At 31.3% G+C, this 288358-nt stretch overlaps 14 protein-coding genes across 66 annotated transcripts in view; 7 read left to right on the top strand and 7 right to left on the bottom strand.

The window, feature by feature from the left end:
- Positions 1-4359: 4359 nt before the first annotated feature.
- On the top strand, positions 4360-95568 carry LOC131842098 (uncharacterized). The gene is made up of 8 exons (XM_059190601.1): positions 4360-4426; positions 16351-16649; positions 75923-76131; positions 80076-80211; positions 91660-91793; positions 92133-92318; positions 92720-92936; positions 95202-95568. Exons 2-8 carry the CDS (start codon positions 16577-16579, stop codon positions 95345-95347), a joined length of 1101 nt encoding a protein of 366 aa, XP_059046584.1. The 5' UTR covers positions 4360-4426; positions 16351-16576; the 3' UTR covers positions 95348-95568.
- Positions 88658-89512, top strand: LOC131842099 (brachyurin-like). The gene has a single exon (XM_059190602.1). The coding sequence runs from the start codon at positions 88658-88660 to the stop codon at positions 89510-89512; it is 855 nt and encodes a 284-aa protein (XP_059046585.1).
- Positions 95569-106684: 11116 nt separating the features above from the next.
- LOC131841985 (TBC1 domain family member 23) lies at positions 106685-110338 on the bottom strand. The gene is made up of 2 exons (XM_059190413.1): positions 110096-110338; positions 106685-109933 (listed from the first exon to the last, which is right to left on the bottom strand). The coding sequence occupies exons 1-2, from the start codon at positions 110122-110124 to the stop codon at positions 107923-107925; spliced, it is 2040 nt and encodes a 679-aa protein (XP_059046396.1). The 5' UTR covers positions 110125-110338; the 3' UTR covers positions 106685-107922.
- A 318-nt stretch (positions 110339-110656) lies between these two features.
- Positions 110657-115229, top strand: LOC131841978 (UDP-galactose transporter senju). The gene is made up of 4 exons (XM_059190403.1): positions 110657-110976; positions 111906-112029; positions 112672-112855; positions 113226-115229. Exons 1-4 carry the CDS (start codon positions 110895-110897, stop codon positions 113868-113870), a joined length of 1035 nt encoding a protein of 344 aa, XP_059046386.1. The 5' UTR covers positions 110657-110894; the 3' UTR covers positions 113871-115229.
- A 2220-nt stretch (positions 115230-117449) lies between these two features.
- Positions 117450-120248, bottom strand: LOC131841910 (5'-AMP-activated protein kinase subunit beta-1). The gene is made up of 5 exons (XM_059190283.1): positions 119755-120248; positions 119260-119406; positions 119050-119181; positions 118647-118745; positions 117450-117819 (listed from the first exon to the last, which is right to left on the bottom strand). Exons 1-5 carry the CDS (start codon positions 120073-120075, stop codon positions 117673-117675), a joined length of 846 nt encoding a protein of 281 aa, XP_059046266.1. The 5' UTR covers positions 120076-120248; the 3' UTR covers positions 117450-117672.
- A 350-nt stretch (positions 120249-120598) lies between these two features.
- LOC131841962 (proton-coupled amino acid transporter-like protein pathetic) lies at positions 120599-131467 on the top strand. Of its 2 annotated transcripts, none has more exons than XM_059190377.1 (6): positions 120599-121169; positions 121520-121697; positions 127028-127385; positions 128174-128349; positions 130326-130498; positions 131184-131467. In XM_059190377.1, exons 1-6 carry the CDS (start codon positions 120911-120913, stop codon positions 131420-131422), a joined length of 1383 nt encoding a protein of 460 aa, XP_059046360.1. In that variant the 5' UTR covers positions 120599-120910; the 3' UTR covers positions 131423-131467. The 2 variants fall into 2 exon arrangements, with proteins under 2 accessions (XP_059046360.1, XP_059046361.1); XM_059190378.1 differs by having other exon boundaries at positions 121577-121697.
- A 6875-nt stretch (positions 131468-138342) lies between these two features.
- On the top strand, positions 138343-140326 carry LOC131841903 (ELAV-like protein 2). The gene has a single exon (XM_059190275.1). The coding sequence runs from the start codon at positions 138364-138366 to the stop codon at positions 139270-139272; it is 909 nt and encodes a 302-aa protein (XP_059046258.1). The 5' UTR covers positions 138343-138363; the 3' UTR covers positions 139273-140326.
- Positions 140327-142563: 2237 nt separating this feature from the next.
- Positions 142564-150091, top strand: LOC131841902 (uncharacterized). Its single transcript, XM_059190274.1, has 9 exons — positions 142564-142736; positions 144067-144263; positions 145389-145563; positions 145728-145827; positions 146199-146464; positions 146764-147006; positions 147531-147766; positions 148920-149175; positions 149760-150091. The coding sequence occupies exons 2-9, from the start codon at positions 144130-144132 to the stop codon at positions 149949-149951; spliced, it is 1602 nt and encodes a 533-aa protein (XP_059046257.1). The 5' UTR covers positions 142564-142736; positions 144067-144129; the 3' UTR covers positions 149952-150091.
- A 4391-nt stretch (positions 150092-154482) lies between these two features.
- On the bottom strand, positions 154483-156695 carry LOC131842059 (acyl-CoA Delta-9 desaturase-like). Its single transcript, XM_059190494.1, has 4 exons — positions 156479-156695; positions 156188-156318; positions 155312-155517; positions 154483-154987 (listed from the first exon to the last, which is right to left on the bottom strand). The coding sequence occupies exons 1-4, from the start codon at positions 156693-156695 to the stop codon at positions 154483-154485; spliced, it is 1059 nt and encodes a 352-aa protein (XP_059046477.1).
- Positions 156696-166853: 10158 nt separating this feature from the next.
- Positions 166854-173314, bottom strand: LOC131842052 (acyl-CoA Delta-9 desaturase-like). Of its 2 annotated transcripts, none has more exons than XM_059190486.1 (5): positions 172666-173314; positions 171330-171564; positions 170443-170573; positions 167569-167774; positions 166854-167458 (listed from the first exon to the last, which is right to left on the bottom strand). In XM_059190486.1, exons 2-5 carry the CDS (start codon positions 171544-171546, stop codon positions 166954-166956), a joined length of 1059 nt encoding a protein of 352 aa, XP_059046469.1. In that variant the 5' UTR covers positions 171547-171564; positions 172666-173314; the 3' UTR covers positions 166854-166953. The 2 variants fall into 2 exon arrangements, with proteins under 2 accessions (XP_059046469.1, XP_059046468.1); XM_059190485.1 differs by lacking the exon at positions 172666-173314 and adding an exon at positions 172188-172268.
- Positions 173315-176901: 3587 nt separating this feature from the next.
- On the bottom strand, positions 176902-181719 carry LOC131842058 (acyl-CoA Delta-9 desaturase-like). 2 transcript variants are annotated; one of them, XM_059190492.1, is made up of 5 exons: positions 181650-181719; positions 180880-181114; positions 179827-179957; positions 177682-177887; positions 176902-177432 (listed from the first exon to the last, which is right to left on the bottom strand). In XM_059190492.1, the coding sequence occupies exons 2-5, from the start codon at positions 181094-181096 to the stop codon at positions 176928-176930; spliced, it is 1059 nt and encodes a 352-aa protein (XP_059046475.1). In that variant the 5' UTR covers positions 181097-181114; positions 181650-181719; the 3' UTR covers positions 176902-176927. The 2 variants fall into 2 exon arrangements, with proteins under 2 accessions (XP_059046475.1, XP_059046476.1); XM_059190493.1 differs by having other exon boundaries at positions 181654-181705.
- Positions 181720-199549: 17830 nt separating this feature from the next.
- Positions 199550-214175, bottom strand: LOC131842011 (breast cancer type 1 susceptibility protein homolog). The gene is made up of 9 exons (XM_059190443.1): positions 213807-214175; positions 212881-213080; positions 210798-212776; positions 210119-210288; positions 208925-209530; positions 208242-208338; positions 201776-201910; positions 200333-200453; positions 199550-199730 (listed from the first exon to the last, which is right to left on the bottom strand). The coding sequence occupies exons 1-9, from the start codon at positions 213884-213886 to the stop codon at positions 199561-199563; spliced, it is 3558 nt and encodes a 1185-aa protein (XP_059046426.1). The 5' UTR covers positions 213887-214175; the 3' UTR covers positions 199550-199560.
- A 276-nt stretch (positions 214176-214451) lies between these two features.
- Positions 214452-218640, top strand: LOC131842070 (ATP synthase subunit delta, mitochondrial). Its single transcript, XM_059190553.1, has 6 exons — positions 214452-214601; positions 215165-215282; positions 216155-216245; positions 216701-216807; positions 217735-217839; positions 218475-218640. The coding sequence occupies exons 2-6, from the start codon at positions 215166-215168 to the stop codon at positions 218541-218543; spliced, it is 489 nt and encodes a 162-aa protein (XP_059046536.1). The 5' UTR covers positions 214452-214601; position 215165; the 3' UTR covers positions 218544-218640.
- A 555-nt stretch (positions 218641-219195) lies between these two features.
- Positions 219196-288358, bottom strand: part of LOC131842064 (cell adhesion molecule Dscam2) — a 71060-nt gene continuing 1897 nt past the window's right edge. Inside the window, exons 2-45 of one of the 50 annotated variants that reach the window (XM_059190500.1) lie at positions 285501-285654; positions 267523-267707; positions 265909-266047; positions 260221-260397; positions 259884-260063; positions 259441-259590; positions 252883-253015; positions 251893-252041; positions 251525-251708; positions 251163-251266; positions 250366-250622; positions 249574-249731; positions 249066-249220; positions 241799-242089; positions 241028-241312; positions 240288-240575; positions 239547-239840; positions 237755-237874; positions 237477-237650; positions 237314-237402; positions 236998-237205; positions 236757-236913; positions 236430-236681; positions 236220-236330; positions 235873-236114; positions 235637-235792; positions 235139-235287; positions 234749-234881; positions 234548-234657; positions 234195-234354; positions 233640-233791; positions 232568-232650; positions 231490-231666; positions 231321-231385; positions 230784-230885; positions 230201-230380; positions 229347-229523; positions 228196-228294; positions 227270-227442; positions 226455-226568; positions 225928-226066; positions 225413-225562; positions 224170-224230; positions 219196-220607 (exon numbers count right to left, since the gene is read on the bottom strand). In XM_059190500.1, the coding sequence (XP_059046483.1) occupies positions 220526-220607; positions 224170-224230; positions 225413-225562; positions 225928-226066; positions 226455-226568; positions 227270-227442; positions 228196-228294; positions 229347-229523; positions 230201-230380; positions 230784-230885; positions 231321-231385; positions 231490-231666; positions 232568-232650; positions 233640-233791; positions 234195-234354; positions 234548-234657; positions 234749-234881; positions 235139-235287; positions 235637-235792; positions 235873-236114; positions 236220-236330; positions 236430-236681; positions 236757-236913; positions 236998-237205; positions 237314-237402; positions 237477-237650; positions 237755-237874; positions 239547-239840; positions 240288-240575; positions 241028-241312; positions 241799-242089; positions 249066-249220; positions 249574-249731; positions 250366-250622; positions 251163-251266; positions 251525-251708; positions 251893-252041; positions 252883-253015; positions 259441-259590; positions 259884-260063; positions 260221-260397; positions 265909-266047; positions 267523-267707; positions 285501-285549 (6993 nt within the window). In that variant the 5' untranslated portion in view covers positions 285550-285654 and the 3' untranslated portion in view covers positions 219196-220525. Of the gene's footprint in view, positions 220608-224169; positions 224231-225412; positions 225563-225927; positions 226067-226454; positions 226569-227269; positions 227443-228195; positions 228295-229346; positions 229524-230182; positions 230381-230405; positions 230577-230783; positions 230886-231320; positions 231386-231489; positions 231667-232567; positions 232651-233639; positions 233792-234194; positions 234355-234547; positions 234658-234748; positions 234882-235138; positions 235288-235636; positions 235793-235872; positions 236115-236219; positions 236331-236429; positions 236682-236756; positions 236914-236997; positions 237206-237313; positions 237403-237476; positions 237651-237754; positions 237875-239546; positions 239841-239937; positions 240226-240287; positions 240576-240695; positions 240984-241027; positions 241313-241385; positions 241671-241798; positions 242090-243001; positions 243287-244295; positions 244584-244997; positions 245292-245912; positions 246207-247001; positions 247296-247569; positions 247864-249065; positions 249221-249573; positions 249732-250365; positions 250623-251162; positions 251267-251524; positions 251709-251892; positions 252042-252882; positions 253016-253184; positions 253318-254370; positions 254495-254862; positions 254987-255336; positions 255461-255494; positions 255619-256222; positions 256347-256413; positions 256535-256613; positions 256738-256781; positions 256906-257087; positions 257212-257534; positions 257659-257977; positions 258102-259440; positions 259591-259883; positions 260064-260220; positions 260398-261518; positions 261699-261789; positions 261952-262067; positions 262245-262861; positions 263033-263148; positions 263311-263434; positions 263597-263692; positions 263864-263988; positions 264151-265908; positions 266048-267522; positions 267708-285500; positions 285655-288358 lie in introns of all 50 variants that reach the window. The other 49 variants (XM_059190499.1, XM_059190501.1, XM_059190504.1 and 46 more) reach the window with 49 other exon arrangements.

Raw genomic sequence — 288358 nt, forward strand, 5'->3', positions numbered from 1 at the left:
ATTTATTTTTTTTTACAATTTATAAATGTATATATACATATAAGCAAACATAATAGTTTGTTGTATGAAAAATTTGAGAACGATATATGGTAAACGGTTGTGAAGGTATTGAATAAAAAAAGAGGTGTTCCAGTTATTGATTTTTTTAAATAATGAACAAATACTGTTCTTTACAACTATAATACGTCCAAGTGTAATAATAATAAAATTTTAAGTTATCGAGTTGAGGGATTTAAAAATTGTATTAGTCAGACATTTAATATTTCTTTACAAGTCGCTTGCTTGGATATCTCAAAACTTACACACTACCAAAATTACACTACTGAAAATTAATATTTTGCTCATTGACTAATTTATACACTGAGTAGATTAACTCTTTCATATTCAAATAAATAAATAAAAAGTGTTTAAATGCTATTTAGATACATTCTCTACAAACATAAATTATATAAATTTTGGAAAAGTATATCATTGGCTTTAAAGCAAAAAGCTAAAGCAGTTAAACAAGATCAATAGATATAGTTAACAAATGTCAGTTATTTCCTAACATTACTCGATTTTTATTACGGTGAGTCACAAGCTGCATCACGATCTCATGAGAATTTGTCTCAGGTCAATCCTCTAAAGTCAGTATGTAGATTTAGAATTGCAACGTCTGATATACTAAAATATAGTGGCTCGCCGTGGCGATATGTACGGAGAGTTTATTGTGCAAAAGAATTAATCGGACAACTTGTTTTCTAGTTAAACGATTCGGCTAGACCTTTCCAAATTATCAAAGTAACTCAGAATGGTTGCTCTTGGTGATAACCTACTAGTACCTAATAGTTCATTGACTCAGACAACCAACATTCAGCCCTAAAAGATTACAAAAAATAGAGCATTGGCGACGGCACAAATACCGGCAGTACTAGAGCCTAGTGGCATTGTCCGCGAAGACGGGAAACGGCCTGACGGTATGACCCTGGTCCCGTGGAAACTCGGAAAATGTTTAGTATGGGATGCCACGTGTGTGGATACATTGGCACCAAGTCATGTGTCTGGATCGTCCTCTCGTCCTGGCACGGCAGCAACAAAGGCGGCAATTTTAAAAAGACGAAAATTAAGGAATCTGGAGGGTTCGTATTGGTTTTTACCATTTGCCGTGGAGACGTTGGGCCCATGGAGCCCGGAAGCCAAATTGTTTTTAACATATATTTCAGCGCGGCTCATTGAGGTTACTTGTGACCCGAGAGCTGGTAGCTATTTTGCCCAAAGGCTAAGTATGGCCATTCAAAGAGGCAACGCTGCCAGTGTCTTGGGTACGCTGCCTCGATGTGCCGCGTTGGATTACAATGATTGTTTTTTGTAATTGTTTATATAGAAAATTGATATTGCGGTGTTTGATAATTTAGAATGTTAGCATATATGTTTTATTACAAAAAATTAACACTACTATGTTATATTTTTCTATGTCTAATTTAAGTTAGGTCGGTACAATTTTTCTTTAATTGTAGTACAATTTCACATTATACAATTTCAAGTATTATAAACGTAAATATTGATCTTGTGTGAAACAAGAGGATGAATCTTTGTGCAGACGAAATCTCAAATAATCACTAGTTATATTATAAACCTTTTTACCTCTAAACGGCTGAACAGATATTAATGAAATTTGACGTGAAAATACATTTATCACGAGTACGGCCGTAAATTAAACTTTTATTTTTTAAAAGTAGATAACCTCGTATTTGTTTTTTTTATAAATTATTTGAGCTTTTCATTAATTCTTTATATATTTCTTTCGAATTATTAAACTGTATCCATTCTATAATCTGTAGGTTTAATGTCCATTTAGATATTGTCTGACTGAACATATAAATACCTTCATAATAAATAAATAGCCACGTTTTATTACCTACTGCTATTTGCATTACGGGGAAAAAGGCTGTATATTAAACTCACCGCAAGCAGCGCACATATTTTTAAATTTAATTCAGACATTAGTTAGCCAACAGCGGACAAGGTAACATCTAAGCACTTTATTGTACAAAAGCACGGAATGATACGAAGATTATATTTGTAAGCAAATATGTATAACGCAGACAAATTTTAAATATTAAATAACAGGATAAAAATTCAGTGGTTAGTCAGAAAGTTGATACAGCAAAATCTAGTTCTAAACCTTTACAAGTGTAAGATCTCGTTCATCCAGGAAGCCAACAATATCAAAATTCAATGTGCTTTCAAAATGAAACAAATATTTTTTTTAAATTAGCTTGTCTATCTATTCATTACAATATGATTAAATAATCGTATTTCAATATTTTTTATCTATACCTTTGTTAATAATGTAAAAAGAGTGAGTGCTTTAGTTACAAAGAAAGTAAACTTCGGAACTATTGTATTGATTTGAGAAATTCTATGTTAATTGTCGTAACAAAGTAGGTCCGAGGTGGTCCGAGTAAGTAGTTTATTAAATAATTATGTTTGATTGATGAAGTAAATAGTAAATTAATCTTACGTTGAGTAAATTACCGTTATGGTAATGAAGTTCAAAACACTGATTGTTAAATTGTCTGTTTGCATATGATTTTATGTACACTAATCTCAAAATAGCTTTACTGGTTTGGGTGCGATTTCAAGTAATGTATTTTGTAAGATTAACTTAAAACTTATATTTTGTTTTATTTGAAACAACTTACAAACAAATACTTGTAGGTACTTATTTTATTGAACTTCAACAATTCATTCATATCTAAATAAAAGACGAGAAATAAATACATAGCAGGTAAAATGTTTAAAGAGATTGGTTTATTAAATTTATACATCGTAAAAATTTATATTGCGGATTGAGATTGCACTTCCGGGCTTAGATATTTTTGTAGGAAACATTCTATGAAATTTTCAAAGTTACGATTGGTTACAATTGTAAACGCGGTATCTTACTGTAAGGCAGGCACTACGTAAAGAACATGAAAGCACGCCCACACGGCCTTTGATATATAACTACGAGTTTGCGAAAATATATCAAAGTACGTTATCATTAAAAGTTTGAGTTTAACCCACTCATTAAGTAGATACTCATTTAGTATAAACGTATCTGATTTTACTTAATATTATTTTGGAAAGATTGTATATAAATATACTATTTTCGCTTAGTCTCTAACTTTTACTGTGCTTATTCAATAAAATAGGCACTTATTCAAGTATTAAAATTTATTATCTTAAATTTATATCTAAAATAAACTTAGACTGATTATTTGCTTGTATTTTTTCTTAAATTAGGTGTACCTCTTTTACTATATATCACTTTTAACAATCTTGCAAGCATTTTAGTGAAATATTTACTCAAATGATTCCTATTTATTTTTAATGTTTTTACATTGTTTTTACTAGTAACATTATATTATCCATTATCTTTGATAAATAAAAGATGATAATTTTATTATTAGTTTCTTCACAAATATGTCAATTTTAAATTACTATTAGGTTATTATTATATTTTATGAAAACTAAAAATATGCCTATGTTCCAAACATGTTTGATGAAATAAAGGAGAGCCCCTGCTCACATATGTTTATACAAAGAATAAATTACTACCACCTTGAATAAATGTATTCAAGGTGGTAGTAATTAATACCTTTTATTGCTATATATTTTCAAAAGACCGATATAAAAAATAACAACTCTTATGCATAAACTAACAGTTTATGCATAAGAGTTGTTATTTTTGTTACTATACAATTTATTTATTATGATAGTGAGGGCATAATTTTATATATAAGTCAGAATTCATAATTATATAAGAAAAATATTATGTTCTTCAACTTAATTTAATAATTAGTAAGCGATTACTTCTCAAATACAAGTTACTTCTGTATTAGGAGACTAAGTAGTAATTTTTGGACGGTTGCTTATAACAGGTACTACATGAATTTTCGATGTATACACCGTCTATAGTTTTAAATATGAGTAGTGAGTAATAATCACTTAGTTCATAAGCAGTTACAATATCACTTAAATCATTACATTGTCTTTTGACGTCTATAGATATGCAGGTGATATAAAGTTTTATGCATTATTATTAATATGTAATTGGTTGCTTTATATTATTGTGAACAAACTATAAAACAAATTGATATAAAACTTACTCAAAGATAAAACAAAACATTAAATTGACTAATTTTGTATCTTAAATGTACTGCACATTAAGATCCACAGTTTAACTTTCTCATATCGAAATAACAAAGTGAAAAATTGGGTCGAGTTTATATCGAGAGTCCAATAGTAATTTCGCCCAGTTCAATGAATGGGCGGGAAGCGCAGTCGCCCACGCTCCGTCGAGCGCGCGAACGTTCGAAGCAAATATCAGTAGCGCACCCCTCAACAAGTGGGCTAGCAAATATTCTCTATAAGTTCGGCGGCGTAATAAAAATAATAAAAAGTACAAATATTTATCATTTAATAATTGAGGTAATTTTTGTGAAGTTTTTTTTTAAAGTGAAAGTAACTTTTTTTTGTGAGAAGTGAAATACCACGGTGATTTTATGGAAAGCACGCGTAAGGTGAAATTTTTGACGCAGAACAAAATTAGGCGGCGGTTGCATAAATTATTCATTCATAATCCTTTGGCTTAATAAGATTTTATCAGTTATACAAACAACAAAGATGCGTCTTAAAAGGTTATAGGTAACAACCACGAACGTTTTAAATCCTTTGTTAGCAGATAACACGTTTGGTATTAAACTAGTTCGTAAAAAAATTATAAAAAGTTGCGTTAGTTAGCTATATTACACGGAAATATTATACTTTTATTTGTATAATTCGATTTGTAGTTGAATTACATTTCATATGCAAAGAACACAAGTAGCCTTGCAGATTTTTGCAAATAATATAAAACTTAGTTATTTCTTTCGGAGTTACTCAGTGAATTCGAGTAAATAGTATAATGTGTGTTAGTATAAGATGTTATCAGTATACCATGTTTTATGAGTTAGAATAGAGTCCCAATTCGTATTTAAACATGAAATACCAAATATTTGTTACTTAGTCATGTTTAACCAACCTTATTTTTTCACATTAACAATATTATCTCAAGAGTAGTACTATAAAAAGGTGCAACTCTTTTGAAATCAATATTAAATATTAAAAAAATATTTTTGTATAGGTAAGGATAAGTAGATTTTAGTTAATTTTTAAGGGCTCCAAAACTAAAATATTTTATGTATATTCTGTCTGTTAGACAGATCAACTCTTAATCTTCATCTGAACGAAGTCAGGTCCTGACTACCATTATAAGTAATAAGTCCTTATTGTACTAGCACTATGCTACTATTACTTTATAATTTCATAGCTACGATTTATGGTGTGTATATACAATGTAAAATATAACAATAAACTAAATACATTTATATAGCATAGACAACATAATATTACATGTCCATACATATTTCTTAGTACCGCATACATTCTCTATATACATGTTATGTATAGTAGATAAATCTAATACTAGCATCCAAATTTCTTATAATATGTTTGTAATAGATAATTTGATTTACTTATAGTATCTAAAGAGGAGAATGAAAATTTAATACTAATACAATTTCGTAGTCTTACGTGAAAACTATTGCAATAAAATCTTCTTTTATTGTATAAAAATGTATATGCAAATAACAGGAGAATATACTTTTTTAATCAATAAACCTATCCATCGCAATGGGTAAAAATACAAATCTAAAACTCTAGATAACTAAAGCTAAAATTTTCCAGTTCAGCTGAAAATGTTTCTACATTTTTAGCAGATCTAGTAGTGATCGAAATTTAATTTCTAACAAGCACTACAAAATAACAAAGTGAAAAAATATTTTTAACATCGGAACGAAATGCGAATTGCGAAAGATGCATGCAAAATTCTCTTGGAAAAGAAATATAAGAGAAACAGTAGCGTGCAAATGAAGCGATACTTTTATATTGAATTTAAACTTCAACTGCAGAAATCAGAACCAATCATTTGAAGATGCCAAGTTATACCAAAAGATGTTTTTAATTAATTAAATACGTTTCAAAGAATATATTACAATGTGCAATTTAGTATTAAACAATTAATATACATAATTAAAACTATATATATACTGTCGCATAGCATAATTATGAGTATATTCGAAAAAGATGAGAAAAGCAAGATAAATAAAATGCTTACAAAGTCAGTTTGCAAAGGAGTACATAAAAAGTCTAAATTACGCATGGTATTTAAAAAATAGTTATTGTTATCTCAATATTACTATACAAATACATATACACATAATTTAAATTAAAAAACTTCATTAGACTCAATATTGATCTAATTAACAAATAGTTAAGAGCTTGTAAGTATAAATTTATATATTATATATAGTATTATATAGATAAGTATTTAATTAATTTACTGGCTTTTGTCAACAATTATAATTATTATTGTTTACAAAAGGTAATTGAACATCTATGGTACATATCCATATGTTATCATGAATTATTTATGTATGTACTTAGGTGAGTGACATGGGTACGTCAAGCTTACTAATTGACTTTACCTGATGGTGGTATCGCTTTAGCATAATTTAGTTTCAATCTAAGTGTAAGGCTAAGCTATACCACAGATAACCTAATATTACATAGATGTACCTACCTATAGTGGAAAAATACATAAATAGTGAAAAGAAATACTTACATGTAAAGATTGGTGTAGATAATTCTATGTATGTCATAAAGCTAACTACATACCATTAACTTTATTCGTATATACAATAGATATACAAAGTTTTACTTGTTAAGTTTTTTTTAGAGTACTAGCCTGTATTTTGTTACTGAGTAAAGTGGATTATGGTTTGAAATTGATTACAAATGACAATGCCAATCCAAAATCATCATAAAATGTGTCGTAGGTGATATAAAATTCTCCGTGACCGTATTTGCATAATAATTATATTACAAATAATACACAGCACGATTTTATTTGACTTAAATTACATACAGCAATGATAGGCCTCTGTATTAATACTATAGCTAAACAAAGCGAAGCTCATCCATAAGAAATTTATTAAGAAAGGTTCCGAATAGGCCTTCGGAAAGTAATGGCTACCGGAACCGAGAATGGGAGGAACAAAAGATACGCGGCCAACCGCACTTTACCAACGTTCGTTAACGAACTGGCTGGCCCTTAGTGAAACAAAAAAATATTTGAATACCTATAGTAATTACTTTCTTGGCGATAATTTAAAAACCCTCTTCGTTGGATATAACTGTAATTTATTTAAGATCCCCATTTTGCTCACCTTTTCCATTCTTTATTTAATGTATCGTACCCAAAATTTTAAAATGTATCATCTCATGATCAAATCATGTCTGAAACAAACGTACATTTTAAAAGAATATAATTCAAGTAAATTATTAATGGGAAAGAAATTATTATTAAGTGCCATTTATTAGTTTTCTAAATACGTTGAAGCGTTTACAGTAGAGTTCTTCAGGGGTTACGGTATGTTTTTAGGCGCTACCTAAGGGCAAATATTTCCTTTCATAAAATCGAAGGAGGCCATACTAAAAATCTCGAAGGAAATCCTCAATTCTAATGGCTACAGTTTGTAACATAATTATGAAACAGTTTGTTGTTACGCTTTAGAATATTAGATGCGCTCTATACAATTCTGTTTCAGTTATATCAAATGTTTTCAATTTACGAAAAACAAGTCGTGGAATGTTCTTACGTAGTTATTTTAAGTTTCAAACTGAATCTTACCAATATACACCCGATAGTCTAGTTGTCAAATCCAATAAAAAGTCAAGAATAAAATAACCATTGATACTATTCTTTACATATAAATATAAAGTGTACTTTATAAAATAAAAGTTATATTGTTATAAAGCATTTATAATAGAAAATAATAAGTTTAATTTATTCAAACAATTTAAAATTAAAATATTAAACATTTTTAGTGTGTAAATAACAATGAATTTTAAACCTTCAAATTTACTATTATTTATCATTAAGTGATGGAATACAAAAATTCGTTGTAATTATTCACATAACGGTAAATAATAACAAAACTAATATTTTTTTAAACTAAATACTAAATTATATTTATCCCTAAGAAACAGTCATGAGGTTATCAAATAATTTATACTAAACTTTATCATACACTAGGTCCACAGATATTCCCAACGGAAATTATATTAAAAGACTTAGGACTTAAAATTGTTTATTAAAGTTAAATATAAAACCAGTTTTATAATTTAAAATATACCAGAACGAGGTGTTTGCCTCGTTCTGGTATATAAAACACATATCACGCATCTACACAAATAGTGTCACTAAATATTTTTTTTTCTTTTAAAGGTAATGCGTAACCTTACAAAACTGAAATGTCTAGAAGCATCTCCTCGCTACTTACACTTTTGTACGTAGTAGTTTTTCTATTTAACTTGTTAGGTTTATATCTAGTATTGGGTGTACCTGTCAAGGTCCAACTGGTATCGTACGTGAAGCCATTACCACGTAGAACGTGAAATACGACATAAACGTACGAGTTACGGCTCTGGTCGTTTCTATAGCCCATATAATGCGCCCTAGCTACGATAAATTGAAATTGGTACATTTATCATCGTGCCGTTTGATTGTGTTTTTTATTGCATCGAGATGGCCAATGCAATCTCTGATACAAGAGGCCTGATATATTAATCTCTACCGAGGCAGACTTTGTACGACGCAGAGTTGACAGATCTATTGAAAACTACCGTAAAAGGAGCAGGCGCAAGGGAAGTAAGATTTCTTAATATATTAATATTATATTTGTCTTAGCTCATACACGCTTTTAGCGTTAACATATTCTCTTTTACTACGTGTACTGTGCATTCCGCGATATGAGATGCTGAAAATGCATCGTATGTATATTTAAGTCTTTACCAAGGTGGATTATATCTCAGATTTTAAGTCGTTTAGTAAGACAAGATAATACCAACCCACACTCATACTTTGTTTTTGTCATACCAAACATCGGACATTATGCTAAAATATCGAACAGTTCAAATTGGGCTTTACGAGTAGGTATGTGTCTCAATACTCAGGAAATATACAACATAACAGTGTAATGTGTTGTTTATGCATATAGACGACGGTTGCCACTTACCATCAGGTGGGCTGCAAAGCATTATTTTTTTCATTTAACTGAACAAGCAAACGCCAGTAATTTGCCTTTCCAATTCCATATGAAAAAAAATATGTGCTAGATTAATATCGCTGATTAATATATTGATAATGACTTAGGTACTGATTGTAAAACATTTATATAGCCGAATTTTTTAAAGTGAACTGGACTTTATTCCCTGTTATAAAAATATTTTTTATTTACTGAAAACTATGTAGTTTTTTCTGCAACATATTGACCATACATGTCATGATACGAAGGTATTTCAATTAGATAATTTCATGAACATGTTTGTCTTGATATGTCATTTTATGGTAAGTATTAAGTGGCACGTAACTATGTAGATATTGTAGTTTAATATATAAAAATATATGCTGTAATATACCTAAATAATACTATTGTATACCATAGTATAGTATAACACATAATTTCTGCCAAGTATCAAATAGTTGTATAACTTATTTAAGGCTATGTTGAAAGTTTACGAGATGTTATGGCGTTTGATACCAAAATTTGTATTAAGGAAGAATGTTTCTGATACGAGTGTTTTGAGAATGCATTTCTCAGGCTTTCCAATATTTTAATAACGGTAACCCCAAAATATCGCAAGCAGATTTTGTCATACAAGGTCGACTGCCTGAATAGTCTTATCTATAGGTTCATTCTTTAAATATGGAGCATCCTCGAATGGCATATTAAAGTAATGCTTATATTCATATTACAAGAGCGAGGTAAAATGCTTTATGCGCTACTTGTTTTATCGTCAAGAAAGGCGTATATTATACTTATATTATAAAAAAGAAGACACGGGATTACAACAATGACTTCCAGGACTCAATAGTGAAACCGTTATACAGAAAACATTTAAACAAATGTACATATTTATAATAAACAATTTACAGTTAACAATTCGGGACAAATTTAAATCTAAAATATCAAATTATATAGTGAAATTCTATTTGTTATGCAGAATTTGGTGGCGCGATGGCAAAGTTTTATTAGCTTTCAGTAACTGGGACGGACTAAACTCGTAGTAGTTACCTTACGGTGTAGCGACGTGTTTCTCAGTTATGTTTTGTTCACAATAGTTTTGGAATACGATACGACCCATTTTACTATATATTATGAAGCTCTTGCGGAACTATCGTACTCGTTCGACACTGAAGTATTGTATTCAGATCTGTCTTTAGTCATTTTAAGAAAACAGATATCTTTGACGTTATCATATTTTACATGAAATAGTGTTACCACATTTATACAATCTAAAATGTAATTCACAGTTATAAAACATATAAGTAGATCTGATCTCATCTGAGATCGGGGGAAAATCTACAAATTATAAATACTGAAGATAATAAATTAATTGGGACCGAATATTTTCATATTTTTAAGAATAATAGACTTGGGCATTTTTATAATTCCGAAACGTCAGAATTAAATGATAATACTTACAATAGCTTAAAAATATACTAATATATTAAATAAAATATAATATATAATACTTTTATTACGTATACCAGAATCTGAGTGATTTAATATATTGATTTCAACAATTAATTTGTATACGACGGGACGCAAAGGCCGATTTATTAAAATACTAACAAAATTCGTGTCCGTTTTAAAAATATTATCGTTTTTATAAACAATATGAAGTACTAATCAAAAAGCCTCCACCCCAACACTCCAAAGTATAAATCTTATATATAATTCGTAAATTAATTTCTTGTGTATAATTAGGTGTTGTGTTTTATTGTTAATCAAGCCATTCATTAGACCGCTGTTGGACAAAGGCCTTTTATAGTGTGAATTTGGACCCCTATTCCATCACGAAGGTGAGTTTTGTTTCACAAGTCACCCTCTATTGTTCATTACTTTGTAGAAGATCCCTCTATATACTTATATTTATCTCCCTTCGCCCAATAAATATAAGTTTCAGATTTCCTCCTTTACTATTATGAGTTTGTATTGCATAAATAAAAATGTAGTAAAAATATAATTTTTTAAGCTGTTTCCAAACCTTGTACATATATAGTGTTGCTTTTATATATTATTATTAGTTTATATACTCTGGATAAGTTAGGGTAGGCTAATAATACTAGATATGATAACACATGACAAACTGCAACAATAAGTACAGGTATGAAGTCTTTGCACAAAGTCTACCCGTGGTATTCTATAATTGCACCTATATAAGCTACCAAACAACTTACTCTGTAAGATGTGTTTCGGTTTAAAGGTGAAATATGATAGTGAAATAACAGGGTACGAAGTCTTGGCGCCTTAGTCTTCCAGAATGGCAACGCTTGATGGATACAGTAAGGTCTCGGAACGATTTGATTTGCGTGATGCTATGCTTGTGTTATTGTGTCTAAAAAAAGTATTTGAAGTTTTTATTTAATTTTATATAGATAATTATTTTTATTTGGTGTATATAGATATCTAATACTTGAACTGCTGTTCTTACTATTTCATAAGTAATAAAAAAATAAACAATTTATAAATTCAGTATAGACTGTAGATTCTCAATGTAGCAAACTTATAAAACTCAATTTATAGAACTACAATCCAATGCGGCAAAGGCGAGCCGGGCCAATTAAAAAGTAGAATATTATTTATTAAATTAGTTTAGTAATGACATAACTTTGAAACTGTATGAAACTATTACAGCTAAATATATAATGGGTAGTAATTGTCCTTGCCAACTTTATAGTATGGTATTATTTATTTACTCCTGTGTTTGAAACAATGATGATTAATCAATTAATTTTTTTTTTACAATTACAAATTTTTAAATTGAGTATTGTGACTTAATAATCAATGAACGATGTAGGTGTACTTTTGTATACGAGTACAAAATCTCAATCAATAAATAAGTATAAATCTGTATACATACAATAACATTTTCTTGTTCATTAACGCTGGTTTTCCCTAATAAACCCTAACGAACCGAGCTAAGTCCCCATAGACTCTCATGTAGAAAAAACATATGTTAACGCGATTCCTCGTACTTCGTGTGTATATTTAGGTAGTTGTGGCCTTTTATGAAGCTTCTAACTAAGATGCGTTGAAAGGAACATTCAAGTCAATAGGGTGTTACCATTACCTAGTTGTATGCGTGTGTGTCGCTGCGTCACACATTTTGGCGACGCCTTGTTGCTTAGTCACGCGAGGTTTTTGTTCAATTTTATAAACGACCACCCTACCCTTGCTACTGTACAATAATAATACATGTACGATACTATATAAGAGTTGCAATTTTGTACTGAACCGTTGGTGGTAGTTTTCATAAGTACATCAATTTATTATTCTTTCGCCCGGTACATTTTTAAATCGTAATTTATGAACGACTTCCGTGCAGACGACTCCGACTTTTGGTTTTCAGATCAGGTTAGGCAAATTTATGAAGGTGTCTATTGGGTTTGCAAGGATTCACATCGTTTCATAATATTATTTTATTTATACAAAAAAATATGTATTCAAATAGCCTGATTAAGTATAAAACTACTTTTATCACAATAATTTTAGACCTGAGTATGTATATCAATTAGGGAATTGTATACTGATATTATGAAGAACGGATCTGCGTTTATTAAATTAACTAGAAACTAGCTTTGTAAAAGAAGGATCCTTATAAAATATTATTTTATACTATATTCAATACACAGTAGTAAGTAATGTTATTATGTACATCAAGAATTTAGTAATACACTAATTTTTATCACATGTACGGAAACTGTGCTACTACCATGCTCTTTTTTAACATGAATAACATAAATATACGATAGAAAGTTGACCTACATACAGATTGCAAGCTTCACTCAGTATGCAATATGAAAAATGGTAGGTAATAGTCACCTAAGAACAAGTACCATACAAATTGCATAAAGAATCTGTCTTTCGATGTTAAAATTAAGATTATCAATTGTACTAAAAAAATAAGTATTCAACAAAGCAATACTCACGCGGCAATTAGTTTCGCATGGAAAATAAACATAAATTTTAACAAGGGTTATTTGAGACTAACCTGACAGTAAATAAAACAATACGCTTACACAAGATATAAAATATCATCATCAGCCCACTACAGTCCACAGCTGTACATAGGCCTCTTCCAAGGCACGCCAGTGGGCACGATCTTCAGTTTTCCTTCTCATCCAGTTACTACCCGCAACCCTACGTATGTGGTCGCTCCACCTAGCTGCGGCGCGTCCTACACTACGTTAGCCAAATCGCGGTCTCCACTCCTATTTATCGTTATGACTTATGATGCCGAATATAAAATATCAAACTGACATTATTCACATTCTTGAAGATCGTTCAAAATTTCTACAAATATACGTATATGTCTAGTGATTGTGACATAATGATTAATCTATCCTTGCTTGTTCTAAACAAATATCCACCGTATCTATACACCCAATAAAAATGAAACTGATCGTTATCTGTTACCGTTTGTACATGAAATACATATATATGAGACATATTAAGTCTTTTTCAACGTAATGAAACCTAAATCAATTATTATTAGAATTTTTCTGATAATAATTCTAATTCTATAAATCTGTGCGTTTGTGCGCGTGTAACCACACACAGCTTAACCGAATTGGATGCGGTTTTCGCTAATATACATCAGCATAAACTTCAGCACTTAAATCGGTTATTGGTGGCATACCACCAATAACCGATTTGAGTATAAAATTAACAGCATAGCAAAACAAGCATAAGATTGTATGTGAAGCTTACTTCACATGCAATTTTATGCTTGTTTTATTCCAATACGGTCAATAAAGACAAAACTGTTATATGGGTATGAAGTCGTGGACTCAGCTAATCATATATAGAACTCTTCAATACTTACTGTATTGTATAAGTACTTACTCTTGGGATTATAATATTCTGTCATAGTTTATAACAAAGAAAATATTTTCTTTACCTTTCTAATGGGCAGAGTATCGATATTGTGTGGGAGTCGCATTCATATTGTCTTATATACTAAATTGTTTCTATAATCCCTCTAGGGAGTAAAACGATACAATAATACAAATCTATTTACGTATTATTTGTATTCTAAAAGTAACCTTTGTCTACAGAAAGGTAACATGAGTGTGCGAATGTGAGCTTTTTATATATTATATACTTTCGTACTTACGACTTTACCACATATAAATAAAATATAAATAAATGTTTTACATAATTGCCGAAGACACTAAATTATTCTAGTTGTTTCTTATATAAAATTCAGTTTATTTTAAGTTTCTTTTTCTAATTAATTGAATGACATTATTTACCACGGATACACAACAAAATATGTTGTACCACTCATACATAGCCATTTTTAAATATTAAGGCATCCTACGTACTCTATAAATAATTATAATTATATATCTCATTCCTTTTAGATACTAAAAATATTGGTCGTATGCCACTATTTCTGTCGCATTATAGTTTTTCTATAACGACAATGAACTACCACATAATCCTATGTAATGTCGTACACATAAATGAGGTTTGTTTGTTTTCTTTTAAGCCTTTGTCTCGACCGACTTAACCAGTCATAAAGAAATGTAGCGTATGGGTACATAGCATTTGGAACGAAGAAGGGTTTATAAGAAAGTTTTCTATATTTTCTTGATTATTTATAATATCGCAGAAGAAATCGTGGATTAATTTTATGTTATAATAATTTACAACCAAACCAATATTCAAAACAGAACTTCTCAAGGTTACCACTATCATTAGTGTTGTGACGTAGCCCAGTAAGTGGACCCAGCTGTATTTACGACCACATTTTACACCCCTAAGTCCAAAAATAAATAATTTCGACGTTTGTTTCACAATACCCGAAAAACTTTTACGTATATATTGAAGCACCCTCATTTGGAAACCTCCTGTCCGAAGTTTACGACACAAACAAGTTTTTTACTGTTCTCAAAAGAACAACGTGGCAATTCTGTGAATGCAATTAACCCACAACAGAAACAAACTTTTGTTGTGTTCCAGCCCTTTCAACCACAATTTATTTAGTTATAATACCCACTCATAATGTTTGAAGTCGTTTTCATTTATATTAGTATTTTCCAAAATGTTAGACTTCAGTCATGAAATTTTGTAACATTTTTACTGAAAATTTTTAACTTGGTTCGCTGAATGATGCACAACTGAGTAGAAATCTTTTATTCAAAAAACGTTATAGTTTCAGTAAATTTTAAATATGAATCATAGTATATTAGTTACATTATACAAAATAATACCATGAAACAACACTTTAATGTTATGTAGTATGTCAGTGAAAATTAGACATTAAAAAAATAGTTTTTAAAGTTACACCACTATTTTCGCATTTTTTCGCCCTTTACGTACACTTTAACAAAATTATTACTAGCAGTATAATATGTAACTATGTTTTAATAGAATTAATTCTAAGGGAACAACAACTTGCGTCCTTTCACGGCTCGTTCCACGCCTCGGAGGACCAATCATCGTTCATTTAGTGATAATTTACACCGAAATAACCAGCTGTTTATTAAATATATCCCACGTTTATTCCCTAGAGATTCGGGGGTATATATTTTAACATGTTAGGACGTTAGTATATAAATACGTATAAATTACTTTATACTTCTATAATATATGTATATATAGTTTATGGAGTCTGTTTTTTGAAATTATATCGTTTATCGTTAGACATATTAGCGTAAAATAAGTACTTAACTTAAGTAACAATGTGAAGTTTAGTAGACAGGATATAGAAGTAATAAAGACTATAGAATTTTTTTTTTATATCAGGTGTGAGGTTTCGTTATATTAAATACTTTCTTAAGATTTATAGAACAATCTTATATATAAAATTCTAGTGTCACAATGTTAGTTACCATACGTCTTGACCGAATTTTATAGCGATATTAGTACTTTAATTCATAGGGCAAAACAACGTCTGCTGGGTTAGCTATAGTAAGGAGTTTTAGTCTGAACTACGTATATTTATTTATATAGACATATCTCACAATCTTGAATACGCCAAAAATTATAGGTCAAAGTAATAATCTAATTCATTTATCCCATTTAATTCATTCTTATGTGTAACTGATAAAATCTTACGTATACTTATCCGTGTTAGATACTTCAGTAGTAGGTTTCATTTAATTGTGCTACCGCTGTATAAAATCACATTATACATTTTTTTTCCAAGGTTCAAATGTACAACATACATATGTTCATCAATATGTCTTAACGAATTATTTTTAATGTGAGAAGGACATGTTTTAGTCATGTTAATGCATAAACATGATCAAATATAAAATTACTAAACAGTGTAAAGAGTCAAACATGTGCATTTGAGAATAGACAAGTGAGTGGCTAGTATGTTTCCTGATAGAAGTTGATATCGAGCATCGAGATACAGCATCCACAGCAAGATGGTGGCGAGAGGAACGAGTCGGGTGCTGTCCATATTGTTCAGTACACTGCTACTGGGCAGAGCTATAGCAGGTAACCTTTTCTATAAAATTATTATATTTTAGTAATAGTTATCGTTACATATATTAATTTTCTGCAAGCACATTAAATTCTGATTCTATATGAAGTATATTAATTTTACTCATATACTTAATATATAATACATATAATATCCTTATCATTACAATCCACACAGCGTCATCTAGATCCAAGTTAAGCAGAGCTTGTGTTATGGGTACTAGACAATACTATACTGATAGATATACTTAGATTTTTTAAAATACATACATAATATACATAGAATACACCCAGACAAATACAAACAACTCATGAATACAAATGTTTCTACCGTGCGAGAAATCATACCCGCGACCGTCAGAAATGTGCTAAACAGGTTATCAAAATACACAAAGCATAAAACCTTACCTACTATCAGTACTTATACAAACCTAATACATATCTAGAAATCTAAAAATTAAGTGGTAGGTTTATTTTATAACGCATCTCTATTAGACTAGTGTATAGGACATAGTGAATTCAATTGGTTTAAAAGTTTAATCCAATCAAGTAACAAGTTTAGTAAATTATTAATCCGTAACTAATTAATAAATTAATCCAAAAAATTAATATAAATAACATAATTTTCATAAAACAGTTTCCTCGAGAGACCTATAGAAAAGTGATTCATTGCACGTAGCTTGGCCAAGGCTGAATGGCGCGATGAACTTAATGGCGTTATAATAATTTCTAAGTCAATTTATTTACATTAATGTCTTGGCTTTATAAACATAAAAAGTTTACAGTTGAATTAGAAATTTATTTTTATACTTTATACGTACAAGTTATTGCTTAGTTACACTGTGTTTATACATTAAAAGTAGGAAAGTAAGCTCTCATAACCTTAATTTTAGTTTGGGTGTTTGTTATGTAGATTAATTATGTATTTACAATAAATATTAGTATTTTTATCAGTTGTAAAGCATAAATCAAGCTTTGTCCTTTTTTTGCAACTACAAGGCGCTGTATATTTTCCTCGGTTATTATTATTAAAACCTTTAACCTTACTTTATTCTTGGTGAATTTGCCACAATGAGCTATCATTCTTCACTGGTGCACCGCTGCACCGCCAGCAAAGACATTAGTGCAAACAGGTGCAATCTTCTATTAAATATTACCGTAATTCATACATCTATAAATTTTTAAAGATTAAAAATCTGGATTTTTATATATCTATAATTAAGTAGAACGCCTAAACTGCGACCTCGATTAGTTCACGAGCCCTCATCAGTTATAAACTGCAAATCTGGATTGTGTATTATTTATATTTATTAACTAACCCAAAGAAATGTCAAATGCCACTTGTGAAAAAATCTATTCAGTCATTGGTGACTTTAACTTTAACTAATGCACCCTGCTCAAACTGTTGCACTTAAAAAAATTAATAGTGTCAATAAAATAAAAAATATATAAAACTATATAAACTTATTAAAAAATCAGAACAGTGATTTCATTCTTTATTATATCAGATACATAGCTTTTAATTTTATTTTTCCTTCAAGAGATAAGTAATTTACTATTAAATTAGTATATATCAGATGTCATATTACTTTTTTCTATAGCAAACTATATAGTTAGCTATAGAAAAAAGTAATATGAAAATCTATTCAAAAATATTTAGGAGTATATTTTTGTATAGATTTTATAGAACGAACACGAGACTTCAACCTACAGTATCTTCTTTTCTACCAAATTTTTTCTCGAAGCAGTTTTTGCGTTTGCCCGTGGGAATGAGTTTTTCCGCAATAAAATGTATTTACCTCATAATTTGGTGACCCGGTAGACTGCTATACAATATAGTTTAGTAGTTTTTGCCCGATATATATTTTATTTCGGAATATTTTCGTAGTGACACGTACCTTACAAAACAATATAAAGTTATTAGATGTAGTTGTAACGTGAGTAATTTTTCCTTTATGATCACTTAGTACAACAGTGGTAACTGTCGGAGCTTGCCAAATACTATAGCTTATATCACTATGAACATAAATTTCTTTAAATATATATGTGGTCAATTTTGTTTTCTTTCTTCATAGTTTCATTTTTTCAGGATTTTATTATCAAGTTTTATAATCTGAACATACGTTACAATTTTTATCTTCTGTAAATTATTAGTTATGGTTTAATGATTCATATTAAATATATTAATAAGTATATCTAGTTCACAATAAAAAAAAATGAAATGACACATTGCAAACTGTATGAAATTATTTCAATCAGTCGTCAACCTTTTGGTCTGGTTAGTGGAGCTAAATAAAGAACTTTTTTTTAACAAGGTAATCAATGAACTTGAATGGGTCCAAGTTTAGCAAGTGAGCCACAAAGGCTATGCCTATATAAATTCTGGGTAATTGAAATGAAACACGATATGTTTATTTTCGTTTGTATACCTGTGCACGTGGATTCAGAATGAGTAACAGCACAAACTGCGTATATAGCATCTGAATTTGTTTTAGCTAATTATAGGGTTACGTTAGACTAGGTAATTACATATGTGAAATTAAAGGAAAATGCCATAAAAGTTACATTTATTTTAACCTTTATCAGGCTGTCTGTGATCTGTCTGATTGTATGTAAGGATAAATTATATCATATTTATTAATTCGGATGTGTAAAACAATATTCATTTTTCTTCAGACACATTCTATATAAGTATTTTTACAAACTTTTTCATTTATGTTGCAGCTATATTAATATGTAAATTAACAGGTTATAAAAAATGCGTACGTACGGTTTTAAATAATCCGTAGGTACCTAACTGTTGGTGTACCTAATATAAATAAATCATAATTTCCATACCTTTATCCCATTATTTGAGGTCAGCGCAGTTTATTTTTCTCTACCAGAGATACTACTAGGTGAATTATGGTATAAATAATATTGTGACAAAAGTTTAATTTTTCTAGTTATATTTTCTTCAATTAGAATATATAATTAGAAGACTTAAACGTATTATACGTACTGCAATCATACATACGTAAATTTACAAAGCCAATTTTATTGTAATATATTATAGTTTTCAATCGAAATAAGACTCCCACTCAGGTATAGAGAAACCTTATATCAGTTCAACCTCATATCTGGCTCTTCCATTTCCATTAGCATATATGCTATTTAAAATAACAAAATATACATTAATTATCCAAAGAGTACTTACAAACAAAATAAGGGTTTAGTTCCAAATAAAAGTAAATTAAGATTTAAATTTTGCTATATCCCACACAGGCATTGCTATGCCTAGTAAATTATCCCAACATTCAATTGTAATAATGAAATGTATTTTACAAAATGTATGTAACGACCATTAGTAATGGAATGTCCACTATGTATCTTAAAAATATTTAGATTATAATTCACATGTAACTACCTACTTTTCGACGTTGTTTCTCTAAATTTATGTAGAAATACTCTCCAAGAAAGTTTGAGTTAGCAAACAACAAACAAAAACTTTATGCTAAGTAGGTGCCTGCTTTAAAGATATTACAAACTGTAACGATAATTTTATTCTGGTTACTATCCTTTATCCGCCAACTTCATCCATACAGTCGAACCATTTACAATATAGACACACTCAATCCCTAGTAATCTTAGTGTAACATAATAGTATATCTAAACTATTTTCATATAAGTACAACATATATAATCTGTATTATATGTAGTATTTTCATGTTGTGTCTTTATCTATTTATTAAATATGATGACTGGAATAACAACATATTTGTTGTTTATTCATCAATAATAAAAAAAAATAAGAAAAAATAATACAATACGTAACTCATACAATATGTAATCGGTTTATTCGTTTCGAAGTTACTATGCCATGATGATAGAATGACACATAGGCACACAGATTTCACAGACACGTTAAACTTATAACATCTCTCTTGTATCAGGGGTAAAAAATTGACTAGAGTGAAAGCAGAAAATTAAATAAAATTAAGGTTCATTTCTATGCCTAATAATTCAGAACTTCTCTTGCAGTGACTGATAAGAATTTTAATTTTACTTATCTTATATTTGGTTAGCTGGTTTCGATTATCGATGGAGTAGGAAGTAATTAAAATACTATTCCTCCGACACACGGTACCTAAGTTTCTAAAATATTCCTCAGCATACGTCAATTGTGTAAAAAATGTCCCAAATGATAATCTAGTATACCAAACTATTTTAAAAATTCTGGTAAAAATACCACTTTTAATATTATTTCAATACTATAATTTGTATCACTTTGTTTATTTTAATAATGTGAATATAACTCTACGATGTCATCTGTCTCTATGATGTCGTACCGTTGCCTTTAGTCGATATTAAAAAAGCGAAATAACTTTGATGCCTAAATACTGACATAACATGACTAAATATAAAAAAGTAATAAAATTGTTGAAGAGAACTTAAGAGCAAATATGCATTGTTATATTTATTAGTTAAATATATTATAATATTGAATTGCATATAATTGTTGGAATCACGGTTTTAAAGATTATGTATCTTTATAAAGACATTGTATTTTTATAGTGATTATACATTTCATTGTTTCAAATGAAGACACCATTTTAAACACATCCTTTTCTCTCAGACTCACACGCATTTATAGTATTAGTAGGATTTAAGTGATAAATGTATTCATGTAAACAAAACTCAAAAGCTGCGCCCGAACATTATTCGTACTTGTGTACTCGTATAATGAACGGCTATGAAGATTACAAACATAAATCACACAGCAACACAGCCTTTTCAATTACTTAGCTTAATTAACTGAAAGAAGGACATTCGCTTCGAGTTTGTTCCACACTATAATTTATTCAAAGTAATGTACTGCTTTTATGTCCATAGGCAATTATTTAGGCATTGTAATATGATAGATGTATGTATGTATGGTAATTAAGGATTGTACGTAAGGGGCTGAAATGATGATGATAAATTAAATAGTAATCATTGTAAATGCTTAATAGCCATTGAACTAATTAAACTAAAATCTACCAGCAATACACATATCTTTATCTTTGGCTAGTCATGACGTCATGGAAGGAATATTGTTTGTAAGGATTTTTTGTTCCTTAAATATTATATAATTTAGGCGGAAGTAGTCGTGACATTAGGTATAGGAGTAATATATTAATAACATCAACATTTTGGTTACATTCACAAAATTTTGCGTAATAAATAGCCAAACGAACTGATTTACTAATTGATTAATCCGTCACAATTTTTCAGTTAGTACCAAGAATTATTTAGGAGTTTATGGCTAACGTTTGAAAACGTGACTACCAAGACACTTCTTCTAAACTTAGGTAATTATAAGTACGCCTATATCACATTGTAATCATCTGAAATAACAATGCACGAGTCACATGAACGCGTGATATCCATGGTGCTTCGAGAATAGGGTATGTTGCATCAGGTGGGTCGTAAGATTTCCTTTCTAGTAACATAAAAAAGATAGAAAACGCTGAATAATTATTTTAAGGGTTTGAATCCAGCCGAATGTTAAATTGAATTGTATATTAATGAAATTAACACGTAGTTTCCAAATTGATTAGTTATTTGAAGTAAGTGAAAATCCTTAATAATGAGGTGTTGTGTATTATGTTTATTTTAGTGAATAGGTAAACAGCAATTTTGAACTAAATGCGTGAATTGGGATTAATTCTGAGAGTGGGTACGTAATGTATAAGTTCTGTTTATCAAAAGCCATTCTATTCGAGTATGTTGAAATGAACACAAGTAAATAGCAGAGATCAAGTGTATATGTGAACATGTAGTCACAAAGCTAGCCACCCACAAAACTCACAAAGCGCTTCTAACTGTCTTACACATCAAGAACCCTGTTTGCTTACTAAGTATTTAATTAATGTTCAGAAAACTTTTTAATTAAACCTCTGAAAAACTTAAGTTGGATTGTGACATTTGTACAGAGTTCAGGGAATGGATAATTTAATCAGCAGTGTCGCAAAATTTTTAAGAATGAAAAATAAAGAACACGATTCTTTTCATTTAATCATGCTTATAAAGTACTGGCTCTGGCACTGGCGGTAAAAAAACAGTATACAAAAAAAAAGCAATATAACACTTAATAAGAATTGTATAATACATTCACATAAGTTACATATATGTATTATAATAGTATAGTATATTATAGGTTTTATACTATGTAATAATTTATTATAGTTTATGCAATTTTATTGAATCCTAATTGAAGTGGAGGTATCTGATGTACCTGATGAATGTGAGGTATCGAGGTTTTCTGAGGAAAATACAGAGGTGATTAAAATGGAACTAGCATGAGAGTGACAGATTGTTACATAAAAGAAAAATAAAAAAAATATTACAAAATTTAATAATAACATAAATTCCATCAAGAAAATATTAAATTTTACTCACGTACACTATATTACAGGTGAATGCAAAGGCAATTTTACGTAAAGAAATCTCGAGTTGTCGATTTTATGATACTTTAGAATTAACATTGAGATTGTATAATAATTAATTAAAATGCACAGAGAAATAGTTATTGATAAACTTATATTATGATCAAAGAAGTTTCAATGGAAAAACCAGCATATTTTTGACATCAAAAACGGTAAAGTACTCACTCATTTCTGTAATCCGATGATATTTTCTTTTCTTTTATAATATAATAATAAATATTATAAAACAAAATCGATATTGTAGTCTGTCTCTGCACTTAGGTATTACTTAATTTCGCAACGGAATTTGATGAAAATCTTTAACATTAAGAGCTTTTTTATTGTATTTATTATAGCATTTATTCATTTTGCCTTTGAGGCGGATGGGATATTTCCTGCAATTTCGGCTTTGTAATCAGAATAAAGAAATGATTAATAATATTATGTCGATCTTAATTTATTACAAGTTAACTTGTGCAGTCTCTATAGTCTAGATAGCTTAAATGGATTTAAATTTTGAACGCTATCACCATAAATATTTTTCCTGCAGCACCAATGTACCACCTAGTGACTATTAGGAATGAGTTTAATAAAATAAATTTAAAAAGGAAAATGCGAACAGTGTACACTGCTCAGTCAGCAATACGAGAAAACACAACTAACGGCGGTGATGACTTACAAGAAATAGGCGGGAACGGCTACGATTGGCCAGGATTAACTGCAAACATGGTAACTTTATCTCGTGAATCAATCGTTGAGATATATCCTAGACGATCGCTAACTTTAAAAAGATAATGATCAACTATGACTATACACCTTTTTATAAATGTTCTCATATGCCGGATACTCTTGTCTACCAGGCTCGGTACTACATTTTAAAATGAAATGTCTTTTTTGTGTATATGTTTGTACGAAACTAATATAAACTTTTTACTTTTACTTTATAGAAAATAAATATTCAAACAAATAAATATAAATTAAATAAATACATATAAAAACAATAAATATACTCGTATATTATCCGCAAAACCATTATTACCACTTCTAATAAAATTTATACCTATGGATTTCATAGCATAAATGTATTATCAACAATAACCGTTATAAGCCATTTGCTAGGCAAATAGATAACGTAAATTTATCTTAGAAAAATGGATAAGAATTTGTTAGACAGTCGGTTGAAAAAATATATTTCAATCAAAATCTCAGAATGCGCTTATGAGAAAATTGCTATTTTTCAAAACAAAGATCACTTTTTCTTTATAACCCTCAGCGAAATGGAAAATGATACACATTTATATATATGTAGGTGTGTATAATTTTGCGAGCAAACAAATATACAATTTAACTCTTAAACAGTTTTAATTTTTATCTATAGTTTGAAGTAGTTAAATGAAAATAAAATATATATTTATATAAATGAAACATTACCTTATATCTTTCATGTTTCAATACAAAGGTAAATCGTAAAAGAAAATTAAGTACCTATTACTATTCATGGGAAATGGTCTTTAGATCATAATCGTGTGATCAAAATTTTATAAGTACCTAAAACATATATACACATATAATAGTACATACATAACATTACATAATTGCAAAATTATTATTTGAAAATGTAAACGGAAAAAAGTTAAGGTATATACTATATAGTAGCAAAGTCTGTTCGTGTTTAAGATTCAAATTGCGGCGTCGTTCACTTTGTTTTACTATCTTCATGAGCAAACAACGTAAAGGGGGATAAAGGCGATTATGATATCATGCCCTGTAGGTCTACAACGCGAAATGCATTCAAATTACTACAAACAAGAGGAAAATGAATGCAAAACTGGTGTAAGCCTGGAAGGAAACATTAACTGTTTCTGTTTACATTTTATTTAATTAATTTTTCTACGTTTCAGTACAATTTGAAAGGAGTTGGCAATTTTCTTCGTTTAAATTAAACGAAGAAAATCATATTTAAAATATAAGGGTTGCTTTTCAAATATGTAAACATATAACTATAACTATAGATACCCCTACAACATTACACAAACAAAACTATTAAAATAAAGAAAACTTATCTGCTTTCAGAATCATCCAGAGACCAGAACATCCGCACACAATGACCGTTTATTTTTTAAAAATCAAATATTTTTCTAAAATAAAAAATAGCATAAGTTACTCCTTATTACATTAGCTACCGCCAAAAAAGTCCCGTCAAAATTGGTCCAGCCATTCTAGAGATTAGCCGGAACAAACAGACCGACAGACAGACGGACAAAAATTGTAAAAAATGTTATTTTGATGTATGTACCGTATTTATATTCATATGCATGTAGTAAAAAACTGTTATTTCAATATTACAAACAGACACTCCAATTTTATTTATATGTATGTATAGATGTGCTTGTTCTTCTTGTGATGAGAAAGCATTCCGAATGAGCGGTAGATTAAAAAAAAAATGTTATGACTATTCAAAAGTGCTTCAATGTAAGTTTATTTGAATAAATGATTTTCTATTTCTATGTATAGATAATTAGTATTTTTTATAATTTAATTGTATAGTAAACCGTAATTGCAATACTGTGATTAGTTAAGAAAGGGTTCTTGAGTATCTATTGCAAACAGTGTAATAGCGTTATGATTCTTAAATTAGTGCAGAAATAATATATGTTTTGGAATTGTCTTGTATGATACATAGTGTTATTATATATGCAGTATAGTATAATAAGAAAATAAGCTGATTTAAACACCAGTTTAGAATAAGGTGAAAATAAATTAATAATATATAAGAGTAGTACGAACAAAGAAAACAGTATTCGTAGTGGGTACTAAATTCGTAGACGTACATACATAACGTGTTTACTATATTATATTGCTGAGCTATTATCAATTTCCTTCATACGTCTTATTTCATTGAAATTAGAGAAATTATATGCATATAAATACGAACTACGTTAATTCTATATTTATAATATTCTAAAGTAGGTAAAACTTACTGGCTCACATCACATAGTTACTTACCTACATAGTTAAATAGAGAAGGCATAATAAAATATTTAAGAGCGAAATATTATGCTCTTTGATACATAGCAGGATCTTATAAGATCATCAACCTAGTATTATCTCACAAGCCTACCTTTTTAAATATACATGCATTAAGTATCTATACATAGATATGTATATTTAATATATGTATATTTACCGTAAATGAATATTTTATCAAAGAAGGTACAAATTAACTTGTATCCAGTAGCGCATTACGGTCACTTGGTACACGACTTACTAAACCTGCTATAATAAATCTCAGACATCATAGTATGAATCCAGATTATATAACCAACCTAATAATATGAAACTATAATAAAATAGCCTTAGACATATTTTTATTACTTTTATTAAAAATAACACTTAGAAAATTTCTGTAAAGTAATTTGATATACAACATTTTATGAATTTGCTTTCTTCATGTAGCATTTTCTTATCCATACATTTATTTTGAATTAGGAATGCGCTACGCATTCATTTGTTTTAAGAATAGAGAGAAATTTATTAATTTCTGATAATACCATCAATGTGTGTTTATCTCCACAAATAAAATTATGTTTTATACAGTATTTATGTTGGAGACAAACATATATTACTCTATTTGTGTGCTTATATCTCTGCAATTTCATGTTTCATTTTTAATAGTTTTGTTACACCCATAACACGAATTACTATGCTCCTTATTTTAGTGCAAAATTTCAACTGTTAGATACTGAACAATAGACAGGCCTTTGAAAGTGAATTGAATAGCGTGTAGGTGCGAGACTGAAAGAAGTACATAAAAGGCATTGTTCTACAAAAAGGAACAACCGTCCTTGCCATTTTTCTTGATCACATTCTCTTTTAAAAAAAGATAATTTATATTTTATAAATAAATGTATAAGTCATCTTAAACTATGGTAACTATGTTATAAGACCATACAATATTCTAACTTTACTGTATTTCTTGTAATAACAATGTATAATTTATTTATTATTATTTGAAAATAATATAGAGTTATTATTTCATTAGCAAGTTAGCGATCGATCTAACCAACAAACACTTAGTCGAATAAATTGCTTAACTCCCAAATTTTTTAGTATTACATTCTTTTTAATAATCTAAGTGATGCCTTTCATTTCTAATTTTTAAGTATCTATGTCCCCCTGAAGTTTTAAAAATTATGCTGAACCACACAAATAATTATGTTATCTGTGCTATAAGTAAAAAGATTATTGTATTTCCACGACGAGTATCTTACGTATTATAGTGTAGTGGGCGTAGTATAACAGAAAATTTCAAAATAATATATTTTTTGTAATTCCTAATCTTGGGATGGTATCCAATATTATTATTATTATTAGTGCCTACCTACGTGAAATTCGACACCCACTACACATTCCATTAATTTGTGCCACGCACGTAGGTAGGTACTAATTGGCGCTGAATGTAAGTGAGGGAATGGAATATAAAATAAATACTGTTCTCACGTATTCATTATTTTATATAAATACCATTATTCCTTTCTTCTGTATCACATATTACTTATATTATAAATAAATTACATTAGGAAAATTCACGCATTTGATTTGTAAAAAAGATATTTTAATTCATCTGTGGCGTTATCCCCTTATATGTAAATAAAATGCACTCCTTTTTCATACAGTAGTATTATTATTTAAGAGAAATGTGGAGCGTTGCATTGACCATAATATTTACAGTTGTCAATGCTTCTGATCACCTCATTTTGGATAACGGGTGTAGCGGTATGTTTATGTTTGTACAAACAAGATTTACAGTAATAAAATAATCAGTTTACCCGTGATCATGGCGGTTGAAACACTAATGGCGCCGCAATATAGGGAACTCAATAAATATTAAACATGGTAAAATCTCGTGATTTTTGTTATAATTATATGTGTCGTGCTAATTATATGTGTAAATAATGACTGCGTCAAATTTAAAACAGTATATAAAATAATTAAATTTGAGAACACTCCTCGTACAACACAACCCTAAAAATATATCCATATCTAAGACAATGTTGTTATTAAAACAGGATTGCAAAATTAATCCCAAATTTATTGTACAACAGTGCAAGCCAGTTTACCAGAATAGATTCAGGGGTAGCGAACTCTACAACAGCCCTGAACCGCTCTCGGGGACACTTCTGTTTCAATTTCTTGGATATAGCGTGCTAAAATTGTATTAGGTAATACTGGAAACTGTTTCATTGTAAATGAAGATACTACCTACCTACATTATTAATCATAAAATGGTTTACCGAGCCAAGAAACAGTAATACTAATAATGAAACTATTGTGCAATTGTTCTGTTTCCCAAAAATACAAATAATAAAATATATTTTATAACCCGCACAAAAGACTACAAGATCACAATGTGAATCTATATACTTATATACCATACCGTAACTGATTACATTTAACTTTATTTTAAATCTTTCAGATACTATACAACCCTTTAATTAACATATCTAAGAGCAAATATCATTATTCTTTTTTCTTTGCATTATTAGGAAAATTATTTAGTATCTATTAGTATATATTATATTTTATGAAAACTCGCTTTTGGCTTCATATTGCCTTTCAAGATTGACCTCATATAATTAACCAGGAAAATGTAACTCAGTCTTTTCTAAAAATACTCAGCGCAATAGCTATTCGGAAATCAAGGCAGAATAGTATCTAACTAAATTATGCAGTGGTAGATACTGTGAAATGTAAATTCAAGATTCTCTCTCGCTGTTGGAAAACTGAAGAAAGTATGTTTAGATATTGTAAAACGAAGTTGCTAGTAACAAGTGAATCTCGCATTTCAGTCCGAAGTGAAAACCAATTTGTGGTTTGGACAATTTCAATTTTAGATTTAATTCCACAAATGCAAATTGTTACTATGTTGAATTATAAATATTTTCGTGGCATCAGTCATTAAATTTGATGCCATTCACTCTGTAATCGGGAGCAATTAACAAATACGAAACATTTAATTTTGCTCGTGATTATCAATTTCAATTCGCGATATAAATTTAATTGAGCATGTAGTTTCTCATTCCATTATTTTCTTTTATATAATACTAGCTACTCGTCCCGGCTTTGCACGAGTGTACATGTATTATACAAATAAACCTTCCTGTTGAATCACTCTATCCATTAAAAAAAACAGCTTCAAAATCGGTTGCGTTTCTTCAAAGATTTAAGCATACATAGGGACGGACAGACAGCGACAGCCACTTTGCTTTATACTATGTAATGATATGTAAATTTAATTTAATTTGTACATATATATAATTGTTTTAAGTATAGACAGCAACCGTATTTCCTTTGCGGTCTGATCATAGCTAAGAATAGTGGGTACGTAAACTGATATGCGGTTAAAGGGGATAAAGCCAAATGTAAAATACAAATAGGCTAGGTATAACTATACAATTGTCAACCATACATGAAGTTTTAACTAATTTTAACCAACCAAACTTTAGGCATCCAACTATTTATATCTAGTACTCGTAATTTTTAATGAGTAATAATGGAATGGTGACGGATGGTTGACGTTAACATTTTACTTATCAAAAGACTACGAGCGTTAAAGAAATTTGAAGACAGAGTTATATTAGAATAAAGGAATATGAAAAGATTATCATGTTTATAACGTTCACATTTCGTGTATTCTAGGTTTGATCAAGTTTATTTTCATATAGCACCTATTCATCGAACAACTCACAAATAATAAACGGAATCAATGTTTTCTTATTTTGTATGCGGACTGCGTACGGTCGAGGAGTGCCATCCTGGAATGGAATTGATTACATCGTAGAATAAAAGTCACGTTAGCTTCCCATTACGTTATTAGACCTAGAAGTATAATTAGCTTGACCGTGTGTGTGTCGACGTGAAACTTTCCAATTAAATGAAATAAAAAAGAAATCATTTTCATCGAATGAACTAATTACTATAGTCATTGCATGCTTCGCCAGAAACCTTAACTCGGCTAAAGGCTGTTTATTCAAGATAAACTGATAAAAATAATTTATAGTCTTCTTTCCAGTGTTTTCTGTCTATTTTACCATCTACCATTAAAAAAGTAGTCTTCAGTCCAATTATATTTTATATTTTATGTGTATCAGTTTATTTGTCAGAGACATGTACAATAATATTTGTTTGTGTATTCTTATCGACAAAACAAATAGGAGAGTACATTTAATACAAAGTCTTAAATAAAATCTATAAAACAGCATGATTTCTGTACCCTTCCAGAGTGCCCAGCATAGAAAAGAACCCCGAAGAAGAAAGAAAATGTATTTTATGCATTGGCTGACGAAACACCAGAAAAGAACGAAAGGATGAGATCAATAAATAATAAACTTTATCCCTAAGCCCGTAATACCGAATTAACTAAGAATCAACAACGATAGTTCACACTTGAGTCCACTGCATATATATGTAGATATGAAATATGAATATCAAATGCTTAGTACACTTAGTACACTCTGCTTACTTTGGCTCAGTGTGACATGATCTTATTTATTACTTGAATCTCCTGGTATGCTTAAATATTTGACTGTGCCTAGTAGTACTTATACTTATATATTAGATAGTAAACGAGGCTTTGTATTTACCGAAACAAAGCTTGAATGCAAAGAGCACGAAACCTGTTTTTCTCCCTTCCCATGGGAATTTCCCAGACCCCTACAAATATCCATAGTACATAGGAATTTCTGTGTAAATTTTCAAGTTTGTATACTTTATGGTACAAATTCCAATGCCTTAGTTGTAATTAAGTACACGTCCTTATTATATGGGTATAGTTTCACAAATGAATGTTTTTTCTTTCATGAAGCATAGTCAAACTTCTTAATAATTGTATTATAATAAATATATTATGAGACTATTGTTTGTTACCTTTTGACGTAATGAAAGGCATATAGCGATGTTGATTGTAATTCAAATTCAAAAATCATGTAGGTATTTTAGCCGCTTATGAACCTCAAGTTTTTACATTAAATTTTTTTTCCCTACCCTCCAGTTCGGTATATAGATCCTATTGAGAAGAACTGGCAAGAAACTCAATTGAATTACTTTTTTTTAAAAGCCAATTTATTTACAATGCATAGGTATTTATATAAGTGTCTATGTCTAACATTAAATGAAATTCCTGAACATGAAAACTATTGCCTAATATATGTATTATTGAGTAATAGGCCTTGCTCAGTAAATATGATTTAACAGATGTTTTGAATTTATTTAAGGGTAATTCCAATATATCCTTTGGTATCTTATTGTAAATTTTTATACCTATTGACTTTTTCTAAACGATACTTGGGGACAGCAAGTTTGTCTTTAAATCTAGTATTAATATTACGAATATTGATGTTTTTTGGAAATAAGTCAAGATTTTTATGAACATATAGGATATTTGAATATATAAATTGAGAAGCAACGGTGAGAATTTCTCTCTTAATGAGTCACGACTCTTCATACAGTAGATCGCTCGAATGGCACGTTTTTGTAATATGAATATATTTTTAATATCTGCCGCTTTTCCCGATAACAATATTCCATAAGAGAGTAAACTATGAAAATAACTAAAATAGAATAATCTAGCAGTATCAGTATCAGTGTACTGTCTAACCTTATGCACGGCAAAAGCTGCTGAACTCAGTTTCGCTGCAAGACTTTGAATTTGTGCACCCCATTGTGTTTTATTATCTAATGTGATTCCTAGAAAGACAGTAGATTCTATAAATTCGAGAGATTCGTCATTTAATTTTATGTTGCAATTAGTATTAAAACTTTTAGACAGAGAAAAATTAACATATTTTGTTTTTTTAGCGTTTAACATAAGATTCTTAGTTGTAAACCAGTGCAAGAGACGCCGCAAAGCACTATTTACATCGTCATAATTATTAGTCATTCTATTAACTTTAAAAATCAATGAAGTATCATCTGCAAATACATAACACTATCCCGCATCTATCCTGCATGGCATATGGGAGATCATTTATGTATACTAAGAATAAAAATGGACCGAGAATAGATCCTTGAGGTACACCGATTTGCACAAGTGACCCCTCAGACGTAGCACTGCTAATCTTTACTTTCTGTATTCTATCAGATAAATAAAATTTTATTAAATTTAAAGCGTTGTCTTTGACGTCATAAAAAGCAAGTTTTTTCAATAATGTATTATGATCAACGCAATCAAAAGCCTTAGAAAGGTCACAAAAAACACCTATCGCTTCCATTTTATTTTCCCATGCAGCAAATACGTGTCTGAGCAACTCTGCACCTGCGTCTGTAGTTGACCTGCGACCTTTGGAAAAACCGAATTGACTATTGTGAATTAAATAATTTAAATTGAAATAACTGACAAGTTGCAAAACCATTATTTTTTTAATGATATTCCTAAGTTACTTTAATCAATATTTAACGATACATGCGAATACAATAGTTTTTATCGTGCGGGTTATCGTAACCGCGACCATCGGAAGTAAGGCGATGTGTTAAACGGCTAGGCTACCGAAGCCGTTATTGCATTGATTATTTCAACCGCGAAACAACTTTCTTTTGTAATATGTTTCGATTGATGAGTAGGGAAATTGCAGGATAAGAGTCATAACATCTTAATCCTCAGCAACACATCTCCAAAGTCTATGTATAGAGCGACGGTTACCTCTTACAGTCAAGTGACCCGTTAGCTTGTATGTCATGTAATGACTGACAATAACTGACGCAGTTGTTTCAAATAGTTACTGAAGTAGCATAAAATTTATTATTAACATGTTATATAAGAATAGGATATGATATATCCGAAGTTCAAATAGTAGCAAACAAAATTACAAGGGCATGAAAGAAGACGAACCAATATAGTCAGTGGTATCACGCGAAGTTCTAAAAATATTCTTGGTAATGCTATTTCCTTTATTTCTTTTTCCCTAAATATATGTACACAATACGCAGTTTAATATCTTTACACTCTAAATTGTTGCGGCGACAGTCGCGATATATTACTAGTATGTACACCAGAGTGATGTTACATTTGCGTGGTTAGATTATTTATACTGTGAAAATAGTAGCCACTGAATAATCTTGAAGTTGTTACAATATGGCACAAGGATAAAAACTGATGATAATTCAAGGTTATTTTTCTATGCCATTCGTTTGAAATAATTTGACAATATTTTTCATCGGAGAACCGCGCGGCGGGGCCTTTTGGTTATTGTCTCATTACGCCGAAAGATAGATAGTATGTTCAAATCTAGCTGATACTAAAAACTTTGTTAGTCTATTTATATTACTCTCCGGTGACAGAATCATTGATAAGAAAGCTAAATAATGCGAGACACAGTGGTAGGCTCACCCAGTTGTATTCAGATATACTGTAGGTAAGTGTGGTATTCACCGTTACATTCATCTGGGATTACGGACGTGAAGTATATATATTATAAATATTATTATTATTAGTTTTTATATTGTAATTTATAAAAGTTACAATATCTATACATATCAATAAAATTGGAGTGACTGTTTGTAATATTGAAATAACCGTTTTTAATACATTTATATGAATATAAATACGGTACATACTCCAAAATTACACTTTTTACCATATATAATAGTAATATAAACCCTAGAATGCTATAATGCATTATTTCTTTTATAACTATATTTTTATTAGATACTAGCTGACCCGGCGAGCTTCGTAACGGCTAACAATCGATTCTTTAATTTTTAGTTCTTACTTATTACTTTTTTCTTTTGTCTCGCTAGCTGACCAGACGTCCCAAATAGCAGATTTAGTATTAAAACAATTAAAGAATCAATTAATAGATATTATTATATACGAGTACATAAACAGCGCGTTATCATGTGACGCCCTTGATAGCACTCATGCGTTGTCACTCCGGAGAACTAAGATGTTAACAAGGGTCACCAAGAGGCACTTGACACCCTTGTTGTTAAAGATGTCCATAGCCTACGGTAAACGTTTACTATCCAATGAGCCGCTTTGTCACTGCCTTATCATTCTTTAGTTGAAATACATCTTACAATGCAGGCTGTTTTCGTAAATGAAATAGGTGAGACTGGCCTCAGTCTGTGGATACCTACCTAAGCAGATGGCTTTAACATAATGTACCTCGGTTTATATATATATACCGACAGCCTCGGTGGTCTAGTGATTTAACACACCGCTTTACTATCCTGATAGTCGTTGTTCGATTCCTCGCAAGGTACAAATATTTGTATTCATGGGTATGATTGTTTGGTCTGGGTGTTTTATATGTATAATATGTATTTATTTACAAAAAAAAATATTCATGTATTTATATCAGTTGTCTAGTACCCATAACACAAGCTCTGCTTAGCTTGGGACTAGATAGCGCTGTGTGAATTGTCCTGAGATATTATTATTATTATATATATATATTATAAAGTAAGAAATATTTGTTCGAATTTGCAATCAATTTACTCTATAAGGCTAAAATTCCTTACTCGTCACAATCAGCCATTTTTGCAGGTGACATCCATCAAATTGACAATATAATTGATTGCGTGGGTGATAGGGTTCCCTTGTACTTGATACAAGAACACGGCAGGTGTTGCGTGACCGGCTGTCGATCGGAAAAGATTATCAGAGAACGGAACCCCACCTCGTCGATGTAAGGTGGATAAGTTGTTTACAACACGTAAACGTCGTGTTTACAGCTTAGTCTGAGAAACGTCTTTATAACGGTTAGGTATGTGTCATATCGCTAACACGATCTAAGCTACTAAAAAACGACCATTCAATGTTGATGTATCCACATACTCTTATATTTACTAACTCGTTGTGTGTGTTCACAGTGGTATTTATTGCCAGCGCAACCCACATTTTTTTATACAGAATAATTCGTAGTTTTATTTTCAACTATTCATAATTATATACGTTCGCGGACACTGACGATACGACTGGTCCACGAACTCAAACTCGCTCAACGAGCTATGGAAAAAGCTATGCTTAGAGTTTCTCTAAGGGATCAAATAGGAGAGAATAGTTCTAAGTTAGAAAGTAATAATTCTACAAATATTCAAGTTGCAGTGGGCTGGTCTTACCTATATCAGAACTGATGGTCGCTGCAGTAGACGTGTTCTAGAGTGAAGACTGTGAATTAGCAAACGTATTGTAGGACGCCCCACAGCTAGGTGCAGTGACGACATACGTAGTGTTGCGGGTAAATTGGACAAAAAGATGATCGTGCCTAGAGGCGGGCCTGGGGGAAGCCTATGTCCAGAAATGTACTGCAGTAGGTTGATGATAATGATACATATACATAGATTGTTTCTTCAATTACTGTGACTTATTTCAAATGCATATAATGTAGATGTACTACATGCAAATGAAACCATCACCAAGTATATTCACTTCGAAATTTCGTATAGAAAATATCTAATATCATTAAGCCAGGATTATTGTTATTATAGAGTCGAGACATTTTGTAGTATCATGCTTCAACAAATATTTAAATATCTTACTAATATAATAAACGCCAAAGTTTGTGATTATGAATGGATGTTTGTTACTCTTTCACGCAAAAACTATTGAACGCATTTTTGTTAAATTTTACAGCAATATAGCTTATACATCAGAATAACACATAGGCTATAATTTTGTAAGATATTATGTAAATTCGGCGAAATATAATGATAAATGTCAAGTAAGTGTGATGCAGACGAAGTTGCGAGAGTCAGCTAGTATAACATAAGAATATGACTTCTCAAACTTTAATATTTCACACCTATTAATAAACTTCATTAACACACTAACTGTATTATGCATATTTTAACTTAGACTTGAAATTTAAAGTCGAATTTCAAAATTATGTTTTCAGGTAGGTAATGAAATTTATAACTAAAAGAAAACTAAAACTGAGGGTTTGAAAAGATGACAAACCAAAACTTACATGCCAAATTGATTTACTTATATTTATTTTTAGAATATTTTCAATCTTTACATACATCTATAAAACAAGATTAAAGATCAGCATTGAAAATTTTAGCTTAGGTATTCTTAATACCTACGATTGAAAGTTTGCTAATGTACACTAAAAGCTTTTGAAAGCATTAGTAAGTTACTACTGAAGTAGGTAGAATAGGTATAAAACAATTGACTGTTTGTAAAATTTGAATTTCGAATTATATAAAAAGATCAATAATAACCATTGCTATTTAAAAGTACATGTGTTAAAATTTGTAACAAACTAATATTATAAATAAAACTGTCTGTCTGGTTCACGCCAAAACTACTGAACCGATTTAAAGAAATTTGTACAATACCGAGGAAGGAAAACTTTTTAATGCGAAAAAAGGGTTGTAAGGGGTTGAAAATGAAAATACAAGGTTATCTTTAAATTAGTATAATACTTTAACTAAAAAATTATTTTGGAAAGTCTACTTTATAACTGTGGTATTAAGTCTAACTTTAAAAATTTTTAATTTCTGAATTACACCAATATCTAGATATATAAATAAACAAGATTAAAGATTATCAATCCGTTGTCTCCTTATGAATTTAAATGTATAATAGTTTGCTCTGCAATATTATTTTATAAATACATAAATATTACGGGCTATAACTGCTCTTGGACAAGATCGTAATCACGATTAAAACAATATATAATATTGAAAGTCTATACATATGAACTACATCTACCGTTGTACTGGGTCGGAATACTCAAAAGCAAGTAGAGGGATGTTTGAATTTAGAATATCACATCTATTATTTTGATTTAACAAATTTTTATTATGTTATTGGCCAACTGGACTACCAATTTACAAAAGAAGTTAAAGAAATTTTAGACTATACATTAAATATAAATAAATATGACATTTAAATTTGTAAAAAGTCACCATTAGTAAAGTAAAATAGCAGATAATAGTTTTTATGGAAATTCGTCATATTTATATGAAATAAGTTTCAGACTAATATTTAGTAAACTCTGTCTGTCTGTCTCACTTAAATGCCAAAATTCTGTACTGATTTATATAAAATCTAGATCAATAATACTTTTTAATCCATTCGTCATTTTTTAAAAGCTTGAACTTATTTTTTGTATTGATTAAATATAATTAACGAAAATTTGTAAGGGTCAATAGTATATATAGGTGAAACATATATTGACCTACCTTCACAGGACTGCCATATTTTCATTTTTGGAGCTAGAACGATGAAACTTTTTTATTGGGTTAGATTATTAATACATATATTTTATTATTTGGTTAAGGTCACTATTTTACGCGGACGAATATAGTAGTATATATAGGTACATATATTGAAATTCTGCATATTCATCAATAATACCATATACATATATATCAGAGTATATAGTTATGAGTAGTTATGTGCAACTTCATATGAAAGACAAGCCTACAAATATAACTTAAGAACTAAAGCTTCCTTTAGAATAGAATTGAATAACATTTATTACATTATAAATTATTATATGAAATAAAGGTAAACAAAAACAGTGTATTAAATTAGAAATGAAATCATTACAAAAAATATTAGTGATTGTTTCATTCATTAAGTTTTTGCCAAAACGCCACTTCCCATATAACTTGATGGATTATAACTACTACTGCCATCACGCCGCGGTCGGGGTATCATGCCTCCGTTCCTTCGACCGGTAATATAACAAAACTTTTAAGCACTATTCCCACAATTCCGAGCCGTAGGCTCAGCAGTTATAGAGTATTATCTATAATTCTTAGTTCCGGGTCGTCCTTTTAATTGATATCCATAATTTATTATTATTTTTATTGTCGTCCATAAAGCAATTGTGGACTGGGATATCAGCATCGCGTTGTTATTGTATAAAATTAATTATTTAATGGTAATTAACAAACGTATATAACGTACCTGTTATTATTTTCAACAAAGTCGTAGATAGTTTACCTAGAAACTATTAGAATTATAACTCTAGTGGCATGTGAAAATAAAGTGCCTACATACGAGTCAATTATACTTAAATTTTTAAAACTTAATGTCACAGTTTGTCGTGTTTTATGTGTATAAATATATACTTACGATATATAGTATGCACAGCCACGTCTAAACTAAACCCTACGATTGTGCGTCGCGTCGCTGATAACCATTTAAACATCAACGACTGACATAAATTCCAAAGTTATTCCATTTATCATAATATACGTATGTCAAGGTTTAAAAGCAATTTCTATTCTTCTGCATGCCACAAAGTTAGACAGCAAAAACATACCAGAATTCGACTCAATAAAGTCGAAGGTGCGGTTCCAAGTTAATATTAATGTTCTTTTCAAACGAACACCATGGAATTGCATTTCAGCATTTCGGTTACAGCAATTCAGTATTGAAAGTTGCTCAAATTATTTAATTAGATATAGCTAGATTGCTAGCTTAAACCGCATACTTCCATAACTACTATGTTTCTAAGCCAATTGGAATAAAATAAATATAAAATATGTAATATCTGAGATTTGCTAAAAATTCTAAAAATCATTATTTCTATCAGATTAACTAAGTCCTCCTATAATATATATGGAAGATATAGCCTTCAATTATATTTTTATTATATTATGACTTTTATGTACCACAGAAGTTTCTTTTATGAGATGTAACGCAGTTTCAATTGTCTACTTTACTTTAATTTAACTAACAATAATGATGCTAATGACAGACTTTTCTTATGTAAGCAACTTAATATATTTTTAATTATTGTTTTTGTTTTTTTAAACTAATAAGTATTGCATATATCTTAAAGAACTGTAAGTCAGTTTATTAGTTTAACCATTTTTCTCCGCCGCTCTGCATAATTAACAAAGAGTATTTACAAAATATTTTCTACACTTAATGTGCAAGTAATCATAATAGACTGTAACCCTTTGATAGAATGAAATTTCCATATTCCCCTAAGTATGAACAATAAAACGTGATATTCGTACGCTCAGAAAGTTATGGTCTCCCATGAGAAATGGCAGAATGGGCAAAATCTACAAATCTTCGTCGGCTCTACTCGTCACACCTCCATTTTCTCGTACATTGTTACACCACGTTTTCACCAATCTAAACTACATACATCTGTCTACATAAATCAAACATACAGTTACATCAGATTATACACGTAGCCAAGCTTACCTACTATTCATCGTATTTAAATTAGGCCGTAGCCATATACTAATAACAATTATATATTGTCTATATATTTTATTATAGACATATTGCTAGATATACTTTGAATAAGATGGTTTTATTTTTAATGAAGCTTTGTAAAAATTGTAAAAACTCAACCACACTCGGTCGAACCATTTAAGAGGAGTAATTTAAACACTTTTTGTATAAAATAGTCTTCAGTGCGTATTTGTCACGTATGTACTTAACATTTGTATCTACTTAATACAAGCAAGTAAAAGTAGTATTTAGTATAAAGATACATATAGTATATACTATATCTAAATAATAAATTGAAACAGGGACTACATTCATATATGAATATTCGCGTTTTAGACAAATGGAATTGATCGAAAACTTATTTATCATTGTCAAAAATTCTAAAACAAATTTTCGTTGTATGATTAATGGGACCTATTCAGGTCATTTTCAATCGGTATAGATATGAAATGAAGGCACCGTATCTAAAATAATCACTCGGTAATAATGCCTTTGTACAATCTCGCTAATAGCACTAAGAGTATCAAAAGGGATTATGGCTTATCTCTTTAACTGATAGAGATGTTCAGTGGATTGAATACAAAGAAACATAATTTATTTTTGAATAGTTCAATGTGATGTGATTCAGATAGATCAATCACATATCTACATATTATATAATTCCTTCTGTCGTATCGTTGCTAAGAAAAAGAACTAATTTTAATTATAAAAACGTGATTGACTTTACTTTTTATTTTCACCCAATGCCTAATATTAACATTTTAATAAATAATATCATCATGAGACAATCAACAAGCTCTACAACATAGCTTCACTTTATATATGTATTTTTGGAATGCAATACAATAGTGTTACGATATAAAATAAGATTATAAGGAGTAGAAATTGGAACTATCGATATCTTGAAATATCGTAGAAGTACCTATGTCAATAGCAAGAGTTAACTTTGTACAAAAATGTTTTCATAGATACTCCTTCTGAACATACATTGTAGGCTGTGTTTTATTTGAACGGTGAAATATATAACAGAAATTACATCGTAGAGCTATGGCTCTACGATGTAATTTCTGCGCATGCAGATATCACGGGACATGGCAACGTGATATCCATATGCTGTTCAAATGTATAGGCGACGGTTGGCACTTACTGTGAAGTAAACCAGATTGTTTTAGTAACTTATATAAAAAAAATGTGGTTCGACTGATTTAACCACGGAACTTACAAAATATACTTAAGTAATAATTTTTGATTCAAAAGGCTTAAAAGTTACATTCCATTGTATAATCCGTGCTTTCATTCTACAAGTCCGGGATCGTTAACTGGTTAGTTTATAGAGGATAATAACTCGACTTGGGTAGAGAGCTCCTAAGGAGCTAGCTATACTTCATACAGGTGACCTACATAACGGTAATGTTCGCTCGAACCGCTCGCAAATTACTCAAGTTTAAACGTATTAACCCGCGCCGCGATTTAGTGAATATCGTACAGATGCAAATCCTAGTCTCTTGAGGTAAGTCCAAGAGTTATTACGTCGTTCGTCGTTATTTGACGTTAATGTTTGCTCTTGACACAAACTAAGTTAATACGCTGCGCAAATTAAGGAATGTTGACAGTGCTCGATACGATTTTCAATAAATGCTACGTATCTTCTTCTTTGAACTTAATTTAGATGCAAATTATGAAAATGTAAATGGTTCTCAAGAATGATGGAAGATACGTAGTCTCTAAAAGCGAATTTAAAAAACAGATATATGATTAACGGCAATAACTTTGAAATATGTGTTTACTATTAGTATACATTATTTACTCACGCTACGAAATATATAATAGACTATAAAGAATATACATTCTATGTATATTCTTTATGAAATACCGTTGTTATCGCCTAAGTATCATCAAATTATTCACAATTATGTAAACAATCCCACTTATCACCATTATTATCCACAAAAAAATGCTGATATTACCTTTTTATTAAAATGTAACAACTGATGTCAACAGCCCCAAATTATTAAATAAAACAGCAATCAATATTCATATAAAGTCAATATAATACATTTATTATCCCTCCTGACTGCATTTGCCACGTTAGCCTTAATTAACTTAACTTAATGCTCATCCTATCATCCTGGTAATACTGGTTTAGCATATACCGTTATCCCAGGCCGGTGCAATATTTCAACTTTGTCCATATGAAGAAAAAAAACTGCTTAGAAAAAACAAACACGGTTTAAACATCTTAAACCCAGAACGCGTATAGTTAGAATCCCTAATTAAATAACTGAGTAATAATGATTAACAGCCGACATCTATATATTTTATTATTAGGTACTGTCAGTATCATTAGAACTGTTATTTTTGTTTTGTTCTTTACTTTAAATAATAGCAAATGTAAGTTATACTTTTAGGAATATAACGCGGTCAGTTCACTACTGTGAATGTATTTATGTCGTTTTTTTATATATTTATTTGAAAGAATTATACAATTCATAAAAATGTACTGGTGACCCCAATTAAGTATTCTTATATCCCTCGAGTTACATATTTCCCTCAAAGTAAGTAAGGGGAGGTGCTAATAAATTGGATGTGTCCAAACAAAATAATTTATTCCTTCAGTGCTTACGAAATAAAATAAGTAAATTGTAAGTATAACTGTTTAACGTGACTTGCTCCACGTGAATACATTATCGCAGTGGTTGTCAATAAATGTTTTTCTTTCTTTCTTTCTAGTAAGTAAAGAAATAACTGCATGTACAATGTGACAATAAGATAGCTTATATATTTTTGATTTTTTTTATTATCATTGTTGAATTTTCAGATGTTAACACCAATGATACTATCATGTAGTCGTACTTGTTAAAAAAACTGTATAAAGTAATACATCTAATAGTACAGAATGCCATTTCCTTATTAATGAAAATACAAGGAGAAGAAAATATCTTATAATCTTTCATTGAAGTAATGTCATCTAAAAATTTGACTTCCCCGAGGGATGTGGCACTCTTGTGAATATTATGTAGTTTGACCCACTTTTACAATATCTTCTAAGTTAAACCTAAACCAAAACTTTAAAAATTTTGTATTTATTAACACTTATATATTATTTATTTAAAAAACAATAGACCAACAACGGGGATCACTTATCAATTCTACAATGTCACGTGAAGTAATGTAACAATACATATCTTAGAATGGTATTACATACCAGGACGTACTAGATACGTAGATGAGAAAAATCTCCAAGCGTCTTAACTTACTGTGTAATACTTAAATAGCCTCGTGTTATGGAGACAAACCCATGCCTTGTAATATTACGGTTTAATCAATTGAAACTTGTCTGCAAATTTTGTCTAATTTTATTGTAGCCCTAGACGTACTTTTTTAAAATAAATGTCAAAGGTTCTTAGTTGAAATAATATATTAAAATATATCAGTATAAACTTTATTACCTGGTCCAAATTTAAAATAATAATAACTAAGCCTGGACAATTAACACACCGGCATCTAGTCCCACGGTAAGCAGAGTTAGTTATGAGTACTATCCAATCGATATATACTTTGTAATATACATAAAAAACATTTTTATTATGATTGTTTGTATTATTCTGGGAATAATACAAACAATCATAATCATGAATACAAATGTTTGTACCGTGCGAGGAATCGAACGTGCAACCATCAGAAGAAAAGCTGTGTCCTATACCACTAGACCACCGAGATCGTCAAGTTTTTAATAAAAATATGTATGTACTTTATTTTCATGATATGTATAAACCTGCTGATACAACAAGCAAATGTCAAAGAAAATAAAATTTCAGTGATATTAAACTAATAAAGCAGTTTAACTGCTGCGCACTCCCGTTTACACCTCGCCTGACCTACTTACCTGACATTTATCAACCAAGTGACGACATTTTACACTGCACCATTAAAAAAATTCAATTCATATATTTTTACTAAATTTTTAAAATATGAAAGCTACTTAGAAAACATTGTCAACATTTTCTTCAGAACTATTAGATGTCTTTGACTTTTCTAAAGATCTATTCAATACATTTATTTTAGAAGTTAACTGTTTAGAAGTAAATTAATTTGAAACCGAGTTAGATTGTGAAAAAGTCGTATGCATGGGTATCTCGGTCTCATCTATTTCAGTCTCCAAGTAGCTGGCTTTGTAAGCTGTTTTGGTTGAAGGGCAGGAAAAGAGGTATAACATCTTAAAGTATAAAATAATATCTATACTGTTGTTCATGTCTATAGGCTACGGTCACCACTTATCACCATCAGGTGAGGCTTTAGCTTGTTTGCAATTTTGATTACATAAAATAAGTACTATAAAGTTAGTTGAATAAATAATATTTACAAAAAAAACTATAGCATTTAATATATCTCTTTCTTGGATTAAGATAGTAAATTAAGCGTTCAATCTTATTTTAAAAGAACACGCCGTTACGTATTTCTACTCTCCTAAATAAAATCAAGTGAGCAACAATTCAAATGAAAGGATCGACGAAGGTGATACGCACAATGTGACAAGGAAATCTGTAACGCGGATAACTGGCAAGATGTCGGATAATCGACCTCATAAGCCGACCCTCGAATTTCCTGACAATGAACCGTCACAGCTCCGGAACATGCGTATCTGCGAAACGATTTTTACACATACAATTTTAAGTAGGTATCTAATTCTCTTTGCAGGTAAAGTCTACTAATTATCTAATATTAATAAGATAATAAATATACGCTATTTTCATCATATTCATAAAAATTAAAAATTTCTAATAACATGTCGTTACTATTACAGTTTTTAAACGGTTTTATTTCCCACCAGTCAACCATAGGTGGTGCAGAATATAATTGTTCTACATTATCAACATTTTTCGTTACAGAGAATGTGACAAAACATTCTAATAGTTCAAATTGTAAAATATTTGTGAATGTTTCTTTTTTCTTAATATTACGATATATATTTTAAAGAAGTTAGTAAAATGAGTAAGAAAAGAGTAACGTGATACTAATAATTTATTCTTATGATATTGCGACGATAATAAATAATAAATACAACTTAGAAAAGAGAGAAAAGGCAATTTGGTGAACATGATTGTCTTCACTAATAAAGAAAATACAATACAACAGGTGCTTCCACTAAGACATTTTATTATTTTATTATATGCTTGTAATTATATATTACTGAATCAAACCGTATGTAATATACCTACCTAACATTATTGTATTCGTCCAACTGCGAATAAGACTAGACTTCACACAGTTTTCAATATCAATACAAGTTTGTGCATTCTCGTATATATTAATATAGAATGTAATGTTATCTGTGATATAGATAAGTGTATAACAGTCTGAAAGAGGGTACAAAATACAAAAGAAAATATGAAACAAAAAAAATTGCGAGGATCACCTGATTTTTGCGACCGACATGTTGAGTTAACCATTATGTAAATATTTGCTCTTACATCCGAGCCAGCCTGCAGAGTTACAGAGTACCTACATACCTACAACTCACAAACGCGAAGCGCGAACCCACCTAAAATTCATAATGCAGTGATACCGTACCTACCTTATCTGATACACTCGTGAACAAAATTATTCAGTTGTTCCGCAGAAGTCATTGTAAGAGATAAACGTTCTTTGTCTCCAATTATACTATCTTTTATACGATCTTCGTGCTTAGAAATCTGTGAATCTTAAGCTGCGAAGTTTGTATAATAACATAGGTATACCTAAGTTGAATTGTATAAGTGTGTGAGTGAAAAGCGGAAATGTGAGACAACTGACTTAGCTACTTTGGATTTTTTATATGGATAAGTGTATGAACGATGCGTAATCCTATATTATTTACTCACCCATAGTGCCCATAGCATCTGTGCTTATGATGACAATTACATTTCGTTGCAATGATATCTAAGGATCTAATACAAGTCTTATCCCATTTCATAAGACATAATTAAACAAAAAATATGACATAAGACATAATTAGACAAAATAATACTTGTAATTAAATATGTAGGTACCTTATCAACTTGAATAAAGGAATTTCTGAATTTTATTACTGGTTGTTGTGGATATTGCTCTTTTGACTCAATTAATTACTTTCTTTTTTTAAATATAATCAGTACCTGTGGAATACAAAATTAAAGGTTAAATTCTGCGTGCATAAAATATTAGCCACAGAGATGGAAATTTTCAATTTTCATTATGGCAAATTTTTATTTTATGTTGCTTAGATTAATTAAAGTAGTAATATACAACAGCACCCTATATGTACTCTGTGTACAATATTATGTATCGTATAACGATACGATACATAATATTGTACACAGAGTACATTACCCGATACATAATATTGTACACAGAGTACATATAGGGTGCGGTGCATATTATATTTCGTATTTCAATAATGTATATACATTCTCATACAAAAAATTATTTAGCAAATTTTCATGTTTTTACGTAGTTCATATTTAAATAATAGTAATAGGTAGGTACCTCTATAGTGTTATGTTGCATAAATATCTACATCTAGGACATAAATCCGAACAGTCTTGTGGTTAGCGATTAATCAGATAATCTGCACAATTCCGTCTAGTATATTCGAACCGTATTTTGTAGCAGAGTTGAAGCTATCGGTATCCTTAGAGCTTCTATTAATTTACTTGTATAAATTATTGATTACGTTTGTTATATATAGCCTCTCTTCTGTATGGAATGACCTTTAAATGAAATATTAATGACCTATTATTCTCAATGAATCAAATATACGAGTAAATTCAATCGTTCGATTTTTACTGTTCATTCTCCATTTCTCTTTGACCCTTCTTTTATATGAAAAATAATACATAGACAATTTTTGCGCAATATTTTACTTGCGTGCACAGTTCCCAACAACCAAACCAACATTTGGTTACATTCTTGAGTGGCTTTACATACCGCTGTAAGTATTTTCCTTTTCCGGTCGACATACATATTACAGTTAAGGCCAAGACGCACATTGTATGTGGAAGATAAAACTCCCAAGGGTCTGGGCGTATACCTTTACTGCACACCTTTATTTAACATATAGGCACATGCTTATTAGCATGTATTTTAATATTATTTGCACTGTTTTTAGCAAGAAAATTGATAGATAACATATATAAGTTTTTAAGATTCGTGTATACAGGCGTATACGTGGCCTGTATACACGAATCTTACGTTAACATAAAATGCCCATGATACCACTCACCAATGACTTTAGAGTCTAAAAATAAATAGGTATCTGCATGTAAGATACTTGTTACACTATTTGGCGGCCATTGACATACAGTAATTGGTCTGTACCAGCATCACTGGTCCCAGGTCTATAATGAATATAACGTAACGCAAGAAACTGTACTGACACATCGATAATTTGATTTAATTTTACAAAAATTGCACTTACACATATCTATTTTTTCAATTAATAAAAGGATCACAAAAACTGTTATCAATCTTTGTCAAGACTCACATTGCGTCTTATGTGAAATCTTCTCTTCAAGTGAGAAAATAAGTAATATATAAACAATTAATGGCAATATATATAATATAAATCATGCTATCATTATAACTGTTGACGGAGACTCTAATTTCTGCGTTCACGTTCTCGCCACTTGGGATTTTGCTAGTCATCATTGTCACGTCGTGACTACTGAAAATGCTATTAAATTAGAAACCGAATTAATAGCTAATGCAATAACGGCTATATGATATTAATTGTACCCACTTTAATAGTCTAAAGTGAGTATTATTCACACTGTTTAATTATTTCTAAATTTAAATATTGGTACTATGCAGTTGATATAGATTAGACCCCGCACTAGACAAACCTATGTTTTGTACTATTATAACAATATAATAAAGTAAATAAGTTAAATATTTAAATTTCTATTTTAACAATAAATAAGGTATTTAATATATTATAACAAAAACAATAAACATGATACATATGCTTATTGTTTTGTTACACGGTTAGATCATATATAATATAGGTATATGAGATCTACTTTCTCGAATATTGGACGTAAAATAGTTCGCTATTGTTTGCCACAAATCAATGACTTGGTCTGCTTTATTCCAACGCCGATGTAGATCCGACCGAATACAAACAGCGCAAACTTAAATTTTGATCGCAATCCCAGAAGAGCCGTTTATTTTCCAGACACAAAAACTTGTTATCCTTGCGGTTCTTCGCTTAGGTTTGATTTATTTTATCGGCATTTAAAAACATAAAAATCAGTAGGTATATTTCTCTTTTTAAATCTCATACCTAAGATATACGCATATATATACCCAAAATATTTTATATTTGAATATTTAAGATAGTCTGATAAAAAAATAAAACCACGCGGAGAACTTTATCTATTGCGGTCGGTTTAAAAATTCGACATAATACTGTTTCAGTTACTTAAAATAATTAACCAATTAGTCACAATGAATTACCTCTTAAATTATTTGCTCCAAAACATGGAGAGTGTTAATAAATTAGGCGTGACACCAGAATTTGACCCTCATCGGATGTCAGAGGGATTGAAAGAGTGACGGGTAAATCTGACCTTGTATTCCCAGTTAAATTTTGCATTTGAGTACCTACACTATATCAGAAACATGATTCACTTAATTAACATAATTAAATAAACGCACACTTTTAATGTCTTACAACTATATCTTATATGTAGATATATTTAATACGAAACAATTTCCAATTTTAAACTAACTATTCCACTACTTCGCATGGGTACTGCTATACAATTAATAATACTCATTGACAAAGTATCTTTCTAGAAGTAAGTATTTGTAAAAGCGATTAATTATTTTTGAGTTCCACCAACCTAATCTAAACATCAAATATTACTTATTTATAATATTAGTTAAGATTTATTGTTAATATCAGTTGTCCATCATATTATCGGCGGTCTTTTTAGTTTAATTATTACTCATCACCACTCGCACCACTTAGCCTCAGGTCGTCGCCCAGTATGTTAGTTGATCAACGATCTTCAATTTGTATGCATATTTACTTCAATGGGTATCGATTCTACAACAATTATGACCAGCCTACGACTTAAGCTCGTAAATTTGTTTAGCTATGTCGGTGACTTTTGCTCTCTTGCGAATTGCTTCGTTACAAATTCGATCCCTTAGAGAAATTTCAAGTATAGCTCTTTCCGTAGCTCTGAGCGAATTTGAGTTAGTACAGTAGTCGCTTCTCAAGTGCCTACATTTCAACACCGGAGGTACATAAGAATTTTGTTCTCAGGGCATTATAGGAGAGGTAACGAGAAGTCTTGATGCATTTTCATAAAGGCTACCCAAAGAAATTGTCTTCATACCTACCTTTCGGGCAAGCATGTTTTAAAACAAGACTTTATTGCATATTGGGGAATGCATTTGTCGCATTTGTCGCAAGGAAGTCTATCAAATATACTAAAGGATTTCTTGGGTGTCAATGGGGTAATTAATAGGGTTTATCAAAAGTTAAGGGGCAGTAAAACGGGTTTCGTATTATAGTTATAAAGTTGTATTATTAAAAAATAAGAATACTTATAATATTAAAAAATATATAATATATCAATTGTTGCGTTCATTTTCGACAGTTGATAAAACCTCCGACTTACTTTAAGTAAGTAATAAGAAATATACAATTTTTATTATTACTATAGTAACTAGTTACAATGTGTTATTAATTATTATCACTTAAAACTAAGAAAAACACAATATTATTTTATAAAAATTATCTTGAATGACAACGGAGATGTGAGTGACATGTTTTCGTGGCATACCGCGCTGTCGACCAGTCGAATGCTGCCATAACGTCATTTATGAAAACCAATTTCTGATGAGTAATCATTTATCGCTGTATATTGCAATCTAGTATTTTGCATTGTGCTATTTCGACTATCTGTAGTCCCTGCTAAAATAAATTTATTTATTTCTTATTTACAACGTAAAATTAAGCGTACCCACTGAACAAATAAAACTACGTTGTATCTAATTATGAGTAGGTAAAAATATTTTAGTAAAAGACCGACCCCAAACCCTACCAATACGAAATATATATTGCTAAATAAATAAATATAAATATCCGCATAACTGTCGACTTTGTTGTAAATGCGACATTTGATATGCGTACTTTTTCTCTGAAAATTATTTAATTCAATACGGCACAAACCTACCACCGGATCACGGTTTAATTTGATTTGTTATTGAGAAGAGTTGTCTACTCAGAAATTCAGCATACACTTTTTGAATAAATCAAGAATGTAATTGTATCATATATTCATTCAAATGTTTAATTTACAGTGTTTCCAAAAAAACAATACTTATAGATATTAGATAGCAGAGTAAAGAGTGCAAAGTTGTTTCATTGAATATTCCCTTGTTACCCACTTGCTAAAAGGAGAGATACACAAGTTTGATATATTCTACTGTAACTATGAAGGCTATGGGATAACCCTGTATTAGTCCTAAACAAAGAGGTCAGAGTAAACTGATCTAAATAGATACCTACCTACTAGGTATTAATATCTTGCCCACCAAAAGGGATCCAATGTTAAGCATTGTATGTAAATGGAATACAGGAATTTGTTATGTACACTCACTAATTTGGAATGATTATTTTATTCATTAGATAAACACTGTAATTACAATATTATTTGTTTTAACTTACACTCATTGGAAATAAAATTCTCTATTAATTATACAAATATTTCCATTGCATATTTTGAATCTAAAATGTTTCCGTATTCACTTTCATTGAGACATCCATTCCTAAAGTGGGGCGAGCGTGCGCTGCCATAAATAAGGAATGTCCTATATGAGAAGACGAGTTTTCGCATGGAATTTTCTACTTTGCGTATTTGCGTCAAGTAAACTTGGTGAGTAAGGACACATAATATAGTAATAATGTATTTATTATCAGGCTTACTTGCCCACTTTGTTAGTATTACAGATTTCTTATAATTAATGTTAGTACGTACAACTACAGACACAAAATACACACACAAAAATAATAATAATACAAATAATATCAAAAATTAATATTAAATTAAGTTAAAATATAAATTAAAATACATTCACATATAAATCAGTGACTGTACCATTCCATTAGAAATAGTACAGCAGTGATTAACATATGCACAGTCCAGCCTCCCCGCAATCATTCAGGATGCTGTTGGTACTGGCACGTACCCTCCGCACCAGGGATGCGCATTATTTTTCCGCATTGTAGCATAAAAACAATCCACACGGTACTCCGCGAACATCCCTGATGCACTGCAGCATCGCGACAGCCCCATCAACACCCTGAATGCGTTGTTATACTGAACGCGAAGCCCGCTGTAGGACTTTCGGGTGTATGCAGCCCACAGATTGCAAGTGTAAAAGGATGTACAAAATGATCTAAACAGAGTGATCTTGACATCCCTAGAGCACCGCGCAAATCTGTGCGCTATCATATTCGCCCTCACCGCCAGCGCTCTCCTTTCTCGTTCAATATCATCGTCATCTCTAAGGTCAGAGTTCAACAGATGTCCCAAGTATTTAAATTTATACACCCTTTCCAGCGCTATGCCATTGAGTTTGACTTCGGGAAAAACATCTGTATTATTGCCTCTGGCCTCGAAGACCACGACTTTACTTTTTATTGCATTATAAACCAGACCGTGCCGACGCGCATATGACTCACAGATAGCCATGAGTCTTCTAAGTCCACATACTGACGCACTCAGAAGCACCATGTCGTCCGCATAACTTATATTATTTACATTTACACCGTCTATATGACAGCCGACATGAGTGCTACCCAATGCAACTATCAGTTCATTAATATACAGATTGAAAAGTATCGGCGACAACCCCCTTGCCTCACGCCACACTCCAATCTGTATGATACATAATACCCGCCCATCGGACGCTGTTGGCCTGATTTAGTATTTGTGGATATTTATGAGATCTGGTGGCAAATTAATTTCCTCAAGCTTTTTCCACAAAATATCATAAGAAACCAGATCAAATTGACAGGTCTAGAAAGCATGGATGGACTGGCGTTTTCCGATTAGTATAATATTGGACGGCATGCTTCACACACAACACTGCATTTTCAGTTGACAATCCTTTGAAGGCCAAATTGATTGTCATGTATTTTTATATGTTGAGTCAACCTAGAGTTAAGCATGCCGTCAAATACCTTCGAGATAACTGTGGCTAGAGAGATGGGTCTGTAGTTGTTTTTATTTGATACATCACCAGATTTATTCTTAATTATAGGTATCAACTGTTTTCATCATCTCTTCTGGCATATATGGTATAATGTAGTGTGTATAATGCTATTATTTAAATATAAATTACAATATATACATATATAGTGACACAGCTGTCATTCCAGATGGGGTAGTTATTTTTCTTTTGTCAGTTACAACTGTGTACCTGAGAAATTAGAACTAAAATTATACCGCGAATGATATATAACACATATAGCACATACAGTTAATATATAATATTTTTTTAATGGTTTAATGATTCACTTTACATAATTACTAGATGGAATTAGATGAAACAAAAATGTAGAATGTTAAAAATAGCAATTAAAGTACACACAAATTAAAATTTCAGTTCAAACAATTTTAAGTTGTCCAGCACATGGAATCATGTGAAGGTATAGTAAATTTAAGTGTAAAGCTAGATATGCTTTAATAAGGCGAAGTGATACAATGAGTGTCTTACGACTTGACTATCAAGTGCTTTTCAGTAGTAGTGGTGACGATGTGCGCAGTATATACTAAAAATACGGATAGACAGATTTGTCTGCCTACAATAAAGAATAGAATAGAATAATAAGAAGCTACATAAGTCTATTTCACAGGTATTTTAATTTTATAGTTACTGCATTGCTTAACTCTTTCCTTAATGATACCTTAATTTAAAAATTTGTATACGTTTTTATTGGCGTGTAGATTTAATCAGATATGTTAAATAAGGCATATTACATTAAAGTGTTGTTAACTGTCAACGCACTGTATTTCAGTTTAATTGGATGTAATATTTTGAATATAAAATATACAACCTGAAAATGGAAACCGTGCACAAACTTTAATTAAATATACGACGCACACGTGTAGTTGTGTTGAAATTTCCATTACTGCCTGACAAAATGTTTTGGTGGGATTTTGCGGTCAAGGAGAAAAATCTAAGAATGCACAAATCAGTATTAAAAGTGCCACTACAGTTGTAATCATCAATACTTCACTGATACTCTTTTACGGCTCAGATGGGAAAATAATTCTTTTTTAAAACCAGTCAGTGTTACTGCCGATATTTAGGTATACGGCTCAGTAGTGATAGAGATATAAGTAAACCGTTACACCTTACTTCCGGTGGTCGCGGGTTCGTTTCCTCGCAATTCTCGGACGGCACAAACATTTGTATTCATGAGTATGATAGTTTGTGTCGGCCTATGTGTTTTTATATGTACGCTATGTATGTTTTTACAAAATAAAATTGTATCTCTATCAGTTATTTACTACTCATAGTACGAGCTCTGCGGCAAGCTAGACTAGATGGCGCTGTGTTAATTGTCCTGAAATAACATTATTATTATTAAGTGGTATACAATTCTTTTAACCTTCCTTACTTTAGAATCTCAACAAATATCATGATATCATATGATATCATAGTATATATATGAGCAACTCTTTATTATTCAGTTATTTAGCTCAGATTTTCTGTCATAACAAGAGAAGATTGTGATACATTCTAAAGATATTAACATGCTGACTGAGTGGCATAATAGAGGGTTTTATTACCATATCGTTTATCATCTCTATATTCAACAGATTTCGAACAGACAAACGTTTTCATTCGCCGGCATAAGAACCTGAGAAATATAAGTTAGGGTGTTGATACACTTTAATATCTTGCTTTCCCAATCTATAAAATATATATAATCACGTTACATATCATATACTCGTATGTACCGGAAAGGTAATCTCACTAAATAACTTTCAGAAAAATAAAAATGTTATCATTTCGATAATTCACTAGTTCTGTAGTTTCTAAGTAAGAGCTTAGATATCATAGGTACTAAATATGTAGGTTATTATTACCTCGATTAAAATTAGTATTCTGTACAGATTTTCAAGTGTTTTATTCTGCAAAATGGTATAAATTAGCAACTGCTGAATTCAGTGACTATAGTGTAATTCAAGAATTTTGTCCCAAAATAAAAAAGGATTAGCTTATTTTAACATAATTACAACAATCAGTCCCCAAGATATGCTATAAAAACTTATTACTATAATAGTTATATATTGTTATACAATCAACCTACTATAATTTATATTCTAGAGTTGGCCCACGTAATTTATTCTGCCGCAATAAGTTACCTACATATGTTTAAAAAGATTTAACTCACACGCACATCCAGAAATAACTACTCTGTTCCATTTTGTTATTATCGGTAATATTTTTAAATAATCTAGTCACCTACCTATTATATATTACTAAATACCTACGTTTTATCATAGTAGTATTTTTCATTATTTAATTTGTTTGGTATATTTAGTATCCACAGCACAAGATCGGTTTATACAGTAAGTAGCCTTATGTGAAATGTCCAAAATAGTTTTACTCTTTACAATAAAACATATGCTGTCTTTTTGTTTATATATATATATATATATATATATATATATATATATATATAGTATTAAGTAAGAATAATCTACTTTTATTCATCCTTATAGTGATTACAAACTAATAGCCATTTCCGCTGCTTTTTTAGCATGGTGTTATTTATTTAGTGGTAGTTTGTCAGATATTATATTTCCCTGTTTTCGTATGTCATAAAACTAATTCTTGTGAAAAATAGGTACCCAGTATTTGTATATTGATCCAGAGGTTATGCATTGATGAATCGCTCAATTTCCTTATGCAATTAACAAAGACTGCTCTATATTCTGCGAACTTTACAATAGCTGCTTCATTCAAACCATCAAAATTTCAGAATTCAGTCGATCGATAGTGATAAAACATTCCTACACTAGTTATAAAATTGAGTTAACACACATAACATGTCTTAATTTGTCACATAGCATTTGTTTAATACATAGATTTCAAGGAAATTACAAAGTTTCGACCAAATCAACTTCTTTTTTAATGGCGTAACAAGCAAAGGCACAATTCTACTAATTAGCTTACCTAATTTTATAAAAAAAATCCTAATTTGAAAAATGTACTGTTCAAACATTCGACTCTTATAGTTTTTTACAGTAGCATTAATACTTACATTATTAATTACCGTGGTAGATATACAGGTGTAGTAAAAAGGTTAGTGTTTCAAACCACGATGATAATGTTGGTATTTATACACCTGAAGAATTTTCCTAAAAAAATTGGAACCTTAAACTCTTAACCAATTAAAGTTTAAAATGTTGTAATATTTTCTTATTTCGACCCATTTCTCTTGATTCGTTCGATAATATTTTCATGCAAATTAGTTTGAATATAACTAGAAACAAGATGGTTTTTCATAAATATCGTATTTCTAGTTACATTCAAACTAATTTGTATGAAAATATTATCGAACGAATAATAATTATTTCTCGTTACAATTTGTGGATGTGTAGTATAGATAATATTTACATGCATTACAAATTAGCTTGATTTTTTAATTATTACTACCTACTGACGTACTATTCGTATTGGTCTACATTGTCATAATAGATGAAATAATATAAATAGCTTGACATGAAGTATTTTTATCAGTTTTCCTGCAGTACTTTCGTCTAGCATTATGTGCTGTCCTCCTAGGCAACAAAGACGACAACGACGGCAACTAATTCCACGCTACGAATATTTTATTCTAGAAAAAACATCCAACTCTAATTTGAAGAACATTGCTAGACCGAAAGTAGTAGGTGACTAAATATGCAAGTAAACTTTATTAATAGCTACAAGAATTGTTTACCTCGTTGAAGAATTAGCATTTAATACAGTTCACACAAAATACAGTCTAAACGTCCTCCTTTTTAGAGTTGGTTTTACAAATACCATATACTAACATTTTAGATGTTATCTAAAATATATGTGAAGTATGTAGGTAAATATACAGAAGCGTAACAATGTTTGTGGCACAAAATGAAATCTTACCTTACCCCTTGTCTCACGTGATTAACAGCATGAACTTTATCCTACAGGTACCTATAGCTTGAAGTAAATATATGGTGTACTACTGATTACAATGAAGTAATATATAAAAATGAAAAAACTAGAAAAGAAATTATAAATAAGTACATAGATCTTAAAATACTCATAGGTAATATAAATATACATGTACATTAATAATTTTGGGTTATATGTATTTTTGACATAGTGTCGTGTCATTTAATTTAAAAAATTAAACATACTGTCACTACTAATTAGATTAATTAACCTCAATGTAGTAGTGAGAAGCATTATCAACTGTCGATGTTGTGGTGAATGCTACACGTGTCATCTCTACATTTAAATCCAACTTTGACAGGAAGCAAACCTGCGCGCCGTAATTCGGATAATTTTTTGGTTTGGTGTTTGTTTCACCGGTATCAGTCAGAAATAAAAATTTACACACATATTTTATTGCCGCCCAAATTTGTACTTACGACTTCTTGTGTGTAAGCAATGTCGTAATTACATGTCTCTCATGGTGCTCTCATTTAAATTAAAATAATAATACAATTTATACAGATCATATTTACAAAATATTTAGATACAGTTAGGTATAGTGTCATTCCAAATTATTCTACTATAGCAACATATATAATTGATATTTAGATGACATTTATAAACCATTATGGGGTACATATTTATACTCATATATATGCATAAACAGCATTTGCAAACGGAAACGAAGTTTCAAAAAGAAATCACTAGCAATGTACAATTCATACTACATATACTGTGAATTGGATTTTGAAAAGGATAGTAGTCATCATTGATCCTTGGATTTATCAACCGTAAAGTTACCTTTACGGTCGGTGGGTTTAGTCGAAATGTCCGACATGAACTTCCGACCGAACTGTATGAATAGCCAGTCAATCCCCATAAATTTTGATTGATGTCTACCTTTATAATTACCAAGGAAGTCCCATTATTTTCTAACATTCATTAAATAATTGAAAAGTTGTAATTTCCTTCTGCATTTATATTTCCGTAAATTTAACCCCAATAATGCATTATATACCACAAATAATAAATTTGTAATTAATAGAGAGCGGGACTTCTAAATACATTATACTGTATATTATCGCTCAGTTTTTTCCGCACTGCATAACAGTTTAACACGTAGTGATTTACTAACTCACTATAGAGCAAGTAATCACTACGTTTTTACAATTACCATAATAACAAGATACATAAAATATAATTTCTACATAATAGTAGTTAGACCTTTTTCTACAAAAATGAAATTCGCATTACTCATAACAATATAAATATGAGTAGATATCTACGTATATTTACGCCATCATAATACAGTCTTGAACGCAACATTTTAAACATAAATTTAAGGTAAATTAGCACGCAACCACAGCCAATGCAACTGGGCTCGACTGTAACTAAAATAAATAACAAAAGTTTTTAATGTTCAATTAAAATTTTGTTCAAACAATGTGCCATTAAACCTTAGAATTTACGTGACTTTATTTGAATGAAAAAGTATAATCCATCACATTTAAAATTATTGTTGCTAAGTAACAGGTTTGTAAGTAACTTTGCAACTGGAATCGGAACGAAATAAATTATATTTACTACTATATATGTCTACTCAATATCTCTTCATATATCTACTAAAGTGAATATAAGATGAATTTGAATTTGTGGTGAAAACAAATCAAAACTGAAAATGGCAGATGAGATACGTCGAGTCATGGAATGTACAATTATCATGAAACTCAAGGGTGCTTCGGACTTTCCCAACTGGAAATTTCAAGTACGTAATTTCTTGAAAGTAAGGACTGGAAGATAATAGAGAACACGTGTGTAATTTGACGACCGTAAACCATTTACGATTTGCCATTTTACCCCCTCATAACTCAAAAATGTATATAACAAACCTGTAGAAATTTGGTTCATATATTGAGGATAAAGGTTGAAGAGATAAATATGTGTTCAAAATTTAAGTATATATCGCAAATAATCTCAAACGGTTATTTGATATTAATGTCCAAAAATCGTCATTTTTATCACTGATCAACTATAGATCAAAATATAACCCACTCCATAATGAGCTGTGGATAAGTGGCAAAACAAACTCTTGAGCAAATGCAGAAACCAAATTAGGTGAATATAAAGTCGGAAAAAATCTGAAACTGGTAAATTGTTATCATTTTAAATAATTTTTCACGAAAATTGATTCTATTTCAACTTATACTGCACGATGACTAAAATTCAAGTGAAAACGACGATAGCCATCAGAATGCAAGAGCAAAAATATATAATCTTGTTCTGGACGGAAAGTAATATTGTAGAAAAACGTCGATCATGTACCAATTTACGTTGACCCCTTCACATCAGTGTCGATAAAATAAGATACTTACAAAATTCAAAAAATTGAGCTTAAAACTGAAAGTAGCTATAATTCAGAATTCTGTCTAAAATATACTGTCGAACTATATACAAATGGAACATATAGTTGAATTTAGAAGATGTTTTACGTTCCCGATTTGTCCATTAACTTACCTTGGTCTCATAAAAAATAATTTTTCAATATTTAAACCAAGAACTTGCGATTACTCAAAAATAAAATTAAAAGTTGTCAAGAAAATATATGAAATAAAAGAAAAAATGGTCAATTGACATTGTCAAATAAATTACAAAAATACACATAAACGTTTATCAAAAAAAAATTGTACAAATTGAATGGATTAGTAACTGGTATAATTTATGGACAAAAAGTGAACCATGTATCCTTGTATTAAAAAGTCATGCAAAATTTGAAAAAATCAAGTACGAAGTTTAATATTTGATATATGCACAGTGATCCTTGGCTACAGTATATTATCTAAGTTATAAGACATGATATTATTATATTGTTAGAAATTTTTCAAGACAGACACATTGTATATTTTTTGAGAAATAAAAATCAAACATTTGCTAAATTTGTACAAGGCAGAAGTAGAGAAACAATCAAACATATATCATTAAATATTAAACTCGGTTCTATCATTTCACATTTTTGTTTTTGATGGTATACATGATTATCAGACCACCGTAGGTTACATGAACAAAATGGTGTCCTGAAGGCAAACAATCCATCAATAAAAATATAAATAAATAAAATAAATATAATAGCTAGTAAATGAACAGGTAAATATAATAATAAAGCTAGGATATAATAATATTCAAGTTATTCTACAAATAAAGATGGAAGTCATTAGAAAAGTACAGAAACTCCGACTTATGCTGAAACAAACAAAAGAGACAAAAATTTGATACAAAGACGGAAGCTTTGATCTTTGTTGAATTCCACAACAACAAAAGGATACCGACTAATCGATCCAAAGACGGGCAATGTAAAAATTGCGAGAGACGTCAAATTTATAGAAAATATTTTTCCTGGCGATAACTATATCTGATGAAATGAAAAGCACAGTGGTTCCTATAAATTTGGAGGATGTTCAAAAAGAACTGTGACAAGAACATGCCCTGAACGGCATGAATCATGACATTAACTCTTTAGGCTGATTCAAGTAATAATGAACCTGTCAATATATATATATATATATATACTGAAATCGAAGCTTCTATGGAACCCGAGAGGAGACAACTCTTCGAGAACGTAACCTGTAAATTATTACCATTGTAATGCTATTGCAGAAATTGATGGCGATCCATTAACAATATAGCAAAAAGTGAGATGATCGTGATTATATAGAAAGCAATTGATGATAAGGATCACTAGAACAAAATCTTTATGGAATGTAGACCACCTGATAAGAAGGCTATTCATTGCAAATGGGTATTCAAAATCAAGAGAGATAGTGATGGTAAAATAAGTAATATAGGGCTAGATTAGTTGTCAAGGGCTACACACAGGTACGTGGCCAGATTATAATGAAACCTATTCACCAGTAGTAAGAAGTTCAACTTTAGGTTACTATTCTCATTAGCTGCTGAATACGATTGGTTTATTGATCAATGGGACGTTATATGCATTTCTATATGGGAAATTTAAAGAAAATATTTACATGCATGTATGAAAAGATTGTTAAATGTCAAGAATCAAAAATGTAATGCAAAGATAATTATGGTGAAACAAGCTTATGGTTTAATGAGTTAGATAGAAATATTGAATTTTTTCACAATAAAATATAGCCATGTTTATATCAAAAACTGTTAGATGGTGATAAAAAGTTAATTGTTGTAATTTATGTACGATATTTTTGTTATTATTGTGAAAACGAAAAACAGAAATGAAAGAGGGGCTACTGTATAAATTTAAAAAAAGATTTAGGTCCTGCAGGCATATTTTAGGTATGCGGCTGAGGAGAGAAAATGGTGTCTTATATCTCGATCAAGAACAATATATAACAAATGTCTTGAACGACTTCGGGATGACTGACTGTACCAGAAACCAATAAGCTAGGTCTTAAATTAGAAAAAGCATCAAATTCGGAATGCGACTTGCCATATCAAAATTTAATAGGATGTCTTAATTATTTAGCTGTAAATACTAGACCAGACATAACATGTTTTTTATTATCTCAATTTAATTCCTGTTATAATGAATTACATTTCAATTGTGCTAAACGTGTTTTACGCTATTTAAAGGGGACATTGAGTCATTGATTTCTTTTAGAAAATCGAAAGATGTTAATTTTTTTATGCAGATGCGGATTGGGGTGGATCTTATGACACAAAATCTTTTACAGGTTTTATTTTCAAATTAGGCACACATATTATATCGTGGGAAAACGAAAATAATTTGTATACTCTCCTCAACCGAAGCAGAATACTAGCTCTGTGTCAAGCCTCAAAGGAGGCTGTATATTTAAATAATATACTTAACAGTTTATTTAAGAGAAGTAGTAAGCCAGTTTTGATTTATAATGATAATCAATCTGCGCATAAAATAGCTGCAAATAAAATGAATCACAATAGGACTAAACACATAGATATAAAATATCATTTCGTTAGAGAGGCAGTGGCTAATAATAGCATTATAATTAAATACTTCGACCGAAAAAATGATAGCAGATATCTTGACAAAATGTGTATCAGGTCCGAAGTTAAAGGTTTATGACTCAAATATTACAAAATTATTCTGTTAAGGGGATCTATATAGGTCCAACAGTAATTATTAGTATTTTAACAGATTTAATTTTGAAAATGTTTTTTGCTTCTGTATATTGTTTTATATTATGTATGTTATTTAAATGTAGAGATGTAGAATGTCTTAAATGTAATGGATTAAGGGACCGTATTAGGCACATTGATTTAAGCAGAAAAAGTATAATCCATCACATTTAAAATAAGTATTGTTGCTAAGTAACAGGTTTGTAAGTAACGTGCAACTGCAATCGGAACGAAATAAATTATATTTACTACTATATATGTAATCCACTCAATATCTCTATCAAGAATTTACGTGACTTTATTTGAATGGTTCTGTCATTACATTATTTTAGAAACTAAAACTTTGTGGAAAACGAAAGATATGTTTAACACTCCTATTGTCTACTAATTACTTTCATATATCTATAACAATAATATAAAGATGAAGAGTTTGATTTGTTGGTTGAATGCGCTGACTAACAACTCAAGTAGTATTGGTTTGAATTGAACAATTATTTTAGTGCTAAATACATGATTATCGAAATAGGTTATAAGTTGGTGGTCCATAGGAGCGAAACATCAATAAAAATATAAATAAATAAAATAAATATAATAGCTAGTAAATAAGCAGGTAATATAATAATAATAGCTAGGATATAATAATATTCAAGTTATTCTACAAATAAAGATGGAAGAATAGAAAAGTACAGAAACTCCGACTTATGCTGAAACATTTTTAGTATTTAAATTGGAAATACCTAAAGAGTTTATGTTGTTGAAATGGAAAACGAGCCGATGGCCCACCTGATGGTAAGTAGTAATTGTCGCCTATATACATGAATAGTAGGTATACTATATCCTAAGATAGCTACCAGGATTGCTTTGCCATTCCGGATGACTACGTCATTATGCTTCTTATCCTGTAGCTACCAAATCAAGCTACTTGGCGGTTGAAATAGAGATATCCTCTCATATATATACACAGACGACTTTCTACAAAGACAACCTCGGTGAAATTCATAATAATAACGTATCTAATTATTACAAAATATTTAGTATCTATTCATTCGTCATAGAAAAGAGATAGACGTTATATATCGGATATGATAAGGTACAGTAATCTTTATATGTACGAACTACTTAGAACCCTGTGCACATATAGCCCAATTCAGCGGCGGCTACTGTATTTGACTTTGCGAGTACGTTGTTTACACAGTCCAGTTCGTGCAATCAGCTTCCAGCGTATACCCTCGTATTCTCCGAGTCTCGTTTATACTGTCGCGTAGCGAGAGAACCGGCTACTATTCTAGCCTTCATAATATAGAAATTATACGTATATGTATCTTCTTTATCTTTAGCTTTACATATGTATGAAAAAGTGGTAAAAATGTCACGAGTCGAAAACTATCCGATAATTTGTGAAACAACTTATGAAATTAAGACAAATTTTCACAATATATATTGTTAAATATGATACAACATATAGGCGAGAAATCATAGAAAAATAGCACTAAAGCTGTATATTAGTATTACTTATTATTAGACAAAGTCGCGAGTAAATATACCGTCATTACTGTAATTCGAAAAACTTTTTAGGCCAATATAAAGTTAAAAATTTAAATTTAACTTTAGGAATTCTCCTACAACAATTAAGTACACCCGTACGAAACCATAACTTTTGTTTGGTTTATACTATTAAGCATATAGGTTCTTGTACTTCATTTAAAAAAAATTAACGAGTTTTTACACCGAATTTAATATTCATTCTGTCATTATGCTCGTAAACGAGTACTGCTTGTACTCCTCTAATAACTATGACTGATAAATTTTGTTACTCAAGTAACTTTTTTCACTTTGTTTTCACACAAAATTCTTAAAAAAGTAATTCTTATCAACGTAGACAGAAGACGATAATAATTTTGTATATTTTGCTACACGACTACCTTTTTATGTATCGACAGTTTTTTCTTACGTGTTATAAACAAGTACAAATTGGTCATGGTTTTTAATGATATTTTTAGAAACCAATCATAATTTATCATGGTTTTGCTATATAAATAATAACCCCCATTATAAGCAGCTACTTACTAATATATCAATGTCATCGCCAATTCGTACAAATCTGAGCAAAAAGCCAGACGGCCCTTTTTATTACAACTACAGACACAATCTATTATTAAGATCTATATAAATTCTAAACCTCTTGATTCGAATTTCAAATACATAATAGTTCACCAATATGTTTTACGACATGACTTCTTTTTAATAATAAAAATAGAAGTTAAAATTATAAGTTAGCCTGTATCAAAATAAGCTAAGAACTTCTTTTCAAACAAAAAATCACATCAGAATTGGTCCTTTCGTTTACATTGGGTTTCGTTTTCTACAAACAGAAATCTAGACACGTCAATTTTATAACGACCCTTTTTGTGTTGGAGGTTAATAAAAACCGTCATATCTGAAATGGGTATCAAAACAAAAGTTTTGTTTCCGGTCAACATTTCTAATGCAAAGTTGATGTGTGTAAATAAAACGAATAATATTGTTTTATTCGTAAGCATCATTTTATTTCATCTGTACTCGTATATTTCTATAACTTTGTGCATACCAATATTTCTGTTATACCAAATATTTAATAAATTGAATTCTCATATTGATTATACTGAAAACGTTACCTAGTTTCAATTGATATGAATAACTTTAAATAAGATTTAAAAGTGAACTTCAATACAAGTAAACAATTAACCCCAATATTAATATTCGTTTACTGATACGATACAAATATAATATAATATACCCTTCAAAATTTTACTTCATTTCAGTCGACTTCGAAAATAGGAGGAGGTGGGAACCTCAAATTCATCTATTTTCTTATGACTGTTGCTTCATAAGTTTATTCTATGAGAACTTATTTAGAAAATTATTTTTTACTGGTGCTTATTGTGTATTCACTCTTAAAATTAAACAAGATCTGACAAGTAGTTGCTTAGTTATCCCTAAAAGTGGCTTATTATTTGATATATATATATATATATATATATATATATATATATATATATTGTGGGCGATAAAGGAAACCAGGGAATTGTAGGATAAATATATATATTGTATATATTAATATTATAAAGAAACATACTAACTAGTGGCCAGGAATATATAGGAACAATAATAGCAGTGACAATTTAAAAAATTTTGGTATTCAATTTTAAATAAACCATATAAAATAGTTATAGACAAATAAGTGGCCTGTATTCCACATATTGCCCACCCCGTTAGGCTTGATACTAACAATAAATCATGGAACACAGGCATATATAAAAAAAGGGTAGCAAAAATATTTACACACTTAGTTTAATAAGTTTGCGTACAGGACGCCTAAGCATCCCCCCAGCTGTTGCTACGTCCGCTACGCGAACTATTTCATCCCGTCCTGGATATATGGCGACTACACAGCCTTTGGGCCACACACCACGAGCCATGTTTCCAGCAATAGCATGATCAGCAATCAGCACAATGTCACCAACAGCTAAATTTGTATATCGCTGCTGAGAGTTCTAGTTTTGGTACATACTCTTTCAGCCATCTTGACCAAAAATGGTCAGCTAGTCGTACAGTTTTACGCCAGTGCGATCTGCTAAGTAACACTCCGTTATCTAATGTGGTGCGGCCGGGAAGACCAGATGAGTGTCCAAGGAGGAAGTGATCCGGATATGATAGGATATATATATTGTATATATTAATATTATAAAGAAACACTACTAACTAGGGCCAGAAAGGGAAACCGAAAAGGAACAATAGATAGCAGTGACAATTTAGAATAGAATTTTGGTATTCGAAATATAAAGCATATAAAATAGTTATAGACAAATAAGTGGCCTGTATTCCACATATATATTTATATTTTTTAATCAAGCTATTAGTACGACAAATGCTTTTAAATGTATTTTATTATATCCAATCAAATTAAACAAACAAACAATGAAAATTAATTGAAACCTGATTGCTGCGACAGCATATTAAATATTGACGTAGGTCAAAAGCGAATGGAGCGTATATTGCTGTATTTGTAGATACATATAGATAACAGTTCCAAGTCCCAAGGGAAAGAGGATAAAAAACATTTCAGTCTTTGTGCTCGTTTTATTTTTGATTGATTGCGTCATAATGTCGGATTAGTAAGAACCCCGGTCCTTCTTGACATTTTCGCAAAACTCTAAAAAATACTCAAGAAAATAACGAAACAACAGCACTATATAGAAATATTAGGTTATTCTACAATAAATAAAAGCAAATATATCCTCAAGGTAATGTGTGGTAGAAAGTACTATTTTAAAGTAAACTTAAAATTATACTTTCTTTTTTTATTTTTCACACGAATTTCATACAATAAAAAATAGTACATAAAGCCACAAAACTGTTAGGCATTTTGTCTGAACCGAACATCTATAGATATGTATACACTCGTATATCTCTGGGGTATTTATATGTAAATAAATCTTTATATTACTCCGGTGTGACTTTTGACTTGAGCAACACGTAAAACGCCAAGAAATCGATATGGGTGATACATTAAAAGTACATTTTGTTGCCCAACCGTAATAAATCGGCTACGAAATATACATTTGGTGGAAGTAAGCCCATCGTTACTCTGTATTATACATTGTATAAACTGAACTAACAAAGGAAACAGAGGTACTGGGACATGACGCAAATATCAACCCACGCTGCCCTCGTAAATTACACATCAAGTTGCATGTCATTTCCTCACCTGACAGTATATTAGCCATATCCATGTATACCTGCTCGTAACGCTGACTGACACCTCACCTCTTTTCATAAAGGTTCATTTAACAACGTGAGTTATGGTGCCTCTGAAACGGGGAATAAGTGTAAAGTATTTTTCTTTTAACACATTAACTGTTTGAAGCTTAAAATATTCATAAAGTTATATGGCATGTAAGACAATTACTGTACGACCCGCGTTGTGAGTAGCTGCCGTCTCATAAAGATCAAAAATTTCTGTGATAAATAGGTACAATCAGCTATCGTTTTACTAACTTGTTATGTTTATTACCTTTTACGACATGTTTGTGAGTGCGGATATACCTACTAATACTATTAATGTAAAAATGTATCTGTCACAGATATTAATAAAATTTAACCTGAAGATAAACTATATCACGAGGATGAACATAGACAATTTTTTTTCTTTATATAAAAAGATAAATCGGTATCATACATCAATTGGTAACATAGGTCAAGTCACAGAACACTGTTCTGTGGATCGAGTCTCCTCCCAACTGTTAGGGTTCACATCGACATTGGAGAAAAATCCGATAATTTAAAAATATTAAAAGAAGGTGGTTTCATTATTACTTGGTATCGTTGAAGTAGTTGCGTATAACCCCCACTCATATTTACTCTGTATAAAAGAAGGTATAAAAGGAGGAGGTTTTTGTAAGCCACGGCATTCGGTCTTTGAGCACAGGATGTTTTGGTTGTATTTTAAATGCTAAAGTGAATTGTGTTAGAGACATAGTTATAATAATGCTATATAGTTGTTATTTTATTATAATACATTATTTTACTAGTACATAGAGTTGGTATTTCTTATACGACTGATAAATTAATCCAATACTTGTTTTTCGTTTACGATTAAGATTGTTTTATATCAATCTGAACACGAATACTCACTAAACTAAAGAATTAATAAAGTTATCCGTGTACCTGAATCTCACTCATTTATTTTTACCGACATACTCGTAAGGGACGTGCTTCCAAGCTGAGTTCCGGTTTAATAGAAACATCTGACAATAAATTTAATAGGTCAACAGCCACGGTCATGGCAAATAATTTACTGATATTGCATGGTATAAGTATTCTTTAGTCATTAATAACGGAAGTCGAGGAGTATACTTCTAGTATTCGTATTATAGCTGTCACATTGAACCTATTCTATGATTGTTAGGGCCGTGATGATCCTACTTATATTCAGGCCGAATGTAGTTTACAATTTCAGTCGAATCACATAAAATAACAAAAAATCATTAGTCTTCGGCATTATAATTACATCCAGTAGATAATTTAGATACACGCAATACAAACCGAGTTATTAATCAACATCCTGTCAACCCACGATAATTCCACTAGGAATATTTAACCGTTAATTCACAATACTGCAAACTAAACCATAATTCTGACCGCACGTGTGACAGTAAGCACTCGCGGTTGATTTAAAAAAATCGTAATGTTTAATAGAGTATTTTATTATATAACACTGAATTAGGCAAGAGCATCATTTTTGTTATTTTACTGGTTATTTTCTTTCTAAACACTGTTATTCTGAGAGCCTAGACTAAACGAAACGGGTATGCGCCATATGGAAATATAATTTGAAGTTATTTCCAAAAATTACAAATATAATTTTGTTCTATAGGTAATTTGCAAAAGTATCTAGTTATTCTATAATTTTAATTGAAACGTAATTCACTATAAAACGTTTTATAATATTATACAAAACCAAAATATTTATTTTTAACCGAGTCTTATATGGTTGAAATAAGACATTCGTTTAAAATTTCTATTCACTTTAAGAATTACAAAAATCTATCTTTGCCATAAAGGTAGACATAAGCATATACTTCTTAAAAAAATATAAAACTTAACTGATTTAAAGTTAATGAAAAATTTTGTATGCACACCTTAGTATGAATATTTCAGAAACAATGCCCACTTGTAAGTCGACCACGTAGAATCTTATACCATGAAAGTGATAGATACTGAAAACAGGCAAATAAGACATCGAAGAATCGACGTAACCAATGTAATGGTAAGTCATTACTCTACTGAAAGTGGCTACCAAAACATATAAAAGCGGTATAAAACACAATATTACTACACCCACGCTGAGATTTTCCTTTACTTTATCAGAAGGCAGGCAATTCAAAATTCAGCGGTAGGTTTTTTGTACGCACTATTCTCCAAAACATAACGCATTTCGATAATTCTTCACAAAAGGTTCATTCTACTCTTTTATCAGTTTTGGATGTTAGAAGCAACATGTATGTCTATTGCTTACTTATTGTGTTATTTAGTAGTCGAAAATAAAGGACTGGTAAAATAATTTAGCCATACTTTCTTATGAGGCAGAGTGTGTGTAACGTAATTACTTAAATAAATCTTCTTGCTCAGTAGAATATCAAATATGGACACAGGCATCGTTATAAAGATAAACGAGATAAATAAATAAACTGAAGACTGTAATTTCACAAAATAATATGTATCAAGTGAAACGAATTGTCTTGTGTGAAAGGGATTTGTATGATTTCAGATACACTGAGAACAATTTAGCATATTAATATTTATCTGACGGCCCCGGACGGAAGCACACTACTACTACTACTTCCGGTGGTCACGGGTTAAATTCCTCGCACGGTGCAGATATTATAAAACATATATTCATAAGTATGATTTTGTTGTTTGTCTCTGGATATTTTCTATATAATGAATGTATTGTTATTAGTTCCTCAGTACCCAAAACACAAATGCGGAGACGAATTTAAAGCAAACGGCCTGGGGTGGATATCTCACCCACAGGACAGATCTAATTACAACAGTCATTAGTTCCAGCATCGGTCGGTGTTTCCCTACTGTCGTTGACAGTATAAAAATGCATAAAAAAAACAATGTAACGCACGGGTTTCAATAACGAACACGAAACCATTTTCTTAATCACAAACGCTTCGAAAAGTGGTAAAGAACTTAAGAAGATTAATATTTAAGTCATAGTACTTTGCCATCGATTTTGTTCAGGAATAAACTACTAGAAATAATGTTTTCGTTATTTTATTTTTGTAATTATATAAACTTTGCTACTCTTCAATAGCTTATAATTATAAGGCTAAAGAAGTCAACCATATAATTTACACATACATAATTTTCCCAAATGATACATTAGGTAATTACAGTAATCAGAAGTAATAGGAACTGTGTTTTAGTAATTTCATGAGAACACAGAAAATAAAAGAAACAAATGTTCATCTTTTGTACGCAAAAACATCTTGTGACATGTTAAAAATTATAATAGCGTCAGTCGTCACGCAAAAAAACACGAAAGTGAGGCCAATGGATGCAACTGTATAACAGTGGGTAGATTTTATTCCTAGAAAACCGGAACGAATGTTCGTAGCCTGTCACGACCCTCAACAATGGACGACCAAAGGAGACGAGAATAATTTATAGAAGCGTTGGCTATAAAATATAAACTACACAAAGGGTTTTCAGTACAGAAATTATAACCACCTATGTAAGTTTTCCACACAACACCGAATATATTTATAATGTCGAATAGTAATAATTAGTCTATATAATTAACTAAATATTTCATTTGTATATGTATAGTTACATTAATTAAAATACATTGTCCTACTCCTATTACAAGAATGGTGGTAAGTCACGAAACGGTATATAAGTAAAAATATAATTTGTATCTACTCAACTGGGTATTGGGACATGTCGGTAATGAAAACAATACTCCAATTATAAAATAAAACTAGTATATATTCCATTATCATTAAAAAATATGTTGTACATATTTTGTATTCTGCGAAAATTCACTTCCAGTCTTGAAAGACCTACAAATATTAATAAAGTACTAGTATATTTCATAGTGTATCCATATGACGCGATGGGCATTTTAACTTAATTGTGTTTAATACTTAAATATTTTTATCCAGAAGAATTATAGAGACTGTATTTGTTTATTATTCATTTTAACACAAAACGTGGTAAATATACCTACTACGATCAGAGATCGTAAAGAAGTAATAGACATTTATGAGCTCAATTTTATACTCGCTGTTTTTATTAGGCATTAATTAATATTTCATATTAAATTCTTCTATTCTACCAACGATAAATATAATTGAGAAATTTCAAATAGGAAATAACTTACTAGTAGTTTCCTATATAGGTTTAATATTTTTTGGCAGTGTACATTTGGACTTGTAAACACGAAAGAGAAAGCCAGTATTATATCTCTCCTCTAACCACCTTAACGACAAAAATTCTGCAGCAGATAATGGATAAAGTATATGTAAACAAAACAAAAAAAAATATATACTGCAAGAAATTACCAAAAATATCAAGGATCAATAGTAGGTACCTATACGTTGCAAATTTGTACCATACGTACAATTGGCTGTCATTTGCGCGCGGAAACCATCGATTTCTATGAAATATTTAAAATTCTTTGTTAGTGGATCTTTATAATAGAGAGATATACAAAAAGATGAGTGAAAGCAATTGCATTTAGGTATTTTCTGGCATGTTAGGAGTTTACACACCAGATATTTGCATCAGAAACAGATACAATCCGTGTGAAGAGCGTACCGCGATGTAGGTTAAGTGTACCCCGCAGGGCATCTGATGGAGATGTTTGTAAAAATAGAACTGAGTACTCAAAATAAATTATGTATGATGTATTAGTGATATAAAATAAATAAATTTCAACTTCACTTCATTTCAAATTAAAATATTCGTTATCGGATTATTATTCCAAAAAGGACGCTTTATATAAATATGGTATGTCTTTTTCCGTATTTTATAAGGAATTTATTTTATATACATGAACTATACATGATATATTATATGGTTCATGTCATAGACGTTAGTTACCGCTATTGATCACGTAGGCGTATTTTTTCCATTGCCTGCTTACCATTCAGGATCAAGGATCAGTCGAGAAAGAATTCGGTAAAAGAACGTAAAAAATACTATGGCCCCCTTGCCCTAAAGTGGTTTTGGTTCCAAAAGTTGTGAGCTTGAATCTTATATTTATTATATACAGATTAAACAATAATTAAATGGTCAGTCAATATATAATTCACTAAAATTAAATAACTTTCAACAATTTAAAAAACTAAAACTTGAACCTAGGGGTGCCCTCAAATGTATGTATGTTATTTAGAATAATAATAAATAATAATAATATTTTGCACCCAATATTTACAATTTAAATTGTTCCCTGGTACCTAAACTAAGTAGAAACTTGTATTTTAGGTACCAGTTCCCTCCTCTTACAATTCACAATGTTTGGAATTACAATTTATAAAAAGACAATTAAATAAGGTAATAACACAAGAATATATTAAAACAATGCTTACAGATTTTAAATAAACGTTTTCCAATTCCAAATACTAAGGTAAAAAGTCGAATCCTTTCATACATACTGTAAATTCGCTGTTTTATAAAGCAGCTTGCTAAAGGAGCAAGATTTTGTCGACTATTTACGGACCAGGAGTAAGCTGACATTAGGAGTGTCACATGAAATAGGTACCGCGATATTTTACATAAGTTGTGCTGTTCACGTATATAGGTGACGGTTAGCAATTACTATTAGGTGGAACGTCAGCTTCTTTGGTATTCCAGTAACATAAAAAAATCTGTCTGGACCGCTACTTGGGTACAGCGGCCTTTCCTTTTTTCCACTGGGAATTAAAAAAATACATCAGATAACGTAGTTACACGTATGTGGATACTTATAAAGTCTTCACTGTACGATATCTACCAGGAAAAGGTTTACCCGGTGTAAGGGACATACCCTTACGACCCTCATGGGCATCGTCTGAGATGTGTAGCCACCTGTTTTTTTTTATTTCGCATTTGTTTTTATTGTCATTGCTTCAGAAGGTATTTGGGTTTTTATCAAGGAATATTTGCATGTTTTCTTGATCATAGAAGAGTACAAAGTGAGTCGTACAAATTTAACTTCAAAGAGGTATTTTAATTCAAGTATATAAATAAATAATACTATGTTAATATTTATGTATCATCAATGTATTTGAAAACGAATCTATTTCGAACATACTTTCGATGTATCAATAAAAGTAAAAATACGCAATAATTTATATATACTAAATAAAAAAACTTTCTGCTTAAACAAGTGCTCAATTGAAAAGAAATATTAGCTAAAAAAATTTACTACTAAAAAGGTCTTAAAGCTTCAATTAACTAGAAATAAAATGTACAAAAAATACTCGTGAGTAAACAATATTATATACATTATATTACAACTTTAAGCAAATAAATAGCACATACCGTAGAATCCATATCAATGAAAATTATATAAGAATTTATTCTATATACCTTCTAATTTTTTATTTGAAATTAAAATAAAAAGATATGAATTGGAGATATTCAAGCTATAGATAGTAACGATAAACTAACGGCAGAAAGTAATTACACGATCAAACTTGATGGGTCCTCGTTGAAATGTAACGTTATCTGGGTGCCTTGCCATAAATCGTAGATACTTCAGTTTGCAAAGAGCGTCTCTGAATATTATTGAAGTCAATTAAACAAAGCTCTATAGGGTTCATCCAACGCTACATCACGTCTCATAAAATAATGTAGATAATACGATGCTGTACGAAAATACAAGCGCAATGAGAAATTCATTAGTCTGAGTCGTATCTAGAGAGACATAAAATGTACAATTGTTTACTCGTTATATCTACATAAATATTCCTATATATTTATTTTCTGTATACTTATATAATTTTTCGAACGTAATCCTTACAGTATACCTAAAAAAACATAAAAACGAAACAATAAATAAAGTAGTAACAGCAATAAATATTTTAATAAAATTTAATAGAAGGAGTAGTGGTATTCGATAATATTAAATAGGTTGAATAGTTTTCTGTTAAGCGTATAGTATCTACACGGGTACATAACAAAGTAGTATTATACAAGAAAATAATAACATCACACAGAAATGTCGCCGACCCAGAGAAATATCTAAAATAACAACAACCTTTATCGTGCACAATTTTCGCACGTATGGAACATTCCGTCAGAACGGGCGCCACATACCTACAATCTATAAGTAAGTATAACAATTGTGAGTGTAATATTATCACACATTGTCTCTAAATGTACGTCGCACCAAAGACACGAGGTGTAGACCGTTTCACATATGGAGTGAGTTCAGTGTACTTATAGTGCCACTTGCGACCTTACTGACTCCACGATCGTATTTACAATGTTTTGCCAAAGAAAAATTGGGCTCTCATTTATAGTTACAGTGGCCATTACAGAGCAGACGTTTATGAAAAGTTATTATAATTATCGTCGCATTCGTAAAGCTTATGATATTTATTACATGTGAACGTTGTCAACGAAAACTAAGAAGGATGGCAGTAATTAATCAAACTTTATGAAAATTGTCTCCTTATTGTATGTACTAAATAAAGACTTTAAAACTATCGCGTTTAGATACATAAGTAAATTTAATAAGTCATCTGACATTCGTGTTAATATGTACTAGACTTGGTCACAAACATACAATGATGGCTTAGTTATTGGCGTGGTGACCATAAATATACATATCTTAGTATTTGTTAATAATAAAACTTAAAAGGATGGCTATCGTTAATTTGAAATATCAACACATAACACTACACTTTTCGATTTTTTATAGCATACAAACTACAATATGATTTAAACTTCTATACTTTCTACCTGTTGATACAAAACGAAATCAATTACTTCTCATAGCTCGAATGTAAACACAATAGCTCACTATTTTATTTCTAAAATACACAAAATTAAATATTATTATAAACACTATTTAAATGTATACAATAATTAAAATAATATATAAATAAATATAATTTTAAAATTAGATGTTTAAAATTTAAAATCATTCATACTTCAATTTTTTTAATGTTACTAATATATTTTATAATTTATAGTTATAATATTGTATACACAATAATGGGTATATTTCCTCTCTCATTTAGAACTAAGATCGGTATCGGTAAGATAAAAGTTGTTAGAGAAACAATAAATAGCATCTCAAAAAACGAATTCTAAAAACTGTATTAGTCGTCGCTTTACGTAAAATAGGCTTCGTCATTAGTACCCCGACCAGATACCTACCTACATCCAGTGCGGGATCAAATCTAGCAACATACAAAAAAATAAGAATTAATTTTTGACTGTGTCTCCGGCCAAAAAAACATTGCCTGTTCTACATTAATATAAAGTTTTAACTGTTCACAATCTTTGTTTTAAAGTGAATCAATAAAAAGTTACATAAAATATGCGACTATTATCCAATTAAAATCATAATTCCTACTATTGATAGTTATTGTTGTACCGCGACGTACCAAGTGAAAAGTTGCATTGTAGCAATCAAACCCGTAAAACGTGCAAACCATAAAGCAGACGGGAATGGTTTATGGCACGCAAGAAGGATACCAGCCTTTTCACGAAGCGCCGCCATTACACTTGATTGCACATTATATTTCATCGTCGTTTCAGTTCCCACGTTCAGATTACGAAAATTGTCGAATAATATTGATACGAATATATAAGTATATAGTTTACACTCGCAGTTAGCTATGGTGTACCTGTAAAATGCCTAATTATCATTTGTATTCTCAAATAAGAAATATTCAACCTCTACATGTAAACTTATTACCTTTATTCGTATTTTTTGTTACAATTCTAATGAATTAATTAGTTTTTAAATTTCTAAAATCTTTATAGAGTTTTAGAATAGATCGTGACTGCATTTTAAATTCTATCAAATAATAATTATAATAAAGCCTATTTTGTGTTTGGCTTAGATATATTTTATCATAAAATCGTGTAATCAAACTTTCTGGTAAAACGGTAAACATGAGGTATAAAAAAAAATTAAACTCGTTCATGTTTAAAAGTAAAAAGCAAATTTTGTATTTATAAAATAATTTTGATATTACATTACTTATTTTATATCTGTAATATATGTATTTTATAATATATGTGTATGTTTTGTTTTTTTATATTTTATTTATATTAATATATTTGACACATAATATTACTATTTAGGTACGTCTAATATGGTTATAATATTTTCTTTTATTCCTTTCATGTTAAGCAACAAGACCATATTCATTATATTTCATTTTATGAAATCTTTATGAAGAGTAATACATTTTTTAATCAATAAATGATACAAATCTGACTAATGGTTAATGAAACAAAAGCATGCACATAATGAAATGTATCTTACAAGAAGGTGAATTAGAACACCAAGCTCCGCTTAACCAAGAAATCCCTGAATTATATCGTCACGCCTATAATCAAATGTAATAAGGATTATTTATTACAAACAGTAAAATTTTATACAAGTAAAAACAACAAGTAGGAATGTAAAACGTGCTTCCATGAAACTTGAATTTACCGAAGCGTACTAGAATGATACCTATACCAAAACAAACTCATGTTGTTGAGCAACTAAATAAACAATAGCGTTGTATCACTTAGTGGAGAGAGTTGAAAGTCAAATGAAGGTGTACATTGTGTGCGGTAAAACGACACGTGTTTTCTTTGATAGCGAGAACAGACGCGGGCCGAGGCAATTTCTGCAAAACGTGACAAAGCTCATAAAAAAAGGACAACATTTTGTCTCATGACAAGAAGCGTGTAATCCACAGGACTAAAATAGTGCGCACCCACAGATGACAATTCTATATTTAACTTTTTTGGTTTTAAAATATACCTATTATTTATAGGAAGATTCCGTTTATTTTATCTTTATATACGGTACGAACAAATCCTATAATAAAATAAGTAATGATAAACAAATTCTTTATTTTTCACTATACTTTAGACATTAGGCAAATTTTGGTATATAGGTGCTTTATTTATTTTTATAAAATCATTTTGTTTATATAATAAAACTACTGTCCCGGTAAACGTTGTTTTGCCAAATATATTAATAACACGGTAAAAAAATAGGGGTTGATGATAGAAGGGTGAAAATTTAGGCTTTTATGTATCTTTTAATGACACATAATTAAAAAATATAAGTAAAAATTTTGCCCAACAAATGAAAAAGTAATGTTAGGGTTGGACAACCCTTATCACTTAGGGGTATGAAAAATAGATTCTCAGACCTACTGAAAATGCATATAAAATTTCATAAAAATCGGTCAAGCCGTTTCAGAGGAGTATGGTAACTAACATTGTGACTCGAGAATTTTATATATAAGAAGATATAATAAATATATCAATAGGTAATATATACTAAATATTAAAATGCAGTTTCAGCCTGGTATTTAATATGAGTACCTAATTAAATTCGATCCAGTTCTGTTCTTATATAACGTATCTCAAACAACTATAGGTAGTCGTCCTCAAAATCTATATTATAGCACACAAGTATTAATAGTGTAAGTTGCTTATTTATATCATGTGTGTCAGATCCTTCGAAACTTAACAGAAACTTATAATTTTGTTCACAGTTCGTGGTCACACAGAGGTGCGAGTGGAACTCCAGATGGAGCGATGGGCAGCTCGCGGTGGCTCCGTGCGGCTCCGCTGTGTCCACGACGTACCGCCGCATCTACTCGACAAAGTGGTTTTCCTCCGCCACGGCACCAAGATCTTCCAATACATTAGAGACAGAAAGCCGCCTTATAGAAATTTCACGACACCAGGAGCTGTACTCAATGTGAGTTCAATAAAGATTTTACCATTTTTAATTCAAATATATCATCTCATTGTATCTATAAAGATATAATACTTTTCTACAATTAGAAATGTAATGGTCAATGTAAATATTTGCTCAGAATACACAAGAAATGTAATTTTTTTCAAATTTTGTATTTAATTGTACTTTAACCCAAATAATGGAAATTGCCCATCTGTTTATCAAGCAAGCTTGCAATTACAAGATTGAGATATAGCAATGCAAATACAAGTATCCCTAGTAACTTAGTTGTCGAGAATAAATTTTGATGATGAATAGGTACAACGAAGTCACTATGAAGTTATATTGATAGCTCTTTCAGACTTTTATAATACGGATCTAAGTTGCAACTTTAAAGCGTTCAGAAACTGCGTGGAAATTATTTTTAATGTAGTTGACATAACATGATAATAAATTCGTTTTACACCTAATAAGAATCTGGTGATTACGTATATGCCTGCGAGATAGGCTCAACATTAAGTATCAAAATAGTAATAATAAATTTAAAAAAAAAATTCTCTGGTCTGAAAGGAATATCTATGGTACCGATACAACTCCCTATTAGGTTGGCCGTTAGCTTCATTTCTATTCCAGTTACATAAATATAAAAAGTAAAATATATTTTTACGAATCTAAGATAAAAACAGAATGTATTAACGTCCCATCCTGAATAAGCCGTCGACTAGTTTTATTCATCCTCTAAATGCGTTAGAATGTATGTACATAGCCTTAAAAGCTAAACTTGGATGCCGGGCAGGTAATCGTCCGGGTGGAGTTAATTTTCCGGGTCAGCGTTATGTATAGGGTTACCACACAATTCAAGTTCAGTTAACTGGGATTTGGTTCACTCGTATTTCTAATACCAATTGTTCTAACCACTAACTTTTGTTTGATCACTTTTATAACAACAAACTTTGTGCATTTACTACCCTTGTAACCCTTGTACAGATAATATTTGTATAATGTTTAAGTAAAACCGTGTATGTACATGAATTTCAAAAGCATTTATATAATTAATATACGTTGTTGTATACGGCATTGTGTGAAGTTAAGATATTAAGTTAGGTTATGTAATAATGAACTTACAATTATTTTATCGTAGTTATGACTATAGAAAATTACATTATGACCGATATTCTTGCTAAATACGTGTAGACACGCACGTACTATCTACTTATTATTTTACGTAACAAAACTGGGCAACTTTTCCGTTTATAAATACATTCCCTTCCCTTCATGAAATATTTTATACTACCCCTAGTTTTTTTATCTAAGACTTCTTCGTGGCTGGTTTATGTTCATTGATTCGATATTGTATAGTACATGTAGCATATCCTTCCTCAATTCCTTCCTGTTGGCTGTATTTCAATAACTTAGAAAAATGTTATATTGATATAAATGTAAATTCTTTATAATAGATATGTAAATAATGCTAATAAAAAAGTCGGAACATAAAACATAAATATTATATAAAAATCATTAAATTATAAGTCAGTTATTAAATAAGTCAATACAAATTATACATTACTTGAAGACGTGCCTTTTTAATAATAAATTTCGTAATTCATAGCCCTTGTCAAAATTTTAACCCGCTATGGCATTTCTGCAAGGTACATAAGTTTTCTGTTGAAGGAAAATATGTTAATATTTTCAAACTTAATAAAAACTGATAAAATGGTACGTAACCAGTGAAATAGAAAATCCGTGGAAAGTTATGGAGCAAACGCCAATATTACAAATAACATGTGCCTCTAATACACTTAGGGATTTTCATATGAATAGGTACGTCATATTTGATGTAAGAAGAAGTTGTTGGTGTAAGACTATTTAAAATTTTGTCGACATGCGTTTTTGCGTAGACCTTGGTGATCAATCAAAGCATAATTGTTATCAACATATAATAGCTATCAAGATCAATCGATTTAAGTAAAATGTTACTAAAGTCAGTATTTAAAAACTAGCCCATTTTAATTGATCATTAAAATAAGTATATATAAACTATCGGCCCGACTTCGCACGTTAAAAATGAAATGACGGCTAAGTACCAACCTATAGGAATAAACCTGTTACTCCATTATTATTTAATTAATTCGTTTTAAAACTTCACTTTATATGAATCATAATATCATATTCTTAAGCTATAAACTCGCCGAATTTGATTCACATAGCACATTTTTATTGCTAGTCTCTTAATTAGTCACAATGCCATAATAATTCATATACAGTTCATTTATAAGTCTATCACCTGATTTATAGATATCAATAGCAGTATAGAAACTATGTACTAGACATTGTTAATGCGCTGTAGTGTGACATCCATCCCCGATATACAGATATCAAAGCGACATAATAATCATGATATATGAGTATTTAGTAACTGGTTTGTTCTCTATTGCCAGAGCACTATTAAACTCCGTGTAATACAGTACGTAGTACGAAGTACAAATCGATCTAGTAAAAGAAAAATTTAAGCTTGGTGTCTAAGAGACATGTGTTAATCAACTATTGTCATATAATCACACAGGATAATATAGGTTTTTGAACCATGATTCACAAATGTGTATTAAATATGTCTAATATTTAGGCATAACAACTACTAAAATAGAATATCTTTCACACAGAGAACAAACCAAAAAATTGTTATGTTAATAATAATAAAAAAAAAATTACAAGTTACCTATCTATGAAGTCGTATAATCTACATAAATCCCTATAGGTCTACGGTTCGAACCTTTACTATTATATACTATTATATAGTCTGTTTTAGAATGCACTGTCTCTCAAAATGTATGGCCAATACTAATTGTAAATACCATTTTACCTCGGGGAAATTAGGATAAAAAATATTCGTTGGCTAGAAGCTTTCGAATTTACAAATTAAGTAGTATAGTTTATGGATTGGTAGCCACGCCAAATTCTTATTTTAAATGCTTTTGGAGTGGCAGGCATGCAATGCAAGTGCATCTATAACTGAAAGTGGTAGGTAATGCAAAAGCGCACTACACTTAAATTAATTCGGCATGCCTACAATCCGTTGCATGCACATAGCTCGTTTACCCGATGAAGGGCGTAACAGGTCAACCTCAGTTCCAGGTCAATCTGATGAATAACTAGTAACTGATGAAAGTGTAGGCGCGAGCTTAACTACCTCGTAAAACAAATTGTTAGTGAGGGTGACGTAATAATACAAATAATTTTATTTTGATGGATTCGTATCTTCATGTCAGTCTAATTCTATAAGATTTGCATATTGTAATTACTGTCAGAATAAACTTATCGTTGTGAGTTTCCACTTAAAAAAATAATTGAGTTGTAGTTAAATTTTGGTTTTTGCAGTAAAGTGGACAAAACTATGGCTAACATATTAATAATTAAGGTATTTTCTTTTTTAAGTGATTATAATAAGGTTTTGCTATACAGAAACTTCTTAAAATCCTGTATTATCCAAATGTAACTGTATTGTCTAAAATGTGTTGGTATTTAAAAATAATTAAAATTAAAATTCAGTTACGTCAATAAACAACCTTTAATTTATGATTACCTTAACTAATCATAGACATTTTCATCCAAGTCATACTTTTTTTCAATACCTTTTATCTACTGCAGAAACATGAATATGCAAACATTAATAAAAAGTATTCGATATTTAAGATAATTATAGTTTTATCTCATTTCTTCAAGTTTTATTTAGTGTAAATGTAATTCTTAGAAATAAATTTAAAATATAAATCTATAAATATTTTTTGTTCAGTTAAACAACGTGAAAAGTCTCTACTCTCTCCATGTATTATAGTAATCTGTTAAACTATACTGCCCAGGCTAGTCCTATGTCGTAAGTCCGGCACTGCATTTAGATTTTTCTAATTGCTTAAGTTTAACCAATTTTAACTAATAAGACATTAACATTGAAACGTATTTCTTTTCAGATAGCGTTAGCAACTGAAAACTCAATAATCTTACAAAATTTGGACTTTGCGGCGAGCGGAAGCTACTCATGTGAAGTATCTCTGGACACACCAATTTACACCAAGGCTTCGACCGAGAAGCAGCTCACTGTATTTCGTAAGTTATTTAAAAGTTGTTTATTGATTCTATATCCATACTACAGGCATCGTAAATTGTACGGAATAACTTTAACCGACGCAATACACCAGGGATCAGTAGGAACATGTACGTAAAACAACTTGAATTATATCATACGTTACCAAGTCTGAAATGAAACTTGATACTAACTACGCAGATAAAAAATATCTGTAAATGGTATAACTAATAATTATACATATTACAACAGCTTTTGTTATTGAAATTTGTATCAAGTAAGGAAATTAATACCGATCTTGACGTAAAGCTATTATTATTACAAATAGGTATATATTATAATTACTGTACTTCAATTAAAATAGACAGTGACATTTGACATTCTACAAATATAGAATACAAAAAATGTACAGTAAAAGAAAAAAAATCGTGTTACATGACTTTAGGTATGTTTTTTATACATTATTATTTGCAGGTAATTTATATATATATATATAAAATTTTGCAAGTATTTATGTACTTATGTAAAGGGCAACAATAACAAAACTACCTAATATGTTCTACCAATAAAATAATAGAATGATATCGCATGCATTTTCTGTAATTATGCAAGTTTTATATCAAAATAAGTTTGTGCTACATATGCCGCTAATTATACCTTCCCATGTAATATCAACATTAACTCAAAATTTACTTTGTCCTGACTAAAGCCCTTGGAATATAAGTTATGCTAGTAGTCGTAATCGCGAATACATTAATTTCCTAAAGGTACAAGGATAACAGTGGTAGATTAAAATAGTCCTCCGCGAGAGTACCTCAGCCTTTCCTAATTTTAGCCGCCAAGCAGCTTACTTTGTCACATGTGTTTCTATTGTAGAGTGTATATGAGGCAGTACAATTATAAGAGGCATGACTTCTTAGTGCTCTGAAATGGCAACACCTGTGTGATATCGCGGGTGTTAAATGATAACGTGATGTCCGTAGTCTAGTTTTTTAGTAGATACCTTTTACCATTAGATGCGCCTTCAGCTTGTTTGCCATTCTAATTACATAAAAAAACAGTAGGGGTTGGATCTTAAAAAAAACTAGCTGTTATCTTTGAATTCATCTGATTTTTACGTTAAAAGACAGGTGCTCTAAATTTCAAGAAGATTCTATTAGTGGTCCAATCGTGAAAAGTAACAAACATAAGCGATGGCAATTTAATTGTGTCTAAATACTTTATTTGTCTTCAAACGACAGACTGTAACCTATATGCGCTTTATGTTCCTAACTTACTGCAAATCCTAATAGATACAACAGATGCCACTTGTTATGCCAATTGCTATCTGTAAATTCTTTAAACCTCATTCCTTTGCTTTAAAATAAACTTCGAAACAGAATGTAAAAGTGGACAGTTTTCCTGCAGCAAAGCTTACGGTAAATGCATTCTTATGTTAAGCAGATAGAATTTCATTTAGCGACTTGCACTAGTATTTTGTATTGCAAGACAGTGTGTATCGTAAGCTAGACTGGTTCAGGGCATCAGAAATTTAAAGTTGCGAATCGTTGTGTAATAAAAATGCTGAAACCTAAAGTACAATAATAAAATACTGTTATATCAGAAATACACTGTTTCCACTAGATTCCTTTAGCTTATTTTTTATTCTATCATATTTACAATAGATATCATTATCACTTACTTTTATTTGGTACAAACAGAAAAATACGAATAATGTCTGTATTCATTTATTTACTCGTATTTATATGTGTAGGTACTGAGTATTTTTTTAAGTTAAATTATTTGAAGGTAGAAATAGCCTAATATATGTTCATTTTATTCGCCCATCTATTTGACTAACTAAATATAACAGATTAACATATCAAAGCCACAGTAGATATGCCAACTTGATGGACAGCTCATACTACTGGAATTGTAAAGTTTTGTCTAAAGGTTCAATAAGTTAAGCAGGCATCAGACATGTGAATAACAATATTGGATATTTAAAGTCAGAAGTCTCGAGAGAAATGGCATAAGGAAGCTACCTTATGTACACATACATATAAATATGTGAAATTTCTAAATAAAAATTAGAAAGCTTTATTATTTTTTATGAGTTGAATAATAACGTAAAAAATATACAAATGTTTCTACCTTATGTCTTACTTACCTTATTTGCTATTATTTTAAAGTATGTACCTAAGTAAAGTAATGATACGTTCATAAGAAAATGTTACATAACTGGGATAGGTACATCCGATCCGATACGCATCCTGGATTTATGTGCGGACCCAATACGTTTTCTATTATTGGATTTTCGACCGTCACAATAAATAACAATTTATATTATTGTCGGATTTGCTCATGTTTCTTCCCCTTTTAATATGTCACATATAGAAATTCTTTCGGGCCAATTTAACACAACTTTCAAAAGCAATATATATAAGTGCATAATGTACAATTGTACGCGTAAATAGAAAAAAGATTAAATATTCTGTGTATATCATATTTAAAAAATATATTTTCGTATACACATAACTACAAGTGTCGTTCAAAATAGCGTCATTAACTATCTATTTAATGCGCGATGAAGAAAAGCCGTGACACGCATTGCAAATAAGCAGCAGCCTCCATTAGTATCGACCGCACAGTAACATCGCAAAATCCAACTCTATGTTCTCTGAGATAAGACATTTAAGTATGTTCCACAAACGTTCACGAAATCATTTCTGAAAGATACGAATGGTTGAATGGAATAAAGCTATTTCAAATCAGTAATGGCACCTCCATTATTAGGTTTTGAACGTTTTCGTTGAATAGTGCAAATTTAGCTAGCTCTGACTTGAATAAATAGCCAATGTGGGTGTAGAGCCAAAACTACTGGGTGAAGGTAGAATTCTAAAACATCTAACTACACACTGTCAACCAGTTTACAATACGGTGTGGGCATAGGTACTTAGATACAAAAAGAAACCTACGAGTCAGAAGCGGATCCTTTTATGAGATTTAAATCTAACAAACCTAAGATATAGATATCCTTCCACATACCCGTGACCCTCTGAATAACTGCTACATCATTTGATATCATCAATCGAGAAATTCGAGTTCGTTATGGGTATATGCAATCAAAATACTATTTTATATAGATATCTAAATTGCATGTACAAGCAAAAATAATGAAGTACATAGCCAAATCTTCTAAAATAGAATATTTCCTAAACAATAGTCGTGTAAAATGGTTCTCTTTTACGTAAGTAATGTTGGGAGGTTTATTTCTACTCTCGGATCATTTATCAAGCCGCCGGTCGTGCAACAAATATTGTGGTCCCGTTTTTATTGAGAAGTATTCGTTCTCACTGTGAATTTTATACGAACCACAAACACAACGACTTTGCTGCTCAAAGATAATTCTATCAATGCAAATAGGTAGATGTGTGTACTACTACTAAACTTACTTCATATTTATTTCTGTTCATTCATTGCCCTCTTGACACATGTGTTATTTCAGTACCCAATCAATAACTGACTAATTATGTCTATTCTTCAAATTTGATAGGCATTTGTTATGTTAACCTTAGTGAACCAACCGCTATTTCAATTAGAGTTTCCAACTTTTATTGCTAAGAGATATCTTTTACAAAATTATTTGTATTTCGATTCTACCGTATAAAATTTCTTTGATCACAAACATGTAATCTATTGGAAATAAGTCAATTCTGGTAATTAACTTATTTCTAATAATAAAGTATCAAGAAAATTTTGTAATATTATCCATCACAAAATTAATAACAATTGAATATCAGAATAGGACAACTTAAAATGTACTTTCTATGAGTTATTTTCTTCTACATTGGATCTTTTAAATTCGGGTTTCGGAAAACAAATACTCGAGATAGTTCTGATTATAGGAACAAACAAAATATACTTGCATGTTCGCTAGACACATTTACACGCTGATGGTAATATTTTCCTTTTCTTCTTTAGGAAAAAACGTTGGCTACTTTAAATTAATGTAATAAATAGTAGAAACAATCATATATTCCTCCATGGTGGGTAAATTAACACTCAAATGGAATTCAGCATAAATCAAACTAAATCATATACACACTGCGTACTAAAAACTGTAGTCACGCAATTACCTATTTATATAAAGACTAGTTATTTACCGCTAGTTTATCTTTGTGTAATTTAAATATCCAATATTTAACACATATCTTGAGCATACGACTGCTATAATTATTAGGTTTCTGAACAAAAAAAATAGCAAGTCTACGATACTATTTTCATAATATCTATCAAGACACTAAATTTCTTCCACTACTATTTCTGTTCAAATATCAGCATTTGTCAGTATAATTTTATAAGTACAAAATAAATTGTATCAAAATGTACAGTAACATATATGTACTTTAAATTTAATTTAAAGACATTAACGGACATTATTATAAAATTTGAAATTTTTCATATTTATTTAGCTGCTTGTTTATTGAAACTGTGACCTCTACGTCGCCAGTAAAATGATAAATCACTCACTATGACATCTCTGGTGATGTGGCAACAACGGGCGGGCGGCGTTGGTTTAAAAATAAAACACCTTAGAAAATAATGCGGTGAATTATCAGCCATTTCAGATAAGGTTGAGTAAACAAAATAATCATAGTCTGCAATTTGTGAATTAAATTTATATATAATAATATTATAAATAAGGGTGTGTTTCTTTTCAGGAATAAACTGCCAAACGTATTTTAATGAAATTTGGTGTGATTTGTTGAGATTGATAATACATTATCAGTATCATTTAACACAAAGTCACGGAAATATAGACGAACTCGGCGATTGCCTTTGTATTAATACGTAATACGTATACAGAATATGATTTCAATAAAAAATAAATGGTAAATAATAATAATAAAAAAAAACTATTTGATTATGTAAAAAGTAAATCAATTAATGTTATATAGGTACCTACATAGCCTTAGTTATAACAAATAGACAGGCCTTCAAATATTATATATACATATATGAGATAATATGCGAACGGCATGTAATTTTATCGCTCCTTATCTTCGCTTCCTACTTTAAAATTTTAGACAATATTAACCTTCACACCTCTACAGTTTTGTACAGCCGCCTAAAATTTCCTTAAGAAATATTGACACAACTCATTATACAAAACGCTCCCCTTAATCTTGTATTTCATAATTTTTATGGACATTAAATAAAGTCTATTTATTATGAATAATATTTAAGCACTCGCGCCATAATTTAAAGTATCTTTAATCTTACAAAGCTTATTCATTAATTTGAAACTACCTCTTCTCGCTCATCTTCAGCTGTTTTATATTTATTATTACGAACACACATATTACAATATATCTACGCGTCAAATTTCGTCAGTATCCGTTCTGTAGTTCAGTTAGCTGTGAACAGATAAAAATAGTCAGACACACATACTTTTATATTTATAATATTACGTGGTATGCAAAATATGAAGTATTTTGCTGTTTTATATACACAATAACTCCCAATTATGACAGAATGAAAATATAGGTACAACTTAATCTGAAAACACCTTTTCATCCCCAAAATATTAACTTGTAATAGCCTACTAAGGGAATAAAGCACACCACTCTTATATGTATCTATCAGTATGGAACGGTGCACCGTGCACCCGACTGTGTTAACAGTGTTCGCTGATGGGGCACCATTCGAGAATTATAAGATGTACATGAGGTCAGAGCAATTAGCCCCATGACAAATCACATATAGACCTAGACGGTTTCCAGGGGGACCACCTGTCATAGTAAATTGCTAGCAATGGTATCACTTGTCGCCATTACTAACAATCCCAATCCCCAACAGAGTAATAGTACTATTATTCTTACTATCAATTCTCCATTGGAACATATATACTAAACTTGCGATTTTCTAATTGATGCGTTTCAACGAGAAATAATCTTTATTAAAAAAACTCAATGCAAGCACTTTTTAATAATGATATTTTTTTATTCTACCACTCATTTGCAGACTTATCACTAGAAGAATGAACAAGAAACTTGTGTGTTGCTCTTTTGAAATTTTAACTGTGTCAAATTCTAACTATAAGTAACAGCCTGTCCCTATGCCGTACAATGGAACGCGAATGGGTTAGTAAATATTGGACATACAAATCGTGTTATTACAGATCCGAAAATATTATTACACAATATAAAATAAAATCGCTCTCGCTGTCTGCCCCTATGTATGCTTCAATCTTTAAAACTACGCAACGGATTTTGAAGCGGTTTTATTTTAATAGATAGAGTGATTCAAGAGGAAGGTTTATATATATAATACAAGTACATTCGTGCGAAGCCGGGCCGAGTAGCCAGTTTCAATTATAAAAGCTATAAATATTCAATGACTAAAAATTAAAAAAGATATTAAAAAGACTGTACTGTAGCCACTTTAATTATGCTTCACTCAATGTTTAGTTCCGAGCAAACATATCTATTTTAGACATTCAATACGATTCTGATTGTCAGATCGCATAAATCAGCTATCAAAATCGGGGGAAGCACTTTTCGATTTGATTTACTAGATGTAGGTATAGCTATTGTAGGAATAATTCTAATCATTACGATACCTATAGTGAAATTATACGTATTAAATATGATAAACCAAACCTAATATTATATTTAATTATTATTATATATTATTAATTACCTATATAGATGGTAATTTTGGATAGCAATTTACAATCCAGAATCAGATTACAAATCCAGCATATTAGTTCTAATACCTAGGATTATTTCGATGGTTTTAAATTAATGCTTACATATTTATTTATGACAAGACAAAGGAATAATTTTATTCAAAAATATAAATAATATTTTTGGAATAAATGTAGCCGCAAAATCTATTTAAAAAGTTATACTAATAAAAGAATCAGAATTACATACTAATAAACAACATTTCATTGCAAGATATCACAGATTCGTCATGTGCAACCTAAATTTATCAGTGAAGAATAGTAATTGTAGGTAATTTGTCCAACATAATTAATAATACGGTTGACACAACAGAAGTCGAGTTACAACGAGAGTTTCAAGGGTCCCCACCAACATTAACAACACTACTGGCCGATGTGGGTGGTATATTGGCACCCCCGCGGTAAATTGCCATTGTCAGTGCGGTGATCACGGAGACAATTTATATTTTATTTGTATTTCATATGTATGTTAATGAATTCTATATAGGTATTTATAATATGAGCAATGTAGCCTGAATTAAATAAATAAATAATAATGTCTCATCATGTAAGTGCTTGCATCATACCATAGCTATATTGTTTATATACAAATAATGTATTTTCCAATAGTAAATCATACCATACGTTGTTTATGTGACTTTCAGTATAGGATTTTCCAATAGTAAATTTTTTTAAATCCCCATTACAGAAATATTATCGTCTTTAAACGATAAGTAGATAAATAGTAAAACCCAGCAGCCGAAAGATAACTACGAAACAATGATCAATACAAGGATATTGGTAATCGGTACAAACTTAATTTATTAATCTGTATGATTAAGCGCCTATTACAAACTGTTAATCACACACAGATCATAAATTTTATAATTAATATAGCGATAAGTAGTCTATGTTTATGTAGCGTTTATTAATAGATTTTTATCAAAACAGTTTTTTCTTCATAATAACATTTTCAATTCTCTATTTGCTCAAAAAAGGTTATAGAATAAATTTCTATAAGTAGTATTTCTAGTAAAATATATATCTGTTCATAAGTGTATGACATAAATTAAGTACCTAAGCTAATTGTTATACTCCTAGCATATTAAAGGTCAGTACAGAAATAAGATAACAGAAAATAAAGTATTCAAACATTTAAGGCTACATTGAATTATGAATAGAATAGAAGTAGAATAAATAGAAACAGAATAATATGATTTAAAAGTATGGGCCATTAAATAGAAATGTTCTTAATTAATTACCTAATAAACATGTTAAAATAACAATGCTGTCAGTTAGTTCACATGTGAATGGAACTTAAAGGACCAGTTATTACAGAATAATTGCGTTCACTACATATTCTATATATCGTTAAGATGCGATATTCCTTTACATTATTGGATAGAATCACGAAATGTATATATAGATAAGGAGTTCTTTTTATTATTTGCCAATAGAACCCTAATAAATTAATATTTACATTTCTTATTATTAAGCTTCGATAGCGGCCTCCATCAGTATTCATATTTTTAACCCTAAATTTATTAATAGCCTATATTACTAATAGTTCTTTTTGATATCGTTATATCAAAAATAGGTATTAATGTCTAATTCGACTTTGTATCCACGGTGATTTTCCTGGGTAATAAAAATTGTATCGGCTTACTTGCAAAACGGCTTCGTCGTGTTTGGTCAAAAGATAAGATTCAACAATCCTTTATAAACAACAGAGGCTCTGACCTCTTTACAGTTAAAGTAAAATGCGCGCGTTTGTTGTATTGTTTCTCTTTTGTGCCAGCCTCGCGTGGGCTTACATTGATCCCAGTGAGGACTTCATCGGATGGCATGAGAAGGTGGGAGTTAAGAATGCCCAACAAATTAGGAAACGCGAAGATCGAATCGTCGGCGGTAACATAGCCCCCGTAAACAGCCATCCTTATCTGGCCGGCCTGCTGATAGACATTATTGGCTTTACGCAACCTTCGGCGTGTGGAGGATCTCTCGTATCGTCTACCAGAGTTCTAACAGCTGCGCACTGCTGGTCCGATGGAAGATTCCAGGCACACAGAATTACAGTAGTCCTGGGTACACCTTATCTGTTCCATGGTGGAGTCAGAGTTCTTCCACATGCGATAGCAATACACGCACACTATGACCCTAGAACCTTTGCTAATGACATTGCTATGCTGTATTTACCAAATCCAGTAGAATTAAATCATGCTATCCGACCGATATCTTTACCATATGGTCCATTGCTATCTATGGACTACACTGGAGTGTGGGCAAGAGCTGCTGGCTATGGAAGATATTCAGATGTGACCACACCAGCGAATACAGTTGCAAGAAACGTGTTTCTTCAAGTAATATCAGTGCAACAGTGTCGAAATGCATTCGGTGATTTTGCTAGGGCATCTAATGTTTGCACAAATGGGTATGGCGGTGTCGGTATATGTCAAGGAGACTCTGGTGGGCCTTTAACAGTGACTACTACAGCTGGAGAAGATATTTTAATAGGCGTCAGTTCATTCGTAGCCAGCTACGGGTGTCAACTAGGACATCCTTCTGCTTTTGCTAGAGTCACGTCCTTTATAAACTGGATACATGCACATATGTAATAGATTATAACAAATAATTGGATATGGTAAACACAATTACAGTGCAATATATTTTTATATTTAGGAATTACTATGCCTGCAAGTTGTTTCGTGACAATAAACACATAGTTGCGAATCTCAAAACAAGTTTTTTTTTTCTTACCGTACTCATACCTTATAGTGTGTTATACTTTAAACCTAATTATATTTTAAACGTAGGTAATTCCCATGTAGTTACATACTAATAATTTATTATACAAATATTTTGAGTCTGCAATTGTTACAATCAGTAAGTAATTTAAATTAATTTAATAGTTTTATTTAAATAGTGACAATTATTTTTATTTAATACTTAATGTTTTTTGATATATTTTTGTTTATTTGCTATTTATACACATACACGTAATTTATGAAATTATATAATCAAATTTTAATTAACCAAGTACCTGTACAAAACAGGCCCATGCAAGTGAATTAATTCATTTGCATCAATTTAGTTTACGTATAGTTAGACGATATACTATTAAAGTATACTTGGTACAAACTTACAAAGGATACCAAAATGATAATTGTAATATGTAGTTGCAGAATAAGAACTAAAAGTTACAGTGTGTGTGCCTAACACATTGTAACTTTTAGTTCTTATTCTTTCTGACCCAAAAGAAGAACATGAAAGAAAAAGTACTTTTCATGGCCATTTGTTAGCAAAGAAAAGCTAATCCCATATATAAAATTAGGTATAAATATATATAAACGTCGCCACTAATGACTGATTCCATATTCAAATTATATACCTACTTAGATATTAATATGTAGTTCAGGTGAAGTAAAAAATATGAAAAAGTCTAAATCTAAGTACAGAAACGAAGTCGTCAATACAAAGCGAACTGTTTTTATTATATACGATAAATAAGCCAAATGCCAAACACCCTGATTGTCCAAGGTCTCTCTCTTATAAACTCACTATCTTATAAAACGTGATGAATATAAAATCGACGTGTAAATTTTTCAGAACAGGAATTTATGTAATTATATATAGATCAGAAATCATAAGAAACAACATTAGCCGAGCGCTGCTAACAATAACACCAATCTCAAACATAGCTTAGAACTTTTGCAAGAAAGATAAATTGCTAGGCATGGGGCAACGTATAAATTTCAGCTTTTTTTCGATTACTGCTACAATGGATTTTATATAGGTACTCATTAATATGTGTAATTAATATAAATACAATAAACGAAAAAACTATTTCTTTACAATTGTTTAAGATTTTGTAGTTACGTAATACTAAAATAAATACTGTAAAATACAAATTTTTGAAGCTAGACTTGACCTAGATAATATTAAAACTTTATTTTTAAGTTATTGTATTATTTTATTAAGGGTGCGCAATATGTTCAATAGTATTCTATATATAATAACTAGCTACTCGCCCCGACTTCGCCCGGGTGTACATGTATTATACATATAAATCTTCCTCTTGAATCACTCTATCTATTAAAACCGCTTCAAAATCTGTTGCGTACTTGTAAAGATTTAAGGATATATAGGGACAGACAACGACAGCGATTTTGTTTAGTGTATCATATAGTACTATGTAATGATAATGATATTTATATAAGTCATATAATTATAATTTGATACATTCATATAGAAACAATTATTTACTTTTAAGCCATTAATTTTGTTCTGAAACTGCCAAATTCAATAATTAGGTAAAGCAAATATTCTATCGTAAAGCCACAATATTTCAGCCATAATTTGAGCAATCGGGGACAGGAAGTCTTGAAAATGGAAACGAAGGGAGATTGTTTCAGGAAACACGTTAATGGATGACAAAGAACTTATAAATTATTTATAGGCATTAGAAAATCCCTAGTGGTTATTAGTACTTTACAGGTAGAGTTAATAAGAGCATAAACAAGTAATATACTATTTTATTTATAATAATAAAAAATGAATAATTACTAAGTCTATATTATTCATTCTACAATAGCAAAATAAATATAGTTCATAATCTTTATTCGGTAATCGAAATATCGAGGATTGTTGCGATTCTCTGGGAACCAAAAAGAATCAAAATGTATTACTGCAATAATAGTTTCCTTGTAGTCTCTCTTAGCCTTTATCTATTATGTAACTCATCTTATCCTGTTGATTATTTCAGATCCCCAAAAACATCACCCACGAATTGACTTCCCTACTCACTACCTGAGTTTCGGCGAGACATTAAGAGCTAACTGCACCACCGCGCCTGCGCTCCCTGCTCCACACATCACATGGTTTATTAATGGCAAAAAGGTGAGTATTCAAAAATTATCTAATTAATGCTTTTACACTATACATTTAGGATATAGCTATGCACACGACTTCGTGCGCCACGTATTCGGAATAAATATATGCTTTGTTTGTGAAATGACTGCAATTTAATCATTAAATGTTACGGTTATTAAATAAGTCAATCTCAGACTAGCCTACATAAATGTTCTGTTTTAATATAATTCTAAAACCGATTTAAAACAATCGGTTTTATAGGAAAAACGAGTACACATTTTCTGGAAAAAAAAATTATGTACAGACATAACTCATTTACAATTGTGTTATACTTATAAACTCTAAACACTTGAGTATAATTTTCAGATGGATGAACTTATTACGCATTCCCACAAATTCCGCATACCCATGAGTGAAAGAAGCGGAAGGCGAGGTTTGCAAAGGCCTTTCGAACATGAAACAGTATTAAGTAGTCCACCATCGTTGCTTACTCTAACTCATGCTTCTCATGTGGCAACTAAACCCCCGGGTTGTAACCTTAAGGAACATCAGGTAAAACATTTTCATTCAATTATTTTTGTATGCAACAATTAATAATTTAAATAAAAATATGACTATGTGCCTACCTAAAAATAACCTTAACATTTTGATAAAGCAAATATAATAATAATAATAAACAACCATAAACAATCAACACAGCGCCATCTAATCCCACGGTAAAGAGAGCTTGTGTTAAGGGTACTAAACAACTGATATAAATAATTAGATATTTTTTTGTACATACATACATAATATAAATAGAAACACCCAGACCGATACAAAGAAATATACTAATGAATACAAATGTTTGCACCGTGCGAAGAATCGAACCTACGACTAACGGAAGTAAAGGTTTATAACCGCTAGAAAACCGAGAGCGATAATATATATATTCGAATATCCACACTTTCCAGATTGCCGAATTAAAAGGCCATGATGGTCTCCACATCATACATTCCACAAGCCGGCACCGAAGCCGTAGACCCAGTAGGGGTCGAGATTTGTATGTCACCGTATCTGAGCTTCATGTCATCGCCACTGGCAGACTGGAGATCACATGCGTCAGCACTATACCAGAATTCAGGAGTATAGAGGATAAGTTCGCTGATCACAGAAATGATACTGTTATTGGTAAGAGAATAATTATGCAATGGCTCTAATTATCCCACTAGAGTAGCATTATAGGTATATTTAATAGTAGTAGGTATATTTACTCATTTTCCCGAACATTTTTTACTAGTTATTATAGTAGTTCATACTATATATGCACAAGGAACAAAAAAATATATATTTTTTATGCTTATGTCAGATGGGGTAGTCAGCGCATTGTCTTGTAAGTCGCAGTACTTGAATCCAATGTGGTAGGATGGGTAGACTTGGACAATTTTTTCAGAGTCAGTCAAAAATGTAAATTAACACAAAATTGTTTTTACTGGTGTTGGCCAATTTGAACGCACAACCTCTTGGCTGTGATTCAGGAAATTTACCCACTAGACCAAGATGCTGTCTAAAAAGTAAACAGTTAATGAATATAATTTAATAGAAGTTACTTACTAGTCCAAATGCAATCAATCTTCTAGTTTATTTCTAACTACCGTCTTACATTGTGTACCTTGGTGCGCCATTTAAAAGTATTTTGAATAACTTTAATAGTGTGGTGCCTAACCTACATTAGGTGCCAGCTATATATTTCAAGAGTGCCACAAAATTGTGTCCCATTTCCATTGGTGCGTTAACGGAAAATAATGGGTAGCCAATGCCATTAAATTCTAATTTAGAACTAACTCCATCAATACTTACGCGTACGTTGACTTACTGACATGAACGTTCCTTTTTATCAGCATCTAAAGAGACGTATGAAAGCATGTAGGTATTGCGCACTTTTATAAATTGGAAAGTATTTTAAGATATTGCCTTAAACGTTTATTCAACCATACACAAATATACAGCATGACTTTATCCTGGAAAAACTTTAAAAATGTTTCCATACATTGGCCACCACCATAGGTATTTATAACGCCCATAATATCGAACAAAATCGTGTCATTTGAACGAAAATTTTAATTGCGAGGGTCTATTATATGGAATTATTTCATATTCCATTTATTGCTGTAGTTCTTTGAATATGCTTATATTAGTTAAAAATCTTAACAGCTTACAAAAATTTTGTTTAATAAAGAAAGAAACAAATTAGTCTTTGTATAAACTGTGCTATGTTACATATTATATATGGTTGTATATATATCTAATACTAATGACAAATTGTATAGGCTGTACCGAGCTAACGATAGCATTAACACAAACAATAATTCTAAACTAGGCAAATTACCTGAAAAGGTAGAAACATATATTCAGATTTCGAATATATCTCGATTTGTTTTTTAGTAAAAGTGGTTGAGTTTCATTATATACTCTACGTGATTTTTTGCTTGCTATAAGCTTTACAACTAACCCTGTGTAAATGAACGCGTTTTATATCTAAAGGGTGCGAGAGTGAGTAAAGTTTGAAAATAATGTGACACTATCTGCTCAAAGTCGTGGAACTCGCGGCTGGCGCAGACCGTGATATAACGGATAAAACCCTCTTCCAATAACCGAGATGCGAGTATTACCGGCGCTCGAATTTATGTATTTTATGGCATTTAACTCGCAGGAGATAAATTTATCTATACTTCTGATACTCAAATACTATTACAGTATACAAATTGCAAAATGTTATAAAAGATTTTGGATAAAATATTATAAATCTTTAGTGAGAAAGAAATCCAAATTAGTATACATATATATATATATATTTCAATCGAAAAGATAAACTTCAAGTACGGTTTGGACGTGCACTTTACATTAATATGACAGCTTAGTCGTATGTTTACTTAAGTAGATGCGAGTCAAGTTAACTTAATAGGATAGTTTAAATCTCAGATTTTTCTTTTATCTCATATTTTCTTTAAAAATCATAGGTTCATTGTTTGGCAGTAAGTGAAAATATACACGTTAAATAAGGCGTGTATAGAAATAGAAGTAACCACTTTATAGGTCTTAGGTAATGAAAATAATCTAAGAACTCTTGACACGAGTGAGTGCTATACCTATTCACATAGGAGTGAGCGTTGTCCGCACATGAAGTTATTACTTCTATACTGTTCAAAGATTAGTCTCATTAACTAAACCAGTTTTTTTTTCTAACTGTGGCCTATGAGGGACGTGGTCTTAAAACGGCTGACGTAAATCGTAATTAAATTCCAGGGCAATACTTGCTAGCATAAACTTTTCAAATGACGAGTCGCCAATTTAAAATGATTGAAAAACCATTAAATAAACTCTATATTCAATAGAATTTAATTTTCATATTTCGACTGTTTACTCTACGATTATTATATTGTTTTTACGTTTCAGTGGACGTCATCAGGCCATCAACGTATTCTCAACCATCGGCCAATCTCACAGAATCAGAATCTAGCGCTTCTAATTGTAATAAGTTGTTAATTCCAAACATATCATTATTATTAATTAATATTTTTAGTATAGTAAATATTGCTTGATATAATGTTAATATAGTAGTAATTTTTGGGCTGTGATAATAATATACGTTCACACTATGTTCGTATTTTAATATACGCTTTCAAACAGTAACAGAATTTATGGGTTCCTATTATATTTGGAATCGATTAACAGTTGTAATCATGACCATCAACGGCTCTACTACATTAGAGACTATACCGAATGACCTATTTTACTGTGCAGAAAAATATAGCATTTTGTGTTTCTTCATTTCGACGGCTATATTTAAATTGTTATTCTTTAATACCTACTATAAATAGAAATAGATATAATTTGTATTCAATTAAACTTAATGTACGAATTTTGGAATATAAATATTGTTTTTTATTATGAACGCAGACTCAATGAAGAATGAACTAGTAAACTTGCATGTGTAAATACCGTATATTTCCCAACTTTCTGCATACGGCAAAAAAGGTCATTTGGTATATTTGTATTAAAATTTAATATTTTTGCATATGTGTTTTATCAAACTGTATTTCCAAACAAAAAAGAAAATTCTCAATTATATTTGTATCGAATAGAATAGCTACATCTATAAAAACGTAACTGTTATATTCATAAATATATAAGCGAGTAGCCCTTCTTATTAAATATGATTTTTTGTTTAATTGTGTAGTACCTACCTATCTATCCATAGTACAAACTACTTGTAGGAGTACTTTGGAAGTAAAGCTGGCTGTGTGATATTGCTGAGGTCATACTATTATTTATTTACTTTTTAAATGATCTGATTATAAGTAGTCCATACATAAATTTACACCAAAATGCTTACGATTGTTTTGTAACAAGATTTTTGGTAATTATGTACCTATAACTTACTTTCATTAGGGTGACGGCACCAATTATGGACATTTTAAGCAGACGATTTCTTGTTTCTTTGAATAACATCAGATTTTTTGAGTGAACATGGATGACAGTTAGTAGGCAAATATATTAATAAACAAAGAATACAGTAAACTTACTACTGTTTACTACAAACCGATACATTTTGCAAAAAAAATAGAAAAAATAGGAGATCGCTAAACCCCAGTGATATACATCTGAAATCTAGTAATGGACACCCAATTATGGACTATCCCTGAACTATGTATCCCCAATTAAGAACATCCATTTATGGACACAGAATATGTATTATCAATAGTATTGACAGGAAATTAAATAAAAGTTTGTTAAAAGGAAGATGGATTAAATAAAAACATTGTTACTTTCAGTCTTTAATCATTCGACTTTTCAAAGTAGGCTTTTCAGTCTTTAGCAACTTACCCATAAAATATTACGTACTCTTCATACTAATAAACATAAACAATTTAATATAAAACAATTCCACTTCAAGTTTAACTTTCATTTATAAGATATCTTAACTCTTTGCTCTTAAAACTAATAAACAATTTAATATAAAACAATTCCACTTCAAGTTTAACTTTCATTTATAAGATATCTTAACTCTTTGCTCTTAAAACTAATAAACAATTTAATATAAAACAATTCCACTTCAAGTTTAACTTTCATTTATAAGATATCTTAACTCTTTGCTCTCAAAACTAATAAACAATTTAATATGAAACAATTCCACTTCAAGTTTAACTTTCATTTATAACTCTTTGCTCTTAAAACTAATAAACAATTTAATATAAAACAATTCCACTTCAAATTTAACTTTCATTTATAAGATATCTTAACTCTTTGCTCTTAAAACTAATAAACAATTTAATATAAAACAATTCCACTTCAAGTTTAACTTTCATTTATAAGATATCTTAACTCTTTGCTCTTAAAACTAATAAACAATTTAATATAAAACAATTCCACTTCAAGTTTAACTTTCATTTATAAGATATCTTAACTCTTTGCTCTTAAAACTAATAAACAATTTAATTTAAAGCAATTCTACATCAAGTTTAACTTTATAAGAGATCTTTCTTTAACTTTCATTTATAAAATTCTATAAGAGATCATTAATCTTAAGACTAATAAACAATTTAATCTAAAACAATAAAATTTAACTTTGTTTATATGAGATCCTATTATTTGAAAATTGGCTTAGTTACTATGTAAGGAACTTAATTTTGAGATCTTCTGCGAGTCTTAATCCAAGGTCTAAATATTATAGATACAAATCGGGTAAATATTTCCCCATTTCCTTAATTTTGAAAAATCCTCTCTTATTTAAAGGCAAAGGGTCACTAATAGATTCCACAATAGAAGTCATATTGTACCATATTTTATCCGGTTTATCCGGCCACCGAAAAGAATTTCCCATTGACAATATCATGGTGCTAATTTCATATTGATTTGCATCAATAGCTTCTATTTTACCAGGGAAGTATTCTTCTTCGTATTTTACTATAACGAACTGTCCAGTTTTAAAGACAGGCTTAGATGATACTTTTAGGTGACTAATAGGTTTATTGTCGGATTCTGTATCACTTTCAATAGAACTCGGCATGGAACCTATACGGATTTCTTTTGTTATTCTTCCTCTTTGTGTCGATCTACAGCTTTTGCGTCGTCTAAACTGGTTAAGTATAGCTCTTTCTTCATTTTCTTCTGCACTATCATTATCTTGTAGTTCATTGTAACTATTGTCACTTTCAGCATAGGGTATTTCTAAATCTGTATCATCTGAAGTAACATCTTCTACCTTATGTTTTTTCTTATTGTTTACGTTACTTTTTTCTTTTAACATTTTTTCCTTCAAAATCTTCTTTGCTTGCCTTTCCTTAGCTCTTTTTTCTTTTTCTTCTGATTGTTTCTGTTTTTCTGCACTTTTTTCTAAGTGATAAGCTTGCCAAGCATTGCTTGTCACAGCATAAGGCACCTTCTCTCTTTTTCGTTTTTTCTTTTCCTTTAAGTCTTCTTCAGGCCAAAAAAGATTATTTTTAAATGGTGATGGAATAATTACACCTAATTCAGTCTCTAACGGGTGCTTTTGTGGCGTTGATGTTATACGGTCTTCAGTGGTATTTTCATTTATGGAACTAGGGGCTATAAAATTTCCAGTGCCTGATGTCGAAGGCTGCACTTCATTGGAAGCTACAGCAACATCTGTCTGAGATGTCGGCGTCACTTGGATTACGCTCTGACTATATGGCATAATTTTGTCTAATACAGATTCCAAAGGTTGCTCTTGTGGCATTGAACGGTTGTTAGTGGACTTTTCATTTAAGTGGCTAGAAGCTATAACATTGTCAGTACCCGATGTCGAAGGCTGCATTTTATTTGAAGCTACAGCTAAATCTGTCTGAGATGTCGGATCTAGTTGGATAACGCTCTGGCTCAAATGTTTATTTTTGGCCCAAATCACGTACAATGACTCATCTTCTGGGTGTAAAAACTCTTGTAAAGTGTCTCTATCCTTGTAATACATTTTATTGAAAAGTTCTAACTTTTGGGGTGAAAAAAGCTGAATTATTTCTTTATCTAAATATTTCATAAACTCACTTTGTTTTGGGTCATGCTCTTTTTGAGTTAAATTTTTGTTTTTTATTTTGCTCATATCAATATAATCCGGTCCAAATGGGTACAAACCTCCAGCTCTGAACCCGCTTTGGATACAGTCTTTTGAAATTGTAGCTAATGAATTTCGTAATACTTGGGCGAAATTTTCCTTTTTTAATATTTGTCCAAGGTGATCTAGCTGCCATCTTGAAACTTCTTTTCGCCAAGCTACCTTTAAGGGACGAAACACTGCCAAGTCCATAGGTTGCAGAATGTGCGTCGAATTCGGGTATAATGCTATTATCTCTATGCCATGTTCTGAACAATAATTTGACAAATGCAACGTTAGGTGTGATTTATGTCCATCTAAGAAAAATAGAACAGGCTTTTTTATGTTTTCCTGTTGTAGCCAAGGATCGAAAATATTTGTGATAAATTCATAAAAGGTGCTTCCGCACATCCACCCCGATTCTGATTTTCCTATTCCCCAATCACCGGGAACGCTCGCTGATATGTGCGCCGGTACTCTTTCATATTTGAAAACAATCATAGGGGGAGCAAGTTGTCCTGCAGCATTAGCTGTTACAAGAACAGTAAGGTTCTCTTTTTCGTCTCCACTAAAGTTATAAAGGTGTTTTTCACCCCGTTTGCAAAGCACTCGGCCTGCTTTTGGTGACAAAAAGAAAGCACTTTCATCAGTATTAAAAACTCGGCTTGGATCTTTCAAAATGTTTTTGAGGCCTCTTTGTTCTAAATATGAGTCGATTTCAGAAAACCATTTTCGCAAAGCTTCTTCACACACATCGTCTCTCGATTTGGAAAGATTTTGCGCGGTTTTCTCGACGACATCTGGGTGCCTCTTTAAAAAAGATTGAAACCATTATTTCCCTGGCTTATTATTAGTAAAAGGACTAGGTCTCCCTTGCTCGACAATTATTTTTTGTACGCTTTCCATTAATAATTCACGATTTACTGGAAAATGTTTTTCGCTCATTGTTACTAACCATTTCACTAAAATGTCTTCTTCGGCTTTTGAAAGAACTGTTTGTGGCCCCATTGCACACTCCAAAGGACTTTTGCCCGATATTTTATTATATAGTGTAATACGCGGAACACCCCACCTCTTTGCTGCCGTAGCAATCTTCTCTCCCTGTCTGACTGCTTCAACAGCTTGCCCCATCTGCTCAGGGGTGTAATCTTTTTTTGGCGCCATCTACGAAATCCAGTGGTACCAATTATAGACACAAAAAATTATCCAATCTTGGACACATGTTCATTACTGGTAGAAGTTGTCCAAAATTAAAATCACGACTAAATAAGTAATTGTTATGACATAAAGAATTATTTTAAGCGACATTCTCACAAAATACTCTAAAAGTTAACTTTCGACACATGTCCATTACTAGAGGTTTCGATAATCTAGAAACCAGTAATGAACATCTCGTAAAAAATATTAAAATATTGAATCTACCGGTTTACGTTAATTTTAATTTTCTTTTAAAATCCTTTAACTTTAAGTAAAATAACATGATTGTACAGGAAACAACAAAGACATTGAAGTAATTTTCAAAAAACAATACTCACTCTCTTAACGATTTTCACAATAAAAACAGATTTTTGTTTGCGACAACCAACACGACAAATTTAACGGTCAGCCATTTTGAAGCAAAATGGCCGTTTTCGATGACATTTGACATTATGACAGCTAAAAGGTGGACGTTTGAGTTAAGGTGTTGCTGGAGCAAAAATAAGTGTGTTCTAGCTTAATATTTAATTATTATTTTTTAAGTGTCCATAAAAGGGTCTTGTTCATTATTGGTGCCGTCACCCTACTTACTTAATCATATATAAACTGAAGGTATTATGAAATACGTCAACTCCTATTATTCACCTATGTAGTAGAGCTTTAACCATGAAATAATCTTATTAAAATATTTTTTTGTACTAAGTATTTTATTAAACCGCGTAATAAATAGTTTCTAGTTATTTACCAATTAATAAAGTATTTAATAATTTTACTTATCTTTGCTCTAACTTATGAACGACAAATTTAAATAAAAGAGCAACTAATTGTACAAGTACTTAATTATAGATAGGTAATACAAACTTCATTAATACTAAAGACCAAAAAATTAGTAAAAATAATTCTATGTTACTAATACCCAACTGTAAACCACACTATATTTTTTGGCTTTTAAATTATATTGATATTGGCAGTAACAAAAATATTTTTATATTTAATTAAAGTTTATTAGTGCAGTGATGTGTTCACTGTACTAATAAAAATAAACGCTACTTTGAATTAATTATAATATTTAATAATATATTAATTCAACGGAATAAATGGTTTAAAGGAACATACCAACGAATTGTCAATTAGTTTTTAGATAATATTTATATTTACTTGTTTTAAACGTTCGTAATAGAAACGAGAAAATAAATACTTATCTATTACATAAATATGACGAATACTAAATAGATATGACAAACTTTTTAATCATATTAGATATAATTATGTACGTACATACTTATTTAAAATAAATGCTTTTTAATAATTGCCATTGTCGTGCCTAGATACTTTCAAAATCGCCAAAATGACATATCATTGCTTCTTTGGAAAATCTTACAAACCTACGTACCTATTTAAGTAATAATTAGAGATTAATATATGTAAAATGGTAAGTAGGTAATTAACAAACAAAATTCTTATTAGATATAAATATAGTTATTGATTTAAAATTTTAAATATTCAGTAAGTTCAGCAGGTGAACTTGCTTGAGAGTGTTCTATAGATAATTATATTGTATGTAAGTAATAGACTATTTTGTTAATTATCCACTGTAATGGAATTCTGTTTTTTGTTATTTATTTATTTATGAAATATCATCATTCGTTTGAAACTTTAAATAAAAGTATCAAAACGCCGCCGTCCCGCGTACCTTTTATAAGAAAAAGTATAAGAAACTAAAACTAATTAAAAAATAGTCATTATCTGTCATAATAATCTGGTTGAAGTTCTTCTTTTGATTTGGTTATAAACGAATCCAAAACATGATTATTTAAAATTTAGAAAGGAAGTAAATATAATGTAATATGTAGGTACTGCCTAGGAGGTATCTATACACACTGAACTACTAAAATAAAAATCATATAAACAAGTCATTGTTATTAATTTCAAGTTACGTATAATTTACCTACCTACATTTTTTTATTATTTACTTTCTGACTTATATTTAAATATAAATTTTACATGATTATTAATAAATTATGGCTAATTCTAAAATAATTATAATTATGTACCGGCATATAACATTCTTGTGATTGAATTATGACGTAGATACATGAATTATAGTGTTCAGAAAGTTAATAAAACAATATATTCTAGGAAAACACAACGTTCCATATTATTTCTTATTAAATACATACAAGGAATGATAACCTGCTCTATATTATGTATCTATTATTGAACTAAACACTGAAGGAAGACATTATAACATAACTACTTTACTTTTGTTCTGTTATTTAAAGTCGAATCATTATTACGTTTCTACTTATACCTATAAAAAGTATATATCTACTGACTTACCTACTACTTAATTATAATATACTAATAATCAGAGACAGTTTCAAATACCTAACAAGAGGCAATATAATATATCAGTAAGATATTTTACATATTAATTTAAATTCACTGGATATTATTAGATATTAAATTTCTTTCTGCGTTCCTTAGTTTATTTCTTATATGCCCATATTATTATGTAACAAATATTTTTAAGTACCTTGGGTGATACTTGACTGCTACAGATAATGTACCTAGTGTAGTCTTATCATGTAGTAAAATATTGAAATCATTTCCAAACTATCGAGAGGAACATAAGTAACGTTACCTAAACCTAGAGTTTTCACAACAGACAAGTACAGCCAAAAACAGTACTTACGGCCTATGGGTACAAAAATATCTTATTACATGATTTTTTTCAATTAGAAATAAATAATCAATCTATATAAATACGTATATTCCAACAGGTGCAATCAGCCACAGTTAGGTATAGGTGACTTCCTGAAATCAACAACAACAATTATGGTATTGTATGTGAGAATTCTCATAAAATTTATGCATATGTAGATACATAAGTTTTTGTCAATACAAAATATCATAATTCTCTATAATCTGTACTTAGTTTGACTGTCATAGGACATGATGTTCACCACCTTCACTTGTTATTGTCATTAAATATAAATTTTCTGTTTTAACATGCATAATAGATACATAATGCTTACATACCTAATTGTACATTAGTGTAATTTGTTCTTACCTATATTGGTATAAAATACTGATGGCACTTGCAGGTATTATTTCATTTATTGAGACGAGAAAACTAGTTCCAATAAATGAAACTTATTTTTATCTTATTCCAATATCAATATTTAGCATTGGTTTAAAATACGAGAAATTATATGATTGGTCACCTACTTCTTATTGAAAGTCTGTGTTGGTTGTCTGTGGCTGGCTGTACCTGTACCTACTTGCATGAAATGTGATTAATCAACGACCGTTTAAACAAATAATTAATACCTATAACTGTCTTCAAGACGTTACCAATGCATATCAAATTGTGAGTGAGTAGTTAAATTACTACCATTATTTGTATATCAAGTTGTACACAATTATTAATATTTACCTACATGTGGTTAGATATCTGCTGCCATGGACATTTGCCGTTGCCTGTATAGGTACCTATCTACTAAAGTATTACCTAATTAAATGGATTGACCCCAGAAAAAAAATGTAATATAGTCTCTATGTATAAAAATGTAATATAGAACCCCAGAGTCTAAAGAAATAAGACTTAATATAATTTCTTTAAAAAAATCACATCTAAATTCTACTTTGTCTAACAATCCTTAATTAATGCTACAGCATCAATCTTTTTTACCAGTTCTTTGATTTGAGACAATATCCTTTTACTCGAATTAACTTATAGTCCGCGAAACGAAATTACGAAAACAACAATATTTATAATTTTCATATAGGTATATGCGGAAAAATGAATGACAGACACAAGAAGAGTACTACCTATTATTATACGTGCAAACAAAGTATACGCAAGTTAAATAAACATTATCAAAAAAATATTGTACCTAAATCTTTTTTTTAATAAGAAATGGCAAAAGTTTATTAAAGTAAGCGGACAAAACATATCATAACGTATTTTTAAACACTGGCCTGTATTATATTACAAGACAATGTTCGTGTAATAAGTAACGATATGTACTAATATTTTACGTTTATAGCTATTAAACTACTTACAATGAACATACATACATAGTTCTAAGATTAAAAATTTGACATCAACAAATTATTAATGTTTTTTATTTTGCCTGATCTAACTAACCTGTATTAATTAGTTAATAACATAATATCTCTGCAAGACCGATGGCTGACTGGTAGAAAGTTCTACAAATGAGACCGTAATATGTATTTTTACCTGTTTATTAAATGCATTAGAGTCACATATATAAATAAATAATATTGCACATGCATTGTTTCGTTCAGAAACATACTCTATGACAAATATGTTAGACAATTACGTGAGTAAGCGAACTGTTAGTAACAGAAAGTATTAGTTCCGTAGCAGGCAATGTAAGGTAACTAAATACTTTGTGTATTGTCCACCATGGGTTAACCAATATGACTTTATCCTATTTCTATCCTCCTGCACTGGTGTCCCGCTATAATGTGTATGTAGAGTGAAGTGAAGTAAGTATGCAGAGCGAGTAATATACCTACAGTCTTTGGAGAATATCCCTAACTTTTGAAAGTATGGATTGACTAATATTACTATTGAAATTATTATTGTATTACTGTTTTTATTCCCTATGTGTGTGTACAATAAAGAATAAACTATACAAAAAGAAACAATATATAGGTACTTCTATATAACATTTATTTTATGTAACAAATGATTTCTTAGATCTATAAATACTAATAAAATTTAAATAGAAAAACATTTATTAAATTAGTTTAGGCCATTTTGAAATTCAACGCAGGTTTCCACGCTATACTTCAAGAAAAGAAAATTTCTGTGCCTATAATTCGTACTTTTCAATATATATAGTAAAAGTGATTCGGTTATATACAGTGGCGTAGAGTAGTGACCTAGGGGCTACGCGGGGCAGTGCCCCAAGGCCCTCAAACTACAAAAACAAAGGCCCCCTGCCTTCGAACCCTTACAAGAAAATCTCGATCGAGATGAACTTTTCAAAAATTCTCCCATTTTTAAAATAAATATGACGGGTTGCAATTCGACTTTAATCATGGCAACTCAGATGAGATAAATTCGAAAGTTATACCTTCGGAATCAATTTGAAACATAAATAGGTAACTACTCAACATAATAAAAATATACATTGTTACTATTACCAAAATGCTTATTTAAATGTAACATCCTGCAAACTTCCAAAAACTATCACTAACATTTTACATGCGTCTCAACAAAAATTATAATAAAAAAAACATGGACTGTATATATTTTTATTTGGAAGACACAAAAACCTGCTATGAAATTGCAAATGACCCAATTATGTATACAACGTGCAATAAAAAAATATTTCAGCAAAATGTGTTCGACTAGGCATCGTTCCAGCAAAGCATTTTTAAGTACTGTCACATACAATGACACATAAATAATTTAGAATTTTACCAGTATAATTTATAATGTCGAAACTCCAAAACGTATATTTTATGTATTGTATATATTACATGGGTTATTATTTTAACTTTTAACGCAAATAAAAGATTTATCTATCTATTATGATTACTTCCTAGATACATAAATATACCTAGGTAACTAAATTATTACTAGATCAACACATTATTGACGAATTATTAGGTGTCTACACGGTACCTACTCAAGATATCTTTCACATTTACTGTAAGTTACTCGTCTAGTACGATTTATGTACTGTGTTATCAATGTATGTACAATATTTGTAAAAATCTGGCTTTATCTAATTATTCTATGTTTTATGTTATAATTGACAAGAGTGAACTGATGATTGTGATGATAGATATAAAATCGAAACATTATAAAACAAAAATAATACTAGTGTGACTTATTTGGTATCAAAAGTATACCTATGTTAGGTGTACGTATATCAATATCAAGGTACTGTATATGTGATGAATTAACATACATTAAATAACAAATTCTGTAACAGCCATATTATTTATTTCTTATAGGAACAAAAATATACATATTAAATTGCAAAAGTTTAGCAATTTTTCATCAAGAGTCAGAGGTACAACCTACGACTACCTATTAACTATCAACGTTGTGGTGAACGCAATACATTTGAGGGCGTTATAACCCAGTGATTTAGTTACCAGAATTAGGCTTAATAAAAATTTAATTTTTTCATTATCTCTCCAGTTAAAAGTTGTTATGGAAAAAACCCGGTAACAAACCAAATTAATCCCTCTGCCACACTATATTCAAAGTTTAATCACAAATACTAATTTATTATCAGGTACCTAGTAATATTATTCTTTAATTATGATAATAATAATTTTGAATAATAACTAGTGTAGTTAACATTAAAAACGGTGTAATTGGGTTTTATGGGAATAATAATGGCGCATAAATATTATCCTTCATGTTGTATAATTTTAGAACCCAAGATAAGAGCCACTACTCCAGTCATAACTAGACTTAATGTTATACAAGTAAGAAACACATAATTATTATTTTTTTGGTTCGTGTGTCAAATTTATTATACAATAAGTTTTTAGTGGATTCAAATTATTTATGTAAATATTGCATATAGGTAATATTAGTATGTGTAAAATATTTTACTGTATAATGTACTGTATTACATACAATCTTTAACCCATTATTCAATAAAATCTCTAACAGTAGTAACATCTACTGAAATGTTTATCCTCTCATTCGAGTAAGTTATTAATTTGAATAATCATCGACTTTATGTCGTTATTTCGGCTCTGCGTTTTTTAGTTTGAATAGAAGTTACAAAAAATGTATTACTCAAAATGGGGTATAAATTTTTATACTGACGCGAGTATTTGTGTTCTGACTAAATAATAAAGTTATAGTCGAGTTGTTCAACTCCACATTTTCAAAATAAACTAAACTGAATCTAATTATACAATAAAAAAAATACCATAGGAGAATACCTGTTTTTAAAGATTGATTAAAATACGATTTGCATGGAATTGTATGAAGTATGTATACAAAAAATAGCAGAAATTATTATACTGCAAAAGAATGTTTCATTTTAGTTTAAAAAAAATCAATCCACTATTTGTTATATAACTTAAGTTTTAAAATAATAATGATAATTATATAAATATAAACCATTTTTTTCAGTACATCTCGAAATTAATAAACCTATACATAAATTAATAATTAACACAGTCATATCTAAAAATAAACCAATGTATGGTAATCTAATAAATTTCAAAAAATAATTTTCACAATAACAATAATACTAATTTCTATTTTAGATTTTCGATTACAAAGAAGATTTCCATTTACATCTTATTTTCTTAACGCTGTGGAGTTTAAGAAATATAGAATGGGGATATATAACATTTCACAGCTATGATCCATAAATTTGTGTAGTCACAGCAAATCACCAGCATTATTTTGCACTGTTTTTCTTTTCAGAAATAAATTAGAGGTTTAACCTGAATAAATAAACTGGCAAATGGTGTAACAAAAAATACCGATATGTGATTGGCTATAATCAGCTCAATATTATAATCGATCATAGCTTACAACCAACAATGAGTCATAATGAAAAACTTGAAAATTAATTTAATTGCTTAACAAAAGGTAAATCACAGATGAATTGCTGCCTTTTAATGTTATTGTGGAGCTATTTTTTTATATTACCTATACCAATTCTTCAATAATCAGCTGTGCTATACTGCATATATTAATACGGTATTATTAAATAAAAGTGTAATTTACTGTCAAAGAAGTAAGTAGTCATTAGACTGCAGAAACATGAAAGTTTGCAAGTGTAAAAGCAATGTCTCCTACATAGCTGTGATTTACAATTAATCATACTCACAAGCATTAAGTTTAATTTACAGTACTTTGTTATCAAGCTGCTGAACAATTTGATGAGAAACTACTTTAGTGGCAATGGAAGCATTAGGAATAAGGAATCTATCCATATCCTTTATTAACAAATTATCACCATCTGGTAGACCATATTTGAAAGTTATTAATTCTGGATGTCTCTTTTTAGCTGTAATCTTGACTATTGTTGATAATGGTCTTCTGGACATTACTTGGGCAATACCCTTTTTATTTGGAATATCTCGCAATACAACCAAATGTGTTTCTGTGACTATTAGAAAGGAATCATGCATATAACCATTTACTAGAACTTCTTGACATGGAAATTTATCAATAACTTTGTGCTCTTTCAAAAACGAATTTATGTCCACAATTTCTTCCAGTGAATCCATGTCGGTACCATCACGTCTAATTTCTGACCGGGAATCATCATCTTCATCATTAATGCTAAATACTGGTGGGACATTTCTATACCTTTGTTCTTTTTTATCATTTGCAGAAACATGCCATTCACTATTATTTACTGTTGAATTTGGATTCACAATGTACTCAATAAGTTTCCCCTTGACTTCTTGACTTTTAGCTTTCATTGCTGAGGATAACTTACTGAATAGTTGGATGGCAGGTATGTTATCTCGAACTATAGTCTGACGTAATTCAGAGCTACTATTGTTATTGTTTGGAGCACATACCAAGCAAGTGGAAGGACTATGTTCTTCTAAACAATCAGTCATATGTGGACCAAAATAATCATGTATAGCTACAAATCCTCCATCAAGAATAGAAACATGTTTGGTATTTCGTTTTAAGAATGAGGCAACAACCATGTGAGCATAACTATCTTCTTCAGTTCTGCCAGAACCAACAAAACACAAATGTTCACCAGCAGCAAGGGAGCCTGCAGCTAGTGCTTGGCGCTGAGCATTCAATAAACCTTGAACTGCTGTATTAAATGCATTAGGTTCTTGTAACATTAAATTACAGTCTAAATGGAATGCAGTCGACAAATGTCCAGAATTATATTGCTCTGCTGGTCTACAATCTACCAAAAAGAATTTAACACTATCTACATCTGTGGCATCTACTGTAGCACTTTCAATCAATTCATGTACAGCAACAGGAAGACACAAAGCTTGTGAATAAAGTTTTGAATTAATTTCTAAGCCACTTTCAGAAAATAATACTTCTAATACATCTTCTCTAAAAGAAACAGGTGTTTTCAGAGAATAATAATGTGCAAGTGAACAAAAATCTGATACATCATTTGCTTCTAAGTCGGCAGGCATTTTGCTAAGAGTTTCAATTATAGTTGACTTATCATCATTTTTCATTTGTAGTAATTGTTCTCTGGTATTTATTATCATAATAAGGCAAAGGAAAAATATGAAAAATGGATCTGACCTTTGGAAATATAAGTCCCACATAAAAAGGACAACTTCTAAATTGCATGTGCCTGCAAAAAGAGATCTCAACCATGGTAGGCAGTACTGCTCAGGAGTTATTCGTTTAGTATCCAAAAATGAACACAGTTCAGGATCATGATATTGAAGTACCAGTCTCAGTATGTGAAATGGTACACCATTTTTGGTGCATCCTCTTGGAATGTATAACTGAATAATACTTTCAAATAAATTATATGTATCTGACTTTGGTAATTTCAAACTTAACAATGGCAATAAAATTTCAATCCAACCATTATTTGAATTATAATTGATACCTTTAGATTTACAATAAAATGTGATTATTGACTCAATATCTGAGATCACAGATAACTTTTCATCTTCATCATTGTCCAATCCTTTTACAAATTTCTTTACATCATCTCGAAGTACATTTTGATTAGTCAAATCAAAAATTTCATCAAATGTTAACATCTGATTACTTGCATCTTGACAATTTAGACAAAGAAGCCAAACATCTGGACGCAAACTCTCTGGAATTTTCTTCCCTTTTGTAAGTCCATTTATATCTTGTGCAGTACAACCATCCAAAAGAGCAGATTCCAATTCAATTAACCTGAAATATGATTCAAAGAAAGATGACACAATTATATTCAGAATTACAATATAACCAATTAAATTGCTTCATGGACATATGAATAAGATTAAAATGTAATGAAGTGAAAAGGTCACATTTTTAAAAGATTAAACAAACACAAATATCACAAAAATAACTTACCATGTATTATCCTCTTCTTCACCAGCCATTTGAAGATATCAAATAGTTTGCAAATAAAAATATCAATGCCTATACAATAGTAAACATTAAACTTTTGATTAATGTTTGAACCTATATTTTATTGATATTGTACACAATCAGAATTAAATAGGGTTTGGTCACTGAGCAAATAATTGGTTAATAATTACAATGGTTTAGTATTTCTATAGTACATTAATTATTGAAATTCCAGATAATCACAGATCTAATCTAACTGGAATACAGATAAAAAATACTATGCTGCGACAATACACAGAGTAGTTTTATGGGATTACAGAAGAAAATTTAATATTTAAATAATTAGCTATTAATATAAAGTTCCTTTAAGGCTACTAATTGTTATACCAATTAGTAATTTTGATTAGTCTATTGTTGCTTTTTTAATTTTCTCTGACGACGATGCTGATAATTTCATAGACAGAGATACAATGCATATGGCCAGCTGTACCTCATATGTCAATTAGTGTCATTCTGACAGTCCTTCTGTTCTGTAATTGTGACATAAAAGTGGAGTAATAAATCGGTGTTTACGCATTATTGTATTCGGTGTTCGTTTTGTGCTTGTTATTATCAAATCAATATTTATACAATTTATTTATCATTGTATATTACAGATTTATTATCTTTTAAATAGTTTCTAGATTATACTAATCTAATCATTATAATTGTAATCGGTAGAATAGAATACTAATGAAATTTATTAGAATTAATGTTTTTATTATAATCTTATAATTGACCAGTGTGGCCTCCGTTTGTGACAATGAGAGAATGCTTTGATTTGTTTCCAAATAAACAAGCTTTTGTTACTTTTGTATTATATATTGTACTCTTTGTTTTTCAAGGTGAGTTTATATTTTGTTTTCAAAATATGGTAATAATTTAGCCTACAACATATCATAACTAGCTTATGGTTGTCCATCTTAATGTTTTGCTTACTCTTACTTCTATCGATGTATTACTATGTTCCAAGAAAATTTATAGTAATACATTTTATTTGAAGTGAAAGTTATTAACATACCCCTTCGAGTTTGACTTACTGCTACTTGTACTTCATTAATATGTTATAGGTTGCATGCCCACCGGTGGGTCACTAATCAACGAAAGTAAATTTAAATAAATGTTGGGACCGAGTGATCACCTATGGGCAATTTAACTCAAATTATTGTACACTAAAAACATATTTTTAAAATAATATATGTAATTAACAATAAAAAAACTGCACTTTTTTAAACATCAGTTTCTTTTTCTTCAATTTTAAAAACCAATAAAGCAGCCTCTTGCAAAGAGAATATAAATATTAGGTTGTTGGGAAAGAGATTTCGTTTTTTTCCTGACAGAGAATTTAATTGTATCTTTTTGCATCGAAATTCATACTTAAGCTATATAATTTATATATGCTTTGAGAGCTCATGTGGCAAGGCTTGTGTGTGAAAAAATGCAATTAATTCTCTGTCAGGAAAAAACGAAATTTCTTACCAAACAACACATGTGCAATACTTAATACTTGTTTATACACCACCACCGTGGGTTGGGGGGCTGGTGCTGCATATCTGGTATTGACACTGGCCACTTCTCACCCTGCTGCAATAACTATCATTCCTTAAATATTTTAAAATTTATATCAATTATCATTTTGTGGCAATTTTCTCATTATATATGTATATATATCCAAAGCATTAGTACTTTTTTACAACTTTATGGTCATGTGTTCATAGAGTAATAAACATCTTGGTGAAATATAATGTATAATAATATAATGAATATGTTGCAGGTGTAATAGTTACTGCATCAAAAACTGAAAATGGTGGATATGATTACAACACAACTCTTGTTGTATTCCTGTCTGAATTACTCAAATTGGTCATATCAGCTATTCTTTATTCCTATAGAAGAGAGTAAGTATTCATATATTTGACAATTGTAGTTTTAAAGTAAATTCAAGCAATCTTGTTTATTACTTTGGCCCTTAATAATTAATATAACCCAATTTCTAGAATTATTACTATTGTATTGAAAACTAACTTGATTTCAGTTATTTTTTGTGCATATTAGTTTATCAATAACATATAAAAACACATCTGTCATTGTATTCTATTTTGAATTAAAGATGATTGCGTATATAACACAATGACAGGTGAGTCCAGAAAAAGAAACTTGTAATGTTATATCTTTCGATGTAATAAAATATTCTTATGTCTTATCCACATGTAACCATTCCCACACTTGTATTACTACTATAATTCCATGAAGAGTCATTATTCTCACAACTCGCAAGTTGCATAGTTTAGCATTAGTTTTAAGTGGCATTTAAATATAAATATTATTTAAAAATTAAAACATACATAACTTTGTGGACTGGAACCAATTGATAATTACATAAAAGTCTATATATGATATGATTTATGACAATTATTTTAACTATTAGAATGCCAAAAGTAACAAATAAATATACTAGATACAAATTATTTTACAATGACAGTATGTAGTAATTATTTTAAGATTATTATTTTATTAATTATTTGTAATTATTATTTCAGCAACAAGCCTCAAATTGTCAAGGCAATTGTGATAAATCACAAACTTTTACTGTTATACTTTATACCATCTCTGTTATACTGTTTCTACAATAATTTGGCATTTATTAATTTATCACATTATGACCCAACTTCATATTACATTTTACTTCAATTCAGAGTTGTTATAACAGCTGTGCTGTTCCAGGTAAGAGATTCCATTTACTATTTTTGTTAAAATAAACATATAATTAGTTACATGAATTAGAGTATTTACAAAACTGGTTGTCATGGTCAACAGGATCAGTCAATATATATATTCTACTTACTGGCATACAGAACTTCCTCAGCATCACTTTTCATTCATCTCTCTACAGACAAAAAATATTTCAATTTGAATCACTACTTTCTAATATTGTCATGCTTAGCCAGATAAATAAACATTTTAACTTTATAATATATCTGGCTACTCGCCCCGGCTTCGGCTCCCGGATGCAGTTTCAACATATTTTTCACATTTCTATTATTCAATGAAAGTATGATTAAGTATGATTATCATTTGCTTATTTTATTTTCAGTTCCTTTTCCAAAAGAAACTTGCATTCATCCAATGGATATCACTAGGAGTCCTGACTCTTGGATGCATAATAAAAAATTTTGATGCTGCTACTGTCCAATCAAAAGGCGATACTGATTTTTGGTCTCAAATATTTAATATTTACTTTATTTCAATTCATTTCCAAAATTTTTGTTCTTGCCTAGCAGGAACATATAATGAATATTTAATGAAAACCAAAGGCTCTGATGTAGATATATTTTTACAAAATGTTTTTATGTACCTGGACTCTGTTTTATGTAACTTTTTTATTTTATTATTTAAAGGTGAGTTAGGTGGTGTATTTGAGGATTTTCAATCTATAGGCGATACATATGTGATATTAATTATAATAAACAGTGCCATAGTTGGTATTGTAACCAGCTTCTTTTTAAAGAATCTTAATTCAATACTGAAAACTTATGCGAGTGCGTTAGAGTTAATAATAACCGCCGTTGTGTGTTATGTATTATTTCGTATACCTATTACATCGTTTACAATAATGTCGATATGTTTAGTTATAATTGCAGTAACAATGTATTTTAAAAATCCAGTAAGTAATACTGTACCGAGTTCAAATGAAATTAGAGACAAAAAACCTCTTTTAGAAGTTACTTCGTATAAATAATAAATGTTTAAAGTATTAATGGGTTTTTAAAATGATAATCTCAAGTACCTGCTTGTGGGTAAGAAACTCGTATTTAGAATACAATTCTACCATTTACAATTTAGTATTTATAAAGTTAAGTATATCCTGATATTATTATTTATAAGTATTACCACTTTTATGTAAATAGGTACGTACTTATTTATATCTAAAATTTCGGATTATAGTCACTGCGTATATTTAATTTTATAAGTTATTCTACTTCGCTTCCGGCCTTTACCCGCCTTGATCTATTACTGGTAAATCCCTACTAAACTGTTATATCCATATACTAAGTCCCATTTGTCAAAATTGAATACTGAAACTCAATGTCGTTAAAATACAATTCAAAGTACTATGGCGAAATTCATTTATTTCGTGAATAGATTGTATCGAAACAGGAAATATTTCGAAATTAAGCCAATAGTTTATAATTTATAAAATACAATTTAATTCGAGAACTTGAGAGATTAAACCTATAAATTGCAGTATTAAAATGTATATGTACCAGAATGAAAATACCCAGCTAACGTCAATGTGGATACAGTACGTAAGTAATGTTAAGAAATACCAGGGACCTAATTATGTGACGACATTAACAGTGCCCAATTCTAGCTTGTTCACCAAGACCATTTCAGATTTACAGATGATAACTAAGAAGTTTGTAATTGCTACAGTTAAATGATTCGTATATTAATGCTAAACTGTAACTTTCAATTCATTACGACTGAAAATTTTTAATAACATCCATACATAATTAAGACCCTGACTGTGTTTACTGTAGAAAATATTTATTTTATTTATTTTATGATGTAGATTATCTAATGCAGATTGACGGCTTTCAATTTCGAGATTAAATAAAAATTGTAGTAGCGTTCTCTATCTCTACCATTTTAATACCGGATATTTTTTTCCGTTCAGATAAAATTATTAGGGTATATGTGTATATACGTAAACTATGTAGTAGTTACTATACGTAGTCATAGTACAATTATAATAAAAACTAAGCAATTTTTATGTTCTCTCTCATAAATAATACAATAAGTAAATAGTTGCGATACTAAAGTTGACATTTTAAACAAAGCCATTTCTAAGAACTGTTTAAATAATGAAATAGCCTTATACCAAATAAATGAAGTAATAGAATATAGAATGATTTTATACTTTCGTGGCACAACACTTTGGCCATACCAGAACACCATCCCATTATATTTGTGGGATAACCATTGCCGTAGCTACCCAGGGGCTAGGCGGGGCAGTGCCCTGGGGCCCTCAAAGCTTACCAGAAAATCTCGATCGAACAGAACTATTGAATTTTTCTTCCATTTTCAAAATAAATATAACGGGTTGATGATTACTCATGGCAACTCAGTTGAGAGAAATTCGAATGTTATATCTTCGGAATTCGCCTAAATTATTTATGTAGGTTGGCAGTTTTGTCAATAAACGGAAAGCAATTGTTGCGTTTTAATAAAACTGTAATGTAGGGCCCCATTTTTTTTATTTGCACCAGGGCCCTTCGTTAACTAAGTAAGTCGAACGAACATCGTCTTCATAAAGAGACAAGCACTATTTTATTATATAACTAAGTAAATAGAATTTATTATAAAAAATTATACAATAGCACTAAATATCCAATAATAAAAATTCTAATTAGAACGAGGATTCTCATTGTACTAAAAAAAATTTATTGTTTATACGAAGATATTTGTACACAGATTATTATATATGCTTTTGTTTAATGAAAGTAGTATATTTGGAGCTTTTATTGCATTGTAACCAGTGAAAATAATTAAAGGAGTATATAAACTTGCGACTTTAAATTCATATAGGAAAGTCTGAATTCAGAGGCGTTGTCAACTGTAAGCTGTTGATGAAGGAAACACTTGACATGTCTTTAATTTATTAAATTTGGTACTATTTATCTGTTTTCATAAGCAGAGTTAAACAGAAAAATGAATAAGACTACGAAGATTTGAAATCGGGTAGAAAATCACTCCTACAACAATCATATTTATACAACATTCTCAAGTAACAATAAGTTTTAAATTTTAACTTATAATTATTTATTTCATGACAATGACCATTTCCCGTGAGATTACTGTATCTCGTGAAGTTGGATTGTAAAATAATTTTCTAACTGGAACCGATCTGTCGGGGTGAGATCGTGGCTTCTCTCTACTAATAAAATATTGTCGGTCTGACTAAACAAACCAGTTTCATCAGGCAAATCGAGTATTAAATTATCTTATACATAGACTATAAAATAAAATGTGAAATAAATGCTTATAAATTACTATGTATAAGTATTACTATTTTATATAAATTAATTAAAATTTTTAACCAACGTTAAAAGTCTTCCTATTTTTAACAGATAAAACATGTTTATTTTTAACCACTTTATTACTATTATTTTTTCTAATTATTTACATTAATTTACATTGTTAACGCAACAAAATACTGCAACGTCACCGAAATACCATTAAGATTTCAATTAAACCTTATAACTAATTGCCATTCTAAGAAAATGTCAAATATGCATACAATAATAACAGAAATATTAACTAAAATACTTACAATGGCCTTTATATTATGCTAACAGTACGAGCACTGCAATACGCGACGGCGTCGAACCGGCGCTAAATACTATTTTGTTTCTCCCAAATACTTCAAAAGTTGATTGGAAAATATCCTTCAATTGTTTGCGATTGTCTACTAAATTGTTCTTTCAAAATTGTTTTTAAATTATATACAACAATTATTTCGTAATACACACTTGATAACGATAATATTAATGACTATTAGGAAGGATTAAAATGCCTCAATTACTACGACTAGAGACAATCAGTTTTCAATAAAAAATAAAGGTACATACATAAGCAACACACGACAGCAGACATAATCAAAATTTGCAGATGGTAACATTTATAACAAAATTATAAGAGTGTATATTTTTACAATTATGTATCAAACTTTTCACAATTGTAATTGTGAACATAGGTCGTAACTGCAACTCGCAAATGCTTTATACTAGACAGGAAGCCAATTATTAATATTATTCACGGCGTTACATTATTGAGGCTCTGGGTGTATCCAATTCACTAAGTTTCTAGATATAATAGTTTGGGGTTAACTGAGTGTTTATTTATAAATGATCTATCTTTGGGCTAGACATAAATAATGTAACTCTAAATACTGCGATATTAACAAGACAATATATTTTTATATTCTATTTTTTTTAAGCCTGGTAATTATACAAAATACACATATGTAATGCTATCTTTCTATTATAATTAATATCTGTAATATTTTAAAGCTTATTGTGCACATTATTATCTTGGAATTTAAAAATATGTTTTCATTATAACAAAGACTATATATTTTATAAAAAACTAGCTGGTATCCGGTGCCTAAATTGTACTTTGTACCAAGTACTACTTTGACCTTGTACCAAGCAATGAGTTATGATGGATGGACGGTATGGCTGCATATAAAATATGAACAAACGAATTATACATATATAAGTCTCCACCTAAAGTATAATTTTTAACTTATTATATTTTCAACTTATGATGTCATAGCAGGCTTTATCCAGAAAGATATAATATTCCGAATCCACTTAGTGTTATCTCCAGCAACCACATTATAAAATCCTTGTAAAAAGATCTCTAGTTTCATTACTACAATCATTGGATGTCGGGTTATTAAACCTTTTGTATAATAACTTGTATATGTTCTACATTATTATAAGTAGCATCTGCTATCAAGGCTTTTTCTTCACAGCTCATATTGGTTTGTATAATAGTGTAGTGACATATTTCTTTCTGTATCTATGTGTAGCTGACAGCACCATCACTCCATCTTTGATTGATAAGGCATATAGATGATTTAACATCACATGATTTGGTTCAGGTAATAATGTTGGTTCACACTGAAATTATAATTATATTAATATAGTAAATAGTTAAATTAACAACTCTGATATCACACACCAGCATCTAGTTCCAAATTAAATTGACTTAAAATGAAGTATAATAAACAACTATTCCAAAGATTTTAATACATAATAGTTTAATTTATATACAACACCCAAATGATAATTATAGTCAGTCATACACATGTGGAAAAGGGTACTGTTTAGTAACATGGACTGATTAGCCCATTACTAGCAATATACTATGTCAGGTTGACCTCCATGTGGTACCCCCTGGTAACCATCATGATAAATCTCTGGTCCATTTGTCATGATGGGCTAACTGACCTGACCTCATGCTCATCGTAAAAACCTCCACTGGTGCCTAGCCAGCATAAACCGATAGTGCAAAAAAAAGCACTATTATCATCTAAAAAAAACAATCATACACATAAATAGGATTATTCTTACTGTGCAGGCATTGCCCAACCATTGTAAGTAAGGTAGTATGTTAATCCCTATGGGCAAGAGCATTATTATTATAGACATTATAGTTATAAACTGTTTTGTCTCATTTATTACTTTTAAATATTATTGTAAGCAGCAATTGTATTAGTTTTTATTTGCGACAAATACAGATTATTATTATTATTATAAAAAAACTAAGATTATATTCTTTCTAATACCGAATATTAAAGAAGTTTAATGTGTGCAAATATTGGTTTTAGCTCTAAGTAAATAAAGAATAGTATTAAATACCCAATCTACCATAAACATTGTCACACCATATGATACACATGACCATATGATATGTATTGTAATAAAGGATTAAATTAAATACTTACAGACAATGGAGTATCTTTGTTTAATATTACTTGTAATAAATGAGGTGGTAATATTGGGGGGCCAGACACTTTGTCCCATGGCTTGGATTGTGGAATTTCCTGAAATTTACACAATATTGTTTAAGTATTATAGGGCTATAAAATATATACATTTATACTATTTATATGAACTAACTTCATGACAGATACATTTCAGGGTAGATACATACATAGAATTTAGAAGCCTGGTTACTTACCCAGTATACATATAAAAGACAGAAAGAGAGCCTGGTATAACACATATATTTTTATTTCTAAAGCAAAACCAAAATTATAGTTTAATTTTTATGAATATCAACATTCATAAAATTATAATAGTTACTTACTACATATTAAATAAAAACTTCAAGTAAATAAAATATACCTGTGAATATTCTGTCTGTGCACTGCTATGAATGCCTTCACTGTCTTTAGCCAAAGCTTGAAATACTTCAAAATCTGACATTTTTACTGTAACTAAGTTATTTTTTGAACCCATTCCATTGTCTATTAATTTCTGAAATTATAGTAAAAAAGGATATGACTACTAATTTTTTAATTAAAATATTACAATAACATCTATAAAGAAATATACCACAGTAGGATCATGACGCCACTCTCCATCTACAAAGTATTTGTACTGGTGTTCACCCTCTGGTAAATCTATTATAGTGACAAAATCGCCATGAGACTTTACCATAGGGATAGTTTTCCAATCAGTGAAGGTGCCACTAATGAATACCTATAAACAGTACAATAATAATAATATAGTAATAATTATTATTTAAATATACATAATTTAGTCATTTACTTTTCAACTATTGACCTAATTTAAGAAATTGTACAAAACATTGTAATAGATGAAACGGTTATAATTCTACAATTATAGAATATTTATTTTATAATAATTTCATTCTAACCAATACACAAATAAATCAAATATACAAATAACATCAGTGGAGAAAGACATACTGCTCCAACCTGAAATAATGGGATAATGGCAAGACTTGAGCAAATTTAGACGAATCTAAACAGTTAGATTTGTTATGAAAATGTCTGTAATAAAGAAGCATGTCTGAATATATCATACCTGCTTGCCTCCGCCCTCCCATTTAAAAACTGTAGGTAGAACTTTAACATCGTCTACAATCTTACTGCTGTCTGTAAGTGTATTAGACCTTTCGCGAGGAATATTGTACTCAATATCACTTTCAGGAACAGCCTTCGTATAATATGGGGCACCATCTTCGATGTTATTATCATCTTCTCGTCCACAACGGTCGTCATCTAACTTTTTGTTAAATGTAAAAACCTGTCCATCTTTATGTCCTGGCGATGACGGTCCAATGTCGGGAGGTTTAGATGCATCTCTGCTCCATTCCTTCGTATGGTTGCTTCCAGCATTACCCATTACTATATATAGGCACTTTAAGGTATTAAACCACGACTAATATCAGTTCATTACGCTTTTTTGACTGTAATTAAGCAGTCATAACGAAAATTACGGAAATTTAGTTTAAATATAAGTTTATTTTAAGACTTTAAAGATTAATTAAATAACTTTATTTTAATGTCAGTCTAAGTCAGTTAGTCAATCTTCAATTCTTCACGAATTGTGCTAAATTTATTGAAATCGAAATATCGATATAGTTATTCAGTGACTTAAATAAAATATATATCGATTTTTTATGATATGTCTAAACAGTGTACAGTTATTTAAAAGTTATTCGGTTTTTAATTAATTTGCTTGTATTGTATTAATTAGGCGTTGTTCTAAAATATTAATTAGCTTAAACGTTAAGCTGTTGCTATTGTATTATGGCGGAACTTTTATATGACACCATTGCTGTATGGGCTGAGTCCTTTTGCCTTACCCTGAGACGGGAAATATCAAATAAAAAAAGCGTTGTATGACAATTATTTGACACTTTGGCAAAATTGAACTCAATCTCAAAGATTGACAAATATATTACCATCCTTTTTTCTCATTCACATTATTTCATCTGCGTAAACACATTAGTATTATAGATGTAGATATTTGTCTATTAAATACATTCTGAGAAACCTATCTGATTCTATTGATATTATTTATTCTTCAGTAATTGAATCTATGTCTGTGACTGTGATTGACTAGTTGACTTCTTTATTGAACTGCGAATTGAAATAGAAAATTAGACATCGACTATATTATCTTGTTTGTTTTTAATCTCACATGGGTTTGTGGCATCATATTCCATAACTTAATAATGAGTGATGAAAAGCAACCACTTCTCATAGGGGCTTCGGTACCCATTGACAATGTTGAAGTTCAGACTGTTGAATTAGTTAATGATCCAGCTGTACCTAAAACCGAAAAAGATAAAAGTGAATATCACCCCGCAGCAGAACGATGTTTGGAACATCCCACTTCGAACTTCGATACTTTGATCCACCTCCTAAAAGGAAATATAGGAACAGGCATCTTGGCTATGCCAGATGCATTTAAAAATTCTGGCTTAATTCTTGGTAAGAGATTTTTTTAAAGTTTATAATAATTAATTCATGAATTATCTTAATAGTTCTAATGAATTAGTATTATTTGATGGGTTGTAATTATTAATAATCATAACAATGCATAGTTTAACAACATTAGTTTAAGGGCAACAGGCAAATTTCTTGCTTATAATATATATTATTGGTATCTGTATGTAGATACAATAAAAATAAATGATTATTCAACATTCTTATATTAAGTATATTGGATTACATATTATTTAGAATTCTAATAAAATTTTCTTTCCAAAAAAATGATAAAACATGTTGAAAAATTATGTTTCAAATTACTGATATACTTAATAAATATGAAATATATTCAGGTGTATTTGGAACTTTGTTCATGGGAGTAATCTGTACACACTGCATGCATATATTAGTGAGATGTTCACATGAGCTGTGCATCAGGAACCAAAGGCCAGCATTAAGTTTTTCTGAAGCTGTTGAAGATGCATTTGCTTCAGGACCAATTCCTCTCAGGCCGTTTGCTAAGAAAATGAAGTAAGTGCTTTATTAATTGTAAATTTTAATAATTGTGGAGTGTGTCAATTTTGTGAGTGTCTGTGGTTACTATGTACATAACATAAAATGTAATTTAAATTAAATTATAAGCAAAATGTATTTTTTATGGATGATGATACCCTGCTGATGTTAATAGTATTTGCTTGTAAATCACCAGCAGTAGGGGATAAAATGTAGATAAATTAGTTAGTCTATTGTGCTAAATTGTCCTGGAATTAACAACAATAGTTTTAAAGGGAACCCTGTGTACTTGAAAATTGAAAGAAATCAAATGAGTCCAAACTTAATCAAGTTGCATTGTATTTGGACTTTCATACATTAATTTAGCATTAGATTCAATAGCACCAAGGGCCTAAAATTACTTATAAATGAATTACAAAAGTAACTCACAATTCCTAAATGTTTGCAGAAAGCTATAAAATTAATGTACTATATACGGAACCTAGCAGATAAGCTACTGAAAAATTCTGATTTTTGTTATTATAATGGAAATATAGTAAATCTCGATGAAAATAGTCCTGTAAATTCTATGGTTATGCTAGAAACAACAGAAGATGAAGTAAATTCAATAATTCTTGATTTAAAAACTGATTCGACAATACGATAATATTCCTACTAGACTGCTAAAACTGGCAAAAGACATTTTGGTGCCTTTACTTACGCATATTTGTAACCTGAGCCTAAGTTCAGCTACCTTTCCCAATGTATTTAAAACATCAATAATACATCCCATATATAAGGAGGGAGATGGTGATAATGTAAGCAACTACCGTCCTATTTCATTGTTACCTGCAATGTCTAAAATACTTGAAAAGATTATAAATAGGAGACTATTGTCTTACCTTAATGATAATAATATATTGTCAACAAATCAATACGGATTTAGACCAGGCAAGTCTACGAAGGACACTGTCTCAGAAATGTCTGAATTTATAGCCACTCACTTAGATGCAAAAAATAAGTGTGTTGGTGTGTTTCTAGATCTTGCCAGGGCATTTGATACTGTTTATGTCCCCACTCTTTTAAAGAAAATGGAAATATGTGGAATTCGTGGTAAAGTGCTTGATTTGTTCAAAGATTATCTCACAAACCGTAAACAAATAGTTAAAATTGGTGATTATTATAGCCCTAAAGCTGATATATCCCATGGAGTACCACAAGGTAGTGTCCTCGGTCCTACCCTTTTCTTACTTTATGTCAATGATCTCTGTAACTTATTAATTCAAAATTGTAAAGTCTTTACTTATGCTGATGATACTGCTTTAATTTTTTATGGGAAGACATGGGAGGAGACGAGTATTATAACTGAAAAAGGACTTCAAATAGTGGCTCAATGGTTACACAATAATCTTTTAACATTAAACATCGCTAAAACAAAATATGTTACTTTTGGCATTACAAAAAGACTAGTTCCCACAGAACAAACTAACGTTATTATATTGTTTATGTTCATGGTTATTGTGGTCGCGCTGAGTCACTTGTAAACCTGTTTACGAGCTGCGAATGGATTGGTGCCAATGCAATTCATTCATATTTTGTACAAGTTGAAATGTAAATCTACCCACGCAATTGCAACATTTTAATTTTTACCTATTTGTCGCTGGAAGAAGGTAGTATCTATGATACAGGCTCGGCATAGTATAGATGCTACTGGTAAATTATATGTATGATGCGTATTTAACAAAAATGTAATAGTTTATAAGGAGAATAACTGTAACTACTTAAATTGGTGTCAATAAAATATATTATTATTATTATATATATATATATATATATATATATATATATATATATAAATAGCTTTTCTTCTAATATAAGTGTATTTATTGCAGTAGTTCAGTAGTGTTTTCATTTTTGGGACAATTCTAACAGATGTAGAGCACTCACTACAAAGAAGAGTTTCATATTAATTTTCATATTAAGTTTATTTTCATATCAAGGGATTTTTATTTTTATACAATCATTAATTCATTCACTCAAATACATATATTATTTTTATTCAATGATATATAAAAGAAGGTACAAGTATAAATGTTAGACATATAAAATGTGTAATCTATAATTATGTGTGTGTTAATCTCAATGAAATCTATTCAGTAATTTAGTATTTTTTAGTAACAACTATCACCACATCTTACTGATCTTTGCTTTATATTTATAATAATACTTGTGAAAATAATTTTGGTTTAATAGATACACAAACAAGCTCTGTATCTATACAATTTCAAGTAAATTGCAGCAATACAGTCTGCTGGGAAAAATTGTTTGTAGGTATAACAAATTCATTCACACTCATTTCAATTATCTTGTTTTAAATACTTATAATAGATAAGTATTTAAAACAAGATAATTGAAATTGGTTTAATAGATACACAAACAAGCTCTGTATCTATACAATTTCAAGTAAATTGCAGCAATACAGTCTGCTGGGAAAAATTGTTTGTAGGTATAACAAATTCATTCACACTCATTTCAATTATCTTGTTTTAAATACTTATCTATTAACAGTACCTATATGTTATTTTGTTTGCTGAACACACATAGTAATTATACCCATTATTGATTATAAACCTCCTAATATAAATTTTCCACCCATGACATATTTTGTTAATTTATAACTCATTATCTAAAGCATATTGCTTTCTGCTTATCTGCTATGCAAATATATGAAATTCCCATTTAGTTCTAGCTGATCTTGACTATTATAGGGTCATGAAATCTAAAAATTTAACACCAATAAATTAATCTGTGCGATTTTGAATTTTTAATCAATGGCAGTTTTTATGGAAAATGCTGAAAACAATTTGGTTCGAGAAGCATCTTTTCATCTTTGTTTGATTTAAATAACCTGAAAAGGTGACATATCTGTTGTTACATTTACATACCTACCCGATAATTGCGTTACCTTTACCTCTAGACATCAAGGATTACGGCCATGAAAATATTTATTTACTTTTTTATAAATTAAACCAAACAATTTTAAATTGTCGCTATACCTACACAATTTACTCTGAGGATATACAATCCTCAGACTAAATCGATATTTTGATTTTAATTTCTCACGTGCCTAGTTAAATCTTATAATATAATATTTTATTTTTAACATTGCTATTATATAGTTTTTATATAAGTATGTGTCTATATGAGATCGAAATTACAACCAAGGCTCGATACTCTGGCGGTGCTATCAGACTAAAGTCGTACCCATCAGGCAGTATTTGACAGTTATGTACTCCTTAAGTACTTTTACGGGTTTACAGTGCTTCTGAGGTCGCCCGTATTATCGTCCGGTATAAAACTGTATAGGCTGACTATGACAAACAGCATTATAATTGTCGCAAAGATGAAAACATAATTAATTAACATTCCGTACATAGTTATAAATTATTTGAATTGAATTAGTTCGAAAAAAGTAGTAACTGTTAATACTCCAATTCAGCTGTAGTTTATAAATATAAATATAAATTTCATGATATATATATTGTTTTCTTATGTCGTGCTTATCTGATTTAGTTAAAATGTGGCCATTGAAAACCTAAAATAAGGCAACTCGATCGAATTAAGGTTCATTTGATTTGTTTCGGTGGTTACATGATTGACGTATGTTAATCATATTTTGGGTTTCGTTTGTTCGAAATCATATCAATAAAAAAAATACTCCTACTCTAATAAACCACGATAAATCTGTAGCACATTTATCTAAGTAACTGACTTTCTCTTCGTAAAGCCGAATGAGCAATGAGTTCGATAAAGTGCGCTGCTCTTAATATGCGAAATAGATAATTAAAACATGCTTATCCTTAAACCGAACTACGGTTTTATATGGTTCATGATATAGAAATGTTTTTTTTTAATATATAGACACTGATATTGATCGCGACTTCGTCCGCGTGATACATTGACTGACCGTGTTTTAAAAAATATTCGGGCTGGATTTGTTGCCGCATCTGCCCTGACTTAATATTATTGCCATAACACGGCTAGCTCCGCCTATAATTTTTAATATTTATTGGCATCTGATTTTCATATTCTATTACTGTCTCTCCCTCTTTATCTTCCTAAAAAAAGATGGATAGACTATGTGAAAGAGACTATGCATAAAAGGAGAATAATGTCAGGTATAACGGCTGATAAGTACCGATGAAAGAAGATGACATACCTATTGCGCCGACCCCAAATAATGGTATAAAGGCAAGGCAGAGATGAGTCTCAATTATTCTCAATAACATCAACGCAATCCAGAATTTATTTCAAATGTAAAACTAATTTTACTTCTGATTAAGACTTCGTATGCATGCTCGTAATTGATATAACAATTGGTTTTTGTTCTTCTCCGACCCAATATATGATTTCCATAAAGAACAAATATATATGCAATATACAGAAATATATATGTGTAGGTACTTGCTGGGACAGCAAGTACCCTACACATATATATTTCTATGTTGGCAAACGTTGTTTTGCTATGTAAATTAATATCGCTGTTAAAAAATAGCGGTTGGTGGCAGAAAGGTGAAAACTTAAGGCTGGATGTATTTTTAATGACACATAATAAGAAAATAATATATTTTGTCGAAAAAATAAAAAAAAATATATTGTTGAGGTGAGCCATCCTTAACACTTAAATTAGAGGTATAAAAATTTGTTATAAACCTATTCTCAGACGTACTGGATATACATATAAAATGTCATAAAAATCGGTCAAGCCCTTTCGGAGAAGTATAAACACGAAACCTGTGACACGGGAATTTTACACATTAGATTTTATCAATAAAATTAATAATTCCTTATTACCAAAAGTTTACTTACTAAGTTAAGTACTTTTTAATCCTGATAAACATAATTCATTCTTCAAAATAATTTATGATATCATCAAAGCAAACTTAACTGTGGTTGTTTCCCAAAATACATATTTTTAGACACAGTTTTTTTTATCGGAACACCGTTGTTAACTGACACTCGGTAAATTAAATTGGTGTTTTTGATTGCTACGCCGTTCATCTTCAAAGAGGGCGTTGTAGCAACCAAATACTCCAATTGGAGTCCCATTTAGCCAACCTGATGACTAACCGGGTGTCTGTTACCAGCCTAAGAGAGATAAATAAATAATATGCTTACCATTTTTATCTAGCATCCATATAAAGTTATTTTCCGTCCCGATATTGTTGCATTATGAATAATTAATTTGTTTATTGCGGTTACCTCACAATGTAATGTATATAACAACGCCGTTACACAGACTGTGTAGCAACTAACAATGTACATATATGTAACATGACTTATGTTCATTCTAACATTTATTGTTTCAGGACTATCATCAATATCTTTTTGGTAATAACGCAATTAGGATTTTGCTGTGTGTACTTTCTGTTTGTTGCGACTAACCTTCAAGATTCGATGCATTTCTTCCATATAAACCTAAGTGTACACACCTACTTAGCTTTGTTGTTCCCACCGATATTAGCGTTGGCTATGGTGAAGAATTTAAAGTACTTGACTCCAGTTTCACTGGTAGCTTCCATTATGACGGCTTGGGGCCTAGTGGTTACTTTCTATTATATATTGCAAGATTTGCCACCAACCAGTAGTGTAAAAGCCTTTGCGAGCTGGCATCAGTTGCCATTGTATTTTGGCACTGCTATATATGCATTTGAGGGAATTGGAGTGGTGAGTTTTATTTATATGGATATGTGTTTGCACTTAGTAAAGTCTTTATTATGGCTACTATCATGAAATTTTACCATTTATTAATCATGAAATTTAATAAATGGTTTATTAATGAAATAAAAATAAATAAAAAATAATGTTTAACCAAGTTTCAATTCAGCTATCATAATAATGGTAACGAAGCTTACTGAAACATATCATGTTCTGTGAATTTAGTATTTGCCGCATAAATTAGCAGGCATACAATAAGATTTTTTATAAAAAGCTGCTTTATAAAGAGCTGTTCTTATAATTCGAATACTTATACATAATTCAGGAAAATTTTTTCATGAATATGCTAATATCTTAGAACTTTCATGACGTCTTAATAGCTATGATGGAATACTGAAGTAATCTAAATAATATGCAGGATGGATTGTTGAATAATTAAAGTTACTCGTCCAAAATTAAAATTATCTTTGTTTTGGTTATCAGTCTCCATTCAAATATTTAGAAAAAGTATGAGTCGAAAAAATAGTTTAGATTAAATATTTTTTCATGTCAGTAGATTTAGTTTTTAGTAATAAAAAAACTATCACATCGAGTATATTTAACTGACAATATTTCGAAAAATGTTTTCTTTCCTGTGCATGTCATTATTACGCACTGTAAAATACTAGGCGTCAAAATACGAATACTCCATTTACTGCATTTATTTAGTTTTATTAGAGAGATAGTGATCGCAAATTTTGTTTTAATCGAAAAGTTTGATTCAAATCAGAAGTCTTAACTCAGTGTACCAATTACAGATTTTACCGCTAGAAAATAATATGAAAACGCCAGAAGATTTTGGTGGATGGACTGGAGTCCTTAACACAGGCATGGTCATTGTAGCAGCACTGTATACTGCTATCGGATTCTTTGGATATCTGAAGTATGGAGAACACGTCCTCGGCAGTATTACATTAAATTTGCCAAATGACTTGTAAGTATTCTAGAAATTAATCAAACTTTTATGTTTATTTTTGTGTACAGTAGAGTCGCAGGTTCGGTTCAATTCCTCGCACGATACAAACTCTCGTATTCGTCAGTATGATTGTTTTATGGGTCTAGGTGTTTTCTATATATATCACTATCGCTATCTATCAAACTCTGCTTAGCTTGGGTCTAGATGGCGATGTGGAAATTGTTATAAGGAAAATGTAATAAATAATAAGGTTCATCATCATCATCATCATCGCAGCCCGGAAGACGTCCACTGCTGGACATAGGCCTCCCCCAAAGATCTCCACGACGATCGGTCCTGCTCTGTTCGCATCCAATGCCTTCCAGCGATCTTGACCAGATCGTCGGTCCACCTTGAGGCCTTCCCACGCTGCATATTCCGGTCCGTGGTCGCCACTCGAGGATTTTACTGCCCCAACGGCCATCTGTCCTACGAGCTATGTGCCCTGCCCATTGCCACTTCAGAGTCGCAATTCTTCGGGCTGGGTCGGTCACTCTGGTTCTTCTGCGGATCCCCTCATTTCTGATTCGATCACGCAGAGTAACTCCGAGCATAGCCCTCTCCATTGCCCTCTGAGTGACTCTGAGCTTGTTGATGGGGCCCATAGTTAGCGACCACGTCTCTGTTCCGTAAGTCATCACTGGCAACACACATTGGTCGTAAACCTTCGTCTTGAGACACTGCGGAAATTTGGACGAAAAGATATATCTGAGCTTCCCGAACGCTAACCCATCCGAGTTGGATTCGACGATTGACCTCTTTCTCGAAATTGGATCTACCTAGCTGGATAGTTTGCCCTAACTATACGTAGTGATCGACAATTTCGAGTGTAGAATCTCCGATTTTTACGGGAGCAGGTACGACAAGGACGTTTGACATAATTTTCGTCTTGTCCATGTTTATTTTAAGCATTTTGCTAAGGTCTTCCAGGGTCTCAGCCATGACCACGATATCGTCGGCAAATCGAAGGTGATTGATGTACTCGCCGTTAATGTTGATGCCCAGCCCGCTCCAGTCCAGAAGCTTGAAGACATCTTCCAACGCAGCGGTAAACAGCTTTGGCGATATGACATCGCTTTGTCTGACACCTCGCTGCAGTTGGATAGGCTTCGAATTCTGGTCGTGGAGGCGAACTGACATAGTGGCATTTTTTATACAAACATTTCAACGCTTCGATATATCGATAGTCAATTTGGCACCGCTGGAGAGACTGTAGCACAGCCCACGTCTCGATCGAATCAAAGGCTTTTTCATAGTCCACAAACGCCAAGCAAAGTGGCAGGTTGTATTCTTCGGTCTTCTGAATTACCTGCCGCAGCGTATGAATGTGGTCTATGGTACTGAAACCTTTTTGGAACCCGGCTTGTTCGGGAGGCTGGAAGTCGTCAAACCTGCGCGCGAGACGATTCGTGATGACTCTCGAAAACAACTTATAAACATGGCTCAGCAGTGTTATAAGTTCATATAGTAAGGTTCATATTATCAATAATACTTTAAATAATAACATTAATAATGATGTAATTACGTACCTAAGTACCTATTTCCTAGCAAGAAAAAGAAAACAATTATTTCTTTAAGATATTTCTCAAATTCATTTATCTATTTGTGTAACTGGAGAGACACCGGACGCATTTTAATCAATTGCGGCAATATCACTGTAATTGATAATAACCGTGGCTAACTTTACTTACTAGCTTTAACTTGTTTTAATATACATGAACTCCATTACGGCCATCACGTTATCTCGTTATACTGCTTATACGTTAGCCATTCTAAAGGACTAAGATGTATTGCTCTTATTCTATATCTCAATACAATTACTTTTTAATTCTACAACCGAAACACAGCTTACAAAGCAAGCTGTGTGACGGCTGCGATTGCTAAGATATGCAGATATAAGATTTTATTATACTTATAAATTTTGTTTATTTATGTTGCAATAATGATTTTTACAGATTGGCGCAAAGCGTCCGAGCTGTTATGGCTGCTTCCATTTTTCTATCATACGGGCTCCAGTTTTATGTTCCAATGAATATTGTGTGGCCATATATTAAATCGAAAGTAACATCTGAAAATGCTCTAAAACATGGGGAAGCAGTGACTAGATTTGTGCTTATATCTCTAACATGTAAGTATCATAAATTTCCATTGACATTCTTTGTTTTATAGCAGATAACATATCTCATAATACTAGTTATTCTGTCCTATATAAATATTATAACACACCTAGGTGCATAGGGTTATCAGCATTGTGCTTATATTACGATAGTAATTACAAACAATAATTTAAATAAATATTGCTTTATTATTTATTGGGCAAATATATGATGTGAGATGAAGCAATGGTGCTTCTGTTTATCCCACAAGGGACCAACAGTAAATGTACAGAGAATAACAGTCGTTACTTTCTGATCACATTATTTTTCACGTCTGTTAAATTGTCTATTACAAATTAATACTGTAGTAGTCTAGTGTTTGTGACAGTATCTATGAATGCACATCACAGCCCATGTTGATTTTTTACCATATTCATTAAATAAAAACATTGTTTGTATGGATATCCTTGTAAAATTATAGGAAAATTTGCAAATAGGTAAGCAGCCATTAAATTAAAATGTTAGTCTAGAAAATTAATTGTTATGGCATTATGAAAAAATATTCAGTTTTGTAAATAATATACATAAGTACTGTATATATAATTTTGTTCAACATAATGTTAGCATAAATGTTTAGACGAAGCTGTCACAGTTGCTATGTTATCATGACACTTATCTATGTGAACGAGGACAACTAATGTTTTATCTATCATCCAGTTTCAGCGGCCGCTTTAATTCCCAACTTGAGTGGTATCATCTCATTGGTCGGTGCTTTCAGCAGCTCAGCGTTGGCTTTAATATTCCCACCGTTCATAGAAATAATAACATTTTGGCCAGACCAACTGGGCAAATATGATTGGAAACTGTGGAAGGATGTGGCCATAATAATTTTTGGTATTACCGGTTTCGTCTTTGGTACTTATGCTAGTTTAGAAAATATTCTAAATACTGCCTAAATTTATTGCCCTACACAAACTGACTAAACGTATAACACAAACCAAAGAATTACTTTTTTTATGAAATGAGTAATCATGACAATAATTGTATGTAGTAATGATTTTGATCTGTTTTTCAATTTATTATATTTTATAATATATAGCTTTTAGATAATCGCAGTATAAGAGCTCAGCATATTGTATGAATATTATTTGTTTTAACTTTTTTAATAATAAGTATTAATCACTACGGCATGAGTAATGTAATTAATTAGCATTATTAAACCAATGGAGGATATGTTGGGTTCTTAACTTTACCTAGTGAGATTATTAATAAGTCAGAATATATAGACTATGCTTGTTATTTATTCCCATAATAATTTATCAATATAATTATATTGTAATGAAGTACCCATGGGTATGTATCCTTATATAATATAACGAGTAATTAAGTTTGTTATGTAATTGTGATTTTAACAATTTATAAAATTGAAGATTTGTTTTGTTGGTTTAAATCATTACCGATTTCTTTTTTGAAATCGGCTCCTAAAGATTTTTTTAATTAAACATTGCATGTATAAGAGATATAAACATATAATATATTTTAACCACAACTCTCAATGAATTGTGCATCAGTTGAATGTTCAAGATTGTTGATATACTTAAGTATATAGAATATTAATTTTACAAAACTGTGATTTGTGGAATCTAAAATAATATACAAAGAATAAAAATTAATAATATAAAATATCAAATATTGCTGAAAAAGTTTATATTTATACGATAGTCATAATAAATGGAAGATAAGTGTAAGATTTGTTGTTACACATGATATGTTACAGGATTGGTCACATGCTATACACATGTGTAATATTATAAAGGTATACTTAATAATTTGTGAAAAATAATAATATTACTTTTTGTAAACCTATAGCCTAACATAATTGGTAACATTACAATATATAATTCCAGTTGATGTATACAGTTTTAAACTGTACTTTTAAATTGTTCAGTATTATTTTATTTTAAACGATAATTTGAACTGAACACTATTACGCGTTTAATATTTTGCATCGGGAGGCTGTGTCAATTGAGCTCTCTATTTACTAATGTATATACTTCATTATACCTATAATGTATCCACCATGCAAATTTGTTTATAATTATGAATGTATATTGCTTATAGGGAGTCCTTTTATTTACTGTTTGACATTAATTCACAGTATTTGATCTCTTAAACTTTTGATATTTACTGATGTAACGCAGTTGAATTTTTTTTTATTTTAATTCCGTTTTCCAGCTGATGAAACGTCAGCAAACGATATAGTTTTCAGATTAATTGAAGAATAACTGAATTGTTGTAAAAATAATGAATCATTAGGTACATCAATGATTAAAATAAATATTGGCATGTATCACGGACTACACATGAATTTAGAAATAAGCAAGTGTATACTTAAATTATTTATATAGTTTAGAAAACTTTATTTTTTATTATTTTTTAATTTATTTAATGTTATTTATTCAACATAATGTTACTTCTAAGTGGTTGATAACGGTTTGCTTTCAAATTTATTTATTTAAGGGCTATCCATTAATCATGTGATGTTTCTTCAGTATATTTTAACCCTTTCTCTTGGTGCTGTTATATGATGAAGTTTAAGACCAACCCAAAAAATGACATGTATTTTTTTAGTATCTACAAATAATTGTTATTTTTTTTTATATTATCTTTAAATAAATATACGAAATATTTATTTTAATACAAGTACACCGAAAGGGGAAGAAAAAAATCACGATATATAACGATATATCGTGATTTTTTCCTCCCCTTTCGATCATCACGTGATTAAAGTTGCCCCTATAAATCTCGTAACAAGGAAAACATATTTTTATTCATAGATATACTATTAATCATTCCAATCTATCAATTTGATATGTTTTATAAAAATAAGCAAATATGTGTTTGTTCAAATATGATTGATATTGTTATAGAGAGAAAACTATGTATGTACTAAATATAGATAAATTGGCAAGTATAGATTTTATAACATTAATCTATTTTATTCGATTCTTACTTACGTCTAAGGCCCTTAACTTATTAACGAATGGTTGGAAGGATACCGGTAGCAAAACATTTTAATTATTTTGACCACCTTTATTAATATAAAACAATACTAATAATATCATCATATTATATATAAAAAATAAAAACTTCGCTAAAAACCTACACCATAGTGTCTCATTTAGCTTAACTTTAGCCCAAAGTTATACCTTATATTGGCATTATTTTACTGGATAGTGTGTGCTGCTTAAAATGAAACGTCGGAACAGCCTCAGTCTTTCGTGACGCAAGTAGCAACGTATGAAAATTATTGTATTATACTATACCTGATTATATTTATGCTATACATTATATTATGTTATGCTATATTATTCGTTTACTTAAGGTCAGTAGTCTAGCTGGCCTGTCGCCAACTTATATCAGCCTACGGTTAAACTGACACTCCGCCATCCGTCAATACAATAAGGGTCTACAATTCTATATATTATAGATGTTGTATTGTTGCTATAAGAATGTATTTGCTTCCTTATTGAAATATTATATGGCTACAATTGTACAAAAAAAAACGAAAATTCTACGATTTGTAGAATAAGTCATATTAAACGTTTTAAAACATAATATAGCTATCGTTGTCTTAGTTTAACTACACACAGATATAGATATACATAGATATCGTAACTAGCAGTACTTTTTTGCGTTTGTATTCTTACCCTACTCCTTCCGCTGTTAGCCACTATAGCGCATAATTAAATCGCACAAGTTTTCGAAGAGGATTAGATTAATTCCTAAGTGAAATTTATTTAAAAAAAGTTTTAGAGGGTTGAAGAAAACAAATGACAGTTTGTATTTTCGTGCCTAATTTAATATTAATAATACATTTTATAAAGGGATGTAGTTTATTTACTTTATTCCGGTTTTGTGAAGACCGTGGTGGTACAGCAGTTTAACCCACTGATTTACTTCCGATAGGCAAGGATTCTATTCCCGCACAATACACAATTGTATGCATAAGTATTTATTTCTTTTGTATAGGTCTGTATGTTTTTTACATGTTCCGATTTACCATTCTTTTATAAATTCCACATTAATAAAATGCCTTCGTCTATATATACCTGTATCTGTGATTTAACCATTTAGATCTTTCTATTCGTAAATTCAGTTCCGCAGAAATTTTCACAAGGGACAACTCAAATATATTATGCTCTCTACACATTGGTTAAGATAAAATGGAAATTATCAATAAAAATTTTGATATAAAGATGAAATTAAATTTAATATATCCCGGCGCTTGAAAACTAACAATGTATCTCTATGTCACCCGCTGCATGTCGACGCTAGTACTTTCTCATTATTGATGACTAAGACTATGTACAGGTGTATTTGTCACAATACAAGTAAGGTACAAGTGAACACATGTTTGTACAGGCAACTTATGTTACGACTTAAATTACGTAACGTCATCATCTACCCCGGCCCTTGTCAATGCGTGGGAATTACGTATTATATTTTTACTAGTTGTGCCCGCGGACGACGTCCCGCGTGGAATTTAACTTTATTTTTCTAAAATAAAGGTAGCCTAAGTTACTCCTTATTACATCAACTACCTCCCAATAAAAATCCCGTCAAACTCGGTCCAGTCATTTCAGAGATTAACCGGAACAAACAGACAGACAAACAAGAATTGTAAAAAAAAATATTTTTGTGTAGTGTAATAAAAAATTATTTTAGTTAATATTTTAGTTTTAGTGTATTCCAATTTTATTTATATGTATAGATTTTTTAAGAAGTAAAGGAAATTATAAAAATCTACACAATTTTAACTTTATCTATATATTTAGTTATTATCTTCGTATATTGCTGTTACATCTTCAATTTTTATGTACAACAGTTTCAACTTGTTAATTACAATGATTGTGCTTATATATGGGTATATATTTCACATGTAAATGCGAATTGTTAATGTAAATGTGAAGTCCGTGTTTAACGAATATTGTAATCATACAAAATTAACTGTGTACTTATACAAAAATATAGCCGTAGCATTCAATATCTCTTTTTATTCAAATTAATGGTTCCTGAAGCACTGTTTTTTTTTCGAAGAAAGGATTTTATCTTTTTTAATGTATCGTTGCGAAGTCACAAAGTATTAACAATAATGGTATCCAAGGTGGACCGCGTGGAACCATGGACCGCGACCTTACATGGTATATCCTGATTATTAACAACCCTGCCTACTCCGTAAAGTTTTTTCGAAGTCATCCGTTCTGCATGGATATTACCAGAAAATCTATGGAAAGAGCTATGCTTGGAATTTCTCTGAGGGATAAAATCCGAAACGAAGTAATTCCCCAGAGAACTAAGGTCACCGACATGGCTCTTCGTATCTGTAAGTTGAAGTGGCATTGGGCTGGTCATATCTGTCACAGAACCGATGCTCGCTGGATTAGACGTGTGTCTAGAGTGGAGATCGCGAATTGGTAAACGTAGTGTAGGACGCAGCTAGGTGGAGCGACGACATACGTAGGGTTACGGGTAGTAACAGGATGAGAAGGTCTGAAGATCATGCTCAGTGGCGTGCCTTGGGGAGCCTTATGTGCAGCAGTGGGCTGATGATGATTACCAGAAAAACATACAGACAATGGAACGGAGTTTTTATTATTATTTATTTTAATTCGGATTACATCCATATTATTATCCATATTAGTAAAAACTTATAAAACTATGTTAGTAACTTATGATATACAGATACGTAGATATATTTAATACATATATCTGTGTCCACGTCCAGAAGCACTGGGTCCACAATGCAACGATATCCAGTGCCTCTGGAGCGGACAATCAGGTATATTCGCAACAGTTTTTAGGTTGCTGTCTGTGCTCCCCCGAATTCTAGATCAGTGATGCAGCTCTTTTACGCATTATGGCGTCAAATCCATCTACCCACGTAGTTTTGTATTTAAAAATTCCTTAATTTCTTAAGAGACGCATGGCAAAATAACCATACACCGACTCACTCAGAGCAGGACCTAGATTGGTTTACAGACGGGTCCAAAACAAGAGATGATGTAGGATGTGAAATATGCGGCGTAAAACCCAAAATATGTAACTATATAGGCTTCGGAAAATACGCTTCCATCTTTCAGGCTGAAACTTACGTCTTAATTATCTGGAAGTAATCCTAAGCCTTAACTACATCAATCAGAACATATACATTTATTTGGTCAGTCAAGCTGCAAGCACTTTACTCGTACGAAATCCGATCTTATTAGAAACTGTATCTTGCTACTAAATGATGGAAGCAGAAATAATATTAGGTATACTGAGATGGGTCCCCGGGCACTCAAACATCGATGACAATGAAAATGCCGACCATCTGGCAAAGTTAGGGGCAAAAACCGCCCAATTTGGCACCGAACCCTTCTGTGGTGTGCCTCTTTACCTAAAACTGGGAAGCACTGAATAAGAATCCGAGCAAGAAATGCCAGGATTGATATATATCAATCCTGGCATTTCTTGCTCGGATCAAAATCCCTAATATCGGGCTACTCGAACATATACTCCAATAGACTACTGCGATTGAGTAAAAACAGCATATCCGTGATGACTAGGGCTCAGGCACAGCACACTGCAAATTAAACAAGCATATGTCAAAACTGGGCCTATGCACGACAAAAATTTGCAGATTCTGCCAAACTGAAGAAGAAAAGCCACTACACATTCTATGTGGTTGTAGGAACAACGAAACAACCACATAGGATGTGTAAACGAAATATCTCCTTTGGAAAGTTTACACTTTTTCCCAAGGAGATAAAAACCATCGCTCCTAAGAATATCCTTTAATTCTTGTCCCTGACGTGTCTAGTTAGCGAACTTTGAAAAAGGGCGAGCACAATAGATCTATGTAGGTCGCAGTACTACAGGTGCTACAGACACCTGACAATAGACCAAACAACCCAACAAAAAAAATCCTAAAATAACTGTTTTATAATGGAACAGAATCTAATAATGAAAACTAATACAAAATCATCATTAGAATAGCAACTAAATTTCATATATTTGGTACACTTTGACTTTACTAATAAGGTAGAAAAAATAGTTCGAAATTTCGAACATACGTACTCCATTTTTACTTTTTTGGAAGGAGAACGTGCCTAATTGCCTATGACACTTTAAAAGACGAAATGCTACTTTAAAACCAAATAAAATTGGGATGAGTTTTATAGCGTTGTCATATTTAAATAATGTTATTCTATCTTTTGATTGTAAATGTTAATATTTTAATGACAGTACAATTTTAGTGTATTAAAACTCTTCATTTAGTAATTTGTGGCTCTTATCAAATATTTAGTTTGTTCATGGCTATAGACTTCTGTCACCTATGAGCAAAGAGCCTATGAGTCACATAAATTGCTCATAGGCTATGACCAATTTCAGTACTTATTCAAAATTGCATTAATGTGTTCTAAGCTATGAACGCATCCATTCTTTAGTAGATAGATTATATACATATATACATATGAAAATATATTCTTATATATAATCTTATCGAAGTTCTGAAGTCGTCATATTTCGGAGTTTTTTTAATAATTTAGTTTCTAATAGATTTTGTTTAAATAAAAAAAAACCACTCGTATATTTTACTGTCAATTGAATTGTTTAAAAACATGATGTTATATTTTGTTAATTATTAAAAAAGTATATATATATAGTATAATATAATAAAAGGCAGTGAGAATATTAACTAATTTTACATAAGTACACTTACGCGTAATGATTCCTTGCTCAGTGATATACTGTTTTTAACCATAATTTTAGGCACGTGGCTTTGATTTCTGAACGAATTAAAAAAAGTATAAAACACTATGGTAAAATGTCATTCACCGACAACAATTAAAAAATGTCGGAATCGTGTCAAGACGGTAATTGTCACGGAAATAACGAATATGGACCCGACGAATCACCCACCAAACTCATCGTCAATTACATTCCTGAAGTCATGACCCAGGACATGATGTACTCATTGTTTTCGACAATGGGTAAATTGGAAAGTTGTAAACTGATAGCAAATCGAGGATATGGGTTCGTTGAATACGCTTCTCCTGAGGATGCAGTGAAGGCTAAGAAGGCTTTCAATGGACTGCTCATGCAGAATAAAACTTTAAAAGTGTCCCACGCACTCCTCAATCCAGAGTTAAAGCCGCCGTTGAAACCGGAAGCAGACTGGAACCTGTATGTATGTAACCTACCTAATGAACTGACCTTGCAGGATTTACATGGACTTTTTGCACAATTCGGTAAAATAGCTAATTCCCGAATAGCTGCTGGTATAGCATTCGTTTTATATGAGAACCAGTTTGAAGCGGAGAGGGCCATTCAAAATACAAATGGCACTACACCGCCTGGTTTTTTACACCCATTAACTGTTAAGTATGCTAATAAGAGTAATCCAAATAAACATAAAAACAATAACAACAATAATTTTTCTAGAAATCCATTGGTAAAATCTTATCATTGGATCAATCATATGGGTGCTATGGGTGACCATAATTCTCCAAGTACATGGTCTATTTATGTTTATAATATTGCTCCTGAAGTAGAAGAGTTAACTTTATGGCAGCTGTTTGGTCCTTATGGTGCTATTGTATCTGTTAAGATTATCAAGGATCATCAAACTAATAAGAGTAAAGGATTTGGTTTTGTGACAATGAGAAATTATGATCAAGCGGCAATGGCAATACAAGCCTTGAATGGCTATTTGCTTCATGGCCAGCCTCTCTCCGTTAGTTTCAAGACTCAGAAAAGATAATGCTGTGAAGAAAGACTTACACTTTACAATATCAGTACTGCAATAAATAGACGAAAATAATAGTAATAATATCATTTCATAATTGGCATTGACAAAACAGATATTAAATCGTAGTTCTAATTTTAAACCCTTTGCAAACACACTGCTACTATAATATTGTGTGAAGTATGCAGATATTTGTTGAAAATATTTTATTAATTTGAGCTATCAACATTGTTAAGTTTGTTTCTTATTATGAATAATAATTTATTCAGTTTGCTCGTTAAATCTTTCAAGTTTACTAGACATTAAGATTTGTATTGATGATGATGATGATTGTTGTACGAAAGTTCAATATCAGTTGTGAGCTATGATGCTTCATTATTTTTATCTATTATTTAAGTATAATAAACAACTTTAATGAAAGTGCTTTTACAAGATCTTACTAATTGATAAGCCACATTGAGATGTTTAATCAGCTACTAGTTTTAGTTGTACACTTTTTTATAACATGATGTCTATTTAGGTAGTGAAAACAAAATCTAGATTATATCATATTTATACATTTAGTATAAAATTTGCTGAATTAAAGTTCATTTTCACAATTTTATTAAGTGTTTTTGATTTTATACAATCAAATAAAATTTACTCATATTAATCTTTTATTTGTGTTTAGTTTTCTATACTAATATTCTTTTCTTGTAGTCACAATTATATTAGTACAATAGATTATTGATTGAAATGTGCAGTAATTGTAAAAAAATATTAACCCTTTCAACAAAAAATCTGATAAAACACTATTTATAAGATAATGCATAGTATAAAAATTTGTAATGTGTAGATTGTGATACTTTACAATATTCATTGAAGTGTTTAATTTTGTCATTGATAATACCCCAAGGAAATTGTGTAGTTCTGAAAGAAAAAACCTTATAAAGTCACTTTCCTCTAAAGTTAAAGAGATAGCTCATTCAAACTTTTTGTTTTAGATACCAATTTGTTTGCTTTATTTTTTTTTATACTCTTGAATAATATATAAATTAGGGAGTAGAACCTATAATATTTTGCCTTTCTAAGTTATACATATTAATTTTCTAATCTCTTGACTTTGCTTTAGTTAAGAACTATAAAATATTAACTAAACTATAAAAGATTTTCAAGTGTATTCCTGTTCTAATTACTAATGAATTTTTATAAATATCTGGAATACATTTCCTTTTTTCCATATGATATCTACTTTAGAATTTTTAAATATACAAGTACATTATATAAAACATTTTACTATCTAACCCTGTTGTTATCACTATAACAATCAAATTGATAAATTATTTTATATAAGAATATGATATAAGCACACCTACTTTACACAGTTATTTAATGCATATTAACAAGAGAGGGATACATCAGTTAGACCTCATGATCTGGAAACCATCATGGTTAATATGGTGAATTTATACACAAATGGTAAATGGATTAGGATTGGATTGGATAGGATACCTTTTATAGAGGTGCTGTTAGCATTAGGTTCAATCATGGGTACCACAGGAGGGAACACCTATGTCATGTTTTCATTCTCATCCTATTACTGGTGCACTAACATCTACCCTTAGAGCAAGCGGCTGCACCATTTGGCATTAAAAAGGCAAATCAACATTGTCATAATTTTATGTCTTTAATTATAACCCGTCTATGTACGAATATACATAATATCAAAATAATTTGATATCTATCCTTAAAATAGCTTATAACCATTACAATTACAAATATGTTGTTGGATATAATAGTAGGGATAAATAACGAAAATGCTGTGGTATTACAATATAATCAAAGAATTAGTTTTATAATGCGACTGGTGAAACACGCTTCGGAACAAACTATTATTGGGTAATACGTAATACTTTTGTAACAAGTCAATACATTAATACCTATAAATAAAACTGGTCAGCACCGAGTTAGACTCGCAACAGAGGGTTCCGAACAAATAGTGTAAACAGGCATATCTTTACATGAGAATTTATACCAGTAGGTATGTTTGAAATAGCGAGCCCGATATTACTAATGGTATATAATATATACAGAAATATGTTAAACCAGTAATGTCAGCTTAGCTATAAAATCGGATCACACAAATAACTATATTTATGTCGGGTTTTTCACGATATCTCATAAACTATGGAAGTTAGAATCTTGATATTATTTTTCCCGTAATTTTTGAAAATGGTTTTATAGACTATATCAGATGTTTATGTCCAGAAATTTCGTAAAGGAAAACAGTGCTACATTTATCATAAGTACACTGTGAAGTCTAAAATAAATTATTCAAATTTTAGCTATAATACTGCGTCAGAGAGACGTACAAAATATTACCATTAGGGATAACCGCTTTTATTGAATTATCCAGTGTGAATGTATACACATTATGTCTATATACATCTGATATAAAAGAATCAAATAGTTATATCTAAAATATTACTTGAATTTAACATTACAACTGGACTTGAACCTGTATTCATCACTTGGACATATTACCAATTACGCTACGGAAGAGGACCTACTGTTGGCAATTTTGTCATTAACGCTGACATAAGCGCCATTTACCATTTTATCCTCATAAACTACCTACAGTCGAATGTTCGTGGTTGTTTAATTGAAAATTCAGTATTTATATATAGTATGAGGGAAATTTTAATTTAATATTTGAACATGTACCTAATTTTGGCTCTGTATGCCTATTGAGTCGGGTATTAATTGGTATCAACCTTACAAAATATAACACTTATAAGTAGGACTTTCTCGATAAATCACATACTATGTCATAAGTGAGAATACTTGACGAGCTGTCATACATTTAGTTACACATTTAAAATGGAAGTAAATTTAAGTGTTATTATTATAATAAAAGTAAGAAGAACAAATTGATTGACTGAACAAATAATTGAGCCTAAGGGTATTGGAAACGAGGCCCCATTGCTGGTCATCCTTGGCATGTACCATAGTACCATATCATGTTGACCTTTACGAGGTCAATTCCTGGTGAATTTGACATGATGATCTGGAATCAGTTGTACATCAATCAATTCTTCACTATTACATCAAAACATATATGCATGTAGACATTTTTGTCGCTTATGATCATCATTTTTTTTTATATTTTTCCCTACCTATCATCCATACTATTATCCTTTGTACCTACTACAATGCGACAAATATATCTGTCAGATACGTGGTTTGTTAAGACAAGCTGCGACGATTGCGCGAATTAGTACAACACCGCATAATTTTCAGCGCATGCTCCGTACTGGTCATGTGAATCAATATGTTTGTAGTGAACTATCGGTGGTCACGCAAGTAATCGTTTACTTGTAACTATTAGGAAAAGTGAGATTTCTAATTTCAAAGTGTATTCGTGTGACGGTGAAGTGGCCGTGGCGGAGAGCGAGAGTTCGGGAGTGGCGGGAGGCGTCGGCCTCGCCGTGAGTAGTAAGGTTTGTATCGTGTATCTACTGAAATTACAGGCGGATATAATGAATATAGATAATGCTAAGTACCTAAGCACTGTTTGGCTCGTAATTAATCTGTAAAGCCTTTATATGAATTTGGCTACCCGTCATTGATAGGGTAACGTGATTTTTACAATTATTATTGGAATTGGGTGCTGCAATTGATAACTAAAGTATAGGTATAAAGTTCATTTTAGAGTACTGTAAGGTACTTTCGTGCGAAGCAGACTTTCAAACTGGCTAATTATTACATACGTCGTTATTGTAGATAAGATTAGGCAGACTGTAAACAGCTACGTTGATATTAATGAAATAATGACGTAAAAAGTTAAAGAACCAATATATAAATATCTTAAATAGATAATAATATATCGTTTTTACGTAGACAGTTACCTACACAAAAATTTCATTACATGTGAAATTTGACACGAGTATCTATGTATTTAGTATTCAGTTATAGTAGTGAACACAAATATCTAATATCGTAGGGAAGAGCAATCTTATGACTAGGTAGATGTTTTTTTATGGATACTAAAGCATAATCTTTATATGAGTTTAGTCGCGTGTTTCATGATAAAGATCACTATCTGTATGATAATTTTGAATTTCTAAATTTTAATTATTGTTATTTTCTATTCCTCGTATTTATTAATGAGAAATGAAGATATTTATTTTATAAATAATGTGCTGACTTTGCTATTTGGATTTAGTATTCACACAAAATTTTAAAAAATGTAACTAAATAATTTACAATAAATACATTTACATAAAAGAGCGACAAGCAAATTACTCGCTCATTCTTCTTGTTGATGTTGTTCTTCAGATGAGTTTGCGTTCCGAAGGAGTGGCAGAAAGAAAAAAATACTATTAAAAAGTGCTTATATTATGTTCATTGGAATAAAGATTATTTCTATTTGTGTACCTCTTACCGCTCAAAGGCAATTGCACAGATAATTCAAATGGCTCGTAGTAACGAGTAGGTGTTTTTGCAGTAAAGTAAACCAATTACCTCGAAATATAAACTAAAGATTTTATTACTTTAAATAGTTATTGGTTAGTGTCATCAAAAAAGACGACGACATATTTATGAATGTAGTAGCTTTACAAAAGGGCAATATGCGAGCATAACACCAAAATCCGTGACGACGCCTGTCGAAACAGGCGTATTATGGATTTTGGTGTTAAATCAATGAGAATAGTAAGAAATTTAAACTTATTGTTGAAATAATTTAATTGTGTAACTAAGATATGTAGGTATCTAAGAAGATAAAGGGAGCAGCATCCCTTCAATAAGTTTGGCATTTCTTAAATGCAGGTGTATCCAAGTCCGGGGGCGGCCCGCGGCGTCTGGGCGCTGCCGCAGCCGCCCCCTTGTACGATGGCTGCCGAGGAGCCGTTGCCACCGTGTTCGCCCCTATCTCCAGACGCTCCAGCGGCTCCACCGAGAACCATCACTAGCTACAGCCAGCATTCGGACCTCCATCAACTTATATTTGAGGCCGTGCGCTCAGGGTTAGTGTAAAATATATGTAGAGTCAATCATTATCAACCCACTAACGCCCCTTTGTTGAGTATGGCTCTTTTAATATAAGAATCTGCTGTAATTAAGGAGGCCAGGACAGCTCAAGCTATATTTTATGCATTAGTACCTACGGATGCAGATGAAAAGAAGAAGTAGTGATAAATGATATTCTCACTTATAATGTATCTATAGATGTACACGATAATAATTACACGTATCTATGGGTGATAGTTTGTTACAACAAACGCCTTTCTTTCATAATAGGCAAATACACAAAAAGCTACAATATCCGGTTTTCGAATGAAATAATAAAAGATATTTGTCATATTAAACAGGATGTTCATGCTTTTAATCTCTTTTAGATAAAGAGAAGCAAAGATACCTAAAATTATTATTTCGATTAGATAATTATAAAAGTCAATTAAAATACTATTTTGTAAGATCAATTATCTATAGAAATAAATAAAACTTTAAGTGTCTGTTTTTAATTTCAGATTTATTTCTTTTCAATTCATATTAAACTACATACGGTACTTACCTATATATATATAAAAAAATATGTTTTTGTCTGGCAGACTGATTTTGACAAGACTTTTACTCGCAAAATCCTAATGTTATGAGGAGTAACTTTTACGTTAGTAATTTTATTTATTTTAATAAAAAAAGTTCAATTCTACACGAACGAAGTCTCGGGCAACAGCTAGTAGGTAGGTATATGATAAAAAAATAATGAAATTACCTGCAGCCATTATTTTTAAATGCCCATTCCACATGTCCAGTTACGTCAAATTAATTACACATTAACAAGACTCACTAGTCTATGTACAATGCGAATAATTAATAATTGACTGCCTCGTGTGGTCGCAGGTTCGATTCTTCGCACGGTAAAAACATTTGTATAATTGTTTGTATTGTTCTGGGTGTTTTTGTGTACGTATTTACAAAAACTATATCTATGTATTTATATCCCATGTCGAATACCCATAACACAAGCTCTGCTTAGATTAAGACTACATGGCGCGGTGTGAAATATTCTGAGATAGTATATTTTATGTAATAATTACAAACTTTAGTCAGGCACATCTGTAACTCAATATACTTTTTGATGTTTATAGCGAAGTATCAGAAATCGAGCGTCTTGTTGAAAAATTGGGTGCAGAAGTACTAACTGCCCGTGATCAGCACGGTTACACACCTGCCCACTGGGCGGCGCTGGACGGGAGTGTGGCAGTTATGAGGTACTTGGTTGAAAGAGGAGCACCCATCGATCTATCATGTTTAGGTACTCAGGTTAGTAAATATGACATAGATACACCTACAATTTTGTACAATAGATATCTTTGTTATATTCGTATGATAGGTAGTTTTTTGAATAATTTTATACAATCCAGTAATTAAAAACTAGCTTTTAACATTAAAAATTTCTTAATGTCAAATTTCTTTTTTATACCTAGGGTCCAAGGCCAATACACTGGGCTTGCCGAAAAGGACATGCATCAGTCGTACAAGTACTTTTACAGTCAGGTGTTGCAGTTAACGCTGCGGATTTTAAAGGTATCTGAACTTGGACTATGGCATAAAATAATTGTTTCCTGACAGCTTATGATTCTCCCAGTTTCACCTATTTCATAAGTTTTCATCTTCAGTTTATAACATTTAGTTGGATAATAAGAATGTCTAACAATAAATTTGTTTCCAGAATATTCTTTTGTATTACTGAAATGGCAAATAAGCATATGATCAATTTGTGATGATAAGTGGCAATCGCCTATATTCATGAACACGACCAAGGACATCACGTCATTATTATGTTTTGATATATACATATAGGTCCGGTCCGCATGTCACGCCTCCTTACTTTGTAATTTCACTACCATATTTTGCCCTTCAATCAAAATACATCTTACAACGCAACATTTTTTTAGGTTTAACCCCTCTAATGACGGCGTGTATGTATGGGAAAACGGCAACAGCGGCATATCTTCTGGGAATGGGAGCAGCTACCAGACTCTCAGATATTAATGGAGATACCGCCTTACATTGGGCTGCTTACAAAGGACATGCTGATTTAGTCAGGCTTCTAATTTACTCAGGTGTTCCTTTACATTGCACAGACAATTTTGGTTCAACACCATTACACCTAGCTTGCTTGTCTGGCAATCTCACTTGCGTTAGATTGCTTTGTGAGAAGGTGAGTTCAAATATCCATAATATATCTTGGTTTAGTGTCTAGTGAGTCTGTAACATACAGAGGGTTTTGTGATACATGTAATAATCTTATATGTCTACTTGGTTTTACTTAAGATGTACGTAGATGACGTAAATTAAATTAAACCTTTACATTTAAATAGAAAAAACAACACAATGAAATGAACCATAAATACTCCAAACAAAAGTAAAACCTTTATTGTAAAATGAAAATATGTACTTGTAATATAAAGTATGTGTATATGACCAATATCTTCAACTTGCGCTATGTATTTTTACCAGGTGAAAGCCGAATTAGAACCCCGGGATAAAAATGGAAAGACTCCACTGATGCTTGCACAAAGTCATCGCCACGCGGAAGTAGTAAAATTATTACAAAAAGAAATGAAGCGTAAATCACATTGGATGCCGCCATTATCTGAATTATGGGCTTTATTGTTCGGTGGTGCCGGCGATTCTAAAGGTCCTCTATTATTTTTCCTAATATCCGTGTTATTATGGGGATATCCTATGTATGTGATAAGAGTAAGTAATCACTTGTATCTATTAATATTTTATCTGTACTATAATCACTTCAAAATTGAACTTTACGCATTGTCAATTAAGTAAAATGATACTAGACACTTTTATACACTGTATCATTATAATTACAATTGCAATGTGTTTGCCGATTAAAATAGACGAGACAGAGATACGCACACAAAGGTCTACCTCGGTTTTATATATACTAGATGACAATTTTGTTTACTAAATCTACTTCGTCGAGAAACTAACCCATACATGAACTCATGGAAGGCTACTATTATTACTAACCGATTAAACTAATCACGAACATCGCCGAAATAATATCAATAAGTATGTTTAATCCATGTACACGTCTAGTACATGTACCAAGCAGTAAAAACACTAATACATGTGTACTATACCACGGTACAAACATTTGTATTAAGGAGAATATAAATATTTGTATCGTGGTATGGAAATCGAATCCGCGACCATCGTCATAATTAGTAACATTCTAATTGGACATAATTTTCTGATATTTTCAGTGCATTCCTTTAACATGGAACACTCTGCGGCTTTCACATTATTGCTTTCTTTATTGGAATGTTATTATGTGGTTGAGTTGGGTAATTGCCAATCGACGGGACCCTGGGTACATTCCTCAAAATTCTGAAACCTATTATCGAGCTATCAGGCAAATACCATATTACGATAAATGGAAGAAAAGAAATGTTATTTTGTCAAGGCTATGTCACACTTGCCGGTGTCTTAGGCCTTTAAGGTAAACACTGTTAAAATAATTTAAAAACGTAGGTATGCATTGCGTACCTATTGCATAGTTTTAGAAAACGTAAATTATAAAATGTTTGAGAAAATGGTATGTTTTCATGACCATTTTATAATTTACTATATAGTTTAACGTCATCCTAACGTAACATTTGACATGCCCACATGTCGCATTCAATATAGCCGATTTGAATTCAATGCGGTAGGGGCCGACCTTAGCGCCATCTCTTGGATTAATTTGCATTTTAGCGATATTTCCTTCGCCGAAGAGTCTGTTAGAAATATGTATTGATGCAAAGTAATATGGACGACACAATCGTCCATATTATAAGAAATACTGTTAGGGTTCACATGGATATTTTCGAAAAATCTGATATTTTATATTAAAAGAAGGTAGTTTCATTATTACTCGGTATCGTTAAACTAGTTGCATATAACCCCCACTCATATCTTCGGTCTTTGAGCACAGGATGTGCTGGTTGTATTTTAATTCCTAAAGTGAATTGTGTTAGAGACATAGTTAAATTAATGTTATATAGTTGTTATTTTATTATACTACACAATATTTTATTATAATACAATTGTTATTTTACTAGTACATAGAGTTGATATATCTAACAATACGCATAATAAACTTCCATTGAGTATCATTTGAAAGTCTATTTAGCTTGTCTACAGACGGAGCAACAGCCGAATTCATATTCGCCACTCTTCTTCAAACTACAATTTCGAAAATATTAACAGAAAAGTATATTAAATTAAAATTTATTATATCTAACGCTCTGCTACCATATTGGAGAAAAATATTATTAAATAAAACGACAAGAACTGGTAGACATTAGTAAAATTGTATTATAAGAAATACGATTAACGTCAAAACATTAGAAATTATTACATTCTACAACAGCCCAGACTTAAAATTAGGACGTCTCGGTGTAAGTCTGGATGTTAACCACAAGGCATTGGCGCACCGGACGATGAATATTATAATTATCATATTATTAATGTTAATGCAACTAATTTACTTACCTTGGGTTTGTTCAACGTCATAAGCTCCATACTACGATGGCCACGCTCTCTGAAGAAACTATTACCATGTTATATGTGCTATTACATACAACTTATTGCTACCTTTACTTACTTTGCAGGGCTAAACACTGCCGCATTTGCAAGAGATGTGTGGCATATTTCGATCACCATTGTCCATTCATATACAACTGCGTCGGAGTGCGAAATCGGATGTGGTTCTTTCTATTCGTAATGAGCGTTGCTATTAATTGCACGTTGTCTATATATTTTGCCTGTTACTGCCTGTTGTTAGAGGGGTTTGGACTGCTATATGTTTTGGGGTTGTTGGAGGCTATTACTTTTTGTGCTCTCGGCTGGATCCTTACTTGTACTTCGGTGAGTTATTAAAAATCATAGAACGAAGAAATATTATAATAAATGTCGGTTTACTTGAATAATAATTTATAAGATTGACTTTATAATAATGAATCATTAGATAATCAATTTAGAACCTCTCATACTAAATTGATCACGTGATTGATTGATCGATCAAGATTATAGTAACTATTTTATTTGCTACTTTGTATTTCAGAATATGGAAATAACTATAAAATATCCAGGACTCGAACTCGAACATACTTAGAGAACAGAAACAATCTTTACTGAAATAAAATATTGTAGCTTCCTCAATTCGACCGAATGAAATACGTAGGACCTTTTACATGTTTTAGATATTTTACATGTTACGCACACATAAATCATCCATTTAATTATCTTAGGTATAGTATATATATATAGGTATATACATATAGGTTAGGTATAGTATATATATAGATATAGGTACATTATGTATGATACATTTTTAGTGACTTAGAGCTTAACTTATTCGAATACAATTCAGCCCAAAATATGGGAGATGTGTAAACAGCAATAGAATAATATCTGGAAGAAATATGATGATTTCTGTATTTTCTTTTCAGATATTACACGCCTGTATGAACTTAACTACTAATGAGATGTTTAATTACAAAAGATATCCTTATTTAAGAGACAAAAGAGGTCGCTATCAAAATCCTTTTTCGAGAGGACCAATTATGAACTTGATTGAATTTTTTGTATGCCTCCCGGATAAATGTGATGAACAGGACATATTCCACGAAGAGACTATATGATCTGAAATGGCCTGACATAGTCCTAATTTAAATTCGAAAAGGACTCAAGAATGTTTGGTTCGTTCATCAAAATTTCAACCATACTAAGATTTAAGTGCAATTCATGTAACTACAGCTTGTTATGCTTTTTTAATAAATAAAAATACCTGTATTCACAGGTTGTTATATGTTCAATTTATTACCGACCTATAAAAAATATGTTTGCTTAATTATTCATAGTTATTGTTAAAAATACAAATACCTATTTGTCGATCATAATTTGACATAAGTAGGTACGTTATAAAAACTGTCTATAGTTTCTTGCACGTGACACAAGTTACATATGTTTTTAAATAATAGATAATTACATCGATGATGAAAGACCATTATTATTATTACGTAGTAGTAGGTACATACCTATATACTCTTAGATCAATATCTATTTCATTCAAATTTTTACGATATAACGCATAAGGTAGGTAATTATTTAAAGTAACTATACTATAAAAATAATCAAATATTACAGTGTAGATATATTGATAGATTATTGTATTTAATGAATTATCGTAGAAAATTTTCATAAAGTAGACATAAGGTAGACAATGTGTTTCACCTGTCAGATCATTGGAGATTTATACTTAAAAGAGGGTTTTTTTTGTTTGTCTATCTAATCGCAAACTAAACAGAATTTTTACATACCAAACTAGGTATCCATGGTTTAGCGTCCTCAGCAATGGAAACCCAAAGCGTGTCAGACTTCGTGAAAAAATCATACTTGGACTATGCTTTTTTCACGAAATCTGACACATTCAAACAGATTTTTTTAACAACCTAACGGGCTATAGATATTATGAGAATGGCAACCATCACAGTAAACCATTACAGCGGCGTGTAACAAAGTTGGCACCGAACATGTCTCCTACGTGTACTAACACTGATGACCATGGCGATTATGGCTTCGTCGTAGTACAGAAGAAGAGTTATATGCCTCTTCTTCTATACCACGACGAAGAGGACCAACCGGAATCACTATGGCACTGCACTCACTCGGCTCAACTTCCTGTTGCGTGTTGCTACACCGACCAAGGCAATGTACCTGTCCCGTCTTCACTACGACACTAAGGGGCAGGACATTGTCGACTACATACGGACCGGTAACGCAACTGGAGTCGAATCACAACGCGAGTTTCAAGGCGTTTGTGGTCCGGGTCCCCACCAACATGCTGCCCACCTTTGTGAAGGAAGACTACTGGCCGAAAGGTGTGGTGTATCGGCGCTGCCGTAGAAGATTGCCGTCATCAGTGTCGTAACCACACATATAATTTCAATATCTTAATTTTATAATATTATTTCATATGTATGTTAGTCTATAAGGTATTTATAATATGGACCTAGTAGCCTGAAATAAATAAATAAATATTCCTACACAACATGACATGTCATGTCTATGGTTCTCCTCATATGGCCATGGTAAGCAAGCGTAATTTAAGTATGTAAGTTCATACGCTTGCGGTATACTCTGGCGGGAATGTATGAATCGATAAGATATGATAATATGAGGATGATGTCATATCAATTTCCATTTCCTAGCACTAGGTATTAGCCACGACGGGTTCCAGGGAAGACCACCGCCTGCGAATATGTTTTTTTTTTTACTCATTTAACTGGCAGCATATATAGACATCAAACATACGGTGGGCGTGAAGGCACCTATAGAAGTTAAATGATTTTTTTTCTTAACCGATCTTGAACACACATTGAATTTATTTCAATGTCATCTTGTCGTTTGAATGTACAGAACATAAAAACATGCTTATTTAGTGGATATTGAATAGGTAGGTACGAAATATTTTTCGTGTCTGCTTTTTTTGAGATACCGGAAAAAGGTAACAAATACACAGAATAACTTTCGTACTTACGCTAATGTATTTATAGTGTAAGTCCTACATAGATATTCGATTTAATTCTACAAATCCGATCAATCCTCCAACCTTCAATTTATTAACGGCTATGTAAGTTTTTGTAGATTTCAATGAAGGGTATAACTGTATCGGCATAATATAATTGCATTTATTTATGTTATTTATAATATCAGGAGTGTAAAGAATGAATAAGGTCGATCGTAATAGCGATCCCTTTGAGACTCCTCTACGAATCAATCTGAGACTGCGCCATTATGATTTTGAGTTTCCGCAACTTGTGTGCGATCGGACAAAATCATTATAAGGCGTTTTTATCACAACCATAAAATGCAAGTTTAGATATCAGAAGCTCTATATCAATAATATCAAAAGTGCGTGAAAAATATAATAAGGCCAGTGTTGGATTACGAATCCGTATAAAGAATAAATAAAAATAGGGAGTGGACTGTATTTTCTGAAAAGAAAATAATTAATGGAAAAGGAAAGAGAAATACGATTGCGCCCAGGAAGAACGTTTTTGACACTCCGAACACTCCAAAGTGATAAATAAAGTAACACCAAATATTACTCAGGAACGTCCCGATGCATGGCTAGTACAGTTTTGTGGCCACGCACTCTAGAGTGTATATTTTTATAAAAAACAATTATATTATTTTTTAAATTATATTAAATCAATAACTTTCTTGTTTAAAAATAGGTTGCGTCCTTTTCTTCCAGTTCTTATTTTCAATTACTTTTTCTTCTAAATTTGAATTTTAAGTGGCCACATGTTTTTATTGGTGGCTAGTATTAAGCAAGTAAGTAAGCAAGCGGGTGATACAACCTGCTTATAAGGAAGTATTCGGATTACAGAACAGCTAGCAATGTACTGTCCTCAACATCCCGTGCCGCCAGGATATTGCCTTTCTGAAGCCAAAATACCTCACAGGCAATATCTTATGAACCTCAAGGTTTTTACATCTGTTGCACGCATAGATATAGCTCTTTCATATTGTTTGTTTTTAATTATCTATAGAGAAAATCCTTAAATGTTCACCCACGAATTATTTTTCAAATTCATCTACTCTTGAAGGTATTAAAAATATATTGTTTATTAAAAATAAGCCTAAATACAGAATTCCAATACAAAAGAATTGAACTTGTAGCGCGGTGGTTATCCTAATTAATGTAGCGTTATATATGTTGTGATGAGGTGGCGCTACATAATATATTATTTATTGTAGTATGTAGGTAGTGAGTATACCGGTAAAATGAATGTATTATTTATTAGACATTATTAAGTTTATTGGTAGTTTGCTACATTGCTTAATAACAACGCGTCCAGTCGACGCTGAGTCGGGAAGTAGACCGATTTTAAACGTAACTTAATATCTATGTTAGTGGAGACGTAAACTAATTGGAAGAGTCTCAAGTGTTGACAGAAATATTAAAAAATATTAAAAAGTGTAGGCACAAACTTGTATGAAATAAACTTGTTGTATACCCGTATAAAATAGAATATGAATTCTTATATGTATATTATTGTGAAATTCTGCCCTGTAGGTGAATGTGTAATTCTTACGGGTAAGAAAACAAAACATGTAAGATGCATCAAAAACATTTTATTTAATATAATAAACTTTTTCATTAATATGCATTTATAATGTGCAATTTATCGTATTATACTACAAATGTCTTATACACATAAGCCTTATATAAATATAAAAAATATAAATAAATTTTATATAAAATTTATAAAATAATAAAAATATCACTTGATGCTTGAGCACACGTTTCTTTACAATCGCTGATTACTCGGAAGGTATTATATTGAATATTTGTGCTAAGTAGATACTATAAACGTTTACACATGAGGTCATTACTAAATAAAATATGAGGAATATAATACTGATGTGTTGTCTAGATTTATCAATTATGTTGATAATCAGTTAAGAAAACATATTATATCTTTCATGACTTCATTATAACTGGGGTTGATTTAACGCTACACTGGAAAATTGCAAATAATATAGATATTATATGTTTTATTTAATATTTTACAATGGTATTTAATCAGTAAATAAGGGATAAAAATATTAAATTGTAGCAGCTAATTATTATATGATAAATACAAACAGATACCTATATCTTATATTGTCATATCTTAAATACATATTTGCTCAGGACAAAATCGTACCTATATGGTAATAACCGTAAATAGTTGTCAAAAGTTTGCACCGGAAACTAGTAATTTGACAGAACATAAATAAATAATGTAATATGCAAGGAATTAAAATTACCATGAACTATTTAGCAATAACCAAATTATCATTAAGAATTTAACATTAAATTTTAATGATCTTGAGAGTAATGCACTCTATTAGGTAAGTATATATTTGTACCAAATCATTAATATGATTTTAAAGAAGTCTAAATTAAAATATTCCTATCGTATATCATTTAATTATTTGTACCTATAGGCATGGTATTTGTACCTATTGTAATTATTTGTATATATGGTTACCGAAACTACTAGAAATATTTTTGAATTTTTAGTCTGTCAGTTAGATAATGTCCTAGGCCATAATTTTAGTCTGTTTTAGAAATTTAATTAAATAAAATGTTTTTTTTTATTAATTTATACGAATGCTTTAATCATCCTTTGGGTTAATTCTTATAGCTGCCTTCTTTTCCTCTGGTGAGTGATCTTTGTCGCCCCATCCCCATAAATGGTGAGAGCCGTCACCGGTGCGCTTAACTCGGGTTTGAATAATCTCTTCAGAAACAGTTTTGAGGTCATACGCCCAACCGATTTTGGCAAAGAAGTTAATGAAGTGTGTTGTGAAATTTAGCCTGTTGTTGCCAAGTTCGGCAGTTTTGTAATCCCAAGGAAATGTGTGATGGTAATTGTGGAAACCCTCTCCGAGTGCAAAGAATGTGACTGAGATATTCTCAACAGGCTTGATGTTTTTGTCGTAAGGCTTCTGTCCCCATTTGTGGGCTGCTGAATTAACGAGCCAGGTAATGTTCAGGATGAAAGCATACCGGAATAGAGTCGCAACAAAGAAAGCGTTCGTCCATGTTTCATTCCAGAAGTATACAGGAGCGAGAGTCGGTAAGATGAAGCAGACGAGAGGCATAAGAATTAGGTAATACCTGAAAACAAAAAGTGATTAATTTCTATAGTTTGATAAATAAAAAACAATGACTTTGAAAAAATATTCCAATTAAAATTCGTAAAATAAGTAATCTTATATTATTATTAGTGCTACAAACTGAATAATCAAAGATATAAAACAATTATTCTCTTATAATCTAGGATTACATGTACTAAGTATATTGAAAATTAATAAAATAATAGAAAACATGTTACTACATATGTTTGTGAATTGAACGAGTAATATTGTATTTAATTTAAAACTAGATTGAAGCTGGTTAATAGTTAAAGAATTTCAGTTAAAAATTATAAATTTAACTCACTTCTTCTGGAACCTAAGAATAGGGTCGGCATATAAGTCACTGAGGTCTAGTCCTTTGCCCTTTCTCTTCAATTCAGGGTGTTTCCTAACTAAAAGCCAGCCGATGTGTGAAAAGAAGAAACCACGTGTGGCATTGTGAGGGTCGGCGTCAGTCTCTGAATATTTGTGATGCATGCGGTGATCACGTGACCAATCAATTGCAGAGTCCTGTAGAAATAAAAATTAGATAGTTTAAATTGGTAATATGTAACTTATATATGTATCATTTAACTTTGCTATCTGTTAGAAAAAAATGTGCCCTTATAAATATTTATACATTAAAACGATTTAATTTTATTATTTTTTTTTAGTTTATTGATCTGAAGGTTGACTATTTTATTATTTATATATTTCTGAAAATTAGTTTATGATATAAATAAAGTTTAAGATTATAATATTTATTGAAAAAACCTGGATGTACTCTATTTAACTTCTAGCATTCCCCTGACTTAGTTTTTGTCGTTTCATTCATATGTACAGATATTCGATCTCTACAGTTCTATTATATGTACATAGGATAAGATATATGTATAAAACCAATAATAACCCATGATAATTCCTACAGCTCTATATAGTGCAAAACTACGCAGAACTTTAATAATAGGTATATGTAATAATGTGTGCCTTAAAAAGTCGCACGAAACCCCCTCAACTCTTCTTGCAAGAAGGCTTCCGTTTTTACTTGTGTGGTTCGGAACATTAGAATTTTGTAACCTCATAAAAATCGTTATCTAAAATCTATAATCTATAAAAAATTCTGTATCCTCATATAATCATCCTCAAATTGCAAAAACTGTTCCATCTTTAGAATATTATTTTTTAGATAATAATAACTCACCTGGAAAGCCAAAGTGTTAAATGCAATCAGGATGAGTCGTAGTGGCCATTTAGCTTTGTATGACTTGTGGGCCCACAGTCTATGAGCTCCTGCTGTGATTCCAAGTACAGACATCACGTATAAACTGTACGCTACAAAAAATGTATGTGATTAGTAAATATCTTAGACGTCGTCATCTCGTCTTACCAATCAAATTATATTTAATTTAATTTAATGCTCTAAATTTTCATCATTAAATTCAGATTCTTCATAATAAGAACTTAGTAATAAACATATCGGTTGTGTACTTACCAAATACATCAGTTTGCCATTTTGCATGAAACAGGAAGAGGTATCCTCCATATATTGCTGCCAAGTGGAGGTAAGCGAAGAGGATAATGTTCCTCCATACATAAACTCTTGGATAATTATCTGCTTTCTCTACGGGGGGTGTGGCGAGAGCAAAATCTGCCGTGGCAGCATCACTCTCGAACAACACTCCATTGATATCAGTGACGTTTGGTGCCATTTTGCACTGTTTTGTACACTGTAAAGGCATATCGATATGAATTGTTTCATATAATTGCAAAATTGCATAATATTTATAAGAATTTGTTGATTTTGTTACTGACTTAATCAGTTACTTAGGACTTTAGGAATTATACCCGTAAGACATTATGAAAATATCCATGATGTTAATATTTTCTGACCTTCTTTATTCCAAAAAGCAATAACAGCTACATTACACACAAAATTATATTTTGAATGTTATCTTTGAAAAAAATATTTTATATAATATAAATAAGTTCTTAAGAGCCATTTCACTATAGCTTATGTACATGAAAGAATTTATGCTAAGCTGTGTGATTTAATTGTTATAATTCTTCAGAATTATTTTGTTATTATATGTAACAATTTAAAAATATATATTATTAAGTAAATTAAAAAAAATATATTTTTAATAATTTTAAGAAGAAAGTGATTTGAAATTTTATATTTGCACAATATACAGTGAACTAAAATAGAAAAGTGTTCAAATCAATGAATGCTGGGTACAATGAAGCATATCAAGGGAAAATAATGAAAATTACTTAAGAATTTTTAATTTAAACATATTAATAAGTAACATATTTTTGTACTTCATAAGCACATAAGGTAGTAAGTAAGAGTAACAGTAAGTAGTAAGGTAAGTATTCCAAAAGTACTTAGATTTAATTCGGTAAAATAAAAATAAAATATAAATAAAAACGGTAAAATTACATTATTTTTTCTACCTAGAAAGAAAATTGAAATTGGAATTAGGTCTACCTATTCAATTGTTGAATGTCTGATTTGATATTTGTTATGATGCAACATGTTTTTTTTTTAATATAAAATAATATGTTTAACAAAAAAATACATGTATCAAATATAAAGAAATTTATGATTATTAAAAACTAATTTATTACATTTTATAATATTTTAATGTTTGTTTAATAAGTACAAAAAAAGTAGAGAGCGCTCGGAAAACTTTTCAGGTTACAACATTGTGAGTATATAATAATTTCATTTATATATGAATATAGATTAAGCTAAAAAGTGCTAATAAAATTATTTAATAAAATAAAATTATTGAAATAAAAATTATTATCCATTATAAACACTTACCTACCTCAAATGGTCGTAATCATAGAAGTTTACCGTTTTCACTGCACATAAGTCGTAGGCTAACGTAACGATATAATATGTTATGAAGATAAAAGAAGTTTTTCATACATATTTATACTTAAAAGATAACATATGCGAATTAATTAATCATGAGAACTGAGACTGGTAAAATCGATAAGATCACGTGCAAGCCTAAACTAATATTATAAAGATTAAAGGTTTGTTTGTTTGTATTCAATCCCTGGGTAACATAGGCAATATTATATTTCCAAAAAAATTAGAGATCCTTAGTAACACTCTAATAATGTAATCCAAGGTTTAAAAAAAAACACATAATAAATAAATACCTTACACTGCGTGATCTGCGAAAACTAATTATGATAGAACAAAATAATGTACTATGACTTTGTAGAACACATCATTGTCTACAAAAGTGTCGCGACGGCATGTGTCTAACTATTATAATAAAGTGTTCTTTTATAAATTTCATTGAAATGCCGCCGCTAGAAAACGCTGTTTATATGTCTCTTGTGTCAAAATAAAATATATTCATATTCATGACTGCTTCAATACCTATAGATATATAACTTTTTGAATTATTAAATTAAAAAATTCCATTCGAAAGATATCACCGTTTAAAAATTAGAATAAAACCCCGCTCAGTTATCTATAAACCAGATGCGATGTAGGGGCGTCACTGGCCTGACTTCGAATTAGTAGGAATCAACTTACCAAAAGAATGTTTTACTCATAGCCAACTGTATGTTGGTCTAACGCAGGTTGGAACTCCTGAAAAATTATTTTGCTGAACAAAACAAAACAATATCAAATATCCTGTACCCTGGGAAGGAAGGGAAGCCCGGACTCAATAAATTTAATATTGTGGCTATTGTTGTGTAGTTTTCTTTGTACAAAGTTTAGAAATTTCAAAAAATTAAATAATTTCATTATTTTATGAAATTATTTATTATAATACTAAACTATAGACTACACGAATTTCAGTGGCCGCGGTCCATCCGTAAGATAGGGCGGAGATGCACAGGAAAGTCAATGTTGAATGAAATTAATCTGTCTGGCAAAACAGAAAATACCTGCTAGTCAATTATAGCGAGTGATAACTTTATCTGCTTTTTTTAATAGATGAAAATAGCATGATGCTACCACCTGCGGTAAATGTTGGCGTTGTACCGGTACAGAATGATAGGACGAGCAAGAAGTCAGATTAGACAACCTATTTGCGGAGAATTTACTAGGATGTAATCATGATGAGTTTCAGTAATACCGCGTGAAAGTAGATATGACATTATTTTAAAAATGAGGCTATAAAACCCTATTACATAATTTCTTTCTCCTAGCGGTGGTCACGCAAGTAATAATTTATTAGTAACGATTAGGTATGTGTTTAAAAGTGAGATTTTCAATTTCAAAGTGTATTCGTGTGACGGTGAAATGGCCATGGCCGGAGAACGAGAGTTCAGGAGTGGCGGGAGGCGTCAGCCTCGCCGTGAGTAGTAAGGTTTGTATCGTGTATATACTGAAATTACAGGCGGATATAATCAATATAGATAAATAGGCAATGCTGAGTGCCTAAGCACTATTTGGCTCTTAATTAATCTGTAAAATCTTGATATGAATTTGTCTGCTAGTCGTTGATAGGGTAACGTGATTTTTACTATTATTATTGGAATTGGTACTGCAATTGATAACTAAAGTATAGGTATAAAGTTCATTTTAGAGTACTGTAAGGTAATTTCGGGTGACTTTCAAACTGGTCAATTATTACCTACATACGTCGCTATTGTAGATAAGATAAGACAGACTGTAAACACCTACGTTTATATTAATGAAATAATGACCCAAAAAGTCAAACAACCAATATGTAAAAATCTTAAAAGAGAGATGAGTTTGCGTGGGTCTGAATAGTGGGTAGATATATATATTTTTTTAATAAACTTTAATTCTATTTGTCAATTTGCCAATTGCAAAGATATTTCAGATGGCACGTAGTTACGGTTATACAGTTAGTCTTTTTAAAAAATTCCCCAGATGCTCCACCGGCTCCACCGAGAACCATCACTAGTTACAGCCAGCAATCGGACCTCCAACAACTTACATTTGAAGCCTTACGCTCAGGATTAGTGTATAATATATGTAGGGTCAATCATTAACATTATAACAACCCATTTGTTGAATACAGTTCTTAATATAAGAGGAGCATATAGCCTGCTGTAAAAACGGAGGACAAGCAAGTTGAAAAGAAAAGACGAGATAAACCCGTATCTGAAGCTATAATATTTTGTTCACTAGCACGGATGGGGATAAAAAGAAGTAGTGATAGATTATATTCTTATTTCGTGATGAATACCAATAGATAATACACTTTCTCTAGGAGGTATACGTATAATATAATAAATAATCATATGTTTTTAGGCATAGGTAATATTTTGTTGTGTTCTAACAGACGCCTTTTCTTTTGTAGTAGGCAAATACACAAATAGCTACAATATCCTGTTTTCGCATGAAATAACAAAAGATATTTGTCATATTAAACAGGATGCTTAATTTTAATCTCTTTCAGATAAAGAGAACCAAAGATACATAACATTTTTATTTAGATTAGATTATTACAAGATTAGAAGTGCCTGTTTGTAATTTCAGATTACCAGCTTTTCAATGCATATGAAAGTATATACAGTATATATATATACATATAAAAGATTTTTTTATATATGTAAAAGTAAAATATAAGTATGTATGTAAGTATATGTAAAAAACTATTTTTTTGTCTGTCTGTTCGTTCTTGCTAATTTCTGAAATGGCACTGCTGATTTTGACGGTATTTTCACTCGCAAATGTTATATAGGAGTAACTTAGACTACTTTTATTTTAGAAAGTTTATTTAATTTAATAAAATAAAGTTCAATTCCACGCAGATGAAGGGTAGGGTAACATCTAGTCTATAATGAAATTACCTACGTAAGTAACTATGGTCCTTATTTTTATATTTCCAATTTCAAATGCCCAGGTACTATTAACAATACTCAGTACTTGCTTTTTTTACATCTAAATAAGATACAGGCCTCGTGCCTAGTTCAGTTCCCAGGCTCATACAATCACAACATATTGTTTATAAAAAATGAATTTATACCTGTACATGATTGTGGCTTAATAAAATTTATTATTATTATTATTATTAAATACGTGTAAAATGCTAATCCTTACTAATATTATGAATGCGAAAGTAACTCTGTCTGTCTGTCTCACTTTCACGCCAAAACTACTGAACCGATTTAAATGAAATTTAGTACGCAGATAGTTTAGACTCCGAGGAAGGACATAGGCTAGTTTTTAATGTGAAAAAGGGTTGTAGGGATTGAAAGAGGAGGTTGTATAAAAAAAATATAAATAAAGAAAAAGAGTTATAAGGGGAGACGTAATGTTGTGTGGAAGTATCGTCATTTTTAAAGCTAGAAGTTTGAAATTTAGGTTTTTGGCAGTTGATTAAATTGTATAAAATATGTATGGAAATTTTCATTTTTGAAACAATAAAAAATAAAAAATAAATATTGGGTTAGATTACTAAATATTTTTTCATTATTTGATCAAGGTTACTATTTTACGAGGACGAAGTCGCGGGTACAGCTAGTAATAAATAATTCGCCTCGTTGATCTAGCTGTTTAGCACACCACTTTATTTCGATTACTCGCACGGTACAAACATTTGTATGATTGTTTGTATTGTTCTGAGTGTGTCGCAGATGATATATGCATATAGGTTCGGTCCGCATGTCCTGACTCCTTACTTTATAATTTTACTACCATATTTTGCTCTTCAACCGAAACACATTTTACAACGCAATCAACGGCAGAAATTGATGAAACTGAAATCAGGTATCGAATTAATAATACACAGGCTTCCATTTTATTGCACATACAATTCTGGTGCAACGCCATTACACCTAGCTTGCTTGTCTGCGTTTGATTGTTTTGTGAGAAAGTGAGTTCAAATATCCGTAATAGATATAGGAGTTTAGGAGCAAAATCTTTTAAATTTAAATAGTAAAAAAAAAATAACATAATGTAGGAAACTTTAAATAGGGATTCCAAATGAAAATTAAAATCTAAAGTACTTATATTAGTACGTGACCAATATCTACCACTTTCTTTATATATTTTTACCGGGTAAAAATTAGAACCCCGGGATAAAAATGGAAAGACTCTACTGATGATTTTACAAAGTCACCGTCACTCGGAAGAATAAGAATAAATCTAATAATAAAAATGAATAAATCACATTGGATGCCGTCATTATCTGAATTATAATAGTTATTATTATTCGGTGGTGCCGGCGATTCTAAAGGTCCTTTATTATTTTTCCTAATATCCGTGTTATTATGGGGATATCCTATGTATGTGATAAGAGTAAGTAATCACTTGTATCTATTAATATTTTATCTGTACTATAATCACTTGGAAATTGAACTTTACACATTGTCACTTAAGTAAAATGACACTAGACACTTTTATATACTTTATCATTATAATTGCAATTGCAATATGTTTGCCGATTAATTTAGACGAGACAGTGTACGTACGTACACATAGGACTACTTCGGTTTTTACATACTAGATGACAATTGGGGGACATTTTCTTTTACTAAATCTTTGTGGAGAAACCATACATGAACTCATAAAGACTACCACTGGATATTACTAACCGCTTACACTGATCACGAACATGGCATCGAACAAATATTAATAGGTATGTGCAATATATGTATATATATCTAGTACATGTATATTGGCTTTATGAACTTAACTACTAACAAGATTTTTAATTACAAAAGATACTCATATTTAAGGGACCTCTCTAGGTCGCTATCAAAATCCTTTTTCGAGAGGACCTATTGTGAACTTGACTGCATTTTATGTATGCCTTCCGGATATATGTGATGAACAAAACTTATTCCACGAAGAGACCATTTGATCTGAAATAACCTGACATAGTGCTAATTTAAATTTAAAAAAATACTCATATTCAAAATATTGATATTTTGTTTGATTATATACAATTGCAACCGTACTAAGATTTTATGGGAATTACAATTAATTTAACACTATTTATGTAATTAAAACTTGTTATGCTTTTTTGTAATAATAAACTAGTCAGTATTCACAGGTTGCCATGTTCAATTTATTACCGACCTATAAAAAATAATGTTTGTTTTATTATTCATAGTTATTGTTTAATATACAAATAAATACCTATTTGTCGATTATAATTGGACATACGTACGTCTGTGGTAAAGTTATAAAAACTGTATACAGTTACTTGCACGTGGCACAAGTTAGAAAAGTTTTTAATGGATACATAACTGTCTCAATGATAAATGGCCATTATTATTACGTTTAGATCAATATCAATTTCATTCAAAATTTTTACGATATGACGTGTATGTTTATCTACTTGTTATTTCTTACAGTAAGTAGGTAATTATTAAAAGAAACTATACTATAAAAATAATCAAATTTTACAGTACAGATATATTGATAGATTGTTGTATTTAATGAATTTACGATTGACTTTAATAAAGTCTATAGATAATGTGTTTCACTGTTGATTTTATCTATTTTATGTATTCACTAGCAACTCGCCTCGGTTTTGCATCTAACTAATGTGTAATTCTACCAAGTTATAGGTACAAAGCCATAATGAATTATATACCTAAACATTCCTTAGAAATCAGTCGGTTGATAGACGAAAACCGCATGAAAAGCTGTTCTATGTGAAAAATATTTTAGTTAAAATACTTGTGAATTATCTATTTTATGTTACTAACGGACAATACAATGAGAGTGGTAATCGTCACACATACATACACAACGTACTACTCATATTGGTCCATGCCTCCGTAACTTGTAATTTTACTTCACAGGTTCCATCATTAACAATTCTTGTTGTTGTTCAACGTGATGATCTACCTAAATAGTTCAGGGTATTGGGTTGCAGATATGCTAATATAAGAAACCAGAATTAAAACATATTTTATAACAGTAGAGATCTACTCTCTAGACGTATAAATACTATATTGTAGTGATTGCGTTAGGTATAGGTAAAAGATGAGCTGAACTGTGTGACATTCTAAGCTAGTTAAGTACTTAGATTATTTTTTAAATGATGACTAGGGAATGGTTCATTCGCTTACGCTAACGGTATAAGGGGGGGATGTAGCATCGATATGACAGTATGACATAGTCATGTCAGTTTTCCTTTCCTAGCTCTAAGTAATAACCACGATGAGTTCCAGTTCTAGGGCAGATCATCAACTGCTAACGGGCTGATTTTTTATCTTTATATCAGTTCTACGATAGTTGTAAGTATTTTACTCATTTATCTGACAACGCTAATAGTACAGTCATTTGGTGCTAAAAAATGAGGTTACCTGGAAAGTTTCCGAGAGTTTTGAAAATTGATAATTTTATAGATTTCAGTGTGCTCTTTTCAGGTAGGTAAAACTACCAAATGATTGTACTATAAGCGCAGCGTACATATTTATATAGATATACTAGCTGTCCCGGCAAACGTTGTTTTGCTATAAAATAAAATAAAAATTTAGAGGTGGACTACCCCTAACATTTAGGGGGATGAATAAATAGATGTTGGCCGATTCTCAGACCTACTCAATACGCTCACAAAATTTCATGAGAATCAGTCAAGCCGTTCCGAGGAGTATGGGAACGAAAACTGACACGAGAATTTTATATCTAAGTACTAAGCTACGCATATACAAAACGTGGAATTTTTCTAAGAGGTACTGAATTCTGAGAGTAAATTGAAATTATTTTATGTAATTAAATTAAATTGAGCTTTTTTGAGATAAAAGTAACAAATACAGAGATAGATACATTAGGACTGAACAATATCGCAAACGTTGTGGGGCGTGTCGCTTAGTGGCTGTCTTCATAATCTTGTGCGTAGAAAAATCGACCCCTAATTTCATCATTTTATTCCACGACGACTGTTTATGTGACGAAAAATATGTATCTCTTTTTTAGGTCTCTCTTAATTTTTTTTAATTGAATGAACGGTGTTACATTGCAAATACAGTGGGTGTTTTCAAATGTCATCCATTACCATATTGGGGTGTTTCATTTCCATGTATACGGGTGAAATTGAAACTAAATTCAAGGTCTCGTGTAATAAAAAATAACTAACACCGGACTGTTATGATACAAATTGCAGTTTATAGGTAGTAACTTAAGTAATAAAAGAAAATACGGAAGAATAATCTAAAACATTTTATTTAATATTATAAACATCAAATAACAATAATGGGTATTAGACAGGCATGTTCATATTTATATTTTAGTCAACCAACTGTGTAAATATTAGCACTCACAATAACTGTCTGCTATGTTAATGTAATTACATATAATCTACATATAAAATAGATAGTTGTATGTATGTATGATATTTGATAACTGATATAATATTATTTACTGAGGCCCGCCCGGGTCTTAAACTCTAAGAGTTTTGTATATATTAATATAATATATATTCACTCTGGAAGCGAAATGCTTTCAAACACTTAAAAATTTATTCAAATTGCTGCAGAGATTCCTGAGTTTACTTTCGTAAAATACGCACTAATTTTCTTTATAATGTTAGTTTAATATTAACGTCATATAATAATAATCATGGAAATTAGATACACATTTATATTTTAGCTAATCAATTACATCAATATTAATATTTCACAGTAATTGTTAGCGCTATAGGAAATTTTGAATAATCAGTATATACATAAAATATCAAATAAATAATTGTGCATGTTACTTGATAACTGATATAATATGATATAATATTTCACAGTCTCACTTATAATATAATAGATACAATATCAACACTAAATATCACAAGTCTTATACACATCAGTCAATATGCATATTGTAAATAGCACAACGGTCACCGACTGAGACAATTTCATTGTCATAATTATAAACCTTTCTTATCAATATGCATTTACAATGTGCAATTTATCTAATTTTATCTTATATACCACATACACATAAATCTTAAAAATAAATAAATTTGATATAAAATATCAAAAAATAAAAATATCACTTGATGCTGGAGCACACGTTTCTCTACAATCGCGGATTACTCGATATATGTAATAAGTAGATACTATACACATACTATATACGTTTACACATGAGGTCGTTACTTAATAAAATATGTGGTATATAATACTGATGTGTTGTCTACATTTATCAATTACATTGATAAATTGTTAATACCCAAAAAGAAAATATATTATATCTTTCTTATTTTCATTACAACTGAAATTGACCGAATTTAATGCTAGGGAATTTGCAAATATTTAGGTTTTATGTCGTAAAAAAAATATATTTTTATATTTTATTTGCAAAAAATTGAGCTTCATTGAAGAAATTTGGGAAGACTAAAAGGACATTTAAATAGCAATAATGAATAAGAAAATGCTATGCTATTTATTCACTTTTAGTGAATTTAAATATGGCTGTCTTGTAGACAAATGTAGACATAATTAATATATTTCTAGTTAATTATGATTAAATAAGAGACAATAACTATTCAAATGGACCAGCCAATAATTACACAATAAATACAAATAAATACCTAAATCTTATCTTGACAAATCTTAAAAAACATAAGCTCAGGACAAAACTATATATGGAAATCACCATGCTATTTTTAATAGCCATAATAGGAATGTGCTCAATTTGTACTTCATTAAGATAAATTTAAACAAATTCAGTCATAAGATGTAGAGAGTATAATTTAAAATTATTCTGTCTGATTCAAATATTTCTCATTATTATCAAAACATATATAATTCTTTTAGAATTATCAGTCATTTTACAAATTATTAATATAGTTAAAAGGGTTCAGTTCATGATGACCATGGCTAAAACCTTTATTTGCCACTAAATTATGCATGCTAAAACCCGTTTAACTATATTAATAATGTGTAAGGCGAAAGTTTAAATACATATCTGTGTAGCTTTAAGTTTTTACTCATGAAAAGGTAGGTCTGCATATGTTTTGTAGTTTTAGAAATTTAAGTCTATATAACTTATGTAACATGTAATACACTTTAATCATCCTTTGGGTTAATTCTTATAGCGGCCTTTTTTTCATCCGGTGAGTGATCCTTATCGCCCCATCCCCATAAATGGTGAGAGCCGTCACCGGTGCGTTTAACTCGGGTTTGAATAATCTCTTCAGAAACAGTTTTCAAATCATACGCCCAACCGATTTTGGCAAACAAGTTAATGAAGTGTGTAGTGAAATTTAGCCTGTTGTTGCCAAGTTCGGCAGTTTTGTAATCCCAAGGGAATGTATGATGGTAATTGTGGAAGCCCTCTCCGAGTGCAAATAATGAGACTGAGATATTTTGGGAAGGCTTGATGTTCTTGTCATAGGGTTTATCACCCCATTTGTGGGCTGCCGAGTTGACAAGCCAGGTAACATTTAGGATGAATGCATACCGGAACAAGGTTGCGACAAAGAAAGCGTTTGTCCATGTTTCATTCCAGAAGTATACAGGAACAAGAGTCGGCAAGACGAAGCAGACGATTGGCATTAGAATTAGGTAATATCTGTAAAAAATAAATAAAAAATGTTTAAATACTGTATATAGTTGAAATATGTTTAATATCATCCTTAAATAATAGATGATTATATAGGGTGATATAATTACTCAACTTACTTCTTCTGGAACCTAAGAATGGGGTCGGCATATAAGTCACTGAGGTCTAGTCCTTTGCCCTTCTTCTTCAATTCAGGGTGTTTCCTAACTAAAAGCCAGCCGATGTGTGAAAAGAAGAAGCCACGTGTGGCGTTGTGAGGGTCGGCGTCAGTCTCTGAATATTTGTGATGCATGCGGTGATCACGTGCCCAATCAATTGCAGAGTCCTGTAGAAATAAGAATTAGATAGTTTTATTAAGTATATAGAAATAGAAATTGAGGGCCTCGGTAGTCTAGCGGTTTAGCACACCACTTTACTTCCGATAGTCGCAGGTTCCATTCCTCACATGGTATAAATATTTGTATTGATGAGTACGATTGTTTGTATTGGTCTGGGTGTGTTTTTTATTATACTAGCTACTCGCTCCGGCTTTGCCCGGGTGTACATGTATTATACATATAAACCTTCCTCTAGAATCAATCTGTCTATTTAAAAAAACGCTACAAAATCCGTTGCGTAGTTTTAAAGATTTAAGCATACATATGGACGGACAGACAGCGTCTTTTTTTATACTATGTAATGATTATGTAAATATTTCCAAAAATAAATGTATTTCCCTTAGCTTACGCTTGGCGTTGTGGGAAATGTCCTGTTTTATTATTTTATTATTATATGACGAAACGTGTTTTTAAATTAAGTTGTGATATATTTTATAGCTAATCAATTGCACAATTAAAAATTTTTAAGTTTAAGCTATCAAACATTACGAATTATTAATAATAATTACTTAACTAAATGAATCTAACTAGATTCAATTACTTAAGTAATTATCAAATTAGATAATAGATTTGTTTTTATAAGAATGCAATGTGACTCATCACGGCATTAATGATTGATTGAAATAGAGAGATTGAGTATATCCTATGTTTAAAGTAATTTATTTAGAATGCACGTTTTATTTTTTATAACTCCCTACTGTCGAGTTCGGCTAGCTACTTAAGTTGATAAGTACATACTGGCAAAAAGCTCAACTTGTATATGTGTTCCACATCTAGTGCAGGTAGGCGTTTTAAACCCACAATTCAAATTCAAAATATCTTTTTTTCGCAACCGTTTTTCGTTCGCAACCTGAACAGACCAGTCCCAATAAGAACCAACTTAAATTATTACAAATTTGACAGAAAAACAACAACACATATAAGCTATCAATAATACTAACAAATCAAAAAATGAATTAAAATCCATTCTAAATTGCAGTTTGTATCTGTCTATGACAATAACGAACAATGGTTATTGGTGACCATGCCAATTTGGAAAAAAGTACACTCAATTGACAACTTCCGTATCTTTGAAGTCGTTTGATAACTAAACGCTCAATTACAGAACCATCGTCATAATAGTCTGTAGCAATTTGGTTTTCATTTGGCTAGATATTTTCTAGCAATCTAGGTATCTCCCTAGTCTAGCAACGTTTGTTTGAGGACAAATTGCATTTATGTTAGCACGCAATTTCATTAAGTTGTATTTTGACACAAAACTATACGGATTCTCTCGTTTACTCAGCCTTGAGGGAAACACCCGTGTGAGTACAAACATTAAAAATGGAAAAATTAAACAATGTGAACATTGCGACATAAGAACATTATGTAGTTATTAAAACTGTAAACATCCTTTGTAATCTTACAATACACAATAGAGAAAAATGCAAATTAAACTACCAATTCAAATTTGCATTTTTTGTTCAGGACGATATTTTAAATTTTTTCTAAATGTTTCGCCAGTAGAAGTAATATGTAGAAAAATAAATAATTTATCTGAGGGAAATGCCCCTAAAAAAGAAATATTGTCTAGCACTAGTCAACATGCAGGTATTTCAGATTTCTTAATACGTCAATTATCTTCGAAATTTACCTCAATTATTTCGATCGACTTATTACATTTACATTATTTACAATTTGTGAAACAGGAGAAATATATTTGACAATTATCGCTGCCTACCCCTTCAGAACACCGACGTGAGGATAAAAGTATTATATATAATTTAGTGTTTACAAGTCGTAGCTTTGATCTCTGCATGAAAGGTATGTACAAATGCTAATTGTAAACGCCAACAAATTACTTATGTCTGACGTTTCGTGTAAACACCGTTAACAAATCTCATTACTTTAGAATCCTGGCGTAGTTGGCCACTCGTTAGGATGAAACAGTTAAATTTTATCAAAACCTAATAATAAAGTTAAAAAATCGACATGATGCTTGTGACTTTTATGTAAACACCATTAACAATGTAATTACTTTAAGAGGTTATTTGTGGGGCGTCCTCCGATTACAATGAAACATTACAAAACTTGATATTAACAAAAACTCATTAATACAATGTTACCAGTAAGACAAGTTGTACTTTGTCATATTTTTGTAAGGTTGACTCAAGTTGAACTTTGGCATCCCAACATCACTCTATCTGATAAAGTAAATTCTGATGTCACCATTTACAAATTAATTAGTCATATATTATCATATATTATTATTGTATTAATGCATTATAAGTGTGAAAATTGATACAGACATCTTAATTATATTAATTTTTTTTGATGTTTTTTTACTAAATTATGCATAAATTATGCAAAAGGCTGAACCAAACAATTTTAATATAATTTGGTACACAGATAGTCTAAATTACATTTAATCTTAAGTCTCTACTGTATTAGCAGTAAGTACCTAATAGTATTATTTAATTCCAGATGAGGCAAAAAACATCCTATCACAATTGGTAACCAAAATGTCCTATCACATTAAAAAAAACCATACTATAATAGTATGGTTTTTTTAATCTCAAATTACTTCAATAAACAGTTTAGTCTACATAATATATTTATTTTTAAATAATAACTTACCTGGAAAGCCAAAGTGTTAAATGCAACAAGGATGAGTCGTAGTGGCCATTTAGCTCTGTACGACTTGTGCGCCCACAGTCTATGAGCTCCTGCTGTGATTCCAAGACCAGACATGACATATAAAGCATATGCTGCAAAAAAATGTAGGTAATAAGAAACAAGTTCAAACATCAAATGTCTCAATCTCAATCAATAAAACTTAATTATGAAATTTAAGATGAAATGAATACAACTTTGTTATATTTATTAATAGCAATACCTCATTGTTTCAATGATTTGCACATTTTACTTAAGTCTAATCTAATATTAATTGGTATCAAATCACATATTACCAGAATGTTAAAAAAATATTTGGTTATGCAATTTGTTATTAAAGACTGATAATAAATATATAATTAAGTAATTTGTAATAATTTATTGTTACTTCCTATGCCTGATAGATTATTTTATTTATTATAGAGTACTAATTATTTACTCTATACTAACCAAACACTAGAAAATAATAACATCTGATTTTTATAGAACTCTTATTTATGATTAAATTTAGGCACTATAATAAAAGTCTTAAACTTTAATAAGGACTGCATAAAACATAAATGAATTTTTATTTATTTAATGGGAATGGCAAAACTTATTATAGGTCAGTAGTTAAACAATCATCCAGACATTGACAAACAACAACAGACACATCACATGTATTGATACCAAATGTACTCTATCTTACATGGTGGCAGAAAATAAAAAAACACTATCTGAAATGCCAACATAAAGTATTATACTAAAATAGGAACCACATAATTTTAGACGATAACATTCCCATCATTCAAATTGTTTACCAAACATACATTTCATCATGATAAGGAATAACATATCAGAGCCATGCTTACCAAATATATCAGTTTGCCATTTTGCATGAAAAAGGGACAGGTATCCTCCATATAATGCCGCTAAGTGGAGATATGCAAAGGCGATGATGTTCCTCCATACATAAATTTTTGGATAGTTGTCTGCTTTCTGAATAGGTTTTGTGTCAAGAGCAAAGTCTGCTGTGGTTGCATCACTCTCAAACAACACTCCGTTGATATCTGTGACATTAGGTGCCATTTTGCACGGGTTTGTACTCTGTAAAGGGATATTAATCTTAATTACATAATCTAAAAATAATATTTTATTATGTATATTACACCTATTCATAAAATTTATTATAAGTTTCATAATAAGTCACTAAGTAAGGATTTTAAGGATTTGTATCAAAAGTTGTATGAGATTGAGTATTTTGTGAGTTCTTCCAAACAAGAATAACATAATCATATACTAATGTTTAAAGTATTAATTTAGAATAATAATAAATACAAATATCAACTTTTAATTTCAATAATTTAGCATAAATTAGGGATAATTCTTTAGAACCATTTTGTCATAAATGTTAACAATTTTATTTACAGTTCCATATAGTGTAGAGGTATTCAAAAAATTTAAAATCTACTTAAGTATTAATATCGGGGAAATAATGATTAAATTAATAGTAAAAGTATAAATAAGAAATACTCAACATATTTATAATTATTTTTTTAACATGTTGAAAGAACCAAATATTTTATCCAATTTGCTTAGTAATTCTGTATTTCGATTGTATTTTTTATTCACAGTACGGCAAAATATTAAAAGGAATTTAAGAACACTTAATTTAGTTGCGTTACAGTACATTAACACGTATCACATAAAATATACAATTGTTTGTTTACCTTTTCTCTTATCATTAAAGTATATTCAAGCAAAGCAAACTTATCTTAATTATGTAACTTTGGGTATGGATAGAAATATAATCAGATTTTAATTTAGAGATCTATCATTTCCTTTGATGTGACATATTTTTTTTATCTGTTTATTCTACACCTATACCTTTATAAGGCAAAGGCAGTGATTTGACTTGTTTAATTTGACGTTGACGCGAGGTTTTTTTAATTAAGTATAAAATTGAATACGTAGACAATAATGAAGAAACTAATGAAACTAATATAATAATATATTATACTTTATATATTTATTACGGTATATTATTTTATCTCATATAATTAAAATAAATAGAGAACTGGCCAGAAACTTAGAGGTTACAAAAAAATACTTGACTTAGAAATATATTTTGAACTAAACTGTATTATATTTTTATTTAAAGTAACGAAATATTTTTTAAAATAATAACTAATAATAATAAATACTTACCTACCTCAAATGGTGGTAGTCGTAAAACTTAGTCGTTTTCACTTTTAACACGTTAGCTAAGGATAACAATATAGTATGTTATGAAGATAAAATAACTTTTGTGCACATATTTATAGTTCAAAGATAAAACGTGCGTATTAATTAGTCACGAGAAGCCGGCAAAATCGATAAGTTCACGTGTTAGACAATGGACCACACGTTTTTTAAGATTTCACAGCGGCCGTGGTCCATCCGATAAAAAGATAGAAGGTAGATGAGTCCAATAGAAAAGAAATAGAAACGTCAATGTTGAATGAAATTATTCTAGCTAGCAAAGCGACAAAGATAATGAAAGCCAAAGACTAGACGACTCACTCGCTCTGACTGACGGTATATATGTAATATACATACGTATGTCGTACATTCTGTGTACCGTTATTACACCGCGTTACACCATTGAAGTGCGGCCAGAACTATACAATGGGAGACGGGGATTGGACAATAAAGTGGCGCGATAGTACGACCACCACGTCACTCGGTCACCCAGCGGTTGAAGATGTTACGACCACGGATTCAACATGATATCATGAAATGTGGTGAATACCGGTGGATGAATTTAATTTCATATTCGTTTATGTTTTAACTGACTTTTAGAAACGAGTAACACACATCAACACTCAATTCATCTGTGTTGTTTTTTATCCTTCAAATTTTTCCTAGACACAGTTTGTCTAGGAAAAATTTGAAGGATAAAAATTTGGATGATTCTTTTTTATTTAAAAGATGGTAGGTACTTACATATGTGGTCCATATGAAGACCTAACCAGTGCCTAGTTTTGAGTTCAGCGTAAATAATAGTGCGTATTTGAAATATTACTTGTCAATCTATATTTCAACGTTATCGATTGAAGTTGGTTGTTTTGTAGCTTCAATACGCGTATTGTTTATTATTTTTGAACACCCCACATTTTCCTAACAAATATAGAACAAAGTCCAAATATGGCTCCATAGTTCTATCATTTCATTCTTTGTCTTTATGGATTTATAACGGTATTCTAGAATACCGCGGTAGGACAGTCTCTAGGTCTACATTAATACATAATTTAAATATAAATTACATAAAATTTGACAACTGTGACATTTTTCAAACAGGAAATAGGCTGACTGCCTACATGATGATAAGCGTGAAATTCTAAACGTTGCGTTTGTACATGAACAGCACTACGGATAAAACGTTTTCGTGTGGCAATACCACTCTGCGTTGTCATTTCTGAGGACTAAGATGTCATGTCTCTTGAACTGTAATTTCACTTCCTAATCTCCACCGTACAACTGAAACACAGCTAACAAAATAAGCTGTTGGCGGCTGACATGGCACACAGGTGACACTGTAGGCATTAGGAGAATTTTAGTAATCAGAACTCGTGGCCCCTTTACTATCAATGTAGGTACTCTATCAGGTTGACCTCACTCGGTCCCCCTCGAAACCATCGTGGTTATTAACTATACATAAAAAAAAATAGATAACTGAGGTACGTACGCAAACGACTTTGTGCAGTTTCCCACCAGTTTAGCAGCAGAATTGCCCAGTGCCCTTCTTAACAATCAAATTGCCCCCTTTGGGGCTTGGGCCCCGCACGGGGCTACAAATTTAAAACTTTTTTACAGTCTTGATTAAATAAAAATAAACATGGCGATATTCAAAGTTTAAATATATTTTTTGGTAAAATATAATAGGGGGTGTTAATTATATTTGGTTAAATTATTATTAAATATTGTTTCTTTATTGGGTCAGGGCCGGCGCTAGGGTCCTCAGCGCCCGCATGCAATTTTTATCCTAACGCGGTTAATGTATCCGTATAGTTAAGTTACATTATTTATTATAATTTATTAAGTATTCTATAGATTCTATATTTGAATAAAATTAAAGTATATATCCGAATCTCGTGATGGCGCCCCCTTCGACAAGGCGCCCGCATGCGTTTCCGCCGACCCTGGTCAGAGTCCGTATTCCACGCGGACACAGTCGCGGGCACAGCGAGTTACTAATAAACGCGAATGTAAATGTCTCTGTCGCGCTTTCTCGCCAAAACTACTTAATCGATTTAAAAGAAATTTGGTGCACAGATAGTCTGGACTCTGAGAAATCACGTAGGTTACTTTTTAAGCCAAAAAATGTTTGTAAGCGGTTGAAACGGACATGAAATGCTACATGGAAGTATCGTCATTTTTAAATGTAGAAAAATAAAACTTATTTTTTATGTTGATTAAATATAAGTAAATACTTATGACAGTCAAAGTTTGTAAAATTTTATCATTAGGGGGTAAAATAAGAAGAGGGATGAAAGGTTTTATGGCAATTGTAATTTTGAAGTTAGAACGATGAAACATATTTCTTTGGCTTATTTAGGTTAAATAGGTATTATGTTTGTTTCATTCGTCAAGAGTAGGTATATTGGTTACTTTTGTATTTAGTTAGGTGTTATTATTAATTGTTGTGCATTTTTATATACGGTAGGTTTAAAAATAGTTAGCAATTAAAAATGCTATCCTGAGGTCAGTACACCACGCAGACGAAATCGCGGGCATAGCTTGTTTGAAAATAAGTATATCTTATGGCCATAGGTGCTCTCTATTCTCTCCACAGGTATATCTGTTTAAAAAGGAATCTTTTTGTCATTGTCTACCTAATCAGTAGATTTCTTTTCTTATGTGTAGAGAAAGGGTTTAAATCTTCTCAAGAATACTCACAAATTTTTCTATTATTTAATATTATCGTATTAAAAATAATTTAGTTAGCATAACTTCGGATTCCCAATAAGAAAGATTGGAACTACTATTAAATAAACTTTTGCGTTGTATACCCGTATGATATAGATATAATAGGTATCTATGTGTATTGAATATTCACTGAAGCAAATTTTACCCGTATATGGGCAAATTAGAAAACAAAATATGTAAGATGCATCTAAAAGATTTTATTTAATATTATAACATCAAATAACAATAATTTTAAAGACACTTATGTTCATTTTTATAAATCAATTAGGTGAATAATTACACAGTAATTTTCTGTAATGTAAATATATTCTGAATAATCTATATACATAAAATATCAAATAAATTATTGTGCATGTTACTTGATAACTGATATAATATTATATAATATTTCACAGTCTCACTTATAATATAATAGATACAATATCAACACTAAATATCACAAGTCTTATACACATCAGTCAATATGCATATTGTAAATAGCACAACGATCACCGACTGAGACAATTTCATTGTCATAATTATAAACCTTTCATATCAATATGCATTTACAATGTGCAATTTATCTAATTTTATCTTATATACCACATACACATAAATCTTAAAAATAAATAAATTTGATATAAAATATCAAAAAATAAAAATATCACTTGATGCTGGAGCACACGTTTCTTTAGAATCGCGGATTACTCGGAAGGTATTATATTGAATATCTGTGCGAAGTAGATACTATATACGTTTACACATGAGGTCATTACTAAATAAAATATGTGGTATATAATACTGATGTGTTGTCTACATATATCAATCACATTGATAAATCTAAACTGTTAATACGCATAAAGAAAACATATTATATCTTTCATGACTTCATTATAACTGGGATTGATCGAATTTGACGCTACACTATAAAATTGCAAATAGTATAATTTATATGTTTATTTGAATATTTTACTAGGGTGTTTCATGAGTAAATAAGGATCAATAAATATTTAAATGGATAATTACATGATAAACATAAATAAATACCTATAACTTGTATTGACATCTTAAAGACATATTTGCTCAGTATAAAATCGTATATGGTAATAACCACAAATAGTTGCCAAAAGTTTGCACCGGAAAGTACTAATTTGGCAGAACTTAAACAAATAATGTAATGTGTAAGAAATTAAAACCAATTACAACGACCAATTTAGCAATAACCATTTATCATAAAGAATTTAACATGAAATATTAATGATCTTGATAGGAATGTACTTAATTATTATTTTTATACCCAAGTCATTAAAATGAATTTAAATAAGTCTAGTCATTATGGAGATGTAGAGAGTTTAAATTAAAATATTCCTGTCATTTCTCATTCAATTTTTTGTCATATGTATTGTTACTAAAAGTACTACAAATATTTTTAAGTGTAGCATAAAGTTCTTAGCTATAATTTTAATATTTTAGAAATTTGAATTATTGAAACTGTTTTTATTTTATATATTTACACGTATGCTTTAATCATCCTTTGGGTTAATTCTTATAGCTGCCTTCTTTTCCTCTGGTGAGTGATCTTTGTCGCCCCATCCCCATAATTGGTGAGAGCCGTCACCGGTGCGCTTAACTCGGGTTTGAATAATCTCTTCAGAAACAGTTTTGAGGTCATACGCCCAACCGATTTTGGCAAAGAAGTTAATGAAGTGTGTTGTGAAATTTAGCCTGCTGTTGCCAAGTTCGGCTGTCTTGTAATCCCAAGGGAATGTATGATGGTAATTGTGGAAGCCCTCTCCGAGTGCAAACAATGAGACTGACATATTCTCAACAGGCTTGATGTTCTTGTCATAGGGTTTCTGTCCCCATTTGTGGGCTGCAGAATTGACTAGCCAGGTAACGTTTAGGATGAATGCATACCGGAACAGAGTTGCGACGAAGAAAGCGTTTGACCATGTTTCATTCCATAAGTATACAGGAGCGAGAGTCGGTAAGATGAAGCAAACGAGAGGCATCAGGATCAGGTAATATCTGAAAAAAGTTATTAAATTCCATAAATTTATAAAAAAAAACTTAATTATCATCATATATTTTTTTAAATTTGGTTTGTACAAACGTACGTGTAATAATAAACTTATATTACTATTAGTACTACCCAATTAAGATACGAACTGTATTGACAAGGACATATAATTGTTCTCTTATGATGAGATAGGCATATTTTTTTACTATAATTGTTAGATTGAAGCCAGGTTAATAATTAAAATATATTTAACTTACTTCTTCTGGAACCTAAGAATGGGGTCGGCAAATAAGTCACTGAGGTCTAGTCCTTTGCCCTTCTTCTTCAATTCAGGGTGTTTCCTAACTAAAAGCCAGCCGATGTGTGAAAAGAAGAAACCACGTGTGGCATTGTGAGGGTCGGCGTCAGTCTCTGAATATTTGTGATGCATGCGGTGATCACGTGACCAATCAATTGCAGAGTCCTGTAGAAGAAAGGAATACATATTTGAACTTAGTATTACGTATCTTATATCTAACAGATTTGTCATGCGTTTGAAAAAAATATGGCCTAATAAGTACTTATATTACATCGATTTGATTTATATTATTATACAATATTGCATTTTTTTTGCTTAGGTAATGTTGACCGCAATGATGCCACTATGGACAAACGGACTAACTATTGATAGTCCAGTCGTAGACCTATCTATGCACGCTCGACGTGATATCGCAGCATCGGATCATCTATCTACCTATATACTTATGGAATGGTGGACATTCATTGTATTTTCAGAGAAAAACAAAATGTCTTCATTTTGTTTGTAACTGAAGTTTTATTTTACGTATAATGTTTCTACTTAATTTATGTAACCTACACCTAACATAAAATAATATGTCCCTTGTGCAATTGATTGAAATAAACTGGTAGTATATATCGTTACTTAATCTAAATATACATTTTGTCATCTATTTGTTGTAACATTAATGTACCCATACCAAAAAGTTTTGTTAAAGTTCAGAGTAAAGGGACTCCCTTTACTCTGAACTTTAAACTTTAAACGATATATACTACCAGTTTATTTCAATCAATTGCACAATTTAACATGCCTATCTATAAGTAATTTATCATCAGCATCACTTAGCGGATTAAAATTATCTATTAGATAAATTGCAAATCGGTATGAATGTTATTAAGATTTTATGAGATATAAAACCCACGATAATTCATACAGCGCCATCTAGTGCAAAACTAAGACGAGTTTTAACAAAAGGTATTGTACAGTAACAGAAATTCTTAAAAATGTTTTTATATAAACATACACACTCCAAATACAAACATTCATAATCAAATGTTTGTAACGTGCGCGATTTAAACCCGTCATCGAAGTAAGGCGACACCGAGATTAACCGAGAATGATTTATTTCTTTAAACAAATTCTGTCTGTCATATACTTAAAAGGTCTGCCTTTTGTACTTTGTTATTTGTTTCATTAAAATTTATTTGTATTTGTGTACTTCTGTTGCAATAATTAATAATTTTAATCCCTAAATATAATTCGATATCTAAACCACCTAAATTTTAGCAGACAAAAGTAATCGTCTTAGTCTTATAATCTAAATTCTAAATAACAATAACTCTATCGATTGCAAGAATAATTAAACTCCTTAAAAAATATCACTCGAAGTGATAAAGCAGTCTAATATCATAATCTATACATATAAATAAAATTGGAGTGTCTGTTTGTAATACTGAAATAACCGTTTTTTAATACATGCATATAAATATAAATACGGTACATACACCAAAATATTTTTTACAATTTTTGTCTGTCTGTCTGTTCCGGCTAATCTCTGAATTGACCGGGCCTAATTGACGGGACTTTTATTGGCAGGCAACTAAAGTAATAAGTCATAGATAATATGCAATAAGTAACTAGCCTAAGTTAATTATTACTTATTACTACTTTTATTTTAGAAAAATCTCTACTTTTTTGTAAAATTCCACGCGGGCGAAGTCGCAGGTACAGCTAGTTTAATAATAAGAATAATAAGTAATTTATTATTGATTTATCTAACCCTATTAATATTAGTACGTGATATGCTATATTTAACATAAAAATTGATAACAATAATATTTTATGTAGAAAGTATATTTTGTAGTTACCTACATATTCTTGCTTAAATGGCTAAATGAATATTACAATAAAATTTAGTATACAATTCAAACTACATCTAGATAAAAGTTACTAAATAGTAACTGCTACAATTCTAGTTTAGTCACGAAACCTCCCGCACGGAAACTTTTTGCAAGAAAAGTTTCGTGCGATAAATTAATTAGAACAAAAAATATCCATTCTTAAATTATAAAAACAATCAGTTTTGTGTTTAGAATGTTATTTTTTTAAGATAATAATAACTCACCTGGAAAGCCAGAGTGTTAAATGCAACCAGGATGAGTCTTAGTGGCCATTTAGCTTTGTATGACTTGTGGGCCCACAGTCTATGAGCTCCTGCTGTGATTCCAAGGGCAGACATCACGTATAAAACGTACGCTGAAAAACATATTATTATGTGATCATGAATAACAAGTAACGCATATCTCAGGTGTCGTCTTGTAAGTGCTACTCTTGCCAATCGATTTAAATTAAATATGCCTAAGGGTAAATGCTAACAACGTATCATGAACATAGGACTGTATTATGTATATTAGTGGCCTGTCCGCAGAGTACTAATAATATTCTTAGTTTTGTATATATTAACATAGTCTAAATCCCGCGGGAATAATAAAATTAGCACTCTCTCTTATTACATGTAAATCCTAATTGTTACGATGATTTAAGAGCTTGACTAGATTTGAGGTTCTGATTTCAGTCAGATATGAAAATATATTAAGTAGCTGTTTAATTTACATGGCTGACACATTACTGTTTTAAGTCTTGTCATTTAGGTACAATACATTCTACTATAAATTTTGGTTGACTGCGATGACCAATATTTTAATCAACACTATAAACCTGAATTTTAAAGGTCGGATTAGAAAGTTACTATATTCTCTTCAGATCGCAACTGCATAGAAAGCACGAGAAAATAAGTTATAAGAACCCCATGTTCAATCAAAAAAATATCCAATGTTTTTTTAGATCGATAGCCTTAGCCTTAGATTGTTACTCTATCAGTTCAGTTCGATCTAAGAAGAACAGTTTGTAAGGAAATAAAAGAAAAATGGGGTATTTCAGGTAATTTGTCATTATCATAAAAATTATTCATGAACTTCAGGATTTCAGCTGAGGCAGAGAGAACAGAGGCACTGAATCTATATAACACCACGAAAACATTTTTGCTAAAATTTAGCTTCATAATTTTTAAAGATAAAATCCCGATCGTTAAGATTGTTTACCAAACATATATTTCATCATAAAATTCATATTCATCATGATAAGAACTAAGCAACAAACATATCAGTGACGTACTTACCAAATACATCAGTTTGCCATTTTGCGTGAAACAGGAATAGGTATCCTCCATACAACGCTGCCAAGTGGAGGTATGCGAAGAGGATAATGTTCCTCCATACATAAACTCTTGGATAATTATCTGCTTTTTCTACGGGGGGTGAGGCGAGAGCAAAATCTGCTGTGGCAGCATCACTCTCGAACAACACTCCGTTGATATCTGTGACGTTTGGTGCCATTTTGCACTGCTTTGTACACTGTAAAGGCATATGAATTAGATAATTTACTTCATGTAATTACACAATTGCATAATATTTATTTGCACTTGTACATTTTATTACTGACTTAATAAATTAATAAGGAGTTTAGGTATTATACACGTTAGATATTATGAAAAGATCTATGGTGTTAATATTTTCTGAGCTTTTTTTTCTAAACATTAATAACAGTTACATAAACATTAATAACACTTTATATTTTAAATATAAATTTATTGATTTAATAAAATAATAAGATTATATATATCAAAAATAAAGATATCGAGGACTAATAAAAACGACCTTATTATACTTTGTAATATTTACTACGTTTAATTAAATAAAATAAAGTAGAGAACACCCAGAAAACTTTTCAGGTTACAACACTAAATAATAATTTTATTCATATCATTTAACACAATCAGTAAATAATAATTTTATTTATATACAAATTTTGCTTAAACTAAAAAGTGTCTAATATTATATATATGTAATAAAATAAAATAATAAATATTTTTCCATTATAAACACTTACCTACCTCAAATGGTTGTAATCATAGAACTTTACCGTTTTCACTGTGCACACGTTAGCTAACGATAACGATATAATATGTTATGAAGATAAAATAAGTTTTCTACACATATTTATAGTTCAAAGATAAAATATGCGTATTAATTAGTCATGAGAAACCTGTAAAATAGATAAGTTCACGTGCTAGACTATGGACTACACGTACTTCAGCGGCCGCGGTCCATCCGTAAGATAGGGCGGAAATGCACAAGAAACTCAATGTAGAATGAAATTAATCTATCTGCAGTAGAAAATACCTCCTTGACATTTATGGCCTATTATTTAGTATCTACGTAAAATTTAGAGGTGTACCTAGATGCAGTTAGACTGTTAGCAATGTAATTTAGTACGGTTTTGTGGGTGCTAACTAGAGTTTTGAGTTTGAGATGTGTAAACAGATCAAACATAAAATATGCGCTTATAGAAATTATAAATTACTGCAGATTTCATAATCGATTAATTACACTCTAACATTTCCCTATAAACTGCCATTTTATTTTTAATTCTATCCATTCTATTCTGCCGGGTGACGCTCCACGTTACATTTGCTTGTACGGGGTCGCCACTCAAAACTTTTTTTTCAGCGTGAGACTGTGTACCTATTGTTGTTAATATTATATTATTGACGAATATTCCATATTAAACCACAAAATAAGTGCTTGTTTACATGTCGTGTTTAAAATATTGTTCTATTAAAGACCTTGAATACACGCAGTTAAGTATAAGTAATCTGTCTTCGTATTAAATATAGATTTATATATAAAAGACGTGACACTGACATCGTAAATTTAGAAACCTTGATACGTGGACGGATATGTAACGAATTCACGCAGCTGAAGCTGCATGAAATAGTAAATCAGTTGTTAAATAGGTTTTTTATTGTTCTATTATTTTGATATTACGATATTACGATGCAACTAAAAAAATATGTTGGAAAAAGAAACTCTAAATGTTTACCCAATGGTGTAACGGCATGCAATACAAATGCATGCATGCATGGTCCTTCGCAACGTCATAAATAAGTTTTTGTATCGTCAACGTGTTGGAGAATAGTGAAATTAAAAATTAATTACCTACTTTTCAATTTCTCTCCAATGTTAATTAACGAGAAACGTATAAACAACGAAAATGATTAAATTTAAATTAAGAAAAAAACTTAAACCATAAACGTTCATGTTTTTTCTAAAACGTTTATGGTTATAAATTATTTTAAAAATTGTTTTGAGATATTTATAACTTCGTTGTTTATATTCTTAATATTTAAAATTCTGATGACTAATTAGATTTGGCATGCTGACCTCTCTTTCCACAATATTACAACGTAAAACACGACATTACAGATGACTATACAATTTACTAACACAAACGATAACGTGTTTCATAATGAATTGTCGTATAAGAACACGTAGATCATACGTATACCTACTCGATATTAGTTTAGTGAGGCCGTCTGTCATCACACACTTGTGACGTGGTGATGAACCTAAGCAGAACAATAATATCAGATTTATGACGTAACAAATACCGCCGGTATCTGTGAGAACATTTTGCTCTTGCTATGTATCTAATGTTATATTTGACCCTACTTGGTTTTTTATTGTTTTAAAAATATTATGGGGATGATCAAATCGAAAAGAAATATAATATACTACATACATATAATATACACGTACATATAATATACCAGCTGTGCCTGCGCTTTCACCCACGTGAAATTTATACCTATATGTTATTCTGATATATATAGCGGTAAAGTTTCATTAATATCCGTTCAGTAGTTTTTGGGTGAAAGAGTAACAAACATCCATACTAAAAAACTTTCGCGTTTATAATAATAATAAGATGATTTAAGATCGATGTAAAGTATTTGATAACAAAACCAAGTATTATCTATTAACACCAACAGGCCAAGGGAAACGATTAATGATTTCTGATATCGATTTTTATAGTTCGACGTCGATATCGATGTTTTCTAATATTAATCATCCCCGAAGTATTAATTACTCGCCGACTAAGACTACTGTATCTATTGTATACTACCTATTATGAAATAAGGAGCTTTTTGACATGAGTTTGAGTATGTGTAGCTATGCAGTAGCCGTAGTAGTAGGTGTACAGTCGGATGCACGGACACGGGCAAGCAAAATATAAGAGATATTTTCATTTGCATAAAAGAACAAACAGTAGTGCAGTATAACAGTTCTTTGTGCCTAATAAATAAAATGGACATAATGTTTAGTAAAATAAAATAATAAACGTGATAATAATTATTGTATTAAATACCTCCCTGGAGAAATTAATTATCTGTGCCGATCTTCAAGTCAGTATTATCTAACTAATTTATGTCGTATGTAATACGTAATTAGTTACACCTACAAGATTCTTGAAATTATCTGTCAAAGATAATAATATGTCATTTAGATGATAGTACTTTTTACAATTTAAAATATGTAGTGCTTAGTGCAGTCCAATGAATCTATATTAATATATAATGCTGAAGAAACTTTATAATTTATTTAATAGCATCAATGTCTGCAACGGATATTCTTATTAAAAAATAAATATTTATATACTAATTCCTTAAGAAGATAAGGGTAGTTATAATTTGTTTATAAATTATAGTAACTATATATTAGAAATATAGATAGTATTGGTACCTATCGAACTATAATTTCTATGCAACCATCATGCTTTCTTTTCAGTCTGTGATTTGTGCTTTAGGCTATTTATTTGTTAATGTCTCCATAGTATGAAGTACTTGCCTACCTACTACATACAATAATATTTAACAATTTTAATGTAGGGAGGAGGACTCCCTCCTACTCGTTCTCTCTTCTCTTCTTACTCACTTCACTCCTTCGTACTCACGAACTACTAGGAGTATGGTTCCCATTGGTAGATACTAATATCGACTTCCATGCAGTCCTTTTGGATATCATTGTATTAATTCTCATTGGTGATGTGGTTCTAGCGTACATAAGTATTAGCGCTGGCGGGACCACTATTCCATCATCATTTACAAAAAATGTCATTCTCGCGCATTGGTCAAATATATAGATATTATTATGATAGGTAATAAATTTGGTTAGATTATGTTATTTAATTAATATGACTATCCATATAAATACTTACTATCTTTCCATCTATAGGTATATATTTATAAATCAGTACTTGATAAAAAGAAAACGTATCGAAGCTAATTTTTGTGTCACCTTTGATCACGGCCATGTTTTCGGTACAAAATACCGACCGTAAGTAACCTGCAAAGCTGTATTCTAAACGGAATGTTATTTATTGGCTTAATCCTGCCGCCCTATCCGTATGTAATTTAGTCTATTTGAGATGCTAATAATGTGGATTACTCTAGGGGAAGGATTTTTAAAATTGGTCACGTATTTCTTAGTTTATCCATTACAAAAAAATTATCTTTCCTATTTATAGTTAAGATAAAATACTCACAACATTATTATCCTGAGAATTTTGCATTAAACAATCGGGTACAAACTCACTTCGTATTAGAATGATTAAATTTTAAATTTTTGAGCATAGAACCTTTGAATACAGGTATGCATGTAACTGGAAATATTTTTAATGTATTAATAACATCAGCGGAGCGCTATTAGCAAGCTTATTACTGCAAAATTTCTTATTTATCCTCATACATCCTGTCTTTTTTTCTTGATGATAGCATATGATGCATAGGTAACGGTACACCCAAGTGAAGTAAAGGAAGATAGGATGATGGCGAATTCAACAACAACAACTACAATTCCTAACTACAAAATGATAATTTTGGTGTAAAAAATCTTTATGATAGAGATACTATAGATACATAGATGACTGTTACCGGTATAAAACTAACCAACGACTCAACATAATGACTCATATACCTAGACACTACAAAATTCTGTACAGACATACTATACAGAACTCCGTAGTATCTAGGTATTATGATGATGATGTCCTCCTTGTCGTAAATCCGACAACAGCGACTCACTAATGTTTCCTTCCATGCGTTCTTATGTGACTAGCAAAACCAAGTTTATTATATATATTGCATAACTCTGTTTACAGTGCGGAAAGAATTGTAGTATCTATATAAATGAAGGAACTTCTATTACTATCTTTTTTTGTTATATGTTTGACGGAAATAGGTAAATTTCATTATTTAATCATTTCTTAGAAGAATACAAAAATTATTATACTTTCCCGTATGTGTTTAAGCCGTAGTCGGCCTACTTGCGATAACAAAAACACATTGTAGATAAGTGTAAAGCTTAGCGTAGATACTGACGCCGCCCTACACAAAGGGGATGGTGGAACTTTTTGCTGTAATCATAATTCAAATAGCTGAGCTGTTGATTGAATTCTAATTTACTAGGTATGTAGGTAAAATGCTTCTAATTTATACAGCTCATAAGTGTAGATATATCTACACTTAATTTCACCAAACGACAAGAAATCAACATGTATCTTACTCGTATCCTCTGCAATCGATCAATCCAAACGGGGATCGAAATTACGACGGCCTGAGCCGAGGTTAGAACCCTCGAATAGCGTATCCCTCAGACTAAAGTCGTATCCGTCAGGCGGGAGTTGGCTTTCAGCCGCTCCATGAGTCAATCCGCGCGTTTTGGAGTACCATCTGCACTCCCTATCGTCTGATGAAGCTGTAACGGCCTGCTGTGATTAACAGCATTAGAGTAGTCCGAAAAAAAACAGAATAATCTTAATATGTATTGTAATACATATTAAGATATCTGTTTTTTTTCGGACTGTAGTGTAGTCACGTGCATTACTAGTAGTGCACGTGGCTAAAATGTACTAACACATAATTGTATTATTAAGATGAAATCGATTGCGTAAGGGAGCTCATCATGATTAGTGTGATGTATCAAAACAACACAAGTTTTTACATCAGTTTACATATCAATATTTATATCTACTAAGTATAAATAAATGACAGTTATCATTGCTAATTATGTGAACGTCAGCTTGTTATTATTAACTACTTAGTTAACTACCAATGCTCGCGACTGCATTCGTGTGGTGGTCTATATATGTGCAATATTTTTAATAATTCAATCTATGTATTTTGAAGTTATGAAACTGAAATTCAATATATTTTTTAAGCATTAATTGTCTAAATATTATTGCAGATAAATTATTAATAATTCAATAAATTAGTGATATGTTATCTACCTATATAACTAATAACTTCATTATTGTTTATGAAACTTATTGTTAAAAAAATGTTTTAACCAATTTAAAAATTATAATTTTGTAAATAAACATACTTGTATTTAGTGTAATAAAAAATAACATATATCTACTTATCAATATCTAATAGAAAATCAGCAGCATAGGGGAAGAGTTAGGAACGGTGTTTAACTATAACTGGATGATTTAAAATGCCATTTTTATACATGTTAAAATAAGTTACATTTAGAAAGCTTTAATCTCAGATAAGTACACTTCCACCAGTTTGGCAGAATGTTCGAATATATATAAAAATAAATGTTTAATTTTAATTATTCGGTGTAAGTAGGTACAAAATCTTAAATTTTAAGTTTATCAGATGAGTAGATAGATTCTCTGATATTTAATTATTACAAATATATCACAATTTTTCAATAATTTATAATTGACTTATTATTATTATTTTTATTACTTACGTATTTCTTCTGTCTATTATTTTATTAGCATAACAATATATAAGTACCTATGTATGATTGATTATGATTGTGACAGTATGATTATGATTATGTGAATTAAAACTCCGTTATACTCTATACATACGAAACCGTCAAATTGTGAATCGATCGGGATTGGTAGGCAATGGTTTGACAAGTTTACATGAAAAATTAATAACCATTATTAGATGATATACAATATATACACTCACTAAATTTTATATTCATATTTTATATTTTCATGGGTACTTACAGACTTTTAGCGCCTAATGTAGGTACACAAGCATCTGATATATCTTTTTACCAGCTATGCAATAATTGCGTTGTACAAATATTGACATTATACCATTATGAGGAGTAGGTGTGAAATTAATAATAATAAACATATACATATAAATAATAATATACGTATTTATGTTTCGGATTTTATCTTTAATAATTTGCGTAAACAATAGTTATCTACTTATATTTTCAAATCATTTTATTTATCAATTATCTATTAATTACTTCGCACAAAGATATAATGTAACTCTTAATAGTTTTTGGCGTTGATTTGCCAATTCAATGACTTATCTAATGCCTACATTAGGTATATTCTATTTAGTAAACAATCTGAGCTTGTCTTTTTATCGATATTAGTTGTTTTAAAAACAAGGCGGCTTTATAAACAATAATATACTTAACATAATCAACGTAAAATCCTTTTTTGTGTTATCGTGCTAAATGCTGGTAAATTGGTCACAATGGGCTAAGTTCTGTTTCATCCTTATTCTTCACTCAAGTCAGTCACTAGTCACTAGTCCAAGACGTTTGGCCTTACAGGGCACCTATATTGTAAGCCGCGGGCCCACTAGGTTCCATTGCCAAATGCCAGGCACAGAATACCAGCGCCGCGAGAGTTAGCTGTCACGGCAAATGCTGAGTGTTGGCTATGTTACCAACCATGTAAATATATATTATAGATGATTTTTTGTAATTGTTTTTTTTAATATATATGTATATATATATATAATGTGTATGTTATATGTACCTATATCTATAGATAATTGTTGTCAATAAATGTTTTTTCTTTCTTCTTTACAAACAATCCATCTATTTGTTACCTACATATTAAAAAAAGTAATTTATTGGTCCAATTAACATTTTGTAGTTTTTGATATAAATACAGAAAAGTAAAATCATTAAGGATATACGTTTTAAGACACAAGAGATACAAATTACTACACTCGATTCACTATTAATTCTATTCACTAAAGTATACCCTCTATTCAGATCAGAAGTATGAATACATAGTATAGTACCGAGGGCCATATTACTAAGAATCCCTCCCTTCTTAGTTATGTGGACTTATAACCCCAGTGTTAGCAATGTACCATGTCACGTTGACTTCCACGTTTTTCTTACTGCAAACCATCGTGATAAAATCATGGTGAATGTACCACGATATGCTAACTGACCTGACCTCATGTTCACCTTATCATCCTCCACTGGTGCCTTGCCAGCGTAAACCATTAGCGCCGGCGGGAGCATCGTTCCATTATCATCCATAAGAACATAAATAGTACAGTACCTAAAGATTTTAAACAAATAACAGAAGTCCTACAAAATAATTAGAGATTATAATTATCGTTGCTAGAACTTTCATATGTCGTCATTTGCGAATGTATACGTAATCAATCATTGCTTGCCGATAACACAGTCGATATCGCTGATTGTCAACTAGTTAACAAACTCAGGAATTCGATTTTTAATTAATTAATAAAATAACAACTCTTATAATATCTTTAATCCATTTCATGGCAATGCAATGTGCATTGTTAAATACATGCAAAGATTTTTTAATTTAATCCCGGACAAAAGTATAATATTCCTATTATTCTTAATAATCCTTACTAATATTATAAATGCGAAAGTAACTCTGTCTGTCTGTCTGTCTCGCTTTAACGTCAAAACTACTGAACCGATTTAATTGAAATTTTGGTACGCAGATAATCTAGACTCCGAGGAAGGACATAGGCTACTTTTTAATACAAAAAAAGGGTTGTAAGGGGTTGAAAATGGAAATACAAGTTTATCTTTATGCGGTTGAATACATATAAATGCGTTGTATATATGTAATTTGTATAAGCAGCGCGCATGCGATCCGTTGTCAATCCGTTGTCTCCTTATAAATTTAAACATATAAACGTTTGCCCTGCAATTTTATTTTATACATACATAAATATAATCCTGGTAACTGGTGACCCCGCTCTTGGACAACAACGTAAGAACATATCATTAATATTTTTGAAAAATAAGACTACATATAATATTAAGAATTTTGTCGAAATATATGAACAACATGTCCTCGGAGGAAACAACACCTACCGTTCCATCCGAGCTATTCAGGGTCGAAATACGCGGTCCTCCCTTCTGGCCAGAAGAATCGGAGATATGGTTCGCGCAAGTAGATCGACAGTTTGCAATTTCGAAAATCACGTCTATTATTTTGATTTAACAAAATTTTATTATGTTATCGGCCAACTGGACCACCAATTTTCAAAAGATACTATGACGTAGGCATCCTCTAAGAAAGATATTGATAAATTCCACCCCTAAGGTGATAAAATAAGGGTATGAAAGTTTGTATAAATCTTCTTAGATTTTCGACTGATTGAACTGAAATTAAAGATTGGAGCTACAATGATTAAGACGCTCGCTTAAATGGGATTTTGATAAATTCAACCCCCATGGGGATATAATAAGGGATGATGCAGGATGTAAATGAATTAGTTTGAATCTATCAGTATCTAATGGAACGAATAAATTAAGACGAACAAAATAATTTTTAGTTCTTTTATACTCTTTAAGGCAACTTTTATTTTAGAAAAATAAAGTTAAATTCCACGCGGACGAAGTCGCGGGAACAGCTGGTAATATTATAAATGCGAAAGTTTGTAAGTATGGATGTTTGTTAATTTTTCACGCATAACTACTAAACGGATTGTGATGAAACTTTACAATAATATAACTTATGCATGAGAAAATAACATAGGCTTTCTTTTATATTGATCTGGTCAAGATCGCTGGAAGGCAGTGGATGCGAGCAGCGCAGGACCTATCGTCGTGGAGATCTTTGGGGGAGGCCTTTGTTCAGCAGTGAATGTCTTCTGGGCTGATGATGAATATAAATGTTTACACCGTGCGAGAAAGCGAACCCGCGACCATCGGAAGTAATGTGGTGCACTGAAACGCTAGACCACTTTTTTAAAGCCAATTTGTGACATAGACCAGTGTTAACAAATTGGTTTAAAAAACAAATTCAAAATGTAAAACAAAGTTGAGAGCTTCCATATGAATTCTAAACAGTGTTTAGAAAGGACAGTAGGAAAAAATATTAATACGTATTGCGTAACTGACTAAAAAGTTCAAACCTTACGTAGATTTTTTAAAAATATTTTTAAAGTTCTTTATGATTTTTAATTTGAATATGCAAAATCGTTTTACCTCCGTCTCATCTACATTATTTCAGATGCTGTAACTAGCTTTGCTTGCGTTTTAGCGACGTTTAGAGGAGTCAGATATGTCAGTAACATTAAACGTTACGGAAGCATGACACCTTACTTCTGGCAGTGGTCTTGACGATGCATGAGATGTCACGGGCGTTACATGTTAACATGATGTTCGTAGTGCTGTTCAAGTATAAAGAAGTGTAAAATGGACGAATAGACTAACACATAGAAATAAAAACATTTCCATGAGATTAACACTTTGATAAAATTAATATTGTACTATGTATGTTAATTGAGGAAAAATATTTGGATTTACCTGATTTTTGTCATGATAAAAAAACGACATTTACAAAGGATCTAATCTTTTAGTTTTTATTTAGACTTAGTACTCCAAAAAAAATATTGACTTATTATTTATTTTTCAAATGACTGTTTTTTGATATATATATATAAGTACATATAAATAAAATTGGATTGTCTGTTTGTAATATTGAAATAACCGTTTTTTACTACGTGCATATGAATATAAATACACCAACATAAAATTTCATACAATTTTGTCTGTCTGTCTGTTTGTTCCGGCTAATCTCTTAAAATGCCTGGACCGATATTGACGCAACTTTTTTTGGCAGGTAGCTGATGTAATATGAAGTCACTTAGGCTACTTTTATTTTAGAAAAAATCTTTTAAATTAGAAAAATAAAATTAATTTCCACGCGGATGATGTCGCGAGTGCAGCTAGTTTTTAATAAAGTTCGCTATCTGTGGGTCACCTCAGCGCGTGAGTCCCAATTTATTTTTTACCGTAACTACGTAGACAATTTGTGGTAATACATATATTTTTTAATTTATTGTAATATCTGTCGCCTTTTTATGGCGACATCCTTTTGGCCTGGTTAGGTACTAAATTTGAAGCATATGATTTTACCTAGGAATACACCAATAATTTTAACTATTCGGTAGTGTTAAGATATTGAGCACCAGTACCAAGTTCTGTTTTATAGTTCGGGGGTTTAATATAATAATCTCAATCATGCATACATTGTTATGCACATGTTTTGGATATGGTTACAGAGTGCAAATGATAAGTTATCTTAGTCGATTATTTTGTAAAACTTTTGGAACGAAGTTTGTTATCGCACGTTACACTCCGGACACTTCACCGTATACCTGTGCCGAATTCATTCATCCACAGTGACAACGTCGGCCGACATGTGTGAGTGATAGACAAATCTACGGTATCTACATTAATGATTTTATCTAAAACCATAGAAAATTAATATTTTTATCACTTATAATCCTATTGGGATTGGCGTCGAAATAGATACATTAGGTATATGATTATTAATTAATACAACGAAGCATGTTACAAACAGATGAAGGTAAAAACTCAATTAAGTATATAAATAACTATTTCGGATATAACGACGTGGAAAGGACGTACAACGACAGGGAAAAAAGGACAGGATTTCGACAGTATTAATATAATAGATAGTTTATATAGTATAATTAATGCATTCGTATAAGCAGTACCTACATACACGCACCTATGCGTGTAGGTACTGCTTATATGATTGTCCTTATATAGCTTATATATTTTGTAGTCCATACAATGTTGTCATATACTGTTAAAATACAGTTTTACTGTATTTTAATATTTTATTTAAGTAGTAGTATAGTTAGTAGTATAGTTGTTGGCAGAGGTGTGAAAAATAATTTACAAAATGTATTTATCACAAAATTCAAATACTCTTCGTTGTTATTATTACAAGAATTTATTTTCAACAAATTATTATTTTTATAGATTCATAAATATTGTTTCTAATTTTATAATCAATAAAATGTATGTAATTATAACTTTCAAATAAAAAACTTACTCTACTAAAAAGAATTTTAATAAAATTGTAAAGGCTTTTCAAAAAAAAGGTTTCCAAATACACTACTGTTACATAGCCCATTTATTGAGGAATATTATAGACTACATACCATCACGCTACGACTAATAGGAGCCGAGTTGTAATGAAAAATGTTGCATAAAAGGGAAATTGTGACGCAGACTATGTTCACGTGTCAGACAGTATTGGTACTTATGCTTTATTAAATCTTATTTTATTCAAGCAAAACCATATTTGCATTTAAAATATATGTTGTATATGTTCTTGTTTGAAGAAAAAATCATTCCACACTCGTCTGTTCTTCGTATAATATGTAAGTAATATATATGTAGTCACTAATATGATTGAACTTAAGATTATAATAAATTTAACAGTTAATTTGTATTCATCTATTGGCCATATATATAGTGTATTTGTTTAAGACAAATTAAGTTATAAATTCAATGCCTAATACCTATCTAGAATATCCAGCCAAGTAATCTTAGCGGACGTAATTTTTCAATAGGACGAAGCAGTGGGACACAATTGACGAGATATGTATCTCGTCAATTGTGTCCCACTACATACACAATGGAAACGTATACAATGGAACTTGTTAAACTTAGGTCATTTAACAATAGCGAATAGGTGCAACCAACCATCATTCGCTTGCCAATTTGTTCCAAAGCGATTTAGTTTCTTAGAGATTTGACCAGATGATTCCTTCGGACGATGTCGCAGCTTCATATTTACAGAAAATTATATTATAATATTATAAAAAATCATATTGATAAAAAATTATTGTGTAACACGTGGTTATAATTTAAAATAGATTGCTGATGCTGGGCGTAACGTCAGTAATACGTAATATAAAGGGGTTATCTGGTTGTGTCATCATGTCATAAATTAATTACCTGCTGCTAATTCTTTAAATGGTAAATTTTCTGTATAATATTTAAGTCATTTGTTTTTAATAGTAATCTTCATTATCTTTTGAAGATAAATTTTCTCATGTAACAAAATGGTAAAATCCTGACGAGAACGAAAGTCGATGTCTGTTTGTGTGTTACGGTTTCACGTAAGAAGAAGAATGAAATTTTCACAAAATTATATTTAATGCGGCTGTACCTAGTATAGGTACAGCCGCATTACTAGACGCAGACTAGACTATATAAGGAAAGATCGGAAAAATATTAGTCTGTTTCCGCGAAAAGGAGAAAGTAGTAGTAAACAATAGACCAAATATTGCATTTTTATTATTAAATTTAATATAATTTTAATAATTAATTATTCAAATAATATAAATCATCGTAGTTGCTTTGTTTATTATTTGATTATCATCATAGAAGGCAATCCATAAATGTCTATAAGTACCCACATATATATGTATAGTATAATAAGAAACCAACTTACAAAGTTAAGAAAACAACGTGGAATCACCTTTTTTTTATTTATATATAATTTTTTTTTATTATAGATATAAAAAATCACCTTCCTGCAATGGTATTTCCGAACCGATACAATATTAAAACCTTCAAGAAAAGAGCTTATTCCTTTTTAAAAGGCCGACAACGTACTTGCAATTCCCATGGTGTTGCGGGTACTCATGGGCGGCGGTAACCATTTACCATCAGGTGAGCCGCATGCTCGTTTGTCCCCTGTGTTATAAACAAAAACTTAATCTGTGAGCCAGTAGTTTCTTTCTGCCATGTTAATCTAATATTTCAGCGAAATATGGGCAAGTATTGTGCACTCATCGCAACGTAGATAGTTGACAATGTCCCAAACTACTTCAACTGGGAAACAACCAGTTTACCGATTATAATACCGGATTTTATAAGAAATTATTATAATTTTTATGTTGTCAGCAGTTATTACACATACAACGGTATGTGCTAAGTTTCTGCGCATCGCATAATTTGCGCGATAATACCAATCATATCCAGTACCGGATAGAGATTAGTAAAAACAAAAACATTATCGTTTATTTAGTCCTATCCGTGTAATTAATAAAGTCATCGAAATTAAATTTAGTGTCACTGGCAAAAAGTACTTCGAATAAATATTCGTATAATTGATAAGTCATACAAACTAGTAAAACAACAAAGGTAATGTATAAGGTATAGTAGATATATATTCTTATACTCGTAATATAATATATATACGTACACTTACGAGTATAAGAAGCTATACAAGTAAAACGGTCTACATACGACACTAATTGTAAAATAATCCTAAATATCGGATAACCGGTAAGGAGCGTCTGGATCGTCTCGTATGTGGAGAAATTTGGATTGATTTTTCGTAGTGTGAGAATTTAGTATCGTACGTGTGTAGCCCGTTTATGAAGTAAGTACAATATTCTATAATAGTTCCAAGAGCTACCTAATAGGAAAGAAAGTGCGACTTTATCCGTTTGTCATATAACACATTGTATTTAATTGAAAATTGATAATTTGAAAGACAGTATAAATTTTAGTGATTAAATTTGTTGTTATACAGTGTTTTAATAAGCTAGTGTGATATTTTTAAGTCTATGTGACATTCAATAATTTCGTTTTATTATATATGTTATGACTATATGTAAGGTAGTTATTATAAAATAGGCCTGGTATTGCAAATAATTATTTTGTGCCAAGTTTTTAATCAATGTGAGTTTAACAAGTGAAACATAATTACGCACTTTCTGAGAAAGACATTGGGTTATAGGTATGTGTGTTCCAGTAAGACGAGTTAATTTAGACTTAACCTTTTCAGCATTCAAACTGGTTTGCATGTAAGAGTGCTATCACGAAGAAGGCCAAAATATTTTTCACAATCAATTATGTATTTTTTTTAAGTCTGACGGCCTCACTGGTCTAGTAGTTTAGGACACTGCTTTACTTCCGATGGTCACAGGTTCGATTTCTCGCATTTGTATTCATGAGTATGATTCTTTGTATTAATCTGGGTGTTTATACATAGTACATAATATATTTTTTACAGAGATAAGTTTTATATGTACTATATTTATCAGTTGTCTAGTAACTAAATAACCCATAATACAATGGGTATGTGACAGGTGGCGCTGTGTGAATTGTCCAAGGATATTATTATAAATGTTAAAATTATTTTCTTTCTTTTTTAGTTATTTACAACTATTATAGTTTGTTTTCGATACATTAATAATTAGAAAACTATTCAGTTGTTTACCGTTTGTTTAACAGGTTTATCGTCTTGTGCAACCATAATAATATCTATCGAGTGATCAAAATAGAATAAACTTGTATCATCAGTATACAATGTAATATCGCCTTCTAGAGCAATGTCATACCTATATATTAAGAATAACAGAGATCTCAAAATAGAACTTTGTGGGATTCCGTAAGTTACGATAAATTTTCGATCCTTTTCACTTTTTAAAGATAATATATGCAATTCCTATTATTCGTTAGCCTTTCTGATTATTTAGGAGTATTTCATGACTCACGGTATCAAAAGCTTTTTTAGGTCAATACTCGTATATCCCGTATAATTTTGGTCAAAGAGTGTATTTTCATTTTCAAGTTTCGAGTCGTTTATATTTCTAGTGTTCTTTCAAATTTAGGACATAACTGGGAGGACTAATATTAGATGATGATTTTGTATTTAAAGGTAGGAGTAATTTTTGCAACTTTTAAGCTATCAGGAAGGTATTTTAAGCTATCAGGTAGGTACCTGAAACTATACATTTAGTTAAGCCTTTAGCAATTTTTTTACACACCTTTTAATCCTGTATTGATATAGATACTTTATTAAAGAAAGAAGAAGTTTAATTGTTTAATTAAAGAAATGCAATCGTTACTTTTGTTATATTTGACTTAGTTGTACATTATGAATTTCATAAATACATTGCATTTATGAAATATTCTTTGTATTGCATTAGCCAATGTCTCATCGGAAGGTTGAGAATGTAATAATATTTTCGGGTTAAAGTATATTTGGAGTTGAGTTGATTAATGAAAGCTACGGTTCAAAAATTGGTCAAGAGAGAAAATTATACACATCTGAATTGCCCTCAAGAGCTGTGAAAGCCGTATAAAGGTAAGAAACAATGTTGACTTTGTTATATTAGTATGGATGAACATTATTTTCGGACGCTCGACGTATGTTTGGAAGCATTCAAAAAAAGGACTCCTGTTTACTCAAAGAATATCTTTAATGAGAAAACCCACTTAAATGAATAAAAATCGGGTTTAACATTGCATTGCATTTTATTATGGATTATTTATATTACACAATTTTATCTATGTGCTTATGGCTCGTCATCTCATCCCCGCTGCAGATAGTACTGATGAGATAAATATTGACCTTCATTTAAATATTGGCTACAAGTTCAAAATTTATCACGATCCGTACTTCAATAATGTATAAATTATACGATCCGTGGGATCATTCAATACTTCGGTATAGAACTCTAGACGAGCACGATCTTCCGTAGATCACAACAGTTTTGAATTTGTAGGTAGATATATTTCGCCCAAGAGATTTGCAACTCTGCTACTGCATAGATTCTTTAAATGTAGGTATTACGAATAAGAATTTATAATCGATTATATCTATCAATGTTGGGACATTTAACTACAGATTTAAATCATTAAGGTAAATACATAAGCCGATTATAATAATATAGCTATTTATATCTATGTTTACTATATGATAAGTTTCCGTTAAAACGTAAGCAAGTGCAGATATGTGTATCACGTATATGCGCTAGTCAATCAAGATTATGATAATTTATTATAAAGCGAAATAGGGATAAGTAGTTATAATCAGTAAATTAGCATTAATCAATACATTTCTGCAGATTCATATATCCGGCCTTGGCGTCTAGGCAAGTTGTTAATCGCAGTAGGAACGTTGTACCTTGATCACGGATGTGGGGGACTTCCTCATCTTGCCGAATTTACTTCGGAGATGGTAAGCAGGGATAGGTCGTGGAATTGCCATTCTTCTGCGAGTATAAAAGGATGCGGTCTAGAAAATATGAGAGTGCTTTCTTCAACTCTCTTATTTGGGCACCGTAGACTCTGAAGTAGAGGATGCAGATCGCTAACACCGCCCCTAGGACCCGAAAAAGGAGAGCGCGTGTATCATCGCACTTCCTTCAGTAGGCAGAGTGGTATAAGTCACCTTGACCAGAGCGAGAAGACCTGGACTATAACAGCTACGAGCTTAGCTTAGCAGGGAAGCTGTTGATGCTGAAGTTGCAGTAGAATACTAACGCGATTACTCTTATTTTATAACTACGTACGGAAATTTAATGAAGTTACGCAGCACCATTTCACCAGTTATGGCGCTGCATAAAAGCCGCACAGCTTGTTACTTGTGCTGCCCTTGGTGTAATTCCTTTACTTTATATCACTCCCTAATAGAAACACGTCGTACAAAGCAAAGTGCTTGACGGGTAAAATAAGTGAGACAGAGGTACCTTTGCTTTGTACAAAGTCTACCTCTGTAAATAGTAGACTAAATTCTCTTATAACGCCCGTGCCCAACAGTAGGACGATAATAGCTTAAATAATATATCTATATATCTCAGGACAATTCACACAGCGCCATCTAGTCGCAAGCTAAGCAGAGCTTGTATTTGTGGTACTAGACAACTGATATAAATACATGGATACATTTTTTTTAAATAAATACATATTATGCATAAAAAACACCCAGACCGATACAAACAATCATACTTATGAATACAAATGTTTGTACCGTGCGAGGAATCGAACCCACGACCATCGGATAGTAAAGCGGTGCCACTAGACCACCGAGGCTGTCAATGTTTTAATTATTATAATAACGGGCCTAAATAAAAAAAATAATATTATATATTATTATGTACATTTATCTGATTAAACAATAATTTATCTAGGACACCTATTTTATTAATTAAACATTTCAAAGCCGTGTATTTTGTAATATTTAAAGGAATTGAGAATAGATAGCATATTTATTCGATAGTAGTTACAATTTTACATTATTATTGACAATTTCGGTGTGAAAATGAGAATGAATATGCTAAATTGGTTTTAGTATGAGAACAAGAACTTTACTTTCAAGTTATAGTTGCGTGCATGCGTGTGTCTATCACTATATATAATAGATAGGATAACATTGTATGGAGGTATGGCACTTAACTCCTCAGGAATCGCCATGCGTAAAAGACACCTTACAACTATGGTTTCCATAAGGCGATATGATGTTCGTAGTATAGTATTTATATATATTTGGGCCAACTGACTTCATCCTTTATTGGTGCACCGCCAACGCACATTGTAGGCGCTGATAGGTGCACTATTCCATAATTCACACCACAATCATCTAAGTGAGCTCTCAACGAAACGAAGGCAATACTCGTAACTCGATGCGTGCTGTCTAAACAAAAGAGGTGAAATTCTTTATTTGACTAATGTTGAAAGTATGAGTAAAATACCACCTAAAATACTTTTATAACATCGTGTGCTTCGAGATACTACTTACCTTAACATTACCAGATGGGTACACTATATATCTAAAATATGTATATATAATAAATATGTGTCTAAAAGGCTATAGGCATTTATTTATTTATATTACTTTAATGCACTCAATACAAAAGCTACCCTCGATACCTGTGCTAATTCCGAATGTGTTCTTTTTTTTAATCATAACATACTCCCAAGTTAGTCCTTTACTAAAAAGTTGCTTTGATTAAAATATAGGCATATCAACTAATTATCTAAAATGAAATATAAAAGTGTGACATAAAGTCTTATATTAAAAATATTATTATAATAATATATGTATTTGTTTTTATATATCAATCACAATCTTGAGACACGAGATCAGCTGGCCAACACGCGGTCGCTGCGGGTAATAGCGCGGCCGGACACAACAATAGTTCGTGTATGGAATTCAGAGTGTAACTCCCCAGAGAGTTCAAGGCCCATTCATGATTCACCGGTACAATATTCAATTCCATCGCTAAGTCTGCAACAAAGAAATAAAATGTGAGTTCCAGAACTGTGGACTCGATACAAAGTCCAAATCAGATTTCAGAACTCTGTGATTTGGTATGTAGGTACACTCTTGTAAAATATGTAAACATAATGTATGTTATCGCATTAACCTTTTATTGGAACTAGTTAATAAACTCTGCATGATATATGTCTGTATTAACCGTGATAAAAGTAAGTGTTTACATATTACTGCACGTGACCGTACTATCAGTGATATGTAATATAAACTAAGTAGATTAGATTGGAGTTGTAATTATAAATGTGCAACGTTCCTGCAGTTATATAGTTAGCAGATAAAACATGTGGTTAAAGTACGGCCGGGGGGTAAAGGTCTTCAAAAAAATCTTCCTAGTCATTTCCCTTCCGCACTATAATATTCATAAATCAGCTAGTCAAACTGCTTAGTGACAGTGATAAAAAATAAAATGTTCACAAGAGGCCGAAAGGTCGTTATGTGAATAAATTATTTTGAGTTAGAGTTTTAAACCTTCTGGAAGAAATTATAGTGAAAACCGTAACAGAATATATTGCTTGAAGAAATAAACGGAAAAACAGACAAAATATAACGCTTACATATAAATTTATTTTCCTGTGTGTTCTCTGGTTCGGCCAATAGCAAAGCTGGTGTATTGCCAGTCACTCTAACAGCTTTTGCTTCGTTCACCACTCGTCCTCCTGCTGCTTCCAATATATCCTACAATAATTATATATTTTTTATACCATAAGGGCAGCAAACAAGCGTACGGCCCCGTTCTTAGTAAACGGTTACCATAGCCTATGGAACCTACAACCGGGGTGACGTGTGCGTTGTCATCCCTTAATAGACTTTAATACACCCTTCTTAAGATACACAATGCCGTAATGTCCAAAATGTATATGCGTGTAAAGACCACTAAATAAACGATATCTTTCGTTAACAAACGAGGTAAGGCTACATTGTTTTCATATAGAGTAATGTTGAGTCTTACATTCCTACTGCTACCCCACTCTGAGCCCATGATGTTGTATATTAATACATTACAACCCTAGTTTATGTAATTTATTAACATGATACGGAAATAAATAAATAAACACAGATAATAGCCATTTTTGTTAAATAGACATATTATATGACTGCTTGATAAATATATAAACATGCGAAAGCATAATCATGTTTGCATATCCATGGTTAATCTACTACATAAGATCCATATCTTATGGCTTTTAATTGCGTTTTCATATTCATCTGTTTTAATTTCAGCCGTAATACAATACTGGCTAAACATATTGTAAGTAACCTAAAAATATGATGATGATGCAAAACCTTATCATAATTGAAATAAAAACTAATATACATCTTAATCTTAATAATATTATAAAGGCGAAAATACTTACACTTTGTTACTCTTTTACATAAAAACTACTGAACGGATTTTGATGAAACTTATACAGTAATATAGGTTATAGACCAGAATAATATATAAGCTATTTTTTTCTTGTATTTAATGCATCAACATTTCGGAATTCTCGGATAGGCACCAACTATTATGGTTCAGCAACTTCAGCTATCCGTGCGGCATATTAGCTGCTAAGTGCAAGGTAAAGCTTAATATAAGAAGAAAAACTAATTATTTAAACATTTAGAGCTGACTGCTTAGAAATGTACATATCAAAGATGACATCCTTTTTAAAGTTTTGACACAAATGTCTAAATCCACTCTCTACATATTTAGATAGGCTCAATTTTATAAAATTCAATGTTTTGATTATATTTTAAGCCATTTACTATAATGTCTGTAATATCGTACGTGAAATCAGCGCTGACGGATTACCGTGCGATACCGGTATACGCTGTTATGGAAACGGTTACAACGCTATGGTTTTCAGTCATGCGTCAGGAGGAAGGCGAAAGATGAGCATAAAAGCGTACTGGTATAGACATAGCTGTATATAACTTTATTTTGAATTATGGTAGAATACGGTACTTTTTCGTGTTAATAATTTTAGTTTGAGAATTTATTAAGATAATAAATTTACCTTTAGCGTGTTAACATCCAGTATGCTAAATGGCGGCATGCAATAAAATATAATGCCTTCAAATAACTTCTTCTTCGCAAGTCGGGAACGCTTAGGCCCAGGTTCCCCAGTGCCGTCCAGAGCTTCGTATTGTTCCTGCACATGAATAATGCAATGCACAGACTAAAACAAGTCTTATTTAGAGAAGAACAAGATAATTATGGGCAGACAACATAATTGATGAGTGTGTTAGGGTAGCGATTCAACTTTATAACATGGAGTCAGAGATTTTACTACATTTTAGTCATAGTACAATATCTGACGCCATGATTGTGCCCTCACATATGGTTAGGGATTCGATATTTGTACCCTACAAATATATGTTTTCATGACTTGTATGAATCTGGGAATTGATATATTACTTTTTTATATATTTTAAAAAGAGACAAAAACTTTCATTAATGTGATCTAGATGGCGCTGTGTATTGTGTTATGTTATAAAATTATTCCGTAAAAATGGTGAATACCATCTTATTCGCCTAGGTACTTAATAAAATGATGGTATACAAGCTATAGGAAGGAAAGAACTACAAATTAGAAAAAACAAAACACGCTCTATGAAAAATGAACTTTCAGCTTTATACAAGCTAGTTAATAGATATATAAGGAGAGATTATGCAAAATATAGGCAAGATACAATAGAGAGGCACCTACAATATAGCGGAAGTTCAAAAAAGGCTTACAAAGAACTTAAAACAAATAAATCATGGATAGAAGGATTAAGAAGCCTAGGAAAAGATTTATGTAAACGGAGTGATATTGTCAACATTGCAACAGAATTCTATACAAATTTATACAGTGACAGCAAGCAAACAACTAAAATATTAAAGAGAAAAATCGAAAGCAACTACTGTAACAATATTAAACTGATAAATGAAAATGAAATTATGGATGCAATAAAGAGTTTAAAACTAGAAAAAAGCTCTGGAGCCGACAACATACCAAATGAAGCACTAAAATTCGCGAACACGATACTAGCAGCACCATTAAGTGAATTGTTTAATTTGATTCTTCAAAAAGCTGAAACGCCATCCCAATGGTCGGAAGCAAACATCATACTAATTTACAAGAAAGGAGATCCAAAGGATATTGGTAATTATAGGCCGATTAGCTTGCTACCCAGTCTTTACAAACTTTTCTCTACTATCTTAAATAAAAGAATAAGCGCTATGATAGAAGCAAAACAACCGGTAGAACAGGCAGGCTTCAGAAAGGGTTTTCCACAGTTGATCACATTCACACAATCGACTTAATAATGGAAAAATATCAAGAAAAACATGGATCTCTATATATCACTTTTATTGATTACCAAAAAGCATTTGATTCGGTAACACACACAAGTATATGGGAAAGCTTAAACCAACAAGGAGTTGAAGAAGTGTATATAAATGCTATCAAAAGTATATACAACAACAATACAGGAAGAATTAAACTCGAAAGCCTAGGCCCAACCTTTCCCATAACAAGAGGAGTAAGGCAGGGAGATCCCCTCTCTCCAAAATTATTCATAGCCATCCTAGAATCCACTATGGGTAAGATAGATTGGAATAAGTCAGGAATATATATTAAAGGAAGATATTTAAGCCACCTTAGGTTTGCAGATGACCTGGTATTACTTTCAGAGTCGGGTTGCCAGATGCAGTTCATGATAGAATCTTTACATAGTGCTAGTATTAAGGTGGGACTGGAAATGAACCTCACTAAAACTAAGGTAATGACAAACAGCTTTAAAGTACCCATTATAATTAATGGAGAGCCACTGGAATATGTAGAAAAATATGTATACCTCGGAAAAAGAATAAGTTTTGACAGAAACAACAACACACTAGAAATAGAAAGAAGAATACAACAAACATGGAACAAATATTGGAGCCTTAAAGAAATTTTTAAAAGTAATATGCCAATAGCTATAAAAACAAAAGTTATGAATTGCAGTCTCTTACCATGCTTGACGTATGGATGTCAAACATGGAAATTTTTTTTAAAGCTACAAATAGAATCAACGTATGTCAAAGAGGACTAGAGAGAAGCATGCTTAATATTAAAAAATTAGACAAAATAAGACACACCAGGATTAGAGGGATAACTAAAGCAATTAATGCTAAGAGTTATGCAAAGAAGCTCAAATGGAAATGGGCAGGACATATCGCGAGAGTAACAGATCAGAGATGGACAACGCAAGTAACTTTGTGGAGCGGACCACCAGGCAAGAGAAGTAAAGGAAGACCTTTGACTCGCTGGGAGGATGATATCAAACGAGTAGCTGGCTCAAACTGGACATTAGTAGCACAAAACAGAGACAAATGGACATCTTTGGAGGAGGCCTTTACCCAAAATGGGGTTCTTGATAACTAAATATATGTAAATATATAAATACATATTAGCAGTGGCACTCAATGAGGAAGTAGCCATGATTAGTGTTCAGAGTTGCGTATAGATGGCGTGATTGGTATCGATGGAATTCTTCATAGTTTTGCAAACGTTTTAAAAAACAAAACTGTGTTTTCAAAAATGTTTAATCAATTTTTAAAAAGTTATATATACATGTTAAAATGAAATAATGCGTTTAGAAAAGTAATTTTCATATATTTACTCATTTTGTTATTTTCCAGTACTTAATTACACTTTAATCAGTGCTAATATGGGGCTCAATGTTTTCAAAATGCTTTCATAGATGGCATTGTCGTCATTTGTATCGGCCTAATTAAATGTCTTTTTTAAATTTTCCAATAATAAGCACTTAATATATTATTATTGTAAATTAAACATATAAATTTTTTTTAAGTAAATTAAAAATAGCCGAACAAGCAAGTAATACTATTTCCAATAATACTTATGTATGAAGTGTTGTCATATTAAAAATAAATACATGTATTATCGATTTTTTTTAATAATCGATAACAGGATTTTATTACAGCGCATTATTCGATGATGCTTTTAATGAGTCGTTGTGAACAGTAAATTTTCATTATTATGTATTATAGCAGTGTTCCGTTTCAAAGAACGGAATATAGTAGTACATTATTAGTGTCGTTGGTTATTTACATTTGTACTGAATAATCGATTACATAATAATTTAAAATATCGAGTACGAATCGTAGCTGTCTTCGAATACTGGCAACTGGTAAGATTAAAATAGTATTTAAAAAAAAGAGAGAAATCGACCCTAACTCGAATACCATAAAGTTGATTTTCCTTTCTCATTAATATATCATAGCAGTTTGTTTTTAACTTGCGTATGACTCTGTGGTATGATGTTTAACGTGTATTGTTATTATACGGTGCATACATTTCAAAAATTATGTTTTAATGTAGGTACATACATTTCTTTCATACATTTCATACATGTCAAAAATTATCTTTTAATGTAGGTACACACATTTCTTTCATACATTTCATACATTTCAAAAATGAACTTTTTATGTAGGTACATACATTTCATACATGTCAAAAATTATCTTCTAATGTAGGTACATACATACATTTCTTTCATACATTTCATACATTTCAAAAATGAACTTGTAGGTACATACATTTCTTTCATACATCTCATACATTTCAAAAATTATATTTTAATGTAGGTACATACATTTCATACATGTCAAAAATTATCTTTTAATGTAGGTACATACATTACTTTCATACATTTCATACATTTCAAAAATGAAACTTTTATGTAGGTACATACATTTCTTTCATACATCTCATACATTTAAAAAAATATATTTTAATGTAGGTACATACATTTCATACATGTCAAAAATTATCTTTTAATGTAGGTACATACATTTCTTTCATACATTTCATACATTTCAAAAATGAACTTTTTATGTAGGTACATACATTTCATACATGTCAAAAATTATCTTCTAATGTAGGTACGTACATTTCTTTCATACATTTCATACATTTCAAAAATGAACTTTTTATGTAGGTACATACATTTCTTTCATACATCTCATACATTTCAAAAATTATATTTTAATGTAGGTACATACATTTCTTTCATACATTTCAAAAATTATCTTTTAATGTAGGTACATACATTTCATACATTTCAAAAAGTATCTTTTAATGTAGGTACATAACACCCCATGTCAGACCCCTTGTATTTGGAAGAAACTTAAAAATAATGCCAAAAATATTAGATGAATATATTTTTAATACGAATATTGTTTTATTTTTGTTCATCAACTTTATCCCTCACTAACAATACTAGTAGTAGTACATAACCTGGTTTATACCGCTAAAGATATTGAAAGATATACGAGTAATTCAGAATGTTATCAAGTTCAAAATAAGCACACATTACTTGCTTAGATAACAGAGTAATATTACTCGTAATAAAAACATTTGTAACACCCATATGTATACTACGTATGTATATGTAGTAAGTACTTACGCTGCGGCGCCGTGAGACTCGTCTACCTCATCTACTAACCAATAGGAGCGCGCCTCTCGTGTTTCCAGAAAGTTCGCGACTAACGGACGATATAGTAGTAAGGCAATGAGTGTCCCAGTGACATCATTATAATATTTTCTCGTTAAATTTTATTGTAATATACACAATTTCGCACTAAATAACGTGTTACCCCGTTACACATTTCTAATAATGAAAAACCTAGACCAACCCTGTTCACTTAATCTTACAAGATCTGACTTGAAAAATTACGATATCCTCATATAGCCTTTCATTTCCCCTTTCAATACTTTTTCGCATTAAAAAGTAGCCTTTCTCAAGGTCTACATTATCTGTCTACCAAATTTCAATTAAATCAGTTCAGTAGTTTTGGCGTGAAAGCGAGACAAACAGACAGACTGAGTTACTTTAGCATTTATAATATTTGTAAGAATATCGCTATTAAAAATAGGGGTTGGTGAAAGACGGGTGAAAATTTAGGCGTGTATGTATTTTCAATGTAACATTATAAATAAATAAAAAATTGTCCATAATACAAAAAAATATTTTTTCGGGGTAGGCCACCCCTATGACTTAGGGGTATAAAAAATAGATAACAACCCTACCTCAGACCTGGCAAGTATACATATCAAATTTCATCAAAATGTGGGAGAAATATGGCACCTAACACTGTGATACAAAATTTATATATAAGATATAGCGGAATTCTCATTAGGGAAAAGAGGGGTACATCGTAGAATACATGAGGTATATACCAGTAAATTAATTGTAGCTAAAACCAGTCTCTTACACATAACGATTGAAATAAAAAATCATATAGCCCGATTTTGATACGTACGAGTATAAAAGTATCAAAATCGGGCTATACGTATAGCGCAGACGCGTTACAACATATCAAAAAAATAGGCATGGAATGTAAAATAAACCATAACATAATAGGTATATACATTGGCACATAATCCATATCTGCAGAGTGTCGGCTAACGATATTATACCTACACATTTACATTGAATCTTGAATCGTCCCTAATGAGGTACACGATACAGTTACCTACATATCTATTATATACATATCTTTGCAAAACAGATGTCATGTAGACTGAATTGACTGCCATCTATTTTCATGCTTTGTTACTAAGCACCCACTAGTAATCCGAACTGCTTCAGATCTAGCGACATCTAGCGGCTACGGTGGCGAAATAAAATAGCCCGAAGAATAGCCCGAGTTAGGAAGGAACCATTTTCTTGTATGGGATGGGGTATCTGTATGTAATATTATGTTATCTGTGATATTAGTAACAAATAGATTAATAATAATAAATACATATAGTAAATAATAATAATAATAAAAATACTTGAATATAAATTAACAAATAGTGATAAATATATATTTCTAAGTTACTAACACCATAAATTTGTAATAAGCAAGAAATAAAAAGGCTTTTTTAATTTTTAATTTTAATTTTAATTTTTAATACAAGGTATACATATTAGCTTGTATACCATCATTTTATTAAGACTGGCATACAAAATTATGTTTGAAATTAATTATATTGGTAAACAGGCACATCATATTTCACTTATATTTCGCACATAGTCATGTTACATGCACTGTAATTTATTTATTTAACTAGCTGTACCCTCGACATTTTCCGCGTGAAATTTAACTTTATTTTTCTAAAATAAAAGTAGCCTAAGTTACTCCTTATTACATCAGCTACCTGCCAAAAAGGTCCCGCCAAAATCGGTCCAGCCATTTCTGAGATTATCCGGAACAAACAGACAGACAAAAATTGTAAAAAATATTATTTTGGTGTATGTACCGTATTCATATACATGTAGTAAAAATGGTAATTTCAATATTACAAACAGACACTCCGATTTTATTTATATGTATAGATTCCAAAGAAATCGTCATAGTTTTATATATTTACTATAAAAACGGAGGCCAGTAATAATAAAAAAAAATTGTTTAGTAATAATAAATAGTAGTTGAATAACACATACCTCTTTTACAATTTGATTACTTTTTAAACAATTCTGAACCCATTCGAATGAAACAATCCATTTGGATGCCGCCAATGCGCACATGTATTTAACTGATCTGTAATTATTAAAATAATGTCATAAATAATTAACACTTGCAACGGTTTAGCATTTTTCTACACAAATGCATAATATCAAGTATATTACACATATTCTAATTTTATCGTCAATTAAGTAAGTAGGTGTACACATTTATTACAGTGAGAATTTGTATGTGCTTTAATAAATTTGAAGTCCTAGAATTCAGTTGGTGTGATCAACCACTCTCCAATCTATACTTTTGCAGCATTTTAACAACGCTGTTAACCATTTGAATCAAGTCATTCTGTGACGATCATGCAATTGCAAACAAAATATAATTAAACTGCCTTTTGCAGGTAAGTGTATGTGATGCAGAGCTCAATGAAAAGAGCTAGGAGACATGGGGGACGAGCCTACCGTTGTCTCACGGATTAATTTTTGGTTTTGTTATCATTGTTTCCTTGACCAGAGAGTAGTCAGAAATATAAATTGACACAGTTTTTTTACGCCGGCCAGATTTATACTTTATACTCAAACTTTTGGCTTTTAAAAGTCGGGTTAGTAAACCACTACGCCACGCTCTATAAGTATTATTAATATTGCCGCAAAAAATATTATCATACCTTTGTGACCTATTTTCATCATCAACTCCAACAACCAAATGAGTCAAATCTTTAGTATATTTATCTGTATATTGCCAATTATATTGACGACACAACAGTTTCACTTTAGTAAGCTCCACAGGGTTCAGGCATGATCCAGCCAAGCAGTTATTCATATTATTATTTTTAATATTTCTTGATATCAATGGCATTCTTATCGGCGATTGAGGAGATTCTTCAAAAGCCTTACACAAAAATTCTTTTTCTTGGGTAGTTTTCACTATTGGTTCAGTTGTTGGACATAATGTCTGGTCTATATCATCAATATTGTCTGTATCAAAATGAAGTGATTTTCTTGCTATAGGAGTAGACTTGTGTTTTATGTGATCAACAAATCTATTAATTGTAACTGGTGTTTCCAATGTATTTTTCCTTGGAAGAGCTGCAATAACAGTTAAATCTTTAGTGCCTTTTGTAGATTTTGGCACTGTATCAGAGATATTAATAATACTTTCAATCAGCCGTCCTTCAGAATCAGATGAATGTTTGTTTTTACTTTTAACTATCTTCTCTGCTTCATCATTTCTTGACTCATTTTTATTCTTAGGCCTTGTAAAGGATACCGTCCTGAAACAGTTCATTAATTTATCTCTAGATGTTGTTTTGTATGAACTCAATCTATAGCTCTTACATCTATGACATATATTTAAATTTTACAATATAATAAAATTTACAAGTAGAGCAATGACATAATCATACACCAATCACAACATTCTTACTAATGAGGGATCAATAATAAATTTGATAAATTAACTTAATAATTTAGTTCTTCGTTTTTTATATTTAACACTGATTGTATAATTGCTCTGTCAGCAATTTACAATGTTATTCATTTAATAATACTCGTATTAAAATATCTGTGTTTAAATACATTTTCATGGAGAAAAGTATTTGGAAACTATAAAAGCAAGTTGTGAATGTAATACAAGTATTTTTTTATGGCAGATAGATGTGCAATATATTCTATGAATTATCATATTAGTTATTCCTACCAGAATATTTATTAGTAATCATTTATAAATATTAAACATTGTATTATACAATATTCTTTATAAAAACAACAATTGTTTCTGTGCATACACTACCTACTATTTGATGCAAAAATGGTTTACTTAATTATGTATAATGATTATAGTGTTCATTTAAGTAGCTCACTTTTGAGGTGTTTCTTCTACAATACTTTTATCAGAATCATCAATTTCAATGTCCAGTAGAGGTGTACATAATTCTTTTTCCTCATTTTCAACTTCATGTGTGGATGCTAAATTTTGACACAATCCCGGAGTTAGTAAGTCCTCTATATGTTGTTGAGTAGAGCTGGGAACCTGCAACATATTAACATTGCATAACTACTAACTGTGCTAAAAAATACACTAGTTTAGTGTACAACAAATTATCTATTCCATCTTTCCAAATTCAATTGTCGTAGGCGTAATAATTTCAGCTCGGAAGACGTCCACTGCTGAACAAAGGCCTCCCCCAAGGATCTCCGTAGGCTAAATATATTTTGAAAATTGGAAAGGATAGTGATAAAAGGACAAAAAGAATGTGATAAAAAGAATAAAGGAAATTGGTCAGTGGAAGGATTAGAAGCCTCCCATACTCCATCTATAGGGTAGGCTAACGCTGCCGGATTTTCAATAGTATGCTAACTCGAACTTGCGACCGGCAATGGTGTTCATAAGTACACCGTCTGGATGGCTTTTAGTGGGTAAGAATATTATACACCCCCTTGGCGCACCTCTGACAGTGGTATAGTTTTTTGAAGATTTTTCCACAGGATAAATAAAATGGGGGTCAGGTTATTATACAATATTATACACACTACACTTACTTGAATTTCAAGGTCATTTAGTCGCTTAAAATCATTTTCTTTGTCCAGATACGAAAACACATTTTCACTGTTGTTTTCATTATTCAATGTAACCTTATGTCCAGATGTTTCAAGCTCTTTCTGTTGATCTTCGGATAAAGAAATTATAGTTGTTCCAGTTTTATTATGGTGATCATTTTTGATCATGTTTTTACTTTTTTGAGTGTCCCTAATATCTGCATCTATACTGGAGAATACTTGACCCATGATTATGTCATAATTCATGACTTCACTATGAATTTCATTATTCTCTTGTGTATTAACATCATTTTTATCTGTCAATTTTATTTTTTTGCTGCTAGGTAAATCATCATTTATCTCTCTGCCTCTTTTATCAGTACCTTTTTGCATTTTATTGCTTTTTATTGTAGGCATCAATATTTCTGAAGTTGTATGTTTTGTATTTTTTAATAACTGCACATTGGCTTCTTTTACAGAATTGCTATCAAATATATCTAATTCATTTACATCATCTTCCTTTGTATTTGTTATCACATTGGTTGAAAAATACACAGGTTTCATATTGTTCAAATTTTGTTTTTCAGGACATGAATCAGTTGCTTCACATTCCATAATGTTACACAATTCTTTTTCTACACTTTCAGTAATTTCGACTGGGGCAGTTTTCGTATCAGCTGATGCAGTATTTCTTTTAACAGAAAGAGATTTTTTCATATTATTATCTATATTAGAATTGTTACTCGCTATGTTACAATGCATTTTTTCACTTACAACAGACGCATCCTTGCTTTTTTTGTTATCTCCTATATCATTAAAATCCATATTATTACATGATATATTCTTAGATAAAGTGTGGGGACCTAATGTTGTTTGAACTTCTTTATCGGTATGTAAACTATAATCAGAATTATTTTTCTTTTTCTTTATAAAAATATTTGTTAATGAATTGCCTATTTTAATTGTAATCTCAATATCATCCATATTATCATTACTATTGCAATGAATATCATAATTACTTGTTTGAACATTATTTTCTACTGGTCTGGGTTGTAAAGAACTTTTTTTTACAAAAGTCATTTTTTGATGTCTCTCTGCTACATCAACTTGTGACTTTTCAGAGGATTGTTTTATTTTATTATAATTGTTATGATGCTTTTTTTCAGTTTCTATAATATTAGATGTATCAATAGGTGATTCCTTTTTTTCTGGTTGTATATTTTTTTCAAAATTGCTGTCATGAGTGTTAACAGTTTTTCCTGAAACGGTATGTGCTAGTGAAGCTGTTTCCACTTTATTGATTAAATTAGTAGTAGTGTCTTCAATTATGTGATCATAATTTTTGGAATCTGAATTTGTAGTTGTTTCTGGCTTTCTCTTTATACTTGCTTGACCTTTTCTACACATTTCTATTGATACATTTAATTTATTTCTATTCTGTTTATTTAACTTACTGAATTCTTTGCGCATTTTTTTAACATTGCCCCAATTTTTCTTATTCTTATTAGATTTAATTTCTGTTTCAACACTTGAATTTTTCGAACTGTTTTTATCCCTTGATATATCATGATTTCTTGAGTCAGGCTCATTATTTTTAAAGTCTCTTTTCCTAGAACTTCTACGTGGGTTAACCATTGTATTGTTTTTATCATGGAGAGTATATTCTTCTGAAGGATTATTCTTGTTGAATTTGTTTATATTTTCATTTGTTACAGACACCATTTCAATTTTTTCCCAATCATCTTGTGGTTGTTGTTTATGAATTACTTTTTTAGGAGAAACAGTTCTTTTTGTATCTGTATGAATTTGAACTTTACTTGTTAATTGTTCCACCAATATCACATCTTGAGTCAAATTTTCCGAACTAGGCAAGGGTGCTGAAAAGTGATTTTCAGAATTCTCTAACCAATTCTTTACATTTTTTGTGGGATCATGTTCAGAATGCAGTTCATTATCTTGTACATTAAGTAGAAATTCATTTACTGTAAAGGCATAATAAAGTACAATATTAATTTCAAACTGTAAGTCTCCAAATTTTGTATCAAAAGCATATAATTGAACAAAATTGTTATAATTATTTACTTACACTTAATATTGAAATTTTTTTCAAAGGTTTCAATGAGGGTATGTATATGGTCAGTTTTATTCTGGACTGGTATGTTAAGTCTTAAAGCTCTTTTTTCCAATGGAGCTGCACAACTAGGGCAGGTTCTTTGTTTTCTCCAACATGTGTGACAAAATGTATGTCCACATTTGGCAGTTTCTGGAGCTATATAGTATCTGCAACTAAAATACTTTGTTTCAAAGAGATACATATTAGTAAGGGACCTTTAGATATAGAGTAAACATCTAAGCCACTTTTTTTACATATTCTAATGCTGTTGTCAACAGCTGGCCTTTACAACATCACTATACAAACATGATAAGATATACACTACCAATTCCAGAATCAGCATACTCCCTTACAGGGTAAGTAGATAGAATCTAGTTATACACATAACTTTAGTTCAAAGATTTCATAATTACTCTCATTTATAAACACAAGTACCAGAGATCTGATAAGCAACTACAAAAAATTACACATGATGTGACATATACATTTTCACATAGAATATCAAAAATTTTATTATAATTGTGTACTAACTCCATTTTTATATTCATTCTATATATATAATGTAAAAATATGTGCATAGGTTATTACAATGTACTGTACTACATTAAGTATGTTTTTGAGTCTATAATCTTATGGATGACTATGGATTTGGAATGGTGCTCTTATCTGCATCAATTGTGAATGCTAACAGGGTTTTAATGAATAAGTTGGGGGACATAGGTCATTTATACAGCACATATCAGGGCTTAACCAATTGTTTCTAGGGAGGAGTATGTGGACAGTAATAATAACATTCTCCACTATAAATCTTTAAGTAATGTTATAATCATTATTGATCAGCTTAACTTTACCTCAGAATAGGGATAGCGTATATTTCTTAAGGTAATTCAGGTACGTACCATTCCAGACATGTAACTTGTTCCAAGAGAGAAGAAATTAATTTTGTTATATGTCTTATGTTCAATTCTTGTATAGTCATTTCTAAATACCTTTTATAAAAATCTATATTAATTAGCAAACAAGAACTCAATCGATGTAAATTTATACCACATCAGAACTAAATTATTTTCAATTATATGTGAAAACTTTTTTATTCTATAACTTTTAAAAACTGTTTATATATAATAATAATGATTGAAACAATCGACAATTGTTAAGAAATACTATTAATTGAGTATAAATAACTAATTACAAATATGCGTTTACTGAGCCTATATAACATTAGTGTTTCGCGCTTTTTTATGCAATATAATAACCAAACCAAAACAAAAGTTTATGACATGACGTTAAAGACGTATGATTACGTCATAAAAAAGGCCAAAGTTGATCAAAGTAAACTATGGCTGTATGGGCTGAGTCCTTTTGCCTTTCCCTAAAAAGGGAAAAACCGAACCAAAAAAAATCAAAGTAAACTGAAATATACTAATAAAGCATTACATTATCAAATTTACTTCATACATTTCTGAATTAAGGCTTAGAACATACAGTTCAATCTCTAAGTTTGACAGTACCTTGTACGTCAGTTCAAATGCTCATGTTGGCAACATTGATCGTCCGTCGTCCGTCATTCTTCGATTTTTCAGATTTCAATTAATTACGATATTCAGGATTCACTGTCATAGTTTAAAATAATTCTAATTCTTACTACTTTCTGATATTTATACTTGGGTGTATCTTGTAATAATATTATAAATGTAAGTAATACAATTATCATTAAATTCAGGCTTACATTTGTTATCATTATTCTCTATCTATCATTCAGACGTTACATAAGTCTTCATATTTAGACCACAATTTTTCTTTTTCAGTAGAAACAATTGCTAAGTGTTGTATCCATCAAGTTAATGCTAATATCTCGCATGTTTTCTTATTATGGTCTGGTTATTATAGTTGGTCTCTTCTTAGTTAGCATATTTTAACTATTCTTGTTTAACAAGTGAGGTTATATCAAAACTATATTGTATATTTTAAAAACGACTTACTACTGAAACATTACATAGATTTGAAGTATTTAAAAAATAACATTGAAGCGAATGAATGCTACCATTACTTTATTAATAAAACACCTATTTACTTTCAAATGTGTACTCTTTCAACAAAAGTTATTGCTATGAGTTTGTATTACTAATGTACTTAAATTGGGCCCTGATAATGAAAATTTAATAGTAATAATTTTAAATCACTACTTTTATATAAAATATGTATTGAGGTACAAATATACCTTATATGTCTTTATAATATTTCAATAAAATTTTAGAATGGCCATGGCACTTCGTAACATGTTAAGGAGTGCATCAAGGAGGCTCCAAGTTCGTAATTATGCTGATGCACCCAAGGAAGGTGATTTAGCACTCACATTTGCTGCTGGTAATAAGGTAATTATAATAATAATTGAAGTTTAATTTTTTATTTTATTGTAATGACAAACAAACCGCGGCCTACCTGATGGTAAGTGTTAACCATCACCTGTATACATGAACAGAACTATAGACATCACATTATTATGTGACACCTGTTATACCACTCATTAATTGCCATTCCAGAACACTGAGATAATTATAATTGACAATGATAATTGATGCTGCTACAAAGCTCCCAAGACAAGCTGCTTGGCAGTTTAAATAGGTTAGACTGATCCTTCTGGGTACCTACCCAGAAGGATTTTACAGTCTAACTCTTTATAGTAAATATTTTATAGTAAAATTTTATAATTTGTATGTCTTCTAAAGCATCCATAAAGGTGTTATTAAATATTCAATTGTAATTTTTATAACATTAGTATCAGTAGACATAATCTTAAAACTAAATGATTATTTCAAAGTACAGAATTAATTTCATTTTACAATTACATTATTTGAATAATAAAAACAAACATATAATTAGGATAATTGTATTATAATCATTTTCCATCAATACTACATACATTTTAATTTGGTGAGGCTAACTATTAGAAGTAATTTAAATTGTTATAAAAAGTAGTATTTAGTTTGTTATTTCCTTAGTACCACCTAAGCACTGTCCCGAAATATAATTAAATGTATTTATTGCTATTGAGGTTTGAGACGAGAAATAAAATTCAGATTGTTATTAGCAATATCTAGAATATGTTTTATTTTGTGGAACCAAAGAAAGTTTGTAATTATTTAGTTTAGATATCTTTTAGAAATAAACTTGTAGATTTTACAATATTCAATATTTTGTTAGTTAATTAGTGGTACATTATTGATATTATATTAACTGCTTACAGGTGTTTTATGATAAGCAAGTGGTGAAACAAATTGATGTACCATCATTCAGTGGATCTTTTGGCATTCTGCCAAAGCATGTACCAACACTTGGTAAGTAAATGTAATGTTACAGCAGGATAATAAGCAAAACCCCTTGTTATTCCCAAAAAAAGTAGATATTATACTCAAACAAGGCAGTTCATAGCACTTAAATAGAAAGCAATTGCTAGAAAGTAATTGATGTGTAATGTATATTTATATGTAACTTCTGGACAAAGCCATTTTCTACAAGTTATGTGTATCTGAAAGGTATTATAACTGGTATATTGGTCAGTTTGATTTATCATTGTTGCCTTTCTTCGATTATTTGGGACCAGCATAGTATGTTTTTTATGAATACAATTTTCCTCATAGGTCATTAATTTTTTTCAATCTTTGTCTCCCTTTACATATATCTATCTACATGTATCTGAAGTACATAGTTATTATTGAAGTATATATATATTATTAAGTTCATAGTATGATTATAATTATACAATGTTAAGTATAGATTTTTATGCTTATAGCTGTTCTTCGCCCTGGTGTTGTGACTGTGGTTGAAAATGATGGCAAACAAAACAAGATCTTTGTCTCTTCTGGAACAATTACAGTAAATGATGATTCTTCTGTTCAGGTAACACATTTTTGTATACATTATATTTTAGTTTTTGCTATTATGATATATAATACATAATGACTAGAAGTGAATGTTACTAATATTATAAATGCAAAACTTTGTGAGTATGGATGGATATATGTTACTCCTTCATGCAAAAGCTACTGAATGGATTTCGAAGAAACTTTACAGTAGTATAGCTTGCTAGCTATTCGCCCTGGCTTCGCACAGGTGTACATGTATTATACATGTATAAACCTTCCTCTAGAATCACTATGTAGTAAAAAAACTCTTTAAAATCCGTTGCGTAGTTCTAAAGATTTATGCATACCTAACATACTAAGTATACATAGCAGTCTTAAGACTTTGTTTTATACTATGTAATGATACGTCAGAATAACACATTGGCTACAAATATCATGCAGGTGAAACCGCAGGCACAGCTAGTGTATAATAAATACTGTCATTATTGTGAGTCCTATAGTATTCTTAGAACATTTACATTATGCAAGGATTCATATCATCATCATCTGCTTCTTCCTTATCTCATTTATTTGCGGTCGGCATAATATGTTTTCTTCATTCATTCATCGTTGTTCACAATCACCTCATTATTTACACACACATTTTTCATCATTCTGTTGATGTACAATGATAAACAAGAGGTTTAGCGCGGGTTTACCGGGTCATATGCTTTCATTTTAGGATTATACTTTTATTGAGGCGTATACTTGTATTAATGTCGATATTAATGAAATAAATCATGACATATCCATTTCAATGCTAGTAAACCATTTGTCGACTTTTTTTCTTTTATTCTTTGCAGTTTTTATATTGTCTATTCTAGTCTACTTTGTCTACTGCTCTAAATCTGCGCATAGTTGAATACAGTGTGAAATTATAAACGTATATCACAGAGTATAATTTTTTTTTATACTTTTGCAGGTACTAGCGGAAGAAGCTCATCCATTAGAAAATTTGGATCGTAGCGCCGCACAAGAGGCCCTTAGTAAAGCCCAATCTGAACTTAGCTCTGCAGCTAATGATAAGGTTTGTCATAATATCATCAGACATTTTGTATATTGTGTAGATTTTAAAGATAATGTAAGTAATTACCACGATAGCTTTTTATGTCATGGACTGAAGAACTTGGACCGCAGCGACAATGAGCTTCAATAAGCCATGCCAAACGCCATATCTTCATTTGTAAATTTACAGTACTTGAATATTAGCAGAAATACATTAGTTTCTATACCCTGATACCATGAAAGCATTAGTGTTTTAGAATTTTATATGCAAACATTTATATTTATTTATTTATATAAATCCAAAATGATTGATTTAAATAAATCTGGGACATGTTGACAGGCTTGCGACTTGCCTGCCACCTTGGGTTCACCCAGCTCAGATATACCCAGCAAAATGTTCACCCCAAGGACTACATTTGATGCCTCCTCAATCTAGATGTAAAGTAGATAAAATAAGACGTTTAAATACTGCTATTTTTTACGGCTCAAAAGAAGACGATACCTCTTTGAAAAATTGACACCGTGTTTGCATATTTTCTTAATTTTTGTTTCATAATTCATTGTTAAATAATTCCTAGAATATCTCTATTTCAGTACAATAGTGTTTACATTAACAAAATCTTATTAAGTGTTAATAATGTTTGTTATTATTTATAGGCTAAAGCGGAAGCTGCCATTGCTGTTGAGGTGGCAGAAGAGATCGTGAAGGCAGCGGCTACAGCGTGAACGGTTATCAAGTTATAGTCAACAACAGTTAGTGTTAAAATCGTATTTATTATATTGCTTATGTATAAATAAATATTCCTACCATCTCAGTAGAAAACTATAATTTGATTTCCCTTCACTCAGCATGGAATAATAGTGGATGTGTCGAAATAAAACAAGTTCATGTTGTCGACTCTTGAGTAGTTTATTATTCAATACAAATCAAACACTTTGGTACAAACAGTTAGTTGCGTTGCATTGCGTTACTTGTCATTATAACTAAAGTTAATCAACTTTTGACTATACGCAAAACTTATATTGCCACGAGAATATAAAAGAAAGTGTCACGATAAAAAATACGCCAACACAATTCAGCATCTTGATAAAATATCTTGTTAATTATTATCAATGCATAGCTATTATTATAATTTCGAATAAAATTCTTATTTAATTTGTTCACATTAATTTTTAACTAATTTCAATTTAATTCAAATTTCCTAATTGGAAGGTTATGAGAAGATATCGGTTGCTAGGAAGTCGCGAGAACCTAACTAGAAGCCTACATTGCCAAGCTTACACGACGATGCACAACATATAAGGGAAACACCTAGAAAACGACACACGCGTGTCTTACACCTAATCATTTGCATAAATATAGAAGGATAAAATTACGATTAATAGTATGATTAATAAAAATGCGCCTTAGTATACTAGAGTAATATTAAAAAGCATTTAAATTCCATGTCAGTAATGTTTATTACTTCTTCGATGATGTTCAATTTGTTACTCCTTTATACTGGTAAGGTAACTATATTGTAATAGTATATATGTATACCTATGTCCCATAGGTGTATATTTCATCGCGGCGATTAAAATAGTTTACCTTTAATATTAAATTTCATATAATTATAATGTAACACATAGTATGTTACTAACTAGCTACTGATTAAATAGTAGTTACTTTTTTAAAAGTTGATTAATTGATTAATTACTATAAAAAGAAGCTTAACACTAATCTTAATCTAAATAGTATATGCGTAAACGCAAACGTAATAGAAAAAAAAAGGAGTATAGAAGGGCAATAATAATTCAAAGTCGTTAAGAAAACTATAACATTACTAATTAAAAGGAAGCATTGTCACATCCAAGCCATTGCTGGATTATCTATAAATTACCTTTCTACGAGTACAAATAACGTATTAGTAATACATCACGTAAAAATAAAACGGGATAAAAATACAAAAATATCACATTGTTAAATTGTTGAGCTTAATTTAAACCGAAACTTTGTGGTAAACCCAATACTCATTTTAATTTTTAAATTAAGCTAAACAAATAAGATCAAATAAGGTAAATATTAACTCGCTGTCGACACAGCATCTGTCTGTAGTAAACGTGCGACACTTGGCTTATTATCGCTGTCTATTACATGCAGGTATCTAATTAATATTATGTATTTGGTTAGGTTTAGAGAACGCGTCACTTTACTAAAACGAATATAGGTATATCAATTTGAAATAACTACCACAACCATAATTTTCCGTTTTATATATTTCATGGTAATACTACAAAATGACGCGCCGGTACAGGTAGCCTCTACTAGAAAAGCAGACGTCAACCAACTATGCAATTTTACTACAGACTTGTTGAGCCCAAACCTACATATAAATAATACGAATATGGCACAACTCGTGCCCACGTAGAATTAAAACTAAAAGAAAAATCCAGCCAACTAAGTTGGGATAATTTCAAAAGGAAACAGCAACACAAATTAGCGACACACTAATAAAATGAATTAAATAAAATAAAGGTAATTTTTTGGCACTAGGATCACTATCTTGCTGAAAACAATTGTTCGCAGCGCTTGGCATAATTTAATTAGCGTAAATATTGCCGCTAAATAAAATGGGCTACATTGTTTCAGCAAGATGTTGATGGTCCATAAAATTAAAAACACCGAGTTGGCTGCGTGTCGCTCTGTGGTTGTGGTCTTGATTTACAAGTTACACTGCCACAGTATCGTAGGCTGTGAGTCCCCCCCGCCCGTGGATTGCTTGCTGGGGGATTGGGGTGGCTGCTTCTGGTCTGAAATTTATCCGAAAATAGACTATATAATTATTGTTTTACTTCATTAATTATTATTCTTTCAATAAATAAAAAAAAAATTGTTTAGAATTCAATTCGGTAACTATTTTAATAGTGTTTTATAATAGTTGAGAAACTTTAAACATAATACGCAATACGTGTAATCATTTCGGCTACAGATATATTTATATATTTTATATGTACCTAAGTCTATATTACCTACTTAGAAATTTAAGAAAAGTAATTAACTTTTAAAATAATCAGCTGGAATATAAACTACTTGCTATATACATCTTTTCAAAAAGCAAAAATTTTTGAAATTAAATAGAAATTTGTATATATTTTAATCGTACTCGTAATAGGTAGAATTCTTGGTTAAATATGCTACTTAAAAATACCTCTCTACAAGCGGGCTCCGTAACAGAAGTTTTGTTCTTAGTAACACAGTTTACAATTTATACATCCACAGAACAACAACGGAGAGGTGTACGTGATGGGTTCGGTTTGGTATAAAAACAAAGCTGACAAGCAAGTCAGCATAACACAAAATCAGTTATTATAGAAGAAGAAGTTTCACGTTAAATTCCATAGGCGTTAAAGATTGAAGTAGTAGTGTCGTAAGGATTTTTAATATTGTTGAGGAGCGCGCAAGCAGTTTTGGAATATAACTAGTGCAAGTTAACAAAAAAGTAAAAAATAGGATTACAGAGTGCCTATTTTTTTAAATACCTGCAAAATACAATCCATGCCGGTTATGATAAACTATTAAAAAATGTAGCCTGTGGGCATTGGAATGTTTTGTCTTACCATTCTTTCAGCAAAATAAATGGGTTTATAGTGCACAATATAGGTTAGAGTGTTAGCCACATAATATTAATCACGTAAAAAAACACATAAAAGAGGATAGCAAAATGAAAGATATTTAATAAATAAGATATCTTTTTCACATACTTTCACTTACTGTTTCCTGTAGACCACGGATGCAGAACATAACACATGCTTTATTACGGCATAGACTAGTTATACACGATGCGTTATTATAATATGGTCTATGGCACGACACATGTAATGGTACTAGCACACACGCAAGGATCGGCTAAGTCTGTTGTATTAGTTTTGAGTTGAATAGATGTCAAAGTAAACAATATTTTTGTATCTACTTCATTTACACGGCTAAGTGGTCTAACAAATTCCAATGCTGTAATCAGACTGTACTACATACTTACATTCATGATATATTAGTTTTATTTGGAATGTTAATAAAGAAATTAATTAATAAATGCGTAATTTCTTTGTTAAATATTTTGCTGGAGGATATTAACAAGAATTTAATGAATATTTTTATATTTATTTGATTTGTGATTATCGTTAGGAATAATTATTTTATAAAATAAGAATAAACACATACAAAAGGGGTTAAAATAAGTAAGAATGTTAATTGTCATCAAGGCATATTGTTGACAATTAACACTAAAATTGTGAAATTTAAGGGGGTCTTCTATGTGATGGGTTGAAAAAATCGATTTTTTTTTTTCATAAATTGCTCCCTTAACATGTCTAGAATACGGTAGTAAAGCGATTTTTGAAAATTCGAAGTCGTTTTAAAGATACAGCAGGTAAAAGAAAGAGCGGTTCGGAGCGGTGAGTTGGCAGTTAGAGACCGGGCCTATTGTGTACCGTCGGCTTTATACCTGGCCTCCCTTTTATTAATATATTTGTTTATACAAGTTTAGACACGTTTCTCCAGACTTAAACAGAAATTTCTATTGTTATAATATTTTACCGAAGTTATTTTAGTCTATCCAAGAAAGTTATCCAAGAAATTACAAAATTCTACGGATTAGCAATTCGACGCCATCCAGATTCGCTTGAAGATGAGAAAGGAAGTTTGGGCAACGTACTATCACAAATGTTCTTCTGATGAAAACCCTCAGCATCAATTTTGTCCAGAAGGCGAAGACAGTTGGTGTAAATGGCGTAGGCTGAAGCTAATAATGAACTGGACCAATTTCATCACGATAAACCACCTATATATACCGGTTTTCGAAGATTTATCGAAAGACGAATTATTAATTCGTTGTTTAGGAGCAGAGACACAAAACAATAACGAATCTTTGAATTCTTTGATTTGGACTTTCGCTCCTAAACATCTTCATTCTGGTCCCAAAGTTGTTGAAATTGCTAGCTACTTAGCAGTTATTATCTTTAATGAAGGTTTTCAAGGTATTTTAAAAGTTATGTCGATTATGGGATAGCGTATGTTGAGAAACGGGATGAAAAGCGAATCTTACGCTCTGAGCGGCGCGTAAGTGATGTCGTTAAACAAGCCAGGATTGACTCAAGAGCTGAACAATCTGCTTTAAAAGAGTTTCACGAGGAAGAGGAAGGAATACTCTATGGACCAGGCATCGCCGATTGAGAGTAAGTTGATATTTTAATAGTTTTTAACGGACTTGAAACTTTAAACGCGTTTTTCTCAAAACTGTGTTTTTCAAACTTTCCTCCATTGTATCTCAGAAACGGCTGGACCGAATTACTTGAAATTTACAGGGCACACTCAATATATGTAAACGCATGGAATGAACTATTATCAATCGAAAATTTTCAAAACTTCGATTTTTTTTATAGCAAAAAAAAAAAAAAAAACGCCTAATTTGCAACTTTTATTTCAAATGTCTATCAAAAATCCAATTTTTTTTATATTCATTTGATTATAGGTCATTCCGTGCTTTTAAGCCTACAAATTAAAACGCCGTTTTTTTTTTTTTTCAGATAAGCCGATCAGCCGGAATCGCGGAGGAAGTGGGAGCTCTTTTTTTCGAGGCGGGGGTGTTCAGAGCGCTGTAACTCTAGTTTGACTGAATATTTTTAGCTGAAATTTTATATTTATACTGTCCAAATATGTGTTAATAAATGATAAAAAACTTGAAGCTCTAAATATTTACTGGTCGTAGAAAAAAAAATCCTAAAATATCCCTAAAAAACAGGCCGTCACATAGGAAGACCCCCTTAATTGAATGAAAATGTCACAAATCGTAGATAGATATTGGTAGAGATAGACACTAAATAATTATTTATATATAGGTATATTATACAAAAAATGTTGGTATGTTTTCTATTAGATATAATAGAATTATATAATGTTGGCTGATACACGCACCAAAATGTTAGACCTCCATGAGAATTGGTAATGTTTAGACAATTAAGATTTATAATAAATATATTATTTTAATCGAAACTACTTTAACGTGATTGCATGCATCAGCATGCAAAAATAGGTAATTTGTTCTTTTTTTAAATATTACTTATTTCTGTTTGATCTTTAATTTTTATATATAGGTAAATATGTAGCTTCGATTAATGACACAAAGGAGTTTGTCACAAATTTATTAATTTCGTAATATAAAGAAAATAAAATGTATGGTGTCTCACATATCCAAATTTATGTGTAACTTATGGGGTTAGTGTTTACGTGATGATAGTTTGTTTCCAATTGCTGTCACAATTTATGGTGTGGTGAAATGTAGTGCATGAGTGGTACGTTAGGTCTCGTTGAACTGACCTGTCAATGAGTTTCCTCATTTCCTCGCTGTGCATGCCGTCCTTGGCAGTGTGGGCCCTGACTGCAACAACACACAAGTCACGACGAGCTCTACTCTAGACACGATACTCGGAGACACCTGCCCTCTACTGATACCGATCATACAATATCCACTCTATGACTGTCACGTCATAAATATTGTAATAATAATACATAGAGTGGATACTCTATGATTACAATGTCCAAAACATAGATGTACTAAATCTACAGAACCAATATTTTTTTAAATAGAAATAATTAGTTAACACAATCACGTCTAAGCACATAAAGATCAATGATTCATAAAATTTTGAAAACCCTAAGTTACCTTCAGTACGTATATACGTGGCATAATTAAAGAAATTCATCAATTATACTTTGTTATTTTTAACGAGGTAAGAAATAGTTTCACTATTAAATTGATATAATTAATTTTGCCGCGTAATTCACACTGTAAGAAGTAGAAAAATACAAACATACCTATTATATAGAATGTAATTTTGAAAGAAAGAATCTAGAAAGCCAATTGCGTAAACGTCTATAATACGTAAGCTTGAGATTCAATATTGTTAAGAAATAAGTATTGAGAAACATTTTGCATGCTGTCAGTCACAATGAAAATTAACATAAATTAATTATTGAACTGAAATATTTTTACCGTCTTCTGTTCAGGTGACACCCATGAGTGCATGGACCAATCCGACAATTAATTTGATATGGAATTTTAAATGGATGATGTGTGATTTATCGAATAACTCGATGATCTTGATCGTCATACTTCTTATATTATACTAATATATGTACGTATAGTGAGGTAGAGTGTATATGTATACATAATAAACATTGATCATATATTCGTAATAGGTTATAAATTATGTACGTGTATAATTCAAAATCTTACTTAAAAAGTATGACTATATAAATATATATATATATAAATAAATGTTTCAATTTGTTTTCAGTAATCTCAATTTAATTGTGTCCCTGTCAGAAGAACAATTTTATTAAATTTTATTATAATATTATTAAATTCAAAATATAATATTTTGTACTGATATCCATTATTATATTAATTATCTATAACCATTTTAAAATTATTAATAGATAAAGAGATTTTGTGAATAACGATATATGTTTCAACTGAGGAACAAATGAGGAAGCAATCGTAGGCAATGCTAGTTGCTGTTCATATATATATTTATTTATTTACATAGGTTCTACGTACCAGGATAGTTGCGTGGTTGGTCACATTCGGCCTCGGAAATTTCGTTCGAATCCTTGCTTTCGTTGAATGAGGAGGAGCAGTTGTTGTCGTTGTTGACGTTACGTGGTGGTGGTGGGGGAGGTTCGGGAGATCCGCCGCACTTGCGTGTTCCTGTCATGTATTTTTTATATAACTTGAAATCGCAAACAAGCCCATCAGATGGAAAGTGATAACCGTCTATTTGTGAAGAGTAAAAATAATAATATGCCATACCACCCATGAAACTTGTCATATATTGCAATACTTAGGAACTAATGTTAACGTTAATCCGTCCGTCATTAATGTCACAGCTATATTTTTTTATATTATATTTATATACTCAATTTCCAACATTTTATTTCCATATCAAGAATGAAACCTACAATATTAAACCAATGTAGGAATAATCTTCAAAAATTAAATTCGTTGCCATTATACGTTACAGAGTTCAATATGAAATAGTGTCATGCTTCCTAACAGGATAAAAAAATACATACCAATGCTAGGTCGTGATCCATAGTGATCGGAATAGGGGGTGCCATAAGCGCCGGCATATTGTTCGTCTTCAGGTGCACAGCAAGCAGGTTCGTCATACTCAGGTCCGCATGCGTACATAGGTCGGGAGTAGCGAGCGCGCTGCAAACAATTCACGCCCACGTTGTTATAATGAGACAATCCGACTATTTACATCATCTAGTGTACTAACATAAATTAAAATGAAAGTTTGTGAATTTAGGAGTGGTAAATAATTTGATCATTGATCAGAAAAACAATTTTTCCGTAAGATAAGCAGACATAGTCTGTAAATCTGTAATAATATTTTTTGGTAACCAACCAAGTACACCATAGCAGATACTGTTCTTCCTTCTTATATTTGTAGTAATTCTATGAATATATAATCTATTTAGAATTCCATGTACAATATATGATTATTGTAATGCTTTTCATATATGCACTAAGGAATATATTAATGATTTGAAAAATACATAGTATTTTTATTAGTACGAGTCGTTAAAATAATTACGTATTGATCCTCTTCGGCGCAGGTAGCGGGGTCGTCGTATTCGGGAGCAGTAGAATAAATAGCACTTTGTCCTCCCTGAGAGTTCTTACGGGCATAGCGGCTGTTAGCTCTTGGCTGTGTATAAAATTAATAATTTATTTATCATGAATTGAATGAAAATCTATCGAGATTTTTATGTAAGTAATTATATAAATATTCGTCGTATATATGAAACCGACAAGTATAAAAAACCTTTATTAGATATTGATCTATTTTGTTACAATTTTAATTACAAATTGATTTTTGCACACCTGTCATGAGATTAGTCAGATACGGACAACGGACGGATCTCGACAACATATTTTTAAAACTAATACTTACCTACATTTGGCAAATAAAGTATTATTATAGTTGTCATTATAATTCAAGCTCATATTTTCATTTAATAAAATGAAACAAATATATAATGCATAGCAAATAAATAAAATTTGTTTAATTGTTAAAATAATAGTACAACTATTATTTTAAGAGGAGGAGGAGAAGATACTAGAATGTCATAACATATCAAATACGTATGGTACGATGGGACTGACGTACCAAAAATGGACAAAAAGCCTTAAATTAATACAGACAAAAAAGCCAAAAAATAGGTATACTTAGTGGTTGAAATCGAGTTTGTTTTACCTATTTTTAGATCCACTATAACGAACAAAATGTGGGATCTGATACAACGAAGACATGGTGAATAGTAAAAATGCTGAATCTTTTATAGCTTTTATAAGACATATTTACTATTTATTCGTATAGCGTTTGTAAGACAGTGAAGAGATTCTCACCATGCTCTGTGACCCAGCTCGGGAGTGCGCGGGGTGGTGGGGGTGAGGATGTGCGAGGGTACCAGCATGCGCAGCATGGTGATGCGGGAATGCCAGCGCCTTGCTTGGATCCATCTCTTCGCGGAAGCCTAGCAGATGGAATGTCGCGTATGGGCAGATTTCATCTTCCATGCCTGTGAATTATACACAAGATATTAATGTACATTTTATGGTAATGTGAACTAAGTGCTGTTGTAAAATGTAAAAGTATATTTCTGTTGTGGCATAATAGATTGTAGAGAACTGATTTTGTTGACCACACCATTAAGAAAAGTGTAAAACACTTACTTACACGTAACATATTATGCATTTATTACGTCCTGACCATTTTATTGTTAGATTATACAAAGTGTCATATTAAAATTTGAATAGTGTTTTAATTTGTAAAGCTTTTTTAAACTGAAATAAATACAGGATAATATTACAAAATGGGGTGCAGTACTTGTTGGAAATAATGAAGTTATTTGTCAGGTAGTGAGATATACTCGTATGTTATGATAATATATAATACATTATTAAACACTCGAAATACAATGAGTATTACTATACAAATACGCACACAGCGGGCAATGTTAGTAGCATACACGTCGGACTGCGACTTACCTACTTAAAACTATGGTTAATAAATCGCATAAATTATAAACATAAGATTTTATATAATAAAATTCATATATATAAATAATTCACGGCAAGGCTATCTACAAACTAATGAAGCCACCAGCATGCTAGCTTAAATTCTACATTTCGATCCATTCCAACACAAGTAAATGTAAATAAACTAGACATTTTAACTGTGATAGGTAATCGTCAGATCTAAAATATATGCAGATACTTAGCTGACATTTCTGTTTGGGATGGAACGTCATGGAGTACTTAATAAAGAATACCTGTGGAAATGGTGTCTCCGGAACCAGTGCGGCGCATACGAGGACGTCGCACCCTCTCGTAGTGATGACGACGCGGGTCCCACGTAGAATGCGCGCCCACTGAACCACACTACTGCGTTACGCATGCGCGTACCATATACCGCATACTCCCATACACCATCTCGCTTTGAAATCTCACGTACACTTACGTATTACGCATATAATATTAACGTACATACTATATCATCGCGTGTAATTAATCCAGGTACTGTAGATAAGTAACATTAAATATAGGTACCAACTAAAGTGTACACGCGAGTAGACAACAGCGAGATAATATTTGAGAGGCATTCCATAAATCTACGGATAATGAATGCACCAGTGTCTATTCCTGGCCATTTGTGATGTTTTTAAATTTGAAGATAATAACTTATTTTAAACATCGCTTTACAATCAAGCGGACAACACAGCTGAGGATTAAGCAAGGGGACACGCAAAAACAATGAAAGTTGTAGCTTTTGCCAATATGATGGATAAAAATAAGTGTTACTATAGACACTACTAAAATTAAATATTTATTAAATATAAAGTGATAAACTATTCATAGCTATTGGGATTATTTTGGAACTACGATTAACTTAAATTAAACTTCAGTTAAATGTTATTAAAGGTTCACCGTTATGGCTTACACTACCATTCCTATATATTTAGGAAGCGGTTTATACCGTCAAAATGTAGGTAGGTACATACTCGTATAACCCGAGTAAAGTTTGAACAACATAATATTAGGAACAAGGTTAGTCCGAAGTTGTCAACGTTTATAGCTATTTGAATTAAATACCATAATAATCCCAGTAAGAACATATAACTGATAATCTAGAGAGGTTTTTAGTTACCTCCACCTATAAATGTAAATCTCTTCTACATTTTCTTACAATACAGCATAGACAAGAATACTGAAGAATGAAAGGAAAATCGTGCAAATAGAGAAAAAAAGCTATAATAATAAAATAGAAAAAGTTATTTAAGTATCCTGGAGCAGTCATCCGACGACGCGGTGGCCATTTATCAAGTCATCCAGATGTGTGAGTGCGACCTATTGTACACTGCACTGTACACTGGTCAAGAAAAGGTGCATATGAAATATATCAAATCAGTAATACCATACTTACTGATAACGGCCTGACGCTTAACTCTATCGCAGGTGTTATAGTTGGAGCCAGGAACGGGTGGCAGCTTGCGGTTGGGGGGCGCAATATAACCGAGTTCGTCACGCAGTCCGCCGCGCTTGTCGAGCGTGCCTCCGCCTCCGCCCATCGCGGCTTGGGACGCATTATACACTGCATCATCTGTACAAACCCACAATGTTGGAAATGCGTCGGAGATTGGGCACATTTTCATAACTATTGTCATTACGACCTTCACAATGTCCATCTGCAGATACATTTGTAGTGAATTCGTGATAAAAAATAATATGTCCTGATTTCATTCTCTCAGACTAATTCTATCGTTTGTCATTTGTGCCTCGCCAGTCAGTATGTGTACCATTAGTACAGGTGGTTTCACAATTAACACCAGTAACCAACAAAGATACTGTAGCATCATTATTTTGTAGTGACCTATATAATATATATTCACTTGTATGTAGATAATAATTACAAGCAGATATAATCGATAAGTTGGATAAAATATTAAAATGTAAAAAAACGGATAGAATATTTGACTAACTATTTATAAAGATTTCAACATATATGTGTCTTTGTTAGTCATATTGTTATTTACAGAAGTTTATGAAGTTAGCTAAAACTAATACGAATTGCAAAGAATAAGTTAAAATAATGAATTTAGAACAATGAAAACGTCTAAAAATGAGTGTGTCGCTGACACTGTTTACATGCTGGAAACATATTATATCAAATAGTTAAGGTAAGTACATCTATAACTTAAGGAAAATGTCGAATGATATAAATTATAAGAGATAAGCGGCGATCCATGCCTCCATACATACAGTACACGTCCTTCTGACCTCGCAGCCGATGTGGAGCATTTCTACGTGCAAGTGTAAGACAGATGACGACGACTCCCACAATGAACACGACAATAGTCGCTAGAATGGGCACCAATACTTCGGGTTCCAACCAAGCCTTGACCCACACTGGTAAGTCCTTGCCGCCGTCCACATTGTTGGGTAGCGGTGCGATAGTTCCTAGAAATTATGAACGGTGAAGTACCTTTATGGTGGTCGCGCGTGCCTCGCACTACGCACACGACAACAATAGCGATGATGATGACTAAGATCGCAGCGACCACGGGCACGATAAGGTTTAGGTGTGACAGGATAATCTTTAGTGTCTGCTCGGTAGTTAAGTTGTTGCCGACATCGCGTGCGGGTGCTACTGTACCTGAAATGCAAACCGCCATATTATAAAGAAATTCCGTGCGTGATAGATCATACAAAATAATTATAAACATAGAATTAAAGAGGCGATGCATTTCAGGTACACTTGTACAAATTATTAAATTAACGATGAATAAAAAGAAAGCGTTCGTACGATTGAATTTATCACAAAAACTCAAAAGTATATATATTAAATATTTAAATTACATACCACCAGTCATAGTGAGGGTTGCGAAATCATACTCGGCGACGTTGAAACCTGCGTTATTATGTGCTGTAATCCTTAAAGTATACCAAGTAGCGGCCTCCAGGTCTGAAAGTTGTTTAAATACTTACGTTAATATTATTATTTATATATGTACATATAACTAATAAATTGAGCCTAGGTTCGAACTCCTAGCGGTGCCTAGACTAAAGTAGTATTCGCCAGGCAGAAGTTGCCCTATAAGTCCTTTCGCGTGGCTCTAAGTGTCATCTGCACTCGTCCCCTATATTTCGGTAAAGTTGTAAAGGCCAGCTGCGGCCAACAGCATTAGAATAGTTCGAAAAAAAGTTGGAATTCATGCTCATTATCATATGTATGCATTTCATATTGCAAAATATAGTATTATTTTGCAATATGAAATGAAAACCTGTTTATGTACTTAATAATTATCATTTTATGCTAGGTCCTATTCGGCAAAGTAGAGTAACAATCATCTTTCATACAATCTATAAGCTCTACATATAGGTATCCAACTATACTTACCAAGTACAACAAAATTGCCGCCTGGTTTTACTGCATTCGAAATTTGATTCCATTCAGCGGTGCCCCTGAAATGATTATTATTTTAAAAACACCTCATACTAGTGTATTTTAATGTAATAAATACAAACATATTTGCTAAAAAATGGATACTGTAGGTAATCATACTAACTTCTTTTTGTTTTCGACTACGAAGTGGCTCATAGGGCAGCCGCCATCGAGCCATTGTTTAAGGTGAAGCGTAACCGAAGAACTGCCGACCTCGATGAAGTCAGTGGCCCTGGGCACTGGAGGTTTGGAGCCACGAGTTCCAGCGAATACAACATCCGATGCTTCACCTGTGCCGATCCTAAACAACAACATTATATTTATTTTCATAATAAATTAGCACTAAGGCTGAACATCATTACATATGTATAATATAGTAGGGTCTCCCCTCGGTCGAGAGGGGATTAGTAATGGCGCCTAGTGACGCTATTACCAGCAATGTCATGTCAGGTTGACTATTTAACGGTACCCCGCGGTACCGTTAAGTACAGGCGGGTGCACTATATTCATCTATCAATAATCATAGTGGTAGCACATAGGGCTCACTTTTATTATATTCCTTGTAGCGCAGAAAGGTGAAAGGATACAAAGAGATCTTTTACATATGTATCTATTATAGATTCTAGATATATTTACAGATAGAAGATATGTAAGAATACTTATTTACAACAATAATACAAGTAAGGGTCCCGAATGACAAGTTGTTTTTTTAATTCGCATCGTATTTAGGTAACCCCCCCGTGGAAGGACTTAAGAAACGGCTATAGGTCAACTCCTGCCTGACGGATACGACTTTATTCTGAGGGCACCGCTAGGGCTCGAACCTCAGCTCAAGCTCAAGTCGTCGTAATTTCGATCCCCGTTTGAATTGGGTCGTTCGGAGGCGAAAGAATAATGCTGAGATGAAAAATTTTCCGCGGTGGCTATATTGCATACTGATAGATAATCTATTCATTGCAGTTTACTAAAATAATAATTATTGTTGTTAATGGTAATTGTTTTTACTTTTTTCCTTGTATTTTTTTATATAGTAATTTTATATCCATTTCAATGTACATATTTTTTTAAACAATTTATATGATATGTAATATATACGCTGCTATGAGTAACATCATTATTGTGTTGTAAAAAAAACTATCCTATAACTAGTTACCCAGTTTTATTTTGTTACGTAAGTACTTCTAATATAAATAAATACATACCCGTTGTAGGCCGTGACATATAATTGATATTTAGATCCGCAAAATAAGTTTTCTAATGTGTAAGTATCGGTGTGAGAAGGAATCTGAAATAAAAAAACAATGTAAGTTCTAAGCGTTAGAAAGTTGTATATCGTTAATTGTATAATGAAGTACCACAGAGAAACTATACCAAATTTAACTATAGTAGAAAACAAAAGAATTGATCGTTGCCCAGTACCATTTGCCAAAACAAGCTTTGCCCAGAGACACTATAACTTCCATACGCCTTACTTATATAATAAAGTAAACAAATGATACAGCATAAAAACGATGAAAAAACCTGCTAAAAACACTAAAACCTGGTTAAAGGTTTTGACTATGATCAAACAGAAAATGTATTAAAAATTTAACTCAGGTAATTACATACATATATAGTAAAAGAATTACTATATAAATAACACACACACATACATACACACACACACTTACCCACATACCCATACTCCTAATCAAAGACATGGACAATATATATTTTTTTTCTTTTTCCTCATTTTTCTTGTATACAATACTTTGATTTTTTTTCTTTCTACATTGTGTTAAATTAAAGTTCTGTACAATCTAGTATGCCAGAAAGAATAGCGTCTCTTTTATACATTTAGTTTTTTTTTTATTCAAAAGTATTTAAGTTTTTTTTTCATTCCTTTATGTACACAACTGCAAATGTACCAAAAATGTTTACAGAATGTTGGCTGGCTTTCATGGCACAGGTTCACCTATATCGAAAGCCAGGGCTAACTATATTTAATTGTACCGTACATTTATGAAAAAAGTTTATTATTATTATTAATGTAGGTATAGATAGGTTTACTGTAAATTAGAAATTGTTTAAATTAGTGTTCAAAATATTAGTCAGAATATTATTTGACAAATATTATGAACAATAATTTAAACAATTTCTAATTTACTTACCGACAGTTGATTACAGATTTCATTATCGCAGAATAAGGTGTTGTTTAGGAAAATAAAAAACAAAACGTACTTCAGATTTACTCTGCCTGTAACTTATAGATTCAATTTCATAAATGTAGCTGACCTGAACAGTTTCCCAGTCTCCAAACTCTTGCTTGTAGTGTATAGAGTAACCGGCGGCGGGTGATTGTTCAGCTTCGTCAGATGGCTTCAGGCGCAGAGTGAGTGATGACACCGACGACGCCGCAATAGTCAGTTGTGGGGGGAAGGGTGGCGCTGCAGAATATGGAGTTGGCAGTTATATATTCATGTAATTTTATAATAATATAACTACAGCTTATAATAATGTAACTGTAATTGCAAACCAGTCTATAATTACTTCCAATAGCAGTGTAAATAAAAACAATATCCCGCTATTTTTGATACCGGCCACAGTGACTTATGTGTTTTTCACAGTCACAAAACTGTCTAACAGTATCTTGTAAGCTATATTAATTGCCTGATGAGGCTCGTTTATGTCGCGATATGGGTCTCAGTCAGTAATTAATAAGGAAAGTTATAATATTTCTAGCATTAGTGTTCAGGACTCCCGCATCGAATATCAGTCGTCTTATACTATTGGTAATGGAATTTAACAAAATAATATAAATCCATTAAGTTCCAAAACCTCGATACTAACCAAGAATAGAGAGCGTGTGGGTAACGGTGTCTGTGCCAAATTGATTATCCACGTGACATGAATACTCGCCGGCGTCCTCGCGCGCTACTCCAGCAATCTGAAGCGACCCTTCAGGCAGTTGACGTATACGTTCCAATGTTTCCAGAGGTTGTCCCTTGACCTGAGTGCACAAAGAATTCACTGTAGTCTTCATCTAAGTAATTAAAAGCAATTACAAAGGTAATTATCCACATCATTTCCTTCATTACCATATATTAATATTTACCAAAGTTGAGCACTAAGGGTTTTATTGATATTATGTACATAAGACGTACATTTGGTGTTATTGAAATAGCAACTTGTATGTAATATACCTTCCACAAAATGTTTGGAGGAGGCACGCCGACGGCAAGGCACGGCAGCTTTACGTCTTCCTTGTAGGTAGCAATGAACGACTCATCAAAGGAAGCAATTTTTGCGGGAACTGGCAAAAATATATATAATTTTTAATTTACTAAACACATTTCAATGTATGTAGACGAACATGTTTATACTCGATACATAATTAAAATTACCTTTGTCACTAGGGCTGCAAGAAGCCGTTGCTGAAGATTGCCCTTCGCCAATAATGGTAGAAGCAGTAACCCAGAAATCATATCGACCGGCTTTCAAGTCTGTTGCAGAGTAGCTGGTTTGAGATGCAGGAACCTGGAATACTTTTTTAAGTGAGTACTTTTGGCTAAGAATAAGGTTTTGCGAATGTGAGCTATAATTTTCAATAAACTTTTATATCACGTAAATAAAGCCATATCAATAGTTTCTTTAATCACATATACACATTGTTTTATTGATTACAGACGAACGTAAATATGAAACATTACTATTATTTCATATTTCACAAGGAACTATTCTCTGTGAAATATGGAATTCAGAATATTAATTTATCTCATATACAATAACAATACCTTGTTGGGATGCGGTTCAGCGTTCTGTGCCTGCGTGTATACATTGTAGTGCGTAACAACACCGTTGGGTTGTGCTGGAGGTCTCCAGGATACAAGAATTGAATCAGGTCCCATGACAAGAGCTTTTACAGCACGAGGTGCTTCGGGAACTGTTAAAAATATAGTACATACTTATGAAAATGGGTCTCGATGTTTTTAACTATCTTATATTTTACTTACCTATATAAAGATATACCGATTTCTTACATATATACCTAATTCTTTAACATAAAATATTTACTTACACAAGTTTTTTAAAACTTCAGTAGACACCTTAAGTAATATTTTACAAGGCATTATTCATTCGCAGGCGTGGTTTGATTAATTGTAATTAAACTTATTGTCATAGATTTTAAAAGTATATTATACGTTTTTAAATACTGTTATAAAATCGTGTTTTGAAAATATAAATAAATTATCTAAATTTTGTAATAATTTTCACATATTTAATATGGTTACCGTCTTGTTCAGTTTGGCAGTGGATTGGGGTAGATCGTACACCATCACCTCCGTTTGTAGTAGCTAGCACTTCCATTGAGTAGTTAGTATACTTCTTGAGTCCATGTAAGATTGTTTCACTGCTTGCCGTAATTTTGGTGTCCTTGGTCTTTTCATCTAATAAAATAAATAAGTGGAGTATTTGAATTTGATCCACAAAATGCTAAATAAAATAAAATTTATATCAAAATACTTACCATACCAAGTTCCACTAGGTCCATATATCACCTTGTAGGCTTTAATAAGACCATTTGCAGCGGTAAGAGGAGGTGAAACCCATGAAACGCGAATAGTTTGTGCAGTAAGAGTAGTGCAGAAAACATCTTGAGGAGGGGCAGACGGAGCTCCTTCAGCAGTGTACGCTTTAACTTCAGTAGATACCGGACCAGAACCCATTTTGTTAAATGCCTGAACCACCATAGCGTATTGGGTGTAGGTTCTATAAAAGTTGATATTTTAATAAATTATAGGCACATCTCAAAATTAACCAAGTTTTTAATCAGATTTTCTAATCTTAATAAACTATGTGATTTGCTCTACTTACTTTAAATTCGAAATATCGAGATGATGTTCTTTGCCAGACTCCTTTGAGATATCAACTGTTTCAAATACGAATGATTTGTTGCTTGAAGCCAGTTTGTAACCAACATAATACCTACAAATGGATAAATATTTATATTAACGATTAAAAAAAAAACCTTTATTCGCTTAATAATAATGTATTTTAATGGTATCAAAGGAATTGAAAACTTACCCTTGGAGTTCGCCATTCCAATCCTGGGGCGGGGGAGGTTTCCATGTTACCCGCAATATATGTCTATCTACAGCGTCTACCTTTACATCTTGGGGTGGGCCACTTGGAGCTTCTTCAGCAGTGATAATCGTTACGGTTTCCGATGGTTCTGAAGTACCTAATTCATTTTCAGCTACAATTCTTATGTGGTAAGCAGTGGCAGGTCGTAAACTAAATACACCAGCTTCTGTAGCGTCACCAGGGACAAGAACTCTGAAAAATATTTTTTACATAGACATTTGCTGCAAAATAATTAATGAATTTACTACAATGACAATTTACTAGTACCTGTCAATATCTTTTTCCCAGGTACCCTTAGCACGTTTGTACTCAATAAGGAACTTCTTGATAGGCGAATTTCCATCGTAAGGTGCAGCCCACGAAAGTTGTACAGTTCTCCCAGATTTGTCCAAAACTTTCAAACCATAAGGTGCTTCAGGAACCTCTGTAAATGATACATAATATTTAATTACGTTGTTTCTCTCTACGCTCATAAGTGTCTTTTTAAATATCAACTATTTTTCGTTACCTTGAATAATCATGTTGATACTGGTATCATCAGAGCCAAAGGTATTGGTAGCTACACAAGTAAATAATGCACTATCTGATCGTTCCGTTCTCCTAATACTTAAATCAGAAACAACTCCTCCAGAAAGAATTTCTTCTCGAATAGTGTAGCGAGGATCTAATTTTGGTTCGAGGCGTTTGTTATTCATGTTCCAGATTATTCCAATAGGCTGTAATTAATTGATTTTGAAAATATGATATTCATTGTTAAAAAAGTAAGCTATGAAGGTTGCTGTTCATATTATCATGCAATATAGATATAATATAATACATTTTACCTTTTCACCCTTGGCTTGACATTGTAATACAGCTGGTTCACTTCGACGTGCAGTTTGATTTCTCATTTTAATTTCGAACTGAGGTGGTGCTGTAATATATTGAGTTTTAAATAGTTTTGTATTGAAACTACACTATAATATAAAATAAAATAAAAAATCTTACCCTGAACACTAATTAAGATTACGGCAGATAGTCCAGATCCAATTCCATTGACAGCTTCACAGAGGTAATAACCTTCATTTGTTTTTTGGATGTTATCAATAGTTAATGCTCCATCCTCCACTTTTACATTAGGATTGTTTGGCTTTAGGTCTTTATAGTCGCCAGGTGTGTCTCCTTCAATAAAAATACGATTATTGCAATTTAAATGATATAGTATAATTCGATCTTTTTAACTGATAGCAGTAACATCACGGAGTGAATAGAAATTACATATCCACCTTCGGCCCTCTTCCATGTAACTTGAGGCTTAGGAAAACCATCGGCTTTACATTCAACCTTAGCATCTGAACCTTGCGCAAAAGCTTTATCAGTAGGTTCCAAAATCCAACGTGGAGGAACTGAAAACGTATAATTCGTTACAACGACTACAATAAATTACAACAATTAATAACATAATTATAAAGATTTTAAACTGAAATATTTAAAATTTTACTAATTTATTATGTATTGTTGTTGTCAAATAAATAAGTAATAATATATTTTTTTGTTTGAAAAAGGGACACACTACTTTATAATACAGATATGTGCTATGTTCACCTCAACAGCAACAAATGGTCAACATGAATCTGATTAACCAGTTTATCCGCTTACCATCAGGCAGATATTATGCTTGTTTGCCAAAATTATTGTTTCTTTCTGTATGATGAAAATATCATATCTCAATGGAAAACTAGGATTCTGTTAGAATACAAACAAGCCATGAGTATTATTTATTACAGTACAATTAATTATATTTCTTATCAAAATTTTCAGTGTGTGGTTTTAAGATCAGATCAGAATTCTAGTTTTTAATAATTAAAATATATTTAAAAGCTTCTATACACTTCAGCTCTTGGTGGCAACTATAGATATGAATATTAATAAAATGAAACAAGGAAGTATTTTGCAAAGCTGTTACATTAGAAGCTTTTAATTACTCATTATACTACTAAATATTTATTTTAGACTATTATTAACTAGAACATAACAATATTGAACAATAAATAAATAAAAATAAAAAGCATGACAAACGCATTAAAGCTGTGTTGAAATAAACTAGCACTTAAAATAAATGTGTTCACTTTAAAACTTCGAATTTAATTTTAAAAAGCTACTAGTTTACTCCATCATCGAATTAGTCAACGCAAAGCACACATACACACAGTAAAGCAAACAATACCAGTAAATTAAATAAAAAAAAATGTAGAGGAACCCAAGGAATTGGAAGGAAGGATATTAAAAATGCAAGGAAAGGAAGAAGAAATGGAATCGATGAGAGCCGCAGCCTGTTCCTAATAACAACGATTTCGACGTCTTTATCCATAATTATGTCAATAACTTATACTGCATTACTTATAAGGCCATTTATATTTGCAAACTCAATAAACCCGGAAAGAAAATGGCTCAAATTGAGGAAGATATTATGGCACCTAAATAGAAACATTTTTTTGTTTCGATAATCTAATCCTACAACAATAATTGCCTACATTAATAATAGATTCAAGCGTTTCTCCTATATTCTATGCAAAGCTTTTCCGTGCTAGGAGTGAGGTTACACAGACATCTGCATGTATACCATGTATTTCTAATGTGGCAGTATAGTTGGAAAAGCCGGCAGCATTGCGTGCGAGACACGCATAAGAGCCGCTGTGTGACTATCCAGCCGGGTCAATGAGGAGCAATGAAGCTCGTTGTGCAATTTTGGTGGCCATTACACCAGACTTTTCCTTTAAAGGTTTCCCTTCAAAATGCCACTGAATCTCCAGGGGGTGATCACCTTCTGAGACTAAACAAGTGACTTGAGTAGCTTGTCCCGCGTAAAGCGGAGTCTCAAATGAGAACGGAACTATGCGAGGTATTACTGGAAACAACCATATGAATTTAGGTTAGATCTGCAGGCAATGTTAGCGACTTGTGAAAATATAATAAAAAATAGTGGTATCGGTGATCAATTTCATCCTTCAGGTGCGAATTTGTGTGTTAGTTCCCGTGGTTAACGACGTTATATAATTATATTATTTAGAAACGTGCCGTTGACGACGAGAGTAGCAGCATATTCGACGCGGCCAGCTGCGTTCTGCACGATGCAAGTATAGTTTCCCTGATGGTTCGCGCTGACCGGATTGATCGTAAGAGCGGAAGCGCGTGGACCTAGTTGCATTGTCATGATGTCTCGGTGAAGGCTGGAGTCTAAAGTTTCACTGCTGAATGTCCACGAAATGTCGAGAGGCAGATCTCCTTTCGTAGCAACGCAGTTCACTACTACTGTATCTCCCGGATTGTAGGGCATCTCACCAAAACTGAACGGCACAATTAACGGTGGAACTGGGACAATAAAAATTTTATAAAGAAACGAGAAACGTATGAATAATATTGATAAGGAGGAAATTAGAAGCATTATGTAAGTGATTGTTGTTCGCACCCTTTACGACTAGTTCAGTCGTAAGTGAAGAGATGCCTGCTGCATTGCTCGCAGTACAATTATATACACCCGCATGTTTTGCATCTACAGATTCTATGGTAATAAAACTACTTCTGCGGTCGATGTTACTGACACGAATTCCAGGAATAAAATTGGCTGATTTATTATTGACCATCCATTCGATGCGTAGTGGTTGATCACCGTGTGTTATTATGCACTGAAGAGCAAAATAATCACCGAGAAACGCCGGTTCTGGCTCGGCAACGAAAGGCGCAATTTTAGGAGGAACTGAAACAAATATTATCTAAGTATCTAAGATAAGTAAATGAATGTATTGTAGGATGACTAACCGTAAACGACTAAGTCTTCAGAATAAGTAGTGCTTCCCGCACGATTTTTTCCAATGCACATATATGAACCAGCGTGCTTGGCATCTACGGATTCTATTATAAGTAAACTACTTCGTTTCGAGTTATTTATAACATAATTATTGTTTCTTTGCGATATGGGTTGCCCATTAACCATCCATGTGATTGTGAGGGGAAGATCACCAAGATTAATAGTACACGCTGCTTGTAAATATTCTCCGACGTTTGCGGGTTTTTCGCCGAATTTGAACGGCAGAATATTTGGAGGGACTGGAATCATGTTATGGAGTATGTGTGATATTAAAACAACACAACAGAAAATTGTAAGGTAAAACAGATACAGTTGTAGAAACTAAATAGACATGAAGTTTTAGAACACCGGATAAGCACCGTTAATAGTTAAAGTCGAAGTATGAGATTGTTTTCCAGCTGCATTCTCCGCAATGCATGTATAATTCCCGGCATGACTATGTGATACTGCACCGATACTGAGAATAGCGCTTCTTTCTCCAATATTAAATACGGTTACGCCGGATCTGGGTTTAATTGGCTCATCATTAAAAAGCCATCGTAGTTGCAAAGGATGATCACCCTCAATAACCGAACAAGGTTCAGTGACCACTTGTCCAGAGTTCATGGCAACTTCCCCAAATGAGAAGGGTTGGACCACAGGAGGAACTACAGAAAAAGCAAGAATTATCCGACATATTAAATATTAATACCGATGACGTTTAGAAGAGCAGTGTGGCTGATGGTACCCGCTCTGTTGGATGCAGTACATGTGTAGTTGCCGCTATTTTGACCCAATGCATTTGGAATATCCAGAACAGAGACACGTTCACTCAATATCATAATCTTTGACCCCATTCGAGATGTAATTGGTTTTCCTTGAAAGCTCCAAGATATATTCAAAGGCGTATCACCCTTAGATACGTGACAATCAAGATGTACGGATTCGCCCGCAAATACCGCTTCATCCAATTCAAAAGGTTTGATGTGAGGAACAACTAAGCAAAAATATTTAAAATATATTAGTAGGGGAAATAGTAAAGGCATGCTGCAACTTTTAAATGGCAATACCCTTAACGTGAAGACTAGTAGAATATCTATCTTCCCCCGCTCTGTTTTTTGCTATACATGTATAATTTCCACTGTGAGTACCAGTAATAGAAGCTATAGATAAGAAGGAAGTTCGTTCCGCCATCTTGATTGTTTTAATCCCCGTATGTGATGCGACGTCTTTGCCCTCAAAAGTCCAGGTAATAGACATAGGTTGGTCTCCTTTACTAGCATGGCAGGTCATTTGTACTGATTCTCCATAATATATCGATTCCTCGATTTCGAATGGCAATATATGGGGAGGAACTGATTAGAAAGAAAAGAAACGGTAAATTGTAAGTTAAATTCTATCGTGCAATGTTGTCTAAAATGCTCTATTGTTTGGAGTAATAATTATAACATATCTTGGACAGGAAAGGGGCGAGATCTAATACCATGAATGTTGACAAGAGCAGAGTGATGAACTCGCCCAGCACGATTACTGGCTGTACAAGTATAATTCCCACTGTGCTGGCCCATTGCAGTCGGTATACTTAAAACAGAAGCTTTTTCTCCAAGCTTGGTGGTTGTTATGCCCATACTATTATGATAAGGTATTTCTTTTCCTTGAAATCTCCACGATATTTGTAATGGACGATCACCTTTCGATACATGACATGTAAGATGTACCGATTCACCAGCAAATATTGATTCTTCAACTTCAAATGGTATTATATGTGGAACCACTTAAATTGAATAAGCATGGAAAGGAATAAATTAATAAACAAATTAACCATAATTTTAAAATAAAACGTCTATAATTCCATGGGATATTAAAATACCGATCACTTTAAGCAGCGTAGTGTAAGAAGCTACTCCTGCGCGATTCTTTGCGATGCAAGTGTAGTTTCCGCTGTGAGCACCAGTGAGAGATGGTAGTACGAGTACAGAGGAGCGGTCGCCTACTTTTGAGAAAGTTCCTAGTTGTTGCGATAATGCTTGACTATTAAATTGCCAGTACACATTCAGGGGAGTGTCCCCTTTGGATATATGGCACATCATTTGCACCGATTCGCCATAAAATAATGCTTGATCGACGTCGAATGGTAAAATATTCGGTGTAACTGTACCAAAAAGAAAATTATTGGAAATAAAAGAGAAATAACAGAAATCTGATAACATAGTCATGCTGGTTCTGTGATTATGTAAAACAAAATAAACAAAAGCATTTATTAATTGTAGTAAATAATAATTTATACCAGTTTTTTATAAATCAAAACTGACCATGAACATTAAGGACAGTGGAATGGTTAGTTGAGCCGGCACTGTTGGTGGCAACACAGCTATAGTTGCCACTATGCTCGGCCATTGCCGCAACGATAGACAGATATGAAGCGCGTGATGTCATTTTAGTAGTCATAATGTCGAGATGTGATGTGATGTTTTCAAACCCATGGAAGTGCCATTTGATGTCAATTGGTAAGTCACCCTTAGACACATGACAGTTGAGCTGAACTGATTCTCCAGCAAACACCGATTCATCCGCTTCGAATGGTACGATGTATGGCATTACTGTTAATTTATAAGGCCAAATTTATTACTTAGGCAAGCGAGTAACGTGCGATAGAGGCAAGGGCGCGAATGAGATATTTTTATACCATGAACATTAACCGAGGCAGAATGGACCGCCACGCCGGCACGATTTGCAGCGTGACACCAATATTCGCCGCTATTACTTGCAGTTGCACTAGATATTGTCAATAAGGACGATCGCTCGCCGATCTTCATTGTGGTAATTCCTTGATGTGAAGATAGTTCCTCCCCGTGAAAACTCCAAGTTATAGTAAGAGGAATATCGCCTTTAGATACATGACAGTTCAATTGTACTGATTCTCCAGCAAAGACTGGCTCTTCAGCCTCGAACGGAACGATGTGTGGAGGAACTAATAAGGGGAAAAAGAAAATCATAAAAAAAAGCAATGAAAAACCTAGAATTATTGTACCCTGGATATTTAATACAGCAGTGTGGTTCACGCTTGCTACGATATTTGAAGCTGTGCAGGTATAATTTCCAGAATGTTTTTCTGTCGCAGCAGCGATAGCTAATATTGAGCTTCTGTCTCCTACTTTTGTGATAGTTAATGCTATATGTGGTTTTAAAGGCTGACCACGGAACGACCATGTAAGATTCAAAGGCGTATCGCCCTTAGGAATATGACACATAACCTGTGTGCTTTCTCCATAAAAGACAGCTTGATCGAATTCAAAAGCGGTCAAAATGGGTGCCACTGAAAGACGACTAAATTTCTACATAAAATACATAACTTATTTTACTAGGTACATGTATATAGGTATATACATGTACCAAGTGATATGAAATATCGGATACAAAGGTTAAGTTTAATAAAGCAGGACATCACCCTTAACATTGAGCTTGGCGTGGTAGCTAGCTGTGGCGACAATATTGGATGTGGTGCATGTGTAATTGCCAGAATGTTTAGCCGTCACCGCAGCGATTATAAGAGCTGACCCCCTGTCCCCAACGTTCATGATGTTTAATCCGGGTAATAAACTCACATCGCCACCACTAAAACTCCATTTGAAATTTAAAGGTTTGTCTCCTTTTGGAACATGACACATTATTTGGACTCCTTCTCCAAAAAAAATTGATTCATCGAATTCGAAAGGAGTTATACTCGGCGCCACTGAAATGTTCGATTTCCATGGAGACCTATTTATTAGTTACTATTATTTTTTGCGGAATATTTAAATTAAGTATGTATGTTTTTTTATGAATCACTAATATTTATTAAACAAACTTAAAAAAAAACCCGTTATGACCCGCCAAAGTTACACAGTAAAAAGGGAATAACAAATTATTTAAAGATTCACATAAGACAGGCACTACATCTAGCAGGCTCTTGAGGCAGTAGAGAGTTGAAAAAAATATACCATTAACAATGAGTTGTGCGGTATGATTCACGGAACCAGCATCGTTTGTCACTACGCAGGAGTAATTGCCTTGATTTTTATGGGTGACAGATTCAATATGAAGCTGACTCATACGACTGTTCTTCGAGATAACAACTCCATTATCGTTATTTTGTATTATTTTTCCATTAAAATACCAATCAATTTTTAATGGCAAGTCTCCTTTGCTAGCCCCACAAGTGACGAAAACCATATCTTGTGCATTAAATGATTCCTCGCCGAACTCAAAAGGCATTATCTGTGGAGGGACTGCAGGAATACAAGTCAGCTATGAAGTACGAATATGACTATCCATTTGAATGTTTACTTACTTAAGTCTATATTTATCAACTAGTTATGGATTAATTAATTATTTATTAAATACCTATTCATACTATATTAAAAAATACAGTTATTTTAATGTAGAGAAATTTTACGAGAAACGCTATTTTAAGGATACAAATACAATGAGTCAGAACCAATTTTAGAAATTTAATCTTGATTGATAATTGTGAATGACAACAAACTTAAAATTAAACTAAATATGAGACGTCAATGATAAAACAAAAAGCGTAATAAAAAATCAAATAACACAAATCTGAATAAAAATGACAGAAACATGTGCAAATATTAATAAACAAGCGAGGTGTCAATAAACAATCCAATCATATCTAAAAAATATACCATTGACGTTGAGCACGGCACTATGGCTACTGTGGCCAGCATCATTTTCAGCGATACAGGTGTAATTACCAATGTGTTCGTGCTGTACATTATCTATACTCAAAACTGATATTCTTTTCCCGTTTCTATTTATTATTATACCGTTATTATTCCCTGAATACAGAATCTGGTCATTCAGTTGCCAGTGTATTTTTAGAGGTAAATCTCCTTTTCCAACAGTGCATGTCAACGACACAGTGTCTCCAGCGTTTAGGATATCTTCACCGAAATTAAATTGCGTAACCTGCGGCACAACTATTGAATTTATTTGTATTAGTGACATCACAATACAGAGATACTTTAACCCTACCGTCTTTTTAATGAAATCTCAAGGTATGTATATTATTACCTCTGTTTGTATATTTAAGAACTTTCAGGGTTCATTTGGGAAATAAGGAAAGCATGAAACAAAATACGAGTATACGAACTGAAATAAAATTCTCATAATAAAAAGTTATCGTACTACACGTTAGGTTTTTTTTATTAGTTAGTATATTACCGTTTACTGATAAATCTGAGGAATAGTTAGTATTTCCAGCCAGATTAGAAGCGAAACATGTGTATATTCCAGTATGAATTGATTTGACAGAATCAACAGATAAACTGCTTAGTTTATGGCTGATCTTTGCAATAGTAATTCCTTGTAATTTGTTAACGATTTTTCCATTTAGATACCAAGTGATGTTAATTGGTGCGTCGCCTTTTGTTACCATACACTGCACGCCAACTGTATCGCCTTCATTGGCTGGCTCCTCGCCGAACGTAAAGGGATGGATTTGGGGTAAAACTGTTTTAACGAATAACATTACAAATTAGTAGGAACAAAATATCTACTCAGCACTACATGAATAACTAATAGGTTGTATGCATAGGAACCATTGACTTCTAATAACGCGCTGTGATTCACTTGACCAGCCAAGTTTTGGACGTGACAAGCATACACTCCTCTGTGTGTTCCATTCACTGAGTCGATACTCAAGAAAGACGCCTTCAGACTCATACTGCCAATTACAATTCCCAAAGTGTTAGTTCGTGATATTGTTCTTCCATTTAAACTCCAAGAAATATTTGCTGGTAAATCGCCTTTGTGCATAACACATTGAACTGAAGCAGTATCCCCAGCATTCACCGGCTCGGCACCAAAATCGAAAGGAGAAATTTGGGGTGGAACTGTATCGATAAAAACGAATTATTTATATTGCAACTTCTAATAGAAATATACTATATATATATAGTTACTCGTATTATACGGATTCGTGCGTTCCTTGTGATAGTGATCTAAAAAATCATGTTAGATAAGGTACCTATAATATGTGTAGGTAATCCTAATTTCTAATTGACAGGTTAAGAAAAAATTTGGTCAGTATTTTTCATGTACAGAATGATCAGTCTAATTTATCGATATTACTGATAATATTCTGAATGATATCGATCATGCCAAATAATATTAGTAAAATTAATTTTAAAGACTCAGGTGTACCGTTATCAGGTGTAATTTTTGATAGATAAAGGTAAGGAATATTAGGGACAAACAATTATTAAACATAATTTATGATTGCCAATAAGCATAATATGAAAAATGTACCATTTACTGACAACTCAGATGAATAATTAGCATGTCCCGCTTGATTTGATGCGAAACACGTATAAATTCCTGTATGAATAGAGCCAACAGCATCAATCGCTAAACTGCTCGATTTATGACCGATCTTCGTGATACTAACTCATTGAATTTTTTTAATAGGTTTCTCATTTAGATACCAAGTAATATTTATAGGCGCGTCGCCTTTCGTCACCATACACTGTATGCCAACAGTATCTCCTGCATTGGCTGGCTCCTCCCCAAAAGTGAATGGATGGATTTGTGGTAGAACTATTAAAATAACATATTTTATCTACATAATATATATAACTTAACAATATATTATTATATACTACAAATGCAATAATAATTTGGAAATGAACCATTGACTTCTAGTTTTGCGCTATGATTCACTTGACCAGCCAAGTTCTCGACGTGACAAGCATACAGTCCTCTGTGTGTTCCATTTACGGAGTCGATATTCAAGAATGTGACTTTTGGACTCATTCGGCCTATAGCAATACCCATGTAGTTTGTTTGATCTATTCTTTTTCCGTTTAGGCTCCACGAAAAATTAGCCGGCAGATCGCCTTTATGCATAACGCATTGAACAGAAGCAGTATCGCCAGCATTTGCTGGTTCGTCGCCAAATTCGAATGATAAAACTTGGGGTGGCACTGTATGAACACAAATAGACTTTGTAAATAAATCTTAGAAAATATTAAGGCAGTATTCAATATTATGTTAGTTTTCTTTGGCATGTATGTTATATCTTGTATTTTATTTCGCACTTTTAAGTCTGTTCGTATTACGGCATATCATGTTCCTGGACTCAACTTATGGAAGAACAGCTATTTTAGTTTATGTCAGTGGTATAGGATTAAAGGAATTTTTTCAAATAAATAAACTACAAAAAAATCTTTAGGTTACTTTATGTAGAGCTATGGATACCGTTAACTTCAAGAACTGCAGTGTGATTAGTGGATCCTGCCGGGTTGGTGGCCACACAGTAATAAGTGCCTCTATGTATTTCGTTTACTGAATCTATGTTTAGAATAGAGGTCTTTTTGTTGACAGCCAATAATTGTATTCCAAAATTGTTATTTTTTATAAGGATTTGTCCGTTGAGAATCCACTTTATGTCGAGAGGTTGATCTCCCTTACTCACTGCGCACGACACTGAGGTCGATTCTCCAGCATTTGCAGGTTGGTCTCCGAATTCAAACGGTAATATTTGCGGAGACACTAAATAAAACTGTCATTAAAGGAACACAACAACAGTGCAGGAACGTGTGTGACAAACGATGTAGCTTTGGCGGGTAGATATTAAATATTTTCTATTTGAGATTTAACTTATCTCTTAACAGTTAAGATTTAAAGTAAGTACGTAAATATTTATAAAAGTAAATAGTTTTTTATATTAATATCCTGGAAGAGAAATTTATTAGTGTAACATATTTTTTATGTAACGTCATAGTTTTACTTAAATTATCATATATTTTAACAACAATTTAATCGTGAAAATGAAAGAGCTTTAATTTAATCGTAGTTATGTCAGTTATTACGCCATTATTTGTTGATATGGGTTCTATTTTGATTATTCTTTTTCGTTAAAACTATGTCACAATTAGTTAATATTATCTACGGCACTTTTTTCTAAATGAGCAGACCATGACATTACATAACAAGTGACATTGCATGTTTTCTAGTTGTATATAAATTGTTCGTAAACAGATTTTTAATTAGTTACCTTTTATCTCTTAAACCTTTATTTTACCTACTACTGTCAAATTATCTTAATTAATTTAAAAACAATGTAAGTTATATCTAGTGTTTAACTTGTAAATGGTTTTCAACCTCTGTGAATATTAAATCAATATGTATTGATATGACTCAAAATCATGTATTGTGCAAATATTAATTTCATTTATGATTTTATTTTACGGTTCAAGTCAATATAAACTGAAGTCCATCTATATAGCGTTATTGCTATTTGTCTATCTAGGTATATTATATCTAGGTACATTGCAGTTGTAATAATCATTTAATAAAATCTGCATAATAGACCTTAGTTTTAAGATGAGCAAGATAAAAATGTTAAATTTGTCTTTATTATATAACTTATATACTTCTTATGACACCAGATTATATTTGTGACAAAAGTACGTATACAAATGTGTTTGTATTTCACCATTCGACTAAATTGACCAAAGTATTAAAATAAAGTCAATTTTGTATTTTTATTTTGTTTAGCCATTTATTCAAGTAATTTAACACTTTCTTAAGCTTATTCAGCTTATTCTTAATAGATTGTCACAATTTTACGGATATGTGATAGTAATGTGATTAGCATTTTGTATCTTGCTCAACTAACATCACCATCATTTCAGCTACATTGTTTACTGAAATCAATAGGTACTATCATATAATTGTAATGGTTAACTTACCCATGACTTGAAGTTCGAGATTTCCTTTGACACTGTAACCTTGTGAATTCTTGGCTACGCAAGTGTATGTGGCTTGATCGCTGATACGCTCTACGTTTTCAATGACGAGAGTTCCATTGGGGAACACTTTCTGCTTGCGGTTGATTGGTAAATTTCTGCAAGAAAGACGTAGTATATTATATGGTTTTCCAAAAAAAATTGGTACTTAATGTATTTGAAATATATGTAATTGGATTACAATAACACAAATGTTTAACTTAGCACAGATTGCCATTATTATTATTCGTAAATAAAATGGTCAACAGAACCATAATTTCAAAATACTTGTTCATTTGTAATGATGGCATTAAACATTATGAGAGAAGCTGGTAAAGTACTGATTGGACATACAAACCGAAGGTTCTGAACATATATTTTAAACCGGCCAATTTTCCAGTGTAATTTTGACATAAAATGGTTACTGTACAGACTAAGTTATTAATGCTTAAATTTAATAACTAAAACTAACCGGCCATCTCTCTCCCATATAATAGAGTCGATGGGATATCCGGCCACGGGGCAGTGTGCGATGAGAGTATCTCCAGCGACAACTGGTCGTTTCTTCATCGGGCGGATGTAAGGGAGGCCGTAAACATTTACGCGAGCAGAGTGCGACGCGCTGCCAACCTGAAAATATACATATAACACTTTGAAAATTTTACGATATTTCATATAGCATGATTGCTCTAAACTGGATTAATCAGAGGAGAATAAAGATAGATAGAAGAATAATAATTTATTTAGTAAATAAATTTATATGTATAAAACTTTGACTTCTATAAATTAATTTGTGTTGATAAACTCGTACGATTTGTTTCAAATAGTAATAAAGTAAACGACACGTTAACCATTCTTCTAATTTTTATTCGACTTTAAATTGTGGTGCTTATGTCTATTTGTTTGTGTAAATTACTTTAGCAGCGGTACCTCTTTACATGTAGATTTATTTTAGAAATAAACTAAAATGAGCTCGAAAAATTACTAATATAACAAAGTTCCAATGTACGGACAGTCATGTGATATGTAATAGATCTTACGTAATAAGATTGTTATGGGTATATATATTTTGTTTAATTATTTTAATATATAAATTAACAGAATAATGCGTCTTCTAATTTTATTGGATTCATAATTTGACTCTTTTATATTTATTTCCTATTTTAATAGGATGCGGTACTCTGAATATGGCTCTCTTTATTTATAATAAATTGACCAAATTATAATAATAAATATTCACTACTTGTCAATAAAGAAATAATACCTTGCTTAGCGCGACACATGAGTATAATCCACCGTCGTTGGTCTGTACTGATGAAATGTTAAGGTGCGACTCAACGTTTCCATCAGCTGTGACGAATTGACCAATTTGCAGACGCTCGCCGCTGGACAGTTTGTCGCCATCAAGAAACCATGTGATATCGGGAGTAGGATTGCCGGATGCAACGCATTTCAATCGTAGTGAAGGGCCAGAACGTAGGGTTTGCTCTCCGAAACTATGACGAATTTGTGGCGGCTCGACTGTAATATTAAAAGTTCTGTATTATGTACAAAAGCTCAAATAAAGAAAAGCTGTTTATGTAAGATATGATTTCTTACTCAACTTATCGGGATTATTGGATACATTCAGATAAATTACCACAATAGGTTAATATAATATAATTTGTAAAAATTAATACCGACATGTCATATATGCGCAGATTTTTAAAAATATATTTAAAAAACTACGAGCATGTTATCGTACTATTATATACTACTACTAGCTACTCGCTCTGGCTTTACCCGGGTGTACATGTATTATACATATAAACCTTCCTCTTGAATCACTCTATCTATTAAAGAAAACCGCTTCAATGTCCGTTGCGTAGTTTTAAAGATTTAAGCATACATAGGGACGGACAGACAGCGACAGCGACTTTGTTTTATACTATATAATGATATATATTTTACAAGTAAAAATAAAGTTAGTCCCACCAACTACGATTGCGGTGAAAAGCAAATGGTGTACCCGATAGTGAGGAATTTTTAATAGCTCATTATTTAATTGTTGTATATACTCACATCGTCCACCAAGCTTTAATTCAGCGCTAGCACCAGCACTCTCCTGGTCATTTCGAATAAAACATTGATACATGCCCTTATCTTCTTTCTTGACGGATTCGATTCTACAGGTGATTGTCATGAAAATAAATAAATACATATAAAATTACGACAGCATATATAAGTATTTCTACTTCTATTAACGACTAAAGAAAGGCAATTCTTATTTTGTGATTTATATGTGTTACAAGCACGACTTATAAGTAAGATTACAATATCAACTGATAATCTTTGTAAATGTTATGCAAACATTCGTTAGTAATCACAATCATGAAGTAGGTACGTCTTCCTACTTATTTTGACAATATTTAATAACAGTATACCTCAAAACAGCATCATGATGATTCATATCCTTGCCGTCCTTTAACCAAGTGACTGTTTTAATGGGATTGCCTTCATATTTGCAAGTAAATACAGCGGGTCGTCCAAAATCAACAGTTTGTGTTGCAGGCTCAACAGCAGCTTTGAGGGGAGCAGTCACAGTTAAAACAGTCTCTACTGATTCACCTAGAAAGAATATATGAAAGTAGTTAAATTACAGTGTTGACATTTAAGGGTTATTTTTGCAAAATATCTCATATTACTGAAGATGATCAAAATAAAAAATCATTCATTCAGATAGGACCTTTTCGCCGCTTATAAACGAGTTTTTTACCTAAATATTTTTTTATCTATATGATCCATCACTCACCTCCCACAGAATTGTTTACAACGCATAGATATTTTCCGGAATCCTCAACTTTTGCCTCTTTAATAATCAGTGTACCAGACACTTGTTTCACTCTGTCATTAAGTGTTACTGGTTGTTTACGTGTTGATCCATCAATAAATTTGTACCATCTGAAACAACAGAGATGAAGTTTAGGTATTGCCCGATTAATATTATAATTTAAAAAAATATTTGATTTATTTTAATTTGAGCCAACTATGTTTTAAAAGAGGGAAAAATATTTTCTATGATCGAATTAGAGCCACCAATCACAAAACAACAACAACCAAAAATCGAACGAGACACTGCTTTGCTTTTGAAAACCATAGTAATCGACGATGGTAAAATCTAAAGAAGAAAATAAATGCCGCCCGCCATTTTTAATCATATTAGACATAGAATGCGATTTAAATAAAAACTAGCAGTACCTACAATCTAAAAATGTACAAATTACTAATACATCAGTTGGGTTTTTTTATTTTATTTATATGGAATAAGTTACGTTAATTGTAGCCATAATTCACAAGAAGCACAAAGTAAAGATTAGAAGCGGCTGTATGAAGCAAGAACACCCTGACACTTACCAGGTGTCTACGCTGCTCAATCGTTACTTTGGCTGGGGATGATAATAGGGGCACGCGGCCGGCCGCGGTTTCGTCACGCCTTCATGTCACGTGTGGGCGGTCCCACCGCCGCAACAGACTGCAATAACAACTCACATCAGTTTATATTGGAATGATATGATATGCTCATGATAAATGAATGCGTGAGATGCCGACGACCGGCCATAACAACTAACAGCCGTACCTCATTAAAGGAGCAGGAAAAGCTTGAACTTCACACAGTAGTGCGAGACTATCATTGTTTCGACCTACAAGCCGGTTGAGGCCGTCCCCTGTCCCTTTTGGCCCGGTCCTACCAGTCGGTTCTGGAATATAAACCGACAGTCAACAGCTATGCTTTAACACTCACCTAAATAAAGGCGATGGGAAAGCAGAAACTTGACATGTCATGTAGGCCACATTATTTCGCGGCACGAAGAATACTTCCCAACCTTCAAAAAGTTTAGTAGAATCTTTTCTAGGGGATATTTTATTTGTTGGCTCTGTAATGACGGGGACAGATCTTAAACGAAGCGTAATATTTAAGAAATTATTGAATTAAATATATATATAAAGGTGTAAAGCTAGCCTTATGTCCTATTACTTACCTTATAAGACGATAAATGTGCAATCGTGGTTGTCTGTCTAATAATATTAATATTTGAAACTTACCTAAACAGGGGTGCAGGAAAACCTGTGACATCACAGGTAAGATAAACCGATTCTGCTTCAGAGACTAAAAAAATTTCACCGCCTTCGAATTTCCTATTTTTATCACTTCGTGGAGCAATTTTATTTGTAGGTTCTGTAATATGCGAGATATAATATAAACGAACCTTGACATCGGTACGGGATATCCTTGCGCCGGACAAACTAAAGCCACGGGATGTTTTTGGGGATAATGTACAGCAGCTTTTGATGTTGTAGTAATACTTGGTGATGAGCTTGCGATTGGCTCTATAGGAACATGTTATATCGTTTGAAGATTCAAAATAGTTTTAAATCAACACTATTTAACTATAGTGGAACTTGCCTGAACGTAGGTGTTGGATATGCTTGAGCTTGGCACAATAATCCAAAACTTTGATGAATATTTCTTATAAATGAAATACTTCGAGCATCATTTGAGAAAGTAGGTGTTTTGAAGCCGACTGGTTCTGTAGTTTAAAAAGTGAAGAGTACGCATTTATATCTATGATTTATGAAGTACACTTGCCTGAAAGTTGGGGCAGGATAGCTTTGAGCACTGCAGATTAGAACAAAGCCTTGTCCACTGCGTTTTCGAAATATACTACCCAAAGACTCAGATGAAAATGTAGGAGATTTAGCGCCAACTGGTTCTATAAAATCGGAGATCATTAAATAACTCATAGAAGAAATGACTTCAAAAATATGATAAAAAACTTGCCTGAAAACTGGTACCGGAAATGCTTGAGCTTGACACAGTAGTACAAAACTCTGGTTTTCGTGTCTTTTAATTGATGATAAGGTTGACTCACTTGAGAAAGAAGGAGCTTTAAATCCAACGGGCTCTGCATAAAATAATATACAAAGTATACCTAAATTAGTATACTGAAATATTTCCCTAATAGACGTACCGAAATAACTGTCGACATTATTCCATCATATATTATTATAATTCGACCATAAATATTGCAGATTTAATTATTTTACAAAGTAATAGATGGCACTTGCCTGAAAATAGGGATGGGAAAAGCTTGGGCTTGGCACATCATTGCAAAACTTTGATCCCTACATCTTGTTACCGCCGATAAAGTAAAATCTGTAGAAAAGGTCGGCGGCTTGAAACCCACAGGCTCTGTATAAGAAAAAATAAAATATTTCTTTACTGACTTACCTAAATAAAGGAGTAGGAAATGCTTGAGCCTGACATAGTAATGCGAACCCTTGCCCAATTTCTCTAATAAAAATACTGCCTTTGGAGTCAGTAGAGAAGGAAGGTGCTTTTGCACCCACAGGCTCTAAAATGAAATATGAATTCTTAACGTGTTAACCTACCTGAATTTTGGTTGGGGGTATCCTTGGGCTTGACAAAGCATTGAACCACCAGAGAGAGCTTCTATATTGTAATTATAAGATGATGCGGATGTAGGAAATGCTGGAGCTCGCGCAGTAACTGGTTCTAAACCCAAGAATAATAACTAAGTATTGTGGACTCACTTGAATAAAGGAATGGGATGAGCTTGAGCCTGACATAATAAAGCTATTGCTTGTGCGGCCAATTTTGTCAGCGTAGTGCTTTTGAATTCCAAAGAGAATGATGGCGCTTTCGATCCGATAGGTTCTGTTACAATTTGACCAAAATAAATATAAATATATATAATTTTACCTGAACATTGGGACAGGAAATGCTTGGGCTTGACACAATAGAGCGAAATCTTGGTCAGTTCTACGAACTATTCCTGAGAATTGCACGTCATTCGAAAATGTGGGAGATTTTGAGCCCACAGGTTCTAAAATAAAAAATGGCATATTTATTCACCTGAATAGTGGTATAGGAAAGCCTTGAGCTGGACATAGTATGTTTAAACTTTGACCTATTTTCCTCACATACCAAGAAAACTTGTTGTCAGTTGAAAAGGAAGGCGATTTTGTTCCAATTGGATCTAGAATTGGTAAATTAAATAATGTTAGTAATTAAAATACCTGTAAATTGGAATAGGATAACCTTGGGCTGGGCAGAGCAATACTAATGTTTGCTGTATATGTCTTATAAACCAAGCTAATCGATCATCGGTGGAAAATGTAGGTGGCTTCGAACCGATGGGCTCTGTAAAGTATTAAAAATATTAATAACTCTCACCTAAATAGTGGAACTGGGAAACCCTGAGCTGGACATAACAAAGCAAAATCTTCAGAAGTTCGAATTTCAAACCATTGTAGTTTAGAGCCACTTGAAAATGAAGGACTTTTTGATCCAATCGGTTCTAAAATGTATAAATTAATAAAGGTGTGTAATACCTGAATTTGGGAGCTGGATATCCCTGCGCTGGACACAATAACGCAAAGCCTTGCATAACGTCTTTAACATACCATGCCATTTTGTAATCCATAGAAAAAGTAGGAGTTTTGAAACCAACAGGTTCTAAAACAAATTGTATTTCACTTACATACTTGTTCAAACTCTCTTAAATATTGGAATAGAAAAAACTTTGGCTTTACAAAATTACATACATCCATCCTACTTGCCCATGCGCACGATTGACGTGCAAACTTGAAAAACTGCCATTGAGGTTTCCTTTCTCCTCGATGGCATAAACTGCCATCACAAGGTGAAGAAAATATAAATCACCTAGTGGATGTTGAAATTATTGCGAAATACAAGAGTTTCATCGGAACTCTACGTACCTATATAAAACGTGTGTCGTAAATACACAAAAAGGAAGAATAATTGTTAACTAAACTCAAATTGTAAATCAATGCATTGACAGTAATGGCCTTATGTGTCAAGAAGACTTAGAAGACCTTCATAATGCTTGGAAAAAACAACAAACGATAAGTCGACTGACGCATTTCTTCTCCGATTATATGTATATATTGTCCAAAATTCTTATTTTCAGAAAACAGGGATAGGTAGCCATTTGGTAGCAATAGGAATGGTCGTCTTAGTCATTTAGATAAAGGTGAGGTTACGCCTCATTGAAAGACTCAAAAATAGTGACAAAAATAATTGTAACCCTGTTTATTACCTGGATAAGGGGACCGGAAATGCTTGAGCAGGACACAGCAGCGTCACACTAGCATTAACAATTGCACTAAAACCTCTAACATTATCCAATGTCGGAAACTTTGGTGGGACTCGTCCTACAGGCTCTGAAGATAATGAAATGTTTTCAAATTCGATAAACGGTAAATTTATTAAAGTTTTAGAATTTATTACCTGAACATCGGAATAGGGTGAGCTTGTGCTGGACAAAGCAATGTTACTGTATCATTAGATGAAACTTCTGTTATATCGATCACTTTAGTAGCTACTTTTGGGGCAGCACTACCCACGGGCTCTATGGAAAAATTATTAGATATTGGTAATTTTACTATAAAACTGAGTCATAGAATTAAATATACAAGATTCTTATATACCTGAAAAATGGGGCAGGGTATGCTTGCGCAGGACACAACATTGTAATGCTGTCATCTCCTTTAGAATCAAATGCGCGACTTTTGTCCGCGCTAGTGAATTTAGGTGAAACCCGACCGACAGGTTCTATGAAGAAATACCGTCATGTAATATGTTTTGTTGAAATTTACCTGAATAATGGGACTGGGAAAGCCTGCGCCGGACATAATATGGTCAAACTGGTGTTAAGTAAACCGCTAAAACTTCTTGAGCTATCCATCGAAGGAAATTTAGGCGAAACTCGCCCAACTGGCTCTAAGGACATAAGAGTAATATGAATAACAATACCTGAACATTGGAGTTGGATATGCTTGTGCTGGACAAAGCATTGTCACACATGAATTTGAAGTAAAAGCAAAGCTGCGTCCAGTTTCTATCGAAGGAAATTTTGGAGATACTTTGCCCATTGGTTCTGTTACAAACAAGTTAAAAATTACCTAAATAATGGAGCGGGAAATCCTTGTGCAGGGCAAAGTAATGGTACGTCACCACCAGTATTTGCTACAAATGTTCTACTAATGTCTCCCGTGGGAAATTTTGGAGATACTCTTCCCATCGGTTCTATGGAATAATATTGAAAATATAAGAAATGATTACTTTTTAAAGTTTATATAAATATTATATTATTTATTGGCTTACCTAAATATTGGGACAGGAAAAGCTTGAGCAGGACACAAAATTGGTATAGTTTGATATGCATCAAAACTGAAAAGTCTACTTTTTTCGAGCGACGGAAATTTTGGTGATACTTTTCCCAAAGGGTCTGTAGTGAAATTATTTTTACATTATGAAGGTAACAATATAATTTAAGAAATCAGTTCTTATGTGATAGTCATTATACATAACTCTTTATGCAAGTAAAACTAGACACTGCATTGGTATACCTGAAAAGTGGGACTGGAAACGCCTGCGCAGGACATTGTAAAGAAAAAGACTCATTTTTCTTAATCCCAATCATTGTTCCCATTACAAGAGTAGCAAACTTTGGCGGAACGCGACCAACAGGTTCTATAAAAAGTTGTTAAATAAAAATTTCACTTCGTTATTTATTGTTTACCTGAATAATGGGGTTGGGAAAGCGAGTACAGAGCAACACATTCGAATGTTTCTCTTACTTAGAAAATAGTTCCAGAAACAGCTCCAGTATTTTATAACTAGAGAGCCAGAGAAAACCTATGGAAGACAGAAGAGCAATTCAGAATATCAATGATATTAAAATATTATTAAAGTTACCACGATTTCTACCATATCAAAATTTATGGGATTATTTGATACGTGCAATATCAACATTGAAATGTACATGACATCGTTATTTTAAAATTCTTACCGATATAACGGTGCAGGATAAGCCTGGGCATTGCAAAGTATTGCGAGACTGGAGTTCATCATAAACTGGAATCCGCTGGTTGTCATCGCGCTAGGGAACTTGGGAGATACTCGACCGACAGGTTCTGCGCATGTTGGGAGAAGGTGAATTTGGAAAATGACACAGATGTCAGAAAACTTGCACAATATATAACTAACTGATAGGGCCCTACTTTCTCTATGGTGGAATCTATTTTTTTTTTAAACAAATAACATTCCCGAGTCAAGACCGTGCAGGGTACCCTATCCCAACATTCAGGCAAGTTATATAAAGTTTATGGTTAAAATTTAAATTCCATAAACTCGATGAAAATAATAATTATAAATCATTGTACTTGTCAATTAGTTCATTACTTTAAAAAAATCAATCCTGTTAATCTGGATTATGTGAATAATAATATATGATTTATAATTATTGTTACATTATTATATCATATACAAAAAGTATCTTAATAGCATAGCAGAATAACTATAAAATTATATTCTTCTTATTTATATATTTTATTAATATAAAATTTGAAAGTAATATTTTAGTTATCAAAAAGAGGTACTCTGCTAAGCTTATTTCGGAATGAAGCAATAGAAAAAGATAAAAAAATAATGCCTGAAAATTATATTTGATTAAGTAAATACTTTGACTGTCAGTATAGTAATGATTTTAATTGTAAACCTGGAATAATAATAAAATATTAGATTTATCAAATATAATAAATGTTTCGTTATGAATATCATAACAAAATACATATTATCCTATTTGATAACAAAAAAGGAAAATAACAATAAATTATCATAGAAATTGATATATCTAATGACTTTTGTTAAAATTCTCTAAAATTTTCATGCTATATTTTAAATAAAAGGACTATACGAGTAAATTTTTCAAATTATCGAATTTATTACTGTATTTTCAGAAAATATCAAGATTGCTATTTTCTGAAAATACAGTAAAAATTTGTACACTGTGCGAAACCGCAATAATAGTAATTTGTATATATATCTATGTATAATTTGTTTTAGTGTTTCAGTTATCTTGCCAAAAACATCAACCTTTTTAAACATAAGTAAAATTTTGAACTGTGTGGTAAAGATATCCGTCAAATAAATAAACACTTTTTTAAGATTACTATTGCAAGAGAACATTTTATGATCATGATATAAAACAATAATACTATAACATATATAAAGAACAACAGTATACCTAGGTATATCAATTACGATAATATTTTGTCCTTATATAATTCAAATATAATTTTCATTGTCGATAATGTTACAAATTCATCTTACTGGACATATTTAGATTCTCCACATTGGCTTAATAATTATAACATAATAGTGTACATTTACTTTAAAGTTAATGCTGTAAAAAGTGCTCAATGAATTTGTAATAAAAGTGATAATTGCTAAAATGAACAAAATCTCACTTACCAGTAATGACCAGTCGTCCTTTAGTAGCGGATAAGCGTGTTTCACCAGTCAGTCTATGTTTAGTTCGGCATTGATAAGATTTGTACCCATCCTCGGGACCAACATCTCTGATATGTAATTCACCAGATGGCAGTACTAAATATTTTCCCTCTGTATAACAAGAAATTTTCATTGTAATTTCCATCAATAAAAAAAATCAAATTTTGCATTTAATTTCAATTCAAATATATTACTCGCAAGCAACATAAGGCTGCATTTACTTATAAAAATTATTACATGCATTAACCTAAGGAAGAAGGATGTAAAGGATGGGCAGGCCGTAAGGCCCGTGGAACCACAGGAACCCAAAAATAAGGAACAGAACCCTAACCCCTACCAAGTTTCAAGGATTCATAAAGCAGGACAGAGGCCAATATATGGCAATTTACAACAAAGATTTGTACCGTCTAAGTTATGAGCAGAATCTAGTTTGATCTCAACCACCTCGTTATCCTCACTGATGATCCACGAAATAACAGTGACGTATTCTGATACGAAGCTTGGTATGTGGCATTTTAAAATAGCCGCGTTACCTCTTAAAACATATTCTTCCATCAGATTTACGGCGTATGCCTGAGAAACAACTGAAACAGAGATTTGATTTCAAAGTAAACTAACTAACCAACTTTCACGAATTTACTTATTTTATACCTATCTGTTATTAAGCACTATCAGCGGGTTGGGAAAGAACAGGATTAATGGGGACAGGATCTAATCAGGATAATCCATACAATGAAATACCTAAATTAGAAGATTCATCAATTTTTATTTCCTGTGCATCCTCATCTTCGGAAATGATCCAGGAATTTACTGAGACATATTCAGATACAAAACTTGGAATTTGACATTTTAAAATGACCGCGTTACCGCGCAAAACGTATTCTTCCCAGAATTTAACATCATAAGCCTGTGATACAACTGAAATAGTCAAATAATATTTTTTTTATTATGTAGTAATACCACGCCAAGAAAGTCTTATTTCTCTAAGTGAAATAAGATTTTGAAATATAGGTGAGATAGGATAATCCGGAAGGAGTGGACATCGAAACTATTACCTATACTAAAATGAGAATCTAGATTTATCTCATTTTTACTATCGTCCCCTTCAAATATAATCCAGGAAGTGACAGTGACATACTCTGCGACAAAACTTGGTATGTGACATTTTAGTATTGCGGCGTTACCGCGTAAGACATTTTCTTCCCACAGATTCACTGTATACAACTGGAACGCCACTGAAATGCGAAACTAAACATAGTACTTTTTTATAAGGACTTTTAGGATACCATAGGATATCATACTGAAGTGTTATTTATTTTTTAAATACCTAAAGTCAAAGAATCGTAAATGTTAATTTCAATTTCATCAACATCGCTTTCAGATATTAACCAAGATGATACAGTAACATATTCAGTAACAAAGCTTGGTATATGGCACTTGACTATTGCTGAATTTCCACGTAGGACATTTTCTTCCATTAAGTTTACTGTATATGCCTGAGAAACAACTGAAATGCCAATTCAAATTCAAATTCAAATTCAAAATATCTTTATTCATGTAGGTCTATTACAGACTCTTATGATATGTCAAATCTACCGTCAGTTCGGAATCATTTCGAGATGAGAAGAAATGACAAGAAACTCAGCTCGTATTTTTGTTTTAATGTTGTACAATATAAAAACATTTACAACTCAATAATAAATATATGGAGATAGGGAAAAATTGGGAACGAAATAAATAGAAATCTGAGTTACGAGATACCCAAATCATGGTTTGATTCTGTATTAATTTCAAATTGGTCCGTTCCCTCTTCAGATACTATCCAAGAAGAAACTGTTACATATTCTGTGACGAAGGTGGAAATATGACATTTCAATATAGCAGCATTTCCCCGCAAAACACTTTCTTCCATAAGATTTACAGTATAGGCTTGAGACACAACTGTAATATGAATATTGCTTTTAACAAACCAATTTGAAAAAAATGGAATAATAAGGATTTAGGGAATTGTTGCTAATTTCATTGACTTTTTAAAGTACCCTCTCTATTTCGAGTATCATTGATTTTAATTTCCATTTCATCATCATCTTCAGATATTATCCACGAAGCAACTAGGACGTATTCTGATACAAAACTTGGAATTAGACATTTCAATATAGCAGCATTTCCTCTTAAAACATTTTCTTCAACCAAATTGACGGTATAAGCCTGAGAAACAACTGAAAATACAGCACTAGATAAGATAAAATAAAAGAAATGAACGGAGAGGGATTTATAGAACCAGCAAAATTACATAGTCCTCAACAATACCGTAGTTCTCATTTAATAAATATTCTTCGCCTTCAGTGTCATGCCAAGAAGTTACTTGTACGTGATCGGATACAAATGAAGGAATGTGGCATTTAAACACGGCGGCATTACCCTTTATTACATATATATCGTACACCTGTGATTCGTAGAATTGGTTGACAGCTGAAATATTGTATACATGCCGTTAGAAGTAGAAATCAACATACTCTAAATGATCCTAAAGGATTCAGTGAAGAGCGGATAGGAACAATTGGGGTCGCGCGGGCGCTCTCGATTACCGTAATTGTCGCCGGAGCTATTCAACGAAAATGCAGAGTGGGACTCTTCGTTAGCCACCCATTCCACAACATGAACATAATCGGCCACGAATGATGGAATAATACATTTAAAGATTGCCGAATTGCCTCGCAGAACATCTTCATCGATAACACGAGGTTCATACTTTTGATGCACCACTGTTGATTGTACAAAAAAAACTAAGAATTCATAAAATGAAATCGATACAGTTTAAGGAATATAAGAAATCAGGGAATAAATTCTTAAAAAAGATATAAATCTATTAATTACTACCGGACTCTACATTTCTGTGTTCTTCAGCAACGATAGTATCATTGTCCACAACCCATGCCACGGTATGAACAAAGTCGGCAACGAAAGAAGGAACAATGCACTTCACAATGGCGGTATTGCCTCTCAAGACGAATTCGTCGTTAACTCTAGCCTCATATGATTGAAGGACCGCTGTGACAATAAAATTATGATTGAGCAGGAGGACTAAGAAAATTGTTTTATTTGAGGAATTACCCTCATGATTTCCCGGATAGTATGTGCCTCCCTCGCTGTCCATCCAAATTTCAACGGATACAAAATCGGAAACATAACTGGGTACTTCGCATTTCATTATAGCTGCATTGCCACGAATAACATACTCATTGTCTGCTTCAGCTTCATAGGGTTGCGATACCACTAAAGAATGTTTCTTTTATAAGTTTAATAATTAGCATTATCAATAATGGATATAAGGACAAGATAAAGGACCAAAATTTTTTAATTAGCCTTTTATAAAAAGTACCATTAGATATCTGTGTATTATTAATTGTGAGTATTTCTCCATCATCTATTATCCATGCTTCCACACGTACAAAGTCGCTAACAAAAGATGGAATCTTGCAGTGGACAATAGCAGTATTTCCTCTAATCACGTACTCATTTTCGGCTTCGGTCACGTAATACTGCGACACGACTATAGAATAATAAATAGCTGCTTATGAGAAATGTTAAATTTGAGTAGTAAGGATCTATAATAAATACGGGAAGTGAGCAGGTACGTAAATTAACATTTGCCAAGACTATTTTTACCGAGTCGATCAGAATGGCTAATCACGGTTCCATCTTCATCTATCCAAGCCTCTACTTTAACAAAATCCGCAACAAAAGACGGTATAGAACATTTTAATACAGCAGCGTTTCCTCTTATAACATATTCCGTGAGTATCTCGGCTTCATAGAACTGATTTACGACTGCAAAATGAAAGTTTCCGTTCACAGCATTTATAGACGGTCGTATACCTAACATAATATATCTAGTATATAGTAGGAAATATTATAAGGAAAAGGAAAGCTTAAATAATGTGACATTATGTACCGATGTTATCGGTTAGCAAATATTCTCCGCTATCGGAATCAACCCAAGCCTCCACTTTAACGAAATCAGCAACGAAAGATGGTATGTTGCACTTCAGTACAGCAGTGTTTCCACGAATGACATACTCTGAAACTACTTCAGCTTCGTAGTATTGAGTTACGACTGTAAAACAAATAAATACTAAAAATGTATCTGACAAAATGGATTTATATATAAAAATAGGAAGGATAATGGAATTAAAATTTCACTGCTTTGTACCATCTCCTTCTTTCGATCCCTCAATAGTGAAAGAGTTTCCAGATTCATCGTGCCAAGATACGACATTTACGAAATCTGCTACAAATGATGGAATGGAGCATTTCAGAATAGCAGAATTACCGCGAATTACGTATTCATTATTTACTTCTGATTCATACTGCTGCTGTACCACTGTGAAATTTTTATATCGTTATAAACGTTTTTATTACAATTATAATAATAATATATATAAAGTGGGGATAGGATCATGAAGGACTGCGAAGTAATATTTATATAGTTATCATTTTGAAAATAACCGTAGTTTCCACCAGGAATGAAATCTTCATTCTCATCGGTGTGCCAAGACAATACTTCTATGAAATCAGCGACAAAGGATGGAACCTGACATTTTATCACGATACTATTCCCCATTATTACATACTCCTTGTTGACGTCAGTGTCATAATGCTGCGTAATCACTATTTCACAAAAAACATTATTATCCAAAATAACATTACCATACATACATATACATATTATATACCGCTCGCTGTATATATAACTATAAATCTAATTTAATACCTCAAAGGAAAAGAAAGTTCTGTAGCATCACTTAATAAGTGATCAATTTAGTGGCGGTAGTAGATAAAACTGCTGGCACCTACCAACATTGACATTCCTGTTACGCCACTCAATTCGTGACCACGGCTAGTGCAACCTAGTAGAGACGTCGATAAAGGTAAATACCTTTATTTACCATAAAATTATTTATGTTAAGATCCGGTTAAAAATAGAAATGATGGACACTAAATACGAAAGCTTAAAAATAATTATAGTAATTATTTATTCAAATAATTACGAAGAACACAGTTATATTTTATGATATCCTATATGTTCAGATTATATACTATAAGATTATATGCTATGATATTCAATTACATCAAAGTTACTTTGTACCACAAGATAAAATTATTCAATAGCGGATATATTGCGTTAAACATACAACCTGGATTTATTATTTGACGTTGGGTAAAAATACCACTCAATAGGAATTTCAATCGGAATAATAATTTCTATGACAGTTGCTGGCTTACGTAAGTTATCATAATTTTCATTTCAATAGTTCTCCTCGACCCTTCTGATTATATAATTAACCTCATTTGACCAAGCCCTTTACACTTAAAGGGCAGCGTTCTGTGACTAATCAACCATCTATAACTCCATTTCAAATCCGACGGCGTGGTTAATATATCAAGATTAATTGTTTGTTTTCTTTTTTAAGGAAATAATTGTTATTTTATTGATACTTGAATTAAGTAAGTCCTTAAGTTAGTAAGACCTTATTGTGTAGTAAAAGCTTGTATAAAGTTATATGAACCAATCAAATTTATTTATAATTGTTTCGGCATTTTCAGTCTAGTGGTCTTTATATAGTATATTATAATTATTATTATTATATAGTAAATTCTCCTTTAAGGGAGGTTGAAACCTTTTTGTATAGAAATCTATAAATATTGAACTTATAACTTAGTTTATTTTAAAGCATTTGTTATAAAACAAAAATATTATTTATAAAAAGAAACATTAAGTTTTAAACCCACGTAAATACTTCAATTCAAATACGTAGAAGCCAATTATGATTTTTTTATTGATCTAAAAAAGTAAGTACTTAACGTAGATATTTCTTAAATCATAGCGCAAATTAAATATATATAACATTATTATGTTTTTGTAAGTTACTATTAGAAATGATTATACTAATGGGCATTTTAATATGAAGCAATCAATCAAATCCTAGGAAATTATTTACATATTTATATTTATTAGACACGAAATATTTTCATCCCTAATTTCACACCTTTCCAAATTATTTTGTGATATAAAACATAGCTTAAGTCCGTCCTTTTTGTATAGTCTTAACAAAAAATTTCATTAAAATTAATTCTGCTGTTTAGTCGTGAAGATAATAAACATTTATACATACAGGCATCAGATATATGCCTTTTTGTATTTTTAATATTAGTCTGAATTAAGTATATATACTTATAATTCATATTTTTGTAGTAATTTGCGCTATAATAAGGCCCTCAATTTCTTAAGGTTCAGGTCGTTGTTTCAGGCGTCCACAGGCTACGGTAACCATTTACCATCAGATGGACCGTATGCTTGTTTGCTACCATAGTAGTATAAAGAAAAGAATAAATTAAATAAAATAGTAGTAAATTTACAAAACTTACCGGCTCGTACGTTAACATCTCGGGAGTGGATGGTACCTACAGGGTTCCTTGCCAAACAAGCGTACACTTGGGCATGAACCTCTTGACGGTAATCCTCAGCACGGAACGGAGGAAATACAAGGTTTCCATTCGGCAACACCTGGCGGCACAAATAAGTTATGTTTAAAAAACACCAACCACTCGATCGCTACAATAGAATAAAAGACAACCATATAGTAATGGTTTATTATTTCCATTTAATAAGGTAACATGATCCAGAGTTTCACTCTAGCCAGATAGATGTAAAGAAGTTCGGGTTTCTTTTTTCTAAAGCGTCGACACCTGAGATAGCTATAAATAGGAACAGTTATATATTATAACGCATACATATATGTTAAAAATGATGAATTTTATTATGCCCTTGTGACATTTAAGAAAGATAGAAATGTTAAAGATAGACATGTTAGCGTGTTGGATTACAAGACCGTTTGAACTTATAATTGAGGTATAGAACATTATGGGTTTAGAGATTATACTTTATAAATATTATTTGTATTACATATCACTATTTATTCTGAAATAATTGAATGACTGCATGCAGAGACGTTCCATCGAACACGTGCAAAAGACCTCAAAGTTGTACACAGCTCAAGCATAAGAATTGGCAGTTTATCTGAACCAACATCAGGTATCAAGTATTATACTAAGTAAGCATATTTTTCCCAGGATACCCAGACAGTAGGAATATAATAATTACAATTAAAGACCTTACACTAAGTCAGCCAATGTTATTTCGTTTAGTTCGCCCCTTTTATTATATGTATAATATAAGTACAGTAAAGTATCAACCATCGTAGGTCTAACGTGTTATTAGCAGGAATCTAACAGATATAGCTATCGTGTCCGCTAATAATGACCGACCCACCATTGTTTGTTTACATACACATAAGATTCAGTAACGCGTGGTTTGTTTTAATATGATGGATTTACAGCTGTAATCTACAGGATGCTGTGCCCTACTTAGAAGTTCAACGATTAACGTCCGTTCACGGGTCTGGACGACCAGTAAATGGCCATGACAAATATTAATTAAACGATGTTATTTTTAAAACCTGACAATGGTTTATCGTTCTTTGTATAATTGCTAGTAAAATTAATAAGAAGTACTTTATACATTAAGCATACTTATATTTTGAAATTTATTTGATTCACAAATAGCCGTTTTTATTTTGTAAGTCTCAATGTCTAGTCCTACTACAAGTTCACTGGCATAGCACCCAGCGCAAATACTTTGGTAGCGGGCTACCAAAGAAGTATTTGTTTTATTTTTATCGACAGTATATTATGGATGGTAAATGACCACCGCCGTCTAGTTACATGAATAGTATCACGCACATCGTGTTGTCAAGTATCGTCCGTGGTACTAGTCACCTAAGTTAGCATTCGTTGGTTGGTAGTACTATGTAATATTATGTTATCTGTGGTAGTACATTCGTATACTAGCAATATCTCGCCTTTTAATAGAAACGCCACTTACAAACCACCGGTGGTTTGTCGACTGAAATATATGATATACACACACAGGGGACTTTTTGAAAAGTCTATCTCAGAAACTATAAACATTAATAAACAAACCTGTCGCAATCCAGGGACGTCCCCCACGGCTGTTCCATCAGCTCTAACCCAAATGACGTCGGGGGCGGGGGATCCTCGGGCGGCACATTCCACTACGGCACCGGTCGTGTTACTGAAGTCAACTCGGTTTGGCGGCTCTTTCATGAATATAGGACCTATCGTTTCGTCCTCACACGACACTGACCCTGGAAAAAAACAAAATTTATATATAAATACATAATGATCTGATAATCAAATTTTATGTAAAGCCTCAAATTGAAATTACTTATTATATTTCTAATTGTAACGTGAGTTAAGTATATTTAATACTAAATCTCTGTTGAATATTCATACCCTCCGCAGTGATTGCACGGTAGAGCATTGAAATTTTAAATATCTAGTTTAATTACTCTTATAGTATATATTTATATTGTTAGAGTGTTCTTAAAAACTTAACTATGCAAATTTGTTTAATTTGTTTATTCCATCCATTCATTTATTCATTCCATAACCATCTAATGGACATATAATCTAGAAAATTATAACTGTTACCAAACAAACCCATGCATATTACAAAATATAACGTCTGGTGTAGGTACTAAAGTCGGCATTTGTTAGATTATGTACGCGTGTACATTTGTAAATAAATCTCCATTTATTGATTAATAATAGAAATACAATAATGAATAAAGCAACTATACAACGCCATCTAGTATATTATTAAATCATTTATTTTGTTTTAGTTAAAATAGTTCTGAATAATGTCGATAATTTTCGAAGAATTCGTTTAATATTCGATTGGAATTGATTAATTGGATTTTATAAGTCATGGTGTGAATCGTAGGTCTAAAACAAAATCATTATGTAATATATTGAGATCCCAATGGGTGCTTTGTACTGTACTTTGTAGCTAGTTAAGGTACCTACTTAGATAATAGTTTTGGAAAAAAAATAATTTCGGCAATGTGTGATAGACAATATTCTGAAGTACCTACAAGACGTAGGTATAAAAAATATTTCTGCTATTGTACAAATCTGAAACAACAACTGAGATGAAAACGTATTCTTAATATATTTTGAAATGAATTACTAATATATTTCTATTGAAATAAACGACTAACTCAAATATTAAATATTAAGCATTGAAGAATTATTAAGTAATAAATGAAGTCACCTTATTTATAGAAATACATTGCGGTTTCGTTAAGCGGATTTCAATGAGACATACTAATCACTATAAAATGTACCTATAGGGTAAGGTTGCTCAAGTCGTGGCTTAAATCGTACCCTGGCAATATTTCGTCTGATACATATAAATTGCAACATCTGGTGTCGTTTACCTAAACTATTTAGTCGAGCGAACAAACGCAAACAAGTGGATCGCTGGGCGGCATCGTGAAGCAAAAATAATTAAATATTAAGTTTTTTAACAGTTTTCATTAAAATTTTTGGCTCATTTCTAAGCTTTTTAAGTCAGGAATATGATACGAACTTGTATTCTTTGTTAATATCTATTTGTAATAATTATCTGACAATCGTTTAGGCATACACAAAGAGTAGAAGTTTTATTGGTTATGTTAGTGATTTTAGTTTTAAAGTTAGGCTATCTCGCTGCTTAAGTCGTACCTGTGCAAGTTTCCTTACTCGTACCGGTACAACTTAGGTATTAAGAAAATTGTTTGTTCATTTTTGTAATTTACTTTACTTTTTATTAGGTAATAAAGTTCAGTCGTATCACCAAGTTCTTGATTTGATGAATGGATGGATAATCCATCCAGTTCTTGATTTCATCAAGAACTTAGCGATTCAACTGAACCAACTAGGGAATCACCCGCTAGAGTCACATCGTCATCGATTTTAACATTATCAATAGTTGCATCGCCTCCAATAATGGCTGTATCTCCACCAATCTTTTCATCACCAAAAATTACAACGCCACCTTTAGCAACTAGAGAATCAACACCGCCCAACATTCAACCGGAACCTTCTACAATATCACAAGATACTTTACACAATGACGATAATTTAATACTTGAATATTTTATCTCCTATACCTTGCATAAAAACAGTCATTAAAAAAATGAAGAAAGGTACTAAGCCAACAATGAAATTAACTTCAAGTCCCTATAAAAATGAAATCGACATAATTAAAAGGAAGATATACACAATTAATTTTTTTCATATCTAGTACAGGTTGTACTTGATATGAAAAAAAATAAAATAGAAAAACGAATAAATAAAATTATAAAAGGAAGAAATACTAATGAAATATGCAAGAAAAACAAACATAAAAGCTAAAGAAACATGGTTATTCAAACTATATAGGGAAGATCGAGAAGAAAACATGATCCAGTGAATAAAATGTAAAGGTTGGATACATGATCTATATATACAGGCGTTGAAAGTAAAGTAAAGAAATATATTTGTGATATCTGTGTCCAATCTCAAGAATTATCTAAGCATTTCTTTTTTTTCAAGAAGTTACCTATAATTTTATTTTTTTACTATGTGTTATTTACTTAGTAACAAGTTTTGATTTTGCAACAGTAAGTGTTTTAAGTTGATTTCAGACTGAATTGTTTCTATTTTTTTAGTTTTTCATATGATCTCATGTTATTAAGTATTTTTCTATATAGTTCATTGAAGTTTATTTTCTAAGTACGACTAAGGCTATAGGTGTTACGAATTAGGCGATTATGCGCTTTAATCGTACCGAAGGTATATTTTACAAAAACGTTAAAATACCTACTTTGTGAAAAAATTCCAAGTTTCTGTGATTGTTGATTAAAAGCCAAATAAATAAAGATGCACCAAATGCAACATATTTTGCTTTATTTCAATTGCAGTGAATATTATAGTATTATTTCCTTAGGGGGTACGACATAAGCAACCTTACTTTATATATTTATATGACTATTGCCCTGTATGTACTAATAATGTACTAATCATTATATAATTGTCCATACTCATTAATACCGAGTTAGTATTATTAAAAGTAAAAGCATTTATTACAGACGCGATGTGCCCGCGGTTTCACCCGCGTTAAATTTTAATCTATACATATAAATAAAATTGGAGTGTCTGTTTGTAACATTGAAATAAACTTTTTTTACTACATGCATATGAATATAAATACGGTGCATACACCAAAATAATTTTTTTTACAATTTTTGTCTGTCTGTCGGTCTGTTTGTTCCGGCTAATCTCTCAAATTGCTGGACTGATTTTAACGAGATTTTTTTTTGGCAGGTAGCTGTGTAATAAGTATATAAGAGCTCCTTTTATTTTAGAAAAATTTAAATTAGAAAAATGAAGTTAAATTCCACGCGGACGAAAACGCGGAAACAGCTAGTATAATATATATCATATGTTTTATTCTGATGCATAAGCTATATTACTGTAAAGTTTTATCAAAATCCGATGTTAACGCAAAAGCTACTGAACGCAGTAGTTTTTGCGTGATAGAGTAACAAACATCCATATTCACAAACTTTCGCATTTATAATATTAAAATAATAAGATTGAGATTACACTACGAAAAATAGACAGTGTGACTAAAAATCGTATTATTCCCTTCGCATTCACTCAGAGGCAGCTGAAGAGGGTAGGACGGAGGGTGGCTCGTCACGCTCATGGGGTAGCCAGAAACATTGCATTGGACGGTTTTAGTTGTAAATGTTAGCACTAGAAATTGATGTCTTGTTAATAGCAGCAATAAAAGTTGTAATAAGTATTTCAGTATCACAACGAAAATGTTTGTTACTTTGTTCTCCTACACGGAAAAGTCAAAAGCCTTTACTTTTCGTAAGCATCTGCAGTACCTACTTGTACTAGATTACGGAAACACTGGACTCTTGACCCAGTTAGTTATAATAAAGCTCGACATAGAAGAAGCGACCTTCTAACGACCAGATGTACACAGTGGTACAAAAGCAGAGTGCATGGCACTCGTAGAGTTAATAAATGATCTCATTAACTATGATGAAGCATGTCTGTTGAATTATTCATATTTCCTGTGTATTTGAAGACGATGAAAAAATACACTGCTTTATAAAGAAGAATATGATCAGTAGCAAAAATACTGTATTTTAACGTTCCGAGCTTGAAATTTACTTTTTATTCAGTAATGCAACTTATAAAACTGATTTTTAAATGAACATTACTCGCAAGGTTATTATTATGTGTATAAAGATTTATTCATATAAATTTCACTTATGACTCAATATGTATTGTAAGAATACATTTTGTTTAATATATTATACTAATTAATACAATTAACATATACCTACCTTGTAACACATGCGCAATGATAAATTCAATAGATATATATAGTATATATAATTCTGTTTATTATAATATACCTAATATGTATAGTGAATGAATCTGATTTTAAAAATATCTACCCATTTTATTTAAATATTTTACAATAAAAAACAACGACAAAAGGAGCAAAAAACACGCAGGCGTGCTCTCCTCGACAGATGTGCGCCCGCGCATCCTCCTGATTGGTCCATTCGTAAGCCAGATGCGCTTGAAACCACTTTAATTGAGCGTTGGCAAATGGAACAAAATTACCTTTATGTCATGGTCATGATCATACAATCTTTTATTTTATATGTATAAGGCGAAATCAGACATGTAACTCTATTATTTATGTTTATCAAACCTAAGTAGTAGTACTTAGATTTACAAAATCTTATGCGATTCATTTAATTGAATAACTTAAAATTTTTGCTTAGTATTACTTGTTATCATTTTTTATTCATGTCCTTTCAATGTAGTGCGCCTACATTGAAAGGACATGAATAAAAAATGATAACAAGTAATACTAAGGAAAAATTTTTAAGATAGAGAATAAATAAATAGAAACGTACCATATAATTAATTGTGTTTCATATGAAGGACACTTAATTTGTATCATAGTATGCATTCTAGAACTATCAAAGTTTGGTAGTTAGCGTATCAGTAGTTCGACTGTCTTTGTTATTCTAACAATGGCATGATCATATGCCGTCGTATGTTTATGTTCACTGTAGCACAGCCTCGATGGTCTAGCGATTTAGCTGACCTTATTTCCGATGGTCACAGGTTCTATTCTCGCACAACGCAAACATTCGTATTCATGAGTACAATTATTTATATTACTCTGGATGTTTTCTATGTATATTATGTAAGTATTTACAAAAAAATATTAAGTATATAAGTTTTTGTATCAGTTAGTCTAGTCCCCTTAACACATTTGATTAGCTTAGAACTGGGTGGTGCTGTGTGAATTGTCCAGGGTTATTATTTGTATTATTACAATTTTCCCTTTATTTCAACTAATTGGTCGATACTAAAAAAGGTTTGAAAAATGACTACCAAACTTTTATAGTAAACACGAAAATATTGATTAGTATTTACTGAAAAATCGTGAAGAACAAACCAGATGTATATATAGTATGTAGAAATAGTAGTGTTATTTATATAAGTGATTTCTTGAGGAACTCAACTAATTTAGTTGATTTATTAAGCTAAATTAGTTGAGTTCCTATATGTAAGTACCTAATTACCTATTTAATATAGAAAAGATTTATGATGGAGATCTGCTCGCTTTAAGGGTTAGACAAGTGGATACTACAGGCTAACAACTGCCACGGTATTCAATTCCGAGGTTCTTTGCCGCCGTATTCCGGGCACCGACTGCAATTTCGTAGGTCAAAAATTTAGGTAAATACGTTACAAAATGACGGTTTTAAAGTTTGGTACTACTCGTATTCTATATAAATTAAAAATTTCCTAGTTATACGACAAAATATAGGTATAGTAACAAATTCTACTTAGTACTAGTATCTACCTAAAATATGCAAATTATACGAAATGTATGAAGAAAATAATTTACGAGTAAGTAAAGATCTTGTAAGACAAAGATTTGGTACGGCAACTGAAGTATGTCAAAGTCAATGTCAATGTCAATGTGTGATGTTGATTAATCTATTAATGTTACTTTCTCTCTTGTTAATTATCTGTCATTGTGTAAGTTTATAAGCTTCCTAATAAATATTAAATATAAAATATAGACTGCATATTATTATAAAATATCATATAAAACATGGCGCAGTGGTATTTACTGTAAGTCTAAACAGTGTATTTCGGCTATAACGATATCAAATCTGAAGCTTACCACGGATTAAAATTTCAAACAACATGGAGCGTAACTGGGTAAAATTGCCCCCAAACTTCGACATTCGAGCTCAATCTGCAGCAACTGAATGGAGAGCTTGGAAAAGCATGTTTATAGATTATCTAGTGGCTGTCGGTAGTGACAAGGCTACAGACCAAATTAAATTATCTCTGCTGAGGAACATGATGGGTCCTGAGTCGACGAAAATCATATTATCGTTTAAGTTATCAAAGGAAGATAGTGAAAACTACAATAAAGTGTTACAAGAAATTGAGAATTATGTCAAGCCTAAATCTAACGACGTTTTTGAAAGGTACAAGTTTAATGAAAGAAAACAATTGGAAGGTGAAAATTTTGAAAGTTTTTACACTAATTTAAGGTTACTGATTGTAAATTGTAATTATATAGAGTCTATAGAGGATGATTTACTAAGAGATCGTATCGTTCAAGGCATTTTCGATAAACAATTACAAGAAAGTTTGCTCCGAGTCGAGAACTTGACGTTGGACAAAGCTACAAGTAGATGCAGAGCAGCAGAAGCTAGCCGTTCTCAAGTAATGGAAATGAATCCAACATGTATTGAAGTAGATAGAGTAAAGAGTTATGGAAATAAAAGAACTGAGAAGAAGTTTCAAAGAAATATAAATAATAAATTTGATTGTCGTCGTTGTAAAAGTCAGCATGGTCGAGAGAGTGTCCTGCATATGGGAAAAAATGTGCAAAATGTGGTATATTAAATCACTTCGCAGTGAGCTGTAAAGTGAAGAAAATAAGTGAAGCTGTGTGTAATAAATCAAATTCATCAAATGAAGAGTTATTTTGTGGAGTAGTGTTGTCAAATATAAAAAAGAATAGAAGTGAGTGGGAAGAAAATATACAAATAGAGGACAAAATTTTTAAGTGCAAGCTAGACACAGGAGCGGATGTGAGTATTCTGCCAAAGAGTGTATTTGATAAATTAAATTATAAGTTAAATTGTAAAATTCAGAAGACAGAGTTAACAGTACAATCTTTTACTGGAGAAAATATTAAGCCAATAGGCATTGTAAATCTTAAATGCAAGTATAAAAATAAAATATGTAATGAGAATTTTGTCATAGCTGAAGCAAGTAACATACTTTTAGGTTTGCCGGCATGTGTCTCATTAAATTTGGTGAAACGAATTCATAGTGTTCAGGTGACAAATAATGATAAAGATAAATTTGTAAATAATAATATAGTAGTTTTTGAAGGAATAGGAAGGTTGCCAGGAAAAGTTGAAATTCCTACCAGAGCTACAGAAGAATATATTTGTCATCCTTCTCCGAGATTGCCATCTTGTTTGCTTGAATCTTTAAAAGCAGAACTAAATAGATTAGTAGAGAGAAAATCAATTGTTAAAGTTAATAATATTAGTGAAAATGCATATATAAACAGAATGGTAATAGTAGAGAAGCCAAATCGTAAAGTTAGGTTATGTCTCGATCCATTAGACTTAAATAAAATTATTGTAAAAAAACCTAAATGTTTACCCACATTGGAGGATTTAAGTTTTAAATTACAGGGTAAGAAGTTTTTCTCTGTTTTAGACTTAACTGAAGGCTTTCATCATCTAAGTTTGTCTGAGGAGTCATCTTGGAAGTGTTGTTTTGCTACACCTTATGGAGTTTATAGATATCTTGTTTTACCATATGGTTTAATGAATGCACCAGAATTATTTCAGGATGTACTTGAAAGTCATTTTTCAGAGTTGTCAAATGTTATTATTTGGGCTGATGATATTTTAGTAATGGGAAACACTGAAAAAGAGCATGATTTAGCATTGCAGAGTGTAATCCAGAAAGCAAAGAAATTAGGTATTGTTTTCAATAAAAATAAATTTCAATATAAACAAAGAGAGGTTAAATATGTAGGCCAAGTTTTTAATGAATATGGAATGTCACTTGATCAGGATAGAGTTGAGTCATTAGTTAATTTAAAAGAACCAAGTAATAGAGATGAGTTGAGACAAATATTAGGATCTTTCAATTATGTACGAAGGTATGTGCCTGACATGGCAAATATAATGGCACCACTTTTCAATTTATTAAAGAAAAATTCTGAGTTTACATGGTTACCTGCTCATAGTCTTACTTTTACTGAGCTAAAAAGAAAAATATGTTCAGCACCATCTTTGACACCTTTTGATCCAAAAAAGAAAATTATTTTACAATGTGATGCAAGTAAAAGTGGATTAGGTTGTTGTCTATTTCAGAATAATGATCAACATATATTAAAGTTAGTAGCATGTGCATCTAGATCTATGAATGATTCAGAGCTTAATTATAGTCAGACAGAAAAAGAATTATTATCAATATGTTTTGGTATAAAAAAGTTTCATAGATATGTTTATGGTTGTAATGTTGATGTTCAAACAGACCACAAACCAATTGTATCAATTATGTCAAAACCAGTTTGTAAAATAGGATCTCCTCGTTTGAAACGCTTAAGATTGAAATTATTTACATATAATTTGAATGTATATTATGTACCAGGAAAGTTATTACATTTCGCTGACATGTTATCATCATTATAGAGTAAGGATAGTAAGAAATTGTCTAAGTATTACAGAAAATGATAATCAATTGTCACAAATAGTACACTCTGTTACTGTACACTTGCCTATGTCAAAAGAAAGAAAACAAGATTTTCAAAATAAAACAAAAGCTGATGTAACATTAAGTTTATTAAATAAATATTATATTAATGGATGGCCAGAGATGAATAAAATTACTGAATTGTGTAAAGAGTATTATAAGTTAAAAAATGATATCTATTTTGAAGACGGCATTGCTTTCCTTGAAAATAAAATAATTGTACCTAAATCATTGAGAAGTTATGTATTAAATATAATTCATGAAGGTCATGCTGGAATCTGTAAGTGTATAAAAAAAAGCTAGGCAATTATTTTATTGGCCAGGTCTTACAAATGATATTAAGGATTTTGTAATGAAATGTAGGACTTGTGAAAAGTTTAGTGATTCTAATAAAAGTGATAATTTGTTACTTCACAAGATTCCAAACAGAAGATATGCTAAAATAGGTACTGATATATTAGATTTTTGTGGAAAATACTTTTTAGTTGTAGTTGATTATTTTTCACATTGGCTTGAAGTATTGCCTATTATCTGACAAAACTTCTTCATCTGTTATAAATGCATTCCAGGAAGTTTTCATGCGATTTGGTTACCCTGAAGAAGTTATTGCAGATAATAACCCTTTTAATTCTTTTGAATGTTTAAAATATTTTAAAATATAAGATATAAGTTTAATAACTAGCAGTCCACATTACCCAAAGAGTAATGGTATGGCTGAAAAGGCAGTACATATAAGCAAAAAGATTCTATGTAAAGCTAAGGAGGATAAAGTTGATTATAGAGAATATGTTTAAGTTATAATAATACACCATTGTCCACATTGCATGTTTCTCCGTCTCAAATTCTAAACAGTCGTAGAGTCCGTACGTTGTTACCTATGAATGAAAAATTATTAAATCCGAAGGTTGAGGAAAATATACATAAGTTGCTACTTCTAAAACAGTCAGTGTTGCAGATAATGTAGAAAAGAAAAGTTTGTTAAGAAAAAGGAAATGGAATATAAAATAGGAGATAAGGTAGTTCATAAGACTGATAAAGACAAATTTTGGAGAAAAGGTATTATTGTGGGAAAATGTAAAGAACCTAGATCTTATTGGATACAAAAGGAGGGAGAAGATAGGAAAATAAGAAGGAATATTAAACATATAAAGAAATCTTTTTCAGATTGTAAAAGTGCAAATAAACTCAATCCTTTTTTATCTAATTATAATGAAGATTTTGATCTGGAATCTGATATAAATCTAAATGTTCCCATTTCACCTAGACCTGTAATAACCTGTAGGAATCAAGTACCACTAAGTGTAACTACTAGATATGGTAGAACTACTAAGCCTAGAAGGGTGTTAGATCTGTAAGCTAAAGGGGAAGGTGAAGTATGTCAAAGTCAATGTCAATGTCAATGTGTGATGTTGATTAATCTATTAATGTTACTTTCTCTCTTGTTAATTATCTGTCATTGTGTAAGTTTATAAGCTTCCTAATAAATATTAAATATAAAATATAGACTGCATATTATTATAAAATATCATATAAAACAGCAACTATTATTCCAAATTATATATGTATCAAAATAAACATATTTTCTAAAGAAATGTAAGTGTATTTTTAAAAAGTAATTAAGCACTTAAATCGCAATAAAAAAATATAAGATAACCAGTTATGTATTTTGTAATCTTAAAATAATTGGCTTTGTTTACTACGGATAGTCTCGCCGGAAATCTTTAGATGCCGTTCCTATAGAAATTTTTGTAAAAAAATTCTTAATGTATGACATGTCCAGGATTTTAGTACAACAGAGAAACAGGATTTGTGTCTAACAACGTCTTAATATGTTGCTTTTTACCATGAATTGTCTATATTAAATTCAAGGAAGAAGAGTTCATACAACATTTGTTTAATGTGAGTTTATGTAACTCGCATTACGGAGGTCAACGTACTCTCGGAATTATAAACCATCCGAAATTTGAGTCTCAACAGTAACGGATGGTTACATACTATCTTTGGAATACGAAAGAACAAAGCTCGAAACATGTTAAGAATTTTGAAACACAAGCGACACATTAGCTCTACGTTGTTCGTTTATTGTTCAGCATATGGGAGGGTTCACTATACAGAGAACATGAATGGAAATACAATAAATATCTCATTTTATTTAAGATACACTTCAATTTTAAAGTTATTCTAAAACGGTAAAAATCTTGTTTCTCAACTTTGTACAATATTCCTATGTTACATTATTAGATGATTTGTGTGCAGAATTTTAGTACAGTGAATCTAGAAAATATTTGATAAAGTTAATACCTACCAATATACCTATGGATAAGAAAATATAATATACGTATTACTTGCAGTTACAAAAGAACCAGATTTAGCACAACCCCTTACTTCCGACAGTCGCGGGGTAAATTTCTCGAACGATACAAATATTTGAGTATAATTGTTTGTACTGATTTAGAGTGTTTTCTATATCTATTATGTATTTACAAAAAATATTTAATTCTTATTAAAGCTGTGTTATAATGGCACTTAACACCTTAAAGCAAGTCAAATAACTCAAACAGAGAACAAACAATCTATGTATTTATATCAGTTGTCTAGTAGGTACCCATGGCGCTGTGTGATTTGTACTACTAGATATTATTATTATATAAATAGATACCTATGAGTGGAAGAGGTTCAATAGAATTTGGTAATTAACTTGCTTGTTCAAAGACAGATGTCTTTGAACAAGCAAATCACAGATAGCTAATACCATAATTAATTTTAGTGCGTGATGCATGTAAGTATAGGTATTGGTAGGCAAACAAACCACCATTATTTATATGACTCGACAACGACGATTATATACCTGTACCATCAGGTATGCTGTCAGCTTTTTTGCAATCCCTATGTTTGAATTGAGTCATCTATAGAGTAGTGAGTCATATTTGGTTTAGTCTTTACAACAATAAAGGAATTAATCATTATAGAGTAAGGATAGTAAAATGGTCACCTAACGCTGCGTTGTTCACCGAGAATCCAAATTACAATAGCGGAACCCTAAAAACGATAGGTTCAATACTCAACTTAAAGGATTGAAGACAATGAAATTAGTAGTGATTAAAACTCATCTATTATCATTATTAACAATGAATGATCAGTTTCTTCATATACACCATGGAAACGTGTGTTGGTAACAAATTAGTATCGTAGAGGTAGGTAACTTTTTTAAAGACATCGTTAAGCCTTTTCTGTTCTCTACACACCATACAGGTAATCTACTACTTATTCAATATAAAGTTTATAGTACTGAGATTATTTTTATAATATCAATATTATAGGCAAGTAGTCCCTAATCACGTGACTTGCTTTTTAATTATGCAAATCATATACTTCTCTGTATTCTTTGTTATTATTAATTTTAGTTAAACTTTTGTGTTATGTTCATTCGGTCACTGATTTCTATAAGGAAGGATTTACCTACCTACTAAAATAATTACCTACCTACATAAATGGCGAATGATTTGAATGCGTAGAAAATGAATTATATAACGTTTCCTGACAAATTTTACGGATTAATTAAAATAGTCTTGCGATTTTACGTTTAAATTTTTAGTTCTGTTTGTAAAGGGAATTGTACCTACCTACAATTTCCAAATATTTTATACTTTATGGGATCCAAAACTGTACTTATATTTTAATAAAATTGTGTCTAAGTGTGCACATTATTCCATTTAGTATTAAGAATGGATGAAGAAGTAGTATTTTATCTTAAGTGGTCACGTGTATAATGACGGCCATGACTATCATATAATAAAGTATTAACTTATTGTTGTTATTACAGGTGTTCTGATAAAATATACTGCAATACCAATCATTTTGGTCGTCTTCTGGGCTGAAATGATGATGATTAATCGTCTTATCTGATTCTGTCGATGTCCAATAGTAGTGCTGCTTATAATAAAAAAAAATATTATTAGCTGTATACTTTTGAAAGCTAATATTATCTAACATTTTAACTACTAGTTTAGACACGTATATAAGTTATAATAATAGATATTTCAGCATTCGCATGTGAAATCCAGATGCGGACATGGAGACCAAATTATACTATTAAAGGTCATTGAACCAAGTACCTTAAATTCCAATGAATTTACGAGTAACGTATATTATCTTCTTGCATCCTTATCCTTATCTATTTTGTAACATCTTACACCAATGTAACGTTATAATCTAATGCTCTAGCAATATTAAGCGTCATTTTTCTGAAACCCTTATCCTTGACTAATGTTTATTTTTAGTAGATCTTATTTATAGTATATGATGCATAATGAATCCAACTAATACCAGAGTATTAAGTGCTATTAATCTTATTAACTATTTTAAATCTTATACATAGGTGGGCTATACTTTAAAGATTTTAATTACTAAATCAAATAAAGCGATCTATGACCTACGGAGCGGGTTCATGTTTCTTTCTCATCCATTATTATTGTATAGACTAGGTGTACCCACGACGTCGTCCGCGTGGAATTAAACTTTATGTTTCTAAAATAAAGGTAGCCTAAGTTATTCCTTAAATTACATCAGCTATCTGCCAATATTTTTCTCGAATTCTGATAATATTAGTCCTAGTGGCGTTTACGCCACTAGGACTAATATTATCATACCATAACGACCCAAACAATTTATTGTTTGGGTCGTTATGGTATGTGTAACAGTTTCCATTGTCATCTGTTTGTTTAGTTGTTGCATAACCTGTGGAATTTGGTTGGCCATGAACCAACCAATGAGCGGACCCCATTCGGTACTGGTGCATACAAAACACTTGCATTAAATCTCATTGTTGCATAAAAATCTAATAATTACTGGCTCTAACATTATACTTCAGTAATTTAAAAAGTTCATTAAGTTTCTTTATAGTCAAGGGCTCTATGTATTAGATTACCTTATCTTTAGGTAGTTCTTTATAGCAGTTATACCTATTATTTTATGTTGTTATTCTTATATTTTATCTAGAATATTTTACATAATAATCTAACCTTACATAGACCTAGTTACTAAATTCATAATTAAAATAATAATAAATTACATAGGTACTAATAAAATTTGATCGTATCTTAAAACGAAATAAATAGTACAGACGTAAAACGTTTGTAAAATGCAACCTTCTAGAGATGATTTGAATAATAAAAACTGCATATTATTATTTCAATTCATTAGACTTGCCATCCGTAATACCGGTTTTATATATCTTTTTGGTTTGAAACAAGGTGGCACATTTACGTTAATAATTTGTACAAACATTTTGAGTCCTCTACTGTCATTATTTTTATCTTTAATATCCTCCTACTTTATAATAATATAAGACACCCTATGCCGATATATTTATGTTTAAGTAGAACATTTGTTCATAATGCGAGTATACCTATCTGTGATTGATGTAAATACATATGTAAACAAATATCTACATATATAATAAAGTGAAACACTAAAAATGTTCCTAAGCTATATCAAATAGATAACATTACTACTAACTATATATAGTTTGAAAATTTCATTTTCATCTATTAATTGAAATCGACTAATGTTTATCTTGCTTTCTCATTGGGCTAACGGTAGATGCTGACGGAGCATTACAGAACAAAATAACTACTAAACAACAACAAAATAATACCACATTGAAACCAGTCATTTGTATTTATGTGTTATGCCCTTGTAATTAAATTATCAAGAATTAACTAAGGTATCCCAGTCTCCAAGGTATTATACCATTTAATAATCTCAGACAACAAATTTCACAGATATTAACTAACTAAGTATTACTAGACTATCGGTTTGAAAATTAGACAGAAAACGGAAGTTCGTTACAACTGGACTGATAGATACAGCATAAGATGTGATGGAATTTCAGTGTATGAGGAAGATTAATTATAATATCAAGGCAAGTAGTTTAATAGTGGACTGGTATGCTTAGTTATCATATCATATAAATGGCGTTACTTGCGTCGACTCTTTATCTACCCGTATGTCTACGTTATCCATGCGTTATCCACAGCTACGTCATTTAGCGGGCAGTGCACCACGAATATCAGTACATGTAATATAAACAAATCGTTACAACCAAAATAAAAATAAGGAACAAAAATAAACAAAACTAAATAGTTTACGGCTTTGCCTACTGGCATTTAATTATTTACGTTTTGTAATGGAAATAATCGAAAGGAATTTAATGACGAAACGCGAGGCGTATATTGAAATGTGCGCCGGGAATACAATCACCGTAATAAAAATAATGTAATGTTTTATGTCACAAACTACATATTTCTGTTTCTAAATAAATGCTATCGAGGTATAAAGACGTTGGTCGTTCGTTAAATTCCTAAGAAAATTTATAATCGGTTTGCATTGGCTGAGATACCTACTGCAGAACATTACTTAAATAATATACATTATACACACAGTAGTTTGAAAACCCAGAAGAAGCGCAATCTAAAGTTTTAATTTCTTAATTAATTATTAAGATGACGTACCATCTCCATAAAAAAATGTTCTCTTATGCGATAGCATTTACTCCTTATATATAGTGGTATAGTGAGTTACTGACCTTCACATCGCATTGCTATGGACTTGCACTAGACCCAGGGTTGTCTACAATATTTGTACGATGACATAGTCCTTCTACATATATTGTTCGATAATACTGATGACAACCCGAAATATAACAATATGTTATAGAGTATAGATAAAAATCATAACTTCCTGTGCTTGTTAAATACTGAGTACGGGAAAGTAAGAATCTGCAATGTTTGGTAATTTAACAGAAATTCAATAAATATTCTTATTATATGTATATAATATGAGGTTTGATAAATATACATTTATTTTTAATTAAATTTATCTATTCTATTTAAGGATCTTTATATATAAGTTTTAAAGTTGACAACCCTAGACCTAGCCAAATTGATGTTCGTGTATGTAGCTAGACTTGCAAACCAAGTATTTAAACGTGAACTGGACCCGATAGCCTCGCCCACGCAAGACATTGACGTATAAATATTTACAAGAAATCATTTGAGTACGCAAATTCTAAGTTATATTTTAGAAACAACATTTGTATCATTTGTTTATTTGAATGGCTGTAAAGTTTATTAAACTCCTAAAATTTGCCACTGAAAAAAATGAAACTAAATATTTTATAACAACAAGTTTAGTAATTTACTCTTACTTACTCTCTAAGTCGGTAAGTAGGCTTACCTACAGTTGAAAAACAATATTTCTTTGAAAAAATAATAATTGTTAATATTTATCTATAAGTAACTACTTGTTGGTAACTATTTAAGCTATTAAAAGTAAATATTAAAGTTTTCATAATTATGTTCTATTCTTTTCAATATGCAGTGGGCAAGAATAACTCTGATAATTGTAGCTGGACAGGGCCCAAAATATATCTTCTTATATACTACATTTAAAATATCATTAATGATCTTTATGAGAGTGAGGCTTTTCACAAAAATATATCATGCTTCAGAGATGACGAAACCTATAGTGTCGTCGTCTCTGAAGCATGAGTAGCTTGCATATTTAGTCGACCATTTTTTCCCGAAGTTAATTGTTTCAAAACTTACTATATTATGTACTTACTGTATTCAGACAATAAATTACACAAATAATATATATAGAATACAATATTTTTAATCTATTTCATAATCATGTCCCGTCAATCAAATACTTGTTTACATAAATATGCCAACTATAAAACAGATTACATGTGCGTTTCCGTAGTCCGAAGGGCATATTTAGGTCACTCACTTAGTGTTACAAGAATAAAATACGAGTCGGTAGCTTTCGAACTGCTTGAATGGTGGCAAAGTGGCCGTTAAAGATAAAATTGTCAGCGATTGAATTCTAACAATGAAATTGTAAGTAATACAGCACCATCTACTCCCAAACTAACTATAGGCGAAGTTTATTCATAAAACACATAAAATACGACGTATAATAAAATCAGATGAAGCAGACATAATAATAAATACATTTCTTATAATCAGCAAGGATGGAATCCATGAACGTTGGAAGTTAAATTGGGTTAACAAGCTAGAACAAGGAGGGCGTCAAAAACCAAAACAAATATATAATAACTTTAAGGGTAAAATGAGGTCATACTCCGACTTATCCTGTAGAACTGGCTAATAAGCTAGTTATTAAAAATCATCTAAAATATAGAACTATACATTCAGAAAATATGTACCTTTATAAGAACCAACGAAGAAGAAAAATATTATATTTAGTAACAACGGAGACCCCGCGCTATCAAGAAGTGTTAAAACACCTTATTCTTGAGAAATGATAATGAATGTGAACTATAATGTACTTTATGACATCGGTATATTCTATGATATGCATGGTACTATGCTTTTTCAAATATTGATGACGATTCGTATTTCCATCAGATGGACCATTTGTGTGTTTGCTCTACCAGTCCAAGTTATGTCAAAAAATTGGGAAATTCTTAGTAAATATTAATATAAAATAGAGTGTTGATTATTATGATTACAACATCTGCGTGACGATGACGTGTAGAATTATTGGTTCGTTGCCCGGCCGGCTGTATCGACCCGTGACGTCACTGGGGTGGCTTCCGCCACAACCCCTCTGCACGCTTACTCGATCGACGCAAACTCGTTCCCGTATGTATAGCACATTATGCCCAATTCTTTTACTAAATAAATTAAGTATATACTACAGTTTAGAAAAATCCACGTACCATGAGCTACGGTAGGTTCAGAGTTGGTGACCCTTGCACGTTTACATAAATTTGGTGATAAGTAAAATAAGATCAAATCCGTACACCCGCTTAAATATCGAATTTAATTTTATCGTACTATTTATTTATAAGTCAAAGTCTTAATGGTCTTAATTAAATAACGAAATATATTCATTTAGAACATGTGTCTGATAAATTCATTCATTCATCAGACAGCGTTCATCATACTTTTAGCTCATATAGTGTCAGGACGTAATCATAAAAAATAATATAATAACGGGAGGTGTTTAATAACATTATCAAGATAAATATCTCGTTTACAATTGTAAAGAACCGTGAAAAAAGTTTAAAACACTGAAAATATGATAAATTAGATATTGCCTCCTTTAAATTCGATACTCTTATTACATATTGCCGCTATTATTTTTTTAGTTTTTACACTATTTGGGCGGAGGTGTGATCTATGTCCACTTACCTAAAAGGATCAGCGCCGCTAGAGCGGCAAATCCCGTAAAGAGTCCCATGTTTCACTCACACCAACACTTCACTTAAGCACTTTTTAGTCACTTGACCAGAGAAAAAATTACGAAGTCACTAAAACAAAGCGAAGAACCGGGCACAGCCCGAATCTGTAACAAAAAAATATTTATTTAGGATAATATACACACATCATCATCATTATTATTATCATCATTACATAATATAAAATAAAGTCTCTGTCGCTGTCTGTCCCTGTAAATGAAATAATCTCTAAAACTACGCAACGGAATTTGACGCGGTTTTTTTAATAGATAGAGTGATTCAAGTGAAAGGTTTATATATATAATACATGTACACCCGTGCGAAGCCGGCGGGTTTAGCTAGTTAATTCATATTATAAAGTCAATTTATTAGTTGCACTACAGTAGTAAGGTTAAGTGATTAATATACTTTAGCTATGTATCCAGGTATACATGAACGAATATTCAATGCCTTCTCCGAAATATTAGACTTATGGAAGATTTAATAAAAATTGGTTATGTGCCCTTCCACCAAGCAAATTAATAGAAACTTGCTACAAGTAATATAACGTATTTTAAACAATTATATGACTGTATGTAAGATATCTAAGGTATATCCTATATAGTTTGGTGGACATCGAAAGAACTATAGATAGATAATACAGGTATGGAACCTACCATATCACGCAACATTGTTTATTTTATTGTATGTAGGTAGTAACCTACACGCACCCGTTCATTATAGTTAATGCAGTTTCATTGTTCGAACTGTTTTAAACAGGATGCCGAAAAACAAGTAGGTAAGTCTGATTTTTCATAAATTTATTCACACTTTTAACTTGTTTAGTCATTTGTTTTCTTATTAATAAAATTAATAATTGAATTGTTAGAATTTCCCAGTATAAGTATCCATAAGTGAATAAAAATCGAATTCTTACTAAAAATACTATACATAACTACATACGGTAGATTTTTTCGTAGTCTCCATATAACCTACCTACCTCAATTAGCCACTTATCCCAACAATAATTTTTTTCTTCAGGTACATTATGTAAAATTATCTTATCTGTAGTTAGATTATGTATGCAATTGTTTTTACAAAAAATAGTCTGAACGTTACGTAAGTATATTGTACATACTTTAACTTGATGCAGTAGTGATGTGAGCTACTTATTAACTGATTGAGATAGAATCAGGCGGTGACATCATATTATGACCAATTTGTCCAACAGCTATGAGAGCGTATAAAGATAATAAATATTATGCAGAATTATTTATTTGCCAACGAATTATTAGGTCATTAATTTAAGTTTTTAATAGTAGTTTTATTTAGTTTATATTGTAGACAATGTTGCCGATTGTGACACATTATTTCAACACATACCTATTAAGAGCCTAATACATGATTTAGATGAAACTTTCACTATTGAAACTAATGTATTGTTGTTCCAGACTGACAAGACACCATGAAATAAAATATAAGCTTCCAACTAATTGCTTTATCTATTTTATTTAATACGCGCTGATCCGCGAATCTTTGTCAGCAGGAGAGAAAGCAATCATAATAAATAAATTTAATTTGGACGTTAAATGGGCTATCTAACACTAAAATACACTTTTCAATTCAAATCAGTAGTTCCCTAGTTTAGCACGTCCAACAAACCGAAAAACTCTACAAAGCTGTAGAGATATTTTGCTAAAAAGCTTTCATTTTAGTATAAAATTTAATATCACCATTAAATAAAAATGAAATATATTACCATACATATGTATATACAATACAAGTCGATAACATAGATCAAATATATATCAGATAACATTTTACTTATCAAGTTTATCTATGTATGTAGTCATTTTGCCTGGATAAATACAATTAAAAACGCCAATTGAAAATGTAGCCTGTGGAGTAAACTACGGGCAACTTACGGGTAAAAAATCCGATATTGTATCCTAATTATTCTTGAACGTTTCAATAATAATCCATTATTAGAGATAAAAATAATATATAATTACATGCCTACTTTGGTCATTAATACTGATTCACCACTCTACCTAACTCTATAAAAGTGATAAGTTTATTTGTCGTTATACTATAATATTTCCTTCTTTCGACTCATGTTCCTTGGTGAAAGTTATCTTTTCACGATCGTTCGATTTCATATTGTTCTCATTACACCTTGTTCTACTTAATTATCTACATATTTATGTATCCAAATAATGCCTAATAAAATAAATTTGTACTTATACTATGGCGATTACTGAATAATTGTGTTTTTGTGAATGTAGTAAGCAGTAATTTGTTTCTAATTAAAATGCATAAATACACGAGGGCGTTGTAAATTACTACAACATGCCTTAGAAAGTATACATGACGCTGTACATGAGTGACGGAAGGTTATTTTTGGCGCCGTTATCCAGAAATGGCTACGCTGAGTTCGTGTTTAGATTTCACAAGAGAGAATGTTCAGAACTTTTAAACCCATACCGGTATAAGATGTTGCTTACTTTATAATAAAATTTTGGTAAGTGCACAATGATTGCATATGATAAGCTTATCTTTATACCTTTCATGATAAACAATAAATCAGTAAATTTACTTGTATTTTCAATGAGATATATCTTTTGAAGGAAAGAGAATCCGGTCTGCGTAGCGTAGATAACATAAAATTTGTTTACTTATGGTTACTATCCACCCTGACTGAATCGCACTTATTATGCGTACACATGTTCAAACATTTCTTCACTTAAAACTTCATATACGTATCAAGTACATTTCAATTACCTACTTCAATTATATACTACAATATAGCCATTTTATACCCACTACCTACGT

Source organism: Achroia grisella, unplaced genomic scaffold, assembly GCF_030625045.1.
Source record: "Achroia grisella isolate CSIRO2021 unplaced genomic scaffold, CSIRO_AGI_Agris_v1 utg204, whole genome shotgun sequence".
Classification (NCBI taxonomy): Eukaryota; Metazoa; Arthropoda; class Insecta; order Lepidoptera; family Pyralidae; genus Achroia; species Achroia grisella.

Excerpts from the sequence above, each read along its gene's own strand:
- LOC131842011 (XM_059190443.1), bottom strand. The coding sequence starts at position 213,886 with ATGACTATACAAGAATTGAACATAAGACATATAACAAAATTAATTTCT. Across the intron at positions 210,289-210,797 it reads TAAATGACCTTGAAATTCAA|GTTCCCAGCTCTACTCAACA; the intron begins GTAAGTGTAGTG and ends AATATGTTGCAG. Across the intron at positions 199,731-200,332 it reads ACAGGAAAATAAATTTATAT|ACTTAGCGATGGAATTGAAT; the intron begins GTAAGCGTTATA and ends TCTTTGTTGCAG.
- LOC131842059 (XM_059190494.1), bottom strand. The coding sequence starts at position 156,695 with ATGGCACCAAACGTCACTGATATCAATGGAGTGTTGTTCGAGAGTGAT. Across the intron at positions 155,518-156,187 it reads TTAACACTTTGGCTTTCCAG|GACTCTGCAATTGATTGGTC; the intron begins GTGAGTTATTAT and ends TTATTTCTACAG. Across the intron at positions 154,988-155,311 it reads ATTCTTAGGTTCCAGAAGAA|GTATTACCTAATTCTTATGC; the intron begins GTGAGTTAAATT and ends TTTTGTTTTCAG.
- LOC131842070 (XM_059190553.1), top strand. The coding sequence starts at position 215,166 with ATGGCCATGGCACTTCGTAACATGTTAAGGAGTGCATCAAGGAGGCTC. Across the intron at positions 216,246-216,700 it reads AAAGCATGTACCAACACTTG|CTGTTCTTCGCCCTGGTGTT; the intron begins GTAAGTAAATGT and ends TTATGCTTATAG. Across the intron at positions 216,808-217,734 it reads ATGATGATTCTTCTGTTCAG|GTACTAGCGGAAGAAGCTCA; the intron begins GTAACACATTTT and ends ATACTTTTGCAG.
- LOC131841978 (XM_059190403.1), top strand. The coding sequence starts at position 110,895 with ATGAGAGAATGCTTTGATTTGTTTCCAAATAAACAAGCTTTTGTTACT. Across the intron at positions 112,030-112,671 it reads CTTTATTCCTATAGAAGAGA|CAACAAGCCTCAAATTGTCA; the intron begins GTAAGTATTCAT and ends TTATTATTTCAG. Across the intron at positions 112,856-113,225 it reads TAACAGCTGTGCTGTTCCAG|TTCCTTTTCCAAAAGAAACT; the intron begins GTAAGAGATTCC and ends TTTTATTTTCAG.
- LOC131841962 (XM_059190377.1), top strand. The coding sequence starts at position 120,911 with ATGAGTGATGAAAAGCAACCACTTCTCATAGGGGCTTCGGTACCCATT. Across the intron at positions 127,386-128,173 it reads CATTTGAGGGAATTGGAGTG|ATTTTACCGCTAGAAAATAA; the intron begins GTGAGTTTTATT and ends TACCAATTACAG. Across the intron at positions 128,350-130,325 it reads TTAAATTTGCCAAATGACTT|ATTGGCGCAAAGCGTCCGAG; the intron begins GTAAGTATTCTA and ends TGATTTTTACAG.
- LOC131842052 (XM_059190485.1), bottom strand. Across the intron at positions 170,574-171,329 it reads ATGGCAAACTGATATATTTG|CATATGCTTTATATGTCATG; the intron begins GTAAGCATGGCT and ends ATTTTTTTGCAG. Across the intron at positions 167,775-170,442 it reads TTAACACTTTGGCTTTCCAG|GACTCTGCAATTGATTGGGC; the intron begins GTAAGTTATTAT and ends TTATTTCTACAG.
- LOC131841985 (XM_059190413.1), bottom strand. The coding sequence starts at position 110,124 with ATGGCTGGTGAAGAAGAGGATAATACATG. Across the intron at positions 109,934-110,095 it reads GAAGAAGAGGATAATACATG|GTTAATTGAATTGGAATCTG; the intron begins GTAAGTTATTTT and ends ATCATATTTCAG.
- LOC131841910 (XM_059190283.1), bottom strand. The coding sequence starts at position 120,075 with ATGGGTAATGCTGGAAGCAACCATACGAAGGAATGGAGCAGAGATGCA. Across the intron at positions 118,746-119,049 it reads CACAGACAGAATATTCACAG|GAAATTCCACAATCCAAGCC; the intron begins GTATATTTTATT and ends TGTAAATTTCAG. Across the intron at positions 117,820-118,646 it reads ACAAAGATACTCCATTGTCT|TGTGAACCAACATTATTACC; the intron begins GTAAGTATTTAA and ends TTATAATTTCAG.
- LOC131842098 (XM_059190601.1), top strand. The coding sequence starts at position 16,577 with ATGGTGGCGAGAGGAACGAGTCGGGTGCTGTCCATATTGTTCAGTACA. Across the intron at positions 16,650-75,922 it reads ACTGGGCAGAGCTATAGCAG|TTCGTGGTCACACAGAGGTG; the intron begins GTAACCTTTTCT and ends TTTTGTTCACAG. Across the intron at positions 80,212-91,659 it reads GAAGCAGCTCACTGTATTTC|ATCCCCAAAAACATCACCCA; the intron begins GTAAGTTATTTA and ends TGATTATTTCAG.
- LOC131841902 (XM_059190274.1), top strand. The coding sequence starts at position 144,130 with ATGGCTGCCGAGGAGCCGTTGCCACCGTGTTCGCCCCTATCTCCAGAC. Across the intron at positions 147,007-147,530 it reads ATCCTATGTATGTGATAAGA|TGCATTCCTTTAACATGGAA; the intron begins GTAAGTAATCAC and ends TGATATTTTCAG. Across the intron at positions 147,767-148,919 it reads CGGTGTCTTAGGCCTTTAAG|GGCTAAACACTGCCGCATTT; the intron begins GTAAACACTGTT and ends CTTACTTTGCAG.
- LOC131841903 (XM_059190275.1), top strand. The coding sequence starts at position 138,364 with ATGTCGGAATCGTGTCAAGACGGTAATTGTCACGGAAATAACGAATAT.
- LOC131842058 (XM_059190492.1), bottom strand. The coding sequence starts at position 181,096 with ATGGCACCAAACGTCACAGATATCAACGGAGTGTTGTTCGAGAGTGAT. Across the intron at positions 177,888-179,826 it reads TTAACACTCTGGCTTTCCAG|GACTCTGCAATTGATTGGTC; the intron begins GTGAGTTATTAT and ends TTTCTTCTACAG. Across the intron at positions 177,433-177,681 it reads ATTCTTAGGTTCCAGAAGAA|ATATTACCTGATCCTGATGC; the intron begins GTAAGTTAAATA and ends AACTTTTTTCAG.
- LOC131842099 (XM_059190602.1), top strand. The coding sequence starts at position 88,658 with ATGCGCGCGTTTGTTGTATTGTTTCTCTTTTGTGCCAGCCTCGCGTGG.